Consider the following 268,987-nt stretch of genomic DNA (forward strand, 5'->3'; position numbering starts at 1 on the left):
GATTTAAAAACAAAGGTAGTTACGATTCATTTTAGGTGACTCAGAGCACCTGGGCCAGGCAGGACTCAGGCCCACATATTCCTAGGCAGATTTCCTAACTCCAACTACTGACAGTTTTTCTCCCGAATTATCCCTAGACTTGCTTGGTTATGAGCACCACAGACACTTGCCTCCTTTTTCAACACAAATATATTTGCTCTTTCAGTAAGTTAGTTGTTGTTGTTTTCCTTTTAATGTAGAGAATGGAGGCCCAGAAATTCCGCCATACTTGTGACTAATGTATGGTTTCCGGCTTCTCCTATTAAAGTGGCTTTTTAATTTAATTCCAGTTGGACATATGTTAGCTCAGACAATGATGCCTCCTTTGGAAGCTCACATTCCTTATTAATCTCCTCAGGCAAAGGGAAGAAAACAAAAATGAAAGAGACATGAGTTAATACTCCAACTAATAGGAAGTCCCCTTTCTCTCTCCCTCCTTCCTCCCTTCTTTCTTCCTTCCTTTCTCCTCTCCACCAGAATTTCTTGAGCACCTACTGTGGGTGTGGCATTGTCTATGTTCTCTCATTAAACCTCCTAATGATGATGAAGTAGGTATTAATGACCCCTTTCAACAGGTGAGGAAACTGAAACATGTTTGAAGAAGGTAGATGTTTTGATTTTTTGCAGTCATGTTATTTAGCTCCAAAACCTCAGTGATATTAATACCCATAGGGAAAGATGAAACTGATCCATACACTTTTGTCAGAGTCCTATTTTAAGTTTTCTCTATACCAATGGCTGCTACACATGATTTCCTCCCAACCAATCACCAACATGCAGATTATATTTTCTGTGTGCCCAACGTGTATAGTGCCAGAGTAAAAGAGAGAGAAAGAGAGTTTCTGGTGCTTTTCTGTCCCATCCATATCATCAGATGATCAGGTTTCTCTGAAAAACAACAGCAATAAAGGGAAGTTGCCACTGTTCTGAGACAGTTTACAGCATTTGGCTGCAGAATTCTTCCTGCACTTGGGACTCCCAAACCTACTTCATGGAGAATGGGCAGACCCAAGGGTTATGAGGTATGCAGGTTAGGAGGCCAAGCTCTGGAACCAGACAGAGTTGGGTTCAAATCCCCATACTACCTACTTACAAGCTCTGTGCCCCTGGTCTAGTCTCTAACCTCACTATAGAATGGAATAATAATAGTTTATACCTCTCTAAAGCTTATACAGGATCAAGGAGATAATATATCTTATAAAATTTTTTTTCCAGTCCCTGGAATGGAGTAAAGGCCTGACAAATGTAGTCACTACTGTCATGATTGGGCTGTATCCCTCTGCACCCCTACTTCCTCTGTTGAAGTCCTGGGGTGGATGGGCATTCTCTAAGTATCCGTGGCAAGCAGATTCTCAGACGCCCCCTGGAGATTGCCACCGCCTGGAATTCATGGCCTTGTGTAAGTCCCCTCTGCCTGATGTGGGCAAGACCTGCGATTTGCTTCTAACAAACAGAGCATGGTGAGATGACCCCACTTTCATGATTAGGATGCCTGAGATTGTGACTTCTGTCTCATTAGCAGACTCTCCCTATTGCCGACTCAGCTGGCACGCTTCGATGAAGCAGGCTGCCACAGTGGAGCAGCCCGTGTGAAAAGCTGAGGGCAGCCTTTGGCCAAAATCCAGCGAGGAACGGAGGCCCTCAGTCAAATAACCCTGAAGAACTGGATTTGTCTAACAGCCGCAAGCGCTTGGAAGCAGATGTTTGTCAACTAAGCCCTGAGAGGAGACTCCAGCCCCGGGTGACACCTCAGTTGCAGCCTTGTGGGGCACCCTGATGCAGAGCAGCCAGCTAAGCCATGCCCAGATTCCTGAGCCACAGAAAACGTGAGGTAATAAGTGTGTATTGTTATAAGCCGCAAAGTGTGCAGCAATCTGTTAGGCAGCAATACGTAACTCATACAGGATCCAACTTCATTTCTGATTCAGAGCCCATCTCCCCTTAGCATCCTGCGTTTATCTCATTGCCTCATAGCTATTGGTTTTCTTGCTTGGTAAGCTCCTTGAGGCATTGTGCTTGTCTTTCCTTGTAGCCCTAGTGCAGACAGCAGGCCCTGGCACTAGGAGGGTGCTGAATAATATTTCACGACCCCCCAGGGCTGGGTTGTGTGCCCCATTAAGGGTTTCCATGACACCCGCGTGATAATGATGGTGGTGGCTTTTCAATCCTTACTGTGTGCCAGGCACTGAGACGAAGCCAGAGATGTGTATTTTTAACCAGCTTTCCGTGGTGATTCTGATTCACCGCCAGGCTACACCACTTGAAACAGTCTGTGGAAAGAATTCATTCTGTTCTTAAGAGAGTTACATACATAGCCTCCCTGATTTTTAAAAAATCTTTTTGTATTGCATACATACAGAAAACCCCACAACTCACAGGTATACGATTTGATGACTTTTCCAATGAGACACATCTATGTTACTACCCCAAGATGAGGACAGGGAATCTCCTCACTTGAGCTTCCACCCCCATTCACCAGCCCCAAAGGTAACCACCATCCTAACCCCATCACTACTTTTAGCTTTTCCTGCTCTAGAACTTTCTTTAAATCTGTACTACTTCGTCTGCTTTCTTTTGCTCAGTATCATGTTTATGCTTCTAACTTGTTAACATTCTTCTGGATTAAATTGGTAAAACTATGATTCAGAAGATTAGGAAGGAGGTGGAAGTCTGGGATTCGGAGAAGCCAAGTATTATACTTGGATTTTCCAAGAGACAGAATCACAACCTATTGTCTGCTCACCTTCCACCCACTCTGCGTGAAGCGCGAAGGGAGACGTGAGGAGACGGGGGCGTGGTTACAGTCTGGCGAGTTCCTGGTGGGGGCAGAGTGTTGGCTAAGGCTGGGGGCGTGGCTCCTGGGCGGCTGTTGGCGCCGGGGGCGGGGCCGGGCCGAGGCTTCCTGTCAGTGCCTGCGGCATCGCTGTTTGACCCGGAAGTGCTGGCTCTTTGGAAGCTGTCACGGCGGACCGCGGCGCCAGCGGCGGCCGCGGCACATAGCCGGTAATAGAGCCACCGAGGTGAGTGTGTGGCTGGGCCCTGCCGGATCCGGGGCACCGGGCCTGGGAGGAGCCGCGGCCGTGCCTCAGACTGCTTTGTGACTCTCCGCCTCCATGACAAGGCCAAGGCTATGCTGCCCTAGGGGTCTGAGTCTACCCCCTCTACCCATAAGAGGCCAGAAGTTTTGGGTTCGAGGCTCGACCCCCGAGTGACCCGAACAAGTCACGGCCCCCGTACTCTCATCCTGAGGTGAGAGGACCGTGAATCGTTCAGTTTCCTCGGGGTTCATTCATTAGTACAACAAATATATATCTAGCTTCTCCTTCGTGCCAGGCACAGATCTAGGCACTGGGACACAAACGAAACAAGACAGACAAGTCTCCTGCCCTCATGGAAGGTACAGACTAGTGGGAGGAGTCAGTCAATGAAAAATAAATGCCTAAGATAATTAAAGATATGATGGTAACTGGGGGAGTGAATACTTTAGATAGGACGGTCTGCTAAAGTCTCCGAGAAGAGTAATATTGAGATCAGAAAGGGTGATGACAGCCAGAGAAACAGGCAGCAGTAGTCCTGGGGATGCGCACAGGCCTTATTGTAATTGGTGATTGCACTCAGCTCCCCTTGTTAAGAAAGCCTTTTCCTAACTTTCAGCTTTGCTGTCCTGCATGTCACTGCGATTGCAGGTGGGCACAGACATTGTCATGATCATTGTCCTTATCCTTTTGGAACTTAAAGTTTATTCTTTGTCTAGTTAATTTCTGCCCATACCTTGGATGAAAACTCATATCTTCCTTGACAGCCTTCCTTTGTCAAGTCAGTTCTCTCTGTCACTGCTCCATGGGCCTTACCAACATAACATACACCATGGTGTTGAGTTTTATTTGTTGCCTGGCTATTTGGTTCATAGCTGTCTTTCCCTTAAAAACTGTAAGTTCTATAAAGGGCAGGACCAGGTCTGTTATTTGCGCTCTTTAGTATTCCCTGGGCTTCAGTGCCTGGATAAGATGTGCCCAGAAATATATGAGTGGATGAGTGAGATGATTAACATAGATGAGTGACATAGTCTTTGCTTTCCCGTGGTTCCTACGAGGTCTCTCTTGCCACCAGTTTATTGTCTTCTCTCTTCTACTTAGATGGCTCCTCAGTGCCTTCAGGTGAAAGGCCAAAATCTGTAGCATAGCATTCAAGGCTTTAAAAAAAATTGGCCCCATCTTTCCTATCCAACATCTCTCTATTTCTGTCATCCTCTCCCTGACCTTGTATTTTCAACTATACTAATGCCTTATTTTTTCTTCAAAGCCACAGGCTTCACTCGTGCTTCTCTTTGCTTGGAAGGCCCTTCCTTCTCATCTTCTGCTATCCTTCAACAACTGTGTTATAGGCCATTTTCTCTGTGACACTCTCCCTTTCTCTGCTGTGCTTGGTTTGGAAATTTCCTGTTATAGCTCTAATCATACCAAATGATAGTCATTTACTTACCCAGGACCCGGAAGGTATTCAGCGTTTGCTGAGTAAATGAGGAAGCTCTGCCTATTGTTGGCACTTGAATGATAACAAGTAAACTTTATTGAGTGCTTATTACGTACCAAGTCCTGTATTGAACACTTAGTGTTGATTACTTCTCACATCAGCCCTGAGGGGTTATGTACTATTGTCATCCCCGTTTCACAGGTGAGGAAGTCAAGGTTTAGAGAGGTTAAGGAACTATCTCAAGGTCTCAACATGGATAGAAGAAAGTAGGGCCAGTATTTGAATCCAGGCTATAGAACTATAAAGCTGTCTTTCAACCACCACACCAGCTTGGGTCTGAGATGCCCTTACAGGCGCTGGCTTGTAGGAGTGGATTTTTTCTGAAAGTAGGTGTTGTCATTACCTGTCTAAGTCTGGACTCTGGGGCCTAGAATTTAAAGGGCAGAGATTCTCCTCTTCCTGTGATTCTTTCCCCACACTAGGTCCCCACACTGGACATTCTCACTACTGTCTTTGGAAGGTAAGCATGGAAAGAACTGGGCCTGTGAGTCATTTGGACTTCTGCATGGGTGAGAAGACCACCCGCCTTCCCAGCATCGCTGAGGGTAGGGGCAGGGTTAGGAAAGAAGTATTTTCTAACATGTTTAGCACAAGAGACCCTGGTGCCAAGGCAGAACTACTGAGCTTCCATTCACCTTGACCACTAATGTATTTGCCCTGAGCACACCAGGGCCTCTCTTTGAACATCTGAGTATAATAATCTTTGTCATCCTTAGCTGGGTTGTTATGAGAGGCTTGTAAGATAGTAACTCAGTTAGAAATAATGTACATGCAACAGAGGACATTAGCAATGGTTTGCAAAACTAGAAGATTAAAGCTCACTCTAAGCCCCTTTTATTATTTTGCCTTGTGATTTTTTAGGCCACCTCACATGTGCGGGGACAGTGTGTCTGATTCACTGAGATTCTAGAGCTGGAACAGACCTCAGAGACTAGACAGACTGGTCCTCCCTCTTTATATTCCTCTAGGATGAATATCGTCAGTCTTTAAAGCAGCCCATGAACCAAGCAAGAGTCCTTATGTACCAAGCTGCTACCCACCTCCTTAGTTTTGCTCTTGCTCTTTCATCTACCTGGGGCACCCTTCTTCCCTGGCCAGTCTCCCATCAAGACAGCTCAGGCTTTCCTGATCCTTTAGGCTCTCCTCTAGAAATGCTTTCTTGAGAGCCGTGTCCCCGCAAGCTCAACTGTAGACTACACTCAGCACAGCGAATGGTTAAGAGCCAGCCTCCTTCCCCAACCACTAACTGTGAGACATTGGGCAAGTTTCTTATCTTCTCCGAGCCTCTATTTCCTCATTGGTAAAATGGAGATAATAATAGAACCAACCTTAGAGTTGTCGTGAGCTTTAATACATGTAAAGTGAGTTAACATGTATAAACTAAGTTAATGCTGAGGAAAGCACTTAGAACAGTTGCCAACACATGATAAGCTTGTTGCTCCTGAGGCTATTGTCGTCATTATTTTTGGATGTAAGCTTCCTCAGGGCAGAGACCCTGCCTTATCCGTGTGTCTTCCTAACACCAGGCCCTGGCCTGATATTAAAGATGTAGACACCCACGTGTGTGTGTGTGTATTATACGTTCAGTGTGTGTGTGTGTGTGTGTGTACCTTTACATAGATATGTATATTCCATATAACTCATGGCTGCCCATGCCCCTCAGCTTATCTGTGAGGGCTTAGGAGGTAATGGTTTCCTCATCCTGGCCTTGCTATGTCTTCATATTGTCGTTGAGACTGTACTTACCTTTTATGGCATGTCTTTTAAAGGGCATAATTCACTTCATTCCATGATGCAGCCAACATGCATGGCCCTCCAGCGGTCAGACCAAGTGATGCTGTGAAAAGAGCACGGGATAGGAAGACAGAAGGCGTAGGGACCGCCCCTCGCTGACTCAGAGGCTGATTTGGGTCTCTGTAGAAAGGAGCTCGCGCCGGCAAGTTTCCGAGAGCCCTGTCATCCTTGGTTCATCCATGTCCTTTTCCCCTGAAGCCTAGAGAGGCTGCAAAATCTTAACACACTCTACAAGTGAGAAAAGGCCCACTGCTTCAACCCTCAAAAGACTTAAAGTCTGGTTAGAGTTCTAAGAAAAGTATCCTCGTGTTCAGTTGTGGTTGTGCATCACACACTTGATGAGGCCACCTGTCTGCCGGCCTGTTTTGGCCATGGGAAAGGTAGCGGGAGAAGGAGAGCCTGGCCACTGTCTTCACAGAGCTCATAGGCCAAGGAAGGCACGGAGCTGGAGCCATAATAAAGATAATCTGGGCACTTTTAACTTTTAACCAGTACTTTTCAAAGGGGGTGGGGATATGTCAGCAGTCAGCTGAGGAGTGTACTCCTGAGTTGAGACCTGCTTTAGGTAAAAAAAAAAAAAAAAAAAGTCGCAGTCTGGATTAGTAGGTGCAGGAACCAGGCCTTCCGGGGGCTCTCATCAGGAGCTGGAGGCCAGAGGTTGCAGCTTCTCCTGGGATCATTCCCAGAGCAGGCCCCTGCGACCAGGAGCCTATGTGTCTGCTCTCTTCTTCCCATCCATATTCCTTTTAGGAGGGTCACGCAGCACAATGCCAGCTCTGCCCTTGGACCAACTCCAGATCACCCACAAGGACCTGAAGACAGGAAAGCTGAGGACTTCACCAGCGCTGGTGAGCCGGTGCCTTGAGGCCGTTCAGCCTGATACTATCATTCTAGCAATTTCAAAAGTGGAAAGTAAATTCCTTCTTTATCTGTTCCAAGAATGACCTCAGGGCCACAGTCAGTAATTCAGTAGCTGGGACACTACTAGGTCCTTCCAGGCCCAATGTCGAAGTTTCCGTTCCAAGTAGCAGCTAAAACTTGTGTAGTATTTTCCATGTCACCACCCCACACCTTCCCTCAAAGCATTTCATTTTGAATCAGAGTCTGATGACAGTTCTGACTAGCCTGAGCTGGCCTAGAAATGGATCCATCCCAAAGCGGGGTTTGGGCATTTGACCCTGCAGGAGGTGTTCAGGTTTCAGGTAGGCCTTTGTCAGAGCTATCTCAGCTGCTATCCACACTTCAGGGGGAACACTGATTTCAGAGGTCCAGCCCTCTTTTATCACAATGGGCTAAGAAGTGCCACATACAGGCTCGGCAGGGCTTGTGAGAATGAAAAATAAGGAGGCTGTGAGCATGCCGATTACCAGCTGCAGTGAGATTAGAGCCACGGAGAGGTGCCAGGCTGCTGAAGGAGGAGACAGACGTGGGGACTGGAGTCCCTGTACCCACTTGCTGTTTTCCCAAGAATATGAGCTTACTCAAACAAGGTGGAAGTATTTTCCAGGGGCTTGAGTAAAGTCATGGGAAAGAGAGCTTGGTGTTTTATTTCCTGCTTTCTGGATAGCTTCCTATTACTTCCTAACTGCTCTCTAGTAATAGTACTTAACATTCATAGAGCACTCGCTCTGGGCCAAACCTTTCCAAACATTTCACCTGGATTATCTCATCTAAGCCGTACCATAGCCCTTTGAGTAGGTATTTTGGTCGTTGCCATTTTACAGATGAGGAAACAGAAAGTTCAAGGTCACAGAACTAGGAAATTAGGGGAATTGAGATGAGAATCCTGCTAGGCTGACCCTAGAGCTCATACCCTTAACCTTTCTGCTATAAAACCTCTTGTTTCTTTTTTATAACCTTTTTATGTGAGGAGGGTAATATCAGAAAATCTAGAACTGTTCTGTCCAATATGGTAGCCATTTGCCACATGTAACAATCGAGCACTTGAAATGTGGATTATTCAATTGAGGAACTGGGTATTTATTTTAATTTTAGTTAATTTAAATTAAAATAGCCCCATGAGGTGAGTGGTGGCCTGTGCAGGTATAGAACAGTTTCGTTATTACAGAAAGTTCTGTTGGACAGTACTGGTTCCTTGAGTGATTGGGTCTGATTTTCCACCTTGGTCCTTCCCCTCATACTGAACACCTAGGTTGCTAGACTGAAGGCTCCATAAGATGGGACCTGGTGCCTTCTCTTTATTCTGGTTCTAGTGCCAGAAAAAATTCAGTGAAAGAGTTGAGGACCCCAGCCAGCCATTGTGACAGGCACTGGAGCTACAAAGGGAAAAGACATTGTTCCTGCCCTTGAGCAGCCTATGGCCTGAGAGAAAAGCAGACCAGTAGCTTCTCTACAGTGTAATCAGGGTTGTGATAGAAGGAAGTTCTCCAGGCTGTTACATGAGCAGAGATTCTGGGCTGCTGATCCAGACTGAGGGGTATATGGAGGGCAGGGAGGTCTCAGGAGTAATGGGAGGGCATGTGCATCCAGGGAAGGCTTCCTGAAGGAGGGGGATCCTGAACTGGGTATTGAAGGATGAATAAGCAGTAGCCAGGCAGAACAATGAGAAAAGGGTAGACCTGGCAGGAGGACCCAAGTATGCTGTTTTTTGAGGTTCTGACTCCTATACCAACCACCAATCACTTGAGGTGGAAACAGTATCCCACGGGCTTTGAGTTAAATTTCACACTCAAATTGGCTGTGTGACTTCAGGCAAGTTACATAACCCCTCCATGTTTCAGGGTCTAAAAAGAGTAATAATGGAACGAGCTTTGTGTGGTGGCTACGAGGATTGGATGAGGTGTCTGAATTAGCGCTGTGCCTAGAACATAGTGAGCACTCAGTAATGATGGTGATGATACACAGTGATAGCAGTGACAGTGACAGAAACATTGACTGGGAGCAGGATGGGAAGAGGGATGAGCTGAGGGAGACGGCTGCCTGATGAAGGAACAGTCTTGTTAGCCATGCCGAAAGGGTTACCCTGCTGGCCACTGGAAGCTCCTGGAGATTGTCCTCAGGTTTGTACTCACCCTGTATTTTTCTCTTTAGTCTGAACTTGGAACAAGAGGGTCTCTAGCCAAGGGTCAGCCACCATGCTGCCTTTGCAGGGAGGGTGGGTGAAGCTAATGTTTATTGAGTAGCTACTGTGTGCACAGTGCATACTGGGTGCTATTGAAGATTGAAAATAAATGAAGTCTTGGGCCAGAATGGGTGAGTGAGCTTTTGAGGAAGACAAGACTCATTTAAGTGGGACATTTGGAGAACAGGGCAAAATGGTTTCTTATCAAGATAAGCAGAAGTTTGATGGGCAGAGAATGTTCAGAAGGCTTCATGGGGCAAGTGGGACCCAAACGAGGTTTAAAGGGTGGGGCCTGCTGCTCCCTGCTCTAAAATCTTCCATGTCCCCCATTACTTACTAAATAAAGTCCCTATTCTCGAGCTTGGCATTCAAGGTTCTTCAAAGACCTTGGCAGTATCTGGTCCTTTATTACCTCTATTCTTTCCTTTTCCCAACCAACAGATGTATATGGAGAGTGTGCTGGGAGCCAGGTGCTGTTCTAGGGACTGGGAATGTGATGAGCGAAGCTCAGCTGCCTCCAGAGACCTATAATCTGTCGGGGGAGGCAAACTAGGCGGGCTTTCCCTTTGTATATAACTTTATTAGGGTATCATCGAAGGAAAATAAACTGTACACATTTAAAGTATACAATTTGATCAGCTTTGACATTTTTATACACCCATGAAGCCATCACCATGATCAAGATACTGAACACTTCAACCACTCCCGAAAGTTTGTTTATTCCTCTCTATAATTTGTCCCTTCCTCTGTCCCCATCCACAGCAACTACTGATCTGAAAGCACTTTTGATGCAGTTCAAGTGCTACAGTCAGGGAAGCACAGAGTGCAGGTGCTGGGAGAGCCCAGGTAAAACTCTAATCTAGTCAGGGGTGGGAGTTGGGGAGACTTCCTGGAGGAGGTGAGGTCAGGGCTGGGGTCAAAAGGACAAGCGGTGAGACCAGGATGGCACGTGGGTACCGTAGGTCATTTAGTAGTCTGCAGTGTAAGCTTTGGTTCAAATCTTGCCTCAGTTGCCTCCTTAGCGCTGTGACCTTGGCGTAGTTCCTGAAGCTTACTGAGTCTTTGTTTCCTCTTCTGTAAAAAAAAAAACCAAACAAGCAAAAAAGAATACTATCTCCCTTTTAAATATTTGTCATAGATTTAAAAAAAAAAAAAAAAAAAAAGGCCGTAGGACATACCTACTCCCAGCTGGTGCGGGGCAGGTCCTCCATAAGCGGTGGATTTTATTATCATTATTTCAGTGTTCTGTCCCTCCAAATCCATCTCCTACCACCCCGTGCAATCTGTCCCTTCTTTGTTAATGGCCCATTTTTATACCTCCAAAAAACCACTGTTTCTTCATCTGAAAAATCTTTCTCCTTCTCCAAGGCCAGCTCAGATGCTGCCTGCTCTGGGAAGCTAGGAGGCCCTTGCCCTCCAGGCACAGTTAATCCCCTTCTGCACTCCCACGGTCCCTCTGCCGGTTTGAGCTGTCGCTTCCTGTGTATGCTCACTTGATGGCTCAGATGTGCATCTTCCCCTCTGTATCGTGGTGTCTGTGGGCACACAGATGCTTCTCTTCACGTGCCCCCCCCACACCTGGCACAGCAGGGTGCCAGCCAGTGTTTGCAGGACTATAAGGAAAGTAGAATCTAGGGGCAGTGGGGTGTGTTTCTGTTTCAGAGTGGAGGACAGGTGAGTAGCTGGGCCTGGGAAGCAACCTGAGAGGTGAGGTGTCAACAGAGTGGTGGGGGAGCTTGGAACCCAAGGAGATTGAATTTAGACCCTGGAGAGTGGTTTTGAACTTGCTTCAGTCAGTAGGATTCCTTTTTCAAAAGATTTGTACCTGGAACCCCGCTGTATAAATTCTAATTTAAATGGGAAAGATCCTGTAGACCCACCCAATGGGTGGCCCCCGAGGAATGCTTGTGGAACCCAGACTCCACAGTTTGAAAACTTGCATTAGACAGAGGAAGGCTTAGGTGGCTCTCAAGGATACTGACAGTCAGTCATGATTTTCCTGTCCCCCTGGACTGACAGACCTGGAAGCCGGTGGATTGTGATTGATAACAGCTGAGATGTTACCTGGCCTTCCTCCTATTACCATTTCCCCTGGAGAAAGCAGCCCTTATGTAGTCAGGGGAGAAAACTGAGCTCATCGTCTCTTCTTTATGGTGAACAAAGTAAGGTTTGTTCACGACAAGGTAGGAGCTGGAAGAGAGAACTTGTAATTCTAAGCCAACACCTACAATTACTTGATTACAGCATCCTTTCTTAAAAAAAAAATTACTGACTTTTTTTTATTATTAAAAGGATAGAGCATGATACACACAGAATGATACCATTTTTGTGAGAAAGATGAAAACAGCTAAACAAATACTTTATATGAGTGTACTTTAATATAAATGCCTAGCAAAGGTCTGCAAGGATACTCACCAGATGGGAGGACATGAGGACTGGGAGTGTGGTCCCAGGCGGCTCACCTCTGCAGTGTTGTAAATTTTTTAAAGAAAAGACGTTTCACTTGTGTAACTAAAAATAATTTTTAAAGTAATACATGTTTTTTTTTTTTAATTGGAAAGATAATCAAGGCAAAATCCCACCCCCCCAGCAGAGATAACCACTATCAGCGTTGGAGTGTCATCCGCCCTACACTTTTTTAGCCTGTACCAGTGGGTGAATGTGTTAAATTTATCTATCTATACACACTTAAAAAAAAAAAAAAACAACCCAAAACTGTTGATATTAAATAGAGAGGTTTGTACCCTGCTTTTTCTTCCCTTAACCTTTCCCCCTGTCGTTAAATAATCTCCAAATGGTTTTTAATGCCCGCCTCCTGTTCCCTGGATGCAACCAAGCCCCTTTGTTAGAGACACTTGGTTCTTTATGCCTAAAAGCTCCTTGGAGGGTCGCCGGTTGGAACAGCCAAGTGTTGTCATTGCTGTGGGTTGGCAAGTGGGCCCTCGCTGACTAACCTCTGCCACGGTAACACGTGGTTTTTGGATCCGTAGCACCCTGAGCAGAAGGCAGACCGGTATTTTGTGTTATACAAACCGCCCCCTAAAGACAACATTCCCGCCCTAGTGGAGGAGTACCTGGAACGCGCCACCTTCGTAGCCAATGACCTCGACTGGCTCCTGGCCTTGCCTCACGATAAATTCTGGTGCCAGGTAACATTCTATCAAAATTAACGCTAAGACAAAGCACATGACATGCCATTTGGTTGGTTGCTGCTGTTGTTTCTCTCCCCCTAGGAGATGCTTTCTTCTCTACTTTTTTCACTGGATCCTTACCAGCAAATTGTGGTTTGGATTGCTCTGTCTTGTGTCACAATCTCAATGATGTTTACGCAATGCCTTCTAGTGCGTCATTTTAGAAACTTGTGTTTAGCCCTTGCTCATTCATACCTCCTTAGTCCCTTGGGGTTGGAGTGTTTGCCACCGGCCCGGGCTGATGGGCTACGAGCCCTTGTGCAGTCCCCCCACAAGCCCTGGGGCCTTGGTAACAAATCCTTGCTCTCCTCTGTTGCCTGGCTAAGGTTATCTTCGATGAGACCCTGCAGAAGTGCCTGGACTCCTACCTGCACTATGTCCCCAGAAAGTTCGATGAGTGGGTGGCCCCGGCCCCTGAGGTTGTTGACATGCAGAAGCGCCTCCACCGAAGTGTTTTTCTCACCTTCCTCCGAATGTCCACTCACAAGGAATCCAAAGTAAGTCCCTGATCCCGTGACAGTTTGCCAGTGACACCTAACACCTCTGTGCCGGACTCTCCGTCCCTGGGAAGGAAGGCTCTGGAAATATTGAGTTTCCTCTTTGTCTCCTCTCCACCTTTATTCCCACCACTGGGGAAGAAATCTGTGCCACCTCCCTTATCCTGTAATTCACTAGGTCAGCCTGTGTTACACCCACTGTTTTCATCAATGGGAGCCGAGGGCCCTTTGCCAGTTGACGCGTGACTTTGCCTTTTCTTGTGCGTCAGAAGATGAAAACAGTGATTCTGATTTTTCAAAGGAACTTGTACATGTTTTTTTAAAAACCTCGACTCCCCTCCCCCCGATTTTAAAAATAATAATACTGTCTCTGAACAATACAAATATTATGGAAATTTTTTGTCAATAGTGAAGTTTACCTAGAAAATCCCCTCCCCCTAAAATAACCACTTTTAAGGTGCATATTCCTTTAGGGTTTTCCTTTTTTTCCCCTCCCTTTAAATAAGCATGTGTATCTGTGCATGCATTTATTTTAAAAATAGGATCTTTTTTAAAAAAACATTTTTAGTATGGACATTTTCAAATATACACAAAAGCATAATGAACCCTATGTGCCCGTCACCCAATTTCAACAATTATCAACATTTTGCCGATCTAGTTTCCTCTCTCCTAAAGAGTTTTTCTTTGTTTCTTCCCGCCCCGGAGTATTTTAAAGCTATCCCAGACATCGTGGTAATTTATCCATGAATATTTTAGGATGAATCCCCAACCAACTGTTTCATAGTGTACTTTTGCTTCTTTTTATGTTAAAATGAAGAATAGCTATTTCTCCAGGTCAATATATGAGTCTCAGACATGTCCACAGTGTGGACGGACCTTTATTAATTATCGAGCCCCTGCCGATGGACCTGAAGGTTGTTTCTTGTGAATTTGCTATTACTTTACAATGCGTCTGCTTTCAGAAAGTCTCTCATCCTTTCTCTGCACTGTTCCTTAGGAGCACTTCATTTCCCCCTCTGCATTTGGAGAAATCCTCTACAATAACTTCCTGTTTGACATCCCAAAGATCCTGGACCTCTGCGTGCTCTTTGGAAAAGGCAACTCGCCACTGCTCAAGAAGATGATAGGTGCGTAGGGCGTGGGGCCCGGGGGGGGGGTGCACAGAGATGGCCCCCACATGCCAAACTAGAGGTTCCAAAGGTAGGCATCCAGATGAGTGCAGGGGGATTCGGAGTGGCGGTGGTGGGTGGTGCTTGGAAATGACTTAGATGTGTGTATAGCAACTCTGAAATAAGCGGCTGGGTGGCGATAGGGGAATGGAGACGAAGACGTGTACCTCATGGTTCCTCTAGGACCTTGGAGTCTTAGTATTAGGCCATGTGTTAAACAGTAGAAGAAGAGGGGGAGTTTGCTTCGGTGATAAGAGTGAGAGCGGCAGTGATAGCTAACCTTTATCTGAGTGCTCACCGAGGGGCTGAGCATTCCTCATGTGTCATCTCAGCCAGGCCTCACGGCAGCCCTGTGACACAAGTGCTGTCATCCTCCCCATCTGCAGATAAGGAGACTAGGGTTAAAATATAAGGGACTTGCCTCAGAGGCCATGACTAATGAGTGGCCAAGCTGGGATTTATGTCACAAAGGCCTGACTCTCGAGTTCTTGTTCTTTTTTTAAAAAATTGATTTGAGAGAGAGCCAGAGAAACATCGATTTGTTGTTCCACTTATTTATGCATGCATTGGTTGGTTCTTGTATGTGCCCTGACCAGGGATCGGACCCACAACCTTGGTGTACTGGGATGACGCTCTCAGCAACTAAGCCACCCAGCCAGGGCCATCGAGCTCTTGTTCTTTGCCACTCCCTGCCTCAGGGATGCTGAGGGTGCCTCATAAATGTCGTGATTTGCATTGTTTCTGAGAACAGATGAGGGCAGAGTTCCGAGAGGACTCTGGGTTGTGAAAGAAATGAAGTCAGCAGCAGATCCTGTCAGAAGGCAGTGGGCTGGAAGGTTCGATCAGAGACAGAAGCTTTGTTGGGGTGCTACAGAGGGAACAGCACCCATGGCAGTTCATGGCATTGGGCCCTGCACAGAGGTACTTGCCCCGGACACCCCTGTCAGCCTTCTTCACCTTAAGATTGTAGGACATAGTCTTCCCATTGCCCATTTGCAAAGCGGAGTTACTCCTTATAATGGTTTCCTTCCTTTTTTTCCCTAATAATAAAGGTAATGTATGTTAATTTAGAAAATTTGGGAAGAATACTAAATATAAAGAGGCAGGAAAGCAGTTACCAAATTCCTGTACTTAGAGACAATCATTTGGTGATTATTTCCTTCCAGTCTTTTCTCTATGTATTTTTAAAAAAACATATCAGAGCTAATGTATATGAAATTTCATATCCAGCTTTTTTATTAGAACAACCTCTGGTTTCTCATTCAAATCTAATTTTTGCATGATCATTAGTTAATTTATTTTCTCAGGGAAAGACCCTTACTAATTTTATTAAAGACTGAGAAGATGGTGTGAGTGAGCAAAAAGCAAGCATGCTTTGTTAAAGAAACAATTATTAGGCCAGTTTAGTTAGAGTGGAGCATTCTGGGAGACAGGGGGAGGGCCAGGTCAGGGAGGACTCAGTGCCAGGCTTGGGGGAGTGATATTACTGGTGGTTCAAAAGGCAGGCTCTCGAGGTAAACTGCCCAGTTCACACCCCAGCTCTATTCCTGGCTATGTCACATGGTCACTCTAATTGGCTAATTGTCAATTAGCCACTCTAAGGCTCAGTTTTCTCATCTAAAAAGTGGGAAGACTAGTGACTTACCCACCTTATACGATGGTTGTGGGGATTAATGTGAGGTGGTGCGCAGCACAGTGCCTGGCACATTATAGGCCCTTGGTAAGTGTGAGCTCTTATGGTGATGAGACCGTGATAGTCAGTAGGAGCTTGGAACAGGGTGGGGAACTATCCGGTAACAAGGTTAATCTGGCAGCACATGGGCGGGGAGAGTGGTGACAGGAGGCCACAAAGGAGGCTAGTGGTTCCGTGTGGCTTTGAAGGTGAGAGCCAGTTGGGCTGCTGGGGTGGAAGAAAACATCTGGGAGGCGGAATAAAGCAGGGCTTAGTGAGGTCAGCTGGAGAGGAGAAATCTTAATGGTTCGGGAGAAAACCGGTGTCAGTTGCAGGAAAGGCCTTTGGGAGGTGGCGGCGTGCATTGTGAGTAGAGGCAAGGTCAGCATTAGATCTGCTGGGTGTAGAATGCTGTGTGGATTTGGGGGAGATGACGCATCCAGACGGGCAAGGGTGGAGGGAGAAAGCTCCACCCTTGGTGCCAGGCTTCCTAGTCGTTTGAATCACTGACTCCTTTGAGAATCAGGTAAAAGCTTGTCTCCAGAAAAATGTACCCCCTTATAGATTTTGAAGTGTTTTAGAACACCCTCATTCCCATATTGAGAACCCTATACTGGCTTATTCTTTGGCTCTAGAGAATGGTTAACAGAAAAGAGGGCAGGACCAGGCATCAGGAATCTATTCAGTGTGTGTATGTGTTGTCTGTGTGTGTTGGGGGTGGGTGTGGAGAAGAGGCCTGCAGGCACAGGAAAGAAGGAGGGAGCAAGGAACCTGGCTGATGGTCCTTTGGGCAAGAGCCCAGTCCTTACCCTGCCCCTCACTCCCCCTATGCCCCGCTTTTTTTAAGCCACAAGACTGGTATTGTGAATTAGCAAGTAATTTTGAACGCAGGTCCTTTCAGTTGGACTCTCTTGGAGCTGCTTTGCCAAAGCAGGAGTACACTGGGCCTTGGCCTGTCTGGACGGCACTGATCTCTTTGGCAATACTTCCCATTCACCCTGGGCTTCTGGACTGCTTTAGTCTGAGGAGGGACATTTCCAAGGATGCCATTGCTGTCCCATACCTTTTAATTATTTCTTTAAGAGATCCAAAGTCAGATCTTCACCATAATCAGAATCAGATAAAGAAAGGAAAGGAACTTCAAAGTCCCCAAGGGTAGATTATGAAATGTGATTTCTTTTGATGCTTGTTAAACATCGCTGTTACTCACGCTTAAGCATTGGGAGGATTATGAGAGAGTGTCTTCCACCACGCCAGGTGGTTGGGGTGTGGAAGGAACCGTAGTGTGGCCCTGGGAATTATGGGAGGAGACCTGTTCCTGATGCCTGGGTTAGGAGACACTACCTGGAAAAGGTGACTTCTGCCTTATGGGAGGACACTTCATGCAGAAGGAGGGGACAGGGCTTATTTTCTGAGACTGGGGATGGTGTGCGGGAGGAGGTGCGATGCCAGGAATGGTGAGAGGATTGCCAGAGATGCCAGCAGAGGCCAGATCTCACAGGGCCCTTTCTGCCTTGGTGAAGAGTTTGGACTTGACCTTGAGGATCCCGATAGGAGGGTTTTATGAGGAAGAGCAGAGGTTGCTGGAGAGACAGCTCAGTCACTCCTTGCCTGTCAGGAGTAGGAGGTGGGCACAGATGGTCAGGGAGTACCTTCACAGGTTGAGGGATCAGCACCCATCTGGAGATGGGAAGTGCTGAGCAATTATGCTGATAAAACTCAGCTTTCTGGAATCAAGGAACAAAGTAGCATCCAGGAAAGTATTTACAGAAAATCCAGCCACCTAGGTACTTGCTCACTTATCCAGCACCATCTGGCCTTTGCATTTATAAATCCTCTGGGATGGGGTGAGGGCAGCAGAGTTTTCAAGAAAGAAACCAAGGACAGACCTGCCCAAGGACAGAAGACACCTAGAATTCAGAATGCCCTGACCATCAGCTAATCTTAAATGCAAGGATTAGAATGGGATGAAGAACCCTGGCCTCTCAGGGCGTTGGCATTTGCATGTCACATCCCCACTAGCTGTGACTCTCCCTACCCCCTTCGCCACTTGGGCAGTCAGATCCTTTGGTTTCTGTTCCAGTTACCATACGCTCTAACCTGCTCACTCACAGCAGCAGCGCTGGGAGAACAGTAAACACTCAGAGAGGAGCTTCACTTTATAGAAACAACTGCAAGTGGGTGGTGAATCTGTCTTCAGGTCCCTCGCAGGCCTCTCACCTGGGAGTGGGATCCATTAGTATGACTGGCATATTCAAAAGCAGAGGGTGAGAGAATTTCCAGAGAAATTTTTCCTTAGATCCCTTCACATTATTGGACACGTGGCCTGGCAAGAATCCTGGATTTCGGCATCCAGGTTTCTTGAGCAAAGAGATCATATCTCCTCATTTTCCTGGATGACTAACTCCCACTTCCAAAGGCAATGCTGTCATACAAGGCACAGTGCCCAAGTGTGATCACTCCCTGGGGATGTCAGGCAGAGCAGGTTTGACCAGGGCAGGCCTTTTACGTAACTTGCTAGGCAGAGGTGCTTATAAGGTTAAACTGTGCCGAGCAAGTCCCTCCCCCACCCTGGGGAAGTTTCTAGGCTGGGCCAAAGCTCTGGTGCCAGCAGGGCCTGGGGCCAGGACTGCTCTAGTTCAGGCAGGCTTAGGAAAGGGAAGAAAGGTCACAGAACATACTGGCAACCATTTGTAATGTATCCTCTCCACCCCCACTCTCTTTTCCCAATTCCTATCTTTCTCTTCTCTTTTCAGGAAACATCTTTACCCAGCAGCCAAGTTACTATAATGACCTGGATGAAACCATGCCCACCATCCTTCAGGTACCAGCTCTGCACCCTGCCCAGGGGAGGGTGAGCTTGGGAAGCAGACCTCTACCCCACCTGATGGTGCACCTTGACTTTCCTGAGCCCGGGAGAAACGTTTACTCCCCACACCCCTGTGGTCCCACCTCCGCAAGGTCTCAGTGTCCCGCTCCTCACCACACCGCTTCCACTTCGTTCTTTCCCCTGCTGAACAGGCTGAATCTAAGGGCTGTCAAGTACTGTACTCATGCAAAAGAGCTTGGCTTGCGTTTTGTGTTTGCTGATAGCCATAGCCTCTAAGACTACCCCTGTAAGAGAGCTAGGTTTCTTAAATAAGAGCATTAAAGTTTTCTAAAATAATTTTATGAAATAATAACGTCCATTGTGAAATACTGGAAAGTATAAAAAAATAGAAAAAGGAAGATAAATGTTCCCCTGTGGTTCCATCCCATCACCAAGAGATATCCATCATCATGGTAACTTTTAGAATACAGTTGTCCCTCTGTGTCCAAGGGTTCTGCATCGGAGGATTTAATCAACCGTGGATTGAAAATGCTTTTTTATGCCCTGGCTGGTGTGGCTCAGTGGACTGAGGGCCAGTCTACCAACCAAGGGGTGACCGGTTCGATTCCTGGTCAGGGCACATGCCTGGGTTGCAGGCCAGGCCCCCAATAGGGGGTGTGTGAGAGGCAACCCACACATTGATGTTTCCCTCCCTCCCTTCTTCTCTCTCTAAAAATGAATACATTTAAAAAAAGAAAAAAAAATTTAAATGCTACATTGTTGCTGATGTGGGCTATATAGTTAGGCCAATGATGGTTGTTTCTGTGCTAAAAATGTACAGATCTTTTTTTCTTGTCATTAAAATTTTTTTTTCTTATTTATTGCTTTCAGAGAGACAAAGAAAGGGAAGGGGAGAGAGAAAGAGAAAAAAACCTTGATTTGTTGTTCCACTTATTTATGAATGCATTGGTTGCTTCTTGTATGTGTCCTGACCAGGGATCGAACCCTCAACCTTGGCGTGTTGGGACAACACTCTGACCAACTGAGCTACTCAGACGGGGCTGTAATTTCTTAAACTGGACAGTATTACCACTATGCATATAGCGTTTGCATTGAATTAGGTGTTATAAGTAATTTAGAGATGATTTGCAGGGGTGTCCAACCTTTTGGCATCTCGGGCTACACTGGAAGAAGAAGAGTTGTCCTGGGCCACACATTAAATACATTGAGACACATAATCAGAGAAAAAATCTCATCATGTTTTAAGTAAATTTACAATTTTGCGTTGGGCCGCATTCATAGCCATCCAGACCGCGGGCCAGAGGATGAACGCCCCTGAAGTATATGGAACGATGCGTGTAGGTTATATACAAATATGCCATTTTATATAAGCATCTTGAACTTATAAAATAATTCACAAGACTTGAGCATCTGGGAATTTCGGTATTGCCAGGGCCCTAGGACTAATTCCTGAAGGATATCGAAGGACCACTGTAGTTATCCACTAGTGTACTTAAAGGTGGCATAATCAGTTAAAGATTACATGATTTCATGATCAGCTCTGTTTTCCCCTCACTGTTGATTTGTCTTTTATTTCAATATAGTTCCTATAAATACCATCTACAGGGGAATCCAAAAACATATTTGTATTGCTGAATGTATCTCTTAAATGTTACCATACACTTGCCCAGCCTCTCCGGTCAGATAACATCTGCAAGATCCCAGGGCTTTACATACACTTTGTCTTTTAATCCTCACCATAATCCTATAGAAAGAATATCCCCACCGTCTCTGTTTTACACAGCTTCCACTCTGACCCTACTCGCAGAGAAGGTCACTGTCTCAGCTGGTGTCCCAGGAGCACTGGCATAGATTCCAGAGTCCAAGGCAGTTTTCAAATCACCCATCCCTGGCTGCAGGACGGAGGTCCTAGCTGTTGGTCCGACAGATTGTGGGAGAGTCACCTCTTGTATTTCACAGGTCTTCAGCAATATCCTCCAGCACAGTGGTTTGCAAGGGGACGGAGCCAGCGCCACACCCCAGAAGCTTGAAGAGAGGGGCCGGTTGACCCCCAGTGACATACCCCTCCTGGTGAGGTTGCCCTTCAGCCCAGCCTCCTACTGCCTAATAGAGGACCCAGCAGCTTCTCCCCCTGCTTATGCCCCTTTCCGCAATTCCACAAGCAGCTATTCCCATCATATTTAGAGCATTTCAGCAGGCTTTCATTTTTCTCTGGAAGCTTCGTTTAGGGAGTAGAGGAGTTAATAGGGAACTGGAACTCAGAGGACAGGAGTTTAGTTGAGCCCCATAGGTTCATTCATGTGCCATTTGTTGGGCTATTTGTTCATTCAGTGAATTTGTACCGAGGAACCCCTGGCATGTGCCAGGCCCTGTGCCGGGCCTTGGTTGTAAAGCAGTAAGCAAAAGCAGACTTGTCTGCTCTCATGGAACTTAGAGTCTCATGCTGGTGACAGGCAGAAGGTACATATTTAAGAAGCCTGGACATATGCTGCTTTAAGCACTGGCGATAGGGCAGGAACGAGGCAGCTGTGAGCCGCTGTCCTGGACCTTATGATCTCATGGGAAAATAGACATGAAACAAGTATCTCAGAAAGGGGCACACCGAGTACTGTGGGAGCAGATCCTTTTTACTCCCCTGGACCTCAGGGGTTTTAATCTGTAAAATAGAGATTCTAACAGCTGCCCAGCTCTAACAATTCTATGCGTTGTCATGACAATCAGGAAAGTGTGTGAGAAAGTGCCCCCTGTTCTGAACACTCTCTTCAAAATGTAAGAAAAGTGCGGGCTTGATATTCTTGTTCTCCCTGGAATGTCCTTTCTGTGGGGGCCACAGGCACTGTGTTCAGATTCCAGGGTTGGTTCTCCTTCAACTTTGAAGAGAACTGTATTACCCTAGAGCTGGAAGAAACCCTAGAGATCACTGGGTGTGCACCCACTGGAGCTACATGGCAAGACCTGAGGCTTAGGGAGGTTGAGCGACTTGCCCAGGTTGTCCTCCTAGAGAGGGACCAGCCAGGCTTTGCCCAAACCTCCAGGGTTCTCTTTCCGCCATAAAGCATCTGCTTATTAGGGACCCCTGACTTTGTCAACTTTGTCTCCGACCCTTCACAGACCTGTAACAAGGGGGCGGAGGAGAATAATACAGTGTTTTCTTTTGGCCACAGGAATTAAAAGACATTGTTCTCTACCTTTGTGATACCTGCACTACGCTCTGGGCCTTTCTGGATATCTTCCCTTTGGCTTGCCAAACCTTCCAGAAACACGACTTCTGTTATAGGTACTGTGATACTTTGGGCTGTTGTAATAATGGTTCTAGTTCTCATCCTCATTCAACAAGTATTTGCTGAGTATAGAACATACCAGGCCCTACTACGGCCTAGGGACAGAAGTAAAGAAGGCAGATAAGGCTCCTGCTTGTGTGGAACCTGCATTTTAAAAGCACTCCCATTTTTGGCTAAGAGCAGGGTAGGGCAGAAAAAAAGCAACAACTAAGAATAGGGCAATTTCGATTCAGTTCTATTTTATATCAAAGCTCCTATCCTGGGCAAGGGAGTAATAGGCAACAAGAAGTGGCTGAGGACTTCAGCACCTGGTCCAGGGCAGAGAAACACGAGGAAACAAGCATATAGGCTCACGTGCAGGGCGGGCTGTTGTGGCCATATTATGAAATGCTCTGGAAACACAGAGGAGGGAGGCGGAATTCTGGCTGGTGAAATAAGAGGTTTCGTGGTGATCTTTAACCAAAGTTTGGAGGAACGAGCAAGAACCTTCCAGAGAGAGAAAGGTTGCAGTGGCAGGACAGCCATGCCAGACTGGTGGAGTGAAGTCTTCCAAGGCCTAGAATGTGTTCCTGGGAAAGCCAGGAAGTAGAAGGTGACAAATGGCAGGTGGGGGGAGGGCAGTGGATACCAGGGTAACAGGAAAAGGAGTGGGTGACAGAGAGAGATGGCCCTGGGGAAAGCTGGTAAAAAGTAAGATTGAGAGGAGCCTTAAACACTCTCAGGGAGTGACGCCTTCATTCTGTAGGCAAAAGGGAGCCACTGGAGGTTCTTATCCAAAGAAGTCCTAGAAAGATCCTGCTGTGATGAAGAAAGAGGTAGAGGAGGGCATGGGGAAGGGAGGGAGACCCTCTTTGCCCTCTCAGCACCATGAGCAGATACCTGTGCCTGCCTTGTGCAGGAGAAAGGGGTGTAAGGCATGGCTGGTAACCTACATGTTGCCTGGCAACAGTGGGGCTGGCCCGTTCACAGTGGCCTCTGGCTGTTGCTCTTGCCAGGCATCTTTCTCCACTGTTTGAAGGAGTTCTGGGAGCTGCCCAGCTCTGTCCACCAGCCGTCAGTCCGTTTAGTCATTTACTCACCCATTCAACAAAGCACTCATCTAGTGCTGACATGTGCCCGATGACTGGGGCGAGTCCTGACTCCTTTTGGGTCACCTCAGCTGCAAAACTCAGCCATTAGGATTGATCAGCCTCCCACAGAATGTTAGAATAAAGTGTTGATCGACAATTTATAAGAAGAAAGGGGTTAGGATGGGACTGTCACTGGCCATTTTTTTAAAAAGTATCTTTTCTCATGGTACATGTGGCAAATCCTGGTAGGAATTTGGAAAATCCCCAAAGGTAGGAAATAAAATCACTATGACAGATCATGTTAGTCCTAGAATTTTGTGTCCTGCTTATTTCCACTTCTAACAGGCATTTTCCTCTTTTGTTACAGCATCTTCCCAAATGTGGCATAGGTTGCTTTTGAAAGGGTCTTTGGGGTTGGAGGGTCATTTTTGGAGAAGCTAACTTTCTTGCAAGGGACAGTGGAAGCAGGGAGCAGCTGGACTCATCTCAGGGTGAGGGGGAAAGAAAGGAAAACACTTTTGACTGAAAGTGACACTTCCTTTGCCAAATGACACTGCCTGTGACCCACAAACAGCCTGGGGCTAGCCCAGCCTGTTCAAACTGTGTTGGAGGCCAGGACGCCCAGTGAGCAAATGCAGTAACCTCAGTCCCCAAGAACTTTCGGCAAGGGGTCGCAGCCACCAAACAGCTCTTTAGCTAATCCCTCTCATAACAGCCTTCTCCTCCTTCCTCCTGAGTATATACTTGAGTATATCTGAATCTCTCTCTGTGTCCTGTAATTTTATGAATGAATAATGTATTCACATGGTTCAAAACTCAAAAAAGGATGAAATATATAGTAACATCTCCCCCTCTCTCTCTACTCCAGTTCTGTTCCTCATCCACAACGATTTTCTTAGGTTTCTGTGGAATTTTCCAGAGATTTGCATATACAAGCAAATGTGCATATTATATATCACTCAGTCCCTTTTAAAATTGAATGCTGGCGTATGAATACTCTATGTACTGTGTTCATTGTACTTTTAAACTTAATGTCTGTCTGTGCATAGAGCACCCTCAGTCTTCGGTATGGCTAGACAGAATTCCATTGTGTGGGATACCAGATCCCATGGATCTTTAGGATTTTTTTCAATTGTTTGCTATTACAAAATAAATGCTATAAAGAATAAATTTTTGTCTAACCACTAGTTGTACACCTGAAATGAATATAAAATAATATTGAATATAAACTGTAATTAAAAAATAAAATTTCAATAAAATAAAACAACAAAAAAGAATAACTTAGCACATACATTTTGCATCTTTGCAAGTATTTCTGAGCAATAAATTCCTAGAAGTAGCATTGCAGGAACAGATGGTATATGCATTTTAAATTTTTATAGATCTTGCCAAATCACCCTCCATAGGAGTTGTTCCAGCTTAACCTCCCACCAGCAGTGTATCTTGGCAACACCTGACTCTGGGCCAAACTGCTCTCTCTGTCTTCTGGGTGCCATCCTATGGGCCTAGTAAGGCCTGCCTCTTTTGGCCCAGTTACCCTCTCCTGCATACGGCACTACCATAGGCCAGAAGTTGCCAGCAGTCAGCGAACTGACAGACAAATGTTTACAGAGTGCGTGCTACAGATTCAGCACCGTCCTAGGCCTGTCCTAGGCCCATATAGGCTGTATCTCTGGCTTTGGGAAACTAGGATGTTCAGAGAGAGAATTACACTATAGAAGAGAGGTAGCTGCATTTATGTTCTAAGGACGACACACTCTGAGTGCTGTGCATCTGGTTCTGGGAAGGAGTAATCACATGGGTGAGCATGATGAAAAAGCATGTGGCTGGAACGGAGAGTTTAAACTGCAGTTGGGAGGGGAGGGTGCGAGGTGGCTGCATTGAGAAGGAAGGCTGTACCAGGTATGGATTCCCCAGAGTGGGGGATTACTGTTTGATATCACAGGAGGTAGGCAGCTGCTAGAACTTTCTGAGCCCCAAAACAGAGTGACCTGTGTTTCTCAAACCTCAGTGAGTCCTGGGCGGCCATCTCATTGCTCTGTTAGAATGACCCTATCAGATGATTTCCCTTCTGAATGGGAGACATAGCTACTGGTCGCTTCCTAGGGACCTCTTCCTGGGACCCACCACAATGGGACAATCTGGGGTGAGCTTAGAGAAGAGCCAGGGTCATCCCAGGAGAAAACTGGGGTGACAATTTAGGAGCAGGAAATGGGCCTTCCTGCTCCCTTGGGTTTGCTTTGATTTTCTGATGAAGTGCGGTATTCATGAACTAATTTAGCCTTTACCCATGTGTTTCTCCACAGACTTGCTTCATTTTATGAAACAGCAATTCCTGAGCTGGAGTCTGCAATTAAGAAGAGGAGGCTTGAAGACAGCAAGTGAGGCAGGGACCAAACTCTGGGTGTCGTTGTGGGTGAAAGAAGCCTGAGCAAAGGCTTTGCTTCAGCATCCCCATCTCTAAGACAAGGGGTGGGACCCAGGACCCTGCAGCTTTGGCTGCTGCGTCCCCTCTGAGTAGCCGCCTGGCCCCTGCATCTAAGCCTTTTCCCCTCAGCCATTGCTCTAAGCTTTTGTTAACTAGCCCGCTGGTTCCAGACCCACTGTTTGAACGGAGAAGTGGCCCTGGAACCAGCCAGCCTCTCACAGCCTGTAGGCTTTTCCCAGCTGCTGTCCACCTGAACTGTGAGGCCTTTCAGCCCAGGGTGTGTATGGGGGTGGGGCTGGGGGGTGGAACCTGCAACTGCTGGGATTAAGCTCCCTTTGGTGCCTTATTGTCTCTCAAATCTCTCTTTTTACCCCTGGCCTTTAAAGGCTGCTAAGTGACCTGTGGCAGAGGCTGTCCCATTCCAGAAAGAAGCTACTGGAGATTTTTCATACCATGCTGAACCAGATCTGCCTTCTCCCTGTCCTAGAAAGCAGGTAAGCCCTTGGAAGGCACTGTCCAGGTGGAAGAGCCCTGTCCCCAAGCCTAGACGGGGCATTTCCCTCATTTTATCTGCCCCCTCTTGCTCCTGTGTTGCTGAGCAGGATGGTTTCCTCCAACTGGCCAGAGGCCTTGCACAGGGTGGGGTGAGGTGGGCAGGGAAGGGTGCTGCATGTCATCTGCATTGAATGAACTCATCTTCCCTGGTGTCCTGTTGCAGCTGTGACAGCATTCAGGGCTTCATTGAGGAGTTCCTTCAGATCTTCAGCTCTTTGCTGCAGGAGAAGAGGTGAGTGTCGCTGAGCTGGGACCAGCAGTGGGACAGGCCCATGGTGCTTCATCAGTCCCCACAAGACCTTTCATAATAGAGCCCCTGGCATAACCACCACAGTCTAAGGCTCTGGGATTTGTGGTTGGGCAGCAGATAGCAGACCGGTGCCCCTGCGGCCCCAGCCCTGTCCCTCCCATCTACTCTCTGTCTGGCAGGTTCCTCCGAGACTACGATGCCCTCTTCCCCGTGGCCGATGACGTCAGCTTGCTGCAGCAGGCCTCATCAGTCTTGTATCCTTCTACCACAGACGCTGGGAGGGCCCTGACCTGACCAGGTCAGCGATGGGCTGCTGGGACCCAAAAGTTTACCAGGCAGAAAAGTTTACCCCAGAACACACAGGTCAGCCGGCTTTCCCTAGATGCATAGACCCCTGCCAAGGTTCCAGCCTGTTTCTGATGGAGATGCGTCTCTGGTCCTCAGAACAGAGGAGGTACAGACCTGCTTTCTCTAGGTGTTTACTGAGCATCTGGGCTCGTGTGACCAAGAGGGACTCAGCCCTGTCCTCACGGACCTCACTGCAGGATGGAAAACAGCTAAACAGGCAGTTAGCTAGAGTGTCATATGGGAGAAATTCAGAGGGCAGGGAGACCAGAGGAGGTGCCTAACCCAGCAGAGCTCAGGGTGGGGGTGTCACACAGGAGTGATGTCCACACTGAGAACGGCAGAAGGAATAGGAGATGGCCAAGCCCCAAGCTCAGTGTTCCCAAGGGACGGAAAGCAGGGCAGGCCCATCTGGACAGCCACAGGTATTGTGAGTGGATCTTGAGGCGGGGATGAGAGGAAGGGGTCGCATGGGAGGGGTTAGGGTATGGCAGATGATTTTGGGCTAGGCAGACCTGCACAGCCCTGGCATGGCCCTCACTGATAACTTTGGGCACTGTACTGCAAGTACCAGCAAGCTGTGGAAGGGTTAAAGCAGAGGGTGACAGGGTCAGTTTTAGACTTTAGAAAAGCTCCATCTGGCACAGGAATGAGGATAGACTGGCCTGGGACCTCTCTGAGCCCCAGGGGCTGGTGCCGGTGCTCTCGCTGGCATCGAGGCATGGCCAGCGGGGGTTCGGATTAGAAGTGGAGTGAGGGAGTCTAGGGAAACTCTAAGGTGTCTGGCTTGGCAGTGCCCAGGGTGGTAGAAAGGGAGGAGGGACAGGTAGGAGCAGGCCTGGGGGCCATTTTGGTAGCTGGGGTGGGCTGCTTGGTCCTGCCTCAGAGGCACCCTGTGGCCTCCAGCCTCTGCCGAAAGCCCTCAGGTGGTTGGACAGGAAGCCCAATGGCAGTGCCTCCTGGGGATCAGTGCAAAGGAGGAGCTGCTGGCTCATGCAAACAACCTGCCCCAAGGTGCTCTGACTCCAGGCCCTCCTGTCCCTGTCTTTACCTAGAGCTGCTTCCTGTGGAGCGGCAGGTACTGGGTTTTAAGGCCAGTGTGGTCACGATCCAGTCTTTCCTCACACAGCCCAGGTGCCTGCGACACCCGCTGGGGTGCATCCCAGACAGCCCCTGGCAGGAACCGTGTGATCATATGCTAGGGAGGGATTGAGAAATTATGCTCCATATAGCTGAGGAGGCAGAGAGGGCTGTGGCACCCAAGAGAGACCCCTTAACACTTCCTCACAGAGATGAGACACGGACTGCCTACATCCTCCAGGCGGTTGAGAGTGCATGGGAAGGGGTGGACCGACGGAAAGCCACAGGTGCTAAAGACCCACCAGTGGCCGAGGATCTTAACGGGGTTGTGGCGACCGTGGAACAAGTCAGTGGACCATCATCACATCTGGAGAATTCGGAGGGAATGGAGGTGTGTGTGTCTGGAGTGGCGCTTTCTCCCTGTGTCAGCCCCTCCAGTCTCCGTCTCAGAGGCTGGGGCAGCAAGAAACTTCCTTTCCTTGTTTCTGCTCTCAGGGAAAAAGGTTCCTTTTGGGATGGGCAGCTCAACCGGCTGGTCAGCTATGTGCTGCCTTTAGAGAGTCCTGAGCTGAGGGCACGCTGGGCCGCGTGTAGGGAGAGAGCTAGTCTCGTTAAGCCGTCAAAGCCTCCATTTCCCCTCTGTCAAATGAAGCACAATCCTCTGTCCTCTGGACAGATCACACTGGAGCTGCTTTGGTTGCAGTTGGGTGCAATATCAGGTCTCACTACTTGGCCACCCTGGAAGCCCCTCCAGGGGACTGCAGGGCTCCACTGAGCCAGTTTGGAAACCTGTCATCCAGTGCTTTCTCTCCAGGCTTTTCCAGAACTCACCAAGTCTGTGGCTGTACTGATTGTCCCCTGAGCCCAGGACTCTTCCCTGTGTGTCCAGAAGCAGCATGACATAGGGATTAAGACCACATAGTCTTTAAAGTAAGGCAGCTCAGGGGTATATCCTGGTCCTGCCACTCGCCAGCTGTGTGGCCTGAGGCACGGTCACTCACACTGAGCCTTAGTTCCTGGTCTGTAAGGTGGGGCTAGTTGTCTCTGTGAGCTTGTTGGGATTCCCACAGCTGCTGCATGGAACTCTCTGAACTTGGCTGGCCCTCCATGCCCCGTTAATAGACACCGATGTTCTCTGAGAGCCCAGGTGCCTTAACTGTCGCAGGGCCTTGGGGAATGACAGTCCTCTCTGCCTCTTCCCACCCTGTTCCCCATTTGGTTTTGTATCTGAGTCATAGAACGCTTTTTCTTTTTTTAATTTGGGAATTTCCTTAAATGAAAAGCCTAACAAAATTAAGCCACATCAAGAAGTTTATAAACCGAATCCCTTTTGAAAAGCATACAATGAAAGGGGAGCACCTCCACACAGGCCAGGCCTGGTGGTTGCTGCTCCCCTCCAATGCCAGCCATCAGCTTGTCATAGCTGAAAAGGACCTTGGTTAGTAGAAGCCACGGCTGTTTGTGGAGAGCCCTGTCTGTGCCAGGCGCTGTGCCCTTCACTTTATGTGCACTATTTCCTTGAACCATTTGAAGCTGCCCTGTGAGGTGGGTGGTGGAATGTATGCTTGTTCTACAAGGAGGAAACTGAGGTTCAGGGAGAAGCAGCACTTCACAAGGTCGCACCGCCAGAAGTAGCTCACCCAGTAAGCCCTAGAGCTCCCTTTTCACAGGGGAGGGAATGGAGGCTCAGAAAGCCTTGAGTCACTTGACTAAGGTGCTATAGCCTTATAGTGGAGGCCAGGACTCAAATCTGGTCCCCCGATTCCTGGCCCAGTGCTGTTTGGGGCCTGTTGCCCTAGCACCCACCTGCCTTCGCTTCCTCCTTCACTCAGCTCTTTCCACAGTGCTTGGGGGCAGCTGCTGCCCTGGGCCCTGCCGTGTGTGGTGTGGAGCTGGACTCGCTCATCTCCCAAGTGAAGGACCTGCTCCCGGACCTCGGGGAGGGCTTCATCCTGGCCTGCCTGGAGCACTATAGCTATGACCCAGAGCAGGTGATCAACAACATCCTGGAGGAGCGGCTGGCCCCTGCCCTTAGCCAGCTGGACCGCAGCCTAGACAGGTGGGAGAGACAGTTGGAAGGAGGCCCATGGCACCCAGACTGCTTCAGGGTCCCAGCAGGAGGGCTCTGAAAGCCCTTGTCAGGGCCCCTTCTTAGGTCCTCTGCCTCCCACCCTTCCTTCCCTCGTGTCCTGGGACTCAGCTTGCTCTCTCTTTCCCAGAGAGGTGTTTCCTGACTAATGCCCGTTTGGGGAAACGCCAAAACTGTAGGCCCCTCCGGAGCTTCTCACTGCCCCCTGTAAGGCAGAGAGTGCACAGCTAGACATCCCTGTGACCTGTGGGAAGACCGATTCGAGACATGGGATGCGAAAGGGGATGCTGAGCCCTCAGAGCTCCGAAGTTGCTGGCCTGCCTCTGTCATTGCCACCTTCCCAGGAGATTTCTGAGGAAGGATGGCCGAAGCTTCCTTCCTTCCTACCTACCCCTTCTGAGTTTGGCCCACTGCTTCCCTGAGGGTTCGTGGGGTAGCAGGAATGAGGGGTGAATGGGTGTTTCTTCCATGAACAAGTGATGTTTTTTGAACAAGTGACTTGTTGGAAGTGAATTGCTAGATGTGCCTTTGGATGAGTTCCTCAGCCTGCTTGTACCCATGTTATAGACGAGGGTACTATCGCACAAAGAGGCTGAGCAATCTGTGACTTCCTATCTCATAGGGCTGTTCAGGGCATTAAATGAGGGAGGGAACTTTGAAGAAAATCTGTGAATGGCAAGCAAGACCAAGGGGGAGCTTTGTGTAAGGTGTGGGTCATGCAGGCAGGGGCCAAATAGGGCAGGTGTTCACCTTGTGTCCCAGGTGTGGCCGTTGAAGGAGAATGGAGAACATGAACACGGTTTGGAGGGGAGGGGTGCAGGCGGGCATCAGCTGGCAAGGCCCCCTTACATTGGCTTCACCCCCAGACAGGTGAAACCAGACCCAACACCTCTGCTGACTTCTCGTCACAACGTCTTCCAGAACGACGAGTTTGACGTGTTCAGCAGGGACTCAGTGGATCTGAGCCGGGTACACAAGGGCAGGAGGTGAGTATAGTGGGCTGTGGGGTTCCAGGCACCCCAACTCTGCAACAGCAGCAAGAAATCAAGAGATACCAAGGGTTTCATCTTTATGGAACTGGCCTGAGTTCAGCTCAGGGCTCCCTGGCAGCCTGAGACCTGTATGTTCCCAGCAGTCAGGGGCAGGGTTTTTTGTTTTTTTTTTCCCTTTCTTTTCTTTTCAGTTGGGTGCAGGTTCTTTAACAATTATCCTTCAGGCTCTGACTCTGCATAGGTTGGTTTTAGTGAATCCTCCTTGTTGATAGCAAAAGGCCAGAGGGGCCAAAACTCTTCCCTTCTTACATCTTTGGTTATGCCCACCATTGAATCTCTGGATGGTAGAGCTGGGCAGTGCTTCCCAGAAGCCTCTCCTTGACCTGATTTTCTGCAGTCTGTGACAAAAGGAGAAACTTAAGGACCCGTACTGAGTGAGCATTTCTGAAGGTGAACAGGTTTTATTTTAAGGCTTTTCTACATACTGTGTGTATAGTTTATGTCCTTCCTACTCTTTTGGCATTGAAAGACCATTCATGATTTATTCATTCATTCAACAAATATTTGTGCAGTGCTTATGGTTTCCTAGGGCCTGGATTTATTAGTTCCTAGGGATATAGTGGGGAGTGAAACAGACACGGCCCCTGCCCACGTGGAGTTTGCACTAATCAATTCATCAAACAAGCAATGTAAAATCGCAGCTATAACAGGTACTACAGGGTGAAGGTGAGCGGACTTCCAAGCCTCTGGCAGGGGCTTTGATCCAGGCAGGAAGGCTCCTCTGAGGAAACGACAGGAGACCAAGAGAGGAAGGGTAAGGAAGGGTCAGCAAAGTGGGGAAGAAGAAGCTTTCTAAGTAGAGTGAACAGCAGGGGCAGTGCTCCCAAGGCCAAGGGGAGCATGGTGACAGTCCCATGAGCCTGAACACTTTATGTTTTGGAAAGGTCACTTGACTTTGGAATGGAGACCCATGGAAGGGACTGAGAGTCAGCAGTGATGGTGGAGAGGACAACGTAGTAGAGAATGGCAAATAAGACATTGACGACACTGTGCTAGTCTCTCCGAGTTCTCCTAAATGGTGGTGGTTTATGAAATTCAGAAATCTGGGTGCTGCTGGATGAGTACAGCCTGCCGGTCCCCTTATCCTACAGGTGGAGACAGTGCAGTTCAGACAGGGGTGGGGACCTGCCCTGTTCTTTTGATAGGAGCGCCAGTGACAGAATTGCAAGCTACTGCTTCTGTGATGGCCCCGTGCTATTTCCCCTCCCTAGGGTCGTCCAATGCTGGCAACTTGGCTGGCCAAGTGCTTAGGGAGCAGGCACAGGACAGCTATAAAGTTATCTGGCTGGCCGGACAGGAAGCAGTTGTAATCTGCTTAGTCATACACATTGCGACATCCCCAGATCATAGGCCAGAGATGGTATCTTGCATCAGTGGCCACTGTTCCAGGCCAGAATGACCTTCTGTAAGTTCTGCTGTGGGGAAAGGGGCAAACAAGGAGGGCTGTGCCCCTGCTCATAGGGTGCTCCGGGCTGCCAGGCAGAGAGTCTGGGTGACAGATGATTACCAAACTTATTGTGACGGGTAGGCCAGGGGCTGAGGTTTGCAAAGAGGCAAAGCTTCCATTCATGTATTCATTATTCATTCAGCAAATATTTATTAAGCGATTTACGAGCTCCAGATCCTGTGCTAGACAGTAAGGAGACAGAGTGAACAGGTCACCCAGGCCTTGCCCTCAAACAGCACAGAGACCGTGGGAAAGAGGCCATTAAATAAGCCGCAATAAACTGGGAGAGCTGCTGGGATAGGGCCACAGGGGCCTGAGTGGGGACACCGGTCCTAATCTGGGTAGTGCAGAGGCGCTCAGGGCCCTAGGCCCTGCCCTCAAAGCCCACAAGAGAAATTAAGTAGCACACGGCAGGTCACACTTGAATTAAAATGTGTGTGTGTGTTCTTAAATCAGGTAGGGTGCACTCAGTGTCTCCAGTAATAAGGAAATCTGTTCCCTTGTATGACAAGAAACTGTAAGCTAGGGCAGCCTTAGCTTAGTTAACCCATGGGCAGCCACATCATCAAGGATGCATCTTTTCCATCTCTTGGAGCTGGTTCCCTCAAGGCCACAGGGTGGCTGCTGCTGTTTGAGCCATGATCTCTGAAAATGACAGTGCCAAGTGGAAGTCTGGCCCAGGTCTTCCTGTATCTCTCTTAGAGACCAGGAGACCTTTCCCAGAAGCCTCCAGAATCCCCTCATGTCTCAGTGGGGAACTGAGTCACAGGACTGAGGTCCAGGGCTCCAGGAGAAGGGGGAGGGTGGGAAGACCTGAACAAAATGAGGGACTGTTAGGAGTGGGGATGAGTCAATAAGCGGCTGTTGGGTAGTTAACCAAGCGCAGGTGCTGCAGGTATATCGCAGCTAAATGAAGAAGGCAGTGTGTATAAGATGGGGTCCCCTAACTCCTTTGGACTTGACAGTGGTACCCTGAAAGTAATAAATGTTTTCCCCCAAAAAAGGTTCCATGGCCAAAAATGTCTGGGCACTCTCTCTGCCTCTAGGAGAGTCCCAGGGCACATTAAAGGCTCTGATAAGGCCTACGGTAGAGGAACTAGGATTCACTGTGTTGAGCCCAGCAGGGGGCAGGTCCACTTTGATTCATTTTCTCTTGCATCATCCCTGGGAGGCAGAACTAAGACTTGGCAAGGATAAGGGACTTGCCTGTGGTCACACAGCTCAGGAAGCAGCAGAGCCGACTTGAGGCAGGAGGCCTGCACTCCGGCCCTGGCCCAGCTTATAGAAGCTGTGTGACCTTAATGGTACTGTGTCTCTCTGGATCCCCTAATTTCTCACCTGGAAAAGGAAGGGTTTATTGCCTCTGCAGGCCCTTTAGAAGTTCGAAGGTGGGAGTCACCCTCCTAAGGGCCAGTGTCAGTAGGCCTTGAGTAGGCTAGAGGAAGTGGGGAGGCGAAAGGCAGTCAGGCTTCAGGGAGCCCATTTGTTCCCTGGGCTCACTGTCACCTTTAGGAGGTCAAGGAAGCAAACTGCTCCAAAGACCGTCTCCAACGTCACTGTTACCTGCATTTTCAGACTTGACTGAAGTTCTGGCCCTCACATGGATCTTTTCCCAGCTAGTTTTACCCCTAATTCTTTTTCTTCCTGACTTTGAATGAGGTCATGGGACCAAAACCACAGCTCCCTAGATGTGATAGACAGGGTGCCCAGGCTGCTCTGTCTCTAGCTGTGTTCTCTCCCAGGGTCCTGCTGGGTGGGTGAGTTTGCCAGGCTTCTCTATCTGGCCACACACAGAGACGGCCAGTACAAAAGAACTGCCCTCCTTCCCGAGTTTCCTCACCTGGGACAGTGTGGACCAGGAGCCATGGGATGTAGCAGAAAGGACAGTGATGCCTCTCACTCATCCTTGGTGCCCTGGCCCAGTGTGGATCTGGGCACCTAGTATACCCTCAGGAAATGTGCACTGAATGAATGGATGTGCTCCTACCAGTGGCACCAACCACTTAGACAAGCTTGGGCTCCTTTCACTTCCGCCACCTCTTTCCTCTTCAGCCTCTAACTTGGTGAAGAGCCAAGGTCACATAAGGGCCAAGGTCAGTCACAGGACCTCTTTCCTGGTGTGATGTGAAAGATTTCTGTGGATGGAGATTTTTCTCTTGTCTAGATCAAATGCCCTTCCACCATAGAGCTTCCATTACTCCTTCCCCAGACCCCCAGCTAGGACCCCTGAGCTAGAGTTCATTCCTCCTTTCCCTGAGTTTCCATTCAGCACATTTCATGTTGGCTGCTATTTTCTTGTCTATCACCCCCACTAAGACTGTGAGTTCCACAAGGTCAGATTCATATCTTACTCCTTTCTGAATCCCTCCCCAGCTCAGCCTAGTACCCTGCCTGGCACATAGCAGGCCCTCAGTAAAAACTATTGCAAGAAATCCAATCCTAACCCGCCATGCTGGGGGATGCAGTCCTGACCTGCCCTAGGGTCAATGGCTTCCAGACAGACTCAGATGGCTGCCCCTCCCTGCACCAAAAGCCAGTTAATGGAAGGTTCTTATGGAAGCTGCGAATGCTTTGTGTACCTCCCCGCCCACCCCTTGATACATTCCAGAGACCTGATTTCACAGCTAAGCTGGATTTTCTTGCCTAGCATCTCATATTGATTTTCCCCTGTAGGGCTCAAAACTACATTCCACAGGCCTATGTGTCTGACAAGCCAGATTTTTCTACAGATTTGCAAAGCCATGAGTCAACAGGCCTGAGTCCCCACTGTGGCTGTGCTACAGCCCATGGTGATCCTGAGCAGTCGGATCACCCCCTTTGTTTACCTCCCCAACCCCCGGACCAGAGTTTCCTCACCTGTGACATGAGGGAGTGGCACTTTGAGGCACCTTTCCCCCCATGCAATCTGACTTGGAAGATTGAACATAGACCAATTAGAAGGCCACCATAGTGAAGTCGGGGTGAGAGAAAGAGGCTGGGACCCCTCCTGACCCCTCACACTCTAAAGGTCCCCTGGAGCTCCCATGAACTCAGCAAAAAACTCACATGTGGCCTTGCTCTTTCTTCAATGTTTGTTGTAAAAGGTTCAAATAACTCGGGCTCTCCTGAGAGTCACCATTGTCATTTGGTGGGGGCCTCACAAGCCCCTCTCTGTGCATTTACATGCATGGACACATACATGTATGTGTCCACACGAACAGATCATTGGTCTTGTTTGCTTTCAGCTTTTTAGATAGATGGGATCATACTGTATATGTTTTTCCATAGCTGGGTTTTTTCCTCATCAGAGTTCTTTCTCCGTCAGCGCAAATAGATCAACATCATTCTGGAACACTGGCGAACGGCGCTCTGTGGTACAGATGTAGCACAGGTCATTCGGCCTTCCCACTGGTGGTGGACATTAGCTGCTTTCCATTTGCCCCGTTAGCAAACAACACTGGGAAGAAAATCCCCAGTGAGACCTTCTGGTGCACACAGCCAGCGCTTCTCTGGGGGGATGCGTTGAAGGGGTGCTTTCTGGTTGAAGGGTAGGTGCATTTTATGTTCTAACAGCTGCTCCTGGGATGCCCTGGAAAGTACTGGGTGTGGTCACCTGGGCACCAGCAGCTGTGAGTCTTACCTGCCCCTACCCCACCAGTGCTTGATATCGGTTGTTCCATTTTGTGCTTGCCTGAGGGGTGAAGAAGAGAACCTGTGGTCTCTCTGGACCCTTAATGCAACCTTCAATGCCTGATGGTTCTCCTTCTCTCCTTTGCTGTTTCCTCTCGATGCCAGGAAGAGGGAGAGCACAAGGAGCCTGCTGAACGACAAGCGGGAGGTGGTGGCTCAGCGGCAACGCTATGAGCAATACAGTGTGGTGGTGGAAGAGGTAGGTATCCCCAGGCCACTGGGCTTGTGCTGGGCCAGAGAGACCAGCCAGCCCCTAGGCCCCTCGGACCCACAATTCTGCCATTGCAGGTGCCACTGCAGCCAGGTGAGGGCCTGTCCTACCGTGGTGATGACTATGAGGATGAGTATGATGACACGTATGATGGCAACCAAGTGGGTGCCAACGATGCTGACTCCGATGATGAGCTCATCAGCTGCAGGTGAGGCTATAGGGCAGGCAGAGGGTGGAATTCTGGGGGCAGAGTGGCTTTCGAGACCGTGGGGCTCTCCCATAACCTCTTGTTTATATGGATGGAGAAGCCAAGGCCCTTGCCACATGAGCAAATCAGTGGCAGAACCAGAGCCCAAACCCAGGCCTCCTGACTCCTAGTCCAGTACTCTTTCCAACCCAAGTCACGCCCTTGGCTGGCTGGTCCAACCCACCCTCAGTGGGAACCTGTTAACTTGGTTACATCGTTCTTAATTGCAGAAAACTTTTACCAGTGGAATCATATGGAGATTACCCAATACAGATAAAAACAGAGCTAGCCAGCCCCCACAGCCCCAGCTCAGTCTCCCCTAAGACTGAGCTTGCACGTCAGACTCTGGTACCCTCAAAAATCCAGGGGCTGGAGCAAAGCTGGCTTGAAAAGTACTTTGGTTTTTCCTGGCCTCCTGAGCCTCTCCCATCAGCCCCCTCATCCAGCCTCATTCCCTCTTCCCTGAGGCTCTCTGAGTTTAATCTTGTCTTTGATCTTACTTTCTCTCTAAACCCTTAGGCCCTTCACTATCCCTCAAGTGCTAAGAACCAAAGTACCCGGAGAAGGGCAAGAGGAGGATGACGAGGAGGAGGATGAAGCTGAAGAGGAGGCCCCCAAGGTACCTCTTTGGCAGGTGGCAGGTGAAGGGAGGGAGCGTGCAGTTCTAAAGGGCAAATGGAGAACATTGTGCCCCCCTTCCGGGTTGGCCTCAAGGCAGCCCCAGCACCACTGCCGAGAAGAGAGGGGAGCCTTCAAGCCCAGATGTCTGCTGGGAGAGCTGCTGGCTTAGAACTCACCTCCGCTGCCCAGGGAGGGCCCAGGGAACAGATCAGAGGCTGCTGGGTTCATTAGACCCAGGAGCCTGGGAGCCAGGAGAAGGGCAGCTGCCTGCCTCCGTGCCCAGGATGGCAATTTTTAAAATCAGAGAGGTGTCAGAGCCCAAGGGCCTTTGGAGGCCATTTGAGCTGGTAGGTTTGAAAATGTCATTTTTTAGCAGCTGAATGTTTTTTTCAAATAAAATCTTAACTAGAATCTCAACATTTAAAACTGTTAATAGTGGTACTGCTCAGGTTGAATGGAATAGCAGCCTGTGACCCTTGGATCTCCAGGTGCCCCCCCTCCCACCAGGGTGACAAATTCAAATGTGTCCTGGTGGAACCTGAGCCTAGTATTGAGACAGCACTCACACCCTGCCGGGGCGGGGAGGGTGGGGGGTAGGGAGGGCCCTTAGCACAAGAGTAGGCCAGCCCTTCTAGGGCTTTCCCTTCTTCCAGGCAAGGAGGCCGCCTTTTATATAAAATCTTACAGTTTTCAAAGCTTACTCATTCTGCTTGTTTTGTTTGTGTTTTTTTTAAATAGCACAGACCACCACAGTCTGTCTGCCTGTGGTCTTTAGGTTATCCCTTTTGTTCTTCCTAGTCCAGGCCTCTTTCACTCTTGGCACAGAAAACGGTCCTCAAGAGTAGATGTTCCCACAACACATTGGTGGTAGTGGCACCAGCGTGAGAACAAGTCAGCTTCCAGGGGCGGCTCTCTTGGCTTTCAAGGCCCTTCATGGCCTCTCATGGTGGCCGTCCTGGCCTTCCCTTCATTGCTCCCATTTATCATTTTTATGCTCCCAACTATGGTCACCCAACCTACAGTGCCTGTCTAGGAAGACCTAGTCCCTTGTGCTGCCTCCCCCTTGGGTTATTGGTGGAAGGGACAGAGGAGGAGCCTTCTAGTAGAAACCTCGGACCATAACAAGCCCACTGCCATTCTGGAGTATTGTCCCGCCACGCTGCGGCTTCTCCCGACCCCTGGGAGGGAGGCATCAATGAGATTCAGTCAGGCGCAGCCTCACCGCAGCTTAGGGGTCTGGGATGGCTCATGAGTCTTTTCCCCCCTTCCCTCCACAGCCTGACCACTTTGTGCAGGACCCTGCGGTGCTGCGGGAGAAAGCAGAAGCCAGGCGCATGGCCTTCCTCGCCAGGAAGGGGTGAGATTGAAGGGGCTGTTTTTTGGTGGGAGGGAATCCTTCTGGGGACGTTCCAGCCAAATACCCAGGAAGCCCACACATAAACCCTAAGTGTTTTATGTATATTAATTGACCTCACAACAACCCTATGAAGTAGCTACTATTATCATTATCCTCGTTTTACAGATGAGGAAACTGAGGCCCAGAGATTTTAAATAACCTGCCAAAGGTTACCCAGCTAGTAGATGGTGGAGCAAATATGGAGCCCAGGTGGCCCAGCTCAGGGGTCCACACTTCTAACCATTACTTGACAGACACGAGGAGTTTATCAAGTAGTGTGCGAGCCCAGTGTGTCCAGAGCTAGCTGGTGTCAGGCAGAGTGTAAAGTGTGAAAGAGCCCAGACAGGCAGGCAGACAGACAGACATAAAACCTTTATGGCTGAGAGAGGCATGGTAGGGATAGGGGCACTTGAGCTGGGCCCCGAAGGTTGAAAGGGTGCAAAGGAATTCATCACGTGAGGGCAGAAAGGCAAGAAAGTGCATGTATGGTCAGGGAGAGGTGTCCTTTGGGGAGGGGGAAGATGGGAACACATAATCAGAGGCACCTCTAATTCATTCCCCTAGTCTTTCCAGTGAGGAAATAGTCCAGAGGGGCCAAGGACCTCCTGTGGTCCCTCCTCCACTGAAAGCCAAGCCAGGGGTGGAAGCCCAGTGCCCTGTCCTGGCCCTGGGACTCCCATAGCACTGCCCACTTGGTGCGGGAGGCTTCACCAAGAAGGGAAGGCATTGAGTCTCATTCTGAAGGCAGGAAGAGAGAGCCACAGAAAGTTTCTGAGAAGGAAACAGAGCAACTATGACTCCTCTTCCATCCTAACCCCCTGAGCACAGAGCTCTGTGTAAAGCCAGCAGTTGAGATGGTCCGAAAAGGTCCTTAAGTCTTGTCTGTGGAAGCACGTGGTCTTTGAAGGCCACCGAGCAAGGCCCTGGGGTATAGAACAGGAATATTATCTCATCCACAGCACAAGGACCTGGATGGAAAAGGGAGAGGACCCATCCCCAAGCCTTCTTCCTCTCCCTATGTGGGCTGCAGTCAGCCCACTAGCTGGTCCTTCCTCAAGCTTAGCCAGGGTCCCATCTGCAGGCAAGGCTCAGAGAAGAGAAATCATCAGGCACAGGGTTTCCCAGAACCCCTCTGGTCCCCTGTCCCTGCTAAGCTTCATTTCTTTTCCCAATGGAAGTTGGAAGTCAGGTGTCCTGGCCCAAGCTGTGTGTCCTCTCCCGGGGATCTTCGAGGAAGGCTGTGGGCTCTTCCTATCAGAGCCTGTTCTGGCTGATGGGTTCTCCTGGGGATGGGTTGTTCTGCCCTTAGGTACCGGCATGACAGCTCGATGGCAGTGGCTGGCAGTCCCCGTGGCCACGGGCAGGGCCGTGAGACAACCCAGGAACGCAGGAAGAAGGAAGTTAACAAGTCCACACGAGCCAATCACAACCGGAGGACCATGGCCGACCGCAAAAGAAATAAAGGCATGATTCCATCCTGAAGCCGCCACGGCAGGGCCAGATGGGAGGCAGCAGTGCCAAACCCACCAGGCTGCAATTTCCATAGCCCAAGGCCTCCTCACCAGGACCCCAAGTTCAAATCAACCCCTTGACAGCCTCAGCTTTGCAGCCCCTGAGAAGGCCACCTCGTTGTCCACCAGCCAAGCGTGTGCACCTTCGTCAGAACACACAGTGCCTTAGCCCACAGCAGAGGAATCCATGGGCCAGCAAGCAGGCGAAAGGAATGGGGACAGAGCCCCAAGGCAAGCCCCCCAAACCTTGTGCAGCAAGACACCACGCCCCTTTTTCCCCAGATGGCAGGAAACCTGTATATTCAAAAACAAAAACAATAAAAGGCCTGAAAATAAAGTGTTTAACCCTTTTAAGCAATCACCCATGATGTGCCCTTGACCCCGTCTCCCTCTGTCCCATTCACTCTTCAGTGACAGCCACTGTCTGGAGAGAAGAGGGCTGGATGTCCCTGTGTTCTTCTCATGAACATTTCATGCCTGCCTCTCATTGTGACCCCTCCTGATGTTGCTCCGCCTTGCTGTGCATCCCTGAGAACATCACTCCCTTCTCTGAACCTCCAGTCCCTGCTTGTGGAAGAAAGGACTTAAGTTGTGAGGTCTGTCATCTCATTTAGTCACCACCACCTCCACCTGAGGACATGGGCACTAATGTCAGCCCCAGAGTACCCATGAGGCAGGCAAGGCACTGAGAGCTGAAGGTGCCTGCCCAGGTCGCAGCTAGGAAGTGGAAGAGCAGGAAGGGACACTCAGTCTGACCCCTGGCCCTTATTGGGCCCTAGACCCCCGTGGGCGGTGTCATCTCCATCTCAGCGGGCAGTTGGCCAGCAGCAGAGCCAGTACCAGAACTCAGCGCCGCCTGGCTGCACACCTACTCAAACCCTGCAGAATGGAGGGGTCAGAGATCAGAAGAAACAAGTGAGGATGTTACTGCCAAGCCCTATTAGTGGGACTTGGGCCTAGTCCCTTGGTCCCCTCCCAGGCAGGGCCAGCTGGCTCCTGGTGTGACAACAGCTACCAGGCATCCCAATTCCTGGGCCCCCCAGAGTGTTGCTGAACAATGGTGGGGCATTTGCTGGGTAACGCTAGCACAGCCCAGCCTGCAGTCTATCAGTGGAAAGCCAGGGCCCTGCCCAGCTGGACCTTGACAAATCACTTTAGTGGCCAGTACGATTTCTTTGCATGTGGTTAGGATGAGTGTCTGATGCAGCGAGGCAGACAGGCCTGTGATGAATTGGTTTTTTTAGGTCGGCCCGCACAAGTGAAAATCAATAGCAATTCTTCTGTGTCATGCTGGTTCTCTTGGCGTGTTGGAGATGCCCAGCAGATATGGGGGTGGTGTCCTCCGCTGGAGCTGCCGAATTAGCTGAGATCAGGCCCAGGGTCAGCCATCCTGACAGGCAGCAGGAAGACTCTCTTTTCTCCTGTAAGCATTGCCAGGGCAGGGGCAGAGGCCACTCTTTCTTATCACTGAGCTCAGACCCAGCTCTCGTCCCTGCGGCAAAGGGAAGTGGGTTGCTGGAGCTCCTGGGCTTTACTTGTCATACCTGTTACTGTTCATATGGCTCCTCTCACATTCACTTTGTCATCTGTACCTCCTGACCACCCAGGGTGGTGTTCAGGCCTCACAGCTTCCTGGTTTAAAGGACTTGAGAAAACAAGTGATTTTTAAAAATTTTCCGGAATGTCGTGCCAGGTCAAATTAAGTCTTCCTTGAGGAACTATGTACTTTCTCATTTCTGATCTTGAGGACACCCTTTCTGGGATGCTTTGAAAACAGCTCAGGGGTCATCCAGGATAGTAAGCACACCCTCTCCCCTCTGGGAGTGTCAGTGTTCCCATCTGCTGAGTGGGTGTGTTGGACCAGATGCATGGTTTCCTCTTGGTGCCCATTAAATCCTCTGAGGAGGCCCCAAAGTTTTAGATGGGCAATGGCAGAAGTGTTACAAGTGAACTGGAGTGGGGCCCTGAACCCTGCCCACTGTCCCACCCCTACTACCATTCCTAAGCGGGAGTTTGCTAAGTGCCGTCTCTGTTCCCTGGCAGAGAACATGACTATGGCAGGCATTTCCCAGGAAGCTTCTAAGCCTTGTGCCTCTGAGAGAGCCTAAGACTCGTATTTGTTTTTGGTCCATGAGTGGCACTGATGGTGATTGTGTTTGTTTGAACAGTGCCTCTCTGAGAGGGTGGACAGAGCCTGTCATTGTTTACAAAAGGGAGCCAGGAGCACAGGGAGTAACTTGCCCAAAGCTCATGACAAGTTAGGGGCAGAGCCCGGATGCAGGTCCTTTCCGAGTGGCCCGCTCAGACAGGCTGGCGCAGTCTGGAAGAGCACACGCACTGTGAAGAAGCTGCCTGCCCCTGTTACACAAGGCGTGTGGGGTAAATAATACAGGGAAACAAAAATAAAAATAAATCCACCAAATATGCCGGGGGTGTTGTGGAGCACCCCTTTAAATGATGTCAGTGAAGACTTAACTAGCCCTGAGGATACCTTTACTTTCCCACCACATGGGAAACTAAATATTCAAGAATAATTTTTTTCAAATTTGAAAGCAGAAAACATGATGGTGTTGTACCATGACGGTGAAAATATTAAAGATTTAGCTTACAGACCAAATCTGGAAGGGAATGTGCATAAATGAAAATGGTGAGACCACAGTGATTTGTAAGGAGAATAAAAGCAATTGCCGAGTACTGACCATGGCCGGGGGTTTCTGTGGGGCTCTTTCCTTACATTATCTTGTTTTAATCCTCAGGTACAGATGAGAAAATCGAGGTACAGAGAGGGTATGCGACCTGCCCAAGGTCACACACTTAGCAGATGACTAAAGAGGACTCAGTCCTAGAATTGTCTCCTAGAGCCCACGCTTAGTCCTTCAGCCAATAGCCATTTCCCTCTTTCCTCTCTCCTGCATCCCTGTTACTGCTCTTACAAAGAAAGGAGAAAATACAAGTAATATAGCTGCAGAGCAAGACGATGTGAAATCCAATCTCATCAGACCAGGCTGGTGAGATTCCAGTTGCGTGTATATTGGCCTATTTGATACTGTCTCAGTTCTCAGATGCTCTGTTCCACTTTTTTCACTTTCTGTCTTCAAATTCATTTATCTTTTCCTCTGTGTGTCTAGTCTGCCAGTAAGCCCACTGAATAGTTCTTTATTTTTGTGTCCTGTCCCTCTTCAGGGGAAGTGTAGAAAAGGCCGGGGGTAGAAAAGGCACGTCAGCTGTGATGGGGACAGCAGAGTCTGGACAGTGCTGTGGCCTCAGAGGGGCCAAGGGGGCAGGAAAGTCCAAGGGCCCAGGGCTCCTGTGGAAGAAGGCAGAGAGGGAGTGAGTGCCAGAGTCAGGGCCACAGGCTGTGGCCGAGACATTTGTCCGGAGCATCAGCTTTGAATGTTTGCTGCCTGCTCTCAGAGCTTGTGCATGGATGGTCCGCCCAACTGGGAGGACCAGCGGGGGTGGGGGGCGGACACGTGTATCCACTCAGCACACATCCACCAAGATCTGCCAGGTGCCAGGCACTGCACTGGCACGTGTGAGAAAGACCCTGTACGCCCCCTCACGCAGTTTATACTCCAAGGGAGATATGGATGTTAAAACATTTTGGAAAAAATTACTAGTAACAGTTATGCTGAGTCCTAATAAGTAAAGGAAGAAGTGAGCAGGCAAGGTCAACAGAGAGTGAGAAAGAACATCAATTTGTTGTTCCACTTCTTTAGGCATTCATTGGTTGATTCCTGTATGTGCCCTGACTGGGGATTGAACCAACAACCTTGTGGTATCTGGACAATGTTCCAACAAACTGAGATACTGAGCCAAGATCACATCAAGCCTTCCTGAATCTATAGGTGCTAGAGCAGCAGGGAGGGGCGCTGACTATGGCCTGAGGCTGTAGTTACAATTCTGCAGACTGAACCAAGGTTAACAAATCAGTCTAAACTTTGCCATCTCCATCCCTTTGTGTTTGTGTGGTTGGGGGCTGGGGAGGGGAGGGGGTGCGGTCTTAAAATGAGCATGAAATTCTGACTTCACATCATACCACAAATTCTCTTCCCACAATCGATAATCATCAAGAGAATTTTACACAGACTGGCAGAATTCGAAGACCCTTAAAGGGCATTTAATTTCCAGAATTTCTTAACCTACTTAAACCTCCAAACCTCTCCAGTCTCAGGCCCTGGGATTTCAAATACCTCCTCCTGCCCTGGTGGTGGGAGCTTTCCCTGCTTAAGAATTCACTGGGCTCCGGTGGGTCTTTCCCAGCCATGGAGTTTATGCCAGGCTTCTCTGCTATGATCTGAACTACAAAAACAACGGGTACTTAATTCTAGTTTCCCAAATATGGAATTATGACATTGAATTTGCTTCTTCTGGCTGCAAGAGCCCGTCCTCAGCACTTGGACATGTCCCTTACGTGTTCTGTCATCCCAAGTAGTAATTATGGTTTTCTCCTCCTTAAAGTGGTTTTCACGAAGAGCCTGGAAGAAAAGGGGCCCCCAGTGAGACAGGGACCAATCATTCCTCAGCATTTAGGAGTTTCATCTGCAGGGTTTACAGCAGATCCCTGCCCTGTTGCCCCTCTCCTGGTCTGATCTCCTTAGTGTTTGTTCACAGGTACATTCCCAGGCCTCACATGCCCATCCTTTTTTATTGTTAATTTGTTCATAAATGTGGCCTGGGGTGGTGAAAAGACCACTAGATTACGGGTCAGGAGGGGTGGAGTTCAGGCCCTGGACTTCAATGAGCTGTATATAATCTTGGGTCTGTCTCTTGGCCTTAGTTTCTTCTTGTGAGAAATGGGGATGATCATTCTCCTGGTCCTCTTGCCTCATGGGCACGGGTAATGGTAAGAGATCACGACTGGGGGACACTCCCAAAGCAGTGAACCTTGCCAAATGGGAGAGAATTATGAAGGGCAGAGTCCTGTCCACTCAGCATTCGAGGCAGAGTGCCCACCTCTGCTCTCAATCACCTTGCCAGAAACCTCTTTGCACAAATCACCTGTTATTTCTGGGGGGGGGGGCACATTTTTAAACATAGAATGCTGGGGTCCCAGGGCCACACACAGTTTTAGAGCTGCCTTTGTCTGAATTTTTGCTGATAGTTCTCATCAGAAGGACAGAATCAGGGGATGGTTTGAACTCAAAGTTTTTGCCTCCATGGGTAAGTTCTGAGGTAAAACAGTCTCCCCCAGGCCCTTGCCTCTAGGGGATCCTGGGAACTGTGATGCTGAGAGCCCTTTGGGTGGGATTTGAATAGAAGAAGGTGAGGCTGCTGCCTGCACTCCTCTGTCAGGCTCACCAGGTGGCACAGGACAGATCCCAGGGGCAGAGCCCGGCCCCCAGGTCCAGCTGGCCTCTGTCACAGGAGAGAAGCAACAGATGAGAATCAGCTCAGCGACCTGCCAAAGGGGATGTGTGTAGGCTGTCACATTGGGAAAACCAGACTCCCCGCTCAGGATGGGCCTGCACAGAAAGGCACTGGTTTCCCCCCAAGAGTATTAACTCAGCATAGCATGCGATGGCCAGGCTAGAACTTCTCCTCGGGTATCAGGATCCTCTGAATGGACAGTGGCCTATTTTGCTTCTGTCATTCAGAGCAGGGTTTGGTTTTGGGGTCAGAAGGAAGCTGGCCTTAGCCACCTCCTGGCTGTGTAACTGAGCAAAGTAGCCTCATCTCTCTGAGCCACAGTTGTCTTGTCTAAATTGGAGATGTTGGCAGGATGTCCAAATAAGGTGTGTACAGTCCCGGCCTACCATGAAGCAGGCTAGTAAACTCACAGAACCCTGCTCACGGCGAGTCAGGAGACGGATGAGGGATGCCTGTCATTGCTCTGGTCAGTGTTCTGTGTGCCTCACTGTTTCACCACCTCAGCACCGCTGGCCTGACTCCTCCAGGGTAGTCGTCCCAGAAGCCTCTGGCTCAGAATGGCCTACACGAAAAGGAGCTGGAGAGAGAAAAAGACAGGCGAAATCCAGCCTAGTAAGTGTGTGATGGGTATCCTGGGGACCCAGAAGAGGTACCTGCTCAGCCTTGTGGGACTGGAAATGACCTCACTGAATCCTTGAAACAGAGACAGGTGATAGGTGTAATTATTACGCTCATTTAGCAGTTCGGTCACTTGCTCGTGGTTGAATCAGGGTTCAAACCCAGGGTTGGCCAGCCTCTAAAATTTATATTTTCAGCCCCTTGGCTTTCCCGCCTCCCTATAGATGGGCACGTGAACCAGAAGCCATAATACTCTACATGTGGTTGACTAAGAATGGGAAAGAGGGCATATCACCTTCTTTGTTCTAAACGCCATGCTTCTGTTGATACAACCTATAACCAAGTTATTCCATTGACAAAGAGTCAGGGGAAAGGAGGAGAGTAGGAAGCGAGGCAGAATTCATTTTCCAAATCTCCACTCTGCCAGTCTCTCCTGTCTGCCAGTGGGAGGAAGGATTGCTCCTTACAGGGCCTGGTGTGAAGGTGATGTTTCATTAGGAAAACTCCGTGAGCCAAGGAGATAAGGAATCACATGGAATGGCAGCCCTAGGGTAGGAAGTGGCCTCTCTTGGAGGCCTGTACAGGAGGGGGACAGAGGTCTGACTCATATCAAGAAGGAAGGAAGATGGAGCGGACAGGCGTTGCTTACGTGGCGAAAGGTGTGGGGAAGAGATAACCGCTGCCTGAGAATGACACCTGGCTGCTGGGTTATGAAACCGTGTTAGAGATGCTGAAATGAGATTGTCAAGGGACACAAAAGGGATCACAGGAAAGCGATCGGGCCTCAGAAGGATGGAAGTGTGTCAGGAACACGGTTTTAAAGCAGCAGGGGCATGGGGTGGGGGCCACCAGGGTGATTTCAGCTGTACAGTCATCCCCAAAGTTCTCAGCTTGCATTTAGTGGATTGAATATGCTAATTAGGCACTGGTCCCTGAAGACCGCAGAGGGAGCCCCTGTTAATTTACTCACTGCAGACAACATTAGCTAACAAGCCTGTGCTGAGCGTTCACAAGCATTATCTCGCATATCTTCCCAACCACCCTGTGAGTTATTATCATCATTATCCTATTTTCCACATGGGGAAACCAAGGCTCGAAGAGGGGGAGCAACCTACCCAAGTTCAGTCAGCTGGGAAAAAGCAGAGCTAGAGTTCACACTCAGGCACGTTCTGTGTCCACCATCCATGCCTAGGCCCAAGGTGGGAGAGCAAAGGAACCACAGCAACGACCCTATTTGGAAGGTTTATGAAGTAAAGTTAGAGTAGACTTGTTCTTACATGGCAGGCGAAGGAATTTGGACTTGATCTTGAAAGTTGTCGGGAGCCATTGAAGGTGTTTGAGAAAGGGAATTGATTTAGCAGCTTCCCGAGGATGCAGTGGAGAAGGGCCCAGCGCAGTCGAGAAAGGTTCTATGCAGTTTTGAAAGGAGGGTAGGCCAGGGCAGTAGGAAGGCAGTCAGCACCCCTATACTCAGACCATCAACCGAACGATTCCTAGCCAACACTTTCTTTGCATTCCATCATTGTCTTGTCTTTGATGCTGGCTGGGGCCTGCCCTTGGCATTCAGTCTGTGCATAAATCCAAGAGCATCAGGCCAAGGACCCAATGAAAAGAGAAAAACTATTTACATGGCGTGGAGCAGTGTATATGAGTATAGCCTCGAGCCAACTGTCCTGTTCCACTCTCACTAGCTGTGTTATCCTGGGCAAGACGCTTGACCTCTCTGAACCTCATTTCTACCTGTAAAATGGGGTGGAGATTAGCATCCACCTCGGATCGAAGATCCAGTGACACACAGTATGTTAACAGCACCCAGCCCAGGCGTGGCCCTGGGTGGGTGCCCAGAAAAGGCACTGTTTGTATGTGTATATGTCTGTTTGTCTGTGTCTGATCTCCCGTGTGGGCTGGCGCCTGCCCCTGGTACAGAGTGTTCATCCTTCCCTAGCACTCGAGCAGCTGCCATAACTTCCTTTTTGCCTGAGGAATTTGTATTCTCTCCAACTTTGCAGATTGCTCAGACATTTTAAATTCATTGATTTCTGTCCTTTCCTTGGAAGATTTCAGACTCATTTGTAGGACAGTCCTTGTTCTTTCTAATTGGAAGGGCTGGCTGAGTTACTGGATGGAATCTATTTATTTAAAACTTATATTGAGCGCCTCCCCTGCCTTATTACAAAAGCAGTAGCATGCTCAGTGTGGTTCACACAATAAAGCGAAGAGAAAGAAAAACCCCATAATCCTACCATCTGGAAATAATTACTGTTAGGATTTTAGTTCTTATCTTTCTAGTATTATTTTAGAAAAACGAATATACACATTGGTTTTCCACACACAAAAAAGGGATCTTATAACACACGCTGTTATCATCGCTTTTTCAGTTAATAAGACACTGTGAACATTTTTCCATTTCTTATCTTCATCCTTTTTAATGGCTTAATAGTATTCTATTGTACTGTGCTTTTGTACAGTGCCCCATCGTTGTGCGTTTAGGTTGTTTCTCATTGTAGTTACTAAACTACATATTCGCCCTGGCTAAATATTCGTCCACACCCATGATTATTTTCTCAGGGTAAATTTTAGAAATAAAGTTGCTGGGTCAAGTTTTTTGGCTGTTGAATTAGCCTTCTCACCAACAGGATTTAAGAATGATCAGTCTTATCTCTTTGCTCACACCAGGTATTATAATAAGAAAACCTTCATGGGTTTAATAAGTAAAAGCATATCTAGTTATTTTTATTTTGCAAATCCATTCTTGTGAAGCCTCGAGGAGTCGATGCAGGCATACAATGGACCTGAGAAAGATGTAGGGGGCTGTGGGGGATGCCCAGATTCGCTGCTCGGATCCCCCACAGGAGTGAGAGGCTGTCAGCCCTGCCCGCACTGGCCATGCCGGGAACTGCCCTGCCCCAGTCTACCTCCTTCCTAGGCAGCAGCCTCAGGGGGTGGGTGACCAACAGGGCTGTAAAGGGCTGCCCTCTCCCCCTGCTCAGGACAGCTCTGAAAGGTCATCCCATTCTCAGAACTCCCAAGGGTCCAGGGTTAGCAGAGTCCTCCGCTGAGACTGTGTCTCTGCATCTGACTTCTCCCCTCTGCCAGTGCTGTTTTCTTCCCTGCCTTTGTTGACCCCAAGGGCACTTCTTAATAAAGCTGCTGTGCACTAAAAAGTCTGTTTCCCAGGGAACCCAGCCTGTGACAGGCAGCATCCTTGCCTCTGCCTCTACCGGGGACAAGCCTAGAATGTTCTGAGGGCTGGGCTTTCCTTTCTTTCTTTGAGCTGCCAGGAGTACTTGGACTCCACCCAGAGCTGAGAAGTTCTGAGCCTTGGCTGGCAATGCTGGAGAACCAGATGCGTCCTGGGTAGCCCCTGGCTGGGCTAATTAAGCAGTCAGCCAGGCGAAGACTTACTGTACTGTAATCCATACTCCCCTCGACACCATCTCCAGAAGTAACAAGAATCATAGTTGCCATTGCGCAATCTCATGGCGGGTATTTTACAGATGAGGAAACTGGCTCAGAGAAGGTAAGTGACTTGTCTGAGTTCACACAGCCAGTGAGTGGTGGGGCTTGAACTCTAACCCAGGACCGTCCATTCTAAAACCAGTGCTCTTTACACTTCGCTAGGGCTATTCAGTGGTAATAATAGCATGGCTTTTTGGATTATTATTCAAGTTAAGTGACATGTAAACTGCAAAGCACTTAATACAACGCCTGGCTCACAGTAAGAAGTTGACAAATTGTAAGCTATCAATCAGAAACCCTCTAGGGGCTTCCCTTCCTTCTTAGAATGAAATCCAACCTCTTTCAGCATGGCCTACAAGACCACACAGTATCTGACCCTCTCTAGCACTCCCTCCCTTATTTCAGTTCGGTGTATAAACCAAGATCACGCCTAACTCAGGGCCTTTGCACTTACGGTTCTGTTTTCCCAGAATGCTCTTATTCTCGATCTTTGCCTGGCCGAAACTTCCATTTAGGTCTCAGCTCAAGTATCGCCTCCTTGGAGAAGTCTTCCCTGACTACCTACCTGAGCATCTCACATTACTCATCAAACCCGAGTTGCTCTCTATATGTTACCTGGTTTTATTTTATTCATAAACCTGAATGTGAACTGAATTTTTTAAAATTTATTGATTTGAGAGAGAGAGAGAGGGAGACATCCATTTGTTGTCCCACTTATTTGTGCGTTCATTTGTTGTTTCTTGTATATGCCCTGACTGGGGATTGAACCCACAACCTTGGTATACTGGAATGACTCTCTAACCTACTGAGCTACTGGGCAAGGGCCTTGAAATTCTTAGTCTTTTTTTTTTTGTTTACTGCCTATCTCCCCTACTAGAATGGTAAGATCCAAGACCGTAGGATCTTTCTTGTTCTCCACTATATGCCCAAGTTCTTGAACAGTGTCAGGAAGAATAGCCACTCGATAAAGATGTATTGGTTGGATGAAAGGAAGGAAGGAAGGAAGGAAGGAAGGAAGGAAGGAAGGAAGGAAGGAAGGAAGGAAGGAAGGAAGGAAGGAAGGACAGTTTCTACCAGTTTTGGGAGATATTTTTGAACACAAGAAGGAAGCTAGGGGAATAAGACATCAGCTCAAATACTCTAAAGTCAGAGAGCAGTTCTGCTTGCTCAGAGCTATACTAGATGCCAACTTCTCAGAAGAGGATTTCAGACACCTTGGAACTTGCTTTATGAGACACCCAAGCATTTAGCTTTTCCTGACACCTGTGCTAGGGGAGCAGGTGGGAGGTTCTTGGAGCTTTGTAGCTGTGAAGACTGTTCCAGCTCCCGACTCCTGGAAATGCCTCAGGCTGAGCTTGGGAGAGAGAATAACAGTTTTTCAGTAATAAACAGCTTCTTGGTATCAGTGTGAGGAGGGTGCTAATCCTCATTTCCCTGACCTGTGAGACCTGTGAGGCAGACCCAGCCAGAGGGCCCTGGGGAGGCTCAGCTCTCATCTGGCAGTGCCACTCAAGGGCAAGTCCTCATAGGGAGCTCAGGGAGGGGCCCTGGGCTGCTGAGCTGCCAGGATCCAGGCCTGCAGCCAGTGCCTAGGGCTCACATTCTGCATCTCTTCGTGTTCACACTTTCTCTTTTAAAGCAGCCCCTTTTTAATTTATTTATACTCCTCCATTTTGAAAATAATACATGCCTGATGCGGAAAACTTAAAAATCAAGAGAAAAAATACAGCAGAAAACAAGTCACCCAAAGTTAACTACTGTGAACAATTTGGTGTAAACATTTCCAATTTTTTTCATATACGTATTTGCAAAAAGAAAAAGTATCACACACTATATAAATTTGTGACCCACCTTTTCCACTTAGCTTTATATTTTGACCATTTTCATCTGTGAGCTTTTGCCTGATACATTTTTTACTTCATTGCTTTCTTTTTAGAATTTTTTTGGGGTTAGAATATCAACATCTGCTTGTTGTAAGAAAAAAGTCAGTATCTATTACATAAAGTGCAATCTCCTGGAAATCCCACCCCTCAGAGATAACCACTGAGAAGACAAATGTATATCCCTCAGTGTTTTGTGTGTACACATATCAATATGTATGTATTTGTATAAATGGGATCAGACTTAACAACTAAACATACCATTTTGCAGCTTGATTTCTTTTTCATTTTATCTTTCTTTACCACTACACACAGAGTCATCTCATGCATTTTAAGGTCTATAACTTCTGCAGTTTAAATCTACCTGTTTAGTAGTTAACACTCCCCTATTGAAGGGTCTTTTTCTTCTTCAATTCCAAACAATGCTCCAATGACTTTGTGTGTGTGTGCGTGCGTGTGTGCGCATATAATTCTAGAGATATTTTTCTAGGAGCAGAGTGTCAGGGTCAAAAGGAATAAACAATCAGAGGGCCAAACTGCCTTCTAAAACCATTGTTCCAATGCCAGGGGCGATGCCTACTCCTTCACCAGAAAACTGGTCTTGCTAATCTTTTTCAACTTTGTTGATAATACTGGGCAAAAAAAAAAAAAAAGGTATTTCATTTTGTGTTTCATTTCTAGTGAAACTGGGCATCTTTTTGTGTTTGTGGCCATTTGCATTTCTTAATTGCGTATTCATATCTCACCCTAGCTTCTTTTGAGTTCTTCATCTTTTTCTTATTAATTTGGAAGACTGCTTCATATATTAGTGAGGTTTGGTAGTTTGGATATATTCCTCCAGTTAAAGCATAGTTTTAAATGACTGCATGCTTCACCTCAACAGTAATTCCTATTTGGGGTATTTTACTTGTTTTAATTTCCTCCTGGTTAAAAACAACACCCTGATGAATCTTTTGTGGACATGCATTTTTTTTTTAGGAGAATTTGCCGGAAGTGAGATTTATTGCATCAAAGGTATACACATTGAGGATCTTATTACATATGTACCAAATATCTTAAAAGAAGATGGTGACACTGCACACACTCTTGCCAATAGCACGTGAGTGCCATTTCTTCACGTACTCGATATTATTTTTTCTCTTGGCCAATGTGATAGGTGTATTAGTTTCCTAGGGCTGATGTAACAGATTAGCACAAACTGAGCAGCTGAAAACAATAGAAATCTATTCTCTCTCTTTTTAAAAATATTTATTTATTTTTAGAGAGAGGAGCAAGGGAGGAAGAGAAGAAGAGAAACATCGATGTGTGAGAGAAACATCTATCAGTTGCCTCTCACATGCCCCCAACTGGGAACCTGGCCTGCAAGCCAGGTATGTTCCCTGACTGGGAATTGAACCAGAGACCTTTCGGTCCACAGGCCAGCGCTCAATCCACTGAGCCACACCAGCCGGGGCAGAAATCTATTCTCTTAAAGTTCTGGAGGCCAGACCTCTAAAATCAAGGTTTCAGCGGGGCCACCCTCCCTGTGAAATTTTTAGGGAAGAATCCTTCCTAGCCTCTTTCCTTGGGTATTCCTGAGCCTGTGACAGCATAACTCCAATCTCTGTGTCTGTCTTCATACGAACTTCTTCCCTGTGTGTCCTATCGTGGCCTTCTTCACGGGACACCAGTTACTGGATTTAAGGGCCATCCCAATCCAGTGTGATCTCATCTCAACTAATTACATCTCCAAAGATCCTCTTCCCAAATAAGGTCATCTTTTGAAGTTCCAGGTAGACATGAATTTGGGGGGACACTACTTAATCCCCTACAACAGGTAAAACAGGTTTTATTATTTTAAACTTCAGCTCTTATCAAAAAGAAACACACACATACAAGAGCCCAGAAATGCTGGGGACAAATAATGGGACATCTTAACTATAGACTGGCTTATGGATATGCTCTTTTGCTGGTTGGACTGAGTCATAATGTGCCCCACCTGAGGTAGGTGACCCACTGAACTCATTCTGACTCTACTGCCCTGAGCAGGTACTGCAGAATAACAGAATAACTGCGAGAATGTTCCCTGCTTTATTTATTTATTTTTACCAACACATTGCCCTCAAATCATTGGGAAAGTATAATGTCAGTGACAATTTTCAACTCCAGGATTATCCTTGATTTGATGCTGAAATCATTCCTAAAAGTCTTAGAATAGTCTCTCCTTCAGTTCAGGTCTTGATTTGACCCCCAGAACTGTACCACCTTTGGCAGACCTTGCCTTAATCCCCACGGAGATATGCCTCAGGCAGGACAAATGGTAATTCCTAGGGTCCCGCCTTCCTCTGCCTGTTTCCTGTCCTGAGTCTTCTTCTCCCATCCGTTGTCCCGAATCATGCCAGGGCACTGGGTGAAAGATGGCAGGCAAGTCACTACCTCCCCAGGCCAGTTACAAGACAGAACTGCTTTATACCTGCTTGGCACTCCCCAGAGCTGTTGGCCCCGTCTGTAATTTGTACATACAGATGGTGAGGTCTAGGGCTCCTGTATTTCAAAGTCCCATGTTCTATTTACCACCATGCACCCAGAACCTGGCTCAAGTGCCTCACAGCGGCCACCTGCACAGTTGTGGAATGACCAGAATACGTTCCCTTTCCTCATATTCCTACTGCTCCACAGCTTTCCAGCAGAATCTTCTGGTTCTCTGGGTCCTACAGCATCCCCCACCTCTCTGCCAGCAGTTACCTCTGTGTGCCGTTTACCATGTGCCATGAGCTCTGACTGTTACCTGCATTTAGTAACTCAGAAGGTACTTGCACACAGAAGGTACTTCTATCTCCCCCACTTCACAGAACAGGAAACTAAAGCTCAGCAAGATCAAATGCTCTGCCCTTGGTTCACACAGCTAGAACTGGCGGGGTGTGGGTTCAAACCGAGAGCACTATGATAAACGAAGCCCATTAGAGAAGGACTCTCTAGCAGGAGGCTTAGAGTTCTGGGCTGTAGCCCAGAAAAGTATGGCAGCTGACCCAAAGACACTCAGCAAGTTAAAGGCAGAATGAAGACTAGACTGTGGGGCCCGGGTGTCCCAAGACACTCAAACCAGGCCCCCCCCCCCACTAAGGCCACAGCACTTCCCCATGGCCAAGCCAATTAGCTCCCCTCTGTATGATTTAAGAATGGAATTATCGGCGGCTTCTGGCCAAGATGGAGGTGTAGGTAGACTGTGCCTCCTCGCACAACCAAAAGAACAATAACAATTTAAAAACAAAAAACCACCAAAACTGACAGAAAATCGAACTGTATGGAAGTCGGACAACCAAGGAGATAAAGAGAAACATTCATCCAGACCTGTAGGAGGGGCGGAGATGGGTAGCCGGGCAGAGAGGACTCACAGCAAGGTGGTGGCTGGAGGACCCAGCCCGGTAGCGGATTGTGGAGGTGGGTGGGTAAAGCTGCAGCTGACCGGTGAGGCAGCAGCTGGTGGACCAGGTGACTGACCACACAACCCAGGGCTCCAGCGTGGGAAATAAAGCCTCAAACCACTGACTGAAAACACCTGTGGGGGTTGAGGCGGCAGCAGGAGAAACTCCCAGCCTCACAGGGAGAGTTCATTGGAGAGACCCACAGGGGCCTAGGGCATGCACAAGCCCACCCACCCAGGAAGCAGCACCAGAAGGACCCAACTTGATTGTGGGTAGCGGAGTGAGTGCCTGAAAACTGGCAGACAGCCGAGCAACCGCCATTGCTCCCTCTTGGCCCCTCCCCCACATATGCCATTGCTCCCTCTTGGTCCCTCCCCCACGTACAGCGTCGCAGCACATGACCAGCGTTACCCCGCCCCAGTGAACACCTAAGGCTCCGCCCCTTTACATAACAGGTGCGCCAAGACAAGAAAAATAACCCAAATGAAAGAACAGATCAAAGCTCCAGAAAAAATACAACTAAGCAAAGAAGAGATAACCAACCTATCAGATGCACAGTTCAAAACACTGGTAATCAGGAAGCTCACAGAATTGGTCGCAAATTAGATGAAAAAATGAAGGCTACGCTAAGAGAAACAAAGGAAAATGTACAGGGAACCAATAGTGAGGTGAAGGAAACTTGGACTCAAATCAACGGTGTGGACCAGAAGGAAGAAAGAAACATCCAACCAGAAAAGAAGAAACAAGAATTCAAAAAAATGAGGACAGGCTTAGGAACCTCCAGGACATCTTTAAACGTTCCAACATCCGAATTATAGGGGTGCCAGAAGGAGAAGAGGAAGAGCAAAAAATTGAAAACTTAATTTGAAGAAATAATGAAGAACTTCCCTAATCTGGCAAAGGAAATAGAATTCCAGGAGGTCCAGGAAGCTCAGAGTCCCAAAGAAGCTGGACCCAAGGAGGAACACACCAAGGCACATCATAATTACATTACCCAAGATTAAAGATAAGGAGAGAATCTCAGAAGCAGCAAGAGAAAAGGACACAGTTACCTAAAAAGGAGTTCCCATAAGACTGTCAGCTGATTTCTCAAAAAGAGACCTTACAGGCAAGGAGGGGCTGGAAAGAAGTATTCCAAGTTGTGAAAGGCAAGGACCTACATCCAAGATTGCTCTATCCAGCAAAGCTATCATTTAGAATGGACGGGCAGATAAAGTGCTTCTCAGATAAGGTCAAGTTAAAGGAGTTCATCATCACCAAGCCATTATTATATGAAATGTTAAAGGGATTTATCTAAGAAAAAGAAGATCAAAAATATGAACAGTAAAAATGACAGCCAACTCAGTTATTAACAACCACACCTAAAACAAAGACAAAAGCAAACCAAGCAAACAACTAGAACTGGAACAGAACCACAGAAATGGAGATCACTTGGAGGGTTATCAACAGGGGAGTGGGAGGGGGAGAGAGGGGGGAAAGGTACAGAGAATAAGTAGCATAAATGGTAGGTAGAAAACAGACAGGGGGAGGGTAAGAATAGTATAGGAAATGTACAAGCCAAAGAACTTATATGACCCATGGGCATGAACTAAAGGGGGGAAATGTGGGAGGGAGGGAGTGTGCAGGATGGAGTGAAGGGGGGGAAATGGGACAACTGTAATAGCATGATCAATAAAATATATTTTAAAAATTTTTAAAAAAGAATGGAATTATTGGTTTAAAAGACAAAGTTTAAGGTGACATCTCCAACTCTAGCTCGTTTTATTTTTTAGATTTTAGGTATTTATTTTAGAGAGAGGGGAAGGCAGGGAGAGAGAGAGAACATCGATGTGTAAGAGAAAACACTGATTAGCCTCCCCCCACTTCACACACACCCCAATCAGGGACCAGGCTCACAACCCAGGCACGTACCCTGACCAGGAATTGAACCAGTAACCCTTCACCTTGCGGAAACGATGCCCAACCAACCGAGCCATACCGGCCAGGGCTCTAGCTCATGTTTTAAAAACCAGAATAGCTTGGGAGTTCATGGGAAACCCAAAATAATGGAATCTGACCTTTAGATGTTTGCAGAGGACTCTGAAGTGGTCTCAAGTAAGTGACAAGTGAAGATGAGGTAGAGTTAACAAAACACCCAAAGCAGAGCAGGGCTCAAGGATAATTTCCATTTATTTGCTGACGACTGACTACATACACTTCAAACACAGCAGAAGTTAAAGAGTCTGTCAGGTGAAGCCACTTCACAGCAACAGCTAAGAGCGGTCCATGGAGCATAATGTGAGCATCATCTCAGGCTGAGGCCCTGGCTCTGGGCAAACAGCTGGCGGGTGGACCTGGTCCTTCTGGCCTTCATGGGAGCCTCTGAGGATCTAGTTCTCATACTTGTGCTTGATGTGTTTCCACAGCTTCTGCATTTTAAAGACAAGAGCCACAAACTTTTAGTTTCACCTCTCACATTTTACAACTCTACTCCCACTACTCTGGTCTCTAAAACAAGCTTGAGAGAAATCTTATCACGTCCTGACAGTTGTGGTGGGCAAACTGGAAGCAACACCAGGCTTGCTGCACATTCCTAATGTTTATAAAAGGCTTTGATGCTCTCAGTCACCACGTGAAGTAAGCAGGAAGAAACAATACTTTTACAGGAAATTGAGGTACAGAGATTGAGGAATCGGCCCAAAAGTACACAATTACTAAGGTACAGAGCCTGAAAGATGGCTCATTTCTTCAACTCCCAAGTATTACTTAAGAGGCCCTAAATGCAGAGTCCCCAAATATTACACTTCCCATTCAGCCATTCCTAATTTCTTCAGAGCTATGATCCTTGGGTCAGGAGCTAGCTGGGCGCTCATTCCTAAACACACAGATGACAACGTGCTCAGGTGCCTTTCCCAAGCACTGGGAATGGGTAACTGCTGGCGGGAGATGGAACCGTGGTAGCACTCTTATAGGGGCAGAAAGTTGCCCTGGCCACAGGCAGTACAGCATCAGTGAACAGAGCCCGCCTGGGCTATAAGGACAGACAGCAGTGAATTAAAAACACGAGTGAATGCTGGGACAGGGCTATCTGCACAAGACCTTCCCTAGCGTGAGCCACAATTTAATGATATAGAGCATGCACGGCGCTTAGCACCGTGCCTGCCACACAATGAATCTAAAAGGTGTTGGCGCTCCAGAGAATGCCTTTCCTGTCCCCCTCCTCTTGCACCCAGCGATGTTACCTTTGTGTTTTCTTCTCCTAAGCTCCAAAGGCCCTTCTTTTCAAGGGCATCTGTAACCTGTTTCCTGAGCCTACACAGCCCAGCTGGCTCACTTCTACTACTTTTGTAACTTTCTAAATACACTTTCTCTTATAATTTGGAAAAATAAAAATAATAAGATATGTTGTTATTCCCTACCTTACACCTCCACTTTCTCCTGAGGAACGCAACAAATGGTATTTTGAGTGGTACCACCTAGCAAGCAAGCACTGTGGCATCTTGTCTATAGTCAAGTAATTCTCACGATAATTCCGAGGTAGTTACTGTTATCATTGCTATTTCACACATAGAAGTGAAGCTCAGAGATGTTAAGAAAGGCCCAGTATTTCCATCCAGGTCTCTCTGATTTCACAGACCCCACTCTTAACCGTATTTAATACCACGCCGCGTGCGTGCAAAGCCTTGGTAACCGAAAGTGCTAACTGAAAAGGCCGACAGATGTTTTGCGATCGTCGACCGCTCAAATCTGCCCTTGAAACCCTCAGAGGTGGCAGGAGGTTCGAGTTCCAGCCCTGACCTGCCACTGACTTTGCTTTTGCTTCTGCAAATAGAAAAGCGTGTACGTGGATGATAGCAATACTTACAACCCTTGCAACGGGGGATCTATTGACTTCGTTTAACGTTTTAGGATTCACACCGAGCGGAAAGGACAGACGGCAGTGTACAGACAGAAGAAGCCCAAGGTTTACCCCTCTCCCTTGTAAGGGTACACTGAGTCCAGCCCCACCTCCACTCCCACTTGTCACCCCTCAGGTGGGCCCAAGGTCAGGGATGGCCTAGACCCTCACCCCCTGGTTGATGTGTTCGTAGATCGCGTCCGCGCCTTGATCGAAGGCGCGCTCGAAGAACAGGGCGCCCACGGCGATGGTAAGCGCGAAGGTGGAGGTTCTGCGGAATAGCAAGGAGTACAACCTCGCCCTTAATGTCGGTGCCGCCATGTTTCTCCACTGCCGAAGTCGCGACACGGCGCCTGCGCGGCGGCCGACCTTGCTCTCCAAACGCTCTCAACGTGCGATACTTTATGGGATACGTAGTCACTCTGAATCTCTGTGCTCTTCGTTTTTGAATCACGGAGGTAACTGATGGCTTGTGCGGAAAAAAAGTATCGTAAGAGTCAGATCAAGGCAGCTCAAATTGTCTTGTAAGACTTATTACACAATTTTACTCTTCAACCATTTCTTGCTGATTGACTATTTTGAACTACAACACCCAGAAGCCCTCGCGCTTACCCCACCTCCCCTCGTCCGGTCTCAGCTTTAATTCCCAAAGGTTTCTGGGAAGGAAAGATTGATACCCAAGGAAGGACTACGAATCCCAGCAAGCAGTTCGCGACGCCAGGGCCCAGGAGGAGGAGCTCACATCCCACGGTCCCGGCCGAGTCAGGTACTTTCTTTGGCCAGACGTCGAGTGTGTTCTCGGCTCCTTCCCAACACGGGATGACTTGAGCTCTTTTTTGAAGTCTGCGCCCCTCGCGGCGGGCCGCACTATTTAATGGGATGGGAGTGGCTAGTGCAGCGAGGTGTCCTGGCGTCTGGGTCCCTGGATCACCTCTCTTCCTGTCTCCTGTCTCCTATGTCAGTCCCAACTTCAGGGCTAAAGTTGGAGCCTGTGGCAAAAGTCGGGTCCTGGGGGCTGAACCCCTCTGCCTGGCTTAAGGGGAAGGGGCGATCCTGCCTGTACTTCTTACATCCCTCATACCTGGGCTTGAGAGCTGAGGATCCAGGCCTGCAAGGCTGGAGAACTGACACCATCATTCCTACTTAAGAATAGAAACAGCAAGGGCTTTGGAGTACTAGGGCCATTTAAACTAATTTTTTTAAGCGCCTTCTCTGGACCATGCACTGGGGACAAGCTTGGTCCAGAGAACAAGTCCCTGCTCCTGGAGCACTCTTTCTTCTGGGTGTGGATGGATGGGGAGGAGCAGTAACGACAAACAAGTAATGCTTTGGAGAGCAGGGCACAGGTTCGTTGAGAATGGCGTGATGGGGCCATTTTAGCCAAGGTGCCCAGGGTAACACTTAACCAGAGACCTGAATGAATAGTAGCAGGTCAAACAAGGAAAACCTCAGTGCAAAGGCCTTGAAGCTGCTGCAGTCCTAGGTTGTTTGAGGGAAAGTAGAGTGGACTATGAGAGGTGGGCTCTGGTCAGGTCATATATGGCCTTATACCTTATCATAAGGAGCCTTATTTTTTCTAATTGCACTAGGAAGCCACAGAGGGGTTTTAGGTTGGGTTGTGACATGCTCTAATTTACGTTTTAATGTCATCATTCTGGCTGATCTCTGGAGAATGGACTGAAGAGGGGAAGTTATCGTGATGGGTCAATTGACACAGGATGGTTAATTAAATTAGGGTTTGGATTAGAGTAGTGATCAGATTTTTTTTCTTCATTGCCTAGTTGTATAATTTGTGTTTTACCATTGTATTTTAGGAGATATGTTAACTTTTGGAAATGGGCTATATTAAATAATGGGTCCTTGTATATGTTGTTTTAAGAAAATGCTTTGAGAAAGGGGGCAAGATACCTGTTGTGAAAATGAGAAATATATATGTATATGTGGTATGTTGAGGGGAGGGATGTCCTTGTTTGAATGTGTTTTAAATACAAAATTCTATTTTGCTCTATTCCATTTCCTTCCCTTCCACCTATGGCTCCTCTATTGCCATTCTTTGCCTCTCAAACTTGTGGCATTTGCTTTTTTTTTTTTTTTCCCTTACCACAGGATAAACAAATCTCAATCTGAAAGACAGCAGATGAGCAAAGAGAGCAGCCAGATCAGGCAGCACTTGGCTGCTGTGGCTCCACAAGGACCTATGGCCTGTGCTCTGCAAAGATTGGCCTGTGGTCCCTTCCATCACAATGGCTAATTCACTCAGTGCCTTCTGGCCACAGTCAGATTTGGGAGGTATTTGGGGTGGTAGGACAGACACCACAAACTGACAGATGCATGTAGGGTGTGCAGGAAAAAGGAATCAAGCACTAAGTTTTGATCTCAACAGTTTAAAAATTGATGGGGATGATCGCAAGTTCTGTTTGGCCATGTTAGGCTTGAGCTGCCCCTTAGACAGCAAGTGGAGGTGTCTGTGAGCAGATGGGGATTTGGAACTGATTTTCCGAGGAGAGGCCTGGGCCAGAGATAAAACCCATTGGCACAGGTGTGGCATTGGAAACCAGGGACTGGATTCAAGGCCCAGATCTGCCTCTGACTTTTAAAACTAGCAGTAATTAGGGGACTGGGAGGAAAAAAGTGAACTGCTGTATCTGCACAACGAGTTATCCTTACTAAGGTTATTTTCTGTTTGCAAAGCATCCTAGTAGCCCCTTGGGACAGGAAGTTGTGAAGATCCTGGGAAAGAACACTTACATCTTGCTAACAACAAATCTGGCTGATAGGAAGTTCGGAGGAGGGAGGAATTATTTATGTGGGATGGCTGGCGAAGACCACAGACAGTAACACTGTGGCTTGTTTTATTTTTTGTCTTTGTAGTTAATTCTTTTTGGAGCAACAATTTTTAAAAACCTAATTTTCTTTAAGCCATCAAATTCACCTTAGAAGTTATTATTCTATACATAAACCTAGAAAAATGAGAAAAACGACCTCAACTTTTCCTTTGATTAATGTTGAACAAACTAAATTCCTTTCAATATTCGGCCCTATTTACAGCCTAATTGCATTCCCTTACACACTTAATTCCACTGATAAATGTTATATATTTGATTTCCTTTTTAAGTACTTCAGACACATAACCTAGCACACATAATTACCCCAGGATACTTAAACGGTTACTAGAAAACCTAATATATTAAACCTATAAACAGTGCATTTTAAGTTCTTGTAAACAGTTCAGTACCTTTTTATTTTTTAATATTTTTACGTATATTTATTGATTCTAGAGAGAGAGAGAAGAGAAACATCAGTGTGAGAGAGAAACATCGATTGATTGTCTCCTGTACATGCCCCGATTGGGAATCAAACCCCCATACTAGGTATGTGCCCTGACCAAGGATCGAACCCACAACCTTGCATTGCATGGGATGATGCTCTAATCAACTGAGCCACACTACTGGGCACAGTTCAGTGCATTTAATAGATAGTCAAATTCTCTTATGTTACTGTTTCTCAGTCTGGGAAGCTAAAAAAAAAATACATCTCCGACATGAAATTGGGACATGAGGGGCACCTTTAGTATTTTTATAGCACCCCAGGTAATCCTGATAGGTAGCCAGTGTTTCCAACCACTGATAACCTCTCAGTGTAAAATCCCAAGTGTGCAATATCAATTACTGACCTATTTTATCAATTACCTAACTGTATATTTTAACTTTTATATTTTAAGTTGGAATCATAATACTTATGTATCATATACTCAACATGTCAAATTCTTTTGAATGTCACTGCTACTTTTAAATACCAAGCATCCACTGACTATTACTAAATTCAGGACAGGAACATAAAGACGGGGTGGGGGGCAGAATAGATCTACAGTCGTGAGTATGTGAACACAGAGTTTATTTTTGTACGTTACTTAGTAGTTATTGTATTATTTTCCACACGCACAACTGTAAACCTGCTTTTTAAAAAATATATTTATTGATTATGCTATTACAGTTGTCCCATTTCCCCCCCCTCACTCCACTCCATCCTGCCCACCCCCTCCCTCCCAAATTCCCCCCCTATAGTTCATGTCCATGGGTCATACTTATAAGTTCTTTGGCTTCTACATTTCCTACACTATTCTTACCCTCCCCATGTCTATTTTCTACCTATCATCTGTGCTACTTATTCTCTGTACCTTTCCCCCCCTCTCCCCCTCCCACTCCCCTATTGACAACCCTCCATGTGATCTCCATCTCTATGGTTCTGTTCCTGTTCTAGTTGTTTGCCTAGTTTGCTCTTGTTTTCGTTTTAGGTGTGGTTGTTAATAACTGTGAGTTTGCTGTCATTTTTACTGTTCATATTTTTTATCTTCTTTTTCTTAGGTAAGTCCCTTTAACATTTCATATAATAAGGGCTTGGTGATGATGAACTTCTTTAACTTGACCTTATCTGAGAAGCACTTTATCTTCCCTTCCATTCTAAATGATAGCTTTGCTGGAAACAGTAGTAAACCTGCTTTTGCTCCACCCTATACAATGAGTTTGATTTATACCACTCCCTCTGTTTTCAGTTCTAAATTGTCCTGAAGCGTGACAGGACACATAGCTCGTAAGAAAACAGTTTTATTCACTCCAATGAGTTATGTTTAGCATGCCAGTCAGGTTGGGGTTACCATGTCAGCAAGCTAACCAGTTGCTGACTAGGACACAAATCGGGGGCTGTGTCTACCCAGAGTCACTTTCCCTAGCCGAGGCTGCCTTTGGAGAGGTCAATGAGCAGAAGCTCCTTCCCCCACACTTTGGTTTCTTAGCCGGTACCTATGGGCAGGTGCTAGACTCACTGGTTAAAATGCAGATTTCTGCCCTCCCCCCAGATGTGCTGGGTCAGAATTCTGGAGAGCTTCCAGTAGACTTCATTTTTAATAATTTCGCAGAGGGAGCCACGGAAAGTTTTGAGCAGGATTTGTTTTAATAGGGTTGATCTGTTGATGCCCAGGGTGGGTAAACTGTGGGGGTTAGTCCAGGTACAAGAAGGAGAGACCTGATTGGGCAGCAGTGATGGTGGTGACAGAGGGTCAGGGGGTGTCTGAAGCCCAGACTTGGTGGAGGAGAAGAGGGAGGCACCGGCAGTTCTGAGTCTGGGTATCTGGTTCATGAGCCTCCTTCAGACTATTTTTACTTTTCCTATTTGGAAACTCTAGCCTCCTGGGATCTGTAACTATCTGATGAGAAACTGTGTCTATAGCCTGCAGCTCCCTGGAGCCCGATTGGGGCTCAGCTGACCTTTACTGGGCCAGGTCTGCTCAGAATCAGGGCACGCCCTCTCAGCCTGCAGCCGGGGACTGAGGGAAATGCCTGCCTCGGATCCCTTTCGAGGGTCATCCTGGTGAGCCAGGCTACCAGAACCATCCGTGGTGTCTCCTAAGGAAGAAGGAATAGTTTTCCACTTTTTAAGGGGATTTTGGAGGGATAATTTAAAAACAATACATGCTAAATGCAGAAACTTAGAAAAATAGAAAAACACAAAATGAAAAGACCACCTTACATGTAATCCTGTTATCCAGAGATAAGCACAGTAAGTATTTAGTGTCTGCTCTAGTCTTTTTATGTGTGTGTTAGCGTGGGAGGTTCTTTCTCCTAAAAAAAATTGGCATTATATTATGCATACTGTTGTGATAACAAATCATTTTTATTTGGCACCATGGAGCGAACATTTGTCCATATGAAGGAATCATTTCCTTTGCCTTGATTTTTAGTGACTGTGTGGTATTCCATCAACCAGATATGGCTCATGCCCTCCTCCTGCATCCGGCCAGCTGTGGGCTCCCTTTGCCCACAACTGTTTTTTTTGAGGGTAAGGTGCGGACAAGAGGCTTTGTGCATCATGTCACTGGGCTGCTGGCCCTACCCGCTCGGGACTCTGGGCAGTGTGCTGGGCGTGTGGTGAGCACCGCGTAACTGTCGGGTGTTCTTGTGGGTGGACATCTAGGTCTCCGTTTTAGGACAAGCTGCATTGCAGCAACCACCTTGGCTCCTAGATCTTTGACATCATCTCTGATCATTTCCTTGGAGGAATTCCTCTTGGATGCAGGTGCCCCTCTTGGGTACCCCCTGGCACAGAGCTTGTTTCCTAGTACTGTTACTGGGGCACATCTGCTGGGCATCCCCGATGAAGAAGTGCACCTCCTTGTGAGGGCAGTGACTTGATGTCATGAAATGGGAATCCCAGTCCCGCAGAGAGGAAGCGCTCGGCAAATGTTTGGCTGGTGAATGAATGGGTGAAAAGGGAACCTTGGAACTCTAGGGTTGTGCGTGTGTGAGTGGGAAGGGTGCAGGGGTTCCTTGGACTTGACTCAGGCGTGGGGTTGGTTTTGGTTCTTTATTTTTGGATACAGTGCAGTCTGTAGCCATGGTGGATCTTAAAGTGACTTAATTTTTTCAAGTCTTCCAGTGTATTCACTAGCTATTGCTGTATAACAAATTACCCCAAAACTTGGCAACTTAACACAACAGACATTATCTTACACTGTTTCTGAGGGTGAGGAATTTGGGAGTGGCTGAGCTGAGTGGTTCTGGCTTAGACTCTCGCACGAGGTTGCAGTCAAGCTCTGGGCTGTGCCCGTCTGAAGGCTTGACCAGGGCTGGAGGGTCCACTTCCAGGCTTACCCACATGGCTGTTAACGGGAGGTTTCAGACCCTTGCCCCGTGAACTTCCCCACAGCACTGCTCACAATCTGCAGCCGGCTTCCCCCAGAGCAGGTGACTGGAGGAAGGGAGACAACAGGATGGAAGCCACAGCATGTTTTATAACTTGATTTTGGGAGTGACATACTGTCACGTCTGCTTTATTCTCTTAGTCACACAGAACTCTGATACAGCTTAGAAGGGAACAAACACTCAGTACAAACATAAGGAGGGGGTGTCATTGGGGCCACGCTGGCCGCCACATCCACGAATGAGATGTCAGGCACTGGGCTAAGCACCTGGCATGCATGCTTTAATCCGCAGCGTAATCATATGAAGTACTATTATTACCCTCATCTTCCAGATGAGGCTCAGAGGTTAAGTGGTTTGCTGAGAGTTTCACAGCCTGAGAGTGGCAGGGGTGGGATTCAGACCTGGCTGAATGCTTAGCATAGGGATGGAACTTGTCATCTCTGTGACGTTGGGCTAGCTTTCCCCTCTGTTCTTCAGTCCGTCGTCTGTTGCCTTAGAGCAGCATTTCTCTCAGTGGGGCCTGTGGATCCTGCAGCAGAGCCTCCCTGGATCCTGGCCCTCTCGCAGGCCTGCTGAGTTATCAGTTGCTCTGCGTGGGCCCCCACTGCCTGATCCCCTGGGAGTAAGGTAGTGGCTCCTCATTCCAGGGGGTGGAGCTGAGTGAGGTCAGGATGAGAAAGCTGTGTGATTGCTACGAACAGCAGGGCATCTGAGGGAGGCCCCTAATGTATTGGGACTCCTACCAGGGAAGACATCTGGGTCACCTTGGCACTTGTGTTGGAGCTGGGTCCTAAGTGGGCAGTCTGTGGGCCACCCCCCAGGGCAGTTCTGATGCCATCTACTCCAGACGGCAGGCATATGTGGCGCTGGGACATCGCCATGCTCCTCGTGGGTGTGCAATAAAGCCGTCCTCTGGCTGCAGTTTGCTGTTGACTTGGGGTCTGGCAGTGCCATAATTAGAAGGAACGGCAGGTGAGCTCGAGGGCTGCATGTGGTGAGCACCAGTCCTGGGGAATTACTGTGTGTGTCCCAGCCCCTGGCCACAGCCGAGCCGTTGGCTTATTTTAGCCTTGTGCCAAAGCTAGCTCTGTACCTGAGACGCACACAAGGAAAGGAACCAAGAATACCAATGAAGGACAAATGTCTGCCCCGTGACGGCCTTGCAGCGGAGCAGTAGGATGGGGACAGAAAGGGTTCTGGCGTCAGCCAGACCCAAGCATGAGTGCTGGCTCTGGCGTGCCTTGGCTGGGGGCCCCCGGAACACGGCCTCACATGGGGAATGGGCTCTGAAGGAGGGTGCGTGGGGGTCCTCAGCGCCGCTGGCCCGCCATTGCCATTATCAGTGTCTCTCCCAGCCTTGGCTTTGAGCACATTGGGAGCATTTCTGAACCTGTGTCCACATCTGTGAATGGGCGCCTGATACAGAGGGTCTCGGTGAGGGTTAAACAGGAGAATAAAAGCCAGATGCCCAGCACGCAGGAGTCAAATCTGAAGGTGTCTTCCTTCACCCTACCTCACCCCCATTCTCTCTTATTCTTTCTTCTCTCCCAAAGTGTCTCAGCTGGTTGGTAATCTCCTCCTTGAGCTCAGACGACTGAAGTCAGGAGCCATGGGGTGGCCAGGCGTGGTTTAAGTCAGCAGAGGCTGGAGCCCTGTGGGGCATGGGGCGGCGGCACTGAGACCTGCCTTTGGGGCCATTATGTGTCCCTTTTCTCACTGCCTTCTCTTCCATCCCCGTCGTTGTCCCCAGGTCAACCATGAGGAAAGAGGGCCAGGCAGGTGTTGTTAGTGAGCACAGGGTGGGAGACCTCGGGTTCTGCAGGCCCCTTCCACAAGCAGTTGTGCAGTTGTGTGGGCGAGGCTCTGTTCCACGTGCTGGGTGCAGCAGTTGGATGGACAGACAGAACTCTCTGCTCTCATGGAGCCTGTATTCTCGTGGGGAGGCAGCCACACGTGGCAGCAGATCAGCTTGTGAGAAGGTAAGATGACCTGTGGGAAACAGAGCAGGTCGCCGTCGGGGAGGAAGTGCCCACACTAACTGTGCCTGCAATTGTGACTTCAGCTGCAGTTTTAAAGCAGGTGGCCAGGGTGTGCTCACCAGGAGGGTGAGGAGATGAAGCTTCTGGACAACAAACAGCAACACCAGTAACAGCCTCTGTTGGAGCATGAACTCTATGCTAGGCATCTGAGCCTTCTACTACCTTGATAAATCCCTAGCAACAGCGGGGTTCCTCTTTTATAGCTCAGGACAGACTCAGGGAGATGGAATAACTTTCTAGAGGTCACCCACCAGAGCTGGGACTCAAACCCAGACCTATGGGACCCAACAGGGTTGTCCTCAGGAGCCATTCTGTCACCTGGCAAATGTCGTTGCAACCATGCACCTGGGCCCTGGGACTGGGTGGGTGGTTCCACCCATGTTCCCGACAAGGAAGTGGGGCTGGTTATTCCACGTTTCACATAGGGCCTTGCTCACAGGCCGCCCAGCACACCAGCCTCAGTGGATGAGGATGAATCACGGCAGAGAAGGCCAGCTTAGTCAGCAGCCTGTGCTGGTGTCTGAACGTCATCGGAAATGTCCCGCTGTCCCCAGCCCCTCTCCCTGACCTCCCACTCAGGGCTGCCAAGTACAGTGGTGCGGTTGTGCCTTGTGCAAGGGCACCTGGCTGAGGGGTGAGTCTGCTCACCAAGTTGTGTGTCTGGCGGGCGCTGTATCTTTCCAGAGGATTCTGCAGCCACACCTTGTCTTAATGTGTGCCAAAGCACTGGAGCAGGACACAATTGGGTGATGCCTGGGTGAGGTCACCTTGCTGAAGGCCAGCTCCCACCCAGGGGGGGCCTCTGCCTCCAGGGAGAAATCCGGCGAGGTGGGCTGGAAGCCCTGGCCCCCTGGAGCCTGTCTGCTCCCCTGACACCGTCCCCGAGCAGTAGGAGGCTCTGCAGAACTGCTGTGAGGAGCAGGTACTTGGGCCCACCGTAGGGGCCCAGGCTCCAGTCCCACCTCTGCCGTGTTCTGTGTACTCATTTCCCCTCTCCTGACCTCACTTGCCTCCTCTGTAATACATACCAGCTGCTCACTTGGGCAGTGGCATCCTGTTCCTTGTTCTGAGCTTGCATTTTCTGAAATAGTGGGCTTTTGGAAGGCCGATGACGATGATGACAGCCAACACTTTTTTGAGGCCTGTGGACCAGGCCCTGTGTTACTTGAAGTGTGTATGTGGATGGTTTGACTCCCAGCAACCCCTGAGGTGGGCACGGCTGTTACCCAGTTTTCATAGGAAGAACTTAATTGCTTACGATCACAGAGTTAGAAAGCAGTAGTTTTAAACCCGGATTTAAACCCGGATGGTCTGGAGAAGCCCTTACAATGGTCTGATTGAGCTGCCTGCCTGCTCCCTCACCCGTGGTGACACAGGCCCAGAGAGGGCAAGTGATGGAGTCACAGTGTAGCCTGGCAGATCTGGGACTAGACTGTGGGGATCTGTTGACCCATTGTGGGTGGCTGAGTGCTTCCCCTGTGCCAAGGGGGTGGCCAGGGTGGGCGCAGCAAGGCATGTCTGGGCTGTGCTGCTACGGCGGCCCTCCACTGAGGCCGACTTGCCCCCCCCTGTCTGCATGTGCAGGAGAAGGAAAACATGAACACACACGCAAACACACACGCCCAGCCCTAGGGGGCTTATTATTTGGGTCAGTGTTGCTGAGCCTTGGTTTCCCAGTGGGTTGGTGGGAGGCTTTCTCAGCAGACCCGAGCCCCAGGCACCCTGAGACCTACTCTGCCCTTCCTCAATGTGCCCTCCCGGGAGCACCTCACAGCAGCTCTCTGAGCCTCAATTTCCTCATTCGTGGGTGAGATTATAGTACCTGCCTCTGGAGGCTTGAAGGGGCCACATGGTCCTGGGGGTGTAGTGAGTGATTCACAAAGGAAAGTTGTCATCAGTGTGATTTGTTAGGAGGAGAGTTTCGTGAGTGATTAGGAGGGGCTGTAGTGCCGTCCTGCCTGGATTCTGGTGGCATGACCGTCGCTAAGTTACTTCACTTACTGGAGCCTCAGTGTCCTCTCTTGAAAAGGTATAACAATAGGTCCTACTACAGAGGTTGTACTGAGATGATGCATTTATAAAGCTTTCAGTCTAGTGCCAGGACGTAGTAGGTGCACAATAAACCAAGTGGTAAGTAATATTTATTTAGTACTTGCTCAGTACATTATTAGTGTCGCTGTATTGCTGGCACTTTCGTTAATAGTTCATTTGGACTAGCAAACTTCTTTGTACCACTCCCCAAATAATCAGGCTCCCAGTAAGACCCACCGCCTCATTCCTACAGTGAAAGGAGAGGCTGAGAGAGGGGAAGTGACTTGCCCAAGGTCGCACAGCTGGCTGCTCCGAGCCCTGCATGGTTTTGTCCAGCTAAGTCTGCTGCAGGGCCACTGTTCGTGTCTCAGTCTCCCGAGGGACACCCCTCCCTCTGCCCCTCCCCTTCCCATTACTCTCAGAGCCAGCAGCTCCTCAGAGCCTCAAGCTTCATGAATGGCTTGGTTAAGCTTTCAGCCTAAACGTTCATCTCTTACAATTTCAATCCAATTCCTATAAGTTTATTGGCAAGATGGGGTATATTAGAGCTGCCAAATTTAATATATCAAGTCCGTGTGTCTGGGATGCGGTTTCTCAGCAGTAACAGGAGAACAGAGAGTTTTATATGTTTTCATTTTAAATGACTGTCTGTTCCTAATCCCATTATAGCCCTTGACTTAATGGCTGCTGTCCCTGTCTGCCACAGGAGCAGCTTTCTCTGTCAGCTCGTGTGGCTCCCTGGACTGTCCAGGGGGCTTGTTTGTCTTGTGCCCCTCCAGTCCCCTCTTCACAAGATGCATTTCCCCATCTGTCTAGCCTGTGGGGCAGGTCCCAGTTCTGTCTTTATTTGCCTGATCCTGGGAGTCTGGAGCTTTTGCTGCCACCCTGGGCTGCTACCTTGTAACCTTGGGCAAGTCACCTGTCTTTTTCCTCTGGACCTCGGGTCCCTGCTCTGTGAGATGGAGGTTCAGAATACAGAACCTGAAGAGCAAGGGGCCTGTCTGGGCTCAGCCTGTGCAGGTCCTACCTGATGGCCCCAGTGGATTCTCCCCTGGCCTTGTGACACCGAACTGGGAGACACAAGTGCTGGCCACAGGAGCCGCAGACTCACCCCTGCCTTGGGCTGCAGACCTCCTGGGTCCAGAGTGGCAGCTGTGGCCACCATGGCCGAAGGGTCTTAAGACAGAGGGAAATGAGAATGTTTCAGGGTCTCATTTTTCACTTACCTCTGTGATTGGCTGGGGACCTGCCATTTGAGAGGTTAGCCAGTCTCCTTGAGAAGCTGTTGGCATTTCTGCCTGAGCCTCTGGCTTCTCTAAGCACCGAGCTAGCTGTGCAAGAGAGAACATCCGGCAGCTGGATTTTAGGGGACCAGGGTTCACCTTCTGCTTACCAGCTGTATGACCTTGGGCAAGTCCTCTTTCTGAACCTCAGTTGTCCCTTAAGGAAAATGGGAATTAATTTGTTTAGTCAACAAAGATTGATGTACCATGCAGCACTATGGGTGCTGGAGCTTCCGCGATAAACAAAAATATCCCTGCCTGCAAGGATTTATCTTCGTACTGGGGAAAAGATAGTAAACGCAACAAGTAACTTATTGCTTCAAAGGTGATAAAAGTGAAGCAGGGAATAAGGAAAGCTAAGTGGAGGGTGGAGGGTTCTGCAGTTTTAAATGAAGTGGTCATGGTAGATTACTGAGAAGGTGGTATTTGAGCAAAGATCGAAGGAGTCAAGTGAGCAAGCTTGGCAGGTACTGGACGAGAGCATCAAGGCAGAGGGAACAGCTCGGCAATGCTGGCAGATGGGCACGTGCTTGGCGTGTGTGAGGAGCGGAGAGGAGGCAGGGAGAGAACAGTCAAGAGGAGGTCAGAGGTGTGGAGGGGGGTGGCTGGCCAGGGGGTGTAAGGAGGTGGTTCACTGGCTACATGTGAAAATCTCCTGGGGAGCTTTTAAAATCTGGTGCCTGGGCCTCACCCACTCCGGCTCTGCTTTAACTGGCCTGGGGTGGAGGCTGGGCATCAGAATTGTTCAAAGATCCCTCTGAAGTGGGGGCATCGCAGGCCCCAGTCATTGGCCCACATAGCTCCTCGCAGGCTGTGGTGAGTTTAAACTGAGGTAGAGAGTGTCCAGAAAGCCTTCCTTGCACAGTGCAGGCCTGGCCCCCAGGGAGTGCGCAGTCAGGGTGGTATGCTGTGGGCTTTGGTGTGTGGCGTCTCCTCCATGCTCTGAATGAGTCCTTTATGCTTCCCAGGCAGTGGCAGTACCTGGCACCAGTGGCCATGGGGAAGCGTTACTTCTGCGACTACTGTGACCGCTCCTTCCAGGACAACCTCCACAACCGCAAGAAGCACCTGAATGCGCTGCAGCATCTCAAGGCCAAGAAGTCCTGGTACGACATGTTCCGAGGTGGGTGCTCACTGGCTCGGCGCCAGGCTGACGGAGCCCTACTCTTTGATCTCTCATTGTCTGGCACAGAAGCGCTGCAGGCCCACGGCCCCCAGTGCACATGGGCCCTCAGAAGGTCACACTGGAGCGTGAGCACCTTTCCCCAGCAGTCTTGACTGAGGGCTCAGTTCTCAGATGCCTTGCCAAGCTCTGGGGATACTGTGGCCAGGAAAAAGGCCCCTCCAAGGAGGTGATGTTTGAGCCAATAGCTGAAAGGCAGGGAAAAGCCAGCCACACCGTCCTGGGCAGAGGGCGTATTAGTTCCAGCAGCTGAGAAGGAAGGAGCAGGTGAGACAGAGAGAATTCCCTGGTCTGTGACTCAGAATTGACAAGAAGGGAGTGAGCATTTATTGGGTGCCTGCTGTGTGCCTGGTACCTTTCGTGTTTTGTCATTTGCTTTTCTCAGTAATTCTCTAAGTCAGCAGATCTCAGTCCTTGGAGTTAGGATCACCTGGAGACCTTGAAATAAAAAAGTACTGATCCCCTGACCCCACCCCCAGAGGCAGGTTTGGGGTGGGGCCTAGGCATGGTATTTTGAAAGCTCTCCCAGTCTCGCCTTGTTTCAGATGAAGGAGGGTGGCCAGGCTGCTTGGCAGGACAGACATAGTTGCAGTTGCAGGGCTCTGGGAGTGAGGGCAAAGGGGCCTCCTAGGTGCCCTCTTACCCTGGTGCCAGGCAGAGACGCCCTGTCCCCCAAGTCCAGTGGGGCCTGTGATCTGGCACGGAACTGGGCCGCAGGGTCACCCTGGTCTTTGCCCCTAGTCCCAGACTCTTAGCCGAGAGCAGCCGGATTCTAGGGCCCAGGGCTGATCATCAGAGGCTGTCGTGTTACTCATAGAAAAGATGAAACAGGTGAGCCCCTTCTCAGGGCTCCTGCATTCCCAGCATCCTCTCACCTCACCAGCCACATTCATTCCCCGGAACAGATCTGCGAGGGGTCCTGGGCCGGCCAGGGGTCCCTAACTCAAGTGGTGCCTTTGAAAACAAGAGCAGTGGGTCGCTCCACCCTGGGACCTTAAGCTGGCATACAAGCTCTTTCCACTTCCTTAAGAGGTTTCCCCAGGGCCCAGCTTACCCAAACAACTGTACACAGCACAGACTTTAGGGGGCAGGGGGAGCACGTGGTACCCCAGGCTGGGCTAGGACTCAACTCTTGCTCTGCTCCTGGTTTCATGTCCACGGACAAGTCCCTTAACTTCTGCCCTGTCAGAGTGCTGACCCTGATCAGGGCTGGCACAGGCCCCAGAGCTGGGCTGTCTGGGTGTCAGTCTGAAGGTCACTCACTGACAGCGTGGCCCTAATTTAATCATGACTGAGTTGAGATGGGAGGACCGGCAGTGTCCGACTCCCAGGGACGTGGAATCTCAGTCCTGTCATGGCACTGAGGGTTCACTCAGTAGGAAAGATACCTGTGGGTCCACGAAAGGGCTGGCCTCAGGCCCTTTATCTCCTGGCTCATTCGTTCAGCACTGGGAAGCACTTAGCACGTCCTCAGCTCCCAGACAGGCTCTGAAGACTTACCAGTGAATAAAACAAGGCCTCTCCTAAGTGACCTCATGCCCAGTGACAGCGGCGTGTTCTGGGTGGAACCCCTGTCCTACCCAGGCCTCCATGCCCTGCTGACCTTTCCCTCTGAGCTTTAGCCACACTGGCCACTGCAGTTACTGTACCCTCTACAGACGTGCCATTCCTGTTGTCTTCCCGGCCCCGGCCAGTCCTCCCATCTCAACTCAGGCAGAGCCTTCCAGGATGCCTGCCCCACCGCTGGGGCCGGGTCAGGCCATTTGACTTCATCCTGGCTGTTTACCCCTTTACATCCACATGGATTAGTGTGACTATTAGACTGGAAGGAAGGACCAGGCTTGATTTGTTCTCCACTAAATCCTTGTCCTGGCACGGAGCCTGGCACACAGGACGTGCTCAGTAAATGTTTGTTAGATAAATGTCTAATTGAACGAGCAAACAGACACAGGGCACCAACGCAGGTGTTAATATTGGGATATGGAGCGAGAAGGACAAATGGGGTCAGATCACGAGGAGCCTCGAACACGAGGTGGAGGAGTGCAGGCTTCTTTGTGTAGGGCCTGGGCCTGGGGTTCTCAAGCCTGGGTGCAGGTGAGACTCACTAAGGAGCTTCTAACAATTCTCATGCTTTCCCCATTAGATGAATTAAAACCGAACCTGAGGTTGGGTTTGGGCTTCTGTGTTCTTTAAAAGCCACCCGATGATTCTTCTGTGTGGCTCGGCTTAGGCACCACCAGCCAGATGCTGGGCAGCCCAGAAGTCTTCTCCCAACACTGAGCCACCCAGCCAGGGTCCCTTGTATAGACTTGCCACCCTGCCAGCCTCAGCGGCCCAACCCCCGGGGGGACCCTGGGCAGTGTCCACGTGCTTCTACCAGTCCACCTCCCCGGGGAAGGTCTGTGGCATCAGATGGCTGGGCTGAGTCTGACAATCCCAGTGCTGACAGGTGGACCCCTCCCCACCCCGCTGGTCCAACTCACTCCCCCAGGCCACCCCTGGAGTGAGTCCTCTGATATCCATCTCCTGACCCCAGCAGCCTACCCTTTCCCTAGCCACCAGCTACCCCGGGGAAGGAGGGAGGAGCCCCCATCAGAGCTAGCTACTCACCCTGAAACCAGGAGATCAGCAGCCACACAGGAAAGGGTGGGGGCTGTAGATGCACATGCCAGGGTTTGAACCTGTACTGCTGCTTCCTCACCATGTGCCCTTTTCCCCTGTCTGAACCTCAGTTTTTCCCATCTGCAAAAGGGGGTGTTTGTAGAGTTCAGTGGGTTTGTGAGGAGGAAGTGAAATCAGAGCTGCTGCCATTTGTTGATCATCCAGTAGGTCTCATCTTGATCAACCAAGAAGGTCTCAGTCTTGGCTGCACGTTAGCATCACCAGGGGAACGCGATGCTGAGGCCGCTCCCAACCCCACTTTCCCAGCAATGCTAATGTGCCACCAGGTATAGGAACAATCGGCCGGCTGTCAAGTCCGGTCCATTCATTATCTACTGTCACAGCAGCCTCACCAGGTGAGGCTTCCCCTCCCATTGTACAAGGGGAAACCTCCTTGAAGGGGACGTCAGGGCAGTGAGTCAGCGCTCCTTCCTCACATGTCTTACTCACAGATTTCGACTAACTGATTCCTTGCCTTGCCTACCAAGAAGCACACAAAAATATACCATGAAAACAAAGGTAGAAAAAATCAGAGGAAACCAGGGTTAAGGTTCATACCCAGAAAGGTCGTCGCCAGGTCCTGTCAAGGCCAGCGACTGCCCCGGTGCCGAGGGCCCACAGCCGGCGTGAGGAGGGGAGCAGAGCGCGGCACTTCGCAACCTCGGCTGTGGGGCAGTGCCTGGGCCCTGGGGTTCACTGGTGAGCTTCCTGGGCACCAGGAGTATTTTTTTTAGCTTTGTATTTTGAAATAATTACAGCTTTAAAGGACGTTGCAAAGACAGGGCAGAAAAGGCTTGTGGTACCAGGATTTAAAAAAAGAAGAAAAAGAAAAACAACCCCTTAGGTGACTCCATTATGCAAAGCTCAGACCCTCTAACCGAAAACTGGGTCCTTGCCTTTGCCTGGGTCTGGCTGGGGTGGGAGGGATTGAGGTCTCCTGGAGCTGGGGTCCCTCTGCCTGGCACCCCCCTCTGTGGCCGTCCCCTCTTACACTCCTTCGGGGTGGGAAGCTCTTTCAGGAAGTACGGGTGTGCCGCTCGGGTCTGAGCCCAGACGCTCTCTCCTCTCACAGATGCAGCTGCCATCCTGCTGGATGAACAGAACAAGCGGCCCTGCAGAAAGTTTCTCCTGACAGGTAGTGTTCTACTTAGTTGAGCTCCCCCACTTTCCAGGGACCAGCACACCCCGCCTGGCCTGCTTGGACCTCTGCAGAGCCTGTCCCCCAGCCTGGCCCCTGTCCTGAACCCAGTTTGTGGCCTTGGCGGCTCAGCCGACTGCTCAGTTGAGGCCTGGGGTTGTGCCTTGGGCTTTGAGGAGCCTGTCTCAGTTCTTCAGACCTGGAATGTGATTTTATCAGCTGAGCCAGAACAGGAAAGCGCTGGAAGATTGCTGCAAATCCAGGAGACACTGATGGGTGTAATAGACTGGCGGATTAAGTTAGCCTGGGAGCCAGACCTCCGCTGTGTCCTCCCCCCCAGCAGGCAGGGCTAAGACAGTAACAGGTCTGACGAGGCCGAGAAGGTTCAGAATCAGAACCGAGAATGCTAAGTGTTGATTTGACTGCTCAATACCCACCTACTAAAGATGCACATAGGATAGTTTTTCTTTTATTTCATTATTTACTTATATTTAGAGAGAGGGGAAAGGAGGGAGAAAGGGAGAGAGAGAAACATCGATCGATGTCCTCTCGCACACCCCCATCTGGGGACCTGGCCTGCAACCCAGGCATGTGCCCTGACTGGGAATTGAACTGGTGATTTTTCCATCTGCCGACGATGCCCAGCCCACTGCCCCACACCATTCAGGGAGATGCATGTAGTTTAAAGAGACAAAAACCACGGTAAGTGAAGGAAGCAAATGCAGATGAAAATAAGGGTAGGAAAAATAAGACAAAGCCAGAAAAATTAGTCTCCTCCCTGCCTGCCTTGAGGTCCTATGTACTCTCTGAGGGTTTGGCTCTGAGCTTCCTAGCAGCCAAGGCAAAGATGAAAGCCATGGTGACTGCATGGTGTGTAAGGGGACTTAGCACTGGGGTGAGGTGCTGCTGTTGACCTCAGGAAGCTAGGTGCATTCCCTCAGGGGATGGTGTTGCCCTTATGGGGGCCTCTCTAAGGACTTCACCTTGATGCGAACACGCCTCTGGTCGGTTGCTCTGGCCTAGGACACCTCCAGTCCTCTGATACTGTGAGACACATTTTGGTCTTCTTGGTCGAGGTTCAGAAAGCCACCCTGGACTTCGGTGCCTCCTTTGATGGTACAAAGCTGCCATTACAGCCTTTCTGGGGAGCAGTGCAGCTGCTCGTGCAAGCCACATGAGCAGACAGGCCACCAGACGGAAGACATGACAGGGGCCATGGCCTGGAGTGGCAAGAGGAAGCATGGCTTTTTCAGGGACCCGTGTGTCATTCGCTGAGGCTGGGAACAGAGGCTGGGGCCATGGGGTGATGACAAGAGCCACACCTGCAGAGTCTTGCTACCCAATCACAAAAGGCTTCAGTGGGTTTTGATCCCCAGCCAGGGAAGGGTTGTGAGCAGGGCATGATGGACAAGACAGCTTGCTTTGGCTGCTCGTGCGGGCGGGGCCACAGAGTCAGGTTTTTCTTCAGGGGTGGGGTTGCTGCTCCTTAGTCCCTAAAGTCTTGCCCCTAAAACTTCAGTGACCCCTCCACCCACAGTGGGAGCCCCACCAGAGCAGCGAGTAACTCTGTCTTCCCTTCACAGGCCAGTGCGACTTTGGCCCCAACTGCAGATTTTCCCACATGTCAGAGCGAGACCTGCAGGAGCTGAGCATCCAGGTGGAGGGTGCGTTTGTGTCAGGACCAGGGGCTAGGGTGGGGGTGGGTTGCTGGGGGCAGTGTGCAAGATCTGAGGCTGGGAAAGCTGCCCTGTACCTCCTTGTCACCCGTCTTTTACAGCTGACATGGGGGTAGGCAGAGGGCTGCCCCAGGTGACAGGGGGGATGTCAGAAACTGCCTCCAAACCACCCCAGGCATGAGTGGAGAAACGGCAGGGGAGTTCCCATCTGTGTCCCCTGCTGGGTTTAAAGCGACAGGCATGGCTTCCCAGGAGTCCTGAGGGTCCCCTCAGACCCTCATGGGCTCTCCTGCTAACCTGGCATTCATTCCCCTGTGTACTCCCTCCCTACCTCAGTCAGGCAACACGTAGCGAGCCCCTGCTATGCTCCGGGGTCAAGGGGACGAAGATAGCAGCTTGCCTGCCCTTGGAATCCTCGGGCCTCGTGGTCCCGGGGAAGGGCAGGTTCAGCTTCCCGTGGAATCTGGCCTGTCTGCTTCTAGGAAATTCACTTCTCTCTTCTCCAACCGGAGAACAAGGAAGTTCCCACTCAGATGGTCTTTATCAATCTTCTCATGCAGCCCCTCACTGAACAGAGGGAGAAACTGAGGCCAGCATGCAGGCAGAAGGGTTTCACGTGGGCTGCAAGCAAATTAGAGACCAGCTAGGGTCTCCCAGGGTGCTGCTGCATTCACTCAGTCCGGGTGGCCTTGGGGCAGCCAGAGTGTCTAGGGGAGCCTGGCCTTTGCCCTTGTGCCCCAAGGGGCCTCACTATCCTCTGACCAATCACACCCTATGGGCAATGCCCTGCCCTGGGGAGCTGACAGCGGTGTAGCTGCAGCCCTGGCAGAACTCAGGGTTTCCGGGAGCTTTCCCAAGGTGGAAGCGGGGCCCGTGGGCCAGACCAGCAAGTCCTGGCCTTGGCAGTATCTGCTGCTCTTCACCAGCCTGGGCTCTCAGGGCATCATTGCTCCATGGTGGGGAGAACACAGGCCAGTGGGCCTGCAGCTGGAGATGACCCCTGGTGGAGAGGGGGTGGGAGAGGACGGGGGGCAGGGCGGGGTCCTCAGCTGGCTCTGGCACATCTTGTGTGACCGTGGCACATGGCTTAATCTCTCAGGGGCAGAGTCTTGACCTGTCAGACATGACCGCTTTTGAAGGTGGAATGTGAAGGTGCCTGGCCCACAGCGGGCACCATCCACAAGTATGATCGTGGTCTTCTGGTCCCAGGCTGCATCCCACACCACTCCCCCCAAGATTTTGACGCCCTCTCACACCCAGCCTATTTGAACTCCATCTGTTACTTGGTTTCAACTTAGTGAGCAAAGGTTTACATAGGACATTTTATGAGAAGGAAAATCAGGAAAACTGAGGCTTCTTGCCCAGGGTCAGAGACCTTGCTGGTGGCTTAGCCAAGATTTGAATCCTGCTCTGCCCTGTTCTGAAGCCCACATGGCCTCCCTGCACCCCAGATTTGGACTCTTCCTGCAGGCCAGGCTCTCCCCAGGCATTATCCTGTGTCTGGCTCAAAAAAGCTTGGAGATAATCAGTGTTTTACCTTCACTTGATGGGAAGACACAGTGAGGCCCAGAGGAGTGGTGGTGGCACAGTGGGGACAGGCCAGAGGCTGTGCTCCTGGCCCCCCAGCCTACGCCCTCCCAGGAAGGTTCCAAAAGTTTCTGACTGCATTGTGGGAGGCTGGGATTCAGGTGGGGGAAGCGTGCCCCTCACTTGCCTCTGTCTTCCTTTCCCCACAGAGGAGAGGCGGGCCAGGGAGTGGCCTATAGACAGCACTGAACTCCCCGAGGGCTGTCTGGAGGACTGGCTGGAGAAGAGAGCCAAGCGGCTGAGCTCAGCCCCAAGTAGCAGGTACAGGCCCAGTGGGTCCCCTTCACTTTCATGCCCCCTGGGAGCAAGACCCCAGCCAGCCTGCCCTGACCTGAAGCTGAACAATTTCCATGAACTGCCCGAGCCTAGGTGCCAGATAGGGACTTAGACTCTCCCAGCAGAGCTGGAGGGACCACGTTGGGGGCTCTTGGGCCCCCAAGTCCTGGCCAGAGGCTGAGGTGCAACCATTTGAAAGTTCCTATTCCTGGGCCTCATCCCCCTGCCTTAATGGCTCCTCCCTTTTTGGAATCTGTGCTGGCTGAAGGGAGGCCAAGCTTCCTTGACTCCTCATCACCAATTCCATTACCAGAGGAGTCTGAGTGTGGTTAGTTTCTGAGTCCCCAGTGTCCCAGTCACTGCTGTGTCCCCTCTGGGTCCTGCCAGAAGGGAAGTGAGGCTCACAGGAGGGTGTGACTTGCCCAAGTCCACATGGCTGGGAAGAGACTAAACTAGGAATGCCCAGGGTTGTAAAAACAGGCTCACTGTCATTGTCCCAGGCCTCTCCTGTGGAGGGGTTCCTGCCAGGACCAGCACTCAGGATGCTCAGAAGTAGACGGGGCGTCCTTTACTTCTTTGCATATGTACGCCCTTTAACACATGGGGAGCGCCCTGGGTCGAGGGCCCTCATGTATGTGCTGGGTGCTGTCCCAGGTCCTCTTCTCTCCAAGCCAGGGCTCCCGGGGCTCTTCACCAGGAAAGAGAGTGAAGGGGGGGCGGGGAAGGGGCTAAAGGATGTGCTTGCAGGCTGCCTGTGACTTTGTACAAGTTGCCTCACCCTGGACCACCCTGCTTCAGACCCAGTTATCTCTGTGGTGTGGCTTCATGGGACAGCGGCTGGCCTGGCCTGTGCCAAGGGAGCCTGGTTGGACAGTTTATGGCACAGGTGGCAAACAGAAGGCCTGCAGGCTGAATCCAGCCCTCCACCTTGTTTTATCCGGCCTGGCACCTTGTTTCTACCCAGTGGCAGCACTGAGCTCTCACTTAACTGTTAAGGAGTAGTTACATTTATACAGTCCTAAAATTACATTCGGCCCTTTGAAGGCAACCCCGAGGCTGATGTGGCCCCTGGTGAAAATGAGTTTGACACCCCTGGTCTATGGGCTGAGGCCTTCCCTCGGGGCACCTCCAGAAGGTATAGCCAAGCTTCTCACCTTCTCTGTGAGCCCCAGTGAAGAGAGCTCGTTAAGCTATTGTACAATGAACTTCCGTTACTTTTTATCTTTGTTTTAAATCTGTGCCCAGTTTTTGTCCCTCCCACCTTGAAAATACATACAGTACAGAAATGACTCAAATATTAGAGTGCCACATCCCTTCTTCCTCGTGGTGATTTTAGTCACGTGGGCACCCCCCTGGGGCTGGCTGTCATCATCCAGGGATTTCCGTGTGTGCCTCAGACTTCTGCAGCCACTTGGAGGCCCCGCAGGGAGCTCTGGAGGCGCCCTGCCCTCCCGCTAGACCTCACACTGCTCCCAGGGTGAGCTGCCTGTGCGTCCTGCTGTGCCGCTTTTCCTAAGCCCTGCTCCCTCCCCTGGCCTCTCACCTCCCTGCTGGTTCTGGAGTATAGCCTGCAACTGGACTCTCGAGGGTCAGAACCTTTCCCCCAGGCCTCCCTCCCTCTGTCCACCCAATGTGGCCCCTTCGGGGGGACCTGCTTTCTCGGCAACCACTTACTTATTCTCTACATCCTCCCACCAACCACCTGCCTCCTGAGGGCTCAGAGCCAAAATGAATTATTCTCTGGGCAGAGCAGGTCTGTCCAGCCTTGAGAAAAAAGGGTTGTAAGAAAAGAGGGAACATTTATCATTGCTTTTGTCATCGCTGCCCTCTTCCTCAGCCCTCTCCTGTAGGCCTGTCTTGTGAAAAATGACACCAGAATCCTGGGCCTGAGAGCTTTGGGCTCTGCCCCTGTGGGGGAGGGGGAACATGGACTCAAGCTCTGCCGGCCCCACCCTCCACCTCACCCTGTTTCCCATGTCTCCCTCCAGGCAGCCCTGGAAACAGGTGCTCTGTGACCTTCGAACACCGAACGCCAGGCTCTCCTTGGTGGCCATGGCTGCCCCTCCTGGTCTCCTGCCTCCCCCCTGCTCCTTCAGTTCGTTCCCACAACAGCCCCAGTAAGCTTCTAAAACACAGGCTGGCCTGGTCCTTGCTTAAGCCCTCCTAGGCCTCTACCTCAGGTGGAACTTCCCTGCCACTTCCCCAGGCCTGTGGGGTCACCTTCTCACCTGTCCCATCTGGCCTCTATGTTAGTACCCCTGGATGCTTGGCAGCTTCTTAGCTGTGGTGGGTGTTTCTGAGTTAGGGGCATCTTGTGCGAGCTGTTTTCCTCCACCTTTAGCTGCCCTCCAGCCTTCCCACACCTGGCAAAGTCAGGCTCATCCTTCAAGCTTGGCTAAGGCGTCACCCCTTCTAGCCCCCAGCCTCCCCATTGTGGCCCTGAGTTTGCATTATTGTCATTGGGGCCTGGAGCCGGGGAACATGTGGCCTGCATGAGAGAGCATTTTGGGGAGCAGGGTCCCCAGCCTGAAGGACTATTTTCTGGGTGTCGATGCCATGGACCACTTATGGGGACTGGTCTAGCAGCCCCTGTTCCTCTCTGGGAGTCTGTTTTCTCCCCTGGGGCACAGGACACAGGGTGGCTGCCTGGCCTCGAGGGCATGAGCCCCACAGACTGAGCAGAGCCCTGAAGGTGAGCTGGGCCACCCTCCGGAAAAGGGGAGAGGGAGGCCCCCTGGCACCCCAGCTGGCACACTGTGCCCGCTGTGCTGTGTCCCTCAGCAGGCTGACCCTGAGGGGTCTGCCCAGAACAGCTGGCGGAGGGCGGCAGAGGCTAGTCCCAGTGAGGCTAGTGCTTGTCTGTTGGCTCTTCAGACTGACTTTATCCCTCTTAATCCCCATTGGCCCCGCTCTGGCCCGGTGCAGCTGTTGCGGCCTGTACGCCCCCCGAAGACTCTCTCCTTCTGATTAAGAACAAGAGCTGCTCCTGTCCTTGTGCCCAGGACACACCGGCCATGGGAGAAGCTGCGAGCAGAGCCATGCCACACGTGCAGCTCAGTGTCCCCGTCCGCTATGTGCGGGGCTAGAGGGGCCGCTTCAGGGGCCTGGGGTCCGGGCAACGTGCCAGCATCTGTGAGCGCACGTGGGGGTGCCCTTCTCCTGGTGGGAGGCATGAGGGTGCTCAGGGGCTCTAAGTCCCAGCTACCCCAGGGGTCTGTCCCACTTTCTAGAGGAAGGATCTGAGGCTCGTGGGAAGTGGCTCCCCAGGATCATGCCCTCTCAGTGGAGGATGTGGTCCCCCCAACCCTGCAGGGAACCCTGGCTTGGCAGGCAGCTGGGGCTGTCCCATCCAACGACTGTGGAGCCTCCCCGACTCTCACCCTTCTCTGTGGCTGGTGGAGTTTATGAAATCTCCCCAGGGCCATAAATCATGCTGGGAGCTGCTTTCTGCGCTTTCCAACAGGCAGCAAGCAGCTGAGCAGGGATTTCCCTGTCCTTGCACAACAAGAGGCCCTGGTGGCTGCGCCCGGGCTGCCCCAAGTCCTCAAATAGGCTCTGTATCTGGTCAGGCCCCGAGAGGGGCAGGCTGGGTGGGTCCAGGGAGGCAAACTCCGGGGCCTTTTGCCCTGAGTCCCCCAGCTCCACCTTGGAGGCCTGAGTCCTCTCCAGACCTCTCACAGAGGGCTGGCTACTGGGCCCCTGAGCCAGCCAGGAGTTGCCAGGCCTCAACCTTCATTGAAAGCAGGGCCTGGGGGTAGGGTGGGACTGGATGCTGCTCGAGCTGAAGCCAGAGTGGGAGGGTGTGTCTGAAGCCTAGGTGTGGGTTGCATTCCTGCCCTTCACCCCGTCCCTGAACTGTGTCACTTGAGCATGTGACTGACTCTGTACACCTCAGTTGCTTCATCTGTAAAATGGGGTTTGCATGGCGATTCTTAAGGTTTCTCTAGTCTGGAAGAGTGTCTGGTTAGCATTGCTGTTTGTCATCAGCAAACATGTACTAGGTGGCTTCCCTGTGCCAGACCCAGCCCTGGGCTCTGGGGGACCCGATGGACCCCACCCCTAGCCCCTGGGATCTGCCCTCTGAGAGCCCCAATCCCATAGGGGAGATATGAGCTCCCAAGTGAGCTCACAGAGTGCTTGCTCCCTGGAGTGGCAGCCTGAGCAGGGGGGGGCAAGTCCCAGAAGACTGGAATGTGGAACAGCGGGTGGGGGAGGTTGTCTCTGCATCTCTGCGAGCTTCCTCCGGACAGGGAAGGAGAGTGAGTAGCTTGAGAAATGAGGCTTCTAAAAAAATTTTAGACAATATTTTTTGGGGGATTTCAGAAGCTTGCAGACTTGTAAAACTTTTCTTAAAAGAATAAACAGGTTAAAAAAAATCCCCACCTATAACCGCGCCACACAGATAGAGCCACTGCTCACACTCTGCTGTCTTCCAGGTTTTTTATGCATTTATACATGGTATATATCTTTAAACAAAAATAGTATCATGCTATATACATTATTTTATAAGCTGCTTTTTCTACTACTCACACAGTACATCAGGATGCCTTTCCTCATCAGTGCATATAAGTCTGCCTTAACTTGTACGCAGGCTGCATAGCATTCTCTGCTGTGGACGTGCATATACACAGAATCAGTCCCCCACAGGTAGACACGTAGGTTGTTTCTATTTCTCATACCTCAGTTTCTGCCCACAACCCTGCTCTTTCCTTGGGCTCATTCCTAGAGCTGAGGTTGCTGGCTCAGAGGGTCTGCATGTTTTTGAGGCTCTGCCTTCCAGAAAGGTCGACCCTCCCCACAGCTGGGATGGCAGGCATGCTCCACTCTAATTCTCTGCCCTTCTCCTTCTCTCTAGGGCTGCACCCATCAGAGCCACTGTCTTCCAGTACCCAGTGGGATGGCCGCCAGTCCAGGAGCTGCCTCCATCTCTGCGGGTACCCCCACCCGGGGGGTGGCCCCTGCAGCCCAGCGTCCAGTGGGGCTGAGTCCCTCACCCCACCTGACCACCACCGGTCAGTTCCACTTCAGTCACAATAAAGGGTTCATACAGGGACTCTGAGGCCTCCTCCTGCTGTGCCCCATAGAGCCTCTGAAGCTATTGGCTCAGCCTGGCCTCGCCTTGCTAAGGCCCAGGAGCTCCCCCACCAGGTACAGCCCTGGTCCTGGCCCTGCTGGTCAGCTCCACCCTCCCTCCGTCATGGGACATCTTGAGAAGATGGGTGAGAAAACTAGCTCCTGGATGTTTATGAAGAAAGTCCGTCACTATGGTGATATGGCTGCGCTTCCCCCTTGCTGGGTGACCTCAGCTCACTGCTCTGGCCCCTGGTCAGAGGATGGGCAGGGCTGGAGTGGTACAAGGTCTTTTTCAGGGTGACGGTGCTTGCCGCTCTTCTCCCTTGGGAGCCAGAAGATGGCAGCCAGTGTGGCTGGGACCATCACCCATTCAAGAAGTGGCTCCAGATGTGGGGACAGGAGCTCAAGGACTCCGCCTGCCATTCCCAGTCCCCACGCCCGCCCATGCTGAGCTGGTGCCTGAGCGTGAGCTGGCACAACTAGGGCAGGGATGAGAGCTCGGTCTCCAGCCTACTTTGTGTTGAGAAATGGGGGGGACCCAGGAAGACAGGTCCTGGGCTTGCGAGAGTGGCCTGGCTGAGCTTCCCGGCACGGACACAAGCCCCTCCAAGGCTTCTGCCCTGGAGGAGCTGCCTGGCTGGTGGGAAGATCACATAGGCTGCTCAGGCAATTTGGGGCCTCCAGGCCCCTCTGCTTCCTTCCTCAACTGTACTCCGGCTCTAAATTCTATGCTAGGGTAATAGTGGGAAGTGTGGCCCTCAGGCCACTGGGCCTCTTGTGGGAGGACCCAGGAGGTGGGGGGATTGCAGGCACCTCAGTTGCCCCATCCTTCATGAGTTTCTGTCCTTCCTGAAAATCCTACTGATAGGGGAACTGAAGCCAAATCTGGGGGCCCTTTGAGCCTGGGGCCCTCATCTGTGAGTTGGGCTGGTTCTCTGGTCCCAGTGAGTGTGTGGAGGAGGGCTGGATTTGAGTCTCCAAGAGGAAGGGACCCAAGAGAAGGCCAGGGGCCTTCTCAGTCCATGCCAAGAAGTAGGACCCAGGAGACCCTGACCTCACCCCCCTACCTTACCCCAGGAAGAGGCCTTCTGTCCCACCTCCACCATCCTGCCCATGGCCCAAACCTCAAGGACCAGGGTTGGACTAGCTGTATGGCTCTGGGCCCAGGGTGCCCCTTCCTGCCTAAGGGACCGCAGCAGCTACTGGACCCTGCACAAATCCCTCAATTTCCCGGGAGCCCCTGGACAGTGGGAAGAGTTAGTGCTACATACAGGCCAGGGGGGGCAGGGGCAGAGTACAGGCGGGGCTGGGAGCCGTCCTCAGAGCCACCATCAGACCCTCCACAACTGGGCTGTGGCTCCATGCAAGGGCGGGTGGAGTGGAGTCGCTGGACCTCCAGGCCCCAAAATGCACGCAGTGGTGGTGGCCCAGGGTGCAGCTGAAGGAGAGGCCTGCAGGCGGCGGTGGGTGTGGAGGGGGCCCGTGCACCGTGTGCACCAGAGGAAGTGCCCAGGCGGTACCTATTTCATGCCGCTGCGCAGGACCTGGTTGGCTGCGATGAGCATGACGCTGATGATGAAGGCGATGGCGAAGGCGCAGATCAGACTCTTGCGCACGCATGTCTGGCGGATCTGCTGGTTGGAGCAGGCTGTGGCCGCCCGCCAGGGAGCACCAGAGAGAGACAGAAGGGGACAGTGGAGCGATGGAGTCAGGAGCTGCCTGCACTCCTGCACATGGGTTTGTCTCATGGGGCGGACAAGGACATGAGGCTTGGGGGCAGGCGAGGAAGACCCAGCCCCCACTGTGCACCCCCCTGGTTCCTCCCCTACTCAAGCACTTGGCCCACCCGGGGTAGGTCTCAGGGGTCAGTCACTCACTCTCCACATCCACGGGGCACTCCTCAGCTGTGCCCAGGTGGCTCTCCTCCTCCGTCATGATAATGTTCTCGATGTCCTTCATGGACAGGTGCTCACAGAAGGTGTCGTAGAGCAGCCGCTTCAGCTCATCCACAGTCAGCTTCTGCATGTCACACTTGGGCGGGAGGAGACACAGTGTTCTGGCCACCACTACCACCACAGTCCCCATCCGGCGCCTGCAGCCCTTCGAGCCGGGACAGGCCTCCAGATTCTGCAGGGCTGGAAACCACTCGCTCCACTTGTCAAGTCCTTGCCCAGCTTCTCCCAGGAGCCTGTGACCCTCTGGGAAACAAGACGTCCAGTGGACAGAAGACTAGAGTGGCCGTCCCCCCTTCACAGAGTAGGCATGGCCACTCACTGGTCCCAAAACAGCCCTCCACAGTGTGCACAGCCCTGGGTCCCCACCGGTCCTGGCATACCTTCCAGAAGACAGTGTCAAAGTCAGTGCCATGGAACCTCTCTGGGATCCCTGACGTGGAGAGCTTGGGTCCCAGGAGGGTCACAAACTCCTCAAAGTCCACTTGGCCATCACCTAGAGTAGGCACAGGTCCAATCAGCAGAGTCAGCCTGCAGCTGTCTGACCTCAGGCAGGTCCCCTCCTTTTCTAAGCCTTGTCACTTTCAGGGGCACCTAAATTTTAGGGGCTGATGCTAAGCCACAGTGTGATGAGGCTCCGCCGACGAGGTGGAGGGCGGAGTGTGGCAGTGCGCCCTGGGCACGTGGGAGAGCCTTGTGTTTCACCCAGAACCCCCCATGGCTCCCAGGGCCCTGCTGCTGCCCCAGGTGGGTGTGGGACCCATGTTCCCCCACCACACAGATGGGACACGAAGCTCAGGAGGGGAGACAACCTGCTCTCTTAGGAGGAGGCAGGGCACAGGGGCATGAGAGGGGGACTGGGCATTACCGGTCCTTAATGATTTTTTCCATAATAAAATGCCAGGTGGCAAATACAACTAAATCATTTTCTATTTTGAATGGTGAGACCCGGGATATTTAGTATATCCTTCTTTCTACTTTTCTGTGCTTTAAATTTTTCTCAGGACACGGACCAAGATGGGTAGAGTCTAACCACTGGGTGTGGCTGGGGCTGTCACACTGGCCTCAGCTCTCCAGGTTCTCCAGGCTGGGAAACGGGGCCAGACCAGCTGTAAACTGATGGGCTTGGGGGTGGCTGGCAGTGGGGGGAGTGAAAGCCCCCGTGGTTCAGGCCCTAGCCCCCCAGTTGAAGGGTGAGAAACAGGGCAGCGCTCACCATCCATGTCCAGTCGCTGGATGATAACTTCCAGCTCTACTTCATTGGGCATGTAGCCCAGGGAGCGCATGGCCGTGCCCAGCTCCTGCTTGGAGATGAAGCCATTGCCGTCGCGGTCAAAGACTTTGAAGGCCTCTCGGATTTCTGTGGGGGGAGCAGAGCAGGCTGGGACTTCATTCTTGTTTCCGACACCCTACTTCCCAGAGCACCCAGATCCCCAAACCTGCAGCCTGAGCCCAGCACTGAGAAGCCACCAGAGCCTGCGGGTCTGGTCAGAGCATTGGCAGGTGGCCCAGAAGTCCGCAATAGCGCTGCTTCCGGGAGCTCGGGACAGAGCAAGCAGCAGAGGCGTGCCAGGCCCTCAGTAGGGATGCCACCATCCCCAGGGTCTCGGTCTCAGTGAGCCAGGCTCCCATGGCCTCTCCAGGCATACTCACAACGACCCCGTGTGGCAGGAGCCGTGGATCCCACTGTGCAGGGGAGGAAGCCAGGCGGTGCCTGCCCACCCCACACTCCTTCCATCCTCGCTCTTCCTCGTCCCCATCCTGCACTCCTCCCCACCCCCCAGCTCAGTGGCTCAGGCTCAGCTCCTCAACACTGGCCAACACTCTTCTGACAACCATGCAAGGCAGCCCAGCAGGGCTAGCAGCTCAGTGCAGACTGCCTTGGGGACCCAAGGTTTGCAGGGAAAGGGAAGCCAGATGGAAGGTCGGCTCAGATGTGGGGGTTGCTCCCTCCACTCTGGTATATAGAGGGGGAGACAGGCCTGAAGAGCTGGATGACTCGGGTGGGGGCAATGCAGTGAGCTGGGAGCCTGGGAAGGAGCAACCCAGTGAGTGACCTTGGGCGAGCCTCAGACTCACCTAAAGTAAAACGGGTGGTAATGAAGTCATGGCGACAAGGTTTTACCAAGGACACCCAGGAACCTCTTCCAGCTCTACCCCTGTTTCTCTGCCTGCTGTCCCTTCATTGTTACTCAGCCCAAGAAGGGCCCAAAGGAGCATTTTCCTCTGGGGCAGAGCCGATCTCAATCCCCTTGCACCCTCCTTGCTCCAGCCCCCCAGAGTCTCCTTGCTCATTTGCCTGCCAGTCTCTTGGCCTTTGCTTAAGCTGTGTCCCCGGGTAGGACTTCAGCAGGCAGAGGTGACCCCGGGGGGGTATGTGTATGTGTGTGTGCGTGCACAGGCATATTTGGACTACAGGCAGATGAGATACCTTCATGCTGCAGAGCTGGAAAATGAGGCCCAGGGAGGCTGGGTGGACAGCCCAGGGTCAGTGTGGGGTCCGGGCCGTTTCTAGTGAGGGCATGAGTCAGGCTGGCCTGAGCCTGGCCTTAGGGGTCTGTGAATCCCTGAAACTGATTGTGTGATTCTGCATCTTGGGGTCATTCCCTGATCCTGCTGGTCCCACTATAGCCCAGACAGGGTGGCTGAGTGCTCCAGGCTACCCAGCAAGGTGGCTTGGATGGAGTCCCCGAACTTCATCAGGTTCTTCCCACCTGGTGTCTGCACCCAGGCCTGGAGGTTGGACTAGCTGCCGTGCAGGCCAGGCAGAAACGGAGCCGCAGATCCTCTGTCTCTGAATCTTGCCCTTACCACTCCCAGGCCGTACCTGCCCGCCTGCGGGACGGGAGCTGGGATGAGAGATCTGTGCAAGGCCAGGGGTTTCTGTGAAACCCAGACTCTGGGAACTCTGGGCCAACTTCCACCTAGAGGTTTCCAGAGCCACTGAGGAGTGGTGAGCTCCCATTCCCAGAGGCATGTGAGCAGAGGCCTCACAGTTATGGAGGCTGCTGAGTGGTTTCCAGTTGCCTGAGAATCTCTGCTAGAGATGAGTGTGCTGGCCGTGCAACCAGGCACACTCTCTGCCCCACCCCCCCAATACACACACTTAGGTCTCTGGCTGGCACAGCTGCCTTCCTGACCCAGCCACAGGTTCCGCCCACCTCAGGTGTCCTGAGCTCCAACCTTGGGGGCCCTTTCAGTTCTGTGGGCACTGGGGCTGCTCCAGCTCCAGGCCTTCAAATAGGCAGCTCCTTTCACCTGGAGTGCCCTTCCTTCGCCATGGCACATGAGGAGGCACGGCTGGCTCCCAGCATGGATGCATCACCCCCCTGGTGCCCTTGCTGCCTCGTGGCTGACTCTGGCCTTCCTCTGGGTTCCCTCAGACCCTGTTCTTCTCCCACCCTTGCACTGACCACCTTGTATCGTGAACTACAAGTGCCACGAGAGCAGGGACAGGTACTGTATCTTTCAGACTCTGAGACGTGCCGGGCCGTGAGACGCACCTAGGTTTTAGAGGAGGAAAATAGGAAAAGCCAGGTAAGCTATATTCGAACTATAATAAGCACCCCCCTTTTCTCCCAAATTTTGGGGGGAAAGTGCATCTTATAGTCTGAAAAGTACGGTATGTTCACAGCTGTGCCCCCATTACCTGGAACAGTGCCTGTCATTCAAGCATAAACATTTGCAGTGCGAATGGTTAACGGATTTGGGGAACCCACCCATCTGAAGTGCACAGAGAGAGGGCTGAGCAGAAGTTCTTGCACCTCTTCACGTGAGGCCACCACTCAGAGATCTCAGGGTGAGATGGCAAAACCCTGAATCCCCGGCGGGGCTGCACTGGGCGCTGGCCCTTTGCCCCGCAATGAACTGTGGTCCGGGCTGTCCCTCCCATCCTGGCAGGAGCCAGGTGTGGCTCCTGGAGCCCAGGGCTGCTTCAGTTGGAGGCCCTGATCCCCTTCCAGAAGCCCCGAGGAAATGCCCTGGGCTGGCAGGAGACTGGTGCTCAGGTGAATCACAGGGTGTGTGGGCAGATGATGGGCCTGGGGGCACCCATGGGCCCCACAGCCATTTCTCAGGCAGGACTAACCTCCTAGCACCACTAGATAAATCCAAAGACTGCCACCTCCACGTCCGTGTGTCCCTTCTGCCATCCCTCCCTGGCACACACAGCTCACACCTCAGGTTTGCCTCTCTACCTTTGCCAATGCCAAGAGTCCTGCCCCAGCCCCGGCTGACTCCCGAGGCCAAATTCAGGGACCACCTTCTCAGCCAGAGAGTCAGCTTTAAGTCACAGAGACTCAGGTTCAAACGCCAGCTCTCCTACAAGCTGACCGGCTGACCTTGGCTGGTGTTTGCTCACCTGTACGATGGGGCCGCAGGGATGACTAAATATGAAAATCAAGCGTGTAAGTGCTTGATGCTGCGGGGCTTGGCTCAGAACAGGACGCTGCAAATCAGAATGTCAGACAGCAGTGCCGGAAGGAGCAGGAGGACTGCATGAGTTCTGGACACCAGAGCAGCCTTCCTGTTGGCCGGTGCCAGGACCTGGGGGCCTGGGCTTGAAGTCTAGCTCTGTGGCTCAGCAGCTGAATGACTTGGGCAAGGCAGTTCCCTCTCTGAGGTTCAAGTGCTTCATCTATGAAATGGGAACGTGACTTGTATTCCATCGCGGAGGCCTGGACTTGCTGGGGACTCCCTGAGTGCGGGGGGTGGGGGGACTGTCACGACTTCCCTGATGCTGCTGCTGCCATCAGCACGTCCCAGCTGGGTGCATTTCCCCGAAAGCCTCGCTCTGTTCCTGCAGCATGAGGTGGGGGAAGCCTGCTGTGCTCCCTCTTGGCATGGGGACTTGGCCCGGGAAAGGGCTGGCAGGGCCTCTGGGTTTCCAGGCCCACACTGTCCCCCACCTACTGACTCCTGCCTGACACCCCTAATTCCCTCCTCTGAGCCCGTGAAGCTGTCAGGGCCTGAGTCCCCAACAGGCTCCAAGGGACACCAGCACTCTGTCAGAGAGTTGGAATCCAGGAGGGGTGCGTGGGCTGGAGGTCACTGCGGGGCTGGGACAGTGTCTGTCCTCTGCAGTGACTAGCACTCTCCGAGACGTTGGCCCCGCGCCCCATCACTTCAGCCTCCCTGAGTTCTGGCCCACGCAGAGGCAGCCGCTGGGTTTGCAGGAAAGAGGGGCATCATTGGGGCTCCCCTGCCCCCCACTCACCAAATGTCCCTATTTGGCCACTCTCAATGCAGGCTCCACTGTCCCACTGAGCAGGCCAAGTGCCAGCCTCAGAACCCTGCCCTGGTGGCTGCCTGTCTGTTTCCTCTCTCCTCTGGCCAGAGTGGATGGGACTGCGGCTTGCAGGTGCCCTGTGCCCACCCTTGGGTGCTCATGTCCCATGATGCCGCTGGGACTAGGCTCAGTGCTCCTGCAGGCCTGGGGCTCTCTGCTGTGTGTGAATGTTGGGAGGAGGTACAAGGAGAATCTGGGGGAGCTTCCCATGGGGGGAACGTGGTCCCAGGCCAGCTCTTCCCAGCCACATCCACCCTGCGGACTGCCATCCATGGCGCCCCAGGCATGGGGTCCCAGTGCCTCTGCCAGACCTTCAGGGCCCCTTCCACCCAGCCCCTCCCCCAGCCTGCCTTTCTGGTCCGGCCCCCTGCACTCCCTGAAGCCCTTCCTCTCCAGCCTTCACCGATCCCTCTACACTCCAGACTCCAATCCCTGCAGGGCCCCCTTCTTGGCCTCCCCTGCTGCTGCGTCTGTCCAGCCCCCACTGCCTGTCAGGCCCCGCACTGAGCACTTCCATCACATCCGCTGTCACCAGCTGCCCTGGGGAGGGGCAATGCCAACCCCCTTTTACAGATGGAGAAACCGAGGCAAGAGAGGCAAGTGACTGCCTGAGGTCCCTCCAAGAGGTAGGGGTGCAGAGACTTGGACCCAGTGCTGCCTGGAAAGCCCTGACCTTAACCCTGAGCTCTCCACCTCCCTTTCCGGTCTCCTCCCCCTTGGACTAACCGCCCCCTGGTTTTCTGCAGCAGGCACGTACTGTCTGCAGCATTTCATCCCAAGCTGCCAGGCTCCCTCTTCTCGGCACATGTGGCTCCCCCACTGATGGGCATCCTCCCAGGAAAGGGCCTGGGTGTTACCCAGACTGCCCTGGGGCAGAAGCACTAATGGGGCACTGGGGAGGCGGTGAAGCAGGTGGAGGGGGAATCTGTGCCAGGAATGGTCACCCTGTCCACACAACCCTGGCATCCAGGGGTCACTGGGGCCTGGGGTCTCCTAGAAGGAGGGCTTTCAGGATGCCTGTAGCCAAGAAAAGGGTCAGTCGTAGGGGACTTCTTGCCCTCCTCTGTAGCTGCCCATGGGTCAGGAGATGGGCTACGGCCACCTAGGCATCTGCTTGCTCCACAGCCCTTGCCTGCTCACAAGAAGGAGGCCTTGCCCTTCAGATGCCCCCTGTGCCAGGCCCCTCTGCTCCCCAGGGCCCAGGAGAAGAGGACGGAGTGAAGCAGGGAGTGCATTTGGTGTGGCTGGTGACTAACGCTCCTGGGCTCCTGCCAGTGTGGCCTCTGGGCAGCCCGACGGGATGCTGCGGCCTCCTGGCCCCTGCACTGCCTGCCCTGTGCCTCACTTACCCCTGCATCTTAGGCTCCTCTCAGTTTCTCCCCTTCAGGCCTGGGAGATCGGGAGAAGGAGGAAGGGGAGACTGAGGTGGAAGCTGCCTGGGATGTGAGGGGACAGTGTTAACCCCTGCCTCAGTGGCCAGGAGGAAGGAGGGATGAGAACCTGCAATAGGGGGCACTGGCAGGAGGTTTCCGGTGGCCCAGAGCAGGAGGAGGCATTAGGGAAGAAACAGCCTATGTCCCATCCCCTGCCCTCTTGCCCCTCATCATACTCCCTCCTCGTCCAAGGCCCTGGACGAGGCTCTGGTTCCTGGACTTTGGTCCAGACAGAGGAGGGATTTGGGTTTTGGGGTTCAAGACCAGTGACCCAAGAGCAGCACCCATCCATCTGTCCTGCCCACATCAGACACCAGAACCCATTTCCGTGGCTCTCTTGGCCTCTGGGAGTTTTGGAGGGGACTTGGTGAGGAGCAGGTGGCCCATAGCTTGTGGTGCAGTTGGGGGGATGGGAGCTGCCTGTTCCCTCTTGATCTTCCCCTTAAGCCAGGTCTGACTTCCCCAAGACCTGCCCCCTCCAGGGCTTGGGGGAAAGGGAGGTCCTCTCCCGCAGCGATCCATCTTGCTCCCACCGCCATCCCCGACTGCGCTGGTGTCTCAGCTGCAACCCTCCCCCAGACTCTGATGAGCCCTAGATCACAGAGACCCCGGACCCAAGTAACTCCAAAAGAGGCCTGGCCTCTGGGTAATCTCAGCCCCTCCCCCAACACCAGACAAGATGATCCCGGGGGCCAAGAATCCCATCAACCTGGAGCCCCTCCCCACTTCACTCCATATGGGGCCCCAGGAGGTCTGGGGTCAGGGGGAAGCCGGAGCACTTGCCCCCATCCCAGTAGGGAAAGAGCTCCCAGGCCATAGGGGTCTCACTGCCCCCAGAAGCCTCGGTCCGTGGACCGAAGCCCTTTCCCTCTGCTCCTATCTCACCTAAACCGCTGCCTAAAGTCCCCATTCATGTCCAGAGGCAGAGGGACAGGGGGTGCCTCTCTGCCTTTCCTTTTCCAGGCTTGGTTATCACGACCAAGCCGCTGAATCTGGCCACTTGTTGTCGCCACCACCTCCCCGGCCGCCTTCCCGAGCTCGGGGCTGGGGGTCCCCGCAGGGCTGTGAGGAAGAAGCTAAGGCCGCAGGAGGGGCTGGGGGGCAGCCCCGCAGTCGGCAAGCAGGGCAGTTGCCCTCTCCCCTTCTCCAGCTGCCCGAGCAGATTGGATTTGAAAAGCTACACGAGTGGAATATCAATGCGAGCGCAGAGCCGCGGGCTGGCGCCGCGGAGGGGATCAGGACGCGGGTGCTCTGGCCGGGCCGGCGCTGGAGCGCAGCCCGGACCCCTACCCCAACCTGTCGCGTTGCCGCACCGTCACCGCGGACTGCACGGCCCCGTGACCCCGCTGCGGGACCCAGCAAGTTTCCGCAGCGCTGGGGACCACGCGGGCAGAGGCTGGGCCGCCCCTCCGCCTTGGCGACCCTCACCGCGGCGCCCAGGGGTGCGAGCTGGACTGGCCTCCATGCGCAGCTGCTCGCTGGAGCGCCCACCTGGCAGCAAGCACCTGCGGACAGCCCCGCGCCCCCTGCGCCCTAGCCCGCGCTTCACCTGGGCGCACAGGTAGGAGGGCCAGCGGGCAGGGGGTCCCGGTGGGGTACTTACCCTCCAGCTCATCTTCGGGGATGTCCACCGGGCGCTGCTCCGACAGCAGGTTGGGCACGGTGTAGATGCCCCGGTACATCAACGCCGCCGTCACCGGGTGGAACGGCATTTTGGAGGCTCCGCGCCCGCCTGCCCGCCGCAAACTTTAGGGTCGGGGCTCATGGGCCGGCGGCTGCCCGGGGGGCGGCTGGAGCGGGCAGGGCGCGCAGCTGTGAAGGGCGGCCCGGCGGCGAAGCAGCGACGAAGCGAGGTGCCACCCGTCCGGGGGCCTAGCGCCCCCGCGCCCCAAGCCGCGGGTCCATGCCGCCCCCTCCCTCGTAGGGCTCCGGGCCGGGGCCCCTCAGGGGTGGTGGGGGCGGCGCCACTCGGGCCTCTCTGCTCCGGCTGCCGTGCGCTGCGCCCGCTGCGCCCGCTCCTCGGTGCCCCGCGCGCTCCGCGCTGCTCGCCACCCGCTCGTCCGCTGGCCCGCGCGGCCGCCCAGCCCGCCGCTCCGGCTCTCGCCGCCTCCTCGGCTCGCTCGTTCGCCAGCTCTGTGCTGGGCTGGCTGCGCTCCCGCCTCCTCCGCCAGCCGCCTGCCCGCCCGCCCCCTCCGCGCTCCCCTCCCCCCCCCCCCCGCCCGCCCCTTCCCGCCGCCGGCCCCTGAGGGGCCGCCCCAAGCCCGCTGGGGATTCCTGCTCCCCGGGTCCCCTTTCTCCCCGGGGAGGATCACTCGCCCCCCACCGCAGCCACCAGGATCCAAGATGGGGTGGGACCCTTTCTTCCTGCACCTTGGCCCACCCCCACACCCCTCGAACTGAGAGCAGGGACCAGAGGACCCGAGACCTGCCAGCGAGGTGAGGCTGGTCCCAGGCGTTTGGGTTCTCGAGGAGAGTCACACAGTGTTGGTGCCAGGAGAGGCTCCAAGGTGGGGAAACTGAGGCTGAGAGAGAAGGGCATTTACCAAGGTCATGAAGCAGGGGCGGCAGGCAGGAGCTGGGCAGGGGCAGGGGCAGGCGCCCCTGCCCTGTGGCTGAGACCTCCCCCCACTCAGTAGAGCCTCAGTCCTTGCTCCTTCCCAAGCCCCTGCCCCTCAGCCTGCAGAGGGGGAGCCAGGGTCTGTCTCACGGCCAGGGGGCATCCAGGAACAGAAAGGTAGGTGGTTGGGTGTCTGTGGGGACTGGTATGGGGGCCTGTCAGTTCACATGGCCGCAGGTAGACCTAATGTGTGTGTGGGGTTCACCAAGGCCCCAGGGCATGCGTGCACATCGGGGCGAGAGGGCCGGTGTTCATGGGACACAACATGTGTGTGCATATATCTGTTATCCACAAGTGTGTGTACAAGTGTGCAAGTCCACATGCAAATGGACGTCGATCTGGAGTGTCTGGACACCTGTATGTGCCAAGGTTGTGAGCTGGCAGAGGAGGGGAGGGCAGCAGCTGGGTGGCAGAAGCCTGGGCAGGTGGGGGGCAGGGCACAGACCTAGGGCTGGGAGTGGCATGGGCATGCTTGCACAGATGTGAGTGCATATTTATGGGGGAGGGGATGACCCTCTGGCCTTGCTGTGGCCCCAGCTGTGGGCCCTGTCCCTGGAGGCCCCATCGGAACCACCTCCCTGCCCTCTTTGGTCCAATCAGCCTGTGGCCCCAGCAGGAAAGCAGATTGCCACAGCCCTGCCTGATCTGCCCTTCCCAAACTGATTACATTTTCCTGCTTGTTTCTGCTTTTGTTGCTGATTAATCACAGCCTTGTCTTGGGGCCTGGGGAGAGGGGGCTCAGGGAGAGATGCCAGCTCTGCTGAGCTGGGCTGGGCTGGGCTGGGCTGGGCTGGGCTTGGGCCCCAGCACTCTCTGGCACGGCTCTGGAGGGGACTCGCAACAGCACCCGAAACCTTCAGAGGAGACAGGAAGGACCCCAGCTATGTGTCTCCCCAGTCGGGTGCCCATCAGGACTGTGCCTGGGGCTATGAGAGGCCCCAGGAAAGCCCTCCTCATCTACCTGTCCCGCTGTTCCATGGTCCACCATTGGAGCTTAGTGCTCTGAGCTCCCTCTGGCCTTCTGGTGGAGCAGAGGAGTGAGGCTGTAAGAATTTAGAACTGGAGCCAGGTACACCTGAGGCTCCTGCATCTACCACCTCTTTGCTATGGGAACTTAGTCACCTCCCTTAACCTCCTGGGGCCTCGGTTTCCCCCTTGTGAAGGGGAGGTGGGAATGCCACCTCCCAGGCTGTGATGAGCATGAAGCGATGTGACAGATGAGAGGTGCCTGGCGGTGCCTCCCTATACCTCTTGGGAATTTCCTATTAGCATGATAATCCCCCTGAGAAATATGAATTAATAATAATTATAGCTGCCACGTATTGATTGAGAGCATGAAGTGCAGTAGCTCTCTCCTGTGGTGTTTACGGAGTGGCCAGGCCACACCAGCCCAGGCTCGCTGGTTTGAAATCCCGCACTGAGGGCGGGTGGGCTGGAGCCTGTGAGGGGTTAGGGGGCCACACAGGTCCTGGGGACTCCCCGAGAGGCTGCTGCAGAGCACGTTAGTACCCTACTTGCTTGACAGAGGGGCACCTCCTGCTGTGTCCCCTGCGGCTCCCAGCCTTGCAGCCAAGGTGGGGAATTTCAAAGGATGATGCAGAAACAGTCCCCGAGATGAATCGAATAAAAATCAAGTGGGTGGGCCTACTTCATGTGGCCAGCCCAGGGGGGCTGACACGGGCCTCCTGCAGGCCTCAGCCTTGGTTTGTGGCCCAGGGATCGGGCTGTCTGCCTTGTGACCAGGCTGCTCTCTGGAGCGGGCTCCACCAGGCCCAAGGGACAAGACTCGCTGGGGATTACAGTCCCAAGGCTGTAGTGCACCCCACTGCTTGGTGCATCCCTGAAAACCCAGTCCCCCGGTGACTCAGTCCAGTCCCTGTCCTCTCCCCTGGTGCAAAGCCAAGGCCCACAGAGCTGGCCGTGGGCCCAGGGGTCTTTCACCTGCCACCAGCTATACCTGCTCCCCCTTCTATGGTGGATACATGAGCTACACCTGGCTGTGCAGGTGACGTGCTAAGTCTCCTGAACCTCTAAAGGTAGCTTAGTCTTGCCCCAATTCATGCACGGGGGCACGGAAGGGACCGGGTTGAATCATGCAGCTGTATGGGGAAGAGCTGGGGGTTCAAGCCCAAGGTGGGAGCAGGGTGGGGCCAGGGCCCAGGCTCTGAGCCATGCTGATCTCTCCCTGCCCTCTCAGGCTCAGAGGAATGCTGCCCCTTCTGGAACCTGTTGTCAACCTCTTCTACTTCTGTGTACCTTGGTGCCAGGCCTTTTGAGCAAGTCAGGCTGGGGGTCAGAGGATGAGGAGGAGCTACTCCCACCTGGGGCTCACACAGCGAGCGCCGGAGGGCTGGGCAGCATGGCTGAGGCCACAGCTCACTGTCTGCTGAAGGGTAGCAGAGAAGGGGGGCACAGTTTTACAGAGGAAGGACATGAAGACAGGGCTTGAAAACTCTCTGACGTGGGGTGGAAGAGGCAGTGCCACAAGCAGCAAAAGCTCTGCATGGAAAACCCATAGCTGGCCGAGTGACCTGGGGTGTCTACACTCACCTTTCTGAGGCTCAGCTTACCTGTTAAACAGGAACACATCTATCCCCCGGCGTGAACACTTAGCCCCGACACCTGGGTGCTTAGCGCATGGAAACTTACTGCGGTGGTTCTTACAGTGGGTCAAGGGCACTCCAGGGGGAGGAGCCGGGTGGGCAGAAGCTCAGAAGGTGAGGACCACCCTCAGCTCTGGAGGGCAGGGTCTAGGTTGCATCCCCAGATCCTGTGCCCGGCACAAGGCTGGGCTGGGCTCGGGAAGGGAGCCGGGGCTGCATGAACATCTTCATGAATGAATGAGAGAATGGGTGAATGAGTGAATGGGTGATCGCCTACCAGCCTTTCAGCACTGCAGCCCCGTCCTCTTCTCTGCACATTGCTGGGGAGCAGATGGCGTGATTGAAGGGTGTGATTTATGTCTGTCACTGCCCCATCTGGGGAAGGTACTGCTGCCGTCACACTGCACTCCCTGGGGTGTCACCAGGACACTTGTGAGTCCCTCCTGAAAAGGGTCTCCACAGACCTCACCCACTAGTACCTGGCTCAGAGTGCTAGAGACACCAGGAGAGGTAACCCACCTGCGCCTCTGGGAGAATCCTCCAAGTGGCAGGGAGGCAGGGAGAAAAAGTGGGGACCACTCTGTCCAGAGGCTGGATCCCTCCCTCCCAGAGACGGGAGCCCTCTCCTGTCAAAACCAACATGCTCCCCACTCTCCCTGGTCAGGGGAGTGCTCCTCTGAGGCCAGCATTCGCTCACCACTCCTGTTCAGCACCAGGGAGAGCTCCTGGCAGAGCCCAGGGCCCTGCAGAGGAGGGTGAATTTATTAGAGACACAGAGCCTGATAAGGCAGTAAACGAACCCATTGTCCAGAGGAGGAAATCAAAATGGAGGGAGGGCAAGCATCAAGCTCAAGGTCACGTCAGGACTGCTGACTGCAGCCCTGCTTGAACTGGGGGGCTGCTGGGAGTGGCAGGAAGTAAATGGGTGGGGGAGGGGTGTCCAGAGAGGGCAGAGGTTCTGGCCTCTGCTCCTTGGCTAGGGAACAATATTGTTCCAAGGACCCGCTGGGGACAGTGTCTGGAGGTGAATAAAATATTCATTGGCTGGGCAAACTCACACAGTCACTTGATGAATAATGGAATTTATAGACTTGCAGAGGCAGACCTAGCTGAAAAGGGGTGTAGCCCCAAATCCCGAGGCCTCTGCTCTGATCTCGTCCTGCCCTGGGCACCCCTTGTGGGCCTTTAGATGCCCAGCTTCTGCAGATGACAGGGGAAGACAGGACAGAACAGGTGACAGAGTCCACAAGAAGGAAATGGGACGAAGGGAATAGGTCCTTGAATTTGTTGCTCTTTGAGAAGCAACTTGGCAGTAGAGAAAGGGCACTGGACTCTGAGTCCAGTGTGGCTGGGATGAACGCGGTCTTCTGTTACCAGCTGTGGGCCCCGAGTGTGGCTCTGTCCTGCCTCAGGCTCCTCCCCTGTAAAATGGGGCTGATGCTGCCACCACACAGCCAGGGTTGCTGCGAGGATCCGATGAGATGATGGGGGTGACAGTGCCTGGTGCCACTTTCCCAGGCATGCACAGTGCTCACACCTGTTGCTGAGGCTGGACCTTCAAGTCCTCTGTTTTGGGCACCCAGGCTCCCCTGAGCCAGAGGGAGGCATGGCCACAGGAGCAGAGAAGCTTCTGGCTCTCAGGGAAGGTTCTGTGAATAAATGCAACAAGCTGGTGGGGGGCAAGGGGGAGACAGGCACTCACCCAGTACCCCCACCGCACGGAGTCTGCTCCCTCTGGGCTGGGCTGGGGCCTGGGCAGGGGCGTTTTTTAAAAGCCCCCCAGGAGCTTTTAAGGTGTGGCCAGGGTTAGAACCCCTGCTCCAGAGGCAGAAGGCCTGGTGGAGGAAACTGAGCCTGGGTAGGGCAAAAGGATTTGAGGCATGTCCCACCCAGACGGTGACAGAGGTGCCCGACTCTGGTCCCCTCTGAGCCCGGGTCTTCCTCTCTGGGAAGCGGAATCTACCCCTAGGGCACGGCCAGGCTGCTGGCTGGGAGGGCGATCACAGGTACTGAGGGCCCAGCCCCTGCTCCAGGCCCACTTCCTGAGTGACAGCTGTGACAGCTGGCAGGAGACAAGCACAAGGCAGCTAATTGCTCTGGGCCCCCAGTCCCTGCCTCAGTCTGTTGCCTTCCACGAGATGCTCCACCATCCTGCCTGGGCGGCTGCTCCACCATCCTGCCTGGGCGGCTGCTCCCCCAGAGGAGGTCCAGCTCTGCCGGCCTACAGTGGTGGTGGTGGGTGGGGGCGGTTTGCCTTTTCCTGCAGGGTCTTACCACCTCTGGAGCAGGGTGAGACCCAGACCCTTCAGTCCCCCAGGGGCCTGCCCTCTCCTCTCCACGTCTTTCTGGCTGACAGGAAGGACCCTGTGCAAGCTTCCACTTGAACAGGAGCCGCCCGGTGCTGGTGTGCGCAGACCCTGTGGGTGGGCTCTGCAGCCTCACTTGGCACACCCACTGGGGGCATGTCCTCTGGGGTCACACCCAAGAGAGAAACTGTGCCCTCGGGCAAGTCATTGGAACTTGGAGTCTCGGTGCCTCACCTGGAAATAAGGACACCTGTTTGTCAGAGTGAGCACAGAAAGAGGAAGGACGCAAGGTGCCGAGCCCAGGGTCCGAGACAGAGCCCCAATGTTCACTGTCACTCTTCCGGCTGTGTCTCAGAGGGATCCTCGTGGTTCCTTGGGCCAGAAGCCTTTAGCACACCGTTTGGGCTGAGTTTTCAGGTTGGTGCACCTGCCTCCCTGTCTCTGGCTGCCCACCACTCCTCAAATTCTTTCTCAGAGGAGACAAATGTTTTACCTGGCTTCGGTCATCTAGCCCAACACTCACCCTTCCCCAGGCAAGAGCTGCTGCCTCCACCTACTGCCACATGGTCTGGGCGCAGCCTGTGTTTGCAAACCTCCAGGGATGGGGAGCTCACCACCTCTAAGAGGCAGAGCCAGCACTTGCTTATTCCCTGGGTTCCGGCTTTGTACTCCAGTATCTCCCGTGTCCTGAAACAAGGCACAGAGACCTCAAAAGGGGCCCCTGCATGTCAGCTGGGAGACTGGCAATCCTGACCACTGGCGAGCAGCTCATCAGAGCGCCCTGCCCCCGCCATCATGTAAGGATGGCACAGTGAGTCTGTGTGCAGAGGGTGCTATGGTGGCAGGGAGAGGGGGCAGAAGAAATGGGGGCCAGGCTTTCAGATGAGCGCCCATGGCCCCTTGTCCCAGGGCTCAGCTGCAAAGATTAATTAGCCTGGCACGGAGGACTGGGTCATGGATTGGGTGAGTTGTGACGCGGGAACCGTGGGGGTGCCCCAGACTGGAGGTGCTGCTGCTCAGGCAGGGGCTGGTTCTGCAGGAGCCCCCCCTACCCTGGCCACCACCACTTCTGTAGGACACTGGACTCTTATCCTTTGGAGTCTCCAGTGTTAGCGGATGGGGCTGCGGCGCCTCCAGGGCTGAGCTAGGCCTGCAGCCCTGGCCGGGGCCAGCCCCCCACCCAAGGGTCCTCTAATGGGCCTCTGTGGCCTGCAGTGCCCTGGTTGTGTTGAGCCTAAGTGATGATAAAATCGACAGCAGTTTAATTGGTAATTTTAATCCTGGACAGAGCAGTAATGGCGTTACTAATTGGGTCGTTAGAGATTTGTGCTTTATGGCTGTGTAATTAGAGGAGCTGTGGGGGGCTGGGGTGAACTGGGGGGCCATGCTGGGCTCGGGGCAAGGAGCAGGAAGCAGGGCCTCTTCCCCTGCTGGGGCCAGGTCACCACTGGGACCTCCTGGTCTTCGGCTGCTCCTTCCAAGTACAGCCCCTGGGGCAGCCGAGTGAGGGGGGTGTTTGCGGGGCGTCTACATGTGCCCATCCAAGACCTGGGGTCTCCTCAGGGGGGGAGGCCTTAGAGAGCACTACTAAGGGGACCCCAAAGCCCAGTTCCCTATAGAACTGGGTGCAGGGCATGCCCAGCTTCTCCCCGTGTCCTCACAGGCGTGTCCCTTGGGCTCATGCAGGTTCACATGCTCGTGCAACCTCGCTTGTGGGTCCACTCTGTGCACCGAGGTCCCCGCTGGCACAAGCGGAGCCACAGCCCTGGGCTGTCCCACTTCTGACCCCCAGGGCTCTGGGCAGCCACAGGGTGCCCTCATTTTAGAGTAGGAAGGGGTCTTGGGTCCTCCCACCCTGCTCATGTCTCAGATGGGGAAACAGAGGCCCGGAGAGGAGAGGGGACACCCTCGTGTGTGCCCCATTCTCTTCTTACATGCATATGAGGCTCCTCAGCCCTGAACAGCAGCATTTGGTGCGTTCCCTGCACCAGTGTGAAGGGCGCAGAGAGGGCCTGAGGGGGCCCAATCCTCACCCCAGGCATGTGGGGCAGACATCCTGGGGTGTCTTGCGGAGGGGAGGCAGGTGGAGTGTCCTTTGGATTGAATTCACAAAAGGCTGGAAGTAAATCTGGCACTCAGTGAATATTTGCTGGATTAATTAATGAAGGGGAAAAAAAGGAAGAAAAAAGAACAGGGAGGGGAGGAGGGAAGGAGAGAGGACAGACAGACCATGGACAGAGGGTTTCTGTCACATGCCCTTCCATTGGTCCCCTACCCTACCACTGGTCACTCTCCTAAACTCAGTCATGGTCTCCTCACAGCCTTCCAGTGGCATCTACCTTCTTCTAACGAAGAGCCAGAATCACCAAGGGGCCCGAAATACCTCCTTCCTCCCCTCTCTGCAGTCACTTCCTGCCCTTGCCCACCTGCTCCCTCTGCCTCACTTGGTCCCTGCCTACTCTTGGCAGAGGACCAGGCACACTCCTGCCTCAGGGCCTTTGCATTTGCTGTATGTCTGCCAGGAATCTGTCCCCCTAGACATCTACATCACTTACGTCTTAAGGTCTCTACTCAAAAGTCAACTTCTCAGTGGGCCTTTCTTGGCCATCCTAGTTTAAACAATAAAAAACCAGAAAAGACAAGCCACACCTGTTCTCCCACTGCCCTGCTTTGATACCCTGGCTTGCACTTCATAACTGCATCCCTTTGTTGTGACGTACAGTAGATGCTCATACATAGTTGTGAATGAATGAATGAATGAATGAATGAACTGGTTGCTTCTAAAGAGGTGGCCCTGGCAGGTGGGGACAGGTTGCGGGGTTGCAGGGGCAGGAGGTTGACATAGTGCAGTGCTCAGACACCCCGGCCGGCTGTGAGTCCTGGCTCCCAGCCCCACTGGTAACTCAGTCAGGAGATAGCGCCCCAGCAACCTCCATCAGCAAATTACTTGGCAAGTGGGGGAGGGGAGATAAAAATCTCTGTCCTCCTGCCAGATGCTCAACCTCCGTGCCCTCCACCTGCACAATTGTTAGCCCGACCTACACTCTCCTTCAGCCAGGTCACCTCCTGGCCTCCAGCTGCCTCTTTCATCCCTCCCCACAAGAAGCAGCTACTCAGGCAGTCTCTGGGGCTTGAAGGAGAGCCCTGCTCTGCTGGCCCCAGCTGCCCGTTCACAGGCAGGAGACAGTGCCTGAAATCCCACCATTAGCACTGAGCACTGGGGTCCAGAGCTCCCAGCAACATCCTGCCCACCGGCCTGGCCGGCTGCCTCAGGCTTCATCAGGTGATGTATGGCCCACTGGCCCTGCCAGGAAGCGACAGCAGATGAATGGGCAGTGTCGCCGGCAGGCTCAGAGCCAGGAGCCGGGAGCAGGGAGAGGGAGGTGCAGGGCTCTAGAGAAAGCCGTTCCCGGAAGGCCACCCTGCCTGACCAAGGGCAGGACGGGGAGTGCTGGAGTTGTCTCGGGCATGGCTCCTGCACTGTGGCCCTTAGTATGGGGAGGTGCGGGGAGCTGGGGGGCTCCTGGCCCCTCATGGTGTCTCCCCAGACCTCAGTCTCCTCATCTGTAAAATGGCAATAAAGCACCCACTGGGAGGGGGCAGGGAGGATCAACTGAGAGACTGTACTCCAAGCACAGCCCCCGACTCAGGGGTGCGCCTGCCCCTACCCCCAACCTTGTGAGGCCTGGTGCCGGGCCAGGGAGGGGCTGTCCCTGCAACCCTGCTCCCTGTAGCTCCCCGCCTGACCTTCCCTCTCCTGGCCTTTGGGAGACTCACACAGCCAGAGATGGACAGGACCTTGGCAAATTTCTAGTTCAAACTCCCTCCCATTTTCCAGAAGGGAACACTGAGGTCTTGAGAGGTAGCACCTGCCCAAGGTCTGGTGGGAGGGCTTGGGGGACAACTTGTAGAGATTCCTGAAAGAAGCGTTCTCTCCACCGTGGACCCAGGACCAGGTGGGGAACTGGTGTAGCTGCCCACCAGGTGGGGAAGGACAGGCAGGACAGCGCTGGGCACAGGGAAGGGGGCGGGGGGAGTGCTGCAATTCCTGTGACTTAGTCAGAATGCGCCAGACACCTCCTTGGGCTCTGTCTGCGTCCAAGGAGACCAGGACACTGGGCGGACGAACAGTGTGTCCTTGTTGGCTGGGCCTGGAGGAGGGATGGGGAGTGGGGGCGTCACTCTGGGAACAGGGGCTGCCTGCTGGGCTGGGCAGTGTCTCCCAGCATCTGTTCACCTGCCCTGCTTCCCAGAAGAGCCCAGCCGTCACATGAGGCCCTCAGTGGCTGGGCATGTGACACCGCTGTAAACCGACAGGTCTGGTGGACGTGCGAGGGGGTGGGCCTGCAAGAATGCTGTGGGCACCGCGGTCACCTCTGTGGCCGGCTGTGGGCACCCACGTGAGTGCTGGGGCGGAGGTGCACGTGCAGGGGTCTGAGCAGCTGCGGCCCGAGACCTTGGGGCTGGGGCAGAGCTGGTGACCAGTTGGGGTGGACGCATCGTGGGCACGTGTCTGTGGTTCAGTAAACTTGGCGTGTGTGGGCCTCTCCACACCCACAGGTGTAGAGGAGATGCGGACACACAGGGAGGGTGTGGGGAGACACATGCCCCCCTCAGCACCCACCAGGCCCTGCACAAGCTTGGCCTCAGCTTCAGTCAAGAAATCTGGGGTGGGTCGGTCCCCCATTGTCAGGAGGAGAAACTGAGGGTGGCAGTCTGCCCATGGCCACGGGGTTTCCTGCCTGCAAATTCAGGAGAGAAGTGCCTGCTCCATCCTCCACGGGGCGGGGCTCAGATGAGAAAGTGTCCCCCCGGGGTGGGAGACAGGTTTGACCCTGGAGAAAGGCTCTGTAGCCAGTCACGGGCTGGGAACACTGTTCTGGAAGGCCAGTCGCTCTGGGCTTGTTCTGAGCAGGGGCAGGGCATGGCCGTGGAATCCCAGGGCTTCATGGGGCCTTCGGGGTCACTTGGAGCCCCTCCGCCCCACATGGCCCTATGGCTAACACGGGCCGGTGGCAAGGACCCTTGCAAAGGAGGGAGCCCCAGCTGAGGTGTTGTCCCCTCTCTGAGCCCCTATTTCCTCAGCTGTGGAATAAAGTCCCCCAACCCCGCCCTGACCCTGCTGGAGGGCTGAAGAGTCAAGGTCATCTCAGGGACCAGGCCGTGGTCCCAGCCATGCTCTCCTGCCCGTCTGGGAGGGAGTATATGTCTGGGGGCAGGGGACAGAGGGGGACTGAAGGGATCTGAGGCAGGAAGACAGGCCTTCCCGTTTGGTTAGTGAAGGGATTTGTCATTTTAATGATGTGATATTTCTCACCTGGCTCCTGTCCGTGGCAGCAGGAAGGTTCAGCTGCCTCTCTGAATGAGGCATGCGGGCCCTGGTGGGGGGTGTCCCCACCCTAGAGGCCTGGATGCTGGGGTTCAGGGACCATCAGCTCTCACACCCTTACCTCCAGCCCAGCTCTGCCTCTCTCTCCCTAAGTGGCCTTGGGCAAGTCCTTCCCCAATGCTGAGGCTCGGTTTCCTCATATGCAAAGTGGGACTAATATTGTCACCCTCCTGGCTTCTGGCACCGACCGTGGTCGGTGACACAGCCTCTCACATCCTTTCCCCTCACTGCCTCCTCCAGCGCCCCCCACCAGGGCCCTCTTTTCTGCTCCTCAGTTTCTGCAGACCCTCGGCAGGCCTCTCTCTCCCACAGCAGTGGGGTCTTTTGGAAGTGCCCACCTGGCTCCTCACTCCTCTCACCCAAACTGGCCTCCCCCACTCCCCAGCCCCCACCCGTCTCCACGGCTCAGTCACCCTGATTCGTTGCAGCTGCAGGCACGCACCTTGCTCTTTCTCGCTTCCAGGACTTTGTGTAAGCTGCTCCCCAGACTCAGTCACACCCGTCATCCTGGTCCCTCGCTCCGAGACCTCCTCTGGCTCCCACAGCCACCCTCTATTTGCTCTGGGGCAACATTTGTCTCTCTGGAGGGTGACAGCTTGTTTCCTAGTCTGTCTTGCTTGCCCTGTGTCCCGGCACATAGTAGGCACTTGGTGTGTTTGTTGAATGGCTGAATGAGGGACTGCAGAGCTGCCCTCCTGACCCTGGAGCACAGCAGTGAGGGTGACCTGGCAGGCAGCCCATCCATCAGCCTGGCACTGCGCCAGACCAGATGGAGCCGAGCCCCTGAGGAGGGGAGAGGAGGGAAAGATCCATCACCCAACACGGTTGGTCCAAGCGTGTGTGGGCGTGTCGCACCTGCCTCCCACGGGATCCTCATCCATCACGCTGTCTCTGGGACGCTGGGAGGGGGTGAGCAGGCAGCAGCCCCTCTGCCAGGCTGCATGGGGCTGGAGCCTTCAGGAAGTCTGCAGTTCTCCCGTGTGCAGGGGAAACTGAGGCCTGGAGGACGGCAGCAAAAGTTAAAAGTGGAGACTCTCGAAGCAGACCGACCAGCATTTGAGTGATAGTTCTAGGACTCACTTGTGTGAGCCTGGCCTCCAGGAGTCAATGTCCTCATCTGTAAAATGGGGACACAGCAGGGTCCCTCACCCAGAAGAGGAGGGGATTCATGCATTCAGATCTGAGGCTCACGCCTGCCTCGCAGCCTCCAACCAGGCTCCTCAGGCTGGCGGATGAGGAGGCAGCAGTGGCTTCAAGTGGCAGGGCCAGCGGATCCAGGCAGGACTGGCTAATTGTTGGGGCTTTCCGAGGGGAAGGAGACGTTGATGGATGCTCCTCCGAGCCAGGGGGGCTGAGGGGGGAGGCTGAGTGACGACCAAGCACTGTGGTGATTACAGCTCAGCCGGCCAGGGGGACATCGTGCCCCAGACTCTCTCCCAGCCCCCACGCTATTTTCTGGGAAGTCATTGCCTCCCTCCTCCTCCTCCTTTTTTATTACAAAACAAACGCTTTCTGGGCCATCCTTTCACCTGAGTTGCACAACAGCCTAGAGACTGGGTAAGATTCTCAGGCACTTGAAGATTCTCATTCCACAGATGGGGAAACAGACTCATTCACTCACTCGGCAAATAGGTACTGAGCACCCTGTCTGTGCCAGGCCCGTGCTGGGCATGGGGGAATCAGACAAGAACGGTTCGGCCACCTGCTTGCCCCAGGCTCTCCGGAAGTTGCAGGTGGATCGGGACTGAGTTTTGTGTCTCCCACGCTAGATAAATGAGGCTGTGACGGGACATCATCCCTTCAGGCGGTGCGTGCCCCATGATGATTGCAGGCGCTCGGTGGCACTTTAAGTGTATTGCCTCATTTACTCATCCAAGGCAGACATCAGTGACACCGTTTTCTAGCTTCGAAAACTGGAGCCAAAGGGGTGCTGTGACTTGCTTGGGGACCCCTAGCTGGGAAGAGGTAAAGCCCACACCTGCACCCAGGACTTTTGCTCTTTCTACCCCACCAAGGCCATGTGGTCCCTCCAGGGACAAGCTCAGTGAGGAGACACCAAGAAGGGGGCACAGGAATGAATGAGCACATGTACCCCAAACGTGCCAAGCCCAACCCCCGCATCTCCTATTCCTGCCCAGTGCGGGGTGAGGCCAGGACTTGGACCTCCAGTCCTGGAATCTGACCCTACCCCTGGACAGCCCCTCTCACACTGTTGTGTCCTGGTGCTTGTCCCTACAGCCGAGTCCCCGCAGAGGGCCCATGGCCACACCTGGGTAACATGATGGGGGGACTTCTGTCCTGCCCACTCTGAGCTGGGTCTGAGGGAGAGACTCTCCTCTGAAGCCCAGGAGCAGAACTAGCCCAGGCAGTAGGGAAAGATGGGGTTCGAACCCCGTTCCCAGAAGTCACTTGGCCTCTTTGAGCCTCGGTCTCCTCCCATCTCACATGGGACGGATGGATGGTGACTGCCCAGGGCTCCTGTGGCGCCTCATGATGCCACCAGGTAGCGACCTTAGTGGGAGTCACTGCTGTGAACAGGGGCCAGTATAGCGGCAAACGTGCGCCCTCCAGGGACTGCAGAGGATTTGTGCCCAGGCCAACGCAGACCGCCGTTGCTAGTGGTCCCGTCCTCCTCAGTGCCTGTTGTGGTTCTGACCCCAGGCTGATGGGGTGTGTCGGGGGGGCCCTGCCCCCTGAGCCAGGCGGTGGGGCAGGACTGGAGGAGCTGAGGGGCCTTGGGGCCAGGGCCGTGCTTGGCCTGTGCTGACCTACCCAGTGGAGCAGAGCCAGCTCTAATGAAGTGGGCTAGCCTTAGGCTGGCACTGATTTCATGTCTGGGTGGCCACCTCCCTGCTGGTAAATGTCACCAGAGAGAGCAGCCTGGCACCTGGCATGGACCCAGTCCTGGGCAGGCTGCCAGAGGGGCCGGGGATGCCTGTGGAGTGCTGATGCCAGCCCGAGACTCAGACCCTCCAGACACCCCTCCAAGTCCCAGGGGACTGGGAGGGTTCCCCCCAGTGGCCACATCCTGCCCCTCTCTTCATGGTGGTGAGTGGGGGACAGGATTCAGGTGGTCTGGACAGTGGGCAGGAGTGGGAGGCGGAGCTGCAGGAGGAGACCCCTGGCAGGATGGCCCCCGATTCCCTGAGCTGTCTGCTCTGATAACCGAGTCAGGATGAGCTAACAATAAACCGCTGTATAACCACCCAGCGGCGGGCCTGGTTAATGAACTCTCGTTGCAGCAGGCACCACTCAGAGCCTGGTATCTGTCCCATTCAACCCACACGATGACCCTGCGGTCAGTGGGAGCTGACCCCGTCATGTGGGAGAGGGCTGAGAGGCCAAGCCCTCTCCTCTGAGCGGCACTGGGGGTCAGCCCCCACCTCTGCCGGGCCACCCCCAGTCCCTTTCTCTGCCCAGCGCCCCAGCCCCGAGAAGATGGGGCCTGGCCTCTCCTGTCTGCCCTACATCTTCCTCCCCTTCCCTGTCTCCTGGAGTCACCAGGAAGCGGGGGCCAGGGGGCTGCTCTTCCACTGCTCACCTGAGATTCATGACCTGCTCACTACTGAGCCCGTGGGAGCTGAAGGGAGGGAGTAGGGCTCATGTTCAGTCCAGGCCTGGGCTCAGGGGAGGAGCTGGGTCTCCAGAAGGACTAGACAGCATGTCACTGCTCCCTGTTCCCTCCACTGCCCTTGCTTTCTCTCCTTCTAGAACCTGTGTCTCCAGATCTGACACCTGAAAATCAATATCAACCCAGCCCACCCGTCCTGGACTCAGCATTTCCTGGGTGCTGTCACCTTAAGTTGCATCGATGAGCTACTGCCCTGCAGGATGCAAGGTGGCTGGTAACAGTCCTGATGCCCAAGGGTCGTGAGCAGTGCTCTCTCTGGGGTGGGCAACAAGCAGCCACAGAGCCAGGCCTGCCTGCAATGCTGTGACAGCCACGTTGTGGCCCCCTTTCCTACCTAATGGGCTCCTCCTCAAAGTGGCTGGTGTGCCCCGGACCGACCACTGTGGTCCTGGGCCTCTCCCTCTGTGCCCAGCATGGACCAGCTGCAGCAAATAGGGGCCCTGAGTTTGGGCTGGAGTAGGGGCTGTCCCTAGAGCCTGGTGGCCTCCCTGAGATGGGGGCAGCTCACAAGCCAGCCTACTGAGGGAAGGTGCTCGCTCCACCTGGAGGCTGCTCCCTGCTCCCCCTTCTCAGAGTTTCCGGGATCTTCCTGCGTGGGGCAGGGAGCCCTGGCATCCCCAGCTGCTCTCCCCGCTTCCCTGGGAAAGAAGAGGGAGGAGTGAGAGGCGTATTAATAAAAGAATAGGATACTGCAACGAACTCCGCAGCGTGTGCGGCTCAGAATAGCAATGTGTTTCTCAAGGCAAACAGAACTCCCCAGGTGTTAATGCAAATTCACTCCAGTTAAGATGAAAGGGGATTTTCTCCCTTTGCTGGTTAATATGAAGGACTTAATAGATTCAGCTTCAGCAACGCAGGCCGGGAGGGGAAGACTGGGGGCCAGGATCCGGCAACAAGGGACACCCTGTGGGTTTTAGGGCAGAGCCACTGTCCCCACAGCAGACCTGGGTGATGGTGCAGCACGTGTCACCCCATCCGTTCTCCACCTGGGCTGATAGAGGCTGGGCCCCCTGCTTGAAGGAGGCCCAGAGTGGTGATGCCACCTGCCTGCCCTGCTGCCCACTGCCCTTCACTTTAACTCAGGGTCCGGCACCACAATTGCCACTCCCCAGTCTGTGCTGGGGGTGTGTGGGGCTCGAAGAAGGGGCGGGGCTGAGGCTGGCTGTGCAGGCAGGGCACCTGATTCTAGTCCAGCTGGTGTCTGTGGTCGCCCCTGTGGGTCAGTCCGTCCCCTTGCGACTCCTTGGACAGTGGCACTGGTTTGACAGCGCCTGGGAGACCAGTGTGAGGAATTCGCTTAGAAACGTGACATTAGAAGACTGTTGGAACGGAAAGCAAGGGGCCTCGGAGTCCCTCTGGTCCAGACCCAACCCTGTACAGTGGAGGACATGGAAGCCCAGAGAGTGGAAGGGCCTCACTCAAGGCCACGCAGCTGCAAGCAGAGAGTTGGAGGGAGCGGAACCCACAGCTTGCTCTCCTGAAGTGCAGGCTGGAAGCCTGGTGGCTGTCTGTGGGACACAGTCTGGGTGGCTCTGCCTGCCACGGAGCCCCTTCCTCCCACGCGGGGAACCCTTCTTCAGCCCAGGGCCCCAGACTCAGCAGCTGATCCCAGAATTATCCTCCACTGAGAATTACAGAGGGTGCAAGCTGGGCCATTGTCGAGGAGGAGGGAGGGACATCAGGCACAGGCTGGGCTGTGGCAGGAGTGTGCTGGGGGCCCCCGGAAGGTGTCTCAGGCCTCAGCTGGGGATAAAGGGAGACTTCGTGGGAGGGTGGGTGGGAGTGAGGCCGTCCCCACCGGTCCACTTCACTTGTCTGAATTTAACTTCTCTGTCTCAGGGCAAAAGGCACAGCAGGTGCCAGCAAGGAGCAAGGAGCCGCCTCCGCAGCCTTCTTCACTTTTGTTTACTGACTTAATTCCTTCAGATCAAAGGCTACCCCTTCCTCCCCTAGCAGGCAGGCTGGGGAATTACATTATTTATATTGGAAATGGGCAAGACTCCACGGGGACTTCTTCCTTATGCCACTGTTAAGATAAAATTAGGTCACTGCTGTGCCTCCCTGGTGTCCGTGGCTGGGTTTTCACGGCCCAGGTACCCACAGGCTCGGGAAGAGTTCCAGGTGCAGGGCCGAGTGCTACCCACCCAGATGCCCTCCCACCCGGAGCCTCCAGTAAATTATTGACCGGAGCATCAAGTATTAATGTGACAAAGCAGAACATCCTTCCCAGGCAGCCCCAGCCTGGGTTATCTATCATCTCCTGGGCTTTGCAGCTGGCACTGGGCAAACACCGCAAGGACAAACAGGCCAGATGCAGGTTCATTAAGCTCCTGGTGCAGGTGGAGGGATGGGGCCCGTCAGGGGGGAGGGTGCTGGTGGGCTTGGTTCCTGTGAGCCAGGGCTTCTCTGGGTCACCACTGCTCTCCTCTCTGCTTCCTCCTGCATCCCCCCACCCCCACCCTGAGGAAGAATCTGGAAAAAGAGCTACTCTCCTCAGACCTGGCACTATTAATCCCCACAAAACTTTACTTTTAGATGAAGAAACTGCTGAGCCCAAAGGTTAGGTAGCTTGCCTAGTGTCTAGGATCACTGGGCTGGCAAGTGGCTGAGTGGGTTTTGAACCCTGGTCCTTCTGAGTTCCAGTCAGTTAGGGCCCCGTATCCCTCAGCTATGTGGTTTCCTCAGCCCTCCCCATGGCTGGGTATAAAGAAAAGATTTCATGTTTCTTTGTGCCTCTGTTCTTCCTGTCATCCTAGCAACATCCCAGACGTGCCCAGAGATGTCACTGTCACCCTCTTCACAGAGAGGGAAACAGGTTTGGGCCAGCAAAGCGTCTGGCCCTGCAGGGAAGGGGGTGGCACAGAGCACGCGTGCAGCTTCGCAGACTGGCCAGGCGGGCTCTTGCTGCTCCGACTTTAGAGCTCTTCAGATGTCTTGATTTCCTAGGCTCAGAGGCAACATGCCAGGAGCTATTCTGGGGCTAACATCCCCGTGAGAAATGGGCATCTAGTGGAAACCGGGAGAGGACACAGTGGGGGTTCCTCTGAGTCATTCCGGTCCTCGTGGTGCTGATGAACAGCCCGAGCTGCCTCCCTATACGCGAGCTCCAGAGTCCTGCCCGAGCTGGGACCGAGGCTGCAGCCTCCTGCCATAATGCAGCAATGACAGGCTGCCAGGGATCCCCAGGAGAGGACAGGACCCCGTGGAAGCCTCTCTCAGCTGCCTGGGCTGTCTGAGAGGGAGATGGAGACTATGCAATGGCTCGACTTTCTCTTCCCCAGACGAGCAAGAAATTGGATGACACCGTTGTAGCCACCTTCTCACCAATACCTTTTCCCCCAGAGTCCTGCTGCCAACTCGTCATTACATGTGGGTGGCTCCCCATCCGCTCCTCCAAAGCGCAGCCTTCCGGGGTGGGCAGCTCTGACAGCTGCCAGGCACTCGGCTCGCAGGCGAGGACCAAAGGCAAAGGACCGAGTGCTGGGAGGGAGGCCACAGGTTGTCGCTCAGGGATCCCACCAGACCAGGTTGCAAACGCCACAGTTAAGCACTGAAGGCTGGCCAGCACCTTTGGGTTTCCAGCACGGTCAAAACAAACTTGAAAAAGAAAAGGAAAGAAAAGAAAAAAAGCAGAGTAGACCTCAACCAGTCTCCCCCATGCCCAAATGCCAGGTGGTATTAATTCTCTCTTTACTCCACAGAGACCTCTGGATCTGTGTGAGTGTTTACTGCCTTTTGGGGGTTGGAGGTTGGCTTCAGAAAAGTCAGGTAAAAATATTGTCTGGACAGCTTCAAACGACCGGTATTTATGAAGTGCTCTCTCTCTGGCTCACCCTGCAGAGGAAACCAAACTGTTTCCAATCACTGAAAACAATATAATCTGTATTTAAGAAATGAAGTAGTTTCATGTTATTATTTACCTAATAAAAATGTTCTAATTAGTTACTAATTCTATAAATTTAAAATTATGAAATGCCGTTCACCAATTTTACAATGTTCTAATTTTACAACATCAAACTTATCTTTCCAAGTATATAAAAACAAGTTATATTTAACTCACATTCTTGGAAGTTTTTGTGTATTTTGATGGCTATTTTCCTTCTGGCTTGTACAATGGGGACCTGAAATGCATTCTGACGTGTGACAGGCAGCCCTGGGGGCCCTCAGAAGTCCTGAAGACACACGGGCCCCCGGCACCTCTGATTCTGGGAGGTGTGCTCTGGGACAGGGTTATCCTGCTGTAGTGGTGGTCTTAATGAAGGACTTCCATTGGTTAAGAAAATAGAGACAAGACAAAAACCCACCAGCTCTGCAGCAGCAGCTCTCAACTTTAAGAGCAAATGGTGTGTGGTCCTGTGACAATAGCTGTGCATCGCCTGTCCTGCAGACAGTGCCTGGGACCCCAGTGGCTCTGCACAGCACCCTTCCTGCCACCAGAGCCCAGATGGGGACACCCAGAAGCAGAAGCCTCTGGCGCAGTTAGTCTGCTCCAACACCCTCGTTTTCAGGTCTGGAACTGAGGACTGGTAGTGGGTGCGGAAAGACAACACAGGCACTGGGACCTGGTCCAGGGCCCCTTCCACGACCCTGAGCGGCCCCCAGGAAGAGGGGAGGGAGTTCCCAGGTGAAGGTACAGGAAGGGGGGCTGTCATCGGCCTGGGAAAGGCAATCCTTTTACTGCAAAGACATGAGGCTGGAGGTGAAGAGGTGGCCATATTACCCAGCCCAATGGCTTTGCCACCTCAATGGCCTGAGCAACAAGCAAACTGAGGAAGCCCAAGACAAACTTTTTATAGCTTAGAATTTTTATTAAAACAATCATTTAAATTACAACAATCCCCCAAAACAGAAAATAGTATTCCAGGGTCTGGCCCTGACAGGAAGCAAAAACTCAGGCCCCACAGGAAGAAGTGGGGTTGGACGTCTTTGAAAAGGGATGGAGCTTCCCTGGAAGCCCACAGCCTGGCCCCAGGGGCCGTGAAGCTCCAGCTGGGTCAGCGAGCAACACTTAGTCACCATCCGTGGTTGTCAGCCTCAGGACCTGCCGTTTTGATTTGAAAGAGGGGAGGGAGAGAGAGAGAGCTGCCCCCAGGATTACAAAACACAGCCACTTAAGAAGTGTTATGCAATGCTGCGGTGTTGCTAGCGGCCCGCGGGCACATGAGTAATTGAGGCAGCACCGCAGGTCGGAGCGTGTTGTGGCTGAGGTGGGGGCCCCATCAGGAGGAACAAGGTGGTCTGACAGCGCAGCCTTGACCAGAGCATTGCAGCTGGGCAGTGCCTTGGTGAATGGCCTGTCTGCCCGAGAACCCTCAGAAGAGCCTATAGTGAAATAATCGTGGCCGGGGCGCTGCTCTCCATGGAGGTGGGAGACTTCCTTACTCGATGGGCTCCCAGCCCTAAAAATGTTCACTTAAAAAGAACACAGGCACAAGTGTCTGAAAACCAGCCTCCTCTTTCACCCCTTCTCCTGCTGGAGCTCCAGCCCTGGCTGAAGGCCCCACCCCCTTCACCCACCCGGCTTTGGGAGACTCCTGCCAGCCTTCACTGCTGAGGAGGGCCGAGTGCTCCAGGCTGGGCAAGGCTCTGCAGGTCTCCTGGGTCTGCTCCGCAGCTCCTGCCACAGCTCAGACACCGGCCGGCTCCCTTGTGGCCACACAGCTTGGCATTTCCCAGACTTCAGACATACACATGGCGGTTAAATAATTTTTAAAAAGCCTGACAATGTTTTTATAAACCACCACCATGCTCCTGTGCCCACAGCCAGTTATGGATTAAATTTACAGGTCAGGAGGAAAGTAATGCTCATGGAAATTCAGGGAGGGGTGGTGAGCCCGAGGAGACAGAGCCTCAACAGAAGGACCAGACCTTACATTACAAACGAGGACTCCCTCATCTCTGGGGACGAGGACTTTGGGGGACAGGGAGACACAAAGGAACTCGTTCAGCCATAGCCACCCACAATTAGTGTCCAGATGCAGAGTCGCATCCTGTGGGTCCTAAGGGGCTGAAGTGACACAGGGCTGGCTTCCTTGGGGCAGGGTGGCCCGTGCAAATGGCGGCCAGCCCAGGACACCGTTGGATCAGCCTGACAAGAGCACAAGACAGGGTCGCTGTGAGCGCCTCCGTTTCTCAAACCCCACAGGGCTGTCAGAGACCACTCACGCTCTCGGACTCGGCCCTCACTTGTCTTCATTAGTAAGCACCTCTTCACTGGGTAAGGCTTATCCCCTGCTCGACGGAGCCCCCGGCCACAGCGGGGCGGCCAGGTGCTAACTAGAGCACGAGCAGGGAGTCCCCCAGCCTCCATAGTAGGAAAGGCGGGGAGGCTGACACAGGGTGAAAAAGACAGGTGGCTCCCACCTGCCCCTCGGACCCTGGTTTTGGGGGCCAGGAGGAGGGGCACCCTGTGTTCTGTAGGGTGCAGATTCCTACACAGCTACTTGGCCTCCCAGCACTTCTACTGGCAGCCAGCCCATCATTATGGCTTCTGCCGAGTCTTCGCCCCGTCACGGCAGCCTTTCCACTCCCGACCACCCGGCAGCCAGAGCGCTACTGGTGAGCTCGCTGGTGATGAGCAGCTGGCAGGCTGCTGTGGGCCTGGGCTCCGGTGGGCCATGCTTCTTAGGAGGCAAGTTCCTCACCAGTGGAGGAAACGAATGTTCTGGAAACCAGGGGGTAGGGGTGGTGGCACCAGCCTCCTGGCCTCCAGGGGCCTATGTACTTCACTCCCAACAACCACTTCCCAGCCTGGGCTGGGAGGTCAGCACTGGACAATAAGGCACACACCCCAGGGTGCCTCTGATCAAGGAAGTATGGGATCACACATCAGACAAGAAAACACAAATACTTCTAAAGGAACTTAGAGATTCAGGTCAGGAGAACTAGCACCCTCCGAGAGAAGTCTCTGCAGGGCACAGTTCAAGGCAATTGCACATGAGGGGGGCTGGGCTCTCCACTCAGCTGGGGGCAGTCCCGGAGCTGCCACGGTGTCTGACCCATCCTGCCGGAGCCGGGAGCAGCAGAAGTGGTAGATCCTGGGCTGGCGGAGTCACCTGCTAGAGCTCTTCGAAGAAGGCCACTCGGGACTTGGCGCTCTGCAAAGTGAGCTGCAAGGAAGCAGAGGAGAAGTGAAAGGGGGACTAGATTTCTGCTGCTCACTACAGGAAGCCGTCCTGCCTTGTGGACTGCCCCGAAGGCGGTTTGCAGGGAAAGGGAAGGTGGTTCAAATAGATGTTCGAGAAGCCGGTGATCAATCCCAAATAAGATTCCAGATTTGCCCAAGAACTCAAAGTAGGAGGTGACAAATGAGGACATGCTGGGAGAAATAGCTGGTGGGCAGAAGCATGTCAGCAGGAAGATGTCATCAACATCGCCTTTTCAGGGGGCAAGAGACCCCTAGTCATTTCAATAGACGCACACATCCCCGTCCACAGGAGTCTCTCTGGGGCCCCATGGTGTGCTGCCTGCAGCGGTATCAGCCTGGGATGCTCACACCCCCCAGCGCTCAGCATCTCAGTCCTCACATCCTGGGGACCAGCTGGGGCAAGGAGACATGGCCTCCAGCAAGACAGGCCGACTTCAGATGAGGAAGAGCTTGTCCCTTCCACTCCTGGTTCCCAGGTGGCCCCAAAGCAGACTTGCCCATGACCTGGCCGCTGAGAGGGGTTGCCACACACAAGCTGGGAGGCAATGGGCTCTCAGGGTGGGGCTGGTTCAGGCAGAGAGGACGGTGCCCACAGGGCAATGCTCTGCCAGAACTGGAAAAGCCTCCCCAGGGATGAGCTCTCCGTGTGGTGGGTGAGGCACTGGAGTTTGAGCTGCTGGACCCCCGTTCCCTGCCTCTGTAGGCCACTTCCCAGGATCTCCCCAGACAGAAGGGTCTGGCACCGGCAGCCACTGCCCCTCCTCACCCCCATGCCCTGCTCCCTGCTCTGCTCCTGGAACCGATTCCTTGGGCAAGACTATGTGTTCCGCATCCAGCTCTGGGACTTCTCAGGGGACAGTTTTCAGGGAGGACGACGGGGGACGCATGCTGTCCATCTTTATATGCCCCAAACCCCATACATTACGTTAGTGCTTTGCACCTAGTAGGAACTCAAACAGCGCTGTTGAGTGAGTAAGATGCGGGCTCTCATGATAAGGAAAGGTGAGATGCATGGGAAAGCCGAGCGTTCCACATGGGGCTGAGAAGGCCCAGCTGCTAATTCCCCTTCGTTACCAGCTCACTGTGTGGCCTCCAGGGACACCCTTGACATGTCTGAGCCTCTTTCTTCTGCAGTTAAACCACGGGGGAAGGCTAGATGGTCTGGGCCATTCCCTTGACCTCTGGCAGTCTCTGAATCCGAAAAGGCCTTAGTACCATCTGTGGCTTTCCAAAGGGTGGGGGAGGAAGATGCCAAGTCAACCACTTCACCATCAAAGACAGGCGGCACCAGTGCGCTCTACTGAGACAGCTTGAGAGCTGGCTCTTTAAATCCTGCCAAATCTTTTGGCCTTGAAGTTCCCGACTAACAAGCTGAACAGTGTGTGGGGGCAGTGGTATCTGAGCTGTTTTCTTCAGTGGGACCAATTTCAGAAGTGCTTTGGAAAGCCCAGCTCTGATGGGAATGGAGAGAGTTTTCATTTCTTTGCTGAAAAAGAACTCCCTCTACAAGGGAGCCGAGTTTGGATGGGTTTCTCCAGAAATGCCATCGGAGAAGGGCCAGGAGATGTGTGCTCTGTGATCACGAGCACACGATGGTAACTGGGAAAAGAAAGAGAACCAGAGAACCAGAGAACCACAGGGACAAAAATCCTCTTGTGGGAGAGCTTAAATCAAAAGGTGTAACACCCCAAGTCTCTGCTCGGGTTTCTCCCATGCTTATTCTTCTGCCACGGAGAAGACCTCAGGCTGGCTCCTCGAGGACAGGGGCCCTGCAGGGGACAGGGCCCTACCCCAAACCTTTCCACACAGCCACAGCCAGACTGCCTGACCCAAAGCCATCTGGGCCACTGACCAGCTGGGCCGTCCTAGGCAAGTTACTCGCTCTGGCCTCAGTTCCCCACCATGAAGCAGAGGTGGTGGCAGCCCCTGACTTACAAGGTGATGTGTGGAGTGACTGGGAAGTGCCATGAGGTGCTCAGCAAGCCCGGCGCGCACTAGAGCTCAACAGCTGTTATTACTAATAGCAGCATAATGTTTCTCCCCCTTCCCCCAGCTCTGGCTCCTCTCCTTCCAGCGGGGGCCCCCGGGCAGAGTGTGGTTAAAAGGTGCAGGCGAAGGCAGGGCTGCCTGGCATTTGTGGCCTCTGAGGCCAGGCAAGCGGATGCCCCCAAGAGGCCTGGCCACTTCCCCAGGCAGGGAGCCCGGACTGTGGGGGCCTCCATGAGTTTTCTGCCCATTTGTACAATGTTGGCTCCAAGAATTCCTGGATCCTCTACCCAAGCTGCATGCTGGCTGTCCCCACGAGGTGCCAGGGGGAGGTTTTGGCAGCTCCGGCCATGCCAAATTCCAATTACTTGAGCACATGCTTGTTGAGAGGCAAAGCCCTCTTTGAGGGGGCAGGATGCTGCCCCCACACCCAGCCCACACTGCACAGCAGCGGCTGAGCCTGACCTCTTCTGTTGCAAGGGCAAGAAGTTGTACCCCAGCCCAAGGAAAGTATAGAGCAAAGTCAGGTACTCTGGCCATCAGATGTAGGAAGCCTTCGGAAAGAGGAGTATGTAGTCTTCCAAAATGCACTAGACTGTTAGAGGGACAGGCAAAGCCACTGGGCAGAGGCGCCTGACGTGGCTGCTGTCACTGAGGGCACTGGCAGCCTCCTGCCTGAGCCCACAGAGACCTGGCTGCCACTGCTCCCCCTCCTCCTTCCTGTACAGTTCCATCAGGAATACTGTCCCCAGAGGAAATCAGTGCACAAGCTGCCTGCTGCTGCTGGAACCCTTCCAGTCGCCACCTCGGCCTCTGCCTCCGTCCACCTCAGCAGCATCCTCTCTTTATCTGAGACATTAAAATGTCCTCCTCTTGAAAGCCAGCCAGCGCTCCCTGCGTCTTACACAGAAGGGCACGGCTGGTGTTTGAGAGCAGGTGAGGGGCAGTCAGCAAGAAGCCTGGGGCTTCTTTCCTCCAGGTGGGGACGCAGAGGCCCAGGCACAGGGAGGTTTTCCAAAGAGAGCTCAGGAGACCTCCCCTTGGGCACCGCTGACTGTCTGCCAGCTGCGCTCTGGCTTCCACTCAGCCGCTCAGCCTCCCACCTCCACTGAGCGAGTTCTCCTCACCTGTGGGATCCTTCACCACCTGCTCTTTCTAGAAAGCTCACTGACTGTAACATTTACAGTACAGCTACAGGCGGGAGGTATTCATAAAAGAGAAGGGAAGGCTCAGGGAAAATGGCACACAGCTAGTTATAAAGTGTCTCTGTGGGCCTCCTCTGTCTACCCGTGAACACGGGCTACCAAGCATTCCGATTTGCCCGCCAGCCCTCACATCGTTAGGTGTACGAGCCCACATCAGTGTTTGGTCCACCTCCTGGCTCAGGGACTGGCCTGGCTCTCCGCGCACAGCACACAGAGGTGCCGCAGGTGATCCAACGACAGCCCTCACCTCCGGGATGTCACACTGGGAGAACCGAAGCCAGTCTCGTGCGTCCGGCCCACAGCCCTGCATTTGTTTCCTTTGGTGATTCAGTAACACTGCTCCATGCCTCTCAGCCAGACCTGCTGGGGGCTGGGGGGACAGCACCTCCAGGACGGCGGGGGATTCTCCGAGTGCAGGGGTTTGGGTGCCATGAGCACACTGCATGGCCATTCTCCACGGCTGTCCAGGAAGAGGTCTCCGAAATTTCAGTAGGTGGTGAAACCCAAAAGCCTCGGGAAGCAGGTCCTTGCGGACAACGGCTGCACCACTCTGGGACCTGTTGAATCTGGCCCACCTTCTTGAACCCTCCCGAGGACAAGTGGGTGACCGCGCCTGCCATCCACTGTCCCAGACTCACACTGAATCCAGACGAGGGCCAACCACCTCCTTCGGGAAGCGATGGAGCGCACGGGCCCTGCGCAAAGCCTCCAGCCCCAGCGCTCTCGCCAGCTCCCTCACAGCGACTAAAAGAACACGAAGTTTCCTCACCAGACACTGGGCTGCCCCGCTTCTCTCTTCCAGCTGTCTCTTCACATCTGATTAAAATAAGCCGTGTGAATAATACAGGAGGAATTAAGTTCTCTCTTGACTGAACCGGCTGTTCAAGTCTGTCACTAATCCAATTCCATTCCGAGGAGACAAACTTTTTTCTCTTTGCTATAGGTCTGCACAGCTTGGTTTTTATCTTACGGGGGCTCTGACCCACCTGCCGGGCCTGGCCCTTTCTTCCTGTCCGGTATTGACAGACCCAAGTCTGGCAGAGTCACCTCTCTTCCTGCTCGCTTCTCCATCCAATGGCCAGTTGTTTGTGACAGCCGCCACCAGGCAGTGCAAGGGCAGGGGGGTAGCTGCTTGGCAGAGCCAGACCTCCTCACACTTACCAAGCTTCGTGTGGTGTGACCGAATGGACACATCCAATCTAAACACATTCAGCTTTGGGAGACACATCTGTCTCCTTAAAAAGAAGGAGGCTGGGCCCCCTGAGCCCTAGGAGGGCCTGGTACCCAGCAGGCTCTGCTTCACACAGGCTCATAGGAAGCAGACAGACTCCCCGGTTCCTCGGGGGCCTCAGGCAGCCCATCAAGACACAAGGATCTGACATCTGTCTGCTCCTGAGAAATGGCCCCAGGGTCTAGAGACAGCAGGCCTACAGGGCACCTGTAACAAGCTGCAGGCTTGCCAGTCCCTCCCACCCCTAGCTGCAAAGTCTCCTCCAGCATCGGTCCCAAGAGTGCCCCCTGCCGGAAAGACACAGCACAGGGGCGAGGGTGCACTGCCAACTCTCGCCCCAAAGCTCTGCTCTACAAGTCCTTTTGGGAGAGCTGTTACCCAAAGTGATGGGAGGGAACTAAATGTATTCGGGCCCAGAGCCTGCAGCAGCAAGGCTGCTTGATTAAGAGTGAATTACATTTTCATCAGCACATACAGAAACTGATTCACAGGGCCGCACTATGATAATCTGGTTCCTAACGCAAAAGGGGGTGATGTGGGGGTGGGCAGGACACGGAGCCGTTAGGGCTATCAATGCTGAGAAAGGAAGCTCTACAATTAAGCTGGGAGAACAAAACTAATCAGGATTCCTCCAACTGGTCTCTGGGGGGCCTCGCCTCCATCCATTCATCCCCAGGGAGGACAAAGGAAGGTGGGAGGGGGCTGTCTAATTCATTTGAAACAATAAGACCCACAATGCTGAACCCATTTTAGATACTAACCTAATAATTCCAGGCACTGAGACTCTGCTTGTCCCATTTAAAAAAAGGCAGCGAAATTGAAATGCAAGCCCTAAAATCATGTTGTACTTCCTCTCCACCACCACATATGTATTGAAAATGAAGGAGGGGGGAGGGCGAGGATACAAAAGAAAACACAGATCCACCAGGTGGAAGCTGACTCTGGAGCAGAAGTTGACAGGCAAATCCAGCAGCAGCAAATTCCAACATACTCTTTGGTTTGGGGTGCGATAAACGTACCCCTTCCAAACCAGAGCCGAGGGGGCAGGGCCCGTGAAGGTGGGGAGCTGCTGTAAACTGGCCAGATTAAGCTTCCCTGCCGTCTTGCCAGTGACAGCATGCACCCAAATGCCATCTGGGGGTGTGCATGGGGAGAGAGCTATTCACGCACTGATCCCGAAAGAGAGGTGGGATGAAAGGCCAAGTCCATTCCAATGAACAAATCCAATTTAGTATTAGTTACTTCGTCTGCTCTAGAGAGAAATCTGCCAGGGAAAACCCAGAGGGTCCCTTTTGTGCGTTAATCCTTTAGGGACCTTAAGCAGCAAAAAGACGCCTATAAACTGGTGTCTGTCCCTGTGATGCTGGCAGGACCCCTGGCTATTCCATTCTTCCACCTGAAAGACAGACTAATCTGCCTGATTCACTCCCTGGGCTGGGGGAGGCTAGCTGACAGCTACAGGCAGGCTGAGCGAGTACCTTAGAAAAATGATGCAGATATACTGATGTCATCCTCAAATTGCCAATATCAGGAGGGAAATCACGGCAAGGATCAGAAGAACAGAACCTCAAGCCTGCAGAATGAGTTTGCATCCGCTCTCCTCCCTCCCCCCGTTGCAGCAACAAATCAGGTGCCGGAGGAAAGCTGCACCGAAACACATCTTCAGTGCTGAGGGACCAAATGGGGTGTTTTACTGCATCAAATAAGGCCCCATCATGTCCTCGGGCACTAAATGGCTGTAAGATATCCTAGGGGGTAAGGCAGAATTTAAAGGCTCCTCAATGCCTCCCAAAGAGCAACTGCTTGAGCAGGTAAAGTCTACCAGCCAGAAAGGGACTGGGTCGTGATGTTTTGGAAAAGAGAATCTTCCATCTCAACAGCTACCGGAAACAAGCAAGAAAACTGTAGGCCAATAGTTAAGAGGCACCTGGACACTTAGTTTTTGTGAATGTGAGGTAAGAGTGGCCTTCAGGGGTGAGCCCGGGTGTCCGAGGCAGGAGAAGCCCACTCCCTGAGACCAGCCCCTGCCTCCCAGTGCCTCCCCTGGGCTTCCCACAGGGCCAGGACACAAGCGTCCAGATAGCTGCTGGCCTCTCTCATCTACATTAGCTGGTGCCACGGGGCTCCTCACTAAGCCTCGCTCCCTACCCTACTCCCATTCCCTTTTCTTCTCCTCCTCCCTCCCCGCTCTGCGGCGTTCCAACAACAGCATGGGGAAGGTTCTGGAGCAGGACAGCCAGTGCACTGCCTTTTATGCCAGGGCAGAGGATGCTCTGGGAGGTAACAACCAGTTTTCAAAGCGGACAGAGCCCCCGGGCCCCCACGACTGGGGTCGGGGAGAGCTGAACACGCTAACCACACATGCAGCACGGACTGCTTCGTGGCCTTCTTCTGTGCAGACGATGCAGACCAGAGGTCACCAGGGAGGCTCTGGCCGTTAGCTTTAATTGCAGGAGACGCCTTTCACGCCTATTGGATCTCACCCTGTGATTTATCACTTCCCCGGGTGTGTTCAGTGTTCTACCTCACTTCAGTAGCTCTGCATCTCCAAGGGAAGTCCGTGCAAATTGAAGATGATATTGGACTTTAATGTCTTCCTCATACAAGAGAGGCTGCAGCCTCCGAGAAATGTCAAGGCTCCTCATTCCTGTTTCTCCACTGGCGGAAACCAGAGGTGGACCTTGACGGGGCAGACCATTTGCTAATAAAATAAGCTTTCTAAGCTCTACGACCCCTGAGATTTCTCATCTGTCGATTTCCTTTGGAATCCTGTGCTCCCTCGGAGACCACGGGCACACAAGCGATGACGAACTTGCTGGCATGCAGACCAGCTAGGGACTGGGGAGTGAAACCTGTCCCCCAAGAGGAGGTGGAAGCGGGGCCCTGAGTGCGCGTGCTCCAAGACTGCATTTTCACCTCCAAAGTGCGCTGCGTGGCTCGGTCACAGCTGGCCACCGCTCCCCTCGCCAGCACTGTGGCTCTGAAGGCAAGAAGCTCAAGCCCATGGTACCTGTGTCCCCCTCACCCCAGCCTCACTGCTGGACCTCATTCTCCCTCACTCCAGGGACTGAGATGCCAGCAATGTGTGTGGCAGTCAATTCCTACCCCCCTGCCCCGGGAAAGGAATCTAGCTTCCCAAGGGTGGCTTTTGATCTTGACCCCAGGTGCCACTCTGATTCAGATGGCAAATGCCGAACAAGTTGCCCTGATTATCAACTGGGGCAAAGTGGAAATGTAGCAGACACAACCCCGGATACAGGCAGGTGGCTGGTCATCGGTCCTGGCCCCAGGGACCAGCACAGTCTAAAAAATGGAAAGTATGTCAAATTTCATGTATAGCAAAACTACCACTACTCAATCTAGTGATGCTGAGGCAACTCAGTTGTATTAAAAGCCAAGTCTGTGCTTGTATTAACCCTTGATTCATCGTAATTCTTGATTAACGGGAGCCCGGCAGCCTGCTTTGAAAACAAGCTTCCAATGAGACGTGAAAAAGGAAACGGTCCTAGCAGCAGCGCACATCTGACTACGAATCCCACCTCATTTGTCTACAATAATAGCTCAGTGAGAACCGACGGTCAAAATCAGGCCCCTGGAAGCATTTAAATGCTCCGAATCGTTACAGAAAGAGGAAAGACGGAATGCTATCAAGGTGGAACAGTCTCCCAGCACAGGCTGAAATAAAAAGGGATTTCCTGCTTGCCCCTGTGCTAGCCACAACGTCCAGGAAGCCAAAGTGGGTCCACCACGGGGTCGCTATTGAGAAGATGATCCCCCTGGCCTGCCCATTCCAGCAGCTGGTCACTACTGCCCGGTGCTGAGGGGCTCCAACACCGACACGTGGTATGAAAGCTGAAGAAATAGGAACATGCTAAATAAAAGTGCCACACACAACCTGGGGTTCACACCCCAGGTTCTTGGAACCACTGACAGCTCAAATCCATCTTGTAATGAGACCCATCTGGGACGTTAATAGCTAACCTCTCTCGCTTGGAGAACAAGCACAAATAGGATATGTTTATGCCAGATCTCATTATTTGGTAGAAAGCTTCCAATGAGCTTATTTTATTCTAGTCGCAGAAACGGCGGTGAGGACTCCGAAGGTCACACCCTACATGACTGTCAGACCCTGGTGTCCTCGGTGGGTACAACAGGGGATTAGGTGAGGAGCAGCGGCGGGATGTTATGTCATTGTCGCGCGTAACAAATTCCCTTCGCGGCCTCGGCGTGTGGGGAGAATACAAACTGTCGCAGAAGGAAAGCAGCAGCCACTCCGTTAGTTCCCTCACCCACCACTGGCTGCCCAGCGGCTGGGTGCCCGCCCCTGTGCCATCCCAACGTGAGTTCACTGGGATCACAGCTCTAGCATGCACTGTGGAGGAGCCCAAGTGGAGACAGCCTTCGGAGCACTGAGAGACAGACGGTCCGCCAAGACGGGCTACACATCAGACGCCGGTGCTATTGCTTTGCTCTCCTCAACAAGAAAATGGATGTGCACAGACGGCGGGGCGGGGGGTGGGGGGGTGGCTCTAACGGAAAAGAATGAGCATGGGCAGCCCTTTCACTCCAGGGCCAGAAGCTGTCAGGTAAGACCATGGGTCTGACACCACAGGAAAGGTCTTAATCTTCAGTTAAAGACGTCATTCTTAAAAACACTAGAATGTACCCCATTTCCATGCGCAGGTTATTATCTGAGAAGTATGTACGCCATCAAGACGAAAGACTTTTAGACAGACCTGACTGGACAAGAAGCGGGGACCTGCTCCAGACCGACAGTGACACAAGATGTGAAGGATGACCAGTCCTAAGCCCCAGTGACATGCTCTTCAGAATGAGGCAGCCCTCTGCACCCCTGGAGGCTGGCCTGGCCCCACAGCGGGGGCGCCTGCCTGCTCTCAGACTCAAAGCATGCTGCGGCCAGTACCCAGGCGCCACCTGCCCTGGGGAGGGGTCGGTGTGGCCTGGGGACAGAGACAGGCAAGCTCATGCATGGGTTAGTATCACAGAGGGCAGTACCATCACCACATAGAGAGTACCTGGGAACAACCTACTTTGAGGGCTCAAATGCAGATAGGTCTTCTGCCTTGGGCTTGAGGCTAAACCAGCAAAATAAAATGAAGAAAAACAAAAACATACCCTGTGATATCAACAATGCCACATGTGCCGTGTGCAAAATGCTCAGACAGGCCTGAATTTGTGACAAGGGACTGTCTTTGTTTGTTTTCATGGCTTGGAAATGGTCTCTCCAGCTTTCAACACGCCCGGGTTCTGTGGCTGAGGCCCGCTCACTGCAGCAGGGGCAGAGATGAGGCTGTTCCCGGTGCCTGGGTGCAGGAGCGTGGGGCAGCTCCTTCGAGGCCTGCCTGGCCCACTGGCCCAGTCACCATCTGCTCACTGGCTGAGGCCTCACTTCAGCTCCCCTTTTGTCGACTGTTTGATAATTTGGTTTTGGAAAGGAAACTCAGTAAATGGCAGAAGCCAGAGGTGAGAAGAATGTGGCAAGTGCTAAGGTCTTTCCTTCTAGGCTACGCTATTAAAAGGAACTCTCTACCCAGTGCCAGCACTAACTGCAGGCAAGAGAGAGACTTCGAGGCCTCTGATTGTACCCACCAATCATGGTGGGTAGTTTTCAGATGCAGCTTAACCACTGAAAACAGACTAAAGGTAAAGAGTAAACACTTAAACATATCTAAACGATCATTCTCTAAACTCGATGAACAGACTTCTCTTAATGACACCTGCTTGGCAGGTGTTAACCTGGCCCTGGGCTATCAGTTAGGAGCCGACGTCAGGTGGCAGGAGAGGACCTTTCTGCTTTGCCCAACATCAGAGAAGTATGCTATTGGGATGATATTTAGGATGGAAACGAACTTCCTCTAAAATGCTAACAACTCAAAATATTCAGTGCAGAAAGATGTGAAACCGTTAGCAACCTCTTTTAAAACATTAAGGTTCTTCTAGATACTTCCTTTTAAGTATGAAAAAAGTGAAACATTCAGAATTTGGTTTCTAAATCAAGCACAGAGCTTTATAGTCCTTGCCACTTAAAAAATACAAAAAGTCTAGAGGGAGAGTCTATTCTCAACAGCCTCCACCTCGTTTCACTTTCTCATTAAGTAAGGCAGCTCCCTGGGCAGAACTCCCCTCGGCTTAAAAGACAGAATTGCTTTACTGCTAAATGATGGATCAAAACCCGTCCAGTAACAGTGACTCATTTCATCATGAAATGCTGTGTTAAAAGCTCCCCTTCCTCCAAGCCAGTGGGTTCACAGGCATTGGCAGATTAAATTCCCTTTTAGGCAAGAGTCAAAAAAATTTCCTCAACGAAGTACATATGAAAAATGACCATAGTCTAACGACTCGGCTACGGAGGAAACCAGATGCCGACCTCACGTTTCATTGATGACGGCCCTGATCAGCAGCAGAAGACAAGGGGCTCGGTACCTTTTTAATGGTGTTGTGCTTGCTGCTGGTGCCACCCCGGTCAGAGTTCTCATTGTGCAGAATGTCCAAGGCTGTCTCCCGCTCTTTGAGTTTCAAGGCCTCGATCTCAGTCTTGAGTTCATTGAGCTGCTCCTGCAGATGCTTGCTCTTCTCCATATACTCCACTCTGCCGGCAAGAGGACACTGCATCACGACTTGGGCCAACAGTGAGGCCTGTCAGGGCTGAGAAGCTCCAGGCCTACCAGCTGCACGGCACGAGGTCCAGGGTCTGAAGCCTTGGGTTCATGACCCTACTTGGCCACTCAGGGGCCATGAGAGGTTGGGCCAGTCACGTAACTGGTCTGAATCTGTTTCCCTCATCCTTAAATCTGGGATAATGATCATAGGGTTGTGGTCAGAATTAAATAAAGGAGAGTGTAGGAAATTCCTCTTCCACCCTACTGTAAGCCCTCACAAAGTACTCTACAAATACCCATTGAAACAGATAGCTTTTAGTTCTGTACAAAAAAAAAAAAAAAAAAAAAACCCATGAAATAAGCCCCCTGGCATCCAAAACAATTTTCTTGTCTCAGCCCTTGCCGGAGAAGTAATTCCATTCAAGTGACCTCTTCTGACTGGCCATGGCCACCTCCCTGCTTATTTTGGGATGACATCTAAAGATGATGGGCGCTCACTCAGCCAACACTAGGAAGAAAAAATCCCCACCATCGTTTGCCAGTAGATACTGTATCTATGATGGTGAAAATCTGGAGCTCATCCTCAAAGTGTCCAACTACAGGGGCGCGGCCCACGCAACAGAGGCACCAAGGAATATTCTGTAGTGATTCCCATGCTAGTATATGGACTCTACCAATATGTGCATGGGTAGTAAGTAGGAAAATAGAAACTATAAAAGGCAAGGTACGGAGAGATGTAGCCTCATGCCGATCACAACCGTGTAATGCTGTTGGTGCCCCGGACAACAGTGGACGGCTGGAACGGGAACTCCAGCACCAGACATCGCAGATAGAGACTCCGGTTCCACACCTCAGTGTGAGGGCCTAGGGAGCCAGAGCCCGGCTCGTGGTTGCCCACCCTGGGCTCCAAGGAGACACTGTCTCCAGAGGGTTGTCCCGAGGGTAGAATACAAAGAGAAAACACAGAGGCTTAGACGGGCTCGGAGCTGAATCCTGGTTCTGGCCCTCATTGGCTGCGTGATGCACGTGAGTTCCTTAAACGCTCTAAATCTGGCTTCTCGTTTCTAAACGGGAACACTAAAACCTACCTTTGATGTCAGTCTGTTGTTAGTTAATGGGAGTGAAATAAGATAAAACACCCTGACACCCAGGCACTCAGTAAATGGTAGCTATTGAGACTGTTCTGTGGTAAGCCACGCAGAGTTGGCCATTTTACCCGCAGCTGAGAACTGGGGGAACCTCGGCTAGACTTCCTCTGCAGTGGGATTGCTTCCCACCCCAGATCTACTTCCAATGGCCAGAAGATGCAGGAGGGTAGAGCAGCAGAAGCTGCTGTGAACAGGGCCTGTGGGGCTCAGTGCAGGGCTGGCCCATGCAGCAGGGTGGCCCAACCCGGACGATGGCTTTCCTCAGCCTTGAGCCTGAGGCTCTTCTCTCCTCCCCTTGTTCTAAACCTGGAATGTCATAGGTCTGAGCCACCAGAGAACACAACAGGAAACATGTCACACACTCTGCTACAATGTGAACAACAGTCTGACCATTGGAGATCCCTGACAGCCAGTCCCATACTTGAGGTGAGGTTTTCAGCCACTATAATCTGCAGGTCACCAATCAAGTATTTTTATCCTGGAAGATTGAATGCTGGTCTGTAATCCTTCATTTCTGATTAGGGAATTCTTCCTCCAGGCGGTGAGGGCAGAGCAAACCTTTGCAGGAGCTGGTGAAAGGCTGCTGCAGCGATCCACCGCTTTCCCGAGGCCTGGGCCGACTCGCTCTAGTTCACCGGTTGCCCAAGCATGGCATGGGGGTGGGGAGACTACGTACTTTTCTTTCTCTATCTCCATGGAAAGTCGCTTCATGTCAGTATCCTTGAAGTCGAAAGACAGGCTGTCGCCAATGAGGTTGAAGCCTGATAGGTCAGGAGGCAGCGGTGCTGGAATTGGGTTCATTGGCTATAACGGAGAAATCTGCAATTAGGAGGCTCAGGTTCTACAAGTGCAGGGACCCTCCCGTGGTAACCAGAGACCCTCCGGCAGCCGCAAAGACCGTGGGTGCAGCGCAGGCCCACCTCCTAGTACCACCACAGCCCCATCACCGTCGTCTCCTTTGACCCCACAGTTCGATTTGAAAATTTATTCTAGCAACATCTCCACATGTACGTGCAAATATTTGCATTCAGCACTGTTCCAAATTCCTGCAGTTTTGTTCTTAATTGCAAAAGAGAACAGACTAAATACCCATCCACTGGGGACTAGTCAGATGAATTATCATCCTTCCACACAATGAAAGCTGATTAAAAAGTTGCTATGAGCTCCTCCAGAACTTATTGATTTATTTATTGTTAGAACAGCGCGTAAAGTTTGCTCGAATGTGTGTTTTAGAAACACCCATCTGCGGTGTCCAGCCCGATGAGCCTCGGACAACTCTGGTCCCCGCTGCCATCTGCCTGCGATGGCCTAGGAGGTCCCCAAGAAGGACCATTGGCCCAGTCAACCCACTGGGCCATGAGAGAGAATAACGCAAGGATGTTTCCAGCTATATGGCTGGCTTGGGGTTGGTCACATGGTTACCGACAATCAGCACAGACGACAACAGCAAACTACGCCCATTTTCCTCCACCTCAAACCCGGGGCAGCTCCTGACTCTGTGCCCTGTGCATGTGTGTGTGCTGTGTGTGTGGATGTGCAGCACAAGCATGTGTGCGGTGCACTCATCTGTGCACTTGCCTGGAATGCCCTACTGTCTCTCCCATCTGGTTAGTCCCTACTCACCCTTCAGGAGTCAGCTCAGGTGCCAACCTGAGCCACCTGCCCCTCCAGGCTGGGCTAAGCTCCCCTCTAGGCACCTGGGCACCCTGTCTGTGTAAAGACTTCCCATCTGCCTGCTAGTATATGGAACAGAACAGGAATACAGAAAGTTTGCTGAACTGAATGTCCCCCTCTGCCCCCAGAAGGCTTCTCTATTCACTTTGTGACCCTATTTAATCAAAGTCTGTCTCTCTGTCCCAAAATTGGGTTTGGAAGCTGCTCCTTGCACGGCAATAGTTCACATGAGGTATGGAGGGTATCCCTGCCCAGAACTATGATTATGGTATACGGTGTGTACTGGTAGTTGAAGATCACATTCAGCTTGGCGCTAAGAAGCTAGAGAGTACGTTCTCTTGAGGATAATTTGGGCCTATATTACTTAGAATAAGGAAAACATTCCAGAGCTGTAACAGGCCCTGTTGCTTGTTATCTGGGCAACCAGAGAAGTGACTACCTAGCCCAGGGCCAAATGGCAGACCAGGCGTCCTGCCCAGACCCTGACTGCAGGTTCTCCGCACCACTTGCTCTGCCGTGCGTTTGCCCTGAACAGTCCCGTCAAGGAAGGGAAGGCTACCAGGTCTGGGTGGCCCCTGTTCAGCCTCACCGGGTATGTGGGCTTGGTAGTGATTTCCAGGAGCTTTTGCTTGGCTCTTCGCTCGGCCTCGCGGGCTTCCTGCAGGTCCTGCTTCAGCTGATCGGCCTCCTTGGCCCTGTAAGATAAGGAAGAGTCGTCACCTCCCTGGAAGATGACAGGTGGAGGAAAGAGACCCCCCTCTCCCAGTGACCCCCCTGCAGTGGTGGGACCTGGGTTAATCCTGAGGAAGGCACCAGATCAGACAAACAAGGATGGTGGAGGGTAGATGGGGCATTTATAGGAAATTGGAACGCCCGAGCTAGGAACAACACTCCCGGGCGTTGTATGGCTGCAACTGGCAAATCTCTCAAGTGGAAAAGCAGGGGAGCCAGTGGGAAGAAGAGTCGAGGATAAGCCTTTGTAATTGGTGGCGGGGAGGAGAGTTGGGCTGTAGGCCTCTCTACTTCATTTCTGGGTGAGAGCAGGATGGGCCAAGGAAGAATCTGGGGGATCGAAGGTCTTATACTGGATTACAAAGGGCAGGAGGTGAAAGAACTGACCTCACAGCCCTCCCTCCCCCCAAACAACTGCAGGCCAACGGCCCGCCTCCACAGGCACCAGTGGAGGGCCTCACACTTGGGTGCAGGTCCTTGCCCACAGAACAAAGGATCCAACCCATCATACCTCATTCTTGGGGGAAGCGATCCGAACACGGAAAGAAGGGGGGCCGGGCAGGGCAGAAAACAAGGAACTGTATTTTCAGACCAATGTGCACAAAGTGGAGAGGAAAGCTGTAGAGATTATACCTTGGTAGCGAAAAGCTAAATTCAGATGTTCGAAATCAAAGGAGCCAAATGCTGTGGGGAATGTGCCAGAGTTTATCTGAAGGCTGCAGGACTAGAGCAGTTCAGAGCCTGCAATAGTCTTTGAAAAGTACAGGCGACAGTTCCATCCTTCAACCTGGTTGGGAGCGGGGCATCCTGGCCAGGGGGAACCCAGGCCCTCTCCTCCCATCTGCCTCAGGAGCCTTGGCTCCAAGGAAGGCCTGTTGGGAAGTGGGTGCCTGGTTTCTACATTACAGGTAAGTAGCTGCTGTCTCTCCACACGGCCCGTAAATAAAAAGGGAAACAAATCACATTTTTTAAATGTACGAAGAGCTTCCTCATATCTGCTCAGCTAAAGGCAGTCTGTGGACATGCTTGTTGATTTTCCTGCAGACACGGTATCAGAGGGGCAAGGGCTTATCACACAGGCATGACCAGAGGTCCACTCAACAAGAGAGCTTTGTCCCTTCCGATAGCTCTAGCCCCAAAACTGGATTAAGCACCAGTCCCCACCAACCCAGCAAAGAAGGAGCCTCTCCCCTTCCCAGACGCTAGAGAAGCAGCTGGAGGACAGCTGCAGCCAAGCTCTGCCTCAGGGCAAGGTCAGGACTGAGCAGCCCCTCACCTGGGCCCTAGTGCCCAGGACCCCCCGGCCCCCCACCTCTGACCTCCTCTCTGATTCTTCAGCCATCTTCAGTGCCAGCACCTCGGCCTCCAGCACCTTCTGCTCCATCAGGCGCTTCTCTTCCTCTGTCCGAATGGCCGTGGCCTTGATGCGCTGCATTTCCTGTTCGGCCTCTGCAGCCTTCTGTGCCAGGAGTTTTGCCTCCTCCTCAGTGATTTGGGCCTTTTCCGCCAACAGGTCAGCTGTCTCCTCAGACCTCATCTGGAGGGAAGAGCGCCGTCAGCTGGGGTGGGGACCACGTCCCTGTTATCCCACCAGGTCCGAGCTCAGACCTCAGGTAGGTCAGCAAGAACCAGAGTCTCCCATTCCTTGGGGCCCTTCCCCTGAGTGTCCCCTCAGATGACACCCTGGCAAAAGATGGCAAGCCACACCCCTCAACTTTTCAGAAGGGCCCTCCTCCATGGGGAGCAACAAGAAAGCACCTTTTTGGAGTCCCTATTTGAGCTGAGGCTTATGCTTTACAAGGGAGAAAACCAACTTAACTCTGTTCTCGTTTCTCCTTTCTCCTTTTAAATCAGTTTCAAACCAGTGGAGACTTTTTTTCCCTGGGGCACATGTAATGATGTCTGCAAACATTTTTGATTGTCACAAATGAGACAATCAAAGTAAGGTGGTACTACCAGCATCTAGTGGATAGAGACCAGGGACACTACTAAACCCCTTCAGTGACAGGACAGACCCACCACAAAGGACGATCTGGGCCCGAGGTCAGTAGTGCTGAAGCTGAGAGGCCCTGCCTTAAAGGCATCCCATGGTGAGAAGGAGTTTGCACATGAACTTGGGTTAAATTTGCTTCTGCCAGCACAGGTGGAAAGGAAAGGCAGTATTTTTTTTTTTTTTTTAAAGCTGAAATGTCAAAACAAATGTCACTAATCTGCGGTCCTTAGGAGGTCTCACTCCAGCAAACTGGCCAATTCCCTGTGCAGCCTCCTGGGCCCCAGACCCCTCGGAAATCACCAGTGCTTCGTTGGCCATCGTTGCTTCTTCTTTCATCTGCAGCAGCCTCCTCTCCAGCTCGTCCCTCGTGCGTTCGGCCTCCTCCCTCATCTGCTTCTCTCGAGCCAGGCGCTGCCGCTCCATCTGGGGGTGGGGGACAAAAGCAGTCATCCAGTGATAGGACTCACGACCTACGGTGCCACAGGGACCCAAGAATGCCCAGCAGCCAGAGTCTCCCCTTTGGGGACCATTTTCTTCTGGTACCCAGTGTCATGCTTGTCACCCACCACCCTCTGTCCTTCTAAACCAGCTCTCAAGTCGAAAACTATGCTCCTTGGAAAGACATCTCATGGTAAACAAACCAACAAAAAGCCAAGTCAGCTCTCCACCTGGATTGAAGGAGGCGTTCTTACACAGCGTGTGCTGAACCAGCCACCTGGCCAAAATCCCTTTTTGTTGGGAGTCCTCTCATGGCTCTGCCCTGTGGCTGACGGGACACAAGGAGGGGTCCTTGTCCCTGGGACGGAGCCCCAGAAACAGACAACTGTCTCATCTGGGTGGATGTGCCACCTCGCCATTACTAATGTGCACAGACCTCTTCCACACCTCCAATTTCATCCACCGTAGCTCCGCTCTTGCCTCTGACCCACAGAGGAGACAGAATCATTCTGCGTGATGCACCAGTAGCTCACACATTGTATTTCACAGGGGGAGGCTGCAGCAGCCTCCGCAGACTCACGTGGAGGCAAGTCCTGAGCCAGGCCTGCAACAGGAGGGAGCCAGGCAGGGAGCACAGCCCCCACCCTCCAGGCACCAGTACAAAGGTGCTGCCACGTCCTTTGCCTTCTGGATCTCTGTATTAATTGGGCCACATGCAGAGCTTAATAAGGCAAACAAGCACAGGACAAGTGCTGTTCTCTGTGATCCGGCCGTACTCCCTGAGTTCGGGAAGCAGAAGCCAGAAGTGACCACTGCACTGTTTTCTTCCTTAAATAATTAAAGCACATTTAATTACTTCTTGCTTCAATCTTTTCCCAAACACAAGATTTCTAAGATTGCTGCTTTTTTCTAAATACTAAGTCAAAAAAAAAAAAAAGCATTGGACCTCGAAGGAATAATGAAAAGACAAGCAATAAAATACTGTAAATTCTCTCCAATTTTCAATGAAAAGCCTAGCCAATTTGTTCTCTAATTTCCATCATATTACGATTTCCGTTCGGTGGATAACTGTGTGTCCATTAGTCTCCACTTGAAAAAGCCCAGGCAGTCCCCTTCCATTCCCAGCACTGCACTTCCCTGCGGCCTCCACCCCCATAATAAGGGACCTCTCATTTGCAAAGTGGTTTAAGCTATAATGACTTTCAGGTTCAATACGTCCTTTGATACGAGACAGAGAAGAGGCACCATCAGCCCCACGTGATAGATGAGAACACTGAGGTCTGGAAGTTAAGTCATTCACAGCGTCACATGCTAAGTTTCACAGCTGGCTCCAAGGTCACTGTCTGTACGGGGGGCCGTGGAGCCCCTGACCTGAAGCTGCCAGATCCTGGGGACGTGCCTTTGCAGTTCTACGGGCAGTGCAGATCCGGGGTGTGTTCCCGCTATTCGCTGCCACCTCCCAGAGGCCTACACGCTCCTCACTGTTTTTAGATCTCTCGCTTCTAAGCTTTGCTCTGCTGAAAAACAGGTCAGACGGGGCTCTTCTGACAGTTGCCACCAAAACCCTGTGCCAGCTCAGGAGCATTCCTTTGTCCAACAAAACCCGTTCCACCCACAAAGCATCCTGAAGAGCACATCTATGGCCTACCATCTCAGAAAGCAAAGAGAGAGAGAGAGAGTTGAAAGCACAGGATCAAACTGGGCATTTCATTCTGAAACTCAGGGCTGCGAGCCAGACCCGCCGGAGTACCCAAATCAGAGACAGCTGCACGCAGCTAATTATTACACCTTCTTGAGTCCGCAAGTCCTCAGGGCAGCTGACTGCAGCTGCTGCTACGCTATCTAGTAGTTTGTCCAAAACCACAATTAATATTCTCAGCGGTGAGGCTCAGATTAGTTGTGTGGATTTCGGTGAGTCAAAAAGGTCTGTGAGTAGAAAACAGCGATGCAGATTGTCCAGTCTGCTGATAGGCGCTCCGGCACCTCCCGTGCTGGGTGATGTGCCATCAGGCTGACCTACAGTGGGGAAGTGCAGCCAGAGTCTAATTAGCATTCCAGCAGCAGCATTGAAATGCTGCCACGCATTCTATCACCATCTAATTAGAAAAGGAGAAGGCCGGGCAAAGGAGACAGGCAGGCAAAAAGAAAGCCTAGCTAGAGGGGAGAGAGATGGATGAATGGTGGGGACATGCGGGCTTGACTATTTCTTTCCACTTCACTTAAGTGGAGAAATAACTAGAGACATTGCTTTTAGATAGGCTATTAGAGTTTATCCCTCAGTTCCAGAGTTGACACCCTACCAGCTGGGCATCAGCCAAGAAAAATCCAAGAGATAAAATAAGAATACGTATTCTCCATGACCTAAGGACTCTTGTCTGCCCGGAACCACTCCTTACCCCCCGGAGCGTGGTAACAGCAGTCCAAAACACCGTCTTGCTCACCTGCTTTCTGGCTTTCTCCTCCCTGGCCTGCGCTTTCATCTGCTGAACTTCCAAAGAATCGGCCTTTCTTCTTCTCATAAAAAGGTCATGGTTCCCAATACACAGCTGAAGAATCTGTGGCCATGGAAGCGGGAGAAATGTTAAACCCACAAATTTACTTCACTGCTTACAGCTCGCTGGCGCTGCAGCATCTTGGTCTGAGAGCTCTCGTTGGCAGCAGGAAGCCTGGAGAGGAAAGTGTGGTGTGAAACTCCAAAGACCAAATCCTGGCCTCTCGTGCTGTCAGCACTGGAGACAGCAAACTGAAGGGGCCTCAGATACACCAGGGGACAGGAGGCTAGCTATTCATATTCTCTAGACTCCAGAGAAAATACTGCCCAGGTGCACCAGGAAGAATGTTCGTAACAGCCTTGTTAAAATGGCACAGAAGTGAAAAGCACTTAATTGTCCATTAATAGGAGAATAAAAACAATATATACCCCTGTAGCCACATAATGGAATGCCATACAGCAGTGGAAATGACGGGATCCTATCTTTAAGCATCAACATACATAAATCAAAAATAATGTGTAAAAAAGGCAAGTGACAGAGAATACAGTTGTAAGCATTTACACAAAACTTAATAGCATATTCATTTTGCCACAAAAATAAAGTTCTGATGAAAAGCAAGAGAATAATGAGCTTAGAATAATGATCACCCTTGAGGAAGAGAGAGGGGGAGACCGGCTAACATGAGGGGTTTCAACAGTATTGGGGTGCGTTATTTCTTAAAGCTGGGTAGTGGGTACATAGACATTTATTTTTGTCATTCTTTATGTCATATATATGCACATTATACTTATTCTTTTATAGGTATGGCATCAATAAAAGTAATTTTTACAAATGCTTCATCATAAAATTTAGGTTTGGCTCTTTAGGTTAAGCTAAAGGGAAGAGTCTCTCACTTCCTATCAGAACAGTATGTCCCGAGACGTCACTCTGATACTCTTTCCAAAAGGACATTCGGTTTCTCCGAAAAACTAGAGCTATCGGTAACAAAGACCAGGATCTCCACGTACCAGCTTATTAACACGAAGCTTTGAGGAGTTGAACTTGAAGACATCGATTTTCTTATCCAACGGTTTAATAGTAAACTGAAAGAAGGAAGCAGAAAACAGGTTCAGGTTGACAGCCTAGAATGTTACCAGTGACTGGGGAATTCCACAAAAGCAGCCACCGCCCTGGCAAAGACCCAGCACAAGGCTGCGCCTTGCCCTGGCTTCCCGGTGCCCAGGCACTACAGCACGGTGAGCTATGGTGGATTCTATGTGTCCGAGGGCCCCAAGTCCAGGGTTGTGGAAGTTCAGGATCCTGGAAGGTGCACTTTCAGTACCATCTTGGGCTTAGAAACCTGAAATACAAACCCTTGACAGGCCCAAGCTCCAGGCAAATACTGGGAGGGCCACGCCAGAGTCTAAGTCATGGCTGTGACTTTGGGAGGTTGACAACCCAGTGAAACTAGACTAGCAACAGTCAATGACTCAAGAAATTACATCACATATTATTACTGCCTCATGGAGTGGCACAAATCACAGATGCCCTGGAGGATTCAGAGTAATCTACATGAGTAGGAAGGGACTTAAGCTGGTAAAGAATATGACAGAGAAGCGACAAAGTAGGGTAGAGGGACATTCTAGGCAGGGCAACAACAGAAATAAGGCAGAGATGGGCAAATGAGCAGTGGTGTGTGTGTGTGTGTGTGTGTGTGTGTTCTTGACGTTATTAGCTCTTTGACGACTAAGACGATACCATGGGCTTAGACTGGGAGGGAGACTGGGCTGGGCTGAGGGTGGTGAGGTGGCCTGAGAGTAGACAGAGGCGTTAAGATTCGATGTGACAGCATACAGGGAGCCACTCCAGGTGTCTGAACATGGGGGTTAGTAGATGCAAGCTGATGACAGAAGGAATACAGTAAAGCGTGAACACGGAATCAAAGGGGAGAGAAAGATGAATGATAAGGAGAGGGTGGTAGCTTACAGGAGAACCAGGGCCAGACCACTAAGAAAGGTACCACCTAAAGAACAAATAGCAGCCGTTGTTGTCAACTAGTCCTGATGAGACCAGACAGATCCTAGGTTTCAAAGATGCCCTTAAAAAATATGGAAAGATGCCCTGGCTGGTGTGGCTCAGTGGATTGAGTGCTGGCCTGCAAACCAAGGGGTCGCTGGTTCCATTCCCAGTCAGGGCACATGCCCTGGGTTGCGGGGCCAGGACCCCAGCTGGGGATACGTGAGAGGCAACCACACATAGATGTTTCTCTCCCTCTCTTCCTCTCTCCCTTCCCCTCTCTCTAAAAATAGATAAATAAAATCTTTAAGTAAAAAAAATATATATGTTTGGAAAAGATATATTCTTGGGTATTTCTTTCTCATGCTACATTGTCCAACAAGGGGTTAGCACAATGAAGGCAGAATATAACCCTTTGTTTAGCTTTTGGTCAGGTTAACTTAGAAGTGGTATCACCCTGTGTAGGCTGCTATTTGTGAATTTCGTGAGCTTATTTTGGACCTTGCTGTCAAATCCCGGAGCTGTCAGCAGGAAACCACAAGTAGTGGGGAAACCGCAGGCTCTGCACCATGCCAGGGCTGCACAGAGAATCAATGAATCACTTAAAATAACCAACATTTCTGTTTTGACAGCATGGCTGTCATACATAAGTACTAAGACCATTTCCTATTATATCAAGTCAGCTTGGGGTCTTTTTACTGCGCAAGTTATTGACGTGATGGAACGTGACGGCGCCTTGCTCCTGGAGAGAGTGCATTGCAGTTTATGACGTCCGGCCACACGAAGGGAGGCTTTAGTCCTTGGGCTCTGGGAGAACGAGTGTTTTGGGAGCCTTCAGCACACAAATTTGTGGATGTGCAATAAACAGACTTTATAAAATTGGAAATGAAAAACTACCATTCCGTGGCACACCTACTGCTTTAAGACATGTGGAGCTTTCAATTTAAGTACTTTAAAAAATAAATACCCTAAATGCTCATCTCCTGGGCTCCTTACAAAAATTGGAAAGCCAGAATGTTTTGAGTTGAGAAGCTCCATCTGTCTCATCAAGCATGGCCGAGTAGATCTCAACCATGTATTAGGAACCAGGGGCCTGCCGCTTCTTTCTTTGAGCTGCTACTAGGAGAGGGAAAACAGGAGGAAGTCTGCGTAGGGGTAGGGGCTCTGCAGGCAACAGGAGCCATTGCCGTTACTATGCCCGCACCCGGTGCCCTGGCTGTGTGGGCACTGGTCCGTCACTGCAAACTGTCCCAGCCTGCTCTCTGCTGCCCAGTGCCCTGCAGCTTCAGGAAACCTGGTGCTCCATCCCTGCCATTCTACTCCCCAGACACAGGTCACTTGATCTCTCTACATCTCTGCTTCCTGTGACGTGACAGAGACAACCAAACCCAGCCCCTGCTCTTACAGCAGTGTTCACGGGAGGACTGAATGAGTCAGGGTGACCGTGCCTGTAAGGGCAAAAGCACCGTATCACTGTCACCTTCGTCGCCAGTTCCCCACACTGCAGCCACGCTCCACAGCAGCCCAGTCGTCACTGGACTGTACCTTCCCTGAGGGCTAAGACACCAGTTTCTATATCTCTGTTCCCACTACGAGACCCAACACAAAGCAGATGCTCAATAATTCCCTTACAATGAACGAAGAATAAATGAGTGAGCAAACAAATGAATGAAGGACTACGGCTTTTGGGAAACGTCGCCGTCCTGTCGAGAAATATTTGAATTCTAACCTAGAGTGTTTACCTAAATAATTTAAACTTAATTATTCTCAAATTCTTGCAAGCAGGTCAGCCTGATATCATTATTTATATCATTGTTGACACACATACACACCCCCACATGTATCAAGCATTAGACACAAAGAGAGGGTTTAATTCATTCCACACTTCAAGTGCAAAGAGAATTTCTCACCAGAAATAGAAAGCCAAGTAATAAGAAAAGGTTACATTTTGGTTTGTTTACTGTTCTTTGGGGTTTAGTCCCAGGAGGTTGAGCTTCCCAGCCTCTTGTTAGTCAGCAGGGGGTTCGGTGACGCTATTTGAAAATGGGACGCTTGCATTGTTCTGTAACACTATATAAATCAATAACCAAAAACCCAAAGCCTGAGGATTCAATGATTTTCTTGATAACAGGAGAAATCTGGCTGGGGACGCTTCGGCAAGGAGGAGAGATGGGGAAAGACCTTCTGCGGGGCCACTGGTGTGTCGGCAGCACAGATAATGTCCTACCTCCTTGTCACTGTACGAGATGTTTCGGATTTCATTCCACGGGAAGGAGATCTTGGGGGTCAGCCTGTTCTCGGGGTCATAGATGTGAAGCCCCAGAGCATCCACTCCAAGCAGCAGCTCTGTGCCCTTTTTATTCTGCAGATTTAACAAAGAACAGCTACTGTCAGCTCCTGCTGAGGCTGCGGGTCTTATTCAACTTCCCAAAAGACCTGGCACACACTGTTACATGTGACAAGTTTCAACAGTTCCCAGCAGAAGTCACAGCTGTCTTATAACCCAGGGGGCCTCGGGCTTCCTGAATGGAGGCAGGTGGAGGCAAAACCAAACCATCCCACAGAGGGATGACTGGAGGCTCCCGTCGCTGGCTCGCTGGCTAAAGTAGCAGCAATCTAGGCATTGTCAGCCTCTAATTAAATATCCAGGTTATACGTGTGAAATAAAAACCTGCAGGGTTAATCATTTCTTATGTCAAAAGAACAAACTGCAGGACTACCGGAAAGAAAACTCTAACTGCTGAGGTCAGATGGTCTTATTACATGTTAAAGTGTATCTTAACGTGATAAAGCAAGTATAATAAAATGGTAATTGTAGAATCTATGCAGTGGGTATATATGGGTATTTATTCATTGTAAAATTCTTTCAGCTTTTCTATATGTTTAAAATTTTTTATAATAAAATGTGGAAAAATATGTCAAACTGAATTATATATAAATTAGGCCTCAGTAAGGCTGTGTAAAAGATTAATTGCCTATATACATAGGCTCTACCTCTGATGGTCAGCAATCAGGGCAGCCAGAGGGCAAGCGCGCTGGGCCCGCAAGTCACTGACCCCGCTGTGGACCTGGGGGCCACATCCTCATGCTGCAGGGCCATCCGCCTGTGCTGTGGTCCGGCCTTTGTGTGACAGAGGAGAGGGAGAAGCTTCCTGCGCAAAACCCCTTGCTGACAACGATGAGACCAAACCAAGACTCGGCGCAGGAAGACAGAGCTGCACCCTGAGAAGGTGCGCGGACCGTGACGAGAAGCGCCAACCTAACAGCAGCGGTCACGTGGAGAACAGAGTGCTCCAAGGTAATTTTTTTTCTGACACCCTGAGGCCAGCTGTTATTGCCAAACCATGAGAGAGAGAGTCCTCTGCTCGTCTGCAAAGCTCTTAAAACTATGTACTGTGTGAACACAAGAGAGGTTTTGTGCTTTTAAAATCCATGGTATTTTGGAAAAGGGGTATTTCTGACTATTTCGTTTAGCTTTAAAAAAAAAAAAAAAAGGATTCCAGTCCATGCCGCCCATCACTATGACTCCGACATTTCAGGAAGAAAGAGAGGGAAACTCAAGCAGCCCCTTTGAAATTGTTTTAAGCACTTACGTTCCCGAGTTGACAGGGAATTCAGGAACTTTAACTAAGACATGCATTAGCTTTGTCTGTGGCATAATATAAGAAGCCACACACACAAAACAGTATCTGACTGCTGTGAGAAACTGTGTTTTAAGGATCGTAAAACGCTAGTTCTCTAGAATCTGGGTGGTGGGCATACGGAGCAAAGGGAATTCTGTTGACAAAACCCAGAAATGCACTAAATTACTCTGACCCTAAAGAAACCTGATTAGCAAATACAAATTAATACAACTTTAGAAAATTTTAAAAAAATAAAATAAATTTTTAAAAAACTAGAAAACCTTCTGCCTCACCAGGAAAACCTTTCAGGCACTGCGTACTGTACGACACGACAGGGTTTGTCAGTGCGCCTTATTTTTAAGAATCTGTGTTTAGAAGACAAATCAGGTGACAGCTATGCTAGAATATTTGAAATGTGTTCCGATTTACCCAAATTTAATATAAAATGTATAGGGACCCCCCAAAGGAAAGCAAACCACACTGTGATGGTTGTTTTAACATCTCCTCCTCTATAGTCTGCAGCTAGCACTGAAAGACTTTAGCAAATTCACAGGAATTCCTTTGGAAGGAGCTGCCTCCCTGCTACATCCAGCAGGGGACCCTCGGGAGAAAGACTGGAGAGGCCCGAATGCCTATCTGCCGCAGAGGCAATGGGTTCCCAGGGGACAGCGGACCATTAGTGGTCTGAACAGAAAACCAATTAGCCTGCTAGAGAGAACCGGAGTCCATACCCAAACAGGCCGGGAATGTTTAAAAGCAGCTTTACTCTCCTTGTGCCCTTGGAGGAAGAAAGTACTTACAGGTGCTCCCTGGGGGCCCCCGATCTCACAGAGCCAGATATAATCAAATGCCGCACTTAAACAGGTCTCTGCTCGGTGCAGGACCAGCACCCCCCAACCTCCCGCCCCGGCCCCCCGCCGTCCTTCTCCCAAGGCTCAACTCACACTTAATTACCTAGGAGCTAATTGAAGTCCAAAAATAGAAAATGAGGCTATAAGACCCTCTCCCCTTTTCTTCTCTTCTTCACCACTGAACTGCTACAGAGTCTACCACCCTGAATGAGAAAGAGCCCATCTTAGCCGTCTGCCCCTGGTTCAGTGTCTGTTTATACCGACACTGGGAGCGCGGACAAGCTTCAACACACCCGGATTGCAAAGTAGTTCACGCCGTACATCTCCAGGTCCTGAGCTATCTTCAAGTACTCCATTTCAGCTTCGTCCCTGTGGGGACAAGGAAAGACACTGTCACTGGAGCTGAGTAAGAAAACTGGAGGGCAGGTGCCCGCCAAGCTGAGCGTTCAAATCTGCCAGAAGACGCAAGCCAGAGCACACACCAGTGAGGCTCTTCCTAACCCCGAGCCTGTTGAATACAACGAGGTCAAGCAGAATTTCCCATTCCCGTAGAAACAAGAAAACAGATTCTTACAGCAGTCTCTTGGCTTCAATTCCACGCTCTGCCCTTGGTAAACAGTGACACCCGTCTCGTAATTCAAGAAAATCACATGGCATGTTATTGTCTCCCCTCAAATGGATTTGAATGTTCCATTTTATTTAAGTCGTTGCTTTATCTAATTGTGTTCTTTCTTCACTTAGAAGGTTTTGGTAATGAAACAACTCTCCCTGCAAGTTACTGGGAGCTGCCTTTCTGATCTTCTTTCTTTGAGTGTTGCTGGAGGTTAGGGCAGGAGCTATGTGGTCTGTAAAACCCTAGCCAGGTCACCTACTCGTAAGTTGTTAAGTCAAATTTAAAGAAAGCTCCTGAAGCAGCAATGACTTGTAAAAAAAATACTCCCCGACGGATCCAGTACTGAAATGTTTTAAGTCAAGTCTCCCTATGACCTTGCCTTCTTCTCTCACTCTCCGATCTCAAAATGCTCTCAAATGAACTTTAAAACTTCACCCTGGGAGAATGCCAAGTGTTGGCACGCAGGTGGAGCGACTAGAAATGACGCACACCGTGGATGTAAATTGGTACAATTACTTCGGAAAATTGTTGGACATCGTGGGTAATAGCAAAAGACAGCAGACAGCTTCACAACGTAAATGGCCATCCATGGTGGAATGGATACATAATTTGTGGTTTATTAATACAGTGGAAGTCTACATAGCAATGAAAGGGAAAACAAACAAACTACTGCTACATGCCACAAACCCAAATCTCAAAATATGATGCTGAGTAAAAGAAGTGACATTCAAAAAATAGGGACTGACTGTATTCATAACAGGCGCCACCGACCCAGGGAGTCTGCACCGAGCAGAGAGGCTCCTCTGGGGAAGGAGGGAGAGCGATGGGGGGCTGCATGCTGCCCTATTGCCTATTGCTACTCGGCGTTTTCACTTTGTGAGAATTCATCCATCAGTGTATTATTTACGATGTGTCCACTTCTCGGTATGCATGTTATACTTTTTTCAAAGGTTAAAAAAAGTATGTTATAGGACGTTAATTTGAAAAAGAGAAAAAATATGTTACAGGTGAATGAAAAAAGGATCAATTCCTAAAGTGATCAGGGAAATGCTGATTGAGATTTAAGATACAATTTTTTACCTTTTAGATTATAAAAATTAGATGGATAAAAACAAGTGTTGGAGAGAGAAGGAGGGGTGGAGACACTCTCCTAGGTGTTGATGGGCATGTAAATGGGTACGACCTTTTTGGAGGGCAATTGGTGGCACCTGTCAAAACTCAAAATGCTGATATCCTCTGACTCAGCAATTCTTCTAGAGACTCCGTGGGCCGAACCACTCGTACCGTTACGTAACGACATAAGATGGTGTGCATCGCAGAACGGGTTGTTAAAAGCCTACAGCTACTCCAAATGCCATCCGGAGAGAAACGGATGCAAAAGCTACGGGATATCTATACAATGGACTTCTTAAAGTGAAACGAAATCACCAGAGAATACATCCTGACAGGCACTAAGTACCTACAAGCACCAGAAAAAGGATACATATGAAACTGAACACCACCAGCATTACTCCCAGCTCTCTCTTTTCTTTTATATACTTCAGTAAAGCACTTTGTTCAACAAGCATGCCCTAGTTTTATGGTTCTTAAAAGAAAAATCCCATAAAGAAATGTAAACCCAAATGAAGCAGCCTTACCTGGCTCGGCCTCGGTGCTCTGCGTACCAGGCCGTAATTCTCTCCTCCCACATTTCTGGAGTCATCTGATACAGATTTATTACCTACCAAAATATAGAGCAAAATTTTTTTTAAAAACCCATATACAGAGAAAGTTTTGGTATTATTTGCCATTTTTATAATTACGGATCATTTTGACAAAATAGCACAGCTATTTTTAAAAAGCCACATGCAGGGAGACAGTCACACACAGAGGTGGGTGTGTAAACAAGCACCATTCAATCTGAGTCACAACTCGGAAAGCTGCACCATGACTCAGGCCTCGGTGCACCCCTTGCCTGGCAGGGGCCCCTCTTTCCCGGGCTGTACATCCCTGAGGGAAGACCTCGGTCAGGGCCAGCCAGCTGGGCGAGGCTGTGCATGTTCCCGCCTTTGCTAGCCCACACAGGAGCTATCAAAGGGGCAGGTAAAGTCAGGGGAAGGTGAGCAGCAGGCCTTTATTACACATGATGGATGAGTGGAGCTATAAAATCAGAAGCAGCAAAAGGGAGGAAGTGCCTGCTCCTTTGGCTAATGAACAAGATGAACAACACCAAGGATTAAAAGCTACAGTGCCCACTCCTAACTCATCTCCTCTATCCAGCCCGAGCAGCTGCTACCAGCTCAGCTCCCTGCGCTGTGAACACATGCGGCTCCACACTCCTCTGGAATTGCTGATGCCCACTCACCTTTAAAGGGAGGACCCTTTGTAGGCCGTGCTAGTCCTGGCAACCCCAAACTAACCCCTTGAACCTTTGCTTTTTAATATCCTTATCAGAGATTCCATTCGAGATCGATTACAAAATATTTATAATCACGTTCTTGCCAGGTACTCCCATTATCCATTCAAGCCCTTCAGTTAGCTTTCTTAGAGACCACACATGTGCTCTGTCTTCCCGAATTGGGAATTTGATTTCTTACCCTTTTTGGAAGCAATTCCTCTTGGGCCAAAAATCCCCGCTTGTGAACAGAGGGGTCATAGTCCCCGTACTGGAAAGAGAAGAAAGGGAGAGTGAGCGATTGAGATTTGAGAGACAACTGTCATTTCTGAGGGGCTGGCCTCAGTCTCAATTCCGTTCCAGCTCCAGGGAGCAATTCAATTCTGATGACAAGTCAAGATTTCAACCTTGCTAGTTTGTTATCCTTGAATGAAAATACAAAGGTGATTATGTCTATAAACAGAGTTGCAGAATCCCTGTGGGGGATGTGCTAATAAGAATGTGACATTTGTATGGAAAGGGAGCTGTGTTTTCTAAGCCGCAAGGAAAGCAGTCCCCACCAAAACATTAGCTTTCAGAATGGAACAACAAGACACAAGTGTGAAAGTTGTGATTAGCAAGGTGTGCTAAGAGCCTCACCTACAAATGCTTCTAAGTGGCTGGTAATTGGAGCCCATTGCTAAGTGGGAGCTGGGAATAATGCTGGCAATATTTGTAATACCTTTCATCCAAGGCTCTGCAAAACGCTTTGGAAAAATGTGATGCCAACACTGTCATTCGTGTTGTACAGACAGAGGAACGAGTAAAAGGTCGACAGGCTTTCCTAAAGGGGCGGAGCAAGTCACTGGGAAGGCCAGGAATGGGCTGTGCATTTAATGTGTTCTTCCAGGGGAATAACTTGGAGACATATTTTTCTGATTTAAGAAAAATAATCACTTTCTTTCTTAGGACACTGAAGGCTGACCAGGAAATAGTAAAAAATGATGGAATTTTAAAACAGAAACTAACCATAAAACAGAGAGAGTATCAAATCAGAGCCTGTCTCTTGTCAATCAGCATTCAGTGGCTTTTCTTTTGACCAAACCCACAAAACTCTGTATTTTAGTACACTCTTCCATAAAGACTTAGCGTTTTAGCCACCAACACTGGGAAAACAAAAGAAAGCTCAGGCCTAAGGCTGTGGGCTCTAGATACCACTAAATCGGGTCAGGACTCGGCCTACCCTGTCATTCCCAAAGGTCCTCAAATCGGACTCGTGGTGTGTTTTTCAAATGAGGCCATTCACCCAACGACATCCACTCACGTTCGTCCGAGACTTTAAATCGTATCTCATTGCCACACCGCCCTACTATAAAAGCCCCACAGATTAATATTTCTCATGAATCTCACAATTATCTTACAAATAGCAGAAGGGCACTGCCTTGTTTTTTTCAGTGCCAACGGAATTAATTTGTCAAATTTAAACATTTTCAATATGGCACATATTCTGTAGCCCCGTCTGGGCATTTCTCTACTTTAAAAAATACGGGAAGGAGCCAAGCGTGCCTAGATCTCTGAGAAGCCTGGGGATGCGGTCAGTCAGTCACTCTGAGCTTTGACGGTGCTGTCTTGGGAGGCAGGCTGCTTAAGGCTCAGTCCCAGCTCTTTCACTTACTAGCTGTGACCTCAGAGAAGTGGTGTCTCCACTTTTTCATCTACCAAATGGGGATAATAACAGTATTTATCTTCTAGCACTGTCAAATAAAATAAGTACCCTAAAGTTTAAAAAACTATGGCTGACACACAGCACTCATACCACCTGCTGTTAACAGGTAAAAACTCCAGTTCTGTCACCTCTCTGAGTGTTTCCTGATTTGTCAAATGACAGCGTTGCTCTTAGAGGATTTTGATGCGGGGTCTGCAGAATATCCCCCTGGAGCCTGGAGTAAGCCACCCTCCCTCCAAACCTCAGCTTCCTCATCGGGAAAGCAAGGGTCATAACAGTGCCTGCCTCCTAGGGGCTGCTGAGGATGAAGTATGACCATCTGGGTAAGCATTTTGCATCGTGCCTGGCTCAGAGTTAACGCCACGTAGTATCGTTACCCTCCACATTGCTTACAATGACACTGGTCACTGGCTGCCTCCAATTTTTGAAGGGGTAGGATGCTAAAGAAAGCCCTGGTAGTTGCATTTGCAAGCTCCTCAAAGAGTGCTGATCAAGCCCTAATGCAAAAGTAAGCAGACATGCAAAGTTAAAGTTGTAACTTCAGGTTGCAAAGGCTGGAGAGTAATGATTCACATTGTCACACTGACCTCCCAGCTGCTCCATGGACCTGGCAGGTTGCACCTGAGCAGTGCAGAGGCAGCAAAGACCCCGCAGAGGCAGGGAAGACCCCGCAGAAAGAGCCTGCCGCTGGACTAACTCCACCTACAACATGAAAGCCACCTTGGTGTGTGTGTCTGCTTTTAACTGTCTCTTTAAAAAACAAAAGAACAAGAAAATCCTTAAGTTGTGGCAGTCGGTGAATATAAAAGGCAGTCCCACCACACCATGGACGGAAATGGTGGTTCCTCATCCTTTTATGTACAAAAGCATTCTGATACTGTCCCCAGGACTGAATTTACCGTGAGGCTAACGAAGCTGGGGTTTCAAGTCTCTGCACCGAATTTTATGCTCGTACGTTGCATTCTTGCCTTGAAAAGAACCCCTTAAGTTGTATAAACTTCAGGCCCCGCAAAACCTGGATCCGGCCCTGATATAAACCCATTGAGTTTAAATTGAAGAAAGGAGGTCACCATTTACAGGATTCTTGGAGTCAGTTCTTATGTTAAACAGAGATATTTAATACCCTTCTGGACGTTAAATACTTTCTTCTGCCTGTACATATAGAACATTACACCAAATGCTCTGAACAGGAGTTCACGAAACCGAGAGATTTAATTAATATGTACATAGCATAAATCATTAGATCCCTACCACATGTCAGTCACTAAAATACAGATGGATTAAAGACTTAAGCCATAAATGAAAATCCATCAAACTCCAAGGACAAAATGTGGAAGAACATGTGCACAAAAATGGTGGGTGAAAATGTTCTAAAAGTCACTCAAAACACAGAAACAGATCAACAGTCTGACACGTAAAAAAAAAAAAGGTTAATACCCATCAGACGTGGAACTCCTATAAACCAACGAGAAGATAACAGAACAGAAAAGCAAGAAGTCATAAACTCTTCACTCACAGCGGAAAGAAATACACTGGCCAGTACATCTGGGAGAAGACGCTCAGCCCCAGGGGTAATCAAGGAAATGAAAGCTTTAAAAAAAATCTATTTTTTCGGTCAGATGAGCAAAAATGTAAAAGACTAATAGCATCCACGAGGATGTGAAAAACAGGCATTCTCTCACACTGTTCTCAAAAGTTAAGTTAGGATGGGTTTGGAGGGCAATTTGATCATATCTTTTTTTAAGATAAAATTTACATACATAAATTCACCATCTGAGGCATATAATTCAGTGGTTTCCAGTGTATTCAGAATGTTGTGCAACTATCAGCACTATCTAATCCCAGAACACTTCCCTCACCCCCCCCAAAGTAACCCCCTACACATGCGCGGTAACGCCTGCTCTCCTCCTTCCACCCCCCAGCTGCCACAAAACCCACTTTCTGTCTTTGTGGGTTTGCCCACTGTGGACATTTCACGGAAATGAAATCACACAATACGCAGCCTTTTGTGTCCGGCTTCTTTCATTTAGCAGTTTTTAAATTTTAAATGTTCTTATCCTTCAACCCAGTTACACCATTTCTTGGAATCTATCAGAGAAATACTGTTCATAAGTTCATATTCAAGGTTGTTTGCTACATCTTTCTAAGTGATAAAAAAAAATTAGGAAAAAACCCAAATCTAAATGTCTACGAATAAAGAGATATTTAAACAATCTGGAGTCCCTCCTTTTATGAAAAGAAGTTTAAGAAAATGAGATGGGTCGATCTGTTCAGACAGTTTTAAGTGGAAAGGGCACATCGTACAGGAGTCCCTATGGCGTAGAGCCGCCAAGAAGTGGGATTTGGGGGACTCAGGGGCCTGTCTCCTCACCAAGCACTGTGCAGAGGTTATGCCAATTCACAGTCCCTTCCAGAAAGTAAATAGCTTAAACAGTGCTTCTATAGATTTGGTATCCTTGTCAATCTTACAGGTTTGCAATGTTACCTATTGTTCCTCTCATTTTTCTTTCTTTTGGTTACTAGTGAGATTGAGCATCTTTTTCTTTAGAAATACTTTTTAATTGATTTGAGAGAGAAAGGGAGCAGAAAGAGAAAGAGAGAGACAGACAGAGAGAGAGAGAGACAGATCAATTTGTTGTTCCACTTATTGATGCACTCATTGGCTGCTTCTTGTACACGCCCTGACCGGGATCAAACCTGCAACCTTGGTGCATCAGGACGATGCTCTACCCAGGTGAGCACCCAGCCAGGGCTGAGCATCTTTTTGTACGTACTGATCGTTCCTGTTTTCTCTTCTCTAAAGTGCCTACTGTTCACACCCTTTGTGCCCATTTTTCTGCTACTTTTTTCTTATACACTTAACAGTTCTTTATATTCAGGGATATTTATTCAATTCTACTTCTAGAAATCTACCTTAAGGGGAAAAAGCTTTTGCACATTTATACCAAAAATCATATAAAAGGATTTTTAGTACAGCACTGTACATAATAGGGGAAAAGTAGAAACTAAACCTACTTCTTCCTCAGAAGGGGGATGGATAAATAAGCTGGGTTTATTCATCAATGGTTACCATACAGTGGTTAGAATCAATGAGCTGAGTCTATACATAAAACACAGATACACCTTAAAATCAATGTTAAGTGGGAAAAAACCCATCATTTTGTAAAAGGATATGCAGAAAAGATATGCAGAGATAGCACCATTATATCAATTTTTACCTTCTGGATTTTTTTAAGTCAGCCTCCTCCTAACCAACTTCTCACCACCTGAGGTGTGAACCTCACAGTCTCTCCCCAGCATGACCACCACAGCCTGCTAACAGGTCTCCCTGTTTCCACATTAGTCTCTCACTCCCATATGCCCTTCACTAAGCCAGCAAAAATCTGTCTAAAATATAAACCCTTCCCTAGCTCTTTATCACCCACAGGATAAAGTTAAGACCTTTTATGATCTAGCCCCTTGCAGATATCTCCAGCCTCCTCTCTTGCCACTCTACATATACTTTACATATACCTAACCTCTTCATTGCCTTTTGGCACTCTCTCCTTAATTTGTATCCATGAATACTCACTAAGAAACAGTAAGTCTCCTCTCCCACCATTTTTTTCTCCCTCTGAACACTAGGAGCCTACAGAGGCCAGTACTGCAAGATGATAAACTGTATGCCATTCTCTCCCAAAGTCATTTTTAACAAGAACACATTCCAAACACCGAACTGTCAACATAAAACCCAACAGGTGGCCCACAACGCTGCAAGATAGTTTGCTGTTGCCACCCGACTGAACCAGAAAACCAGCCCCTACTTTTGATTCAAGCGTAACTCCAACTCCAACCAAGAAATGTGGCTCTTGTTAACTGAACCATGTGATTAATATTTGTATTTATACTTTGAGGGTAATTGTTTCTTTATGCTTCGGAATTAACTGTGTCTATATCATTCAAACAGCTAAAACACTGTAATGAATACATTTGTGGATAATTACATTCCATGTGTTAATGAGCTCAATTCGCTTTCCCCTCCATACTTCTGAAGTTCCTTTCTGTTTCCGAAAGGTTGTGGAAGAAAACACACTGAACATAATGGAAGGAACCAGTACAATTTACTGACAAGTTTGGACCAATATGACTACGTTGGTGAATCTGGGATTTAGTCAATGGCGGTGCATGCTGCCCAGGGGCCTCCCTCAAGCGCTAGACAGTGAGGCACAGGACCAAAGCTCTGAGTCAGCCAATGAGACACCAGGTTTCTTACCCTGGCTCCACTCTCTAGTTCTGTTCTGCTTCAAATCCCGTCCATCGAGGAGTGGGGTGCAAATTCCATTTTTTAAAAAAGAATTAATCTAAAGTACTGTGACTTTAGACAGATTATATTACTCCTTTCTGATCCTTAAATTACTCATTTGTAAAACAGGCATAATACTTTCAAGCCTTGGCTTACTGCAAAGGCTATATACTAAGTATTGCATGAAATACTCATTTTAAAACACTTCGTAAAACTGTAAAACATTACAGGCATGTAAGATCTTATTAATATTATAATCAAGAATCTCCTTTTAATATTAAGCAGCAGACCTGGAAACAGAGCACGTTATATAATAATCCTTATTTTCTCAAATGCAGACTAGAAATCATAGATTAGCTTTATTTGTGAGATCCTGCAAATTCACACCGGAAAAAACAGAACAGCCTCCTCCATATGAACCCCATATGCTCTCTGTGAATCACTTTCATCTCTAAATGAGTAGGGCCCAAATTAGTAGGGCTTTCCTACAGTGAAGTCTGTTTAAGCAAACATCTGCTGGTTCCCAGAAAAGTTTTTTATTTTTTTTTTCCCACAGGTGGCCTTTGAATTTGTGGCCCAAAATCCATGCAAAGAAAATGTAGCCTTTGAGCCGGAAGCCCTTCAAGGAGAGGTAGTGTCCTTGAGAGCTCGGGTCTCCTCTCAGCTGGGGAGAAAGCGTGCTAAAAAGGAACCCAATTCCGGGCCAGGAAGTGCTCGGATTTAATGAGAGCGACAATGACTGCTTCATCACTGTCAGGGCAATACTGATTGAAAGGACACATTTTTCCTGTTATTAATATTCTTAATCAAAGCCTAAAAGGAAGCATATGTTTTAGTTGAATCAAGGCCCACTTTCTGTATTTTTCAATTACTCATTTTGCTGGGCAGTGAAGTAGGGGAGGCACAAAATGTCATCCCAAAGCCATGGATTCTGTCTGCTTTTAGCATTCCCCCAAGATTACCCGAAAGACCTTGGGCACATCACTGAGGGCAGATACTTGCTTTAGTGTCTATACAGTAACCGGGTCAATGCTGCCCCCTCCTCAGGCCAGAGGATGCTCAGCAAATACTAGACCTGTCACCAAATGATCCCAAGTCATCACATGACTCTGGTACTCTGTCTGGCTAGTATGCACGGAATTTTTTTTTTCCCTTCCAAATGACAGGCTAGTTATTTCCTGACTTTGATCTGAAATTATATTAATTTTTATAACACTACAGGGAAATGGCTTTATGGACAGCTCTCTCTAAGAAGGAAAGTTATAATAAAAGGTGATCCAAAATCACAAAAGTAATCAAGGTGTCCTAATTCTGGGATTTCTCACGCTGCGGGGACAGGCAGGGAGCAGAGGGACCAAGAGAAAGTGGCATGTGACTGAAGTGGAAACCTGAGGGACCTCACGCCCCCCGGGCTGACCCTGTAATTGGTCTTATAAAAACAGGGAGGACAAAACCACAAGACCATCCGCCTCCTTTCCCGCCACTCTCACGGGGACCTCGCAGTCTCTCGCCGGGATGTGATGTCTCTGGGAACGCCTTCCTGCTAACCAGACAGCTCCGCTGGGCTCCGTGGGCCAAAGAGCCTGCAGTGCCCGGCCATAACCCAGGTGGCATGCCCATCAGGGTGGGTGAAGCGGGACACTCTCTAGGGTACGGTGAGGCCCCCACACAACAGCGCTGCTGGTCCTCAGAAGATGAATTTGGAATGAGAACCTGGGCCTTTCTGAACTAAAAGTCACGTTTGGCTCAAGCTGGAGACGCAAGTTCATTTTTCCTGGTTATGTGCACAAGGAGATTACAAAGAAAATGTATCAAGCTATATACACTTATTTGTACACACAAACACACACACGCACTCACAAGATTATACAGAAGTGAAACATCGACACTTGGTTCCCCCAGTTCACAAGTTTCACGACCTCTGGCTTGCTGGGGAAACTCCCTCTGAACTCCAGAAAATCCCAGGACACAGACAACTGGAGTGCCCCTGTGACATACACTAGTGCCTGGGAAAAATGAATGTTTCTTCTTCGAGCCTACCTTGGCCTGGACGGCATAAGAAGCCAGGAGCACAGAAGCCTCAGGGGGGCAGTAGATCTTCTCATCTAAGATCTGTTTCTTTACCTGAAAGGGCAACAAAGCAGACATGACACTGTGTGCGTGGACGTGGGCCGAGCAGGCTGCTCACAGCAGATGGCTGCAGGGGTTCTAATGCAGGCTGCCAAACCGGCCTGTTAATGATTTTCTGACAAAGGGTGCCATTTCTTTTTATCGCTGCAGACAGGTTGGGAGTTCAGCCACAGAGAACTTACTGGTAAGATGGCCATGCGTAAAAAGCCGGTATCTGCTCTGTTCACGATCAAATGCTGAAGAGGAAAAACAACCTTCCTGGTTAAAACGGAGACTAACATCTGGGCTGTGACAGAAGAGAGCTGTGAACTTGACAAGTGTCAGGAGCAGCCCTGCTGGTGATTGCAGCCCTGGGCCCCTGCTGAGCACACACAGCACGAGAGGAAATGGAGTCTACTTTTAAGTCTTAACACAAGATAAAAGTCAGCGAGGCCACTGAGTTATGACTGCGGAAAAAAACCATCACTTTCAATATGCATGCTCCAAGGAAAAAGGAAGCAATAAAGTGTGATTGATTAAACTTTTAAGTACACGTGAGGTCCAGGAAATATAATTCTTAAGCCATAATGTTGAATTAACATATTTCACTGCATTTAACTTCTTAAAATGGTGCAGTGTGTGATGTTCCAGACACAGAGGCGAGAGAGCCACACGAAATGGGCGACAGCAAAATAAACACCACAGGAAAGCCCCCTCTCTTTCCACAGATGTCAACAGTCACCAGATTCATAAAAGTAGTAAATTTTGCCTTGTTCAGCCACGAAAATGCTCCAATATTTCAGTGTGAGGGAAAAATGAAGTCAAAGTCACGTGAAGGATGGGCACCGCTTCCAAGAGCTTACAAGAAAGCCATCCCTATAACACTAGGACGTTCTGGGGCCTAGGAGGTCGTTATGTGATTCCCTTCAAAGCAGTGTGACTTCCTAATCCCTTGGTTTCTTTTCAAAGGGGAAAAATGCCACACTATAGAAAAACTGAAAGGGCTCCCCTTTAAGTGGAAATGTTGGGGGTGGGGGAGTGTGCATGGTCTGTCCCAAAAAAGTCCATTATTAATAGAAAGAGAACGGTTTACACATCATCAATGTAACCTGGCAGCCAAGGAGAGTGGACTGGAATGCTCCTGCGTGAATTATGATGATTCACTGTACTAGTCAGTGAGGGCAGTAGATGCCGTTGAGTGAGAGTGTGTACTGTGTGGCCGTCACATTCAAATGACTGAGCGAGTAGAGCAATGAACCTACATCAAATTTTGCATTAATCTTGAACATTCCTCTGCAGAAACTACAGGGATGATTCAGGAGGCAACTGGTGACTGGCAGCTTCATCACGACAACCCGCCCGCTCATGCATTACACCTCATGTAGAGTTTTTTGGTGAAACTTCAAATCACCCAGGTACTCAGCCCCGCTACAGCCCAGATTTGGAGCTCTGCGATTTCTGGCTTTTCCCAAAACTAAAATTGCCTTTGAAGGGGAAGAGATTTTAGACTGTCAAAGAAATTCAGGAAAAAAATGACGAGGCAGCTGATGGTGATTGGGAGAACTGTGTGAGGTCCCAAGGTCCCTAATTTGAAAAGGACTGAAGCATCATTGTCCTATGTACAATGTTTCTTATATCTTGTATGTTCTTCAATAAATGTCTCTATCTTTTATGTTACGTGGATGGATACTTTCTGAACAGACCTTCGTGTGCATGTGTGTGTGTACACTTGTTTTTGCAAACTTTTCTTTGGTTAAAAAAACTATCTGGGGGCCCTTGACAGTGTGGTTCAGTTGGTTGAAGCGTTGTCCCATAACCAAAAGGTTATGGGTTTGATTCCTGGTCAGGGCATATACCTAGGTTGTAGGTCCAACCCCCCCCCCCCCCTCCGCCGCCACATCCGGGTGCCTATGGGAGGCAACCAACTGAAGCTTCTCTGTCATATCGATGTTTCTCTCTCTCCCTTCACCTCTCTCTAAAAAACAATGAAAAAATGTCCTCGGGAGAGGATGAAAAAATTATTTGGGGGGGTTTTACTACATTTAACTGAATATTTCCTGAACACAGTAATCTGAGGCTCGCACTAATCACAGGAGGACCGTGTGACAGACTATGTATCTACCTGGGGGAAATCGCGTAAGTAACACCCCTGCTGCAAGCCTTTCCACCACTGCGAGTGGGCACCTGCGGGCACACGTGCAGCTCCGGCGCCGATCGCCGTGAAAACCGGGGGAGCGCTCTGATCAAGCAGTAAGGACACAAGCAAAACAGACAAGGTTTTCGTCCTCACACTAACCCACCCCTCGCTGTGCCCTCAGATGGTCGACTGGCTGTTTTTGAACCTGTAATTATGGGTCTCCTGATTTCTCCAATTTGGTTGAGTGATTGCGTGTGGGAGGCCCACTGTGCACTCCGTGAGCCTTGCCTTTAAGGGGCTTGTAATCCATGAGGGAGTCAGGGAGAAATGAGACAATTAGAGACAAACAGTAGCATAAGGCACACTGTCTGAAGTTCCCCATGCGTGGGATCAACCAGGTGTCACCGGGGTTCTGAAGTCCTACCCTAATGAGAATAGATTTTGAACTTTTGGGAGAACCATTCTTCCTAAGACTGTCTTTAGGCTCCCTTTGCAGCTCTCGAGTACTTTCAAGTTAGGGAGAAGAAAACAGGATCTATCTTCAAAGAGGTTTCAGATTAGGTGGCTACTTGTACCCATTCCTTTTTATTTTTTTAAGAAGATTTTATTTATTTTTAGAGAGAGGGAAAGGAAGGGAGAAAGACAGGGAAAGAAACATCAGTGTGAGAAAGAATCATTGGTCAGTTGCCTCTAGCATGCCCCCAACTGGGGACCTGGCCCGCCACCCAGGCATGTGCCCTGACAGGGGATCGAAACAGCGACCTTTTCGTTCACAGGCTGGCACTCCATCCACTGAGCCACACCAGCCACGGCGTACCCATCCTTTCACCATCACACCTTTACAATGTCATCTGACGCCAGTTCTCATCACTCAGATATAATTCTAAAGACTTTTTCCATTACAGAACCAAAAAGACTAACTTTCCAGAGATGGAACATTTTCACAATGTGAAGATTTTTCTGGTCAGCTCCAAGGGGTTCATCCAGGCCACCTCTGCAACCAGGGCTGAGTGAGGTGTCCCATAATTAGGGGGACAGCACAGACTAGCGTACCTGCAAGAAGAATAAATGCTGCGTGATTTCCTGAACCAGCTCCTCCTCGGCATTCTCAGGATAAAATTTGGCCAGAAAGTGGAAGGTGACTGGCTCTTCCTTTGAAACGTCATGGTCCAGCACCTGCAGAATTGCAGAGCAAAAGACAAACGAGCTGTGTTGGCACCTCTTTCTCCCGTGCCCTCATCAAAGCAACTTTTTCAGGGAGTGTATAAATATATTTTTCCCCTATAAATTCATCACATCTCCCAAAGGCTGTGTGATTCTTCAGCTTGAAGCTCTCACAAAGCCATCTATAACAAGAGGTAATACTCACTTCAAATGGCATTTCTGAACCAACTTAATTAATATCCCCAAGGGGTGAGTGGAGCTAAGATTTAGGCACAAACGTTCTCAAGGCCACAGAGATAGTTAAAAATTAGAAATTTATGACTCAAAAAGGTCTTGGGCACTACCCTTTATGGCAGGCTGACTGTTTTTAATTTTTTTTTTTTGAAGTCGTGGAATATGTCTTTATTCTTTTTTTTTTTGGCTGCCAACCCCCACCATTTAAGTCCACATTGGAATGGAGCTTAGGATGATGAACTAAATCTTTGGGACATCGGTTAAACATTAACTAAGCAACAGAAGCGAAACATGTCCATTGTGGCAACCCTTTGTTTTCAGGAACCTCTAGCGATGCCCCACAAAATACTTGAGCACAGTCCGTAAACCACACTGCCTTTAATCTTCCAGCAATTTCACCCACCCACTGAAACGCCTGAACCATCTGCTCTGCAGAATGAATTTCGTTTCAGGCCATGAGCACGCCATGTGACAGGCTCCAGGTCTCCATTCACACGTGTCATAACATGTTTCCTTCAGGCAGCGGGTGCCGTGGCTCCTGATGCCCCCAGTCTAATATCCATTCGGCCAACGCTTGGGTAGATGATTTAAAATTTACGTTGCTGAGAATCACAAAAAGACACGGAGAGTTCTGCTGTCTTTGATAGGTAACTTTCCACACCCCTGCCCACATTTTAATTGGTAGTGCCCAGGAGATTCAAAATTAACCCGATCTAGGGCAATGTTGCTAACACTGGCACAAGAGGGCACTTTGATCTTCGTGGTTGTTGGGAATTAGCACATGAAATCTACCACCAGCAGGAATTCTAACATGAAGATTCAGATTAGGGTGTAGATGAACACTTGGGTTTAAAGTCAAACTGATAAAAGACCGGAGGCTTTTCTTGGTTATCATGCCACGTAACCGGTAATAAACTCAGGTGGGCAATTGCAGGGGATTGCACTTGGGGCCAGAATTAGACACTGACTTACTCAGAGATTCAGGTGTCCTTTAAGAGTCACTGACAAAAGCATATGGCCCTGTTCTCACCCATCTTCATGGTTAGGTAGGCAGGTGAGTAGGAAAGTATGTCTTTGCACGCACATATGAACCCACAGAGGGCAGTTTCCCTAGGCAGTGCTCCTCTCTACGCCACATTAGAACTGCTGGGAGCCCGCACGTGTCCAGGCCTCAGAAGCCCCGGAAAATCATGGGCACTAGATGAACAGTCTCCTTTCTCCACAGCGACCAGGGCACTCTGTATTCCTTAGATCACGTTAATGATTAAATTGAGTTGGGCCGTGGTGTTTCTCAAAAAAGCTTTTAAAATTTCATAAAGCACACGAGCCCCAAGAACATCTTTCAAAGACATATGTTATAAACATATATATGTAATTTTTATTCATAAAGCCTGCCCAGTGGCTCAATAAATTGAGCAGCATAAAGCCAGAAGCAATCAGCCTGGTGACCGTGAGTAAAGAGGCCAGGGATTGCAACACTTTGATCTTGGTTTGTTCTGCTTGCCCAGGAGAGCCTGTGAGGAGTAGAGGGCCCCGGACGTCTCGAGGACCTGCTTTCTGCAGGACTTGTCCCTTTCTCTGCCCTCTATCCGTCATGCCCCGCGATGAGCAAATACCCCGGGCACGCGCTCGGAGCAGAACCAGAGCACACACCAGCCCCACTGGTTTCATCCAGTTCCAGCCCGACCTTCTTGTCCATTTTGAGCCAGGCCACGGTGTCCTTGATGGTGTACTGCAGTCCAAAGAACCAGGTTTCCCGAAGCCCCAGGGTCCGGCACACCAGGTCAAATAGGTCCTTCCCCTTCCACTTCATCTGCAAAACAACAAACCAAAGGGGAAAACAGGGTGAGCAAAAGTCATAGTCTGCTCACCCCAAACCTCTTCTCTGCACTCTCTGCTCTCGGGTTCCAAAGCGTGGCGATGGCTGAGGAGCGGAGAATTCCTACATCATTTTAAAGCTTCCTACGCAGAACCACGAGTGAGAAGATACCAATTAGAGTTTAATGGCTTAATCACTGCAAAGCATACACAGTACTTCCCTTGGACAGTTCCTTACAGACCTTAATATCCCCAAAGCTAATTTAGGGAAGCTGGCGAATAAGCATCCTCATTTAGGAGAGCCTAGTCTCCTGAGCTAACCCAGGGAGGTGGCTAGCTTCTAGGGACATTAATTTCCTTGAGATTTTGTCATTGATTTTTCAAAACATCATGACCCTGCCCTTTCATAAAAGGTTAGCAGTGTTGTGCATATGTGTGTACGTGTGCGTTTAAAAGCTGCTTTTCTTAGAAGGTTTTTGTTTTGCTTTGTTTTTTTAAGCAACACAGGAAAGGAAGTTGTAACCAAAGTCATAAATCATGGAGGAAAAAAAAAAAATAGAGACCAGTCAGTCCAATCATAGTTTTCTCCTATCGCGATGAATAACTAAGGCCAAAGTGGAGGCAACTTGCCCACAGTTACACAGAGCAATTTCAAACCCTCAGTATCTGAGCCAGGGGATGAATAGACTCCAATATAACTGTACTGTACTTATCCTATGGCCTCACTTTCAAAAGGACCTGAAGCAATGGATGCTAAATCCTTTCCTCAGCTATTCAATCTTGTAGCTGGAAAAGCACCTTCAGGATCTTCACAGGGGAAGAAAATGCCCATCAGTTTAGTAAATGTTGCCACCTTGTGGCTTTCAAGTTAAATCACCCACGATGTTCCCATACTACCCCTTAGCTGCTGCTCACCCCCCTAAGGGCCCCCAAGTACCAGGTAGACATTCAAATGTACACCAGGTACAGTTATGAGCATATGAGACACATCACAGTGTCAGTGGTCAGAGTAAGGATAATCGTGGGATTCAGATACAACGTCACCAGACGCCAGAAGAACAAGACCACTGGACCGCAGGCGCACCAGTCCTTCTGCCCTCACTGAAAATCTCCTCCTGGTTCCTAGCACACGGAAGATGCATAATGAAAAGGAAGTGGGGGCGGGGGGGACGTGGAATCAGGGTTTAGAGACTTGGTATAAAAGCAAAAAGGAAAAAGTAAGTTAGGCCTCTAATATCTGATTGGCTCTTGCTGAAACCTGATTCTACAGAGGATATTTCAGGCAGGTCTTCCGGTTTTAATACATGTGAATGAACAGTGCGTTCTCTACGAGGTGCTCCACGGCAGAGCCTATCCCTCTTCCACGCCTGCAGTCCACGTCAGCGAGCCCAGTAGCAGCCTAGATGGAAGGACACCAAAACCGCAGCAGACAAGTGGTTGAGCTATGTATCGGCTTTTGTCCTTCAACCGGGGCCATGTCTACCTGTCCTTCTCGCTCTGCCCCTGTCCCTCTCTGTGACTTTAGTGAGGCCCCTGGAACCCTACGAAGGTTGAAGTCTTTAGAAGTTATGTTGTGTAGAATAAATTGACTAGTTTTATTTTAAAAAGATGATCTCCTTCGCCTTTTGTGAGGCTTAATAATGCTTGTTGGCACACCCAGTTCCCAGCCTGACAGTAGGGCAAAGTGTTTTTTAATTCACGGCGGGTTTAAATTCCTACAGGCAGACTTCACAGAAGAAATGTTATTTTGGAAAACTAGAAGCTTCGGGATGCTGATTATTCTCTTGTCTCTGTTTTAAGCCAGTACATAGTACATAAATTATAAATGACTACCTTGCTACAAGATAATGGGACGCTAAAGAACAGACATTAACTTGGAGAAGTTAAACACCCAAGGGCCAAAAAGATCAAGGTAACCATTCCAAACCCTCCGTATCGCACCTCGCGGCCAGGCAGGGCTTTGGCACAAAGGGGCCGTCTGTAAATGGGACGTGCCAGGCATCTAAAGGAAAGCTACAAAAACAAGGACGAGTGAATTTCCTGACTTGGGAGTTTAAATTCTCAAACATAATATCGTATTAATGCAGTTTTCTTGTATTCCTTTCTACTTCTTTGCTTTTAGAATGCAAAACTACTCTCTGTTGAATGCAGAGGCAATGTCTTTATTCCCATGGAGCTGGCAATAAAGTGAGGAGTGGGGAAAAAATTCTCACACGGGTTCAAAATGCCCTACTTAGATTTTTTATTTTGACTCTAAGAACTGTAGAATGTCAGAGCTGGAAATAAGCCTACCGACTGGGTCTACCCACTGGAGACCCATCCTTTCTGTATAAATAAGAAAACTGAGTCACAGATCCTTTGGCAGCCTGTGAACGCAGACGCTGACCTTTTTCACGGTGATCCAGGGTGGGCAATCCCTAGATCCTCGGTCGCCTTTTTCCCTGCTCTGTGGCGTCCTCGCCACTAGAACTCCCCAGCCACCTTTTCCAGTAAGTAACCAGTATCTTAACACCCTTCTCCCACCCTAAAATAAAACCCATTCTCAGAGGAGCCTGATACCGCTCCTTTACAACTCAATGTGAGTTAATGCCTCTGCTGCCTCTCATTTACTCTTTCAGAAAGCATTCGAGCAAGGTCAGACACTGAGGATGCCAAATGGTGGAAGCATGGTCCATGCAGGAGACTCACGCAAAGACTTGGGTCAGAGAAGGCTTTAGAGAACAAGTGAGAGATAAAAGAGGGAAGGAATAAGTTTTTTAGAAAGATCATAATACCTGCAGGGACCTGCAAGTCATCTGGTAGGGCTGAAACAGACAGCCTGAACTCAGGAGGGGGCGTGGTGGAAAACGGGGCATGATGTGGGGCCAGGTGGCTGTCCGTGGAGCCTTTGAAGACTTTTGGACAGAGGAGTGATGGGATCAGATCAGCTTCTGGGATGTGCGCTGATGACAGGGTGGAGAACGAGTTGGAGGAAAGCAGCCTAGAATCAATAAGGACAGAAAGGAGGCCAACTCCTGCCTTAACAAAGGCAGTGGGAGGGAGAAAAGACAGCCTGAGGAATGGGAAGAAGGCAGTCACAGGACTGGTGCCTGAATGCCAGCGGGGACCCAAGGAGAAAGAATCAAGGACGCCTGCGTTTCTGGCTTGGGCACCAGGTGGTTCCTCTGAAGGAGAGAGAGAACCTCAGGAGAAGCAGCAAGTTTCAAGGGAAACAGATGAGCAATTAAATTTAAGACAAAGATAAGTTAAGGTGCCTGAGGAGACCAGGTAAAATGTCCTAAATACATTTGATTTAAAGCCTTAGCTAAAATAAAATGTTCAATCTTTAAGTAATTAAAAGTTTTCTTTTAGGTTAAATCCAACCATCAACACGTTGTTTACTTACCGGAGGACGGACTTTCCAACATGCCCTCCCCGAAATGCACGAGGCTTGCGTAGTCATCCTAACTCGGGTTTCTACTTGTTAACACACAAGAACCATTGGCCACAGTGGCTCCAAGTGGTTCTCAGGACGCCCTGTGAAGGGAGGGCTCGGGATGAAATGGGGCTGCCTTGGTGACAGCCAGCTTACCAGAATGTGACCGCACTCATCTTTAGGGTTTTGTCAGTGACCCACCATGCTGTGCTGATACTAGGAAGTGATCTGAGCATCTGAATGCCTCCCTGAAGGTAGGCGCCTCGGAACAGAGCAGCATCCGTCGTGGCCCATTCCCCACCGTGCCCAGCCGAGTGCGTACACAAAACACATGGCCAGCAGCGGCTGTCCCATGGAAGACTTGCCTACTTCAAAAACCCAAGGCTTGGAAACTTGAAGCAGAATGAACCTCCAGCCATCTACTCATTCAACAAATATTTGGTGAACACCCAATGTGTCCAAGCAACAGCGGAGGTACAGGGGACAAATAGGGAACAGAAGAGATCACCTCTACCCTCACAGAACAGGTCTGGGGCATGGACCAGTCAGGAACAAATAATCACCTCCTTCACCCCACGTAAAAATCCACTCCAGGTGAGGTTTTCAGCATTACCGCCCTTGTCAGTTCCCCAACAGGGACACAGAGGCTGTCGGGATGCCCAATAAGAAACCCTCTAACTTGGCATCTAGACCAGCTCTCATAGTGGGGAAGGAGGAGTGAGCGAGGAAGTGTGTTCCAGGCAGCGAGAACAGCATATGCAAAGGACTGGAGACAAAAAAAAGCTTAGATGGTCCTTGTAGGAAGGGAAAGTATTATAGTTCCGTTTGACTGGAGAATATTCATTGCTGTACTTCCAGAAGGACCTAAAGAACCATCATCTAAAAGCAATTCTTTGTAAACTATCTACTCTGCCTCTCTTGTGGGAACCAGAGAGCACAGAAAGTTATCTGAGTGACTGTTTTCTCCTGTGTCCCAAGGATGGATTACAACGAGTACCATTCTAGATACACAGGAAAGAAGTTAAATCATTACATAAGACGGATGCCTCGGGACAGGAGGGCTTAATTCTCTCCAGGAACAAGCCTAAAGAGCATGGATAGGTTATCTAACATTGACAGCACACTCAGCTCTGTCACTCTGCGACCTTGGGCAAGGTACTGCACTTTCTTATATTCCCAATGGGGATAATAAACAGAACCTGTCTTAGCAGACTGATCAAAGGATTAAGTGCATTAATACAATTTAAAATCCTAAGACAGTGCCCTACGCATAGTAAATACTCAATAAAAGGTAGTTATTATTCATTCTAACCCTGCCTCCACTCCTTATAGTCTCAAGTGGCACTGTTTAAAGCCTCCAGTCCTATTTCGCTCCACGGGTGATGGATGACAGATCAGAAAGGGCACCATCAATCCTCGTTGGACTAACCAGGCTATCACTCATTGGACAAACATTTATTGAGCACCCACTACATCCTAGTCATTGTGCTCGGCACAAGAGATAAATGATGAATTCAGGACAAGACACTGTCCCTATTCATGTCTGACAGGGAAGACAGGTAATGGATAACAGAAATGCAACCTGGTAAATGCTAACAGAACCGGGTACTTTGAGAACACAACTCAGGCCTGGGGGGCGAGGGGCTTCATTGAGGAGACGCTGCGTGAGTGGGGTCTTGAAAGCCAAGTAGTACTTGGTCTCTGGTGAAGGGGCTGAGAACAGGAGGTCACGCCAGCTGGAGGGAACAGCACGTCTGCCACTTGGGTCCAAGCTGTTGCAAAGTGAAGGAATGTTCTCTGCACTTTTCCAGTATCTGACAGGCGGCATAATTATCCTATCTGCAGTACTGAATGTTCAATGCAGCACTAAGTATGCAGCTTCAGCCCGATGCATGTGACAGCCCTCCACGGTTGATTAGACCACGTTGTTCAGTCCCTCGTGCCGAGCAGCCGTGCACCCCCTAACGATACCTGCCACATCTCTAAGAAGCCACGACCACTTTTTTTTCTTATTAAAATATTTCCTTTTCTGACACCTGATTGCACAAGGAATCTTTCGGGCTTTGCACGTATACAACCTAAAGATTATTTCGTTTGTCAGAGGGTTTGTTGTTTTTCCTGAATACGTTGCCAAAAATAGAACAGCTCCTGGTTTTGATTAAACGTTCATTTAAACCCAGGATTTGACCAGCTTTTCCCACCCGGCCACAGTGTTCAAACTGCCCCACATATACAGCTACAAGAGCTCCTTGCCTCATCTCAGCCTAGTGAAGACAAGGGAAGCTAAGAGGGAGATGCTTACTTTGCAGAGAGAAAAAGAGAGAGGGAGGGAGGGAGTAAGGTGATTTGCAGGGAGAAGAAAGGCAAGAAGGAGCACAAATCTGGACTCCACAGCAGGTGAGCTCCCACTCTGCAGCCTTTGTCCTCAAGATGCCCTTCAAGCACAGGGGCTAATGGTAGTAAGTCTGGAAGTATGATGCTTCATGCTTTGTGGCTGTGCTCTCTATTACTTTTAACAGTCTGCAGTGCTATTTCACAGATATATACTTATGCCTGTATCAAAGATAGATGTGTATGAACTTTATAAACAGGACTAAGTGCTGTCAGCTTGTTATTTTTTTTTCTAGTGGCTAAATTTATGAGCTATACCCAGAGTGAAGTGCTTGTAATTTATCAACCTAGAACGTTTTAGGTAAATAGCACTAAGCACTTACCCTCCGCAGCGGGAACGTAGCTGGAATGCGGCACTTTCCTATTGCAGGAGGCTACTGACACCAATAACCTGCAGGGCTGCTTGGGGTTCAAGCATTAACAGGGGAAGAATTATGAATAATATCCACGACAGTCATCTTACAACTGGCCAGGTTTCGACACGCAACCCTTAAGACTACCATTGGTTTTTTTGCTTTTTGCAGCTTTCACACTGCATTTCTCCCACTGCATCCTTGGGGCCATGTAGTCACTGAATCCCTTTCACTTGCTGATACAACCATGTAGGATGAGTAGGAAACCAGCCACCTAATGGGAAAAGGCCACAGCTTAAAAAAAAGGACAACTTCCTTGAAGAAAGAGAACCAAATTTGGCTGCCATGTGTGAAATGTCTAAGAATTAGGACCCAGGGAGAACTTCGGCTTTACAGAGAAGACCAAAGCTGGAAAAAGCGACCGGAGAAACAAGCCTGTTTCCCAGAGTCTGGGGGACGAGATCGTCAGCCGCACAGGGAATGCCATTTGACTGGCTGTCTGCACCACGGAAGGTGAAAGAGAACTGACAAAGCCAGCATTCGCTTATCAGGGTTTCTCCTAATTAGCTCCCAACTGCCCTAGCGTTTGCCATAAAAATTGTCAAAAGGTTAGCTCCCTTATAGATAGAGCAGCGGAAGGAACTGCACCTCCCCAGGCTCAGGACAAGAAACACGTGTTTGCCGTTATTTCGGAAATGGGAAACTGAGGAGGCCTGGGATTTCCCCTCTCAATCTTTACGCCTAACTGACTTTGGCCAGTCATGGCTGGCCCAGAAGAACTGCTTTCCTACAGAAGACTTGAGAATTTAAGATGCTAAGGTACCAGAGACAAGCCTAAATACAACTTCTATTTGTCCGTTTTGAAAAAATAGATGCCAAATACCTTGATTTACAAGATAAACACAATGGAAAGAATTACAAAAAAATGGTTTTGCTGTACAGTAAGTGAATAATGAGTTCCATTAAAATATTACTTCACCCAGACTGGTGTGGCTCAGTGAATTGGGTGTCATCCTGCAGACAGAAGGGTCGCAGGTTCAATTCCTGGTCTGGACACATGCCTGGGTTGAGGGCCTGGTCCTGGGTTGGGGGCCTGCGAGAGGCAACCAATCAATGTTTCTCTTGCACATTGATGTTTCTCTCTCTCTCTTTCTCCTTCCCTTCCCCTCTCTCTAAAAATAAATAAATAAAGTCTTTTAAAAATGTTAAAAATATATTAGTTCATCAGAGGATTATAAAGGGCAGTAATGCAGGTGTAAAAACAGCACTCCCTGACTCTGTGTGGTATCATTATACCCCAGAAACAGGTTCTTGTGTCTTCTGAGCTTAAACTACAAAACTACAGTGCTAGTTCCTATCGCAATGAAAGGATACACCACTCCTGATCAGCCATTATTTTCGACATGAGGAAAAAGGGGAACCTCCAAATAGAAACAGGATTTTAGCAAAAAAAAAAAAGAAAGAAAGAAAGAAAGAAAGAAAGAAATTCATTTCTCTGGTCTACCAACCACAACCCCTATGTCACTCAGCTAAATCTGGGCAAAAATCTCATAAACCTAAAGACTCCTCTTTGGAAAAAAAAAAAACCCCATCTCCAACCTCTTGTCCTGTCAATTTCTGTCATAATCAACCATAGCAAGTAATTTTCCTCTGCCAGTCCTCCAATCATCTCTGTTGGTACGCAAAATCCATTTAAATTATTGGTTTCAAGACCTTACACCTTGAAATTACTTCCTCCCTCCTTCAACCAATTGCCCTGACTCGTTACAACCCAGCCTGTAGCTTCCCAAGTCAGCAAAACTATCTGTTTCCACTTATCCACAATCAGACCTTTCTAAGGTCCATTCCTTTAACTCACGGTTGTCCTCCTCCCCACAAACAACACCAGATACATGAGTCAGGATGTTCGGAAAAACGAGGTGTCTCTCTTTCCCCAAGCTCCCTGTTTTTCCTACAATTCTGCATATCACCACCTTCTTGAAGGCAAGGGCTACTTTAAGTCTCCCAGAACCCAAGCACGTGCTTCACAATCTGTGGCCACTCCATAAATTCCTGTGATTGGCTGATGATGATGATAATGATGATGATAACTAGATGAGGCTTCTGAGTAGAACAGTTTTCTAAGTAATGATTGCGATGAAGCGAGAATTTATGATATTCCTTATTAAAATTTTAATGGCATAATTGGGCCTTAAGGTATGTATTTTCCCTCTTTGGTGACACATACTGATTTCTCTCTCTAAAAATACTTTGCCAAGGAAATCTAAATCTCAAGAGAACCGACAAGAAAAAATGTCCGCAGAACAAAAGAAACTAATAAAAAACAAGTCACAGAACTTTGGGAAGTCACAACATGGAGGTTTTAAACTCTGATAAGTCTGTCAAAACAAAATGAATTATAGTTTTTTAGGGGGTAAGGTCCTTACGTGCACAGCTTCTGGCATGTTTCCCAATGAAGTGGAGAGAGTGTATGGGAGCAGCAGCGAACCCAGAGAGGAGATCAGCATTCCCAACTCCCTCCCTCCACCACACACAAGCCTGTAACCTTGGGAGAGCCACACAGCTCAACTCGGGTCTCAGTGTCTTCATCTGTCAATTTCTTTTGCCCCGTGCAATGCCCACATTTTATGATGCTTTGGAAAAAAAAAAGAAGCTGAGGCACTCCAAAGTCGGCTGACAGATGACAAAGCAAAATGAAACAATATGATTACGTTGGTATAAAAGCAATACAATCCCCCAAAAGCAAAGAAGACAATTTCTGTCCTTGGAATTTAGCTCACAACACGAGAGCAATCACAGCCTTGTCAAACAGCTCTAAAACACCCAAACCTGCTGTGCTGGGAAAGTCACTTAACCTCTTTGGTTCTCAGCTTCCACAACCATCAAGTGGTCTTTCAGGATTAACACTCTGTGTCTATGAGCTTGAGATGCTTTTGTATAAACCAAGTGGTATGTTTTTCATCGCTAGAATGCTTTTCTTTTGATGCTTATTGTCCTACTCTATATCTTAAAATCATTCTCGGGATGTAAATGGCACTAAACATGTAATTTATGTGTGCACTACATTTTCCCCCTTACTCAGGTTCTGCTATTGCTGCTGTGTTCCTCCCTCCAAATAATCAGGAGTTGACTTCTTTATAATAATGAACTCTCTAATGTGACAAAAATTATATTTATAATGCTGAACTATAGAAGTTTTTAGCCCCAAGCATGCTACTGATATTCAGCAATGATCAATGATTACATTGCTTGAAATATTGAAAATAAAAATTCTGCAGAGCTACCGATAGGAAATAGTAAATTCAGTGCAGATGGACACAGAGAAGCTAAATTTCAAATATTTAATCATGATGTAAAATTATCAGATTATGAAATATATCCCATGATTAAATGTTATCTAACTAATTAATTCCTCCTGTCCTTTGCAAAAGTTGTGGTTTGTATTTAAGAGTGCATTTGTTCAAAGAAATTCCCCACATAACAGAGCTGGACCATAATCCATTCATGCAAATCAGCCCATGCAGAACCCAGACCCTAGGCCAGAAAGAAATGTTAAGCATTCTGTTTCTAGCTTGACCTTTTGATTAAGTTTCATGGTCACTAGTGATAATGACACTGACTTTAACAGCACTGGAAGGTGCAGGTATGAGTGGGTAGGACTAGCAAAAATTTCTACAGATGGACGAGAACTACTGTGGGCTGAAGACTTTTTAAACATATTCATGAGACTGATTTAATCTCAAACCAACGTGAGTAGGATACTACATAAATACACTCTTGGTGAATTTAAAACCGCAGCTCAGTTCAGACAAGTTTAGTAATGACTCTGCTCTTCCGTTTTAAGTTTTGTCTGAAAGTCAAATGATCAAAACTACTAAAACAAGGAGGCTGAAACTGGCAAGATGGACGGGAAAGCAGCAAGTAACGTAACTCACTAACAGAAAGGTCTTGTGAATTTTCCAAAGCCGGGTCTGAATTTGGCCTTGAAGCAAAAAGGGTTGAAAGAGGAAAAAGCCCAGTGCCTTTAAAACTGATGTGCTCTGACCCCCCCTAGTGGTGCCTGAGTGATTCCTCAACTGGGACAAGCACCTGGAGTGATTGAAGATTTGATTAAAGATGTTTTCCCTGAAGTCAGCACTAGCTTGGTAATCAATTTTTACTTGGTAAATATGTACTAAAACATGTGGATTTATTTTTATTGTATTTTTTCCATTACCACTTATCCCCCGTATAACCCCTCCCCCTGTGGATTCAGAATCCAAATTAGACAAAGCACAGACAGGAAAATGGAACATACCCTCCTGTAACAAACCAGAGAAGCCTCGCCGCCAGCTGGCTGAAAAGATTAGCGGCTCTGAGAAAACTCCTTTCTGAATTTTTAAGACCTCAAATGCTTTAACTTCTGAAATTAAAATTAAACAAGCAACAAAAACGTTTTTAGGTAAGGAAGCAAAACTAGCGGGAATGGTTGGAGAAGTCATCAAAAAACAAAGAAATGACACATCAGGGACAAAAGAATGGCAGAGAACTAACTATGGCCGAAATCATAAAAGAATCCCACTGTCACGGTGGACACCAAGCTAAATAAAGATGAATTATATATCGCATTTTGTAAAAGATCCTTGAACAGGAATAAGCCATAAGGTAAAGCTCATCATGGTTAGGCTAATTATAGTGTAGAAGGTCTGCAGTTACAAAGGCAAGGATAACCTGAGGAAGGTTCAAAGAAAATGAAGGAGATGATTAAAGGAAAAAATTCATGGCGCCTCTAGCAGGAGACCCTTTCTCTTTGTTCCCACACTCCCAACTTACAACATAAAAAGCTGATGTTTACCAAGTGCTTATTAGTATGGGCAGGCCCTGAGCCAAGTGCCTGTAAAGGTCTGCCTCATTCATGCCTTAAAACAATCCTTTAAGAAAAATACTATTAGCCTCCTCATTTTACAGATGTGGCAACTGAGGTTTAGAGAGCTAAGTCCAAGATCACTCAGGCAGCTGGTGGTGGTGACAGGGCTTTACCCAGGCCAACTTAGGCTTTCTATCAAGCTGCCAGCTCTTATCCCCTAAGCAATATTCTTTCTGCCATCAAGAAGATTTCTCTCACACCTATATGCTCAAATCCTGAAATGACTTCCTAAGAAGGAAATATCAGAGAGGGAGCTGTGCGATGAGTTTCTTCTGCCCAGATCACCTAAAATAAGATGTTAAAGCTGAGGGTTTTCAAATGAAGTTCTCCCTCATTTTTTCAGACGAAGAACTGAGGCCTGGGGGGGAGGGTCAGAGATGTGTCCTAGGTTACACAGAGGGGTTCTGCCTAGAAGCTGGGGGATCAAACACCAGTTCGGGGCTCTCAATGGTTTTACACAAGTGGCACCTGACTGAGTACTGGCTGGGACCAGACACAGGAACGTGTGCTGACCTCCTGAACCCAAGTCCTGCTTGCGGGGCCTCAGAGCCTGAGGGCTCTCTCTGGACCTTGGTACCCCTGAATCTTGGGCTAGCTAGGTCTTCTGCTCCTTCTTGGTCACAAAAGACCCTAATTCCTTGCTTCATCCTCCTAGTTCCCCGGTCTTCAGTATTCACTAGTTCCTTATATCTGCCTAGTCCCGGCCCCAAGTTCAGGTTTCAGTGTGATACACCTGGCCCAAAGTGGTTGTCTTCTAACAGAGTTCCTTATTTCCAACCTCTCCTACCCCCTACACACAAACACTCTAAATCATCCTGCATGCCAACCACCTTAAATCACTCTCCTAGGAAAAATCTCCAAGCTCCCATTGTTAACTGATGAATACAAGCTCCTTAATGTGGCCTGAACCTACCAATTCGCACATCTCTCCCCTCCCCCTCCCTGAACCACAGGATTCCCGTCTCCTGGGTTTGCTCAGCCACTTCCACTGATCCACCGACAGGAACATGCTTCCCCTGCACCTGTGGGCACAAACCTGCCTTCCAAGCCGGTGGTAAGGAGGCTGGAGGGAATGCTCCCCCTTCACCCCACGCATGGGGTCTCCTATTTCCCTCTTAACGGTAACACCCTCATTCGATTATGTATAGACTCCTCTGTGTTATCTTTTCTGTGGCCTCGTGCTCTGACTGGATTGTGAGCACTGTGGAAAAGTGGGACCTTCCCTCCTAATATCTTTCTGTGCGCTCCAATGCCTTAAATACTGGCTGCTCTGAAACTGAACTGCAGGGGGAGAGGGGCATGGAGAGAGAGGTGGACTTTAAAGAAGTTACATAACTAACTTTTCAAGGTACCGGAAAGGGTCTCAGAATAGAGAGGTGAGCCAATTGCTACCTATGTAGACGCACAAAACGTAAGACGACACCAGGCGGAACACAGGGAAGACCATTCTGAGCACAAAGCATGTGAAATCTGCAACTAGAAAATACTTAACTGTTACCAAATAAGTTTCATTGCGGTCAAAGGCAAGGAAGTCCAAGTACATAGTGGCAAAGGGAGCCAAATGATAAGAGGGCCTGCACTTACTTCCTTTCATGGAACAACCCTTGTACGGAACCTACCTTATGCCAGGTGCTAGTCTAAGTACTCACCAATAAAAACTTAATTTTAACCCCTGTAGCAACCCTGTGCAGGAAGAATAATTACAATCTCCATTTTACTGAGGCATGTGAGAGTTAAGGAACTTGTCGAAGCTCGAAGCTCGCTCAGATGGAGAGAGGCAGAGCCAGGGGTTGCTCCTGAGACTATCTATGGTCATGACCTCTAGGTTGTGCTGCCTTAGCAGCCCCAGTGAAGAACCTGGAGCTTAAGGGAACACCTACTCAATTTACCCGAAAGCCTCATTGAGAGGGTCAGATAAGCAACTGCTGGCCTCATTGGCCATTATTGAGTTAAAAAGTGTGCCCGTCTATTCTCCCATTACCTACCTGTCCCTGTCCTTTCTTTCAGAATAGACAATGGCTCCACGGAGGCTTTAAGCAGCCAGCCCATTTGCCCTGCCTAAGCCTCCACTTCCTCTTCTGAAAATGAAGCCAATGCCAGCACGCACAGCCTAACTAGGTCTTGACCACTGCTAAGTCATGTTCGCTGCCTGGCCCATGTCGGTACTCAGTAAGTATCTGTTGAATGAATAAATAAATGAGTCTCTGTTATATCAAATGAGCCTTTAAAGCATTTAGCATGATGCCTGGCACATAGTAACCGCTGTTTCCTAGCCCTGCCTCCTACAAAAGCGCAGACTTGGGGTTCAATGGATGGCAGCACTAGTCAGTATACGCCCTGCTTCCTTCTTCAGTCTTCACCAGCTCAGCACGACTACGTTCATCATTCACCCTTGACTGTTCGTGTCCTGGAGCTGTGGCACCCATGCTGTACACGGGGCACTGATTAAACCCCATGGGAGAGCCCAACGATGAGGCAGAAGAGTCTTCTGAAACAGGGAGAAAAGTTTCCCAGTGCTCTCATGCACAGCACTGTGACTACCAAGCAATGAAACCGCCGCCACTGCCCCCCTGGCGTTTACATCCCAGAAGGAAATCATTTGTCTAAATCTTGGAATGTCTAAAATTTAACATCTTACTGAAAACACCAGTTGTTCTTTCTGTTTTCTCCTTTCGAAAGTTCCTTCTGTCACGGACAACTCTTTGTCCACTAGTACGTTGGAATGATCTGTCATGTTGGTATTTAAATCGATCATAATCCCTCTTGGGTATGTGGAAACATTTGGGATATCAACCAACAGGCAGAGGAGGCTTTATTTTTAATATAAGATGGTAACAGAATCTCTCACAACTCAATTTTGAGACATTTTTCATACTTGACTCTTCTTCCTGGTAGATTGAATTATTAGGGTAAAATTCCGGCCTAGATAAGAAATAATATAACCGTTTCGCCTCCTGGCAAATTACATTCAGCACCCACTTTCTCAAAATGACAAATATCGAAGCTTTCAAGTGGAAAAATCCTCCAAAGCACTGAGCCAATTGTGCAATGCAGCAGGTATTGCAAAGAAGAGATTTTCCCCCTATCTCTGCAGCAAAAAGTCTGAACTTATTAATAAAAGATAACATGATCCACATGTTAACTACCACCGGTTCTGAAATTGAGTCCTTGTTAGAAAGCCACCTACATGTGACCTCAGTAAAGCCAAGAATTCCTCAAGTACCATCTCTCTTTTTTTCAAACACACAGGCCATCCCCTGCGTTAGCACTTTGCTCAGCTAATGTATAACAATAATAGGGCGGGAGAGTAAGGCTGATCGATTCTCTGAAGTGGAATTCTCTTGGTCTGCATAGATCAAACTACTGTTACTTTCAACAGAATGTCTGAACACCATTTTTTAAAAGTATTTTCACTGGAAATCTGAGGTTCAATGAGATGCAACAGCTTGACAAATCACAACGTGGCAGCCAACACGGTGACCTAAGTCTCCTACTTTAGGCCAAGTATAGTCCCTTTCTTTCTGCCCAGCACCATGCATTCCACGAATCCTTATAACAACTTCACGGGGTCAGAAATATTACTTCCATTTTACTAATGTGGAAGCTGAGGTCCAGATAGCTTAAGTGTCTTATCCAAGCTTTAAGCAGTGTAGCTGAAATTCAGTGAAGCCCAGGTCTGTCTTATTTCAAAGCCTATGCACTTTCTCCTAGCTGCTTTGCTACTCAGCGTGACCCCTGCGCCAGCGACATTGGCATCCCTTGAGAGTTGGTTACAAATGCAGAATTCTCAGTCCCACCAATGAACTACAGAATCAGAATCCCCATTTTACCAAAATCCTCAGGTCACTTATGAGTATATTAAGTTTGACAGACTGTATACTTTCCTTCCGCCTCTCTGAATAGCCCTTCCTGTAGATGCCAAGGTGGTGGTGGTGGGAGGAGGGACAGGAGAGCGGAGGGTGTTTTCCCCCCAGGGACAATTGGCAATGTCTGAAGACAGTTATGGCTGTCACGCTGGAGCTGGGGGAAGGGTGCTACTGGCATCTAGTGAGTAGAGGACAGATGCTGCTGGACACCCTACAATGCACAGGACAGTCCCCCACCAACAAGCATTATCCAGCCAAATGTCAATAGTGCCAAGGTTTAGAAACTCTGCCATTGCCGATAATATTGTCTATCCTCTTCGGGTTTGGGGTCTAGTTAAAGAAGAAAATTACTAAGAGATTTTCATGGCAAAATTATGGCTAAAGAAAGGTCATACAAAAATCCCATTCCGTATGCATCAGTCTCTCACAATCTCTCACACTTATCAAACAGTAACTTAGACCAGGGATCAGCAAACTTCGGCCCACAACTAAATCCAACCCTCTGGCTGGTCTTGTGCAGTTTGAGAGGTAAGAATGAGCTTTACATTATTATTTTTTTTAAATCCTCACCCAAGGATATGTTTATTGCTTCTTTAGAGACAGAGAAAGGGAGAGAGAAAGGGTAGGTGGGGAGAGAGAGAGAAACATTGATCAGTTGCTTCCCACACTCGCCCTGACCAGGGATCAGACCCGAAACCTAGGTAAGTGCCCAGACAGGGGATTAAACCTGCAAACTTTCTGTATATGGATGACACTCCATCCAACTGAGCCAGGTGGCCAGGGCAAATTTTACTTCTTTTTTTTTTTTTTTAAGATTTTATTTATTTATCCCTAGACAGAGGGGAAGGGAGGGAGAAAGAGAGGGAGAGAAACATCAATGTGTGGTTGCCTCTCACACGCCCCCCACTGGGGACCTGGCCCGCAACCCAGGCATGTGCGCTGACTGGGAATCAAACCTGCAACCCTCTGGTGCTCAGGCCAGCGCTCAATTCACTGAGCCACACCAGCCAGGGTCAATTTTACATTTTTAAATAACTGTTAAAAATTTTAACATTCCATCACTTGTGAAAATCACATAAAATTCAAATTCTAATGTCTACAGATAAAGTTTTATGGAATAAAATCATGTCTATTATTTTTAATTTTTAAAAGATTTTATTTATTTGTTTTTAGAGAGGGGGGAAGGGAAGGAGAAAGAGAAGGAGGGAAACATCAATGTGTCGTTGCCTTACGTGCACCCCGTATTGAGGACCCGTGCAACGCAGGCATGTGCCGTGACCTGGGAATCGAACCCGTGATTCTTTGGTTTGCAGCCCAGGCGCAACCCACTGAGCTACATCAGCCAAAGAGAGTACTTAAGACGGAGTACTAACATGGGGATGGTGAGCCCTAAAACTGAGTGGGGAGGTCATTGGGAAAGTCAGACTCATTTACATCCACGCCCACAGGAGGTTTGGACTTCCGTGCTTGCCGTACAAGTCCATCCCGAACTTGCCCTTTTCGGAGGATCCTCCCTACAGGGACCTGACCCGTCCGCCGTTCGGTACCAGCTGTCACACCACGTTAAGTAGCCAATGTAAGTTTCTTTTGTTCCAGATTGTGCTTTTTACCTTTATAAACTCTGGTTTTCAATGTACAAGTTTCTCTGTGGCATGTTTTCACTTCTCTTGAGTAGAGACCTATGAGTGGAATTTCTGGGTCATATGGTAACCCTGTTTACCTGTTTGAGGAGCCACCAGACAGTTCTCCAAAGTAGTTGTACCATTTTACCACCAACAGTGTGTGAGGATTCCGATTTCTCCACATTCTCACCGACACTCGTTGTTATATTATAAGGCTTTTTATTCTAGTCACCCCAGCGGTGGCTCTCGTTGTGGTGAAGTGGTATCTCGTTCGTATCTGCATTTCTGCAGCGACGAATGATGTTGAGCAACTTTTCCTGTATTTATTGGCCATGTCCGTATCTTCCCTGGAAACATGTCTATTCAGATCCTTTTAATTGGGTTATTTGCTTGTTTATCTACTTAACTATTAGAGTTCTTTATATATTTTAGATATAAGACGCTTATCAGATATGTGATTTACTGTTTTTTCTTTTCATTTTCTTGGTGTCCTTTGAAGCACAAAGTTTTAATCTTGATGAAGTTCAATTTGTTTTGCATTGTTGTTCATGTTTTTGGTGTCAGATTTAAGAATCCTATCTATGCCAAACCCAAAGTCATAAAGTTTTATCCCTATGTTTTCTTATAAGAATGTTATGGTTTTAGTTCTTACATTTAGGTCTGTGATTCACTGAGTTAATTTCTATATGTGGGGTGCAGTAAAGGTTCAACTTCATTTTTTTTGCACGTGGCTACACTGTTACCTCAGCACCATTTGTTGAAGGGCCTGTTCATCTCTCCAGTGAGTGGTCTGGGTACCCTTGTCAAAAATCGGTTAACCAAAGACATACGGGTTTATTTCCAGATTCTCAATTGTATTCCATTGATTTATATGACTCTCTTTATGCCATTACTACACTATATCTTGATTATGGTTATTTTTTAGTAAGTTTTGACATGAGCAAATGTGTCTTTCTACTTTGTTTCTTTCCAAGATTATTTTACCTATTCTGGGATCCCTGCAATTCAATATGAATTTTAGAATCATCTGTCAATTGCTACAAAGAAGGAAAACTGGGATCCTGATAAGGGTTGCATTGAATGTGTGTAGATGAACTTGGGAAATATTGCCGTGTTAACAATATTAAGTCTTATCCATGAACAAGGAATGGTCTTCCACTTATTTAGATCATCTTTAATGTCTTTCAACCGTGTTTTATAATTGTCAGAGTATAAGTTTTGCACTTCCTTTGTTAAATGTATTCCTGAGTATCTAATACTTTTTGATGCTGTTATAAATAGAATTTTCTTAATTTCATTTTTAGGTTGTTCATTGCAGGTACATAGAATTACAGTTTTTGAATTGACCTTCTATCCTGCAACCTTGCTTAACTTGTTTATTAGTTCCCATCGTTTTTTGTTTGTGGATTCCTTAGAGTCTGTATACAAGATCATGAAAGCAGCAAATAGAGATAGTTTTACTTCCTTCTTTCCGATATGATGTCTTTTATTTCACTGTCTTGCTAATTGTCCTGGCTAGAACCTCCAGTGCAGTGTTGAATAGAAGTGGTGAAAGTGGGCGTCCTTGATCGTTCCTGACCTTAGGGAGGAAGCATCCACTGCTTCACCATTAAGCATGACATTGGCTGTGGGGTTTTCACAGACGCCTTTGATGAGGTGGAGGAAGTTCCCTTCTATTCCTACTTTATTGAGTGTTTTTATCATTGACATGCTGTTGGCTTTTGTCAAGGCTTTTCCTGCATCTATTGAAATGATCACATGATTTTTGTTTTTTAGTCTATTGAGATGATGTAATACATTAATTGATTTCAGGATGTTAAACCAACTTTACATTCCTAGGATAAATCCCACTTGGCTATAGTGTATAAATCTTTTTATATGTAGCTGCGTTTGGTTTGCTAGTACTTCCTTAAGGATTTTTGCTTCCATTTTCGTGAGATACTGGTCTCCAGTTTTCTTGTGTTATCTCTATCTGGTTTTGGTATCAGGGTAATGCCAGCCTCATAAAATGAGCTGAAAAGTGGCCCCTCTTCTATTTTTTTGGAATAGTTTATAAAAATTTATCATTAGTTATTCTTAAAATGTTCGGTATAATTTAGTTGTGAAACTATCTGGTCCTCTAGTGGATAGAGTCTGGGATTTCCATGGTGGGTAGTATTTTTTTACTAATTTACACTCATCACTTGTTATAGTTCTATTCAAATTGACTCTTCTTGAGTCAATTTTGGTAGTTAGTGTCTTTAGGAACTTGTCCCCATTTCAAGTTATGTAATTATTTGGTGTAGAAGTACCATTTTTCTTTTTGTTTTTTCGTGTCTTTTATTGTTGTAGTCCTCCTTTACTACTTGCTTTTGCATTGAGTGAATATGTTCTAATGAAGCATTTTTCTTTAATAATTTTTCCATTATAATTTTAAAGATTTTTTTTTTAGTGCTTTCTCTACGGTTTACTGTATAATCCTGATTTATCTAAATCAGCTTCAGATTTATACTAACTTAATTCCAGTGATATATAGAAATGGTACTCCTATATAGCTCCATTCCCTTCCCCTTTTTGTAGTAGTGTTATATATATTATACCTAATAAAGTTACAAGTCTGGCAATACATTGTTATAGTTATTACTTTACCATCTGTAGTCATTTCTTTAGTCCATCACAGCTTCCCTCCCACCCACTCTTTTGTGCTGTTATTGGCAAGTGCAATACACATACATTGCATTTCTGTCACAGCCCCAACAGTATATTATAACATACTTTATATAATTGCTTTTTAAATCAGTTAAGAAAAGAAAAAATATGTATTTATACTCTTTTATAATTATGTAGTTACCTTTATTGGCGCTCTTTGTTGTTTTTTCATTTTATTGTCGATTTAAATTACTACCTGAGGTCACTTGCTTTTAGCCTGAAGAACTTCCTGTAGTATTTCTTGTAAAGTGAATCTTTAAGCTTTAAATTCTCTCAGTTTTTGTTTTTATGGGAAAGTTTTAGTTCACCTTCATTTTGAAATGTCCCTACTATTTATAGCTACCTGTGCTGGATATAGGCTTGTCAGTTGGCAAGACTTTTCTTTGAGCACTTGAAATATGTTCTTCAGTGAAGTCAGCTGTTAATCTTATTGGGGTTCCCTTGTAAGTGCAAAGTCATTTTTCTCTTGCTGCTTTCAAGATTTTCTCCTTGTCTTTGACTTTTAGCATTTTTACTATGATGTGTCTGTGAATCTCTTTGTGTTTATCCTCCTTGGAGTTCACTGAGCTTCCTGAATGTATAGGTCATTGTTTTTCAAAAAGTTAGGAAGTGTCAGCCATTATACCTTTAAAATACTTTTTCTCTCCTCTGCTGCTATTTCCGTTACACATACGCTGATGCACTTAACAATCTATCACATTTCTCTGCTGTTGTGAACATTTTTCTTCATTCTTTTTTTTGTCTGCTCTCCAGTTTACACAATTTCTACCCCATCTTATCTTCAAGCACACTAATTCTGCCAGTTCAAATCTACTTTGAGCCCCTCTAGTGAATTTTTTTTTATTTCAGTCATTGTATACTTTCCAGCTCCAGAATTTTAATTTGGTTCTCCTAAATAATTTCTATCTCTTTATTTCTCCTTTTTGATGCAAAAATATCATTATACCTTCCATTTATTTCATTAATTGTGCTTTCCTTTAGTTCTGTGAACATATTTATAATGGCTCCTTTAAAACCTTGTCATTAAATCTGGCATCTGGTCACTCTCAAGCAATATCTGTTGCTAGCTTTTTCCCACTGTATGGGTCATACTTCCCTGTTTCTTTGCATACCTTATAATTTTTTGGTGGAAACTAGATGTTTTAGATAATATAGCAACTCTGGCGACTGGTGACCCCGTCTCCAGAGCTTGTTGTTATTTGCTTATTTATTTGTTTAGAGCCTGGCTGCATTGTTTTAGTGAAATCTATCTCCCTCACATAGTGTGGCCTATGATGGTGCTTCTCAGGGAGATGCATCTTTGAGTATGCCTGAACGTTTTAGTAGGGCTCTCTTTCTCTTATTACATCCAGCTGTCAAACTCCACTAATTGTGGTATGCTGTTCCCTTAATTTCAACAACACTCCAGCACTAGCTGGTGTGGCTCATTGGATTACCTACTGGCCTATGGCTGGAAAGGTTGCTAGTTCGATTCCCAGTCAGCGCATATGCCTGTGTTGCAGGCCAGATTCCCCAGCTGGGGGTGTGCGACAGGCAATCAATCGCTGTTTCTCTTGTACAACGATATTTCTTTTTCTTTCCTTCTCTTTTTCTCCCTCTTTTCCCCTCTCTAAAAATAAATAATACATATATATTTTAAATACTCTGGAACATAACTTACTCTGTAAAGTAATCCAATCAAAATGTGGCTTTTGCCCTGGGTTGTGTAGCTCAGTGGACTGAGTGCAGGCCTGGGAACCAAAGGGTTGTTGGTTCGATTCCCAGTCAGGGCACATGCCTGGGTTGAGGGCCAGGTGCCCAGTGGGGGCAGGCAAGAGGCAACCACACATTGATGTTTCTCTCTCTCTCTTTCTCTCTCCTTTACCCTCTAAAAATAAATAAAATCTTAAAAAAAAAAAAAGTGGCTGTTTGAAGGATCAGTGTTTGATATTTGTTCTGACCCCCCACAGGGCTCTTCCAGGCCATGCTATTTCCCCACCCTCTCCCCCGATTCTTTCCTGCAAACTAGCTGGTTTATAGTTTAGGCTGTATCTTTATGCAGCCCAGAAACTGCCTTTCACCAACACCTCTACTGTTCTTGAGAACCCCCTAGGCATAAACTTCTCTATACTTTGTTGGAAATCAAGTCACTACCTTGAGTAGAGATTAGAGATCAAGGGTTTTAAAGCCTGCTTCTTTCTCTAGGCAAAATCTCTGAGCTCTTGGTAGAAGTGGGGAGGGGGCACATACCAGCCTGGGGTCTTCTCAGTTTACCTCTTCTGGCTGGAACCACCATCTCACAAGCTGAGGGTGGGGCAAGAGTAATTGGGGCCCAGCCTTCTCGGTATGCTGCCCACAGCACAGCCCTCATTCCATGAAGAAGAAGCCCCGTCTTTCAACTTTCTATCACTGAGTCTCAGCAATTAGTAGCCTTGGGCAGGATGAGAAGCACCGAAGTCCTCCTCCTCCTCCTCCTCCTCCTCCTGGTAAGAAAGCCTTCTGACCAGGAGCTGAGGGGAGAGGGAGCCCTGTGTTCTGAGAATCCCCGCCTTGCTAAGCTGGGAGCAGGTGGGTTGTAGAGGTCTTGGTTCAAATTCCACAGATTTCACCCTCCTTACTGAATTTTCATGTATTTCCTTGAATAGAGGTTTCTTTGCTTGATGTTTGCCCTTAGCACCATTTCCAGAGGGCTTAAGTCACTGTTTTTTAAAAATGTTTACCAGTTTTACAGAGAACCAGGTCAATGGAGATCCTCACACTGTCATGCTGAAGTCAATCCTGTCTGTAGCTGCTTTTGTGCTACAGGGTAGAGCTGAAGTGTTGAGTAGTTGCAACTGAGACCTTATGGCCTGCAAAGCTAAAAATATTTATTATGTGGCCCTTTACACGGCAAGTTTGCCAACCCCTGACTTAGGTCGCTGCTGCCAGTGCTGCTGGTCCACAGACCACACTTTGAGTAGCAAGGGCTTAAATTACTTGAGAGACAGTACTGTACTGGCTAAAAGCTTGCTTCAAAACCCCACCTCACCATTGACTAGATATATGGTTTGGGGTACCTACCTCATTAGATTATTGTAAGAATTAAATATATAAGCGTCTGCCACTTCGAAAGTATTCAATAAATGATAACTTATCATCATCGCTCAAACTGTATGGAAAATATAAGACACCATCTCTTTCCTCAAAGAGTTTTCTCCAGAAAAGTGAAGTTTTAGAAAAGGAAAACAAGTACAGATTTCCCAATAAAACGAGATGCCTTCTAATACCTGGGGTACATCATAATAAAGTAAATATCTAATAAAGTAAAAATTCTATAGAGCCGGAGCTTAAGTCTGCCAATGAAAACTAGAATTTGCTACCACCGATGTTTCTAGCCTCTTGCAGTATGAATGAAAATTTTCTGGAAGTGTTTCCAAATCCAAAAGCCCTACTGAACAAGGCAATTTATCTTTAACATAAGGATTTGGGCCTAGATGGCGCCTTCCGGTTCTGGCCATCTCTATCTACACCCAGAGATGATAATAAAACCAGAATCCCTCAAGTTTCCACCTCCACTGTCACCCTGGTAGGGGCGCCCGGGTCGGTGCCGCACTAGGGCCCGCGGAGCGGGAATTCCGCCAAGCTCCCACCTCGCTGCAGCCCGTCGGGGCTGCCGGCCGTTGATTACCTCGCAATTAAACTCCATCTCGGCGTCCATGGTGACAATCCGCACGGTGAACGTCTTGGGCTGCTTCCTCTTGAGGGAGCTGAAGCTCATGCGGGAAGCGATGGCCCCGGCCATGGTGCGGGGCTCAGGCCCGGGACCCCCGCTTCCCGAGGCCTGTGCTCTGGGACTGTTAACCCCCCTGGAGGAGCTGCACAGGCCTCAGGGCCACCATGGTGCCCGGCCGGCCGGCCCGAAAACTGTCTGGACGGCGCGGGCCCCCAGCGGCCAGCATGGGCCGCGAGGACTCCGTCCCTGGAGCGGAAAAGGAGAGTTGCGGGGCAGGCCTTGACGGCCGTGGGGAGGGATCGAGAATGGGGACCGACGAGGTGGAACCGGCCGGGCGCTCTGGGACTCGGGCCGGGGACACTGGGGTCACCCGAGGACGGGGCCCCTAGACGGCTGCGGCCCAGATTCGGCGCGCCTCTCAGCGACTGATGGAGGTCTCAGGGACGCGCTGCAGCCAGGCGCGCACGTGCGCGCGTGGCTGTCACGGTCCTCGCTCTGCGCGCCCGCGGGAAGCGTCCCCTCCCGGCAGCCCCCGACCTGCTCTCCGCCCCGCCCCCAGGGCCGATTACTACTCACAACGCAACCGAACTTGCAGTTATCTCTCGGGCGCAGCAATTGGCTTACATTTCCGAGGAAGGCGAAACTTTCACTCTCCGCCCGCCTGCTCCGGAACGACTCCACCAATTGGGAGTTCGACTCTGAGAGGCGGTGCGGGCCTGGGCTCGGCGTTGACTGGCTATGGAGGCAGTCGCTCCGAGCGCTTTTGTTAGTAGGGGTACGCCTACTCCAGCAAGACTGGTTGAGGCGGCGGATCCCGACGCCCCTTTCCTGGGAAACCACGTAGAGGCTGGCCCCAGGGCGCGCGAGTGGGTTTCCTACTCCGTCCAAATACGCCGAGTATGACGCCCCAGGGGATCCTGTTTAGCATAGCCAGCGGATAATCCTGTCTGGCACTTAATAATTACATATCTGACCACTGTTTCTCAAACTTTTAAATCACTTGTGGAGGCCACTTAGGTTGCCGGCAGATCCCTCTGCTTCTCTTCAGGAGAAATAGTAGTTATGACCGAGGAGGGGGTAATGATTGTATCTACCTCGTGGGTTTGTTGAGGAATTTAAGCGAGTTAATATAAAGCTTTAGAACGGTGGCTTGGCACTTACTAGGTTGAATCCTATGCAACGGCTGTTTTTGTAGGAGCAAAATGGTCAAAAATGAAAGCATTTCTCACTTTGTACTCTGATTTCTATTTGCGAACTACATACGTGCATTATTTATTTTCTAAATATCATCAAAGGTTATAACAGGGATGAGTGTGAGCTGGGGGAACATAACTCTATTTAAAGAATAAATCCTATTTTTAAATAGCTGGTAAGGGTTGAATACAGACACTTTCCCGTGTTTCAACTGAGCAGTAAGCACTCCATAAATACTAACCATCACCTCTCCTCTACAGAGGAGGAAACAGGCTCAGCATGACAGAACACCAGCTGGCTATCATCCAGCTAGTGAAAGGTGAAGCTGAGACTACAGCCCAGGTCTACCCCATACGGAGCCTGCTGGTGTTACCACTGCACTGCACTGCTTCTCTGCTTATGACTGCCAGATTGCCCCTGTTGCAGCCCCAAGAACCATGAACTGCGGTTCTGGAGCATTTAGCATACGCTGCTGCTAAAACCGTACTAATAGCATAAATCTAGCTCTTGTCTATGGGCCCCTGCCGGGACAGGAAGCATCAGCCAGGCCCCAGGCATCATTTGCTGGCACACCCAGAGAGGCTACTGTTGGGTAATTTTACCTCCCATCTAGTGCTAGCAAATTCACCCCACCAAACTGATTGTTCAGGAAAAATGGTTCTGGGAATGGGAGTGTCTTCATTTCCATTGCTTCCGTTCTTCCCTGTACGTGGGAGAACCAGGCTGGAATCTCCCATGGGCTACACCAAGGGGCAACAAATCAAGGCCTCTAAGACTGCTGGCAGTCTTAGATGCTAAGGGAGTTCTTAGGGGCTAAGAGACTCTGGGAATCCACCAGGGAGTGGCAAGTGGAGACGGATCAGACTGCAGGAGCTAAAAAGGACATTGATGGCCAGTAATAGCTCATTTTTATGGAAGGCTTACTAGGTGCTAGGCACTGGGCTAATGGGCCAAACATACTGAATGTAAAAGTTCCTAGGGAGACATCCAAGTAGATATATGGGTCTGGATCTCAGAAGGGAGGCTAGGGCCACACATAAAAATAGATGTGATGGACTATTATGCTGGCATTAAAAGTGCCATTCACAAAGAATAAACAGAGATGATAATAGTACGCACCAGAGAAGGATTTGAGAAGGAATAATTCAGTTAGAGCTCATTAAAAAGATGTGGCACACAGACACCAGTTAATAACTATATGTTGAATGAATAAATAAAGAACATGGGGAAATACTATGGGAACAATATTCATAGCTACCACATAAGGCACTCTCTACAAAGTGCTTTGCATGCTTTCTTTTGATCTTTATTAAAACCCTATTTGGTAAGTATTATATCCCTAGTTTATACGTGAGGAATCTGGCTAAGACTGAAATGAGATAATTTTCCCAAGATCATAACTGGTAGAGATGCAGTTTGGATCCAGGACTATTTTAATGCAAATTTCACCTGATTTAACATTTAGTCCATTCTTTCTGAAGATCAGAGGTTGTTAAAGTGAGGTCCCTTCCCTCCAGAAGATATTTGGCAATGTCTAGAGAATTACTTGGTTGCCACAACTAGGGAGTGCTCTTGTTCTCTATGGATGCTGTTAAACACCTCACAATGCACAGAACAACCCCCCCCCCCCCACAACAAAGAATTATCCAGTCCCAAGTATCAATAATCCCAAGATAAACAAATCCTGCTCTAGAGCAATGATTCTTTAATTTTTTGAGTCAAAAACACTCTATTGAGAATCTGATGGAACCGGTGGACTATCTCCTCAATGTAATGCACATATTCACAAAAATGTTGCATATGGTTTTAGGAGATTCTGGGAAAGATTTGTCCAAGGCACATCTGTAAACCCCAGATTAAATCAACTCATCTCAACAATTAAATCAACTTGACCTACATCTGGATTTTGAGGTTTCTGCCAAAAACTAAACTCTCGTTTTTGACCACTTACAGAATTACTTTTACTGTATATTGACTTGAAATCAGTGTCCTGCACTGAGGGTATGAATTAGAAGGAACAGCCCTGAGATTCTGATCTTTACGGTAGAGATTTAGCTGTCAGAGGGTCACACAGCATCCTTTCAATGGATGCTCACAAGAGAAATCTCTCTCACTCCAGCACTTGTGTTCTCACGGGAGGTAGGTTTGCTTTGTATTTTTTAAACAAATTTTATTGTGTTTTTCCTTATTTTGTAAGTAATTCATGTGTCTTATAAAAAAAGAAATTGAAAACTAGCCAAGTGGTAGGCATAATTCTAAAATGTCCCTTAATGGCCCGCAGCTTTGTATAACCCTCCACTTTGGGTGTGGGCAAGACCTATGGATATGTTGGGATATTATTCCCATGACTATGTTACTTTATATGGCACAAAGGATTTTACCTAATTTTACCAGGTGCAATACCTAATCAGTTGTATTCATCTAAAGGGAGATTGTCCTGTGTGGGACTGACCTAATCAGGTGACTCTTAAAAGGGGATCTAGAAGTCAGAGATGGAGTCAGAGAGATGAGCTTGGAAGAAAGCAAACATTCATGTTGTGAACCGCCTATGAAGTCACGTAGCAAGGAACTCTGGGTGGCCTCTGGGAGCAGAGACTGGTCCCTGTCTGACAGCTAGTAAAAGAACAAGGTCTTCAGTCCTACAACCACAAGCACCTGAATTCCGCCAATAACCTGAATGAGCTAGGAAGAGGATCCTGAGCTTCAGATGAGAACCGGGAATGGCTGATGTTTTGATGGCAGCCCTTTGAAACCCTGAGCAGAAAATCATGCCACACCATGCCTGGAATCCAGACCCGGGGTTCTAGACTCATCCAGACCCACGAGACAAATGTAATTACCACTACAATTGTAGTTGTTTGTTACACAGCAATAGAAACCTGACACATGCAGAAAGAAAAAGCAATTTTAATTTGCATAATCCACTGGCCCACTGCTTTATACTACATATTGCTTTGTGATTTGCTAATTTTTCATTCATTATTTTACAAACATTTTTCCATATCATTAAATATTCTATAATATAATTTTCTAAGGGCTGCATAGTAACTTCCCATCTATGGATGTAAATGTTGGGTTTTTTTTTTTCTCTCTTACACACACTGTGAACCATGTACCCAATCTTATTTCTTTCTTGGCATTAGAACCCCAGAGCCAAACTTGAATTCAGCCTCTGGCAATAAATTGTACCTGGTCTTGCCTTACCTTTGGCTTCATCTTATTTTTCCGGCCCTTTTTCTTCACGTTGCAGTAACTCTTCCCCACCCATGTACTGTTTATTTGTTGCACCAGCTGTATTTCTTTTAACACAGTTATGGAGCCCTTACCTAAAGGCTTTTTGTTTATTTGGTTTTCTTAGGTCAACTCTTTATGTAGCAAAGTATTTCTTACATATTTATCATTTTTAACCTTTTATTTTGAACTAATATTAGACTTAAAGTTTGCAAAAATAGTAGAGCTTGTCTATTATATCCTTCACTCAGCTTCCTTTAATAGTAACATCTTACTTAATCATAGTACAATTATCAGAACGAAAAAATTAACATTAATACGAATACTATTAACTAAAGTAAAGACCTTATTCATATTTCACCAGTGCTTCTACTACTATCCTTTTCTGTTCCAAGATGCTATGCAGGACTTCACATAACATTTGGTTATTTCTCCTTATTCTTCTGAAGTCTGTAATAACTCCTCAATCCTTCCTTGTTTTTTATGACCTTGACAGTTTTAAAGAGTATCCACCAACTATCTGTTAAAAGTCTCTCACTTCGGGTTTGTCTTATGTTTTCTCACGATTGGACAGATGTTCCAGATGTATTTTCGTAAGCCACACCACATTCTTTTGGGAGTGGGGTGGAGATAGAAAGCAAACTGCGAGGCTCTGGCTTGTCTGCAGCCTGAGGCTCAGGAACGTGCCTCGACTCATTCAACCTCACCTGGCTCAGGCGTCTAGCTCTGGGCCCATTGTCTTCCAAGGACAGTGTGAGCTGCCTGGAACAAAGGTCCTTGTCTCCAGCAGGCACTAAAAAATGAAATGGCTGTTTTCTGGCCTAAAATTCGTGCTTGTGCCTGATTTGCAATTTGCTGCTGTTCCTGTGTTTTGTTTTGTTCTGTTTGTTTTTGCTGTAGTCAATACTTTGGGTCTTGAGCTGACATTCCATATTAGTTCCCAAGGCTGCCATAACAAAGTTCCACCTGCTGGGTGACTTAGAACGACAGAAGGGTGTTGGCTCAGTTCTGGAGGCTAGCAGTCTGAGATCAAGGTGTCGGCAGGGCCAGGCTCCTGTCGGGGAGCGTCCTTCCTTCTCCTCGCCCAGCCTCTGGTACCCCCAGACCGCCGCTGGCTTGTGGCAGCGTCCCTTCAGCCTTCGCGTGGGTTCTCCCTGTGTGTCCTGACATTGCCTTCCCACTGCCCATGTCTGTCCGTCCTTGTGTCCAGACTTCCCTTTTCCGTCATGTTGGGTTAGGGCCCACCCTGTGACCTCATTTTAACTTGCTTCCCTCTATGAAGACCCTATTCCCAAACAAGGTCACATTCTGAGGTACTGAGTGGGGTTAGGACTTCAATAGTTCTTTCTCAGGGGACATGTGTGGGAAAAGCACTCTCGTGTTTCTCCTTTACTTGCACATTCACAATACTTCTGGAACAAAGTGCATGTGTTTTCCACACCAGCAAATTCTCTGTGACACCAGCTGGGTGTCCTATAATTCAATTCAATTCTGACACTAACTAGAGTTAGGTCAGACCCCACAGGCTAAAGGCTCAATCCCATGAGACTTCTCCGCTATCAGATGCCAATCACAGTTCCAGGTCATCACCTGTACTTCTGACTGACTGGCTATACATGGGGGTTCCTGTGACCTCCTTCTTGAACTTGATAATTTGCTAGAATGTCTCACAGAACTCAGGGAAACACTTGGGTTTACAGTTTATTGTACAGTGAAGGACAGAGGTGCATAGCCAGTTGAAAAGATACACAGGACAAGGTCTGGAAGGGTCTGGGGAGCAGGAAGTTCTGTCCTTCTGGAGTTGGGGTGCATCACTTTTCAAGCACATGGAAACCCTCAGAGCTCCGTGCTTTTTGGCTTTTTATGGTGGCTTCACCATGCAGGCATGATCGACCATCAGCTCGTCTCCAGGCACCCTCCCTCTCCAGGGGGATGGGAGTTGGGGCTTAAAGTTCCAAGCTTCTAACGATGACTTCATCTATCTGGTGTCCAGCCCCCATCCAGAAGCCCACCAAGCATCGCCTCATTAGAACAAAAGATGTTCCTATCACTCAGGAAATTCCAAGTGATTTAGGAGCTCTGTGACATGAGCCAAGGTCAAAGACCAAATATCTGAACAAAAAGTGCTGCTAGTGCTCTTATCACATAGTGAATTACAAAAGTTTTAGGAGTTCTGTTCCCAGAACTGGAGGTGAAGACTCAGTATATAATTTCTATTATTTTGCAGGACACAATTCACCCCATAACACTCCCCTTCCAGGAGCAGGCTACAGGAACCGTTCTTACACGAGGATCGCTGGGGAGGTCCAGGAAATTCACATTTTTTTCAGGAAGGATGCTTTCTGTAAACTTCACACGATTCAAAACGTTATGTACCAAGAACGTTTCCCCCCCGTAGGAATGAATGTAAAGTAGGCGATCAAATGCATTTGCACAGCTCATAAATCTACAACCATTTTGCCATATTTTTGCTCTTGAGGCTGTTTTGTGTCTTTGCAGCATTATCTCTACCCTATGGCACTCTCCTAAATGAACAGCACCACCTGCCGTGGAGGTGCTTCAGTCTTCTTTGTGTTTTATCACGTCCAATACCTACTCCGAAGATACTGATTTGCGGGTCTGTTTTTCACCACTAGCATCTCTACCTCGTGAATGCGTGAATTGAGTTGTTATTATATCTTTTTAAAGCGGCTCACAATGACAGGGAATGGCAAAATAACAGCTCCATAGTGGGGAAAAAGCAATCGCAGGAGTCCAAGGCATGTTAACAGTGTGATTTGCTCCCTAATGACACCTGTGGTCATTTGTTTCCCAGCTACGGTGGCGCCGCCTTGTGGCAGTAGCATAAAGAGTTCATAATTCATTCCATCCCTATGCTTTGAAATCGTTCCATACCTAATGAGTTAAACTGTTTTCTTTTTTTTTGACATTTGTACGACTTCCAATTTATACACGGAATGGCACTTTGTTAATGGTTTTATGTGGCACTTGTCAAAGTTGCATAATTCATATCTGCACATGTGATGCAAAACACAGAAAGGCTGGGACTTGGCAGTGTGGCTCATGCCCCAGCTGAGACACAAAAGCTTTCTTGTTCCTTCCACTCCTGTTTGGGGTCCCATAAGAGCTGGGCAATGAAATTCTGAGAGCAGTTGGGCCTGAGCATAAAAGCCCATAAATAAGGAGCAGGTGACACTGCCACAGCTGGGTAATTTGTCTCTTTGCTCTTTTGCAGCCCATTCAGTGATGATCTATTTGTCCTAGAGAATAGATGATGGCAGGTTTGTCCATATTTCACACTTATGAACCTGCCTGCTCCTCGCCGCCCAGCACTGCCCATCTGTCTTTGTCCCTGGCTCCTTTCATTTCATTTCTCAAATTAGGCAACAGGCCTTGGCAATGAGTTATGAAGGCAGATTCCATAAGGGCAACTTTGGGAAGGGAGAAAGGGAGAAAAGAGGGGTCAGCTTTCTGCAGAGAGGAGAGGGATGGACAGGTGCAGGAGAAAGAGATGTCACAGACTCCGTGGTGGATGGGGAAGGAACCTCAGAGAGGAAGGAGAGGGGTAGATCCTAGAACAGGAGACAGTGGTGCTGGGTGGCCTGCTCATATAAAACTGCTTGAAGAGCTGCATCCAATCTGAATAATTAAGTCGGGTCTAGTGCAGAGCCTAATTGTGGTAGCCAGCCTCCAGGATGGTCCCTGTAACTCTCAAGTGTTGGTATTCACATCCCTGTAGAGTCCCCTCCCACACTGAGCAGGGCTGACGTGTATAACCACTGAGATATGCAGAAATGCCAGAGTGTGACTTCCAAGGCCAGGTTATAAAAGTTCTTTAAAAAAAAGATTATGTTTATTTATTTTTAGAGAGAAGGGAAGGGGGAGAGAAAGAGAAAGAGAGAAACATCCATCGGTTGCCTCTCACACACCCCCAACCGGGGATCTGGCCTGCAACCCAGGCATGTGCCCTGACCAGGAATGGAACCACAACCTGTCAATTTGCAGGGTGACACCCAACCCACTGAGCCACACCAGCCAGGGAGGGTTATAAAAGTCCTTGAAGTTTCCACCCTACTTCCTCAGATCACTCACTTTGGGGGAAGTCAACTGCTGTGCGGTGAATACCCCCAAGCAGTGCCTGGAGAAGCCCATGTGGCAAGGAAATGAGGCTCCTGGCCAACAACCAGCATTCAGGTGCCAGGGGTGTGAGCACCCCACCGTGGAAGCCAATCCTACAGCTCTAGTCAGGCCTTCCCGGCCCAAGCCAGCATCTGGCGTGCGATGTTGTGGGAGACCCAGAGCCAGAACCGGCCCAGCTAAGCAGTTACTCCTGAATTCCTGACCCATTTGAAACTGTAAGATAATAAATGTTTATTGTGTCAAGCTGCTAAATTTCGGAGTAATTTGTTCCACAGTAATTGGAAATGGCCTGATTCCTTATTGGCGGACTTGTTGTCCAACATCTCCCAGCTTTGCTGCCCAGAATGCACGGTCCACGGGGCAGGAATCCACTCAGACCAGCTTCTCAGCCCACTGGCGTTGCAGGTTGCGGAGCGCCACAAGAGAGAGCCTCCTTTCAAGCAAGGCGAATGCAGTTAGGAAAAAAGGTTCATGGGGTGGAGTGGTTGTTATGTCCTGGGGAGAGGGAGAGGGCCACGGTTACGATGACCAAACCTTCCGGAAGGTTTCCCTGGGACAGAGGGGTCTCCTGGGGTGGGGGACTTTCTGTGATAAAACTGAGACAGTGGGCAAACTGGAATGAGCTGGCCATCCTAGGTGAGGTGAGGGTGGGGTTCTCGAAACTGTATGACAAGTGAGCTTCCACACTGCAGTTCATTTCCCATCACTCTGGGTCAGGGGTGGGTGCATCCTAGAACCACCTAGTTTGATCCTCCTGCCCCACTTGCCGGGGGGGAGGGGGGCGGGCAATGGGACAACCTGCTTTGAAAATGCCTAGACCAGCGAAAGGAGGCTGCGGTTCAGCCCTCCCTTCTTATCCCCAGCAGAGGCAGCCAGAAACACCAAGAATTTGGTGACGACTCTCCATTTAAAACAGAAGGGCCATCGTCACCCCATCCAAGGGTCCTGGCTTCCTGTGGCTTCACTGCCAAATGCTCTCTATTACATGGCCACTGAGTTGTTATGCAGCCTCTGTTGGCATCTCCAGTGACAGGTCATCAAGGCTGTTCACACCATTGTTAGAAAAGTATTCTTTGTCCTGAGCGAATAGCTTCCTCCACAAAATCTCCACCCTTTAATTACATTGGATTGTGCTGAACAGTTTGGACCCATTTCTTCCTGGCGGCCTTTTTATGTACTATGCACACATTGCTTCCTATGCTTAAGGTTCTCCTTGCTCTGATCCCTTTTCACAAATTTTCTCTATGTATCCTTTAAAGCTTAGGTCCAAGGTCAGGCCTCCTGTGAGGCCCAATGGAGGCGGTCACTTCCACCTCTCCATGCCTGCTACACCTGGTTCCTAAGGGAAGGACAGCTCCACCAAATGACACCAGTGATATCTTTTAAAGGTTTTATTTATGTACTTATTTACTTTTAGAAAGAGGGGAAGGGAGAGAGAAAGAGAGGGAGAGAAACATCTATGTGAGAGAGAAACATTGATTGGTTGCTACTCATATGTGCCCCAGCTAGGGACCTAACCCACCACCCAGGCATGTGACCTGACCAGGAATCAAACCAGTGGCCTTTTGCTTTGTGGGACCACGCCCAACCAACTGAGTCACATGGATCAGAGATACACCAGGGACATCTTTTTATTTTCTGTTGCTACCCACACTTCTTATTCATATGAAACACATTGTACCACAAGAAAAATGCATCACGTATTTTTGGGGAAAGGGGTAAATGTAAAATATCAATAAAAGATTGTATGTTTCTTAGCTAAAAATGAGGCACTTACATTTTACACAAAGAGCTATAGCTAGAGTAAATTATAAATAATATGTAAAGTATTGCAAATAGAACACCCTTGGTGTAACACAGCTTATATTTAAGATGAAGCAGATTATGTGTTGGAATTGTATCAGAAAATGAGGAATATAATTTTATTTGTTTGAAGTAAGTTTTTTAAAGACTATTTTAAAATGCAATCCCCTTTAAAGTGATGTTATTATTACTTCCTGTTGCAGTTATATGGCTAAAAACAGGTAATGTCATGTTAGAAATCCAGTCCTGTTTATCTATAAGTTCGTGCACCTGTGACTTCCCTCCCAGCTCAGGATGCTCAGTGAACACAAGGAGGGTGCAAAGGGCGGGACACAAGCAGGGCGAGGACTCTTGTTCAGGGAACTCAGTAAATTACCTTCTCTTGCTCCCAAGAAATGGACATCTCTGCTGCCACATTCCTCATGTTCAAGTGCATCTGACAAAGCTGTAACCCACAGCCTGCTGCTGTCTGTTCTCAAATGCAGGGTTGTTTTCCAGAGAACCACCCTGTTAACCTTCACGACCACTGCAGACACCAGTGACATCTTATTTGCTGCGCCTCCATGTACCCATTTGGGCTCTTCCTGAAGTGGCTGTGACTGGGAACCCTCCAATCACAGTGACTTCCAGAATTAGGAGCTCACTCCCTTTTGGTCCCTCTGGTAACCCCAGGAACCACTGGGCCCTGCTGTGTCTCTAACCGCTGTCTATGCTCTTTGATAACACAGAAAGCAGGCCTCAGGCTCACAGCCTTCTGCCTGAGCTGCAAGGCAGCAGCCACACTGGTTTCCATTGCATTTATTTTGATGGTTCTGCCTGTTTACAGCAGTTGATTCAGGTTTTCCATTTATCATGATGACATTCAGTTTTCCTTTTAAATAAACCACACATACAATGCATGTTCATTGTAGCAACTTTAGAAAAAAATCATAGTTTGAGCCTAACTTTCTTATAGAAGCCATCATTAACGTGTAAAGTTTGTATAGGTCCTCCCTTTTTTCTCTTCTTTCCCATTATAAGTCCTCATAGCTCCCCATACTTCACAGCCTCTACTGCAATTGGCAAAAATATTTTTGTACAAACTCTTCTCTTATTCAGTAAATATTTTAAGTGTCAGGCAGGAGAGCTGAGGGAGAGAGGCCTAAGGTGCCTGCCTGCCCTGGAGGGGCTGGAAGTCAGTGCTGATGGACAGGGACAACAGTGTGGTGATTGCAGGGGGGAGGAGAGGTTAGGGGAAGTGGGAGACGGTATGGGGGGATAAATGGTGGTGGACAGAGACTTGATTAGGGGCGGTGAACATACAGTACAGTACACAGATGATGTGTTGTAGAACTGTGCACCTGGAACCTGTATAATTTTGTTAACCAGTGTCACCCCAATAAATTCAATTGACAAAAAAGTCAGTGCTGCCCTGACCAACGTGGCTCAGTTGGTTGAGCGATGTCCTCAGCATGAAAGGTCGTCAGTTCAATCCCATCAGGGGCGCAAGTCTGGGTTGCAGGTTCGTTCTGCAGTCAGGGCACCTATGAATAGCAAACGATGAAAGTTTCTCTCTCACATCGATGTTTCTCTCCCTCTCTTTCTCCCTCCCTTCCCCTCTCGCTAAAAAAAAATTAATTTTTTTAAGTCAGTACTGATTTGATTTTGTCTCCCTTGCCAGGCCTAAAGTCCCCAAAAGGCTGGGGGCTTATTATTCTGGCCATCTTTGGTTTCTCAGAGCTTAGCGCATTCACTAGCCAGGCAGACTCAATACTTGCCGAAGGAAGCCCTAAATTAAAGCCTGCCCTTCACTCCCCCACTCCAAGCATACCAGGAGGGAGCCACCTGTCAGCGGTGGACATTCATTTCGGGTGTGCGCATGCATGTTTCCAGGCCCCTTTGGAAGCCCTTAGGCTCCTGGGCCCTGGATGGGTTCTGCAGGCTCTCTGCCTCTGCTGAGGTCTGTGATCTGGGGGTTTGTGGGCTGAGCAGGGATTAGAGCTGAACAGGTCAGAAGGAGGGTATGGGACCCCAGGAGGCCCGGGCAGAGAAAAGGAAATGAGCGAGAGAAAGCTTCCCTGCAGCCCAGAGCCTTGTTCGCCAGTCTTAACTTGTTAGGGGGGTTGTTTTCTTTGACACTGTGATAACCACTGCTCCCCTCTTCTCCAGAGAAACGTACACTTTCAGGGGGCTTACTCGAACACTCATCTCTCAACGCCCAGCTAAGAACCCTGTACCATCATTGTTCGACGCTCCCATTTTACAGAAATGGACACTGAGGCCCGCAGTGGGGAAAGGGCTTCTTTCTTAAGGTCACAGAGCAAATCAGTAGCAGAGCTGCAAGGGCTCAGAGGACCAGAACCCCAACTTCCTTACACCCAGCGTCTGTCGAGCAGTGGGGAAAGAGCTACGCCAAGTCAACGCCCACCTGGCCGCGTGCGGAAGGAAGGGGCTAGTCGAGGGGGTGGGGCTTATCACGCTCCTCCGCTGCCGGGTTCGGGGGCGGGGCTTCCCCCAACCTGCTCAGCTCCAACATGGCTCCGCGGCTGTGCAGCATCTCTGCAGCGGCGCGGCGGCTGCTGGGGGGCCCCGGACCCCGCAACGCAGATGCTGCGGCCGCTTCTGCGGCGCGGTGAGAGCCGGGCCGGGTAGGGGTGGTGTGCGTGGGGGTACAGGGCGGGTGACCAGCATCAGAGCATCGGAGATGCGCAGAGACTCCAGCTTGTAATCTATGGGTTAGAGGCAGGGGCCAAATCTAGGCCGGGGGAAGAACCCTGGGCAAGAATGGAGGAGATGATACGTACATGGTCTTTGTCCTAGCGGATGCCTGCCTCTGGGCAGAGAATGAAACGTGGAGGTGAATGAGAGGGGCGGGTCCTGGAACCTGGAGAGTGGGAGCCGGGGAGGACATGAGTGGCCTTTTCCCCACAGGCCTTTGCAGTTGATTGTTGAGATGGTACCCACTGGGGGCTCCTAGGAGAGGCAGCTCCCCCTTCTGGAAGTTCTGAGGGGAAGGCTTAGGTAGAACAATGGAAGATCCCCAAGAGCCACGGTTGCATAGACCCTTTGCTTCTCAACCCTGAACAGTACAGGTGGGGCAAAAGAGGCCTGAGAATGGATGGGAATTGCCCAGTCACTCCCCGTGCCGTTCAGTAGCAACACTGGGTCTGGATCCTGGTCTCCTGAGACCCAGTGCTCTTTGCACCACAAGTGGTGGCCTTCTGGGAGAGGGAGGCTGACTGGCCCATGCCTTCAGTCTGGGCTTTTGTTTGGGCCCTGCTGTGGGCCGAGGCAGGGCCTGTCCTTTCTGATTGGCCCTGGGCGGCCCCTCCCTCCTCCGGCTCCAGCACCCTGTACTTCCCCCATCTCTGCACTTACCACCCTGTGCACCCTTGCCTGGCTCCCCTGCTAGACCGTCACCTCATTTTTCTGTTTCCCCAACCCCTGGCACAGGCTTCAGGACAGTGTGTACTTAAGAACGTTTGGTAAGAAGTGAGGACACCTGTCCCCTCACCTGTGGAAAGGAGGCAGGGGTCCCTCCTGGCCCCTGCACAGGCTTGAAGCTGCAGAGCTAACTTAGAGCTTGCCCTGAGATGTTAGAGCAGCATCGTGCAGTGGAGCCTTGGGACAGCTGGGAAAGAGGAGCCGGCATGCGCCTCCACCAGACTGCCTAATATTTGGAGAGAAAGTTGGTATCATGGAAATAGCTTGGAATTTGCTTGGCACCAGCAAATCTAATTCAGCCATTCTTGGGGGTGAACTTGGGCAAGTAATTTGGCCTCTTGAAGTCTTAGATTCCTCATCTATAAAATGAGAGTGATAAAATAGTACATATCTTATGGAGTTGTAGAGCATAAAAAAAGGCCATGGTGTGAGGCTGATGAACAAATAACAGGTGTTGCCCCTTTCTGCCCTGATATATGAGCCCCTCATATATCAGGGCAGAAAGGGCCTTGGGGAGATCATCTTCTATAAGCCCCTTATTTTCCAGATGGAGAGATCAAGGCTGGGGAAGGGACCTCATTTTCCCAGGGTTACAGAATCAGTTGTAGAAGCCATCTGTGTGACAGATATCCAGAGGTCACACAGGATAATGAGACATAGAGGCCACCTGCTGCTCCTCACTCGTTCAATGACCTTGGATGAGGCACTGAACCTCTGTGAGCCTCGGTTTTCTTCTCTGAAAAGTGGGAGTGGTGATCCCTGCTAGTTGTATTCTGCAGGACTGCTGTAACTGCATGTGGAAGAACACTTATCAAGTCCCTCAGTTACCGACTCCCTGGTCCCACATTGGATACAAGCGAACATCCCCACCCCACATGACCCTCACTCAGTCCTCTCCACCTCTCTGGAGTCACTAGAGGGACAGCAGCAGCCCTTTTGGCCTCGCTGGTTTGTGAGCATTGAAATCAGATGGACCTAGGTTGGAATCCTCTTGGTCATTGATTAAGGCCTGGGGCATCTCTGAGCCTCATTTTTCTCAAAACATGTTGTAAGGATTAGCTCTTTGCACATAGTAAGCACTCAATAGACAGCAGTTATCTGCTGTACCAGTAATCCTGTTGTTAACAGTATTTAAATTGTAGTTCTTCTAGTATGTCTTCTAAAGACACACTATGGAACAGTAAGCAGAAATGTGGCCCTTTCTAAAGTCAGCCAACTTAAAACACGAGTGTTTCAGAATGTGCCTAGATCCCAGCTTCCCAGCAAATAAATAAAACTTTCCGGAGCAGTTTCATGGGGGGAGGCATCAGACTGTTGCTCCCTATCAAGGGTGCAAATGTGTCATCTACTGAAAAGTTCTCATCTGGGACAAATATTGAGCAATTCTGCCAAAAGCACGGTGCTACAAATCCTGGGGGACGGAAGGATATTAGATAGTGGCTTCCGGTGTGTTTGGGGAGACAAGATGTAGTCATATGAAAATTAAAGGAATGGGGGAAAATGTGAGAGGTGTTTTTGTGGAAGGGGCTGAACTGGTCCAGCTGGGGCAGATCCTTCCCAAAGATTGGACAAAGCTGTATTGTGTTTTCTAGGCCTAAGAGGCATTCTTAATAGAATTTATATAACAAAACCTTTTGTATTTCTGGGACGGCTTACTGAGATTACATGAAAAATAAATAAACCGGGATGGCTCTAGAGCAGTGATGCTCAAGCTTGAGCGTGCATCATTATCCCCTGGTGGGCTCGTTAAAACCCAGGTCACTGGGCCCATTCCTGGAGTCCTGGATGGGGCTGAGAATTCCTCAGGTGACACTGGTACTGTGGGTTTGAGAACCACTGGGATGGGAAATCCCGGCTCTGTGGTTATCAAATTTAATCAAGAATTAACTCTGGAAAGCTTGGCAAAGTAGATGAGAGGTAGAATCCCAAGTGGAGACATCCAGCCTTTGTTTTGTAGGCAGTGGGGAGCCATAGAAGACTTTGGAGCAGAGGAATAGCATCACAAAAGTGGCGCCTTACAAAAACTGATGGACGGATTAGGGAAAGTGGGGAAAGGAGGGATCCCAGAGATCAGTTAGAAATTTAGGTAGGAATAGTGATACTGGCTGCCACTGCCACTTAAAACCCTTTCTCTAAAAGGCCCATCTTCTGGCTTCTATTTTACAGATGAGGATTATGAGGCTCAGAGAGATGAAGCTGAGCTGGGATCAGAACCCAAGTTTGCCCAGAACCTGTGCCTTAAAGCACTAATTCTGCTTGTGGTGGGGGGGATAGAAAGGGCGCCTGAGCCCTGTGTCCATGCTCTGAGCAAAGTTCCACCCTTTCTTTGCTTTCTTGCCCTCCACCTTTCACCATTTTCCTGCAGCTCTGGCTGAGCTCCCCTACCACTCCTTTCATTCCCCAGACACGACTGAACATGTGCCCTGTGCCCAGCACTGTTCCAGGCACTGGGGAGACAGCAGGGCTACACAGCAGACAATGTCCCTGTCCTCGTGGGGCTGCTTCTAGTGGGGAGACAATAAACAAGGCACATTAAAAAAAAAGTGTGTGTTAGAAGGAGCTACCGAAAAATAGAAAGCAAGGTGAGAGAGCTCAAGGGGAGTTCAGGAATAAGAGAAGGTTGTGCTTTCACTGAGAAAATGAAATTGGAAATGTGAACCCGACAATGCTGGCTTCCAGTGCAGACCCTGCCCTAGGATCTTGGACAGGTCCCTCCTTGGGTTTTACCTGTAGAAAAGATTCTCAGAAACAGGCTGTTCTGCCTTGCTCGTTTGACACTTAAGGAAACTGAAGCCCATGGGCAGGAAGGGTCAGAGTGATGGGAAGATGTGGGGGCCCATGAGAGCTCCTGGGTCTCCCTTCCACTCCCCAGCATGCCAGCCTCCAGGCTCTTTCTCCAGGGCTGGCCGCTAGGCTATTTATCTTGGCCAGTATTGGTGTTAATAAATTACTTGGAGTCCAGTTCTGGAGCAAAGGTCTTGGTTGACAAATTGGAGATGCTGATCTTCTCCCTGCCACTACCTCTTCCAGGGGAAGCATCCACTCCACATTCAAATCAAAGGTCAGGTCCCTCTGCCAGTGGTTTTGTTGAAACTCACCTGGTTCTTCACAGTATCTGCCTGGAGCTCCCCACGTCAGCTCCTGACCCAGGGTGGGGCCTGGCTTTAGAGGAAAGAGCTCTGGGTTGGTCCCTGCCTACATTCTGCCCCTGACTTGTGATGTGACCTTGGGCAAGTTCCTTAAACTCCCTGACCTTCTATTTTCTGGTCTCAAAAATGAGGACAGTAATAGTATCAACACTATAACATCATTACACAGATTCAGTGGATCATGCTACTGAAAAGCTGATCGCAGATCCCTGGCACAGAGAATGTCCTCAGCCAATATTATCTGCAGAGCGAGACTCCCTTATTCTGGACCACAATTTTCATAGGCCACACCACCCATCTGAGGATAATTGTCTTTTTGGGTTTTTGTTAACGAAGCAAATATATGCATAGTGACAGAAGGACTATGAATTCAGAAACACTTAAAACAATTTTTTTTAAATTTATTGATCTGAGAGAAAGAGAGAAAGAGAGGGTGGGAGGGGGAGGGTCGAGAGAGAAGGTAAGAGAGACACAGATTTGTTGTTCCACTTATTGATGCATTCATTGGTTGATTCTTGTATGTGCCCTGACCAGGAATCGAACACACAACCTTGGCATATTGGGACAATGCTTTAACCAACTGAGCTACCTGGCCAGGGCAAAACAATTTTTTTTAGCTTTACGAATTGTAATGAATAAAGACAAATTTAACCATCTCCCTCACCCCTCTCCCAGTTAAGCAGTATTGACAGTTTGGGACAAATCCTTACTCACCTTTCTTTGTGTTCATACAAGTGTGCTTACCATTTTAAGATGTTTTTAAATTTCATCTATCTGAGTGACTGATCCATGTGTTGGGGGGAAAATGTAATCAGTTTGAAATTATAAGACATTCTAGCCACAGAAAGGGCTCAGAAAAGGGGAGGACTTCTCACAGGGCCTCCACTGCCGGAAATCATCCAGCGGGAGACTTGCTTTTCAGGCCTGGCTAGAAGCTGCTGGGACCTTGTGTGGGAAAAGCAGTTATGGTCTGGCAGGACCTGGTAATAGTTTTTTCTGCTCTGAACAAAGCACATCATTCATTCAGTCATTCATTCATTCTTACAGCACCCTGGTGAAATACATAGGCAGATATTTGTCAATTAAGTGTTGGATGGATGAATGAATGAATCTTGCCTTGCAATGCCTTTTACCCCCTCAGTGGGCCACATCAGCCCTGTAGATCTGGAGACACCTCTGGAGAGCCTGCCCAAATTGCCAGAGGCTACGTTCAGGCTTACTGGCCTGGGCTGTCCCAGGGTTTTGTGTTCCAAGGCTCGTTTCTTCCAGTGACTGTGACCTCCTCAGGCACAAAGCTTATTTGGCTATTTATCCATTTGTGGGGGCTGGCAAGGGGCACAGGCCCAGTGTAGTGTGAGCATTAGGAAGGACAGTGAATGCAGCATTCTTCTCAGCGGGGACAGAACTTGCAAGGAAAGCACAGAGTAAAAGAGCCTGGTGTGTTTAGGGAGGAGCATACCTGGAGAGTGGCATATACACTTGGTGGGGGAGGACCCAGAAGGGTGACAATATAGGTTGGGCTGTCAAGGACTTTGGGCATCCAGCAAGGTGAGTTTGGGTTTGTTTTGCCTCTTGGCAAAGGGCTGCAGTTGTGTGGCCCAAGGGGGGAGCCCCTTGGAAGGGGTTAGAGTGGGGAGGCTGGAGAGATAGATGGTAGTTGAGGCTGCCTCTCTCGGCCTCCTGAGGCTCTTCAAATATTCGGGAAGCAAACTGGGCAGCCATGATCTCTGTTGAAGAGACTAGGTCTGCTCAGCTGGCTCCAATGACATGTTACATTCTGGAGCTGCCATGGGATTCTGTGGCCTTGTTCCCAGAAATGTGGGTCACCAGCCTAGGGGACCAGGGCACCTGAGCAGATGGAAGGGCCGAGGCTCCCTATATCCCTGCATGTCCTTCTGAATTCCTTTGTCTCACAGCTTCTATTCCAAGGACAATGAAGGCAGCTGGTTCCGCTCTCTCTTTGTGCACAAGGTGGATCCCCGGAAGGACGCCCACTCCACCTTGCTGTCCAAGAAGGAGACCAGCAACCTCTACAAAATCCAGTGTGAGTGGCTGCTGCGCCCACCAGCCTGCCTTTCCAGGGCCTGCAAGGCTTCAGCTGGGAGATAAGAGGGGTTGGGATGTCCTGAGCTGTCCTGGGAGCCCTGGCCCTGTTGGGCTCCCCGGACCCTGGCTCCCCACTTGCACACACACCCCCTGCTTCACCTCCCACTCTCTGTCTTCTGTTGCAGTTCACAACGTGAAGCCCGAGTGTCTGGATGCCTACAACAGCCTGACGTGAGCATCTTCTTCCATCCACCTGTTCCAGTGCCTATTTGGGTAGAGATTATATCCCAGCCCCATTCTCCTTACAGAAATCCAGGGATGTAAATTTCAGAGCCAGAAGTCCTAAGGATGTCTTTTCCAGCATCTGCATCTTAGACATGGGGAGACTGACACCCAGCCCAGAGGGCCTGGTGGCTGGTGTGAGCCCTCTCCCATCTCTGTACCCCTCCCACAGGGAGGCTGTGCTGCCCAAGCTGCACCTGGATGAGGACTACCCCTGCTCGCTCGTGGGCAACTGGAACACGTGGTATGGGGAGCAGGACCAGGCAGGTGAGGTGCCCACTTCTGCAGCGCCACTGCCACCCTCCCCAGGTCCCCAGCACCTCTTACACCTGGCTGCCCTCCACTCCCTCTCCACAGCAGCGCCCAGAGGGGTCTTTGTAAATGCAGTTCTCATCGGCTCACTCCCTTGCCCAAACACCTGTGTTGGCTCCCCTCTGCCCTTGGGGTGGCCCATGAGGCTCTGCAGGTCCTTTTCTGCCCAGCTTCTGATCTTATCTCTCCACGTCCTTCTTGCTTACTGCACTGTCCTGCCCATGACAGTTTCACCCTCTAGTTCCACAGTGTTCTTGCTGTTTCCTCTGCCGGAAGCAGTCTTTCTCCCTTGCCCGCTTTCCCTGGCTCACACCTCTACTCATCTTTTATGTTGGCATAGACATTACCTCCTCCTGGAGGCCTTCCTGATTCCCTCCACCCAAGCTGGGTCAGGTATCTCCTGTGGTCTCCCAGCCCCCTGAACTTGCCTCTTCACAGCCCTGATCATGCACCCTGTGGAGTACTTCTCTGCCTCCCCATGTTGGTGGTGAGTTCTGGGAGGGCAGGGCCCCTGCCTCTCTTTCTTCACCACTGAATCCCCAGTATTCAACATGTATTTGTAGAATGAACGGGGGCTCTTGTCTGAGCTGGTTCCTTCTCCCCAGCACGCTCCATCCCACTCCAACTTACCCACCTCAGTTGGCATCAGCTACTAAGACCCACATATGGATTTGGTTGACCCACAGTGTCTCAGCCACTCAAAGCGGCCTTGGCATGTAGATCTTGGCACGGTCCAGGAAGGTAGCCACTAACCACATGTAGCTATTTAAGTTTAAATTAGGTGACATCAAATGAAACGAAAAATTCCGTTTCTCAGTCACACCAGCTACATTTCAAGTGCCCACTGATAGACACATGTGGCTTGTGGCTACCGTGTCGGACAGTGCAGCTTTAGAACATTGGCACCATGGTACAAAGTGCTTTTGTGTAGTGCTGACTTAGACTCTACACGGCACAGGGAGATCCTCTAGAGCTTCCCTGACAGAAGTTTCTCAAAGCTTGCCTTAAACACTCCCAGCAATGGGGAGCTCACTATCTCATAAGCCAACCTACCTCATCCTTTCATAGCTCTGATAATTGTGTCTTTAAAAAAGTCCATGATAGGCAGATAGGTTTTCTTAATCCTGCATTCCATTTCAGTAACAGTCATCTATACATCAAAAGGGACACGGGGAAAGCAAAGTGTCTTCGGCTCCAGCCCCTACAGTTCTCCCACTTTAGGTACAACTTAATCAGCTCCGGCGGCACCACTGGGATTCTCCCGTGTGTTTGCTAGTTCAGAAATGAACTTTGAGGAATTGGATCCTGAATTTTTAAAGCATGTCCTGTGTTTTGTGTTCCTTGAAGTGTTGTCCCTCACACAGAATCTGCTGGGCAGCAGACTCTGTGAGCCATCCCTAGGAGTGGGGCTCAGGAGTCTACGTTTCACTGAATTTTGAAGAACCACTGGTTCATCTTCTAGAAGAACCACTTTCATTGCTAGAAAATTCTTTCTTCTCTTGGGCCTAGAATGCCCTACCTGTAACTTTTTCCCGTTGGTCCCCCAGTGTTAAGTTAATTTCTCTTCCACAGGTCAGCATTCCTCGTCTCGGTAGACTTCCATTCATACAGTACTTTTGCTGTTTCCCGTCAGGAAGGGCCTTTTACACCATAGGTTCAGACCATTTGCAGATGGGAAAAGTCAAGGCACAGATGGAGTCAAAAGGCAGGCGAAGGACAGGTTGGGGACGAAAGTAGCAAGAGTCTCAGGTTCCAGATGCTGGTTACCCTCACCTGTCAGGCCAACTACCCGCAGCTCTTGCCTGCCCAACTAATCGTTTGGGAGCTTTCCTCCCTTGTGCCATCCATTCTCAGAAGGATGGCAACTCTGTTCCCTTTCTTCTCTTGCACAGTAACTGTGTTTCTTTATTGTTGCAAGGTGTAGTTTCCTAGGGCTGGCATAACCAAGTACCAACTGGTTGGTGGTTTAAAACAACAGAAATGTTTTCTCTCAAGTTCTGGAGCCCAGAAGTCTGAAATCAAGGTGTGGGCCTGGCCATACTCCTTACAGAGTCTCTAGGGCAAGCTTCTTGGTGGTTGCTGGAAATTCTTGGCATTCCTTGGCTTGTAGATGCAACGCTCCAATCTCTGCCTCCTTAGGCACATACTGTTCTCTCTGTGTCTTTCCCTTCACATGGTGTCCTTTCTCTGTGTGTCCAAATCTCCCTCTTACAAGGACACTAGTCACTGAATATAAGGCCAACCTAGTATGACCTAATATTTGTTTAATTACACCTACAAAGACTCTATATTTCCAAATAAAGTCACATTCTAAGGTCCCAGGCAGGCATGAACTTGGGCATAGGGGAAATATTTAACCCAGTACAGAAGCTACGATACAAAATTCAAATAGGACAGGAGCTTTCAGTGAATGAAAAGTAAGCTTCTTTCCTGCCTGCAATCCCCAGGTCTCAGTTCTCTGTCCCCAGGACCTCTCCTGTCATAATCTCTTGGGTCTCCATCAAGAGATGGCGCATAGACCAGCATCTCTGGAGATGTCCCTCCACCCCTAAACACGTGAGGTAGCATACTCTGCATGCTGCTCTGTTCCTTGGTTCCTTTTTTAAATCCACTGTTTTGCAGTGTCCCATCTTAGCCCATCAGACCTACGCCCTCCTTTTGTCCAGCCTGTCCCCCACAGGCCTGGCTGTAAGTGTGCCACTGTGCCTTGGGTGAAAATTCACATCAGATTCTCTTGTTGCTGTTGAAGGCAGTTTGGGTGGGAGCATTATTGTTGTTTTCAGGATGAGGACATTGAAGCCTAGAGGGGTCAAAGGGCACCATCTGGCAGAGCTGGAGCTCAAACCTAAGTCTTACAGGCTTGTGTCTGGGGTCTCCCTTACCCAGCACTATCCCCACCAAGGCAAAGGAAACTCAGAGTCCTGGTGCTCCAGAGAACCAAGCTGGAGACCACCCCCTTACATATATGTTTAGCCAATCTTGGGGTGCGCAGGGCAGGGTCCCAAGGGCCCCCTCACCTGAACCTCTCACCCCACAACAGTACACCTGTGGCGATTCTCGGGTGGCTACCCAGCCCTCATGGACTGCATGAACAAGCTCAAAAACAACAAGGTATGTTGGTATCCACTTGGCAAACCTCTGCTTATTGGTTCTGGTCCAGCTGTGTGCTGCTGGGGGCTGCCTCTACCATCAGCCCATGGGACACACTCCAGGGGGGCGGCGGGAGTGCTTCCTGGATGTCATGCCCAGACCACCATGCCCACAGGAGTATCTGGAGTTCCGAAAGGAGCGCAGCCAGATGTTGCTGTCCAGGAGAAACCAGATGCTCCTCGAGTTCAGCTTCTGGAATGAACCACAGCCCAGAGCAGGTCCCAACATCTATGAGCTGAGGACATACAAGCTTAAGGTGCCTTCCTCCCACCAGATCCCTGCCTGGTCCCATTTTCCCTGCTGTACAGGTGTCCCAAGGTGGGTGGGCCCTGTGCCCCAACACCTAGACTGTGGTTTCCGGCCTCTCCCGCCTTCTGGGCTCAGACCAGAGGGGTGTATGCACCCGTGCATACCTGCACACCCAGATGCAAGTCAGGGCCCTCAGGCCAAGTGACCCTGGAACTGGGGAGACTTGACGTTGCCCCTCTTCTCCCAGCTGGGACCCTGGGAATCTGAAGTGAGAGCTCATTCCAGTCTCTTCTGGTTCTCTTTCAGCCGGGAACCATGATCGAGTGGGGGAACAACTGGTGAGTGGCAGTGCCAGGGGCCGGGTGGGGCGGCCCTGCCCATCTGCCCTGCCGAGTCCCCTCCCCTGGGGTGCCACCTTTCCCAGGGCCACGTGGCAGGGAACCCTGCGAACTTTGCCCCTCATGTATCCAGGAGAAGGATCCAACCAGAAGGTGAGGATCTTCTAGAGGATCCCCTGGAATAACACCCAGCCAACAGCTGTACCTCTGTCACCCCATTTCCCAGCCATCTCTGAGAGCTGGGGGCCCCACCTCAGCCCTCACCCTTGAGGTGTGGCGGAGAAATCAGCTTGGGGACACTTCAGGGGGCCCTTTGTACTAGCCCTGGCCTCTTCCCCACACTCTTCTGCTGTCCCAGGGCTCGGGCCATCAAGTACCGGCAGGAGAACCAGGAGGCGGTGGGCGGCTTCTTCTCACAGATAGGAGAGCTCTACGTTGTGCACCATCTCTGGGGTAGGCTGGGGACCCTCCAGGAGCCTTCTGCTAGTCCCCTTTCTCCATTCTTACTCCATTGTCATTCGTGCAGACAATGCAAATACATTAGTACCCTGTGGAACTTAACGTTCTAGCAGAGGGAGACACCACCTCAGACATAATAAACTAACAAAGATAATTTCAGATTATTACAAATGACACAGATAGGGAGAAATGACGAAAGATATGGGGGCCTAAGTTGGCTGAAACAGACAGAGAAGGCTTCTCTAAGGAGGTAAAAGTGGAAGCCCAGCTAAAGGATGAAAAGGAGCCAGCTGTGAATTACTAGGGAAGGGCATTCCAAGTACAGGGAATAACACGTGCAAAGGCCCTGTGCTGGGGAAGGGCCTTCAGGATTTTGAGGATCTCCAAGGAGGCTGGTGGGAGAGAGTAGGGAGGAGTGTGAGGAGATGAGGCGGGGCCTTGCAGGCTATGGGGATGAGTTGAGGTTTATTCCAAATGCAACAGGAGGTGACTGCAGCATTATTAGCAGCATGACATGGCCTGATGTGTGTTCTAATATTCCTGTGGCTGCCACGTGCTATGCTGATAGCACTTTGTAGGGGAGCAAGAGAGAAAGTGAGGCAACAGGAAACGGTTACCCTAGCTCAGGCAGGAGAGGTGATAACCTGGCCAACGTGGAGGCGGTGAGGATGCTGAAAAGTCCAGGTTAATTAGTCTTGAGGGGGAAGCAGTGTGTCACTGAGGCCCTCGGAGGAGCAGGTTAGGGAGTTCAGGAGTTTGTAGCCCTGAAAATGTTGCACTTGAGATGCTGACACATCCAAGTGGAGATATTAAGTGGGCACTGGATAAATGAGTCTGGGGGCTGAGGGCAAATTCTGGGTGGATATATAGAAATTTGAGAGTTGTCTACAAATGTACTTACCAGATGAGATTGTCAAAGCAGACAGTGTTTGTTACATTCCGAGGCATCCGGGAGGAAGACAGCAGGGCAGGGTTTGGAGCAGTGGGAGGAGGGCCCTCTTCTGGGTACCAAGGTCAGATCCTCTGTGCCCAAAGGTGAGGCAATGCTTTCCCCACAGCCTATAAAGACCTGCAGTCTCGGGAAGAGACTAGAAATGCAGCTTGGAGGAAGAGAGGTTGGGACCAAAATGTCTACTACACAGGTGAGTACCGCCTCCTCTGGGCCGGGGTGGGAGGTGTGGGGCGGTGGGGGCATCTGAGGACCTTGGAGGTCATCTGCTAGGAGCCTCACTTGATTCCTTCCATGGATGGGGAACTTGCTTTGAAAGCAACGAGTTATTGGGCTTCTGTCCTCGCGGCACACTCCACATGACCCAGGCAGTCCTAAGTGAGTGCTCTAGGAGAAGATACAACAACCAGGAGGTCCTTGCCTCGGACAAGTGGAGCAGTTCGGTGTGCCCTGCGACCTTGGGCATGGCTGTCCACCTCGCCGAGGCTGTTTCCTCATCTGTAGAATGGCGATGGTGATAGTGCCTGCCTTGGAGGACTAGAGGGAGGATTCCAGGTGCTAATTTATGAAAAGTGCTTCACCCAGATTCTGGCACAGAGGAAGCATGCAGCAAATATTTTCCAGCAAGTTGTCACTTTGCTGGGCCTCCTACACTGCCCCTGGCTGTGTGCCAGGGACTGTGGGGGGAGGTGGGGTGTGGCTGGAGCATCCCAGAATGAACAGGAGCTTGTCCTTTAGTATCAGCATCCCTTGGAGCCTTTAAGAAATGCTGAATCTCAACCCCCTATGCCACCCACTGAATCAGAATTTGCACTTTAACAAGAACTGTAGGTAATTTGTATGCACAGGAAGAAGGATTCTCACCTCCAGGGTGACTTTGGGTTGACCCACTCCAACTTGCAACCCTCTCCATCTGTAAAATGAGGCAATTGAACTAAATCTTTCTTTCAAACCTCAGCCACTTGAGGAACCCCTCCCAGCTTTTGTCCTACTAGTATAATATTGCTACAATTATTTTTTTGGTACTTTTCTTTAAATCCGCCTACTTTGTTCTTTACCTAGCTTTGCCCTAAGCAATAGGATCTGTAAAGTTACTTTTTACTACGCTATTATTTTTTTCCAAAAGCTCAGGAAAAGAAACGTATAATTATGGAAAATATTTAAATGTTATATGGCAACACCACCTAAGTCCCCTCTTCCACAATTTGGAAGATGGGGCTCTCCATGGGTCATTCCAGAAGGGCAATGGGGCGTTTCCTGTCTCAGCATCCCTGGCATTCTCCCCCTTCAAAAGCACCACTTTCCTGCGTTAGCCTGTTTCATTCACCTCTGTGACCTCTGGGACCTCTGCCTCTCTCCACAGTCCCCCTGGTGCGACACATGGAGTCTCGGATCATGATCCCTTTGAAGATCTCACCTCTTCAGTGATGTTGCTGCTGCCTCCACCTCATCCCCCTTCTCCCTCAGGGCAGCCATGACCAGAGGAGCTCCCAGTTCTGCTGTCTTGGTTCTCTCTCAGATCTTGGAGGACTCTGGGGGCTAATGCTCAGCTCAGACAGTGGGGAGCTGAAGGAGAACAGGGTTCTGAGAACTTACAGCTCTGCCCGGAGACTTCCCACCTTCCCCACCCACTCCTTCCCCTGTGCCGGAAGCAGTCTGTAATTTCTCCGAATGAAGAACAACCTTTTATGTCTTCCCCGTAAGATTCCTCATCTCAAGTCCACCAGTCCCATGGAAAACGTCAGTTTTACCTTTAGTTGCTCGAAACGTAGTGTGTCTAGTGGTTAGAGGTGGGGTGGGAAGGGAAGAGGTGAAACCAGACCAGGCTCTCAGGAATTCCCTGGTCTCTACTGGGCCACCCACTTGCTGAACATTCTGAACCAAATCCCTCCTGATGGGAAAAAGCCTAGAATTGCCACAAGAAATAAAGGAAAACCCTCGACGAGCAAAGTCAGCAGCAGGTCTACCTAATTCACCTAGAAAAGCTGGGAAAAGGGAGCTGGAAAGGTTCTGGGGGTCAGGAATCAGAATGGAGCGGGAACAAGAACCCAGAACCAGGAACCCCGTAGGGAATAGAACTCCATAGAATTCAGAAGTTGGAATACAGAATGGGAAAGACAACAGGCGTGAGAAAAAGCCTAGAATTGCCACAAGAAAAGGAAAACCCTCGACGAGCAAAGTCAGCAGCAGGTCTACCTAATTCACCTAGAAAAGCTGGGAAAAGGGAGCTGGAAAGGTTCTGGGGGTCAGGAATCAGAATGGAGTGGGAACAAGAACCCAGAACCAGGAACCCCGTAGGGAATAGAACTCCATAGAATTCAGAAGTTGGAATACAGAATGGGAAAGACAACAGGCGTGAGGGAAGACTGCTTGGGAGGGGTTCCTAATACAAGACACCTGGAAAGAGGCTCATCTGTTTTCTTCTGCAAAATGAATGTGTAGTTCCAGCTCTTCTGTGTGGGGAGTCTCCGCCCTCCCTTTCCCATCCTGTAGGCAAAGATAGGGGCCTGAGCCTGCATTTCCTCACCGTGCTTCCCTTTTCTCCTTCACATTCGATCAGCCCAACCCTCATTCTATGGGGCCACTCGAAATGTGGAGTGGGGTCAGTGACTTTGGGGGCCTCCTCAGTGACCCCCACACTTCATGATCCTCTGGGTAGATTTATTCTGCCTCCCTTTCAGGGAAACTTGTCCTGGAGTTGCTGATGGAACCAATTAAATGTTTACTATAAACCATTGTGTCTTTTCTTCATCTGCAAGGAACTTTTCAGTAGGTGGCCAAGGCCAGGCCAGCTTCCCAGTTCCAGCTGCTGATTTACCCCCCCCCCCCCGTGTGGTATTGTGCTCTCTGAACTACCCTCGGGTGGCCTGCCCCCATAGCAGAAGGAGCTTCCCTATATAACGAGGGATTCAAGACATCAGTGTCTACCTCTAGATAAGTAGGATTTACACCAAATGCCCTAAACCCTGCCCATACAGTTCCTGCCGGGGATAGAAAATGCTTGAAGCTGTCAAATGCTGCTTTAGAATTGTGACTGCCTTGGGCAAACTGGGTTGAAAATGGAGACTACTGGTGCACCTGTGGTAAAAACACATGTAAGGTGAGGTTAATGCCCTCTCTGACTTGCTGTCCTGACTAGTGTGGATGTTAGGGTGAATATGACAGTTAAGAACCCAGGTTGTGAAGGCAAATCCACAGGGGTCCAAGTCTTGCACTACCACTCTCTTGTGTTACCTTGGGCATAACGCCAGTTCATTTCCACAAATGCTTGGCAGAGAGCTTACTAGATGCTGGACTTGGGGCACTGGGGAAAGAATGAAGGAAACACATTTTGAGTGTTCGCCCTTGCAGTCCTGGCCAGGTGCTCAGAGCGTGGATACACCAAGATTGCGGGTTCCATCCTGGTCAGGGCACATACATGAAGCAACCAATGAATGCACAAGTAATTGGAACAACAAATGGATGTTTCCCTCTCTGTAATCAATTATTAGAAAAGATTGCCCTTGCATCTTCCATTTCCTGGTTTTAGAGGGCAGCGTGAGGATGTTGGCGATTGGGACAGTCCCAGACAACTCAGCAACCCAGTGGTCCCGACCTCCGGGTCCCACGTCACCCAGCCACTGGCTGCACCGTAGGCCGGTTACCTTCCCGGGCCTTCGTGCTTCACTTCCGGCCTTCGCGCTCACTTCCGGTCTTTGCGCCTCGCTTCCGGTTGCTCCTCCTTCCTTCCGCTTCTCGGTGGTGCGCGGGCTGCAATCTCCCCGCCTCCTGGAGTGGGTCGCTCGCTGGGACAGGTTCGGAGCGCGGTTCGGTGAGGAGGGGATCGGGACAGTGGAAGGGCGGCAGGGCCAGGCCGGATGCTCTGGGACTGAGGTGCCGATCACCCGGAGGGCGTCCTCGGGCTGGAGTCCGGCCCGGGTTCTCCGCCCTCACGCCCTGGTTCCGGGGCTGTCGGCGCCGCTTGGCCCCGCGCGCTCAGTTTCCTCCTGTGGAAAATGTCGACTGCAGATCGTAGCCACCACATTGTAGCCTCTAGATGACGACGGTGGTGGTGATAACCGACGGCTCACACTGTGCGCTTATGTGTGCCGGGCACTCTTCGCCGTGCTGTCAAAGTCGGGGTTTCCCACATTTAAACCTCTCAGGTCTTACCTTTGTGGGTCTCACCTTTGTGGGTTTGGCCAGATCAACTTAGTTGTAGGACGGCTTATTAAGGGTTTTTAATTGAGTCACTTTTAAAATTTAAATTCACTTTAGAAGAAAAATTTGTCTTTATCATAAATATATAACTTCTTTCATTTGTCATATGCAGAAGGTAATGATAAAAATTAACATATTTTAGCCCTGGCTGGTGTGGCACAGTGGACTGAGTGCCAGCCTATGAACCAAAGGGTCACTGGTTCAATTCCCAGTCAGGGCACTTGCCTGCGTGGGGGGCCAGGTCCCCAGTAGGGGGCCTATGAAACCACACATTGATGTTTCCCTCTCTTTCTCCCTCCCTTCCCCTCTTTCTAAAAATAAATAAATAAAACCTTAAAAAATAAAATGAAAACAGATCATAGTTAATAATTCTGGCTAGATTTCATTGTCTAGGGTTCTGAGATAAGTCCTTTTGTTAACAAAGGAACATGGGTGTTCATAGATGTTAAAGACAAACTAGGGAAATGAGATGTTTTCTTCGAAGCAAAGAAAGGTTCTAAAGAGAAGGTTCTAAAAAGAATTGAAAAGAGATTAATTTTCTCCTCAGGTGTTCCACATCATTTAAACATCACGCATGTACCATCTAACGCCCCGCTCCCAGATCATCTTCATCACCTTCCCCAGTGGAGGACATTCCTGTGTTAATGTCCACAACAGACCCTGAGGTAAGGACTGGAATTTGCATTTGATCTGTGAGGAAACGCCCACAGAACAGTGAAGTGTCTTGTCCCGGGACTCATAGCCACCAAGTAGTAGAGCGGAGACTCCGTCTTTGGGCTCTCTGGCTTGTCTACCACAAGCTACTGGCTCCCTCAATAATTGTCGCAGCCAGATTTGGGGGGTAAGGGCAGTAGTGCTGCCCACCTCGGGGGGCTGTGGTGACAGTCAGGAGAGATAGCAGGGGAGGGTGCTTGGTGACCTTAGAGTTCTGTGAAACGTAGGCTCTGGTCTTTTAAAATTTAGGGTTAACCAGGGGGTTGACGGCAGCCCCAGACGAGATGGTAGCAAGACCAAGAGGCATATGATGTCGTTAAGAGCACTGATGTGGCATTGGATGGAGCCAAGGTTTAGCATAATAGCTGTGTAAGCTTGGGCAACGCTGTACACCTTTCTGATCCTCAGCGTTCTCACCTATAAAACGGTACTACTTCTTATCTAAAAGGTTTGGATAAAGATCAAATGAGAACATTCCCATAAAGTGCTCAGATCAAGGTCTAGCACACGGTGATCAATCAGTAGTACTGGGAATGTGCGTATATGCCAGGCTGCGGAGTTTGGTCAGTGGTGTGGTGGTGGGGCCTCTAAAGGGGGTGGAGGTGAAGAAGATGAGTTCATTTTGGACAGGCTGAGGGATGACCCTTCCCCCTTTTTACAGAGGATTTGACTGAGGCTTAGGGTTGAATCTGTTCTTAGTTACCAAGAGCGTAAGTGACCAGAACTGCTAGTTAAACTTCAGTATTATGACTCCAGGAAAATCTCCAGTTCCACCTCTAGAAAAATCTCAAAAGCTTTCTCCCCTGAACAGGTCTCTGCTATTTCTTCCTGACCTCACCAAACCACCATGTCCTCAGAATCAAGCAAAAAACGGAAGCCCAAAGTGATCCGCAGTGATGGAGCTCCAGCCGAAGGGAAGCGCAGTCGTTCTGACACTGAGCAGGTGAGATTAGCCACGGCTGCCATTCTGCTGAGAAGTTGCAGCTTATGGCCAGGCACCTGGATGTGGGTTTGTAGCAGTTAAGGGTCACAGGGACAACTTCCCAGGGGACCTCTGTTTAACAAGCTGCCCAGAATTCACTTAGCTCTACAAAGTCCGAGTATCCACATCAGGGGTAGCTGCAGCATCCCAACACCCAGCAAGCCTATATTAGACATGATTAGTGCCTGAACAGAGACAGTACCAGAACCACGTGCCCACAGAGCCTCTTCTGCGGTCTGAGAGCTCAAGTGGTCAGCAGGATCTCCTTTTGCTATTTCTCTGTCCTTGAATCTGTCAAGGTAATTTATTACTTGTTTTGATTCTTTGGTTGGTTATGTTCTTTGTTTGTTTTTAAAACTAGAACAGAGAAACATATAGCTTAACTTTAAATAAAAAGCAATACCTTCCTCAGGTTAGGATATCCAGAGTAATGAAGAGCCTTATCTTTCTGAGGGCATTGATTCTGACTCTTTTTTTAATGGAAGTATAACTACATATAGCATGTTAATTTTAGGTGTACAACAATTCGATATTTGATACATTGCGAAATGGTCACCACAGTAAGTCTAGTTAACATCTGTCACCGTACATAGTGACAAATTTTCTTGTAATGAGAACTTTAAGATCTACCCTCTTAGCAGCTTTCAAATGTGCAATACAGTATTATTAACTATTAATTCTCGATTAAAGAGATGTGTTCTCTTTGCTCCAAAGGCTAGAAGACCAATTATGATATTTTAGTCTCTACTAAAGCTTAATTTGACCATCTGAACACTCTTCTATAGGAATTTGGTTATATTAATTCTGGTTTATCTATATAGTGGACTGTGTGGCTATCATGCAACCATTTTGATGGAGATATGTGTTGGGATGGAAAATTGCACTGAACAGCATGGACAATACAATCTCATTTTTGTTACAAAGTAAAATTTGTGTTTGTCCACAGTATCAACAATGGAGTTATTTCAGACTGGGAGGTGAAATTACAGGCAATTTTTCTTTTCTTTTGTTTTTTTTAATTTTATTTATTTTTAGAGAGGGGGGAAAGGAGGGAGAAAGAGAGGGAGAAACATCAATGTGTGGTTGCCTCTCGCATGCCCCCAACCAAGGACCTGGCCCACAACCCAGGCATGTGCCTTGACTGGGAATCGAACCAGCAACCCTTAGGTTCACAGGCTGGTGCTGGTGCAATTTTTCATTTTGTTTTTTGATACTCCTCTATATGTTCTGAATCTCTGTCACTAAGCATGCATTACTTTATAATCAGAAGAGGAATTATTTTCCATTTTGGAGCAAAAAAAAAAAAACACCTTTGATTTGAGGAATAGATCCTTTAGAGACCTGATTTGGGGCTTCATTATTACTGGTCTCAGCCCATATCTCTCCACATCCCTGGTCCTAACTGGGAGACTTTGACTCCCTCCCCAAGGCCTGTATCCTTGCCTCCACAGGAAGGTAAATACTACAGCGAGGAGGCTGAGGTGGACCTGCGGGACCCTGGAAGAGACTATGAGCTGTACAAGTACACGTGCCAGGAGTTGCAGAGACTCATGGCTGAGATCCAGGACCTGAAGAGCAGGGGGGGCAAGGATGTGGTAAGGACTGGACTGGACAAACATGGACCTGGTGGTTCTGCATGGGTGGGCCTGCTTGCACCTCAGAGCCCTTCCTGATCTTGGTCTCCTCTCTTAGCCGGGAATAGTTGGTTGTAGCCTGGGGGCTCTGGAGACTTGTCTGTGGATTTATTGGAACTTCTCGTCACCACCCAATCACCAATTATAGTAATGAAAGTACAGGATAATTTTTTCTTTCATACCTGTAATTTGATAATTCATCCAACTATTATATTTATTAAGCACTGAGTATTTTGCTAGGTGATGAGAAATGATGGTACATCTAAGTTTCCTTGCTATTATAAGGGTGGATATATACAAGTAAATCGTAAGAGATCAAAAATGAAATTATTAATATTAAATGAACCAACCAGGCTTCTGGGCAGAGAAACTAAACGGAGTGACGACAAACTAGATGGATAAGTTCAAAACGAAACAAAACAACCCATGTTTTTCCAGGAATCTCACTTATTTGTGCTTATACTGGCCAGTATTGTTAAGATTATAGTTTTTTAAAGATACTATTTTTTTTTTAGAGAGAGGGGAAGGGAGGGAGAGAAACATTCATTGGCTGCCTCTCCCACGCCCCCAAGTTGGGACCTGGCCTGCAACCCGGGCACGCGCCCGTGACCAGGAATTGAACAGGTGATGCCTCAGTGTGCAGTCCGGTGCTCCACCCACTGAGCCACAGCAGCCAGGGCTGTTGAGACTATTATATCCTTTCTCTTACTGTAGTCAAACTTTACAGTTCTGATTCTGCTATTTTTGTTTCAATTTTTCTGTAATGTTATTTATAGAGGTCAAATTGTTTGGCAGCTGTTGCTGTTATTAGGGTCCCTGTGTGACACGTGGGGCCGGATGTTATCGTGCACTCTTTGCACTTCCTCCACGTTCAATTCTTGGTACTTTGGTCCAAGCAGAAATTGCGTCTTTGGGCCTGGAAACCTTAAGCATTTCCCTTGTGCAGTCGTTCTTTCATTTCTCTCTGACTCTTCTCGTGCTTCTGAGCTCCTCCCAGTGTCTTTATTTTGGAGCGGAGGGAAGCCGCGCCAGCACCCATTGTTGAGGTTTACCAGTTTTTCTTTGCCTGCAGGCAGTTGAGATTGAAGATCGCAGGATCCAGAGCTGCGTGCATTTCATGACTCTGAAGAAGCTTAACCGATTAGCCCACATCAGGTTGAAGAAAGGAAGGGATCAGACCCACGAGGTAGGAGTTGGGAGGTTTAACCCTCCTCCTCCCCACCCCCTTCTCAATCTCCTTTACCCCTTTTTCTGAGTTTGCTGCTGCTGTGCTCCAGCCTGCCCCACCCCGACTTGCCCCACTCACCTCTGGCCTTGTCCTCTTTTCAGGCCAAGCAGAAAGTAGACGCCTATCACCTGCAGCTCCAGAACCTGTTGTATGAGGTGATGCACCTGCAGAAGGAGATCACCAAATGCCTGGAGTTTAAGTGAGTTTTGGAGGGCAGGGCTTTGGCAAGATGGTCGTTGGTAACTGCTTTTTTCTACATAGCTCTGTGTGAGCTAGTCTTTTAAAAAAGAAATCAGATGATTGTGGAGACTGTAGGACCTGGGAGAAGTGTGTAAAGGTTACTTTGAGTGGGAAAATTGGCAGCAGTTTCAGGCTGCACCAAGAAACTCAGAAGCCTATCTGACCCTTTTGAATTTTGAGCTCTGTACCTGGTAAAATCAGCTGTCTCTCCCCAATAGGGACCTTTACATTCATTACCAGTTTGATTCCTGAGCACTTGCGTGGAAGCAGCTCACTTCCAGTCATGTCCCTTTAACCTTTGGCCCAGTTTCCATCTCTAAAGTTCCAACAGTTCGTTTTTGCAAGTGAATTTTATTCTTTGGAACCTGAATTTCTTACTGCTTAGCTGCCTGCAGGTGAACGAACTAGAGTTTGGCAGTGTTCTTTTTAAAACGTAATTAATGCCTCTTGGCTAATCCAAGCTGAAAGATGAGAAGGAAGAAGGAGTAGACAGAAGAAGAGAAGGGAGTGTGTTCTTGCTTGGTCAGACCCAGTTGTGCAAACTGAAAGGAGGCAGGTTTTATTTGTAATAAACTTGGGGTGAGTGAGCACATCAGATACTGGGTCTAGTGTATTTTTATTTAATACTGATGATGGTGATTTTTGAGAGGCATCTTTATCTATGCCACAAATTCATCAGATAATAATACTTAAATACTAATAGAGGTGGAATCCACATCAGGTCGGTACCAGAGTTAATAGTCTTGTACAGTTGTTGCTTTCCTGGTTTTGACTTTGTACTGTTTAGATATTATTATTGGAGGAACCCAGGAGAAGGGTACATGGGGGAAATAAATGCTCAGTATTCTTTTCAAAATATCCTGTGAGTCTTAAACCATTTAAAAATAAAGGTATAAACACGAAGTAAAAGAATGCATGCCCCTACCTGTAACCATTGCTCAGATGAAAGCTGACAAACCCAAAATCCAGTGGAACCGACGCATGGAGAGGCCAGTGGCTGGAGTGATACAGCCTGGATTCAAATCTCAGCTCTGCCACACACTAGCTGTGTGTGACCTTGGGCAAACTGCTTAACTATGGCAGCTTCCATGTCATTTGAACAATGGTGATAAAAATTCCCATTTTATAGAGTTGTGAGAATAAGTCAGGTGAGGATGACATATACTGGATGCTTAATGTATGGTAGCTGCTGTTATTATCACCACCATTTATTCACAGCCTGTGCACTATGTTAATGCAGGAAAGAGTGTTGGGTTTCTTTTCTTTATACACATGAGTCACTATACATGCAGCATTTAAAGCCTCTCGATCTTATTCCCGTGTGGTATGCCATGCTGGATCTTCCCCATCCTGTGCTTATACAGTTAACATTTGGAGCTTAAGTGCAGACCCTTATGTTTATTTCTGTTAAATGATATTTCCTGGTTCTAACCTGGCAGTCTAGGCCTAGACCATAGTGTTTTTATTTGACTTTTTAAGCTAAAAGCTCTCTTGCTCATCTTGGAGACATCTGGGAGTTTGATAAGCATCCCTTCCAGGTCTTTAGCTAATTCATGGATAAAAAGGTTGGACAGCATGGATAAGGAGCCTATGGCATGCCACCAACCATCTCTCTTCAGCTGAAACATCTGCTGTGAGCGTTTGCTGAGAAGACTGGATTCCATGTCCCTGGGTAGCTGTAGACCTGGGCTAAGCGGGTGAACACGGGGAGGAACTGTGGGCCTGCTTAAGCCACAATGTGGGTTCCTAGGAACAGCAGCTTAACCTTCATTTTTGTCTGTAGGTCAAAGCATGAAGAAATCGATCTGGTCAGTTTAGAGGAGTTTTATAGAGAGGCTCCTCCAGATATCAGCAAGGCTGAAATCACCATGGGAGACCCTCACCAGCAAACCCTTGCACGTCTGGATTGGGAGCTGGAGCAGCGGAAAAGGTGGTATTTCCTCCTTCTTGACCTTGTTAACCTGTGCAGACACAGTGCTTAAACCACAGGGGACAGTACTTTGTTATGACCCACAATCTGCTGCACAACTAGCAGAATAGTCTCTGAGACCAAATCTCATTTTGTGATTTATTCACATCTGATAGTTAAAATTTGGCCAACCGCATCACTAGTGGGGTTGGAATTGCCTATGACTGTTAACAGAAAGTTGGAGTGATCTTTCTTTTAAAATCCTAACACCTGAGACTTAAACACTTTTTCGGTCTTTCCCCCTGCCTATAAGAATATATCCCTGTGTGGTTTTTTTGTAATCCTCAAAAAAGGATATGTATACTGATTTTAGAAAGAGGAGGAAGGGTGAAGGGGGAGACAGAAAGAGGGGAAAAAAAAATCAGTGTGAGAGAGAAACATGGGATCAGTTGCCTTCTGTATGTGCCCCCACCAGGGATTGAATGCACAATTTAGGCATGTGCCCTGACCAGGAATTGAACCCGCAACCTTTTGGTGTACGGGCTGAAGCTCTAATCAACTGAGCCACCTGGCCAGGGATCCCAGTGGTATTTTAAGGCTTTGTAAACGTTATTCTAGAAAGTTGTACAACATTCCACATACAGAAAAATTGTAATTCTCATAATCATTCCTCTTGGATTGGACTCCCAGGTTGTTTCCATTTTTTGCAATCATAAGTAATGCTTCAAGGCATGTCTTTAGATAGAAAACTTTCCTACACTAATACAGAGCTTTTAGTTATCAATTGTAAATAGAAGGTCTGTACTGTGTAATTTAATCTAGGTCTTTCTAAGAATATGGAGGGTGGTGTTTGTTTGTTTTTTTTTAATTCTGGACTTTTAATAGCTGCATCTCTTCCATTATGGTGGCTTTTTTCCTTTTCATATTTATACAAGAATTCTAGGGCTTTGGGCTGGCACATCTCCTTTCTTTGTTGGAGAAGCAGCTTTTTTACCTCTTGCCTTTTTCTGTTATACAATATATTCTGTGCATTTGGTCCATGTGTTGAATTTAATAAGCACTAAGTCTGATTCCTAAGGAGTTGGTGTCAGTTTTTTAGCAGGTAGGCCTGGCCTGGCGCTCCCCTGTGTCCTGGGCACAGGTCGAACTGTGAGTGTTGCATTCCTGTGGCACTGTCCCGGAATCCATCCCTAGTCTGCCCTATTCAAGCCACTCGATGGCCTCATTTGAGTCCTGTAGCTGGTAGGTCCACTATTTGTGAAAGTTTGGGTCTCACCACTGGAGGCAAGAAATGGACCAGAAGCTGGCCAGTATGGCTCAGTTGGTTGGAGCATTGTTCCATAAACAAAAAGTTGCAGGTTCAATTCCCAGTCAGGGCACATGCCTGGGTTGCAGGTTAGGTCCCTGGTCTGGGCGCGTATGAGAGGCAACCGATTAGTGTTACTCTCTCACATCAATGTTTTTCTCCTCCTCTCTCTTCCTCCCTTCCCCTCTTTAAAATCATTAAGCATGTCCTCAGGTGAGGATAAAAGTAAATAAAAAGAAAAAAAGAAATGGAGCAAACAACAAAACGGGTATTCCCTAGAGGTTAGGGACAGGGCCTCTGGAGCCAGACAGGCTCGGATTCAAAGCCCAGCTCTGTGCTTGCTTTTAACTGGATGACCTTGGGCAAGTTACCTGCCTCCCTGATCCTTCATTTCCTCCTTTGGGGATAAGAAAACACTATCTTTCAGTGTTTTTACAAGGATTAAATGCAATAATGCTTAAAAAGAGTTCTTCAAAGTACCTGGCACGTAATAAGTGCTAGGTAAACATGAGTTCATGAAGACTGCTCTTATTAGGTGAGTTCTGACAGCGAACAGGCATGTCAGGACAGCCCTGGAGAGCGTCCAGTGTCAGTGCTCGGCCCTTTTCCAACAGGCTGGCGGAGAAGTACCGAGAGAGCTTGTCCAACAAGGAGAAGATCCTTAAGGAGATTGAGGTGAAGAAGGAGTACCTGAGCAGCCTCCAGCCTCGCCTGAACAGCATCATGCAGGTGAGGGCCTCCCCCAAAACCTCCACCCCTTCAGCCTTTTGCCTTCACTGAAGAACCAGTGAGGCCTTGCTGGTCTGAGTTGCCAACAGTCATGTCTCCCTCTGGGTTTTGCCAGGTCTGTTACCCTAATCTGTGTTAATGTGCAGAGTGAGAATGGGCCTGGCTAAAGTCCTACCCAGCTGGCGTGATCAGGTTGTGTCCTGGGTAGAAGAAAAGCTGTTCGGGTGGACTCAGGAACATGTTCACACATTTACTTGGGGCCTTTCTTTTCACCCAGAGCCTCACCTGGATAAAACACATTTGCAAACTCCTTAGTTTACCAACTACATGGTGTTTACCAGCCCCTGAAGACTCCAGGCATTGAAGCGTGCTTCTATGGATATCTGTGTGATTCCCCCTGACAGTACCTCAGGGGCAGGTCCTCAGATCTACTCACTCTGAAAAGGACTTTAATCATATTCGAAAGCCATTAGGTACCTTAGGAGGAAAAGTCCCCACTTTGCCTGTAAAATGTAACGTCTTTCTATATAGGTGACCTGATTTTGTTTGCTTTGTGAAACCAGACTTAGTCTAAATCCTTATAGTTTTATGAAGCAGGGTAAATGGTTAATATGAAGGAACTTTGCAAAAGGACCCTAGAGAAATTATAAATTCTCTTTTCTGGGATTTGGCAAGATCTACATTTCCTCCCTTCAACATAGGCATAGAATTAGAATCGTTAAAACAGAAATATTCCCAGTAGCACTTCATAATAGGACAGAAAGAAAGAAAACCAGAAACTTTTAGTTGTACTTAATTTTTTCTGTGAAAAAAATATGCTATGCACATATTTAGGTTTTTAAAATGATTGTACTGATTTATGGGAATTTCCTCCAGCACTGATGAAAGTTCTCATTTATTTTTAGAGAGAGGGGAAAGGAGGGAGAAAGACAGGGTGAGAAACATTACCTTATGTACGCGCCCCAGCTGAGGACAAACCCGCAGCCCAGGCCAGGTGTGTGCCCTGACCGGGAATCGAACCAGCAACCTTCCCACCTGGGTCACACCAGTTAGGGTGATATTGTCATTCTTAATTGTAGTGACTTCGGAGGGCATTGCTTACGGTTTTAATTTACCTTTCCCTGGACCAGTGACAGTTGAGCACAGCACCTTTTGTGTGTCTGTTGGCTTTTGTCAGGGGCCCATTCAGGTCTTTGGTCCATTTGTCTGTTGGATTGTTTAGAGTTTTTTATGTTTTCTGATATTTTGCAGATATCTTTTCCATTCTGTGACTTTGCACTCATAATATTTTTTAATGAGCAGTGTTCTTAATTTTAATATGATCTAATTATCAGTATTGTTCTTACAGCTCGTGCTTTTGTATCCTACTTAAGAAATATTTCTCTGTCCCAATGTCGCGGAGATATTATATTCTCTTGTTTTCTTATAGAAGCTCTATGGTTTACCTTTCACACTTAGATCTATAATCTTCCTGGAAGTGACTTTTGTATGTGGTGTGAGGTAAGGATCAGATTCACCTTTTTTTCCCATGTAGGTATTCAACTGACTCATTTATCGAAAGGACCGTTCTTTCCCCATCGTTCTGCAGTGTCACTCTGTCGTAGGTCAAATGTCTGTGTGTAGGACTGGCCGTGATCTGTTCGTCTATCTATGAACCAGTATCGCACTGTTTTATTTACTGTAGCTTTAGCAGAAATCTTGATGCTCAGTAGTGTAAGTGCTCCAGCTTCGTTTTTCAGGATTATTGGATGTTCTTGAACCTTTGTATTTACATAAAAAGTTTAGAATCAGCTAGTCTGTTTTCACACAGACTAAAATCCTGCTGGAATTCAGACTGGGATTGCATTGAATTTTTAGATCACTTGGGGGAAAATATTTGAGTCCTCCAGGCCATTAGCATGACATATATCTGTTCATTTAGATCTTTCCTTTCTCAGGTCTTTGTGTACAGGTTTATGCACCTTCAGTTATTTATACTTAGGTGTTTGATGTTTTCTTGATGCTATTGGAAATGTTATCTTCTTAAGTTCATTTTCTTACTGTTTGTTGCTTGTATGAAGAAATACAATTGATTTTTTTATATTGACCTTTTATCTACCTGTTAGTTCTGTTAGCTTATCCCGTATCACTTTCATAAAAAAAAGCTATGGATGGTGACTAAGCAGCCACATGTTCATAGGTAGATTGCCTAAAATGGAAAAATAAAAATCCTACTTCTGTTGCATGCAGGCTTCCCTCCCAGTGCAGGAGTACCTGTTCATGCCTTACGACCAGGCTCACAAGCAATATGAGACGGCCAGACACCTGCCGCCTCCCCTCTATGTCCTCTTTGTCCAGGCCACTGCATATGGGCAGGCCTGTGGTAAGTACGGGGGCCAGGTGAGGGAGAGGGGCTGTGGGAGCAGAGGCTGTGTGTGGCTGACTGAGTCATTTGGAAGCACTGCCTGCCGAGGAAAGCTCCCAGGCCTTGCTCCACAGCCCTCAGGTGACAAATGCTGCCTCCCCTCCGCATTGCCCAGCATGGCTGCTTTGACTAGCTGGCCTGAGGCTGGACTAACCTGGTGGGCATTTCAGAATGGATGGCTTTGAATCTTTAATGAGCCTGGCTGGTCAGCTGTTGGGTGCAGTGCGCAGGCAGCCCAAAGCACACTTGGCAGGTAGATCGGCGCCTCTTGCTCTGCTTCAGGGAAGGGGCTTGGTGAACACAGGTCCCGGTCAGCTTTCCTAGGCTTTTCCATGCTCCAAACAGGCCGCGTGTCGTTTCGGTGAATTACCCAGTAAGAGGGTGTATCCTCCTTAAGCTAAAGGCAGCCCTTTGCTCCACTAGGGTCTTGAGAAGCTTTTGGAGACCTTGCCTCTTGCCCTACTGCAGCTTTCACCCAGCACCTAAACTCTTCTTCCCCACCCCCACCAGTGCATGCCTGTCCTACCAGCCATAGGCACCGACGCGTTACTCTCTTCTTATGTCTTCCTGGTCCTTCTGGTCCTCTCCCTCCCCTTTGTTCTCCTTTCTGTTTCCATCATCAGCTCATATGAAATCTTCCCAGCCCCCTAGACAGGGTGAGTAATTTTCTTTTGTGTTTTAAACCCCAACCTGTTTCCATTCTCATTTTACTGTAGAATTTCAGGGGTAAACTACTCAAAAGTTTGCCAGTGGTTGATGAGCACAGCCAGCTTATTTGGGGTACGGTGTGATGGGTCACGCCAGGTTGTCACAGAGAGAAAAGTGGTTGGCCTCCTGGGAGTACTCTCCCAGTGCCTGCTGCTGGGGGGAAGTTTGCTATCTCTCCTTCGTACGGTTGGGCAAATCATTTCAGTCTTCTGTGACTATCTGTAACCTCTGTTTTCTTTTAAATGGAGCAGGAGAAGGGGTGGCCTGTCTGATTTCCCAGCCCTAGACCCATGGGGCCCCACAAAGGCAAGCTCAGGCATCACTCAGGGAGGTGTCAGGCCTGGTGCATGGAACAGGATTCTTAGCTTTTTACTTGAGATGCCAAGGTCAGGTTGAAAAGAAAGGGTCTTAAATAGACCTGAGCGTGATGCCGAGCACAAGTTGAATAGACCTACCTTATGTTTCCTGGCTACTGAATCAAACTTCTCTGAGCCTTCATTTTCTCATCTGTAAATGTTTACAGTGTATAATAATAGTATTGTTCTTATAGGGTTGTTGTGAAGATTAAAGTTTTGTAAAATATAATTTCAAGCCATTACAAGCATGAGCCCATTCATTATAAACCTCACCTCACCATCCGACTGGGCAGCTATCATTTGTCCCATTCTGATTTCATAAATGCAGAAACGGGGGCTCAGAGCTGTGACATAACTCTCCAGGTCACATGTTTGGGAATTGGCAGAATAGCAATTCAGACCTCGGACTGGACTGTAGGGTCCAAGTTTCTGCCCACTGTCCTGCCTCTCAGTTAAATGTGGCAGTGCCACCCAGGTGCTTAGTGTAGTGTGGAGTAGGGAATAAACACTTAGTCTGGGACGTGGACAGGTACGGGCTTCTGCATGAGAACTTTTAAGACCATTGGCAGAAGAGTACCATGTAGCTTTAGGCCTTAGGTTGGGATCTCTGTACCTTGGTGTAAGCCTGAAAACAGAGGCATTCACCACTAGTCTCAGGTGATACTTGTCCAGGAATCTATACTTTGGATTCTTTGTTCTCAGTAAATGATGCAAAAAAGACTTTAAGTTTCTTACTTTGCTCATTTTCATCTAGAGAAAGGGCTTTTGTCCTCCCACCCCCAGTCAGTAAGGAGCTGTGGCAGAGGCAGAAGAAATGCAGTCCCAGAGCTGGTCCTCTTGTGTAGTTTAGCTCCTTCCCTCAGCAGATGTCATACAAAGTTTTTCTTGCTCCCAGATAAGACGTTGTCGGTGGCAATCGAAGGCAGTGTGGATGAAGCCAAGGCCCTGTTTAAGCCTCACGAGGACTCCCAAGGTAATGTGCCGATCAGGATCCTCCCCTAAGTCTTCTGTAATGGGTCCCAGGGACACTAAGCCACCACCCAAGGGCAGTGCTGATCCTTTGGAAATTAGCTGTCCTAGTTGTGTTTAACGGGGAGGTTGACTTGGTGTTCAGGGATAGATAGGGAAAGCACTGCCTTTGGATTTCAGCCCTGCCTCTCACTAGCTCATTGATTCCTGGGAAGCTCTTTAACATTTCCGAGCCTCAGTTTAGTCACCTGTCAAAACAGGGTAGTAATACCTCATGTAGCGTGATTATGTGAATTAAACAAGGTCATGCCTGCAAAAGCCCTTAGTATCATTATCGGCACATAGCGACCCCTCAGGTTATATGAGCTGCTTTATTGTTACTTATACTACCGTTATTGCCACCGCCACCACCACTAGCAGTGGGGGGCTTGTGGTCCATAGGAAAACGTTAAAAAACACTTCAGAAGGTGGGTGGTGGGATTACAGGTCATTTCTTTTTTCTCTTGCATCATCATGTTTTCTATCTGAATACAAAGCAGCAAATTAATATATTATTTATTCTTCAAAAGTTCATTTACAAATGACACAGAGTCTGGGTCCCTATATGCCCCATGGGTTGAGGTGCTTTAGGGAGCATTGGGAGCCCCCTCCACTGTAGGTGTCTTCTCTCTGTGGCTGCAGATGACGAGAGCGACTCGGATGCTGAGGAGGAACAGACCACGGTGAGAGCCGTTTCCTCTTGTGGGCATGCCAAGCAGCTGCACTGGGGCCTGCTAGTTGGCAGGTGCCATCCTTCCTAGAAGCAGAAGAAAGGTTTGAAAGAAAGGGCTGCTGGGAGCCTGACAGCTGAAGAGCTGAAGAATCAGGTCCCAGGCAGCAGTGCTGAGGCCTGGCCGGTAGGGAGAAGGAAGGGAGAGATTCCCTTGACCAGTGCCCATCATCTCCATTCCTTCCTTTGTCCAGAAACGCCGGCGACCCACACTGGGAGTTCAGTTGGATGACAAGCGCAAGGAGATGCTGAAGCGGCACCCGCTGTCTCTCATGCTGGACCTGAAGTGCAAAGGTCTGGCTCTACTTTTTCTGGGGATCCCAGAGCACTTAAGAGTTCAGCCAGCTGTAGGTGCACAGGGTCCAGCAAGCCAGAGGCCTCTGCCCAAGACCAGATTTTGGTTTTGTGTTTCTCTGTTTATCCTCATTGTTTTGCATGGTGTTTGTTTTTTTCTCCACTATGTCATACCATAACAACAGATATACAGAGATGCTTGGAAAAACTGCACCTCTTTCTGAATTTTAAATGCCACAGACACAGAAGTCACACACAGATCAAATTGCAAGAGTATGCAGGTTTTGAGTCATTTGCCAACACGCTTAATTTAATAAGTTGGACTTTGGGCTCTGCAGAGAATGTATGTTTTGAAATTGCTTTGGTGTGGATAAGGGAGCATGTGGTGAAGCATTCAGCAGTGGGAGAGTTGGCGGTCAAATGTGAGGGTCTTTCTCGCCCAGATTCCCAGACTCTGGTCCTTGCTCTCACCTCCAGGGAGCTGTGGTGACAGGTTTCTTGTGTATTTTCTAGAAATAATCCATGCATGTAGAAGTTTTTATGCAAGTCTGTATTTATCCCCTCCTCCTATCTTTAACGCGAATGAAAATATACTCTACACTCTAGTCCTTTCTTTGCCCTAAAAAATTTTTGTTTTGGGGTAATTTTAGACCAGAAGAGATGCAGTGACACTAGAGAGTTTTTATAGGTTCTGCACCCGGCTTCCCCTAATTTCAACATGTTATTTAACCACAGTACGATGATCAAAGCCTATGTTAATTTTATTGGTACAACAGTATTAGCTAAACTACAGGATTTATTCAGATGTCCCTGGTGTTTCCTGGAATGCCCTTTACCTGTTCCAAGATCCAATTCGGGATCTCACATTGCACTTAAATAGTCATCATGCCCCTTAGTCTCCTCCTGGCAGTGGTGTTCCTCAGTCCTTGCTTGTCCTTTATGACCTTGACACTTCTGAAGACAAGGTTTATTTAGTGTGTACGAAGACTCTTAATTTGGGCTTGTCTGGCATTTTTTCTGATTAAACTGAGGTTGTGGATTTGGGGGAGGAAGACCATAGGCGTGGCCTTCATTGTCACGTTATATGAGGGTACATAGTATCATTGTGTCTATTTATTTAAATTCCTTTGTGTTAATTCTTTTTTTCCATTACCATTTATCCCCCTTACACCCTCTTTCAACTCCACCCACCCTCTTTGTGTCTTATTACTGGCATTGTTAACCTGGAATCACTTGGTGATCACTTGATCTTATCCTCCCACCTTTTTTTTTTTTAAAGGTTTTATTTATTCTATTTTTAGAGAGAAGGGAAGGGAAGGAGAGAGGGAGAGGAATATCACTGTGTGGTTGCCTCTTGAGCTCCCCCTACTGGGGACCTTGCCTGCAACCCAGGCATGTGCCCTGGACTGGGAATCGAACCGATGACCCCATGGTTCGTAGGCTGGCAATCCACTGAGCCACACCAGCCAGGGCTATGGTAAAATACCTTAAAGCCTTGTTGACTTTCTCTTTTATAAAACTATTGACTCTGCTGTCATGTTTAACTCATAAATTTTTTTCTTTCTCTCTGTCCAGACGACAGTGTGCTTCACCTGACTTTCTACTACCTTATGAACCTCAACATCATGACAGTAAAAGCAAAAGTGACAACTGCCACAGAGCTGATCACCCCCATCAGTGCAGGGTACTGAGCGCGCATTGCAGAGCGCGGGCCGGGGGCGGGGGGCAGCTCTCAGTTTCTCTGTCGTCTGGCTCGGAGAGGCTCACGGCTGCTTTGACTTCTGTTGTCGTGTCCACTTGGCCTGGAATTCCTGGAACGTAACTGGCGTTTAGAAAGCACACACCAACTTGAATTGGTGAAGTCCACCTACACAGCAGATAACAGAAGCGACTACAACATGTTGCAAATTGAGTAGGTGGGACAATACCAGCTTTTTACAACCGATGTGAAAGGAGCGCGAATGTAACAGTGAGATTTGGGAGATATCAGGTTGACCAATTTAGGTCGCTCTCTCTTTGCATTTTCTCTTGCTGTCCCAAGGTGCTGGGATTTTCACTTCACAGCTCAGCTCAGTCCCAGCTTGTCCTTACCTGGGCAGTGGGAGCAGGACCATGGTGGGCCCTGTGGGGTTTTTGAAGAGGGTAAGCAGTGGCACTGTATTGACAGCCATAGGTCAGACACCCATAGGTAGCCCTGATCACGGCAGTCTTCTTCCACCTCCAGGAGCAGGAAGAAGGGAGGAGGACCTAGAGGACCTACGGGTGCAATAGCCTCACATACAAGAACACCGGCCTTCCCTGGCACTCCTGCCCCTGCCCTTACCTGGTCCCACTGAGCTCTCATATTAGCTGTAGAAAGACCGCTGAAGGAGGCACAAGTATGGCGCCTAATGGCGCAGGGCTCTTTTCAAGGCTGCCTAATGGTGTCCCCAGGTTTTCCACCCTGCACTTCCAGGTCACGCCCCCTTCAGACTATAGCCTTGGTCCCCGTGCTTGAGTTTTGACCACCCAGGGACACTCTGTGTGAAATTGACCCTGTTCCCACTGGACCCCAGCAGAGGGAGCCCAGGGCTTGCTTCTTCAGAGCACGCCGTTACACTGCTCAGGCAGGGCTCTTGGTTCAGTGAGCAGCTCTGGCCGGGGCAGACCTCCTTGTCTCAAGCTCTCTGCCGCCCACGTCTCAGGTGTCCTAACGGGTGCAGGCTGGCCTCAAAGCCTGCTTACCTTCAGTTCCTCGCGAAGCTGTGCGCGTGCAGTGATGGGGGCAGTACTGCAGACTAGTTATGAGTTCCGGCGAGTCCCAGGCCTGCCACTTACAGCTCTGTGCCCACCTTTAGCCAGATATCCTGGCTACTGAGTTTCCTCATTCCGTGGTTGTCAATTATAACATCCCCTTCTAGGGAGCTTGTGAAGAGTAAGGTCAAGTGCTTAGCATAGGGGAAGCACTTTGTAAAGGACAGCTGTGTTTATCCTTATCAACTTGTTTAGCTCTCACAGTAGCTCTACAAGGCGAGACACTGAGGCCTGTCCACCACTCTGCTACATCACTGTCATTGCCATGTGGGCCCTGGCCCCCAGAGAGGGAGGAGACACAGAAGGAGACCAGTCCGAAACCAGGATAAGATCTTTATGGGCTTTCAGGTGTTTAGCTTGTCTCCCTATTGTGCAAATGGAGAAACTGAGGTCCAGGGGGCATATGGCCATGGAAGCCCTGGGCCTGCTGCTCCAGATTCCCTTGCTCAAGTACAGGCTGCTCTGGCCCCTGGAGACACCAGCCTGATGTATGGTGTTATGTATCTGTCTCCTTTTTTATTCTTCAATATAATTACTGTTTTATGCTAATGCCTTAATCTCACCCAATAGCCAGTCAGAGTTCAAATTTCCCTGGTTTTCGCATAAGTGTTTTTTTGTTAGTTGTTTGGTTTGGTTTTTACAGTTTGGGTTTTGAGTCAGCATCTCTATGAGGTCTGTATGTTGCAATGGGGTGAAGCTTCTTCCGAGCATCTTTTCTTCTGGGTGTCTTTGCCATCTTTTGATTGTTGAGAAGGTGTGTTTGCGTGTACCGTAGGTCTCCCCCAGAATTAAATTTTGATGATTGCATTCCTGCAGTACAGTTTTATATGGGTTCCTCCTTCCCCGAGTGTTTCATGTAAATTGTAGTTAGATTTAGAGGCTTGATAAAATTCCATTCTGATTTTTTTGGAGGGGGCAGGAGGCAGCACTGTGTCATAGATGTTCTTCGGTGCTTCCATCAGGAGACCCGGGGTCTCTACTTTTGTGACATCCGGAATGTGGACAACTCTTGTCAGGATCTATTCATTCATTGGGGAATTAGTGTTTTTAATACAAACATTTGCATCAGAATTATGCCAGCCTGGCTGAATTTGCCTCAAGAAATTATTTTCCAGAATGATCTCATTGGGGCTTTTTAATTCATTATTTTTTCATTAAGCCATTAAACTATTTTTAATCATTTTCCATTATTATTTTACCAAGGTTTTTAAAATCCTTTTTCTGTTAAAATTTTATAACAAAGATTTGACTACTTGAATAGTTTTTCTTTTTGTGTTTTGGTGGTGTATTTTTATGACTATATGTAGTTTCCCCTTGTATGTCTGTTTTTACTAAATTCATTTGTCTTAAGACACGTATTACAGATGTAAGTTTTGTCAAGATTTGATTATTATGACATCAAGTTTTGTCAGTTAGAAACCCTTATCATGTGCGGTTTTAGCTGTTCTGTTTTATTTTGGTTAATTCATTCTGTTGGTAATAGTCACTAGATGTTGGCCCAAAGACTGGCAATTCTTATTTATTTTCTAGCCCATTTTTCACATGAGGCAAAGAAGGGGGCAGACCCTGGGGGGAGGGGAGGCAGAGGGACTCTGGGAGAGACGGAACAGAGAAGAGCCCAAAGCTGCCACTGCCCTGGTACTAAGTCCCGAAGGCATGCTGGGAGCTCAGAGGGGCAGGGTCGCCCTTCTGCCCGAGTTGCTGCTGATGCTGTTCCCGTGTTAATGGAGAACCTGTGCTGGTTCTGGGAAAGAATAGGCTCTGTCCTATTGTCCTTTGTGATCAGATTACTCCATTATCCTCCCCTACCACTCGGTCTCTTCTCTGCCTGTTACATCTAATTACAGGCTGTGCCCTAACTATTCCAGGTAGGTGGCAGTGACATCGCTGCCTATCTGCTTACAGCTGGGTCACCTTGTCTCCAGGGCATGTGATAATGTCCTTTTCTGGGGATGTAAAGGGGATCTTTCTTGTGAGTAGCATGAAATTTGGTCAAGTAATACAACACCACAGCTGCATATTCCTTTCTAGGGTAGTAAGGAATCTTTCTGCTCCTATAAAAATTATGACTATTTCCCTTTCCAGTATCATAGGGCTTTGCTCCCCTTAGGTAAGGCCCTGGGCACCATATAAGTCTTGAAGGGGCAGGGGTTTTGTTGTTGTTACTGTGTTTTGTTTTATTTTCATAATTTGGTGGTTAAGAGTACAACTGCCTTTGATAAGACAGTGCAAATCCCAGCTCTAGCACTTACGAGCAGTGTGATTTGGGACAAGCCATATCTTTTAAAACCTTGAGTTTCTCTTCTATAAGATGAAGATGATAATACTCCCTGTCTCATGGGGTTGTGAAGATCCAATGACCTCAAGTGTGTAAAGGGTCTGACGCACAGGAAGCATTCAATAAATGGTGGCATTGATCATTAGTGGGAGGTGGCACTACCGTCCCCAAATGCCCACATCTGCCCCAAGACACCGTGTTGGACAGCATTCTCACTGCAGGCTTCTGCCTTTCCAGTGACTTGCTGTCTCCTGACTCAGTCCTGAGCTGCTTGTATCCTGGGGATCATGGGAAGAAAACTCCGAACCCAGCCAATCAGTACCAGTTTGATAAAGTTGGGTGAGTCAGCAGTGCTTCCTCCTCTTTCAGCCTCTCTGCTTCTGAGTTTCTCTGGTGGCTCAAGCCCAGGGCTGGAGACCTGGCAAGGCCAGCGGCCTCTCAGAGGGCAGGGGGCCATGGGGCAAGAGACAATGCTGTATTGAGAGAAGGCAACAATGACCTTTCCTGCTTATGAGGCAAATGGAGGTCATGGATGGGTGGGAAGGGGTGGATCAAAACTTGGGGAACGTGGTAAGAACACATGATATAATAAAGATGTTTAACATTTTAATTCTCTGAAAATTAAAAACATTTTAAATATTTGGGAAATTGGTAAGGAGATCAAGTACAATCAATGCCTTTTTATTGAGGTGTGCTTACCGGGTGAGGGCTGTCAGGAGAAAAAGAAAAGTGAACGTGGGAAAGATGGAAGTGACAGCAGGGAGCCAATGGGGTCAAGGGGCTATGCTGGCAGCCTGCTGTAAGCATGGCTGAGCCTGCGGGACCGGCCTGTTTGGGGTGGACGGGAGGAAGGCTATATCCTGGGACCGTTGCGGAAAGGACTTACAAAATCATTTTATTCTTTTATGCAGCATCCTGACTTTGAGAGACTACGTACTTGAGCTAGGTCACCCCTATTTGTGGGTACAGAAGCTGGGTGGCCTCCACTTCCCCAAAGAGCATCCCCAGGTGTGTACACTGATCAGTCTTCTTAGCTGTAGAGCTCTACCTCCCCTCTACCCATTTACACTCTAGAAAGGTTCTGATGGCCTTGGGGGGGCGGGCTTTAATTAGCAGAGCACTTTCCTTCAGAAGTGTGATCTGTCCTCCCTCTACTCAGGACACTAAAATGTCCAAGCCCTACAGGTATTTAGGTACCTTTGCCTTCTCCCTGAGAAGAGACACCCTCTAGATCAAAGTAACTTGGGTTCTTGCTCTGGGTATAGCACAGCTCCAGGCTCTGTTCCCCCGTTGTCTTATGTTCAGAGAGGCCAGAAATGAAGTGTAATCAGAACCCCAGGGGATCTGGCACCTTAGCAAGCTTTCCTTCTCTTAGGAGCTGGCCACAGCCCCTTAGGAACTCAGCAGCTTGTGTCGTTCCTGCTGGGACTGAGCATCTGGTCTGTCACAGCAGGTAACCCCTACCTTTCCTGTAAGGTGCCCACCTCAGGGCATGAGTAATCTTGGCTGCCACAGGCAAGCAGGAAGGTCCTAGGAAAGAGGCAGCGCCTGGAGGAAGGGACGGGGTGCATTCAGGTGTGCCGCTTACTGTCATCCACAGCAAACTGTGATTGCTGACCACTCGCTGAGCGCCAGCCACATGGAGACCACCATGAAACTGCTGAAGACCAGGGTGCAGTCCCGCCTGGCCCTCCACAAACAGTTTGCATCCCTGGGTAAGCTCGTGGTTAGGGCTGTGGCTTGAGAGCCACACAGGGACAAAAAAACTTAGCCCTTCACACAGATGTCTTAAATCCTGACAACAAATCAAAGAGGGCTGGATTTCTGGCTGTTGCTGAGCAGAGGTGTTGGCAGGGCCCCTGGAGATATCTGCAGGCCCACCCAAACAGATCTGAGCTCCCCTCGGGGCCATCAGGGCAGTCCCAGCTCACAGAGGAGGCCCAAAGTCTTCTGGTGACACAAGTTGATCAGGAGCAGCTCGTCCTGTTAGTGCACATCAGACTTCGGTGTGCATTCTGCAGGTACTTTGTACGAGTCCAATTCATGGTTCGCGGAGCTTACCTTCAGCTTGTCTGAATACAGCCGTCCAGAGATCCACCCCTCTTTCCTTCCCTGAGACCTTCTGAGCTAACACCCTCCAGGGTAAGGCTGAGCCCCTGTGTTTTCCATAAGCCTCCAGTGATTCTGATGAGCTGTAAACCAAGGTGGTGGCCATATGGCGGCTTCTTTTTCATTTATTGATTCAGTAAATACTTGTCAAGGGCTTACCATGTACAAGGCCCTTGTGGGGTCGTGAGGCTTATGGTCTTTCTGATCTAGGAGTCACGGTCAGGAAAGACATTGGCTTCCTTGGGCCCCTGTAGAGACCCTGCCCCCTGCTTCAGCTCTTGCGCTCCGTGTGGACCCTGAGCTGTCCGGGGCAGCATCGCTTGTCCATCGGGCCTTTCTCCCCACCGGTATTGCATTGCTGACTTGGTTTTGTCTCAAGGTTGGATGATTGTCATCCTGGACAGCATTTACTGTGTTGGCATATTTGCTTATTGAAATGCCAGCAGGAATTTATGCTGGAGCAGTTATGCAGCCTTTTTCCCTTAGAGGAACTGACACAGAACATCTCAGTCATTTCCTCCATCAAGGTCAGCTGTGAAAACACAGCCCTCTGGGCTATTTGATCTAATTAACAGTTGCTGCTGCAGAGGCACTGTCACTGGTTTTGGCTGCCAGGGGGTTCTTGTTTTGCTGACCATCATTCGCTTAAGGAGAAAGCACCGTGAATGCTGGCGCTCAGTGTGGCCACAAGCACATAGCCCTGGGTGAAGGTCAGGTTGCTATGCCTACATTCCTGGCCCATGTTGACCTGGACACCTACTGAGTGCCAGGTATACCTGGACATCTTGCAGGGCCATCTGAACACCCCAGAGGATGCTAGTCACCTAATTATGGCACCTGATGTCTACCTATGACACCACCTGTGTTGCTCTCTTTTAGAACACGGCATTATACCAGTCACCAGCGACTGCCAGTACCTCTTCCCTGCAAAGGTTGTCTCTCGCCTGGTGAAGTGGGTGACAATTGCCCATGAGGATTACATGGTAGGTAGAGGAGTGACAGGTCGTGGTTGCTCTCCTGACAACTACAGGCCCATGTCTCCTTTCGGCGCCTGCCCCTCCATCAGAAGGGCAGGAGGCTGGAGTTGAGGAGCCAGCAGTTCACGCCTTGTCCATGGTCATTTCTAGGAGCTTCATTTCACCAAAGACATTGTGGAGGCTGGACTGGCTGGGGACACCAATCTCTACTACATGGCACTCGTGGAAAGGGGCACAGGTAACTTATTGGTTCTGCGGATAACCGCGGTGCTAGGCAAGGGGAGTGGCTGAGAATACAGCATTGGTGGTGGTTGCCCAAAGAAAGCGAGAGGTCTGGAATCCTGCTGCAGGGACTTTGTGATGAATGGCGAGAGCCATCGTCATTGAGGATTTGTTCTGCGACTCAGTCACATGTGTGCTTTATTTCACTGCATTCTCATGACAGTCCTAGGGGTGGTGGTTCCCGTTTTATGAATGAGGGAGTGAAGACTTAGTCTCAAACCCAGTCTGACCCCTGCCCCTGAGCTCTTAGCCCCTGGCTTTCCGTGTTCTTCCCCTCCTCGCAGAAGGGCTGACATGTCCCTGTTGGGTTGTGACGTGTAGGATGGCAGGACCCCCCTCCCTCTCTGCAGTTTCTGCACTCATCTTGGAGGCACCAAAAACTGTGATTCCTCGCAGGTGTCCTGGCATCTGATTCGCTAGGACTTTGTGCTGGAGCCACCCCGATACTCCCTGCGGTGCTATTGTGCAGCTCCAGCCTCGGCAGGCCTGGTGCTGACCGCAGAATCTGAGCCCTGGGGCTTGGTAGGGTGGCCACAGAGTCGAGGAACTGGTCTGTAGTTTTAAGACAGTGTAAGAAATGTAAGGAAAGGTTTTACTCTTTGATGTTAGAGTTTCTTTACCTCAATTTCTCCCTTTCTCTCTCATTTGTGTATGTATGTATGTGTGTGTTTAAAAATATTCTGAGGGGGAAAAAAGAAAAAGAATATTCTGAGGAGCCCTGGCTGGTGTGGCTCAGTGGATTGAGCACTGGCCTGCAGACCAAAGGGTTGTTGGTTTGATTCCCAGTCAGGGCACATGCCTGGGTTGCGGGCCTTGGGCCACGTGAGAGGCAGCTGATCGATGTTTCTCTCTCTCCTTTCCTCTCTCTCTGAAAATAACTAAATAAAATGCTTTTTAAAAATAAAAATATCCTGAGGAAATTAAGTATTTCAGATACAGCTGAGGCCCCTAACTCCACTTCATGCACTCCCTCATGGTAAATGACTACTGTTTGGAATTTGCGCGTTTGCTTTTCATCCTGTCTTCTTTTAAAATATTCTTCTACCTCATCCCAAAGCACCATCGGGTACTATTTTGAAAGGGCACAAAATATGCAGTCCAAGAAGTTTACAAAGTCCCAAGGGTGGGAAATCATTGGAAGACTTCACTTCACCTCTGCTTCCTGGCTGAGTAGATGAGAGCCTGGCAAGATAATAAGTATTCTAGGTTCATACACAGAATGGGTGTCATAATTAATTTTCATCAGCAGTATTGTAGAATTTGAAAAATTTGGGTGAAATTTAAATGAGTAAGTGGCAGCAAGCCCAAATGCATATTTAATCCTTAAGTCGTACAACGATCATATTGAAAAGTTTACGTCGTATGGATTAAAACAGAAACTTGGAGAACAGAGATCAGTCCAGAAACGTATGCAGGCTGTGTGACAGAGGCAACAACCGTGGAGAAAGGAATCACTTTAGACTGAATGTTTTGTGGTCGTCAGGGAAGAACTATCAACCTGCACTCCTGCCCACTGCTACTTGAATTACTGGTGTGTCAAAGACTTCTTGTTTTCCTGTCTCATAAATCCTGAAAAAAGAATGGATGCTTAGCCCAGAGGATGAATGGAGAGGATAAATGTCATCCTACTGAAAATGGCAGACATTCACGAGAGAAGAAAATGAGTATTTTAAAAATGCAAATATTTCGTTTGGTGACTATGAACAAGGCTGCGACATCAGGCAGTTCTGGTCAGTGCAGAACTGCACCTGTTTGATCTAAAGGAAGTTTCTGTCGCAGCCTGAGTTTCTTCATATGTACGATGGGGTGATAATGACGATGCCCATCTCAGAATCATTGTAGGAAGAAATAAAGTGCATAAAGGACCTAGCTCAGTGCTTGGAAATAGAGTAAGTACTCAATAATGTTGGCTTTAGCAAGTTTCACATGACAAAATACCTAAAAATAAAAGGAACAGAATAAAGAAGATAGATTTGACTGAGGTAATAGCTAATACATAATATTGAAAAAAAAAAAGCAGATAGTAAGCCTTTACATGGGAAAATCCTTAACTTGCTGGCAAATAAAGAAATGCCGTTTAAAACAGACTTAGGTCAAAGGAGCAAACAGAAGTCTTAGGCAAACCTAATGTGGACTAGACTCTGGGGAGCCCTAGACATACCTAGACTCTAGACATACCTCTGTCTCCTTGGAAGGGCCAATGTCACAGACATTCCGTTCTACAACCTGGCGATTACACTCGGAGATTCCAGAACAAATGGAAGTCGGTTCGGTACCAGAATGTGCTCTGACGCACTGGGATTAATGAGGCATCGGAGCTAGCACGAGGGGTCTAGTGGGGATGGTACGTGGCTGGCAAGCTGGGTCTCAGCACTGATTTGTCCTCCTTTCCCTCCCTTCCCAGCCAAACTCCAGGCTGCAGTGGTGCTAAACCCTGGCTACTCCTCCATCCCACCCATTTTCCAGCTCTGCCTGAACTGGAAGGGGGAAAAAACCAACAGCAACGATGACAATATTCGGGTAAGGCCTTGCTGGGGGTGACGGGAGGAGCAGGAAGAGCCTCTTTGGGGAGGTGGGCTTGGCTGAACCTGCCACAGCTGAGAACTTGGGCACTGGCATAATCCCTAGAACAGAGGGGCTGCCAGATTTACTGGACACTGCATGGTGTAGGAGAGGAAGGAGCCTAGACCCATCTCAACCAGTTTTCTACTTTGGGCCCACAGGTTTCACCCCATTTATAAAATAGGGGTAATATAAATGCCTGCCTTGACAGGTGGTTGGGCTTCTGTGAAAATGAGAATTAACTCAGAAGCATAGAATTGCTGGAATGAGATGATGCGTGAGGTCATTGCAGCTGTTTATTATCATTATGCCCATTGATCTGATTCCGTGGTGGGCTTCAGGCTGTGGAGCACGTGTTGAACCCTACCCCGTTGTGAACTGGATCACATCTCAAGATTCCTTCTCTCCACACCTCTGTCATCTGGGCTGTGTGTGTGCAAGGCAGGGAAAGTAATGGGTCAGAATCAGGAAGACCCCATTGTTTTGAGGTCGGGGAGCCTCAGGGCAGCCTGGCCTGCTGATGGGGCGTGGGCCAGCTCCTGCAGAGGCCCGGCCGCAGTTCTTGTGGAGCTGCCAGGCTCACCAGTCGGAAGGTCGTGCTGAGTTTCTGGCCTTCCCACCCTGCAGGCCATGGAGAGTGAGGTCAACGTGTGCTACACGGAGCTGTGTGGCCCCCGGCCTGGCCACCAGCTCTTGACCAACCAGCTGCAGCGCCTCTGTGTGCTGCTGGACGTCTACCTGGAGACCGAGAGCCACGACGACAGCGTGGAGGGGCCCAAGGAATTCCCCCAGGAGAAGATGTGTCTGCGGCTTTTCCGGTGAGGGGAAGGGCGAGAATGCCAGGGACCTTCAGTCCTGCCTCTCACGAGGACTTGGAGCAGAGATCAGAGCCTGGCATAGAGGGCGTACCTCTTCCTAGATTCACTTCTCTCTGTTCACAGAGGAAATTAAGGTCCTACTGCTGGATTTCCTCGGAGAGCTTGCTGCCTCCTTCCTGAAACTTTCCCACAGTGTTTCCTACCAGGGTGGTCCAATTGTTCTTTACAAACACCCCCAAAGTGGGGCTACCCACTGAGTGAGCAGCACTGGACCATGAACTAAAAGAATTTGGCTGAATTTTACTTGCTCTACTGTCCAACTAAGCTTATTAAACCATGTGCACCTCTACAGGTCCGCAGAGTCTGCTACACCCTTCCTAGGGTGCTCACTCATCTGTGAGGACCAGCTTTAGGTGGCCGGGCTTTGCAGAAGGAGCCGGCTCTGAACAAGACAAACACAAGTGCATGTCTCTATTTTGCTGCTCACCGGCTGTGTGACCGTGGCAGTCACTTCAGCTCAGCTCTGAGCCTGTTGCCTAAAAACTGAATCAGAAATACTGCCTTCTAGCTCATGATAAATTAGAGATAATTCATGTAAAGCTACCAGAATGGTTCCTAGCATAGACCCAGGAAATGCTAACAGGTCCTGATAGCTTGGTGTTCAGCGTGTCTGCTTTCACAGCACTTCTAGCTACTTTTCCTTTCTCTTCGGGGTCCTCTCTGTCCCTCTCATCCCCTAACTCCAGTTTTTAGAGTCCGTTCCCAAACTCCAGAGTTCACATTGCTCAGGCAGCCCTTCCGTTCTGAACAATGGCTTGGAGAGGGATGGTGCCTGGGGAGGGGGAAGGGCTATCTTTTGTTTCCAATCCGGACATCCCCCTGTTCCCTGTCAGGCCGAGAGGTGCCTTACCTGCTCCTCACCTTCTCAGACAGCCAGTCCAGCCCAGGGAAGCTGTCCCCAGCACCCCCTGGCCACTGTCTGGCACCTCCGTCCTGCCTCACCTGTGGTGCTATCTGATAATAACCAGTTCTAACCCCAGTGTGGCTGCTGGAGCTGGAGCTGGTGGCTGGATGTTGGTGCCTTCTAGGACTTGCTCTCCCTAGTGGGTCGGTGTGCGACCTCAGCTCTTCCCACCCGCCCAGCCTGCTCCAGCACATTTCGAGGGTGGCATCTCTCACGTGGCCACTGCTTATTTTCTGTTATCTAATGGTTCCCAAAAGACCCGTGTTGTGAAGTGCCCTGTATGTCACCTAACCTGAGCTCCTCTGAGGGAATTCTGGGAAGGTGCTTCTTTGGCCACTCAGATCTATTTAACTCTATGACTGGTGAGATGCGAGGTTCTTGGCCTGAAGTCCAGCTGACCATTGGGATCAGGCCAAGGGGCTGGTTTTGTTGTTGTTGTTGTTTTTAAATGCAACAAATTTTATTTAGCATAGTCAGTCCCAACATTCAGCACAAAAAGTTTATAGAGGCTGGGTGGGTACAGTCAGACTGTGGGTTCAGCTGTATGCTTAGATTTACCCGATGACAGTGCCCTTCTGGTATTGGCAGGTATATGACATCATGGTTATGAGCGAAAGCTTTGAGGCCAGAAAGACTTAGGTTCAAATTGCTGCTCCTACCTGTGTGATTAGGGTCCATACTTAGTCCCTTTGGGCTTCAGATTCCTCGTTGGTAAGACAGCATTCGCTTCGGGTGTGGTGAAATTCAGGGAGGATGAAACTAAGCCAGAGGCAGGTGTAAAGTGCCAAGCACAGTGCAGGCAGAATGAGCCCGCACTTAGGTAAGTGGTGCCCTGCCGAGAATTAAAACCTTTTTTCTCCCCTCATCTGTACAGTCCCTGGCACACACTCCCTCGCACCTTCCCTTACTCAGACCAAGATCACAGGTGGTACCAGAGGTTCCCACTGAACGTCAGTCATAGATGAATGCAGGAGGCCCTCTACCTGGACGTCAGTTACTGCGGAGTGTGGAGGAGGGTCCTGTGTGAAGTTTTGCTTGGGGGCCCAGGATGATACAGCTGAAGCCCCCAAGCTTCAGGAGGTGGAGGCCTTGGCATCAGTCCCGGTTTTGAATTTGGGCTCTGCTCCCTTCTGGCTGCATAATGTTGGGCAGATAGTTTAACTCCCTGCACCTGTTTTTTCATCTGTAAAATCTATAAAACTGTAGAAATAGTGTCTAAGAGGTAGGCATTTAGTGCAGGTTCTCTTCATCCCCTGGCTTCAGACTCCCACTGCCTGAGAATCTCCTGCAAAGGAGGTTTTTAATTTTTTTTTCTTTATTTTTTTAAATTATAGCACGAAACCATGTTTGTTGTTAAACATAGAAACATCAATGAAGAGTTGTGTAAAAACACTAAAAAGCGAGGGTGCCCAAGCCCTGTCCCCAGAAGTGCGCTTGGTCGGTGAGGACCCTGCCGGGCCTGTGTTCACGCAATTGCAGGAATATAGAGACATCTTCACAAAAATGCTATCATACCTTACATATTGTTCTGCAGTCTCGCATGTTCCTTTTTTCCCCTAACAGCTATTCAGTGTTGTGTGGATAACCATAGTTTATGCTGTCGGCCCAAAGGGCGTGGTATTAACTGATCTCCCTTCTGTTTCTTCAGTGGTCCCAGCAGGATGAAGCCGTTTAAGTATAACCATCCTCAAGGATTCTTCAGCCATCGCTGACCTCCTGCTCGGCCTGTCGTTTCTCCCTAGGCCCTAAGTGCTGTGCCTCGGCTCTCTCCTGTGTTCCACATGTGGCCCCTGAGAGTCTCCTAAGGCAGGTTTTATATTTCCAGCTGATTAAAGTATCATCTGACCAAGTGGCCTTTGTCTTGTGGCTCTTTCGGGAGCAGAGGGACAGCCTTTGCAGTCTGCAAGGGCCTGTAGAAGCCATAGCACATGTGAAAGAGCTTTTGTGGCTGGGCTTTCTCAAGAAGAGCCCGGTACAGAAGATTCTGAGTCTACAAAGGATGCTGCCTGCTCGTCCACATTCGGCTTAGTTGTTTCTGCTTTGGGACGTCCTCATTATCTTGGTGTTTATTATTCTAAGATCCTGCTAGGAGGTGGCAGGGCAAGCCGAAGTCAGCACAGCACAAAAGCAAAAGCTCCTCCTTCCCCTCCCCCCCCCCTTCCCCTGGGCCTGTCATTGCCTCTGATGGCCAGGTTTTCTGATCATTGGGTGTCACGAACATCTGACGGTGCAGTGCAAATAGGCGACAAGTAAATCACAAAGAATAATTGTAAATCTTGCAGGATTTATGAAGGTGATGAGTGATTGTGGAGAATCACATGCAGAGCTGCCGCCCAGTGGGGCTCTGGCAGAGTGAGTCCAGGTGACATCTGAGAATCTTCATCTTCATGGTGATAACAGGCTAAGTGCCTCCAAAAATAACGGTTTGACTCTCAGAGGATTAAGAGAAGTCCTGGGGAAATAGGTAACGCCTTCTAAAATGTTTGCAAAATTACCTCTTGTAATCCTGCAAAAGTCGAACACAGCGAAGGATAGCATCAGTGTTCTTGGACAGTTTTGTCAGAAAAATCGTACTCCCTCAAATCAGCACTCTCTTCATTCTTTATTCATTTTAAGAAGTATGATGCAAAGTTGTAAAAATATTGAAGAATTATTACATAGTTGCAAGCATGATTTAAAGGTCGCTGCTACAAGATGAAGTAAGTTCAGCGTTACTGAAGTATAGCTGACACACCGTTGTGTGAGTTGGGGTGTACGGCTGGTTACTCGATACATATTGCACACTGATTACCGCAGTAAGGTTAGTTACCCGTTGTCACCTCGCGTGGGTAATTGTTTTGTGGTAAAAACTTAAGATTCACTCTTTTAGCAACTTTCAGTGTACATAGATTTTATTTATGTGATAGTCCCAATCAAATGGTTTTCTTCTCCCACAACATAGTTTGGAGTTTGGTCCCAATATATGTGTTTACACGCTAAATGGACTTTTACCGATTATCTTTGAATAACACGGACCTCTGGTATAAAAGCTGTTATCTTCCTGTCCCCTCAGCTGCTCACTGAGCACCTGGCAACAAGGAATTTCTGAGGAAGAACGAGGAGAATCCTAGCCCTGCCAGGTCCCTTTATTTTACAGATGGAAGCCTGAGTCCAGTGAGGAGTGGAGAAGGGCACTTCCGGTGGCTCTGAAATAGCCACCACTATCCATGCCTCTCCTTGCCCTCATCCTACATCATTCCTTTGAATTCCGGAGGTGGATACTGTCCAGCCCAGAGGTCCTTGAACTTCAACATGCATAAGTCACCCATCCTGGGAGCCAACTAGCAATGCAGATTCCCATGCCCCACTCTAATATTCGGACTCAGTGGACCCAAGATGGGCTTGAGGTAGTGTATTTTTAACAACTCCCCCCCCCCCCCCCGAACACCCCACCGTGCACATTGCCCTAGTCTCTTTTTGCAAGTTGCTGTACTTTCTTCCCTCCTTTTTATTGGTGACTTCTCAAATAATGCAGAAGGACCCCTTTCTCTGTGAGCAGCTCCCCCTCTTCTGTCTTCTGCACCTTGGGCAGCAGCATGAGGCTCTGGGCACTTCTGCTGCACAGAATGAGAGCTCCTTGTCTCTTCTCTGACCTACTTGCCTGGGACTGTCCCTGCCAGCATCCCCTTGGTCTGGCCACCTTCAGGCCTTGCATCTCAGCCTGTGCTCAATAAGATTGAAATGGGGCCTAAAAATAGTTCCTTTAATGGCCCCTGCATTGCGGTCTCCACTCCCTTAGCTGGAAGGCAGCCAAACTGACTCAGCACAAAAGCTTGTCTCCCTTAGCTGGGACAAGGTTGCAAAAAGCTTGGGAGGGCTGGGAGGAGGCTCTGTTTTCTAGGCAGGGATGTCGCCCTTCAGAAAAGGTTTTTCTTCAAAGGAGAAAAGGGTGAACAGAAGAATCCTTTGGCCTTAAGGAAAGAGGTGTTTGTTTTTTAATTTATGGATTTTAGAGAGAGAGAAGGAAGGGGGAAAAAAAACCCATTGATCTGTTGTTCCACTTACTGCTGTATCCTTAGATTGATTTTTACATGTGCCCTGACCAGGGATTGAACCTGCGACCTTGGTGTTCAGGGTGATGGTCTAACCAACTGAGCTACCCAGTCAGGGTAAGGGGAGAGTTTTAAAACTAGTGAGAAGCCCAGGACAATCCAGCCCCTTTAAGCTACTTCACTGAGCCATTTCTGCCTTGGTTAGGCAGACTAGGGAAGGGGCCTGGCTTGGTTCCTTCTCAGCCAGAATTGACCTTTCCTGGGACTCATCCCAGACCTCAACCCTTTCTGTCGTCCTCCTGTACCTGGGGGGGGGGGGCGGGACGCAGCCCAGGTTCCTTGACTTTTTTAAGCTGCCATCCATATTTTTTATTTCTTCTGCTTTCTCCTTTGTTTTCTTCCCAGCTTGCCCTTTCCTAACTTTACCAATAAATCCAAGAGACCCTTTTTATTTAAAGGGTGCGCCTGTTGATCACTCGTGGGAAGCAAAGCTAAAAACCCCATTCATAGGAAGGAGCAGAGCTACCAGACTTCCAAAGGAATTTTCTCCCTGTCTGTGTAGCCCCAACTCTGTCCTTTTCATAGTGCTCAGCAGCCTCCGGTGAGAACAGGCGTTAAGCATCTATTTTGGGTCAGACTCTGTACTCATTGCGATTTTACATTCACTGTCCTATTTAATTACAACAGGCCACCAAGAGTACACATTCCCATTTTAACCAATGAGGAAACTGAGGCTCAGAGGATTAGAGGACCAGTTCATGCTCCAGTGGTTCTCAAGCCGCCCACCCAGGGTGCAAGCCCAGAGCCTGTCTGCCCTCAAGGCTTTCCTTTTCACCAGAGTAGTTTCAGCCTCCATGTAGCTTGCTGGGCCATTTATTCATTTTAGCAACGCATGTACACTCGGAGTACTCTGGTGGTTAAAAGTTACAGCTCAGTGTCAGGCTGATCCATCTGGGTCCTTGTTCCACCCCTGAGCAGCTGTTTGACTCACCCTGAGCCTCAGGAGTTCTCAACTGCAACCAGGGGTAACAATCGAACCTTCCTCACAAGGTGGTTATGGGGACTAAGTATCTGAGCACCGCGCCTACCTACCACTGCTCAGCAAAAGGGAGCGGTTCTTGTCCCTCCTCTACAGATTTCAGCCTGGCCAAGGGGCTTCTTAAGTGAGGAAGGTCTTTCCTCACTTAAGGCCTGAGGTCCCACTCCCCTGCTGGAGGGTTCCCAGGCTCTGGAAGCCCAGCCCTCTGGCCCCATCCCTCCTTGCCAACAACACACCCACCAGTCCGTGGCCAAGCTGGGCTTCACCCTTGGCTGGAGTCAGGCTCATCACACCCATCACTCATACAAGGCCAACTGCAACATCTATTATGATCATGTGGTTTTTCTTCATTCTGTTTAAGGTGGTGTTACATTGATTTTATTACGTTGAACCATCCTTTCATGTCTGGGATAGTCATGGTATACAATCTTTTTAATATGTCATTGGATTGGATTTGCCTAGCATTTTGTTGAGGACTTCTGCATCTGTATTCATAAGGGGTATTAGTCTGTGGCTTTATTGTGGTTCTTTGTCTGGCTTTGGCATTAGGGTAATACAGGCCTCTGCAAATGAGTTAGGAAGTGTTCCTTCCTCTTCAATTTTTTGGACATTTGAGAAGGATTGCTATTAATCCTTCTCTAAACATTTGGTAGTATTCACCAGTTAAGTCGTCAGGGCCTGAACTTTTCTCTGTGGATAGTTTTTAAATTACTAATTTCATCTCTCTTTGTGGTAGGTCTGTGAAGATTTTCTGTTTCATCTTGAGTCATTGTCAGTAGCTTGTGGCTTTTTAGGAATTTGTTGCTGCGTGAAGTATTCTATAGATGCCTGCTAGGTCTCGATATGAACTATTAAAATTAAAAACTAGTCTTTTTAGCTGCAACATGTTTACTAATATAAATATTTAATACATTTAATGAATTTTCTACTATTGTATATTCAAGGTATTTTCCTTTTTTTCCAAAATAGAAACAAGGCTTAAGGGAACATATTTTGTTCACTTTAATATTCCTGTACAGACCTGTCATTTAAGTTTGGATACGTTCCTGAAAGTGGCATACTTTGGTTAGAGTAACGAAGCTTTTAAGGTCTTTGATACACTCGTTAGATTGCCTTGCACGAAGATTTTGTCAGTGTTCATTCCCGCCATTACTTTCTCTGTGTACCCGCTAGCGGTGGGTAAAATCGCTTCTTTGGATCCTCTGCTCGATGCACTCAAGCCACTGCAGACATTTGCGTTGTTGCTGCCCAGCATCCACTCCTTTTCCTTCTGGTAACAGTACCTCTAATTTCCTTTGGGAACCATGCCTCCCAAACTCTCAACTTCACTTTGAGGGGCCTGACATACCCCAGCTGCAGGAATGGGTGAGTGACCTCTGCCTAGCTCATCAGTGTCCTGTGCACACCCAGCCACAGAGATTGGCTCAGAGAGGAGCATGTGACCTTACCAGACCAATGAGAATCAACCCCTGGACTTTTCCCAGAGTATTAGACAGAGTTCCTTTCCCCCCCCAGAGTTCACTAGACTGGTGGGATATGAGCCCGAAGCTTCTGGAGACCACAGGGAGAGGTCCTGCCTGAGAATGAAGCCTACACAGAAGAAAGCAGCAAGAGATGGAGAAATGAGTGACAGCATCTTAGAGAACCATTGTTTGACATTTCGCCCAGATCTAGCTATATCTGAAGCAGTTCAAACTTTTTGACTCATTGGTTATGTAAACTAATATGATTGTTATTAACTATCAGTAGCAGTATTTTGCTTAAACTAGTTTAATTCTGTTTTGACCACCTGTAACAGAAGCAGTACTGCTGATTATGAAAACCTCCAGTGCATCCCCTCAGGAGCTGCTGGGTCAGAAGTCTCTGGGACACTGCTTAGAGCTATCAGTGCTGCTCTCCAAGAGAGTCCCCTGCACCCCTCCCTCCAGGCACTTGGTGGGACAACTCTGCCCATCCCCTCTGACGTGAGACATAACTGCATGAATCGCTTTGGCCAAGGAGATGTTGCTAGAAGAGAGCTTTATCATTTCCAGATAGAAGTTTTTTCCTTATCTTACCTTTTTTTGTTTGTTTATTACTCTTTCCTAGGTAGAAGTTCTGGGAGCCACATTCCCTCTCCCTTGCCTCAGTCAACTTAGAAGCCTGGGTCTAGGTGGATCCCCCATTAGCTAGAGTCCCTGAGTGACCACTATGAACAGAGACTCCTGCCAACCCGCAGTGGACACACAGCATGAATGAGAAAGGTGCTTTCTTTGTGTTAAGGCATTGAGATGTAGTGGTTTATTATCACAGGCAGAACCTAACATATCCTCTGTAAAACAAGCTCCTTGGGGAAAAAAATGAAGGATGTTTTTCATTAACTCAGCTGTATCTGCTAAGCTAACAGCTACCTAGCAGGAAGGCTGCATCCCCAAACGGTCGTATTGTCTGTGTCCTCCAGGCCTGACATCTGACAAGCAATTTCTTAGCAAATTGATTTCATTGGTTTTTCTTAAGGCTTGTTATCCTTCCAGAGAGAGGAAGGATGATTTGGTTTGGCAGATGGTTAAAGTCAGTCCTGGGTGGTATCTGGCAAACTAAACAGCCCGGGAGCATGTCCACTTTGGGCAAAAGAAGAGGGGCAGCTAGGTGAGATCCTTCTGCCCTGCCTGTGCCACTTGGGGCCACCACAAGAATGATCTCATCAAGGAGGGCTGGGGCTTTTGGCATTCCCAATATCATCAGCATCTGGCTTGGGCGTGATCATCTGTTATGTCCTGGGAGAAGATGGGGCAGGAGGATGGGATAGTGAGAAAGAGCCTGGACTCTGCGGTCAGACAGGCCTGGATTTAAATCCAGGCTCCACTTCTTCCTGGTTCTAGGACTTTGGACAAGGTCCACTTCTCTGAACCTCAGTTTCCTCAACTGAAAAATGCAGGGTCAACCGTGGGCTTTTGTTAAACTGTGGGCATAAAATATATAGTCCAGGGCCAGTCCTTGCCTAGGAGGTGGTGGTATGGTGGTGTCAAAGCTGATGGCCCAGGTTCTAGTCTAGACGAGTCCCTTCTTATCTTCCATGGACACTGGCTGAGTCAGTGACCCATGAATGCTCATAGCTCGTAACACCCAGCATGTCTTCCCTCTGATTTCAAAGCTAAGCAGATGTTGGCTTTCTAAGTAAAAGTCATTGAGGGCAATTAAAAAAAGTCAGATTCTTAATTAATACCCATTTGACCTGTATTTTTTTAACAGAACAAATCGGAAAGTGTAGCTATGCCACTAACTGGCTATTTGGCCTTAGGCTCCTGCCTCCCTGGCCTCAGTTTCCTCATCTATATAATGAGGAGATTGGACTAAATGATGTTTTGGTCCCTATTTTCTTGACTAGTTACTCTCTCTTTAGTATAATGCATAGGGGCCTTTGTGTCTTTCCCTCGACCCCTGTCTTCCTCTCTAGATCTTAGGTTATGGTATTTACCTTTGCATTTTTAATCATATGTAATCTTTTGATACATCAATTTTTTAAAAAATTTTTGAAATAAGTTTTAACTTAATGAAAAGTTGCAAATACAATACTTAGAGTTCCTGGATAACCTCACTCAGCTCCTTCTAATGTTAACATCTTACATGATCATGGTACGTTTGTCAAACTAAGAGATTAATGTTGGTGCATTATTATTTTTTTAATATTTTATTTACTTTTAGAGAGAGGGGAGGGAGAGAGAAAGAAAAAGAGGGAGACATCGATTTGCAATGGAAACACTGGCTGTCTCTTGCACGCTCCCTGCTGGGGACATGGCCTGCAAGGCGGGCATGTGCCCTGGCTGGGAATAGAACTGGTAACCTTTTTGGTCTGCAGGCCGGCGCTCAATCCACTGAGCCACACCAGCCAGGGTTGTACATTATTATTAAGTGAACTGCAGACTTTATTTGGTTCACTAGTTTCCCCCCACAGGAATCCAGTCCAGGATACCGCATTGCATTGAGACATAATATCTCCTTAGTCTCCTCCAGTCTGTGATAGTTTCTCAGTTTTTCCTTTGCTTTATCAGTCTTAAGCACTTTCTCCAGACCAGTATGAGAGATGAATGTTTTTGACTAATTACACATTCCACTTTCTCCATCTTTCCCATATATTTATCTTACTTTTGAGTGTAATCTATACTCATTGCTTTTGTTGTTATGTAAATTTTACCATTGTTGAATTGACTAGTGTATCAATCATACTTCCTCATATATAATATTTTGTTTGTCTTGGAGTTAATTGCTTTCCTTTCATTATTTGTTTTGTTTTCTTTGAAATTTACTAACCATTCCCACACTCTCCAATAGTTCAGTAAGTCTTTCAATTCAGTTTTATACATGGTGCATAGAACATATCAGTTTAATTTTTGTTCCCGGAGCTCCCCTTCTCCTCCCATACCACTCCAAACTGGCTAGGGGCTGCATAGCTATTGTTCTGTAATTCCTTTTTGTCATCATCCTGGAGTTTTTTTGTTGTAGTCCTTGTTTTCTATATTCCCAGGGGTTTTTTTTTGGGGGGGGGGGGGGTTGGGGGAGGATGTTATGTTCTCTTTTTGTTGGGGCATGTCCTCTAGTAACTTTCAGATAAAGGATCTGTGGGAATTAAGTTTTTGAGATGTTGTATGCTTTAAATTGTCTGTTTTCTACCCTCACACTTATTATATTCATATAGACTTCTAGGCAGTTGCCACCCTTGCTGTTGAGAACTTCGAGATCATTCTTGTTCTTTATTGTCCTGGGTTTTTTTTTCTCTCTCTCTCTGGAAGATTTTTTTTCTCTCTCTATTTCTGGGCTCTGAAATGTCAGGTCCCATGTATGTAATTCAGATGGGCTGACCCACCTTTGGACCTAACGTTCGGCACGTGACCCAGCAGGTCCGATTAGTGTGTTCCGTTAATTTCAGGATGGGCTTATGACCCAAGTGTCTAGTGACACTGAGTCCTCAGACTTAGGGTGACCTGGTGAGGACAGATTCTGTCTCTCCCTGGTTTGTACCTCGAAGGGCACTAGCCCCATAGTTACTTAGGATCTCCATGAAAAAGGCAGCCTTCCTGAGAGAGGAGCTGTATCAGTTACCTATTTCTGTGTAATAAACTACCCCCAAAATTTAGCAGCTTAAAAGAACAAACATCTATCACTGAGGCACAGCTTAGCTGGGTGCTTCTTCCGTAAGGTTCTCACAAGGTGTTAGGTTGTTGTCTGGGGCTGTAGTCTCCCCTGAAGACAGCCAGGCAGGACCTGTGTCCATGCTCACTCACGTGGTTGTGGGCAGGATTCAGATTCTTATTGAACTGAGGGCTGCCATTCCTCACTGGCTGTTGGCCAGAGGCCTCCTTCATTTCCTCACCATGCGGACCTCGCCTTTGAGCAGCTCACAACATGGAAGCTGGGTTCCATCAGAACAAGCGAGAGGGCAAGCAAAAACAAGCAAAACAGAAGCCAGAATCTTTTGGTAGCCTACTCTTAGAAATGACGTCCCCTCACTTTGCCATATTCTAGTCACTGGAAGTAAGTCACTAGGTCAGGCTCAGGTTCAAGGGGAGGAGATTGAAAAATCACAAATAACAGGAAGTGGGGAACACTGGGAGCCATTTCAGAGGCTGCCTACCACAGAAGCCAACGTTGAGGAAAGCAGAGCTGAGGGACAAGGCACGATCAAGTCCTAACGACTTCATTTCAGCCCGTGAATCAAGCTGGGCCTATACTTGAACCATCCTTGAGTGTTTCAGGTAGGCCAGCTCCTAAACAAAACACCACAGACTGGGTGGCTTAAGCAACAGAAATTAATTTTCTCACTCCCGTCAGCCACAAGTCTAAGATCAGGTGCCATCAGAATTGCTTTCTGGAGAGACCTCTTCTTGGCTTGTAGATGGCTGCCCTCTTACTGTGTCTTCACCTGGCCTCTCACCTGTACCTGCAGAGACAGCTCTCTGGCATCTCTTCCTCTTTGCATAAGGGAACCAGTCCTATTGGATTAGGGCTCCACCCTGATGACCTCATTTAACTTTAATTACCTCCCTAAAGACCTTATCTCCAAATATAGTCACCTGGGGGTTAGGGCTTCAACATATGTATCTGGGGGGGGCGGGTACACAATGCAATCCATAATAGTGTTTAAGCCAATAGGTCACGTCATCTGCAATATCCTGAAATGTGCTAAAGTGGCTGTCCAAACACGAGGGACGGCAATTTATCCTCATTTGCCCAGGACTTTCCCAGTTTTAGCACTGAAAGCCCCATGTCCTAGAAACAATTCCACCCTACGCAAAAACAACTTGCTCAGGATTCCGTGGCGTGGTCTGACAGAGAACATATGGGCTCCAGAGTCAAGTTCTAGGTTTAAATCCTGGCTCTACCACGTACCAACTGTGCGGCTCTGAGCAACTCACCTCATCTGTTTTCTCACTGTTAAAATAAGCATCAGAATAGCTACCTTGAAAAATTCCCATGCGAACTGGAGACAATTTATGTAAAAACATGGCTGTAAATGGTAGTCATTACTGTTGTAAACAATTTGGGGAGCTCAAGCATGACTTTTTACAGACAATACACATGGGGGTTCCCTAGGTCCCAGACCCCAATTTCAATACTGTAGCTAAGAGCCAGGGCTTGTGGGGGGTCTGATTTCCCTACGACAGAGCTGCTCAGGAAATTAATGCTTAGGTTTTTGTAGAGGTCATGGGTGTGTTTGGTAACTTGAAGAGCCAATCAAAACCATTTCTAAAATGGCACCTAAGGACCCCCTTGTTTAAATGTGACCACCCTAAACTGTTGTGGTACCGTTCCTTTTAAAAATTCAGATGACAATGACGATGGTTGCTGAAGGTGAGGTGTGGACCATGGGCTGAGATGACCCTGGGCAGAACTTTGAGGAGGCACTTGGCCCATTGTCTGGACAGCACCCCTTGGTTTCTAACAGTAACCGTTTCCTTCAGTCACCTTGTTACTCACAGCTCTTCTGCTGCAAATCACAGAGCTGTGCTCCGAATTGGCTTTGGCAAAAAAAGGGGCTTTACTGGCTCAGCTCAAAGAATGGCCATGGAAAGGAGCACCAAAATCAGGGACCTGAAATCTGTGCCTTGACTAGTAAGTGTCTTATCTGTTTATCTATCTAATCCTCTCTCACAGACCAGCTTTTCCACAAGGCCAGGAAAATGGCAGCCCACAGCTGTGATTCCCTATCCTCTCCCTAATGCCCACTTTCCACAGCCAGAAGACGCCTACCACTCTGACTGGTCCCAAGTTTAAAATCCCAGGAAAAGACTTTCACCGGCTCAGCTGGGGTCAGGTGGCCATCATTGGACCAATCACCAGTGACCAGTGGTATAGTGCCATCAGAGAATATGGTGGGTCTGAGAACCATCTGGCTGGGTCAGGGAAAGAAGCAATACCCAGGAGAGGTGCTAACGGAACAAGGGTTAATGACAGTCCCAAAGTTGGAAACCACACAAAAATTTAACAGTAAAGACCCCACATAAATCCACAAGAACACAGCTTCCAAAGCGTGTCTGGAGAAGCATGTCGGAGTCCTGGTAAGTGACTGCTGACAAACTGCTCCCAATAGTGATGACTGCACTCTTCACTTCAGGTGAACCAGTTGCAGATGGTCCCTCATTCAGAAGGCTCATGCCTCCTTACAAGAGAGGACATGTGCTGACTATATAAATAGACTGTTCAATGTCTTTAGAACCTCACCTGTTCCCAAACCCCAGTATGCATTAGCATCAAGTGGGAGTTCACCTTTCCCAGTCTTGCCTCTCAGATTCCAATTCAATGGTCTAGGCTAGAATCAACCCGTTTTATAAGGCTCCCAGATGATGCTGATGTAGGTGATCCATGGACCTCACTAAGAAACCATGCACCCGGCCATCTGTCTACAAGATCATAAAAGTTACGCATCTAGCCCACTGCCTGGCACGTGACTTATGCTCAGGAAGTAATACAAGAGGGGCCACGTAATGGGTCCCAGAATCTCAAGACAACCCCTATGCTTGCTCAGTGCTGCGCACTCTTGTGACATCTAGACCTCCCCTGGCCTTGTCCCTGGGGGAAGAGAATAAATAATAGCAGCAGCATCTTAATTTCATAAGCACTTTGTTTTATTGCACAGAAGCAATTGAAAGTGGACTCCAGTGGAAAAGTGCGCCCTGGAATAATTCAGTGGCGACCAGCCCCACCCACCCCAGCTCTTGCAAGATGGAGAGCTCTGGGCAAGGGCCTGACCACTCCTTTGGAAAACAGAAGGCATTCGGGAATAGGTTAAGACATCTCAAGCATAATGTGTTTCTAACTGCTCATTCATTATTGCGGTCATCTGTCAGTTGCACATACAGGAAATAAATGCACTTATTTGGAAGGAAGGGGGGCAGCTTTCACAGTCAAGTGCTTACATGTGGCATTCGGCACAGATCACATTCTGCTACATAAGCCGTCATAACATAATGGTCTGTCGCCTGGGGAGGGTTTGGGATGTGGGGGGTAGGGTGGGGAGTGCCCCTCCTTGCTAACATATTGCTAACAGAAATTTCTGTTTGGTGAAGGAGAGCCCCATCATCTAAGCGGAGTTTCTTATATAAAGAAAAGGGAGGGGAAAAATGAAAATGTGTTATGCTTGAGCTCCCACACCCTCCTGAGTTTCTTTGGCTGCTCTAGATGTTCCTTTCTCCCTACCTTACTTCTCGCCCTTGGGGGCCTTGTCTTCTGCGGCCTTCTCTGGAGGCCGGCTGTCTTTCTGGTCTGTGCTAGAGGACTTCTCAGCCTTTTCTGTCTGGGCTTTGCTGGGTGTGGGGGCCTCCTTGCTGGGCTCTTCCTTGGCTTGGGCCTCTGGTTTGGGTTTTTCCTCAGGCTTCTTGGCCTCTGTGGCTTTCTCCTCCTTGGCATCTTTTTTCTCGGGGGCTGCTGGCGTCTCTTCCTTCTTTGGCTTTTCTGGCTCCTTCTCTGCTGCTTTGCTGGGTTCTTTGGCCTTGGCATCGTCTTTCTTGTCCACCTCCGTCTTCTCTTTGGGTTTGGCCTCATCCTTCTCCTTGGCAGAAGCCTCCTTCTCGGGAGTCACTGCTTTTTTCTTATCTTCTGCCTCTTCCTTCTTGGCTTCAACTTTGGGCTCCTTGGGCTTCTCCACAGCAGGTTCCTTCTTCTCCTGGACCTCAGGCTTTGGAGTCTCCTTCTTGGGCACCTCGTCTTTCTTGCTGTCCTTCTTCTCCTCAGTCTTTGGCGTGGCTGGAGTTTTCTCTTCCTCTGCCTTCTTTGGGGGCTCTTTGACCTTCACCTCCTGGGGTTTCTCTTCTTCCTTCGTGGGGGACTTCAGCTCTTCCTTCTTGGAGACCTCCTTCTCAGGAGCCTTGGCCTCCTCCTTCACAGGAGACTTGGCCTTCTCTGGGGACTTGACCTCCTCCTTGCTAGGGCTTTTGGCCTTTTCAGGTGATTTGATGTCTGCAGGGGACCTTACTTCCTCCTTCACTGGGGTCTTGGCTTCTGGGGACTTCACATCAAGAGTCTTGGCCTTCTCAGGGGACTTGGCTTCTTCCTTCACTGGGGACTTGGCCTTCTCAGGGGACTTGGCTTCTTCCTTCACTGGGGACTTGGCCTTCTCAGGGGACTTGGCTTCTTCCTTCACTGGGGACTTGGCCTTTTCAGGGGACTTGACCTCAGCTGGTGATTTTGCTTCTTCCTTGGCTGGGGACTTGGCTTTCTCTGGGGATTTGACCTCCCCTGGGGACTTGGCTTCCTCCTTCACCGGGGACTTGGCCTTTTCAGGGGACTTGACCTCAGCTGGTGACTTTGCTTCTTCCTTAACTGGGGACTTGGCCTTCTCAGGGGACTTCACCTCAGCTGGCGATTTTGCTTCTTCTTTCATGGGGGACTTGGCCTTGGCTGGGGACTTGGCCTCCGCTGGGGACTTGGCCTCTTCCTTCTCTGGGGACTTGGCCTCCTTCTCTGGGGATGCAGCCTCTTCTGCTGGAGGAGACTTTGCTGCTTCTTCTTCCCCTTCCGCTTCCTCCTCTTCTCCCCCTTCCTCCTCCTTGGCCTCCTCCTCTTTGGCCTCTTTCTCCTCTTCTTCAGTCACTTCTTCGGTCACTTGGATCTCCTCTGTCTGTTCCTCCACAATCACAGTTTCCTTCTCTGACTTTTCTACCACCTTGATCTTCTCTTCACTTTTGACCTTTATGTGAGTGGACGTGGAAGGGATTTTAGGGAGTCCTTCTGGAAGGGAAAAGGGACTTGGGCCAAAGCCAATCCGACACTCTTCACCCTCTAGGAGTTTTCTGCAGAAAGGATAATGGAACACATTACTATTAGCTCAGAGCAGACTGATGACTTCGGGGTCTTCCTGGTTTTCTCTGGAGGTCCGCAGTGTCCATGATAGGGACTTCGGCAGGGGAAAAAACATGACCGGTGGGCACTTTGAGAATGGAGAAAGTCACTTAGCAGATCATCCCAGGAACCCCCCGGAATCCACACCCTAATGGCATTGTTCTGATTTAATGCAGCTAACTAAGGCTGCAACTTATGATATAAAACAACTTTTTTTTCCTTGAAAAATTGCCCTAGAGAGAGAATGCCCACGTTAACAAAATTTACATTATTCTCCCACAACTAAAATATTATTCAAGAGCCCTGCCCGGTGTGGCTCAGTGGGTGGGTGCTGTCCCACAAAGTGAAAGGCTGCCAGTTCGATCCCCCATCAGCACACCTGCCTGGGTTGCAGGCAGGTCCCCAGATGTTTCTCTCTCTCTCTTTCCCCCTCCCTTCCCCTCTCTCTAAAAATAAATAAATAAAATTCTTTTTTAAATAAATAAATAAAATGTTATTCGAGAAAAAGTTGAGGGCCTGAGCAAAGAATTTCACACTTATGAGTTTGGGTTTAAGGGGTCTAAGTTCCCATTTGAATTTCAAGGGTCCCCTGTCATCTTGCGTTCTCATCCTTTAGGTTTTGGGAACAGGGTGATGGTGGCAAGTGTTTGCTCTTTGCTACTCACTAGACATGAGGCTTTGGCCAAGCCACTCAAACTCTTTAAGCCCCAGTTTCCTCACTGGTTTTAAAAAAAAGGTCCTAAGAGCCCCTCCCTCAGAAGATTGTTTCAATGAAATGATGAATAAAAAGGGCCTGGAAATGCCTGTGTCAGAGTAAGTGTGGGGCCACCTCCATGGACCAGTGCTTTGCAAATTTAATGGCATCGGAATCACCCAGGAATTCCATTAAAATGCAGATTCTGATTCAGCAGGTCTGGGAGCAGGTAGCTGAGAGTACTTCTTTCTAAAAAGCTCACGGATGATGCTGACTGTGCCGGTTCATGAACCAGGCTTTGAGTAGTAGGACTACAGCCCAGGGTCAACAGGTGGGAAGTGAAGGGTCAGCAGACAGCAACGGGGACAGGTCCTCATGGGGTCAGCTCTGCTCCATAGCAGGAAGCTGCTAAGCTGGGAGGTCTCGTGGCTTCCCCATGACTGCCATTTACTGAGGAATTTCTCTGTGAGCCCAGTGCTACCTGCATTCCCTGGATTAGCTCATGAGCAGGATTAGCTCCTCCCAACAACCCATGACACGGTTACTGTGTTTTCTTGTTATTGTTTAGTGTTAAGAATTTTTAGAAGAGTTTATTTCAGCCAAACGGAGGACACGCTGGGGAGCAAGATGTCAAATGGTCCTCATGTAGGTACTCTTGTTACCGCTCCCATTTCATTTCCCCAGGAAACAAATGCTTAGGGAGCTAGGAGACTCTGAGAGAGAAAGTGTAAAGGCCTCTGAGCACTCGACTACCTCTTTCCCCTCCAACGCAAAGCTGGCTGAATTGGGGGAAGGGGTGAGGAGCTTTAACCCTCTACGTCACTGTCAGGATGAAAATAAGTCACTCTCAAGAGTTTTGTTTCTCAGCCCAGGCTGAGAAACGTGGCCCAGGGGACTGAGCGCCAGCCTGTAAATCGAAAGGTCACCGGTCTCACTCCCAGTCCCAGCACATGCCTGGGTTGCGGGCCAGGTCCCCAGCTGGGAGCGTGTGAGAAGCTACCAACTGGTGTATCTCTCACATATCGATGTGTCTCTCCTTTAAAAAGGATCTTTAAAAAACAAAGATTTTTCTTTCTCAGAAAGGAGAATGGAGGAAAGGAGAGTGGGGAGTCATGTTTAACGAACACAGAGTTTCAGTTCGAGATGATGAAAAAGTTCGGGAGGTGGATGGTGGTGATGGTCGCACCACAGCGTAAATGCTCTTAATGCCACGGAACCCTGTACTTAAAAAGGGTTAAATGGCAAATTTGATGTTGCATATATTTCACCACAATAAAAAAAGTTCACCTTGATCTCCCAGACAGGCAGGCTGCCTCACAGGGGGAGCTTAAAGCCCAAGGCTTAGCTCCTCGCAAGAATATAGGGGCTCCTCACCACCCTGAAGGGCCCCTGGCCCACCTCACCTGTAAGCAGCAATCTCAATGTCCAGAGCCATCTTGACATTGAGCAAGTCCTGATACTCTCGGAGCTGGGCTGCCATCTCCCATTTGGTGTTCCTTAGCTCAGCATCCAGCTGCTGGATAGCTTCCTGAGGAGGAGAGGCCACATACACGTCAAGGGCCAGCCAATGCCCGGTCCTCAGTACCAGAGAGGCTGGGCAGGTGGGTGGGTGGGTTTGGGGGGCATGCAACCCAAAGCAGTCCTGTCCAGCGTGCAGCTGGAACCAACCCCCACCCTGTCAAAGCTGCGGGGGCCTCCTTCATGAACAGGGAAACCACGTGGAGCAAAAATTCAGCTATGTATGTAACTTCTGCCTGGGAAGCATCTAGACTGAAACACACCAGATTCTAATGATGGTTATAACTGGTTAGTAAGACGATAGTTGAATTTTTACAGATCTCTTAAGCTTAGAAAATGCTCAGTGGGAACAGAGCCTTGTTTGCTTTCACTCCCGACTGCTTCCCCAGTTCTCCAAAGTGCCTGCCACATAGTAAGGGCTCGGGAAGCATCTGTTATTGACAAATGAGACAATATACAGAAGCTCAGAAGCTAAATGAGTTGAAGCTTCTTCCCAGGCCCATTTAACCACTGCTGAAAGTAAACCATTATGGCCCTGACAGGTGTGACCCAGTTGGTCGGGTATCAATCATCCCACAAAGTGAAACGTCGCTGGTTCGATTCCCGGTCAGGGTACATGCCTGGGTTGCAGGGGTGCTTCCTGGGTGGGGCATGTATGAGAGGCCACCGATCGATGTTGCTCTCTCTCTTTCTCCCTCCCTTCCCCTTTCTCTAAAAATAAATAAATAATCTTTTAAAATAAATAAACAAATTAATTAATTACCTAGAGTAAACCATTATGACTGATTTTCATTGCCTCCTTTTTTGCTTTCTTGGTTTTCTAACTTTTTTTTTCTATCATTGCCACATATTATTTGCATAATAATTTTTTTAAAGTGACGTTTTTGCCGCGGCCAGGTGGCTCAGTTGGTTGGAGCATCATCCAGAAGGTTGTGGGTTTGATTCCTGAGGGCACATACCTAGGTTGCAAGTTCAATCCCCAGTCGGGAATTGATTGATATCTCTCTTTCTCTCTCTCTCCCCTTTCTCCCTCTAAAAACAATGAACATATCCTTGAGTGAGGATAAAAAATTTAAAAAAACAATTTTAAAGTGATGTTTTCTTTTGCAGTTGTCTTTAGTGGGGAATCTGCCAAGGCGTTCCCCAGGTTATTTAAACTCAAAGACACTGGTTACTATTTACCAAATACCCTTATTGTGATCAAATCCCGCTACAAACATTCACACTCACATTTTTCTCCATCTCTCTCTCTCTCTCTCTCTCTAATCCTCACTCAAGGACAATTTTTCATTGCTTTCAGAGAGAGGGGAAGGGAGAGAGAGAAAAACATCAGTTGGTCACTTGTTCGTACTTTCCTGACTGGGAATCGAACTCATGACCCTTCAGTCTATGGGCCAATGCTCCAACTAACTGAACCACGCCAGCCAGGAACACACTCATCTCTTAAAAAGTTTGTCCATCTCCTTAACCTTCACAGCTGTGCTCAGCAGGCATTTCCCCCCCTTCTTTATTTTTCACTGAAGGAATTCAGTGAAAAAGAAAGAGATACCGGTAAGTTTCATGGGATCTGATACCTAGAAAGACATGCTGGTATATCTGGTATATTTGACTCCAAGGCCCATAATCTTGACCATTACAACCCTGCTCAGAGAAGGACAGTGATTTTCCAGGGTCACCCAACCAGGTGAGGCAGTCTGGCTCCCTGCGCCTCCCCTGCCCACCTGGTAGGATGCGATGTCAGCCTGATGCCGTTCTTCCAGCTCAGAGCGCTGCCTCTCCAGTGAGTCCTTGGTGCTTTTGAGGGCCTCCAGCTCTGTGGTCCTGGACTGCAGCTGGCGCCGGTACTCAGTTATCTCCTCCTGTGCTGAACGCATGGCATCTGTGTTCACCTTGGCTGCCTCTGACAGTCGGTCCAGCCTCACTGGGGGAGAAGGGAATAGGACGAGGTTAGACACACCTGGATATGTGTTCCAATGCCCACATCCAGAAGATGACACACATGGGTTGAGGACCTACTGGGTGCTGGGTACCATCTTGGATGCTTAACTCACCCTATCTTGTATTATACGCAAATGATGACTGCCCAAGGCCACCCAGCTCATGAGTGGCAGAGCTGGGATTCAAATCTAGAGTCTGTCTGACTCCAAAGATTAGACAGTCTCCCCAGCTCAGGATCCAGAAGCCCTACAGGGAAGAGGAAGCCCCCATTTCTGGTCCTCATACCTGTTTCAGCTCCCCAGCAAGGACTGGCAGTACTGGGGGATCAGATGTGAAACCTGGCTTAACTCTGAACTTGTGGCTCAGAGTTTAACTATGAACTTGTGTTGAACGAGTTCATGAGCCTTTGACCTTTGAAGGCATGACAGTGCTGTAAGCCACCATGTCGCCATAGTCCCCTCCTTGCAGGTTTCTGCTGTGCAGAGCCCAAGGTCACTGCAGAGCCTGGGGCCTGTGTGCCAGCTCCTCTGGCTGCACATTTTGGCACTGGAGCCCCTGAGCCAATGGCAGCCACACCTGGCCCCTGCCAGCAAAGGGCTGCTGCTTCCCAGACCTTCCGGGGCCAGTGGAGGTCTAGAAACGAATCTATATCACCTGAAAGGGAACATCCTGAATCCTGAGATAGTGACACCCAGGGCCTGGGTTAGGGGTGTGGGAGGAAGAAGGGAAGCCAGGTGGGTGGGCAGGGTGGACTGCCTGTACCAAGGGCAAAGCCCAAGAGAACAGAGGGGTTTGCTCTGGGAGGAACCTTGCTGCAGAGATGGGGGAGGGGACAGTTCTGTCACTGCAGAGGAGTTGGGGGGTGGGGGACAACTGGGACAAGCCATACATCCAAATCCCAGCTTTCCTGGCTTTCCCTTCTAGTGCTGGCAAAGATTTAGAGACCATCCCTATGGGCAATGATCTACCCACTGTGGATCGCAGGCTGGAACCCACTGAAATACCTGCACCCTCTCCCAAGAACAATACACAAAGTTTTACACTTGGGCTGGGGGGGTGGCGGGGGTGGGGAGGGGAGAAAGGGAACCCTGGAGCTTTCCAGGGTAAGAAGCCCACTCCCATGTTTCAACCCAAAGAGAAATGAAAACCAGAGAGGACAAGTGCTGATCAAGGTCACCCTGGGAAAAGCTCCAGAGCTGCTGCAGCTGCAATCTAGCTGACTCAGGGCAGCACGGTGGAGGTGGGCAGACTTGGGAGGCTCCCTCCCGGCGCTCCCAGTTTCTCAGGCCAGGAGAGGGGACATTAAAGGGCTCACCGGCCACCTCAGTCTCAGGTACCAACTGGTTGTAGTGATGGTCCCCCCTGGGGAGAAAGGATGTGAGAAGGCCGCACCTCTCCCCTAAGTAGTGGGGAGGAGCCTGATAAGGATCAGAAGAATGGAGTCCCCGCTGGTGTGCAGGAAATGGGGAGGGGTGGGCAAAGGTGGGCGTGGAAGGCAGGTTACTTTGAAGGGCAAAGAGTCTCCAGCGCCTGTGATCAGAAGCCAGCATTGCTTCGGAGGTATAGAGGGAATCTGATGGAAAAGGGCCTCGTTGTAGAGTTACCTAACTATGGTGGGGGAGACCAGAGAGGCCCAGAGTTGAAGGACAAACATAAGGACCCTAGAGGAGGACAGCCAAAGGTGAAGCCACCTTTTTGGAGGGTGTGGGTCGGTCCCACACGAGACCCAGAGAGAAATCATTACTTAACTAAGGATTATACACTTTGCATGGGGAAGCCGAGTAGCGCAGAGTGCACCAGCATCCCCTGGCGTCACACCACCCTGCGCCTCGCTGCCGGACCAGCAGGGGGCGCCCTGTCCTCCCCACCGCCGCGCGTTTGCAAACCTCGGAACCACTCCTCGGACTGCAACGTGCTTTGCACCGCGTGGCCCTCGAGCTGCGCGCGGATCTCGCGCAGCGCCGACGTCACGTCGCATTTGAGGGCGTCCCGCGAGTCGGCCTGTGCCTGTGCCTGAACGGCACTGCAGCCCTGGATCTGGCTGAGCAGCTCCCCCACCTCTTCCTGGTGGTGGCGCCGCAGGTAGCCGCACTCCTCCTGAAGGGCTTGCGCCTTCTTCTGCAGCTCCACGCGCGCCGCCTCGGCCTCCTGCGCAAAGCGCGCGAGCGCGCGCGCAGCCGCCTCTGCCTCCTCGCGCTGCCGGGCCTCGTCATCCAGGCGCTGGCGCACGTGCGCGATGTCCTCGAGCAGGTGCTCCTGCTCCAAGCGCAGCTGGCCGCGCGCCGCGCCCAGGCGCAGCACGACGCCGCGCATCTCGCGCACCTCGCGCTCGTACAGCTCGCCCATGGCAGCGCGGCCCGCCTGCTGTTGCCGCAGCGCCGCTGCCTCGCCCTCCAGGCTGCGGTTGTGAGCCTCCAGCTGCCGCACCTTGTCGATATAGCCCGCGAAGCGGTCGTTCAGCACCTGCAGCTGCTCCTTCTCGCTGCGCGCTGCCACCGCGGCCACCATGCTGCCCTCCGGTCCGTTGCTCAGCGTGTCTAGCGAGTCGGTGCTGGAGGCGACTGCCGCGCCGCGGAAACGGCTCGGTGAGGCCGACGCGGAGCTCACCGTCGTCCGCGTCCACGAGTGGAAACCACTCGACGAGCCGGCGGCCGAGCGCGCTCCGCCCGCGCCGCCCTTTCGAGCCAGCGCGTAGTGCAGGCTGCCACCTCCGTGCAGCGACGCGAACGGGGTTCCCAGCAGCGCGTCGGCGCCGCTGAAGCTCATCATGGCTGGAGCAGGTGCGGACGCTGGTGGAGTGGGAGCTTGGGGCCGGGACGGGGCGGCTGGCACTGCGGCAGCAACGGGACGCCTTTTATATAGCAGCCAGGCCGAGTCCAGCCCCTCGGCAGTTGGGGGGGCGGGGGAGGCGGCCCCGCCCGCCTCCTCCCCTGCTGCCCCGGGGCTGGCCGGCTCCGCCGCAGTGAGAGGGGCGGGGCAGGGGGGACCTAGGAGTGAAGGGGAATCCACGAGGCGTCAGAAGAGCCCCCCCGCCTCGAGGTCAGATTAGGGGGTAGAGGACTCCCAGAGTGGACCGGCGGGGACCCCTGGATGCGAGTCGGAAGACCCTGTTACTGTGTTCTGAATAAGAGAAAGGGACCGAAATAGGGAGAGAACGTGGAAAGCTGCTGAGACTATGGGCAGAGTGCCTTAGGGATGGAGCGATGGAGGACTCTATAGTCGGTAGGATGAGGGGATTGCTGCATGAAATGGGGGCACAAGATTTTCCTGTTAGTTAAAGAGGCCCTCAAGATAGGTGGTGCAGAGTGTCTGCAGCCGCCCCGGCATGGGGGAGGGAGCAAGGTAGTCCTGAATGGAGGCTTGGCGGATACTACGGAGGGTAGAGATAGAAGACCTCTGAATGGAGTTTCACTGTTTCCCAAATAGTGGGCTAGAGGGGCGGGCTCACTCAGTTCTTGAGGAGAGGGCTCAAGAACTCTGCAGCCGCTCCAGAACAGGGAGTGAGACCTGGAGTTGAGGAGAGCTGCAAGGCTACTCTTAATTGGGGGAGAGAGGGAGTCCAGATGAGGGGGTGTGGGCACAGTGGTCTAGATAGGTTAGGAGATGGGAGACCCTGCAGCTGGTCCCAGCAAGAAGGACCTTCAGTGAAGGGGGCAGAGGGTCCTTGCAGGGATAGGAGGGACCTGGGTCGAGTGTGAGGGTCAGAAAACCCAGAGAGGAGGTGCTCCTGGGGACTGGGCATGAAACCGGGAGAGAGGGTCCCTGTGTGGGGTGGGGGGAAGTGCCAGGTGTGCTAGTAGTCATTCATGCCAGGGTTTCCCCCACGGGAATCAACTCCACAATCTGCGGTAAAATGACCTTGAACAAGTTGTGTCTTCCCCCCACCCACCCCAGTTTTCTCATCCGCACATGAAGGAGGCCTTGCCCGGAGACAGACTGCAACTTAAACCCCCTAGCACCCCCAGCAGCTTCCGCTTGGTGGGGCCGGGCGCTCTGGCTGAATTGGGGGAGGGGAACCAACGCGCTGCCTCTGGGTGTGACAGCGGCTTTCCCACAGCTAGGAAGCCCACCTTTCTGGCTCTCCCCTTTGCATTCCATCTCCTCAGTTTCAACTTGGCATCTCTTCCCCCACCCCACAACAGATAAGTGCGTCCCAATAGGCATCCCTTCTCACCCCCAGGGAAGTGATGGGGTGCTTTAAGGGTACCGAAGTCCCTCCCCACTGTAAGCCCTATTGGAGGGTCAGGTATAAAAAGGGGTCCTTGAGCTTTGGGGGGTCCCTGCAACTGCTGGGGTTATTTGACTTTTTCTCTCTTTTGGCTAATTTCAGATGCCCTGGGGGTGCGGGCAGAGCTGCAAATGGTGCTTCAGCACTGCTCCTTGTCAGAGAGAAAGGGGTTAACCTCTGCCTGTGCGCTGGGGGGAGGGGAAGGAGGTAAGGGTATCCCCCCCCTTGCCTGACCGCTGTGCTATGCAGATGGGGAACTGAGAAGGGGCGGGTTTAAGTTCTGGCAGGGTCACAAAGGGAGCCAAGGACCCAGCCCCTCGACTTTCTGCTAGGGGTCCCATCCCCTGTTTCCTGTTAAGTTTCCCCACACACACCTGGGCTGTCCTGCTCCTCCACTGGGAGGTGAAAGGACCCCCAGGGGATGCCAGATACTGGGAAGCGATCCCCTAGAGAATCAGTGTGGACTCCACTCCCAGTTCTCAGCCTCCCTCAGGCGGTTATCTCAATCCCCACTACCTTTCCAATCTACACCGGTCTTCCTTCCGTGGGATCCCCCAGATGGGCCCAAACTGACCCCTCAGAAAAGTCCTCTGCCAGTTCTTTTCTCTTTGCCTTCCACCTTATTCTCAGCCCCCTGGTTCTGAGCAGACCCTGAGCAATGGGGAAGAGATGATGCTGTCCCTTTAACCACGTTTTACTGGAAGGAGAGTGCGCTGGGGAGGAGGCAGGAGGGGGAAGGGAGTTTCTGGTTTTGCATGGAGAAGCAGAACATGATGAAGCATTTTCCCCCTATTTAAAGATCCAGGCATGCTTTAGTTTGCAGGGGGCGGAGGAGCCGTTTTCCAGCTGGTGCTGGGGGGATGGAGGTGAGTGTCTGGTCTGAGGCTTCTGAGATGGCACTTTGTGTGGGGGGGGACTTATACAGGGTCCCCTTGCTTTCACACAGTTCCCCATTTACTTGTCATTCTGCTTGTAATTTTACCATTAGAGCCTTGTTCCAGTGGGTCTTCTCAGTCATCTGCATAATGCTGAGACATCCTCGGGGTGTGGGAAGGCTGACAGGCAGCTGACAGTAAGGGCAAGTGTTGGGAGGGGCCAGGTAAAAGAGGGAGGGGGCCAAGATGGATTCTGTCAAGCCCAGGGGACCACAACCATGGTATAGCAGCTGCCTGTGGATTCCAAGCAAGAAATCCCAAGCATGACATGGGTGGAAAAGTGACATGACATTGGGAGCTCTCGGGTCACTCCCCCAAAAGGCCCTTCAGGCTCACCTCCAAGAAGCCATTTCTGACCTCCTTTACTCCCACATTTAGCTAATTGTTCCCCCCTGGTCCCCACTGCCAATGCAGCACATCACACTTACCACTCTGTGTTTTCATTATGTGAATAAATTCCATCGTGAATAAACTCCTGCCAAACTTGTGGTCTAGAAGGGACTAAAGGTGATTCTACCCTGAGTCTTTGATTTGCAAATCACTTTTACCTTCCTCCCTTCAATCCTTACCATTTGGAAGTGATAGAGCAACAAATTCATGCATGCGTGCATCCATCCATCCATCCATCCATCCATCGTGTGTTTACTGAGCACCTGCTATGTAATAGGCACACAGTAAACACACGTTACAGAGCCCCAGGAAGCTCTAAAATTTCTCCCTGGGACAAGGATTCTTAAGTCCTTCCCCAATCCCAGCTCAGCATTTCCCAAGGAACCTACTTCAGGATGACAATAAGTGTTTGTCCAAAAAAAGGAGAGAGAAAGAGGGAGTTTCATGGCTAAGTAGGGCTCTTGGAGCCTGGACTAGGCAGTAAACATTGGGAATCTACCAGAGGTGAGTGGAGTGTGCTGGGTTCCCCAGATTTGTTTGACCACAGGCTCCTCTTGCCTCCAAGTGTCTCCCACAGTGGCCCACACTGAAGGACCCACTCAGAATTGGGCCCCACCCCTGCTGTCCCCAGGCTGCCATCTGGGCTCCTATAGACCCCAAGGGGAGTGCTCTTCAGCATTGGGGCTGCAGTTTGAAGGGTAACGCAGCACAGGTGTCTGTGAACAGCAGCCAAGCATTGCTGTTACTTCATTCAGTATCTGCAGGGTTAGACCCTGTGGTGAGCTCTGCAGTATCTGCAGAATGAGACCCTAGTGCCTGGGAATCCCACCCATGTATACAGCCACCACTTTCTCCTTGGTACCTTCTCAAACCTGGCTCACTAGGTAAGGATCATTGTCCCTATTTTATTGATGAGTAAACTGAGGCCAGAGTGAGGATGTAAGTTGCCCACATTGGCCTGGTGGCAGGGTCTCAAATCATCCAGGTCTAACTAAGGTGACATTGGACACACGGGGTGGAACCCCATCTCTCTGACGCAGCGGAGACCTAGATGACCTAAGGGTACAGGAATGAGAGACTCCCAGAGAGGAAATAGACAGCTGGCTGGGGTCGGTGTCTGGCCTCTGACAGGTTGCCCTGCGCAGAGTCCCTGTGACCTGTGACCCAACGTCAGCTCGTCCTTTATGTGGGGCCTCACTTCCAGGCCTGGCATCCTGTACCACTGTGTTCCCTCTCTGGGGAACAGCATGTGACCACTGTTTGGGGGTGTGTTTGCTAAACTTACTCTCCATAGAATAAGTTTATTTTTCTCCATAGAACTTGACCTTTTCTAACATGAGGGTTATAGCTTATCTTGTCTCCTCTCCTAAAAATGTAAGCCTCATAAGGGCATGGATTCTTGTCTGTTTTATGCACTGCTGATTTACCCAGCCCTTGGAACAATGGCTGGCTTACAGTAAGTGCTTAACAAGCAGTTGCTGAAGGACTGTGCAGCCCTGCCGGAGGCGCGGAGGACCACAAGGACATTTCAGCACCAGGCATCTGGACAGTTCCCGGCCTGCTGCACCTTTCCACGGAGACCACCTCAGGATGACTGGAAAGGTGGGCTTGAAAGTGTGGCCCCCACCCTCAGGCTTGGAGCCTCCAAGCCCCAGCGGTGAAGTTGGTGACCTTCTCTGGGTCTCAAACTTTGCCCACTCCATTGCCTGCAAACTCACCTCACACCTAGTATTACCTTTTCCTTTTTGAGTTCCGCAATTATCTTCCATATCAATAAAGCCCTGAGCATCTCCCTTCTTGTGTCTCTTCCCCTTTAGTGTTCATCATGCCCTATATTCTTGGTCTCTCCCTTCTTTGCCCCTCCTTTCTCCACTTCATTCCCTTTCCCCTTCTCTCCCATCACATCCCTCCTTCTTTCCCCTCCAATTTCTCTGTCCTCCGTATCCTTTCTTACCCTTCCCTCTTTGTTCGCCCCCTCCTTAGAAGTGTCCTATTTTTGCAGGACTTAAATCTGATTTATAGTAAAGGGGAGGCAGACTCCCTCCCCTGACTTCGTTTATGAAGCAAACAGCAAACACTGAACTACGTGCAGTTTTGCATGAGCTCCCCCTGCTAGTGTCTGCCCACAGTCTTAACCACCAGGGGACCAGCCCATAGCTGATGAAAGCCTGCAGCAGGCCTGCTTGCCCTCCTGCCCACCGTCTGCTGCCCTGGGAGGGCACCTGGTAGGCAGCTGAATCCCGCCACAAAGGTCAGGAGCTGGTGGATGGACTTACAGATCTGCCCCATCTCCCCTACTTCAGTTTCCTCTGTGGGCAATTATGGATGAATGATTCTCAAGCTGTGGTTCCTGAGACTGGGAGTTAGACAGTTCATTGTTTTTTCCTACTGGACCCGTTCTGGCAACTGGGTGAGGCTTGCTGAGTTACACGCACTCTACTGCTGTCCCGCTGTTACTGAGAGCAAGAGGTTAGGCAACAATAGGAGTAAAGGCTGTCATCTAAGGAGGGGAGAAGGTGCCTCTGCTTTTATGCCTGATTTCTGTTATCCACACAATGCTATGAAGTAAAACTACCCCTACATCATGGTTTGGGAAATAGAAGATCAGAGAGGTTCGATAACTTGCCCAAGGTTACACAGCTAGTGAGTGGTGGAGCTGGGATTCGAACCCAGGTCTGATGGGCTCCACAGCAGGTATGGTCAACTACAAGATTGTGCTACCACCCCTTATGTTCATAGGAAGGTCCTACTGGGTTCCCACAGGGCCACTGCCTAAGGCAGGGCCCCACACTCTCCTGGTTCCATCGCAGAGCTGGCAGGGACTCTGCTTTGGGGTTCCTTCTGGCCCCTTTGTGGAAGCAAGGGAGGTTGAGAACTGGCCTTGTCTTGGAGGGAGGAGGCTTCCCAGACAATACAGTCAGGACATTGAAATGATGGCTGACTCATCTTTCTTGATGATCCGGCCTGAGAAGACAAATAAGTAGAAAGCAGTCACAAGTTATGATTGATGTTCACAGTGTAGATCCAAAAAGACTATTTTGGCAGCGATATTGCCCTGTGTGGTGAGCACCTGCCTGTGTGTGCTGACTGCCGACATACTCGATGTCTGCAACACCTCCGCTAGGTCTGCAGGGTCGTCCTCCAGTACAGAGTAGGACATCACGGTCGGAGAAAGACAGTGGCCTGCCAAGGTCACAGAACAAGCTATGCCTCCCAAGCTGTCGCACTTCACAGTGTCCACACTGGCTCTCAGAAAAAAGGGTTGCAGTGGGGTTTCATCTCTTTATTCTGGAGAAGTCAATTCATAGTACCTTTCAGAACAATGCTATGCCAAAGTGTTTAAATGGGGGTGTTGGGACTTAAGGAATGAACTGTCTGTTGGATAAAAATTCATCGCTGATGGTCAGCATTGGCAGGTAAACAATGCATTAGTGGGCTTTTGAAGAGGCCCCTGCCAGTGGGCACAACCCCAGGCTTGCTGGACATGAAGCTCGCCTTGCTCAGGGGAAGCTGCACCCTAGCCCATTGCTTTGTAGTCAGGCTGCGTGAGGATGCACAGCCTGGCAGCAGCCTGGCACCACCCAAAAGCAAGCAAACACCAGCAGGGGGGAAAAGTGCCAGGGAAGTTTCTGAAACCTCTTCCTCAGTTCCGAGCCAGGTGCCGGCCACACACAGACCACTGGAGCCCAGGGCGCAGATGGATCGGGGACTCAGACGCACTTACTGGTGAAATCTCCTTTGGGCACCTGAACTGCCTCCTAGCTTCTGGGGAGGTTAGTGGCAGAGGACGGAGACAGAGCTGACCTTGATGTCTTTGCTGTCTTTTAGGGGGAATTAGTGGTGATAATGTGCTTTTTATTAACATTTATATAACAATTCTGCCTCTGTGTTGGTCTCCAATGCACATTCCTGGGTCCCCCAGAACTTCTGGTGCAGGGGCCTGGGGATGTGCATTCTGAGCCAGTGCCCCTGCAGCAGAACTGCCTTTCTGATCTGGCCTCAACCAACCTTCCAAGTTCACTGACTGAGCTCCTAACAACGTTAAGTGTTGTCTTTTACACACACTATCTCATTTAAATGCCACATCCACTCTAAGAGGCTTTGGTGAGCAAATTGAAGCCTGGGGAGGTTAAATTACTTGCCAAACACAAAACTGCACAGTGTGGCTCTAGAACACCACCCTGTCCCACCTCCCTATCTTTACTCATGACCAGACCATTCCCAGGAACATTTTCCTCCCTCATCTCTCCAGTCTAAGCCTTCCTCGTCCTCCATGTCCTCTGCTTTCCGGTTCTCTGCTCATCACCTAAGTGCATGTCCCGGGACTTAGGTGATGCATGTGCTGGAGTCTCTGGTGCCTCTGCTCTCTGACCCTTCCTGGACCACAAGCCTGTGGGTGCAAGGAGTGGTGCTTGCACCTGGGAGCTCAGGGTGTGTGTGCAGTGGGTGAACCAATGGTTGGACATAACACTTGAGACACAGACAGAAGGGCACAAGGATGTTCTCTCACAGTGGCTTAGGCGGGACAGGGCTAGAGGAATGGACATCTCTCTCTGCCCAAATGTCTTCTACTTCCCTGGCCCACCTCCATGAAATTCTCGATTCTACCATATTCTCTCGCACCCTGAACTTCTTGTCTAAAATCCTTTTGTTGCCCTGACCAACATGGCTTGGTTGGGTGTCATCCCGCAAAGCAAAAGGTTGCCAGTTCAATTCCCGGTCGGGGCACATGCCTAGGTTGCGAGTTCAATCCCCAGTCAGGGTGCATGCGAGAGGCAACCAATCGGTGCTTCTCTCTCACATCAGTGTCTCTTTCCTTCTCTTTCTCCCTTCCTTCCCATCTCTCTAAAATAAAACAAAATAAAATAAATCCCTTTCTCCACCCCAATATTCACACCTTCCCCCTTCACATAACTCCTCTTTATTCTTCAGCTATTTCATGTTATCACTTCCTTCAGGGAGCTTTTCTTAACCCCCCAAGGTTTTGATAGCTGCTTCCTTTGGGCTCCACAGCCCCCTGCCTTTCCTTCATTCTTGCCCAAATGCCATGTTCTAAAGGGCTGTTTGTCTCCTAACTGAACTTCGAGATCCACAAGGGCAGGAGCTGTCTCTTATTCAGTGTTGCGTCCATAGGGTCTGGTACCAGAGTATTAGCTCAGTGAAGTTTGTTGAATGAATAAATGCCAACTGGTGGTGACTTCCTATAAACACTACTCCACCAGATACATCTACAGTAATCATAAGCCATTTTGGGCTGCATTTCACAAGCCAGAGTCAAAGGAAGCCTGGCTAGAGGGCCTTAGAGGTCATCAGTTGCCTAGATGAAGCTGAGACCCAAGTGGCCACTGGCAGGTCTGAGTCTGGGCCAGGGCTTTTACTGCAGCTCGCAGCCGCCTTGCCTCTGGTTCTGCAGCTGTAGCTCCTTGAGAGCAGGAACCAAGACGTGGACATCATTTCGTGGCTTGGCGGGGTGCTTTGCCCGACATCACCATCACTGACGTTAACTGGGTACTACAAGGGTGCGGGGCCCTTGATGTGTATTTTCCCCACAGCTTGCAATTCTCAGTATACACTGGGAAAGAAGGTACAGTTTATCCCTACTTACAGATGAACGAACTGAGGCAAGTTAAATAACTTGCAAGTTCCCGTCACAAACTTACCCGGGTCCAATTGGACCCTCACAAAACATGTCATATCCATATTCCAGAGAAAGAAACTGGAGGTCCCCAACTACAGAACATGTTTTCTCTGGTTCTGAACGCTAGGCAGATTCTCTGCTTGACAGCATCGCGCCCTCTGCAGGCGGCGGTGGGTATGTCTGCTTTGCCCCGCAGTTTTGGGAATACTTGAGCATTGGGTCCGGCAAGGGAGCATCGAGAGGCTCTGCTCTCCTCAGAAGACTTCGGATCTGAGAAGC

At 49.7% G+C, this 268,987-nt stretch overlaps 8 protein-coding genes and 1 long non-coding RNA gene across 17 annotated transcripts; 4 read left to right on the forward strand and 5 right to left on the reverse strand.

The window, feature by feature from the left end:
- Nucleotides 1-768: 768 nt before the first annotated feature.
- Nucleotides 769-2,869, reverse strand: LOC123480423 (uncharacterized). Its single transcript, XR_006656433.1, has 3 exons — nucleotides 2,783-2,869; nucleotides 2,212-2,309; nucleotides 769-927 (listed from the first exon to the last, which is right to left on the reverse strand). It is a non-coding gene; the product is annotated as an uncharacterized lncRNA (long non-coding RNA).
- Nucleotides 2,870-2,943: 74 nt separating this feature from the next.
- Nucleotides 2,944-40,851, forward strand: ASCC2 (activating signal cointegrator 1 complex subunit 2). Of its 3 annotated transcripts, none has more exons than XM_024566880.4 (20): nucleotides 2,944-3,059; nucleotides 7,117-7,214; nucleotides 12,439-12,597; nucleotides 12,966-13,136; nucleotides 14,134-14,263; nucleotides 18,734-18,801; nucleotides 20,767-20,877; nucleotides 21,972-22,084; nucleotides 25,465-25,539; nucleotides 25,973-26,080; nucleotides 26,305-26,373; nucleotides 26,571-26,645; nucleotides 28,027-28,207; nucleotides 29,649-29,875; nucleotides 30,772-30,891; nucleotides 36,179-36,272; nucleotides 36,362-36,492; nucleotides 37,051-37,150; nucleotides 38,430-38,509; nucleotides 39,858-40,851. In XM_024566880.4, exons 2-20 carry the CDS (start codon nucleotides 7,134-7,136, stop codon nucleotides 40,027-40,029), a joined length of 2,265 nt encoding a protein of 754 aa, XP_024422648.2. In that variant the 5' UTR covers nucleotides 2,944-3,059; nucleotides 7,117-7,133; the 3' UTR covers nucleotides 40,030-40,851. The 3 variants fall into 3 exon arrangements, with proteins under 3 accessions (XP_024422648.2, XP_071078001.1, XP_024422650.2); XM_071221900.1 differs by having other exon boundaries at nucleotides 29,661-29,875; nucleotides 39,858-40,849; XM_024566882.4 differs by lacking the exon at nucleotides 2,944-3,059 and adding an exon at nucleotides 3,066-3,288.
- Nucleotides 40,852-56,941: 16,090 nt separating this feature from the next.
- Nucleotides 56,942-59,031, reverse strand: UQCR10 (ubiquinol-cytochrome c reductase, complex III subunit X). The gene is made up of 2 exons (XM_024566977.4): nucleotides 58,839-59,031; nucleotides 56,942-57,198 (listed from the first exon to the last, which is right to left on the reverse strand). The coding sequence occupies exons 1-2, from the start codon at nucleotides 58,986-58,988 to the stop codon at nucleotides 57,160-57,162; spliced, it is 189 nt and encodes a 62-aa protein (XP_024422745.1). The 5' UTR covers nucleotides 58,989-59,031; the 3' UTR covers nucleotides 56,942-57,159.
- A 294-nt stretch (nucleotides 59,032-59,325) lies between these two features.
- Nucleotides 59,326-84,292, forward strand: ZMAT5 (zinc finger matrin-type 5). Of its 2 annotated transcripts, XM_053928923.2 has the most exons (7): nucleotides 59,351-59,433; nucleotides 61,946-62,038; nucleotides 71,687-71,841; nucleotides 75,635-75,697; nucleotides 77,284-77,364; nucleotides 79,113-79,224; nucleotides 84,095-84,292. In XM_053928923.2, exons 3-7 carry the CDS (start codon nucleotides 71,715-71,717, stop codon nucleotides 84,222-84,224), a joined length of 513 nt encoding a protein of 170 aa, XP_053784898.1. In that variant the 5' UTR covers nucleotides 59,351-59,433; nucleotides 61,946-62,038; nucleotides 71,687-71,714; the 3' UTR covers nucleotides 84,225-84,292. The 2 variants fall into 2 exon arrangements, with proteins under 2 accessions (XP_024422794.2, XP_053784898.1); XM_024567026.3 differs by lacking the exon at nucleotides 61,946-62,038 and having other exon boundaries at nucleotides 59,326-59,433.
- Nucleotides 84,293-85,479: 1,187 nt separating this feature from the next.
- Nucleotides 85,480-94,719, reverse strand: CABP7 (calcium binding protein 7). Its single transcript, XM_024567219.3, has 5 exons — nucleotides 94,588-94,719; nucleotides 87,481-87,624; nucleotides 86,648-86,760; nucleotides 86,190-86,343; nucleotides 85,480-85,960 (listed from the first exon to the last, which is right to left on the reverse strand). The coding sequence occupies exons 1-5, from the start codon at nucleotides 94,694-94,696 to the stop codon at nucleotides 85,833-85,835; spliced, it is 648 nt and encodes a 215-aa protein (XP_024422987.1). The 5' UTR covers nucleotides 94,697-94,719; the 3' UTR covers nucleotides 85,480-85,832.
- Nucleotides 94,720-114,323: 19,604 nt separating this feature from the next.
- NF2 (NF2, moesin-ezrin-radixin like (MERLIN) tumor suppressor) lies at nucleotides 114,324-182,598 on the reverse strand. Of its 4 annotated transcripts, none has more exons than XM_024566613.4 (17): nucleotides 181,989-182,598; nucleotides 158,971-159,096; nucleotides 156,939-157,061; nucleotides 153,680-153,763; nucleotides 145,855-145,923; nucleotides 144,916-144,998; nucleotides 142,959-143,034; nucleotides 140,419-140,553; nucleotides 137,204-137,278; nucleotides 136,146-136,259; nucleotides 133,567-133,689; nucleotides 132,593-132,810; nucleotides 131,131-131,236; nucleotides 129,544-129,671; nucleotides 127,544-127,709; nucleotides 126,151-126,195; nucleotides 114,324-116,639 (listed from the first exon to the last, which is right to left on the reverse strand). In XM_024566613.4, exons 1-16 carry the CDS (start codon nucleotides 182,100-182,102, stop codon nucleotides 126,160-126,162), a joined length of 1,776 nt encoding a protein of 591 aa, XP_024422381.1. In that variant the 5' UTR covers nucleotides 182,103-182,598; the 3' UTR covers nucleotides 114,324-116,639; nucleotides 126,151-126,159. The 4 variants fall into 4 exon arrangements, with proteins under 4 accessions (XP_024422381.1, XP_045056603.1, XP_024422379.1 ...); XM_045200668.3 differs by having other exon boundaries at nucleotides 126,136-126,195; XM_024566611.3 differs by lacking the exon at nucleotides 126,151-126,195 and having other exon boundaries at nucleotides 181,989-182,597.
- A 12,285-nt stretch (nucleotides 182,599-194,883) lies between these two features.
- Nucleotides 194,884-209,490, forward strand: NIPSNAP1 (nipsnap homolog 1). Its single transcript, XM_024566978.3, has 10 exons — nucleotides 194,884-195,012; nucleotides 200,890-201,017; nucleotides 201,205-201,250; nucleotides 201,474-201,568; nucleotides 204,654-204,724; nucleotides 204,879-205,019; nucleotides 205,319-205,350; nucleotides 205,709-205,803; nucleotides 206,868-206,951; nucleotides 208,122-209,490. The coding sequence occupies exons 1-10, from the start codon at nucleotides 194,915-194,917 to the stop codon at nucleotides 208,184-208,186; spliced, it is 855 nt and encodes a 284-aa protein (XP_024422746.2). The 5' UTR covers nucleotides 194,884-194,914; the 3' UTR covers nucleotides 208,187-209,490.
- A 960-nt stretch (nucleotides 209,491-210,450) lies between these two features.
- Nucleotides 210,451-239,833, forward strand: THOC5 (THO complex subunit 5). Of its 3 annotated transcripts, none has more exons than XM_024566876.3 (22): nucleotides 210,451-210,569; nucleotides 211,506-211,623; nucleotides 212,484-212,615; nucleotides 214,106-214,249; nucleotides 215,361-215,474; nucleotides 215,618-215,715; nucleotides 217,540-217,686; nucleotides 219,586-219,700; nucleotides 221,930-222,062; nucleotides 222,728-222,760; nucleotides 224,064-224,141; nucleotides 224,819-224,859; nucleotides 225,101-225,200; nucleotides 226,776-226,884; nucleotides 230,509-230,610; nucleotides 231,183-231,279; nucleotides 231,872-231,986; nucleotides 233,260-233,363; nucleotides 233,508-233,595; nucleotides 236,044-236,159; nucleotides 236,829-237,019; nucleotides 239,632-239,833. In XM_024566876.3, the coding sequence occupies exons 3-22, from the start codon at nucleotides 212,520-212,522 to the stop codon at nucleotides 239,693-239,695; spliced, it is 2,085 nt and encodes a 694-aa protein (XP_024422644.1). In that variant the 5' UTR covers nucleotides 210,451-210,569; nucleotides 211,506-211,623; nucleotides 212,484-212,519; the 3' UTR covers nucleotides 239,696-239,833. The 3 variants fall into 3 exon arrangements, with proteins under 3 accessions (XP_024422644.1, XP_024422646.1, XP_024422645.1); XM_024566877.4 differs by having other exon boundaries at nucleotides 210,454-210,552; XM_024566878.3 differs by lacking the exon at nucleotides 222,728-222,760.
- An 11,285-nt stretch (nucleotides 239,834-251,118) lies between these two features.
- On the reverse strand, nucleotides 251,119-260,334 carry NEFH (neurofilament heavy chain). The gene is made up of 4 exons (XM_024567146.4): nucleotides 259,404-260,334; nucleotides 257,301-257,500; nucleotides 255,465-255,589; nucleotides 251,119-253,318 (listed from the first exon to the last, which is right to left on the reverse strand). The coding sequence occupies exons 1-4, from the start codon at nucleotides 260,284-260,286 to the stop codon at nucleotides 251,728-251,730; spliced, it is 2,799 nt and encodes a 932-aa protein (XP_024422914.2). The 5' UTR covers nucleotides 260,287-260,334; the 3' UTR covers nucleotides 251,119-251,727.
- Between the last annotated feature and the right edge of the window lie 8,653 nt (nucleotides 260,335-268,987).

Source organism: Desmodus rotundus, chromosome 7, assembly GCF_022682495.2.
Source record: "Desmodus rotundus isolate HL8 chromosome 7, HLdesRot8A.1, whole genome shotgun sequence".
Lineage (NCBI taxonomy): Eukaryota > Metazoa > Chordata > Mammalia > Chiroptera > Phyllostomidae > Desmodus > Desmodus rotundus.

Coding starts and splice junctions, on each gene's coding strand:
- ASCC2 (XM_024566880.4), top strand. CDS start 7,134: ATGCCAGCTCTGCCCTTGGACCAACTCCAGATCACCCACAAGGACCTG. Junction 26,081..26,304: donor CTCCCTGTCCTAGAAAGCAG/GTAAGCCCTTGG, acceptor GTCCTGTTGCAG/CTGTGACAGCATTCAGGGCT. Junction 38,510..39,857: donor GCCTTCCTCGCCAGGAAGGG/GTGAGATTGAAG, acceptor TTCTGCCCTTAG/GTACCGGCATGACAGCTCGA.
- UQCR10 (XM_024566977.4), bottom strand. CDS start 58,988: ATGGCGGCACCGACATTAAGGGCGAGGTTGTACTCCTTGCTATTCCGC. Junction 57,199..58,838: donor ACGAACACATCAACCAGGGG/GTGAGGGTCTAG, acceptor TTTAAAATGCAG/AAGCTGTGGAAACACATCAA.
- ZMAT5 (XM_024567026.3), top strand. CDS start 71,715: ATGGGGAAGCGTTACTTCTGCGACTACTGTGACCGCTCCTTCCAGGAC. Junction 71,842..75,634: donor CTGGTACGACATGTTCCGAG/GTGGGTGCTCAC, acceptor CTCCTCTCACAG/ATGCAGCTGCCATCCTGCTG. Junction 79,225..84,094: donor AGCTCAGCCCCAAGTAGCAG/GTACAGGCCCAG, acceptor CCTTCTCTCTAG/GGCTGCACCCATCAGAGCCA.
- CABP7 (XM_024567219.3), bottom strand. CDS start 94,696: ATGCCGTTCCACCCGGTGACGGCGGCGTTGATGTACCGGGGCATCTAC. Junction 87,625..94,587: donor CCCCGAAGATGAGCTGGAGG/GTAAGTACCCCA, acceptor CTCCCCCCACAG/AAATCCGAGAGGCCTTCAAA. Junction 85,961..86,189: donor GTGCCCCGTGGATGTGGAGA/GTGAGTGACTGA, acceptor GGGCGGCCACAG/CCTGCTCCAACCAGCAGATC.
- NF2 (XM_024566614.3), bottom strand. CDS start 182,102: ATGGCCGGGGCCATCGCTTCCCGCATGAGCTTCAGCTCCCTCAAGAGG. Junction 137,279..140,418: donor TCTCGTACAGTGACAAGGAG/GTAGGACATTAT, acceptor TCCTTCTTTCAG/TTTACTATTAAACCGTTGGA. Junction 127,710..129,543: donor ATGGAGATAGAGAAAGAAAA/GTACGTAGTCTC, acceptor TCTTGCCGGCAG/AGTGGAGTATATGGAGAAGA.
- NIPSNAP1 (XM_024566978.3), top strand. CDS start 194,915: ATGGCTCCGCGGCTGTGCAGCATCTCTGCAGCGGCGCGGCGGCTGCTG. Junction 201,569..204,653: donor TGGGGAGCAGGACCAGGCAG/GTGAGGTGCCCA, acceptor ACCCCACAACAG/TACACCTGTGGCGATTCTCG. Junction 206,952..208,121: donor CCAAAATGTCTACTACACAG/GTGAGTACCGCC, acceptor CTCTCTCCACAG/TCCCCCTGGTGCGACACATG.
- THOC5 (XM_024566876.3), top strand. CDS start 212,520: ATGTCCTCAGAATCAAGCAAAAAACGGAAGCCCAAAGTGATCCGCAGT. Junction 224,142..224,818: donor GCCTCACGAGGACTCCCAAG/GTAATGTGCCGA, acceptor CTGTGGCTGCAG/ATGACGAGAGCGACTCGGAT. Junction 236,160..236,828: donor GCAACGATGACAATATTCGG/GTAAGGCCTTGC, acceptor CCCACCCTGCAG/GCCATGGAGAGTGAGGTCAA.
- NEFH (XM_024567146.4), bottom strand. CDS start 260,286: ATGATGAGCTTCAGCGGCGCCGACGCGCTGCTGGGAACCCCGTTCGCG. Junction 257,501..259,403: donor GTCCGAGGAGTGGTTCCGAG/GTTTGCAAACGC, acceptor CTTCTCCCCCAG/TGAGGCTGGACCGACTGTCA. Junction 253,319..255,464: donor ATTGAGATTGCTGCTTACAG/GTGAGGTGGGCC, acceptor TCCTTTCTGCAG/AAAACTCCTAGAGGGTGAAG.